This window comes from Gorilla gorilla, chromosome 7 (genome assembly GCF_029281585.2).
Source record: "Gorilla gorilla gorilla isolate KB3781 chromosome 7, NHGRI_mGorGor1-v2.1_pri, whole genome shotgun sequence".
Classification (NCBI taxonomy): domain Eukaryota; kingdom Metazoa; phylum Chordata; class Mammalia; order Primates; family Hominidae; genus Gorilla; species Gorilla gorilla.
Genome location: NC_073231.2, coordinates 89896432 through 90184789, shown reverse-complemented (window position 1 = coordinate 90184789; position 288358 = coordinate 89896432). Strand labels below are relative to the sequence as shown.

The 288358-nt window shown below is 39.1% G+C and overlaps 1 long non-coding RNA gene across 1 annotated transcript; it reads left to right on the top strand.

Annotated features, from left to right (window-relative positions):
* The first annotated feature begins 49188 nt into the window (after nt 1-49188).
* Nucleotides 49189-180322, top strand: LOC109027973 (uncharacterized). The gene is made up of 5 exons (XR_010135005.1): nt 49189-49409; nt 95408-95491; nt 122785-122916; nt 179478-179599; nt 180098-180322. It is a non-coding gene; the product is annotated as an uncharacterized lncRNA (long non-coding RNA).
* Nucleotides 180323-288358: the final 108036 nt, after the last annotated feature.

The following is a 288358-nucleotide window of genomic DNA, read 5'->3' as shown; positions in this document are numbered from 1 at the left end:
GATTCCTCTGCCCCAACCTGGATGAGTTCTCTCCAGGAAGATGTCTGAGTACTGGTTTTCCTTCTTCTGTCACCGTGGAAATTTCCTTTGCCTCTTTCCTGAATTGGATTCCATGCCTTCCCCTTTCTTGGTTTATTGCTATACTTGGTCAAGCACATCCCCCTGAAACTTTTCGTAAAAGGGTACTCATGTAAAAGGGCACATCACAGGTTAATTTTTTGAGATTTTCCACATTTGAACATATTTTTATTCTACTCTTACACTTGAATGAGTTTCAACTCTGCATTAGTCAGCTTGGGCTGCCTTAACAGAATACCACAGACTGGGTGTTTTAAACAACAGACATTTATTTATTTTCTCACAGTTCTGGAGGCTGGAAGTCCAAGGTCAAAATTCCAGCTGATTCTGTTTCTGGTGAGGGCTCTCTTCCTGGCTTGCAGATGGCCGCCTTCTTGCTGTGTCCTCACAAAGCCTTTCTTCCATGAGTGGACGCAGGGACAGAGAGCAAGAGTGAGCTCTCTGGTGTCTCTTTTTAGAAGTACACTAATCTTATCACATCAGTGCTCTATCTAAATGACCTCATTTAACCTCAATTACTATCTTAGAGGCCGCATCTCCAAACATAGCCACACTGGGGGCTAGGGATTACAATTATTTTTTCCTTAAAATTTTGAAGGCAAGTTTCCATTACCTTCTAGCATTCAGTGATTTTGAGATGTCTGAGACCATCCTCATTACAAATCCTGTGTATTGAACTGTTTTGTCCTTCTGGAGGCTTTTAAGATCTTCTCTTTATCCCCAGGCTTCTGAAATTTCATGATGTGCTTTAGTGCATGTTTTCCTAAAAAAATTCACGGTGTGGATGAAAAATTGTGGATATTTTAAGTTGAGAAATTCATGTTATTTAATCTGAATGTTAAAAAATTCTTTTTAGATAATTTATTTTCTATTTCCTTTTTTTACAAAGAATTTCTATTTTTCTGATTTAGATCTCCTGATGGATCCTTTCTTTTTTTACTAAATTGTATTTTTCATATTTAATTTCTTTGTCTTTTCATTCCCTGTCTATTGAATGTTGGTATCTATATCTATCTATAAATATATATAGCCCTGAGGCTAGATAGTAAAGGTATACTGTTCTTTCTACTATATGAAGGCAACTACCTCTGATTATATTGCTAATAAGGATGGAAACAATTGCTAAGTGCACACTAATTTCCAGGAGCTGTGTTAATTTTCTCTAGTGAAGATACCACATTTGCATTACAGCAGTGGTTGGCGTCACCATCTGCTACTGTTTGTGACAGTCTGTAGTTATCTTTGTGCCCTTTCTGGCTTTGGCATTGGGAAAACAGATGCATTTAATGGTGTTGTGTTGAGAATTATCACCCTGGGTGTCTAAAGTAGTCAAATTCACAGAAACAAAGTAGAACGGTGGTTTCCAGGGGCTGGGAAAAGGGGGAGATAGGGAGTTGTTGTTTATGGGTGTAGAGTTTGAGTTTTGCAAGATGAAAATGTTCTGGAGATCCATCACACAATGTGAATATATATAACACGACTGAACTGTGTGCTTAAAATTGGGTAAGATGGTAAATTATGTTATGTGTTTTTTATAATTTTTTTAAAAGCAAAACAACAATCAAATAATTATCACTGCATTTCTCAAATATTTGATGGTGGCAATTATTGCTGCAATTATCATGGGGATGTAGCATTGTGTGTGGTTTACTATCTCAGTAAAGGCTGAAGCAGTTCCAGAAGTTTCTACTCTGCCCTTCCTACCCAAATAGCCCTCACTATGCTGACCAGAGAACCAAAGTAGGGAGTCTACCAATTACTAAATGTATCTATTCCCACTGCACATTCTGAGGTTAGGGAAATGACCATAGATAGAATGGGTCTCTGGTCTTCACAGCCAATATCTAATAACGCAGAAGGTCAGGTATTTCACTTTCCCCAATATTCAGATAGTCTCTTAAATGGCAGTAGGACCCTCTGGGAAAGCCCTGGGGGTGATTTAGGGTGAATATCTGTGGCTGCATTGCAGGATCCTTCCTTAAAGTTCTTGCTCAGTCAAAGGGTTTTGGGTGTATATGCTATGTATTTGTTTTTTAGAGTCAGGGTCTCCCTCTCTTGCCCAGGCTGGAGTGCAGTGATGCAATTGAAGCTCACTGCAGCCTCAAACTCCTGGGCTCAACTGATCCTCCTGCCCCTTGGCCTCCCAAAGCACAGAGATTACAAGTATGAGCCACGGGGCCGGCCAGGTGAACTCACTTAGGTGTGGAAACTAGTTAAGAGGCCGTGAATTCCTTGCTGCAGCAGCTAGAGTGAGGTGTCTGCCCAGCAGACCTGGAATTCTTACATTTATAATTACCAAGCAGCATCCTTGTAGTCTGTCCACCCCTTTCATTGACAGGGATTCCATGATCTATTAGACAACCCCAGAATCCTGCGAGTCTAAACCCTCCGATAACAACTTAGTTCTTGTGGCTTTAGTGATCATTGTGCCCCCCTCGCCTGTGGTGGTCAGGGTTGCTGCCTGTCCTCCAGTACACTAGGGTCCCATTTCCCCACCAAAGCCAGGGAGCATTGGTTCTTCTGCAGCGTTTCCCTCTATCATCATCGGCTTATGGAGAAGAGGTACTGCAGACCTTTAAAAGATGCCGATTACTGCCTTTCCCACCAACAAATGTCTTTCCCTCTCATCAATGAATTACTTAATTTCCTAATGTCTTGGTGAAGGCAGTGTCCTCAGGTCCTTCTAGTGGGTAAGGGTAGGAGTGGCTATGGAGGTCGCTCATAATAGATCTGTTTCAACATCTCCACCTCACTGAGCTTTTGGATTCTTTCTTCTACGTAAACCAGAGGATTTTTAGCATGTTAACCTCATTGACTGCTTCTCACTCTTGAGTCCAGGCTTCAGTTAACCAATCCAGTAGACTGGTAACACTACTCCCTGGCACTGAAGACAGTTTATTAAATTCTAATTCTGGGTTACACGTACCCATATCAATACATGCAGTCCAAACAGCTTTATATATTTCAGTTTCTTGGTGCCATGCCCTTCAAATTGCTCCCATACATACCCTTCAGAATCCTGTAGGGGACATTGCACTTCTTTGTCTTGTCTCTGTTAGGATCAAACTCTCATCATGAACTTGGAGACAAGAATGGTTGAGGGTCTGGCCAGGTCCTGAGCATAAGAAACATTCATTTTTGAAGCAACTACCCCCGGTACAATCATTGAAATTTTTTTTCTGCCCCAGGAAAAAGACAGCAAAACTCAGAGTGGGGAGGGATTGATTCCACTTTCAAGGAAGGTTCAAAAAGATCTGGGGGTTCAACACACTCAACCTCATTTCTGATTGCTTAGATGGCCTCCTCCCTATCTCAGGCTTCCCCTCCTTCATCACCAACCAATACCCTTATCTTGGTGAACAGACATGATAGTGCTGACCACTTAGTGGGTTTTTCAACTCTACATCTCCTAAAAACAGGCTTGCCCTTGGGCCTCAGCTATTCATTTTGTTACTATGTAAGACAAAGGACTCTTAGCCAACCTTCTTTCCTTCCTTCCTTCCTTCCTTCCTTCCTTCCTTCCTTCCTTCCTTCCTTCCTTCCTTCCTTCCTTCCTTCCTTCCTTCCTTCCTTCCTACTGAGACAGAGTCTTGCTCTGTCACCCAGGCTGGAGTGCAGTGGTACAATCATGGCTCACTGCAGCCTTGAATTCTTGGGCTCAAGCAATCCTCCCACCTCAGCCTCCTGAGTAGCTGGGACCACAGGTGTGTACCACCATACCTGACTAATTAGAAACTTTTTTTTTTTTTTTTGTAGAGCCAGGGTCTACATTGCCTAGGCTGGTTTTGAACTCCTAGGCTCAAGTGAGCCTCCTGCCTTCCCAAGGTGTTGGGATTACAGATGTGAGCCACTGTGCCTGGCCTGGTTTTCTATGTTTGTTTTAAGTTGAATGATTACCAACTCCAATTTCTTCTTTCCCCTAGGTATCCTCTCTAGGGAAATCAAGAAAAGCCAGCTGGTCCCATAATCTTTATAATCAGCCCTACATGTTTTATAAGTACTGTTGTTGCCATAGCAATGATATATCCCAGACAGTTTATTTTTCAGCAACTTGCCTCCTACCTGCTGTTCATCCCATCCCTACCTGTGATAGTCTAAGTAATGGTGATGCCAACACATGCCATGGGTTACTAGAACCCCACTTCCTTTTAACAAGGAGGTTAACAAGGAGGTTATTTGCAAGCTTCTCAAATATGTATGATAAGCTCAACCAAGAATCCCGTTTTGAAAGTCTTTTTCCTAGTTTTACTCCAGGCAACAATGACTCTATCAGTCAGGGTCCTGTCAAGAAAAAAATGGCATGCCAAAACTAGTTATTTGGAAGAGGATTTAATAGGGGACTATGTCTAGAGGTGCAGGTAAGAGTTTGAGGAAGCTAGCTGATGCTATTATAGGACTACGGGTTAGTAACTGTGGGGAGTTGACAGCACCTGCTGGAAGAGGCAAGGGGAGGATGGTCCTGGATCTGGAGAGGGAAGCTCTGGGCAGATACCTGCCTGTCAAAGCTTGGCCTTTGGGAGAAGAAGGAAGCTACTCAAAAGAGGGAGCAGGGAAAATAAACCCTTTAACCTTTTTTGTTTTCATTTTTGTTTTTTCCTTTTTCTTTTCTCTTTCTTTTTCTTTTTTATTAAATTATACTTTAAGTTTTAGGGTACATGTGCACAATGTGCAGGTTAGTTACATATGTATACATGTGCCATGCTGGTGTGCTGCACCCATTAACTCATCATTTAACATTAGGTATATCTCCTAATGCTATCCCTCCCCCCTCCCCGACCCCACAACAGGCCCCGATGTGTGATGTTCCTCTTCCTGAGTCCATGTGTTCTCATTTTCAATTCCCATCTATGAGTGAGAACATGCAGTGTTTGGTTTTTTGTCCTTGTGATAGTTTGCTGAGAATGATGGTTTCCAGCTTCATCCATGTCCCTACAAAGGACATGAGCTCATCATTTTTTATGGCTGCATAGTATTCCATGGTGTATATGTGCCACATTTTCTTAATCCAGTCTATCATTGTTGGACATTTGGGTTGGTTCCCAGTCTTTGCTATTGTGAATAGTGCCGCAATAAACATACATGTGCATGGGTCTTTATAGCAGCATGATTTATAATCCTTTGGGTATATACCCAGTAATTGGATGGCTGGGTCAAATGGTATTTCTAGTTCTAGATCCCTGAGGAATCGCCACACTGACTTCCACCATGGTTGAACTAGTTTACAGTCCCACCAACAGTGTAAAAGTGTTCCTATTTCTCCACATCCTCTCCAGCACCTGTTGTTTCCTGACTTTTTAATGATCGCCATTCTAACTGGTGTGAGATGGTATCTCATTGTGGTTTTGATTTGCATTTGTCTGATGGCCAGTGATGGTGAGCATTTTTTCATGTGTCTTTTGGCTGCATAAATGCCTTCTTTTGAGAAGTGTCTGTTCATATCCTTCGCCCACTTTTTGATGGGGTTGTTTGTTTTTTTCTTGTAAATTTGTTGGAGTTCATTGTAGATTCTGGATATTAGCTCTTTGTCAGGTGAGTGGATTGCAAAAATTTTCTCCCATTCTGTAGGTTTCCTGTTCACTCTGATGGTAGTTTCTTTTGCTGTGCAGAAGCTCTTTAGTTTAATTAGATCCCATTTGTCAATTTTGGCTTTTGTTGCCATTGCTTCTGGTGTTTTAGACATGAAGTCCTTGCCCATGCCTATGTCCTGAATGGTAATGCCTAGGTTTTCTTCTAGGGTTTTTATGGTTTTAGGTCTAACATGTAAGTCTTTAATCCATCTTGAATTAATTTTTGTATAAGGTGTAAAGAAGGGATCCAGTTTCAGCTTTCTACATATGGCTAGCCAGTTTTCCCAGCACCATTTATTAAATAGGGAATCCTTTCCCTATTTCTTGTTTTTTTCAGGTTTGTCAAAGATCAGATAGTTGTAGATATCTGGCATTATTTCTGAGGGCTCTGTTCTGTTCCGTTGATCTATATCTCTGTTTTGGTACCAGTACCATGCTGTTTTGGTTACTGTAGGCTTGTAGTATAGTTTGAAGTCAGGTAGCGTGATGCCTCCAGCTTTGTTCTTTTGGCTTAGCATTGACTTGGCAAAGCGGGCTCTTTTTTGGTTCCATATGAACTTTAAAGTAGTTTTTTCCAATTCTGTGAAGAAAGTCATTGGTAGCCTGATGGGGATGGCATTGAATCTGTACATTACCTTGGGCAGTATGGCCATTTTCATGATATTGATTCTTCCTACCCATGAGCATGGAATGTTCTTCCATTGGTTTGTATCCTCTTTTATTTCATTAAGCAGTGGTTTGTAGTTCTCCTTGAAGAGGTCCTTCACATCCCTTGTAAGTTGGATTCCTAGGTATTTTATTCTCTTTGAAGCAATTGTGAATGGGAGTTCACTCATGATTTGACTCTCTGTTTGTCTGTTATTGGTGTATAGGAATGCTTGTGATTTTTGCACAATTGATTTTGTATCCTGAGACTTTGCTGAAGTTGCCTATCTGCTTGAGGAGACTTTGGGCTGAGATGATGGGGTTTTCTAGATATACAATCATGTCATCTGCAAACAGGGACAATTTGACTTCCTCTTTTCCTAATTGAATACCCTTTATTTCCTTCTCCTGCCTGATTGCCCTGGCCAGAACTTCCAACACTATGTTGAATAGGAGTGGTGAGAGAGGGCATTCCTGTCTTGTGCCAGTTTTCAAAGGGAATGCTTCCAGTTTTTGCCATTCAGTATTATATTGGCTGTGGGTTTGTCATAGATAGCTCTTATTATTTTGAGATATGTCCCATCAATACCTAATTTATTGAGAGTTTTTAGCATGAAGTGTTGTTGAATTTTGTCAAAGGCCTTTTCTGCATCCATTGAGACAATCATGTGGTTTGTGTCATTGGTTCTGTTTATATGCTGGATTATGTTTATTGATTTTTGTATGTTGAACCAGTCTTGCATCCCAGGGATGAAGCCCACTTGATCATGGTGGATAAGCTTTTTGATGTGCTGCTGGATTCAGTTTGCCAGTATTTTATTGAGGATTTTTGCATCGATATTCATCAAGGATATTGGTCTAAAATTCTCTTTTTTTGTTGTGTCTCTGCCAGGCTTTGGTATCAGGATGATGCTGGCCTCATAAAATGAGTTAGGGAGGATTCCCTCTTTTTCTGTTGATTGGAATAGTTTCAGAACGAATGGTACCAGCTCCTCCTTGTACCTCTGGTACAATTTGGCTGTGAATCCATCTGGTCCTGGACTTTTTTTGGTTGGTAAGCTATTAATTATTGCCTCAATTTCAGAGCCTATTATTGGTCTATTCAGAGATTCAACTTCTTCCTGGTTTAGTCTTGGGAGGGTGTATGTGTCGAAGAATTTATCCATTTCTTCTAGATTTTCTAGTTTATTTGCATAGAGGTGTTTATAGTATTCTCTGATGGTAGTTTGTATTTCTGTGGGATCGGTGGTGATATCCCCTTTATCATTTTTTATTGCATCTATTTGATTCTTCTCTCTTTTCTTCTTTATTCGTCTTGCTAGCGGTCCATCCGTTTTGTTGATCTTTTCAAAAAACCACCTCCTGGATTCACTGATTTTTTGAAGGGTTTTTTGTGTCTCTATTTCCTTCAGTTCTGCTCTGATCATAGTTATTTCTTGCCTTCTGCTAGCTTTCGAATGTCTTTGCTCTTGCTTCTCTAGTTCTTTTAATTGTGATGTTAGGGTGTCAATTTTAGATCTTTCCTGCTTTCTCTTGTGGGCATTTAGTGCTATAAATTTCCCTCTACACACTGCTTTGAATGCGTCCCAGAGATTCTGGTATGTTGTGTCTTTGTTCTCATTGGTTTCAAAGAACATCTTTATTTCTGCCTTCATTTCGTTATGTACCCAGTAGTCATTCAGGAGCAGGTTGTTCAGTTTTCATGTAGTTGAGTGGTTTTGAGTGAGTTTCTTAATCCTGAGTTCTAGTTTGATTGCACTGTGGTCTGAGAGACAGTTTGTTATAATTTCTGTTCTTTTACATTTGCTGAGGAGTGCTTTACTTCCAACTATGTGGTCAATTTTGGAATAAGTGTGGTGTGGTGCTGAAAAGAATGTACATTCTATTGATTTGGGGTGGAGAGTTCTGTAGATGTCTATTAGATCCACTTGGTGCAGAGCTGAGTTCAAATCCTGGATATCCTTGTTAACTTTCTGTCTCGTTGATGTGTCTAATGTTGACAGTGGGGTGTTAAAGTCTCCCATTATTGTTGCTTGGGATTCTAAGTCTCTTTGTAGGTCTCTAAGGACTTGCTTTATGAATTTGGGTGCTCCTGTATTGGGTGCATATATATTTAGGATAGTTAGCTCTTCTTGTTGAATTGATCCTTTTACCATTCTGTAATGGCCTTCTTTGTCTCTTTTGATCTTTGTTGGTTTAAAGTCTGTCTTATCAGAGACTAGGATTGGAACCCCTGCCTTTTTTTGTTTTCCATTTGCTTGGTAGATCTTCCTCCATCCCTTTATTTTGAGCCTATATGTGTCTCTGCACATGAGATGGGTTTCCTGAATACAGCACACTGATGGGTCTTGACTCTTTATCCAATTTGCCAGTCTGTGTCTTATAATTGGAGCATTTAGCCCATTGACATTTAAGGTTAATATTGTTATGTGTGAATTTGATCCTGTCATTATGATGTTAGCTTGTTACTTTGCGCATTAGTGGGTGCAGTTTCTTCCTAGCCTCGATGGTCTTTCCAGTTTGTCATGTTTTTGCAGTGGCTGGTACCAGTTGTTCCTTTCCATGTTTAGTGCTTCCTTCAGGAGCTCTTTTAGGGCAGGCCTGGTGGTGACAAAATCTCTCAGCATTTGCTTGTCTGTAAAGGATTTTATTTCTCCTTCACTTATGAAGCTTAGTTTGGCTGGATATGAAATTCAGGGTTGAAAATTCTTTTCTTTAAGAATGTTGAATATTGGCCCCCACTGTCTTCTGGCTTGCAGAGTTTCTGCCGAGAGATCAGCTGTTAGTCTGAAGGACTTCCCTTTGTGGGTAAGCTGACCTTTCTCTCTGGCTGCCCTTAACATTTTTTCCTTCATTTCAGCTTTGGTGAATCTGATAATTATTTGTCTTAGAGTTGCTCTTCTCGAGGAGTATCTTTGTGGTGTTCTCTGTATTTCCTGAATTTGAATGTTGGCCTGCCTTGCTAGATTGGGGAAGTTCTCCTGGATAATATCCTGCAGAGTGTTTTCCAACTTGGTTCCATTCCCCCCGCCACTTTCATGTACACCAATCAGACGTAGATTTGGTCTTTTCACATAGTCCCATATTTCTTGGAGGCTTTGTTCATTTCTTTTTATTCTTTTTTCTCTAAACTTCTCTTCTCACTTCATTTCATTAATTTGATCTTTAATCACTGATACCCTTTCTTCCAGTTGATCGAATCGGCTACTGAGGCTTGTGCATTCGTCATGTAGTTCCCGCGCCACGGTTTTCAGCTCCATCAGGTCCTTTAAGGACTTCTCTGCATTGGTTATTCTAGTTAGCCATTCGTCTATTTTTTTTTCAAGGTTTTTAACTTCATTGCCATGGGTTCGAACTTCCTCCTTTAGCTCAGAGTAGTTTGATCATCTGAAGCCTTCTTCTCTCAACTCGTCATAGTCATTCTCCATCCAGCTTTGTTCCGTTGCTGGTGAGGAGCTGCATTCCTTTGGAGGAGGAGAGGCGCTCTGATTTTTAGTTTCCAGGTTTTCTGCTTTGTTTTTTCCCCATCTTTCTGGCTTTATCTACCCTTGGTCTTTGATGATGGTGATGTACAGATGGGGTTTTGGTTTGGATGTCCTTTCTGTTTGTTAGTTTTCCTTCTAACAGTCAGGACCCTCAGCTGCAGGTCTGTTGGAGTTTGCTGGAGGTCCACTTCAGACCCTGTTTGCTTGGGTATCAGCAGCAGAGGCTGCAGAACAGCAGATATTGGTGAGCAGCAAATGTTGCTGCCTGATTGTTCCTCTGGAAGTTTTGTCTCAGAGGAGTACTCGGCTGTGTGAAGTTTCAGTCTGCCCCCTACTGGGGGGTGCTTCCCAGTGAGGCTACTCGGGGGTCAGGGACCCACTTGAGGAGGCAGTCTGTCCATTCTCAGATCTCCAGCTGCATGCTGGGAGAACCACTACTCTCTTCAAAGCTGTCAGACAGGGACATTTAAGTCTGCAGAGGATTTGGCTGCCTTTTGTTTGGCTATGCCCTGCCCCAGAGGTGGAGTCTGCAGAGGCAGGCAGGCCTCCTTGAGCTGCGGTGGGCTCCACCCAGTTCGAGCTTCCTGGCTGCTTTTTTTACCTACTCAAGCCTCGGAAATGGCGGGCGCCCTCCCCCAGCCTCACTGCCGCCTTGCAGTTTGATCTCAGACTGCTGTGCTAGCAATGAGCATGGCTCCGTGGCTCCGTGGGCATAGGTCCCTCTGAGCCATGCACAGGATATAATCTCCTGGTGTGCCATTTGTTAAGCCTGTTAGAAAAGCACAGTATTAGGGTGGGAGTGACCTGATTTTCCAGGTGCCATCTGTCACCCCTGTCTTTGACTAGGAAAGGGAATTCCCTGACCCCTTGCACTTCCCGGGTGAGGTGATGCCTCGCCCTGCTTTGGCTTACTCTCGGTGCATTGCACCCACTGTTCTGCACCCACTTTCCTACACTCCCCAGTGAGATGAACCCAGTACCTTAGTTGGAAATGCAGAAATCACCCGTCTTCTGCGTCGCTCATGCTGGGAGCTGTAGACTGGAGCTGTTCTTTTCGGCCATCTTGGCTCCACCCCCCACCGACCTTTTCTCTCTCTCTCTTTCTCTCTCTCTTTCTTTCTTTCATATTTATTCTGTTTATTGGCAGTGCGTAGTTTATTTGTGCTAATTAACTGCCTAGGGCCCTTTGTCCATCTTTCTTTTTTTATTTTTATTTAATTTTACTTTAAGTTCTGGGATACATGTGCTGAATGTACATGTTTGTTACATAGGTATATATGTGCCATGGTGGTTTGCTGCACCTATCAACCCCTCAATCTAGGTTTTAAGCCCCACATGCATTCGGTATTTGTCCTAATGCTCTCCCTCCCCTTGCCCTCCACCCCTCGACAGGCCCCGGTATGTGATGTTCCCTTCCCTGTGTCCATGTGTTTTCACAGTTCAACTCCCACTTATGAGTGAGAACATGCAGCGATGAACCCCTTTTTATTTCTCTCCCCTATTACTCCCGAGTGCCTTCCACTGGTCACATCCTCTCACAAGCCAGAAGGCAAAGGATCCCATTGATGCTGTGTCATGGGGGTCAATCTTCTGAGCTCAATTGCTATGGGGAAAGATTGAGAGTAAATATAATAGAACAAGTAGAAGATATCCAGCCTAGGCCCTAACTGCAACATGGTGTCAAGTGCTGGCCTGCCTGGTAGACATGAGTGTCAAATTTCTTCCAGATTTATGATATGTGGTTGACCCTTGAACAACACAAGTTTGAGCTGTGAGGGTCCACTCATAATTGAATTTCCTTCTGCCTCTGTCACCCCGAGACAGCAAAACCAATCCCTCTTCCTCTTCTGCATACTCAATGTGAAGACAATGAGCGTGAAGACCTTTAGGTTGATCCACTTCCACTTAATGAATGGTAATTACATTTTCTCTTTCTTAGAATTTTCTCAGTAACATTTTCTTTTTTCTAGTTTGCTTTATTGTAAGAACACAGTATATAATACATATAACGCACAAAGTATGTTAATGGACTGTTCATGTTATTAGTAAGGCTTCTAGTCAGACTACTAGTAGTTAGGTTTTTGGAGAGTCAAAAATTACATGTGGATTTTTGACTGCATGTGCAGTGGCTCATGCCTGTAATCCCAGCACTTTGGGAGGCCGAGGCGGATGATCACTTGATCCCAGGAGTTCGAGGCCAGCCTGGGCAACATAGGGAGAACCTGTCTCTACAAAAACAAAACAAAACAATCATACAAACCTCAACAACCCTCCCCCACGAAAAGATATCCAGATAGCAATGTAGAAGAGACTGCCTTTGGAAACAAGAGAGTGAATCGGGAATTCAGGAGGGGGTTCCAGGCTAGAGAAGTAGATTGGGATTGGAGCTGTTCTTGTGAAGTGTATAGAGGTGGAAGTTAGGCTATTTTTTTTTTTCCAGAAATGTCCTAGGAATAAGGCAAACTAGAAAAGCTCTATATCTCAGGTGAGAGGAGCTACTGTTATTCTTCTGCTCAGGAGCCAAAAGCAGGAGGGAAAGGGCACTTTGCGGGGATACGAGGGGCACACTTCAGTCACCATTTGGTCTTAGGCTATTCCAGATAGTGCAGTTCCAGGGGGCCCTGAGCTGCCTCCCAGGATGGCTACAGCAGAGGGTGATTCACTTGTGTGACAGCCCAGTGTAGAGGCAGGAAGTGTTGCCTCCCTCCAGGGCTATAATTAGCAGAGGCTTTCTTGCCTTTTGTCATGATAAATGGTGCCTGCCTGGGCTTTCCTTGTGCTTAATCTATGAGAGAAATGAGTGACTCACTCCCTTTTCTGGGGCCACTTTTAAGGCACTCAAGCTTTCTTAAGCAGATTCCAGGGGAACCCCTCAGACTTCATCTGAAAGTCATCTTTATTTCTGAACGACTCATTCTCTTTCAAACAAGTTCCCACTTATTGGGGAAAAGCAGCCTTCTGCCTTTTAATGCTTGTTTCTTAGGCTTCTTTGTGGATGTCTCCTATTTTCCAGGGTGTTTACGTAGCATAGACTAATGTTCTCTCAGATAGTCATAAGTCACCAACCTCCACATCTTTGAAACCCACCAATTGTTCAATAGCTTGTGAGTGTCAATCCAAACTCCAAACACTTTCCTGGGAAGGTCATGAGGAAAGCAATGAGAAGAGAATCTGTCTGCAGAACAAATTTCCATTTTGGCACCCACTCAGGGTCACCAGAAGGTTCACTTCCCAAGAGCGTTGGAACTTATGTTTCTTGGATGGACACTTTAGTCTCTGAACTGATGACTGGAAAAGTCTTCAGCAGATGTGACATTGTCCAGGCCATCTGCTTTAAGGTTTAACATGCCATGCCTTACAAAGCCAGAACCTGTGATCTCGAGCAACACACGGTTCGAGGTCACCTTCAGCTACCCCTGCTTGTTGCTTCAGAACAGCAGTTGTGTTACAGGAAAGGAGTCCTGATCCAGACCCTAAGAGAGGGTTCTTGGATCTTGCACAAGAAAGAATTCAAGGCGAGTCTGCAGTGCAAAGTAAAGGCAAGTTTATTAAGGAAGTAAAGTGGTGAAAGGACAGCTACTCCATAGACAGAGTAGGACGTTCCTGAAAGTAAGAGGAGGAATGTGTCCACCCTAGGTACAATACTTGTATATATGCAGAGATGTGTTCTGCTGCAAGGGTGATGTGATAAAGGATTAATTTTCTTAATTACTGTATTCTGTAAGAATCAATATTATTATCTTTAAAGCAAAATTAGGAATGCCTTTGTTCTCCAGATATCGAAATATCTGGACACTCCCAAGTCTGGGTCTGTTTTAGTAAACATTATAAATTTGTTCCCTTAACCATGAATATCTAGAGGCTAGGAATACCTAATTTTCTGGGAACGCAGCCCAGCAAATCTCAGCCTCATTTTCCTAGCCCTCACTCAAAATGGAGTCGCTCTGGTTCGAATGCCTCTGAAAGTTGCAGCAGTGAAAACAGTAGGTTTGTTCCTTCTGACAGTGCTCTAAAATAGCTTTATTTTTAGTTTATTACTATTTTTTGAGGTAGAGTCTTGCTCTGTTACCCAGGCTGGAGTGCAGTGACACAACCATGGCTCACTCAGCCTTGACCTCCTGGGCTCAAAGTGATTCTCTCACTTGAGCCTCCCAAGTAGCTGGGACTACAGGCACATGCCACCACACCTGGCTAATTTTTGTATATTCTCTAGAGATGGGGTTTCACCATGTTGTCCAGGCTAGTCTTGAACTCTTCAGCTCAAGCAATATGACTGCCTCAGCCCGGCAAAGTGCTGGCATTACAGGCATGAGTCACTGCACCTGGCCTAAAATAACTTTAAATAACATTTACTATTAAAAGTTTTAAACTGGGAAAACATCTTAAGGAGCTTCTTTTTAAGAGGCCATAGAAAGAAGTGAGGGTGGGAGATCCAGAACTTTGCTTTTTATTTCTTTTAGCCTTTCACAGCAACAAGGTGGGAACTATCCTTCAGGTCTTTCTCAGTTTCCGTGAGGCTCAGAATGGTGGGCGTTTCTGCTAGTGGAGTGTTACTGTGACGAAGCTCTCCAGGGGAAGTTCCTGTTGTATCTTTAGTTGCAAAAAGTAGAGTTACATATATTTTCTTTTTTTCCTTTCTTTCTTTCTTTCTTTTTTTTTTTTTGAGACAGGGTCTTGCCGTGTTGCCCAGGCTGGAGTGCAGTGGTGTGTTCATAGCTCACTGCATCCTTGAACTTCTTGGGTCAAATGATCCTCCTGCTGTAGCCTCCTGAGCAACTGGGACTACAGTTGCATGCCACCATACCTAGCTAATAAAAAATTGTTTCTTTGTGGAAACAAGGTCTTGCTATGTTGCCCAGGCTGGTCTGGAACTCCTGGCCTCAAGCAATCCTCCTGCTTTGGCCTTCCTATATTTTCTTACACCTAAAATCCAAAAACATTTTCTCTGAGATGACTGCCAGCAGTGGAGGATAAGAGAGATGAATTTTCTATTCTTGTCAGAGGTCCTAGTTCATTATTAGTTCTTATTTTTTAGTTGATACAAGCAGGTTTCACTTTAAGATATCTTAGGAAATAAAGATAGAAATTTATCAATGGTATAAATTTAGGGGCATCATTGTATCACAAATTATAGGTGTTTGCTTTCAAAAAAACCTTCTTGTGAGACCACTTAAAATGATTTATTTGTAACTTGATTTACACGCATGTGGATATAACTAACATATAGCTTAAGAATTACTTCTATTCTGCTACTTGTTTTGTAAAAAGATAAGGTGTGTACTTATAAGCCAAAAGAAAAGAAACAGCTGGACGTGGTGGCTCATACCTGTAATTCCAGCACTTTGGGAAGCTGAGGTGGGTGGATCACGTGAGCCCAGGCATTTGAGACCAGCCTGGGCAATGTAGTGAATCCCTGTAGTTGGGCATGGTGGCATGTGCCTGTACTCCTGGCTAGTTTGGGGTATGAGTGGGAAGATTGCTTGAAGATAGGGGTTCAAGGCTGTGGTGAGCTATGATGGTGCCACTGCACTCCAGCCTGGGGGACTTTAAAAAAAAAAAATAAGGTAGTCAGACTACTTATGATTGTAACAGCATCAATGTTTAAATATTAACTTTACTGTTTTATACCCAATCCTATGATATCTAAAATGCAAGTTTTATGTTAACCAGTTAACAAGTTGCAACAGAGATTACTTTTCCTGGGTTCCTCAGCCCAGAATAGTTCAAACCATGGTGTTATTTTCATAAGCAGGCTTAAAGATCCTACCTCCAGCATGTGATTGACTACTAGGAAGTGAGTGAAGTTAAGTCCTGAGTGTTTTGCACTGATGTACAATGGTTGAGGGAGTTGCCTGCGAGTGGCTGGCAGAGTCCCATGCACATCTGTGTGTTACTCATGGAAAACATGGAAGGAACCCAGCTGTGTGAAGGTACCAGGAGGAATCAAGATCATAATTGTCTTCTCATACCAGATGGAAGTCACGTCTTTGCAACTGGATGGGACATGAGGAAGGAGTTGAGGTGGTGGATGGATGCGCGATTGGGTAACAGTTGGTGTAGGATTATTCCTGTGTGTGTCCTGGTTATTGCACACGGTTGTGTGACCTTTATTTGAGACAGGCTTGCTCTGTCACCCAGGCTGGAGTGCAGTGGTGAGATCTCGGCTCACTGCAACTTCCGCCTACCAGCATCAAGTGATTCTCCTGCCTCAACCTCCTGATTAGCTGGGATTATAGGTGCGCACCACCATGCCCGACTAAATTTTGTATTTTTAGTAGAGATGGGGTTTCACCATGTTGGTCAGGCTGGTCTCGAACCCCTAACCTCGTGATCTGCCTGCCTCAGCCTCCCAAAGCGCTGGGACTATAGGCGTGAGCCACCGTGCCCAGCCCGGTTGTGTGACTTTTTATGTTTAGAGGGTTTATTGCTTTGAAGGGCTCTTAGAGTGTTGTGTTTAGCATTTTTCCTTTCCCCTGTCTCACAGTAAAAGCCTCAATATGAAGATTCTCATCTAACAGGCATCCCTTCCAAGTGACCCCATCTCCTACATGGAGAAAGACACTTTCTATGTTGTCTTGGAACTTCCGTCAGAGTTTTGGGAAAACTCTACGTGAAGTCTAAAGCTAACAGAAAACCTCTTCCGGTGAGAAGTTTTTGGTTATAAGAAGTAATCTAGGACACTAAATTGAGAGCTATTGGTTATATGGAAAAAATGTGGTCTGACTTATTGATGAAGATGAGGGACCTATGATTTGAATATTCAGTGAGGTTTAAAAAAACACCACTCAGCTGGGCGCCATGTCTCACGCCTGTCACCTTAGCACTTTGGGAGGCTGAGGTAGGAGGATTGTTGAGCCCATGAGGTCCAGACCAGCCAGGGAAGCAAAGTGGGGCCTCATCTGTATAAAAATAAAAAATTAGCTGGGTAGGGTGGTGCACCGGTAGTCCCAGCTACTTAGGAGGCTGAGGTGGGAGGATCGCTTAAGCCTGGTGTGTCCGGAATTGGTAGGGTCTTGGTCTCACTGACTTCAAGAATAAAGCCGCGGACCCTCGCAGTGAGTGTTACAGTTCTTAAAGGCGGCGTGTCTGGAGTTTGTTCCTTCTGATGTTCAGATGTGTTCAGAGTTTCTTCCTTCTGGTGGGTTCGTGTTCTCGCTGGCTCAGGAGTGAAGCTGCAGACCTTTGCCGTGAGTGTTACAGCTCTTAAGGCGGTGCATCTGGAGTTGTTCGTTCCTCCCGGTGGATTCGTGGTCTCGCTGGCTTCAGGAGTGAAGCTGCAGACCTTCATGGTAAGTGCTACAGCTCATAAAGGCAGTGTGGACCCAATGAGTGAGCAGCAGCAACATTTATTTCAAAGAACATAAGAACAAAGCTTCCATAGTGTAGAAGGAGACCCCAGGGGGTTGCCACTGCTGGCTGGCACAGCCTGCTTTTATTCCCTTATCTGGCCCCACCCACATCCTGCTGATTGGTCCATTTTACAGAGAGCCGATTGGTGTGTTTTACAGAGAGCTGATTGGTCCATTTTGACAGGGTGCTGATGGGTGCATTTACAGTCCCTGACCTAGACACAAAAGTTCTCCACCTCCCCACTAGATTAGCTAGATACAGAGTGTCTATTGGTGCATTCACAATCCCTTAGCTAGACAAAGATTCTCCACGTCCCCACCAGATTAACTAGATACAGAGTGCCGATTGGTGCATTTACAAACCCTGAGCTAGACACAGAGTGCTGATTGGTGTGTTTACAATCCCTTAGCTAGACTTTATAAAGGTTCTCCAAGTCCCCATTAGACTCAGGAGCCCAGCTGCCTTCACCCAGTGGATCCTGCACCGGTGTGGCAGGTGGAGCTGCCTGCCAGTCCCAGCCGTTAGCCCGCACTCCTCAGCCCTTGGGTGGTCGATAGGACTGGGCGCTGTGGAGCAGGGAGCAGTGCTGGTTGGGGAGGCTCGGGCGGCGCAGGAGCCCACAGCATGGCGGGGGAGGCTCAGGCATGGTAGGCTGCAGGTCCCCAGCCCTGCCCCATGGGGAGACAGCTAAGGCCCGGTGAGAAATCGAGCACAGCGGCTGCTGGCCCAGGTGCTAAGCCCCTCACTGCCCAGGGCCGGTCGGGCGGCCGGCCGCTCCAAGTGGGGGGCCCACAGAGCCCACGCCCACCCGGAACTCGCGCTGGCCAGCAAGCGCCGCGCACAGCCCCGGTTCCCGCTCCCGCCTCTCCCTCCACACCTCCCCGCAAGCTGAGGGAGCCGGCTCCGGCCTTGGCCAGCCCAGAAAGGGGCTCCCACAGTGCAGTGGTGGGCTGAAGGGCTCCTCAAGCGTGGCCAGAGTGGGCGCCAAGGCCGAGGAGGCGCCAAGAGTGAGCGAGGGCTGCCAGCAGGCTGTCACCTCTCACTAGGAGGTGGAGGCTGCAGTGAGCCGTGATCACTCCACTGCACTCCAGCCTGAGTGACAGAGAGAGACTGTCTCAAAAAACCAAACCAAACCAAAACAAAAACACCATTCAGTGTGCTTAATGTTGCAAGAAGAAATAGAATAAAAAAAATTTGAAACACAATTTTGTGCATTTATCAGCACTAAATGTTGATTGGTATAATTAAGTATGTAAATGAAATTGGTGGGATTTAAATATTTTGTAGCTCTGTGTATGTGAATGTGTCCATGTCTGTGTGTTTGTGCATGTTGAGTACAGTGAGTAGAATTTGGGCCTATAGATTAAAAAAAACAAACAAACAAAAACAAAAAAACACTGAGTTTCTCCCTGGGAAACTTTGTGAATGTGATTGAAGAATTGATTTATTTTTCACTTCTCAGTGATACACAATTTTTCTTTAAGCCTGATCGAGTTTCTGTTTGCTTTTCTTATAGAGTATTAAGGTTTAATTCCTGATCTTAGCTGTTGGATAAATGTGCCATTAACCCTGCTGTTTTATAGAATCAGGCCCGCCAGCTGTCCCTAATAGCTTTTCTCCCCAGTAGCCCCTTTGATATCCTGAACTAACAGTGTGCTGTGTGTGTCCAGGACTTGTATTTTGAAATGCCGTGACACCTAGTCCTTTATTGGAAGAGAGGGCATTCTCACCAAGGTGGGGTGTTTGAAAGTCCAAGGAAGCAGATGTGCTGTGAGAAGCCCCATAGATATTAGTATGTCCATTTATAGAACACTTAGAGAGAACCCAGCTGTGTGAGGATGCCACTGTGGGCTGAATTATTAAAGGCAACAGTCAGATCCAATAAAGTGCAGGAACCCAAGACAGAAAAGCACAGTTATGAAAGAATTATTGACCTATCTAAAAAAAAAAAGGAAGGGAATCTGCAAATGCTAGCTTCCTGGGTCATGTCAGAGGTAAATAATCAGTTCGACTCCCTCTTCTTTGCAGAACTAAGGCTGCCCCTTGGTAGACTTGTGCCAAGCATGAGGATGGCCCAGGTCTCCATGCTACCTTCTCCTGAGAGCCTCTGCCTCTGTGGATATGCTTTCCAAAGCACTGGGCGCCTCAGGCTGCCTGCTGCCTGCTCACAATTCTACTGAAGGGTAGATTCATGTACCACTTTTTCCTACTTTAAACTCAATATTTCCCTGTCTAATGACATATGTACTTTTTGAAGCTCTGCTAACTGCTCTACGTGAACAATCAAGTTAGTTCTTCTATGTGAGTTTCACAATGACTTATATTCTTCCCACAGGCATAACATCTTAACTGTCAAAATGCACACTTCTGGCCTGGTATGGTGGCTCATGCCTATAACCCTAGCACTTTGGGAGGCCGAGACAGGTGGATCACTTGAGGTCAGGAGTTAGAGACTAGCCTGGCCAACATGGTGAAACCCTGTCTCTACTGAAAATACAAAAATTAGCTGGGCCTGGTGCAGCACGCCTGTAGTCCCAGCTACTCGGGATGCTGAGGCAGGAGAATCACTTGAACCCGGGAGGCAGAGGTTGCAGTGAGCTGAGATCTCGCCACTGCACTCTAGCCTGGCGACAGAGCGAGATTCTGTTAAAGCAAAACCAAACATAACACCCACTTCTTTAAAAGATGGAAGAGTAATTCTTATGGCAACACAGAGCTGGAAGAGATGTTGGAGATAGTTCAAGTTCCATCCACTCATTTCATAACTGAGGCAAGCAAGCCCTGTTGAGGTGAAAGCACCCTCCAGAGTTATGCAACCACTTACTGCCTAGGCAGAAACCAGACCCTGCTCTCTTGGCTCAGAGACAAGTGCAGGGAAAATTGGTCACAACAGAATATAGGGCTCAGATTTTAGTTGTTGTTAGGAGGCATAGGAGTGCTTCCCAAGTCGTGGAGCCCTTTCTTATTTCCTTTTTATTTTTTTTTTGAAACAGGGCCTTGCTCTGTCACCCAGGCTGAAACACAGTGGCACCATCTTAGCTCACTGCAGCCTCAACCTTCTGTACTCAAGCGATCCTCCTACCTCAGCCTCCCAAAGTGCCGTGGGCTGGGCGTGGTGGCTCACACCTGTAGTCTTGCTGTGAGCCACCATGCCTGGTCCACAGAGCATTTTTTTTTTTTTTGAGATGGAGTCTCAATCTGTTGCCCAGTCTGGAGTACAGTGGCACGGCCTCGGCTGACTGCAACCTCTGCCTTCTGAGTTCAAGCAATTCTCCTGTCCCAGCCTCCCAAGTAGCTGGGATTACAGGTGCCTGCCACCATACCTGGCTACTTTTTGTATTTTTAGTAGAGACAAGGTTTTGCCATGTTGGCCAGGCTGGTCTTGAACTCCTGAACTCAAGTGATTCACCTGCCTCAGCCTCCCAAAGTGCTGGGATTACAGGCATGAGCCACTGTGCTTGACTCCACAGAGCCTTTTCTGCATGTAGGATATTATGCTTAAAGCTGGGAATAAAAAAAAAGGAAGATACTGATCTTTCCTTTGAGGAAAGACAGTATAAATATGCTTAAGCGATCCATCAATTCTAGAGGAAGAAAATATGCACAAACTGATTTGTGGATCAAAACTACCTCTTGAGATGCTGGGTCTCATGCAACCCACATATTTCCTTTAATTACTGTTACCATCGCATTTTACAATAGTTTTGTGTCAAATGTTATAAACTCAAGGGTCACTGAAGGTCATTGAAGTATAGGGGTTACCTCATCTTTTTATGCTGAAGATGAGAGTAAATTTTTTAAAATTAAAAAAATTTTTTAAGAGGCAGAGTCTTGCTCTGTTGCCCAGGCTGGAGTGCAGTGGTGCCATCATAGCTTACTGCAGCCTCAAACTCCTGGGCTTAAGTGATTCTCCTACCTCAGCCTCTCAAGTAGCTAGGACTACAGATGCGTGCCACCACGCCTAATTTTTTTATTTTTTGTATAGACAACGTCTTGCTATGATGCCCAGGCTGGTCTTGAACTCCTGGCTTCAAGCAGTCTTTTCTCTTCAGCCTCCCAAAGTGTTGGGATTACAGGCATGAGCCACGATGCCCTGCCGAGAATAAATTCATTTGAATTACTCTAAAATTTAGAAGGAAATGAAAGGAAGTGGAAGAATCAGGTTTGTCTTGAAACTGAAGGAGAAATAGGATGGTTTAAAAATGAGGCTTTGAGTTTGACTTTAGAATGGAAATACTTGGGAAGTGAAAGGAAAACTAAGGAAAGGTTGTTAATTGAGCTGGAGGAAGGAAAGGATTTTCTTAGGAGACAAGCCGAGGTCTTACAAGTCAGGTCAGACAGATATGAAATATGTCATATCTGTGTTTCTTTACAGATGGGGCTTGGGAAGGGGGATCTTATTATGGTTAATAGATTGTTGTTTGAAGGGCATCCCATTTATAAATGTCACTGTTCCCTGTCTGAATTCTGAACCAATTAGGTATGAAGGTGGTATGAACACAAGGCTCAAAGGGAAACTGGACATTAAAGGCTTTAAAGTAGGCCGGGCTTGGTGGCTCATACCTCTAATCCCAGTACTTTGGTAGGCCGAGGTGGGCAGATTGCCTGAGTTTAGGAGTTCAAGACCAGCCTGGCTAACATGGCGAAATCCTGTCTCTACTAAAAAATACAAAAATAGCTGGGTGTGATGGTGGGTGCCTGTAATCCCAGCTACTCGAGAGGCTGAGGCAGGGAGAATTGCTTGAACTCGGGAGGCAGAGGTTGCAGTGAGCTGAGATTGCGCCACTGCACTCCAGCCTAGGCAACACAGCAAGGATCTGTCTCAGAGAAAAAAAAAAAAAAGGCTTTAAAATAGATAAGGTGGGCATTGCTGGGAGAGTGAAGTCTCAGAGAAGACCGGGAGACTTGGAGGCACCACCTTAAAAATATCTGTATTTTGCTAGAAGGCAGAGATGTTTCAAACGTCCTTCTGGGAGAGGGTGCAGTATGTATAGGTGAATTATTTTACCTAGCAAAAGGTGTGCATCCCATCACAATTAGCTTTATTTTTTAATTTTTTTGTAGAGATAGGATCTCTCCATTTTGTCCAGACTGGTCTTGAACTCCTGGGCTCAAGTCATCCTCCTGCCTCAGCCTCCCAAAGTGCTGGCACTACAGATGTAAGCCACTGTGCCTGGCCACAGTTAGCTTTTTTGTGGTATATTTCTCCCAATGTGATTCTGGATTGTGTTAAATACCAGATTTTGGGAAGATAATTTGTTTGGAGTAACTACAGTGGGGCTTGGTTATTTGTTTGTGTTCTCTACAGTTTGTGCCTGGGGTGGTAGGGCTTGCTGTCTTATTTTTCTATTTACTTTGATTCTTTGGATAAGTAGTTTAAGGGAGAGACTTGAGTTTGGTTAATTCAACTTGGGAAGTGATGAAGGCGCTTATTTTGTGACATTTCAGGCTGTGTCTCCTGAAGCAGAGGCCTGACCCTCCCGGGCATCAGTGTGAGACTCGCTGTCTAAGGCTAAGCAGAATAAGAATTTTAGAGAGGGTGAAAATTTTGGGATTGATTTTTTTCAGCTATAATATATAAGAGGACTTATTTCTGGAGCCCGATTTCTCTCTATCCATTTACTACTTGAAAGGCTTCATATTGTTTCAATTTGGTACATTCTGTTATGTAGTTGCTAAAGAATTTGGGGATTTAAAAATGTCTTTTGTGTTCCTTGCACACTTTTTGGTGAGGTAGATTAGACCATGCAGCAAGGCATGATCTGAGATGGGAAAGAGGTGTAGGGTGTTTTGGCTCAGGGTGGAGTTTGGCCTTGAAGTTAATTTAGTAAACATTCAGTTTGGGCCATTTCAGGGCCTTTAAGTACAAAAATCTCAACCACATGAGCCCAAGGAATCAGGGTTAGGTATGGATGGAGAGGTCGGTTGAAAGAGGAAGCAAGAGTTCCCTGACATGCTGTGGGCTTCCTCCCCCGAGAGAGGCAGCCATGTTGAATTTGGTTGTTACGGTGCTGAGGTAAAATAGGAAAGGCTGTGTGCGTGTATGTGTGGGTGTGTGTGTGCATCTGTGTGTGCGTGTGTGAATTGGGAGGTGCTACTGGTGGTAGTGGTGAAGGGAAGGCTTCTCCATTGTAATTTTTGCTGTTATGAAGGGAATTTCTCCTCCACCATTCCTGCTTTCAGGGAGGGGCTCATCTTGTTGGGATCAAGTGTTTCTGTCAGGAGAGGTTAAGTTACCCAGAGGTCACTGCTCAAGCATGGCATAGTTTCCTGTCCCCGGCTCCTACAGAGCTTTTTACTAAGCTTTGTCTTCTCAGTTTGGTGTCACAGGTTTCCCTGTTCTGCACTCTCCTGTGTTTTATCTTCTCAGTGTTATGTCTGTAGGTAGTTAAGTCAGGTCAGACCTCTCCTGGGGCCTTCAGGGCTCATGGAAAAGTTGTTATTCAAGCTGACAATTTGGTATTTGTGTGAGGAGACTCTTTCTGGAAAAATCCTGCATGGCCAGGGCATACGGTATTGGCCTTTTACATTTCTTTGCCTTATTATACACTTGACAGTCTTTTTTTCCCTGGAGAGAGAGACAGAGTCTTCATAGATTGTCATTTTTTGTTCTTTGAGCAAGACCTGAGCAATTTCATTCTGAAAAATAAATTTACTCAAGTTATAAGAAGAGAAAATAACAGAAGAATAAAATATACTCCAAATTTCTAAAGTCTTTTGCTCACTGAGGAATTATTACTCTGTAATATCACTGTTAGAGAAAGCTCAGGCAGGTTTAAGTGAGCCTAGTAAGAAGAGCTATAATTTCATCTCATCCTCCTTATCCACTTGAATCTAAAAGGGGGTTGGGTAACTTTACTGTTGGGTAAGAAGAAACTGTTCTCATCCTTGGGGCTTAGGTGGTGGACAAACCTCTCCGTTGGTCCTTCTTAAGATGGGTGGAGGGAGGTCTCCATCATCCAGACATATCGATGAAAACAAAGACCCCTTCTCAGCAGAAGTTTGAGAAAACAGCTTTTGTGATACCTGATTATTGCTTAATAATAATTTGAATAGATATTAATCATTTGAATACTAGATTTTGACTGATGCCTTTTAGAATTCTGATTTTTTTTTTATTGCCATATATTTATGTTAAAATGTACCAAAGGGAAGGGCATATCCTCTGATATTTGGCCAAGAAATCCCTCACATACCTTTATTATATAATTTTTCTTTATTAAATTTTAAAATTGGTCTGCAGTCAAGTTTATTGGTCTTCTCCTTATGGCTTCTGTATTTGTATTATGTTAAGAAAGGTCTTTTCCACTCTGATGCACCTATGTGTGAGTCTGTGTGTGCATATGTACAGCACATACACACATGCATCTATCATCTACATTTTCACTTTTCTGGTTGATGTCATACATATTGTGAGAAATATTTTGTTCCCCCCCTTAAATTATACCTAGCTGCATTGTCTAATATGGTTAGACAGAAGGAACACAGATTGCACAAAGTTGATTGGATAGCAACCTAGAGAACAGAGTAAGGGATGCATATGGGAGAGGAATAGGGACAGAAAGATCATTTAGGGCTTTACTAATAATGGCAAAAGAGAGGTATGGGGAAACTGGGGACAGTCTAGTGGCCCCTGGGCTGAATTCGTGCCGGTCAGATGGGAGCGCCGTGGGACAGGAAGATGTCTAGGTCATGGGGTGACCAGATGGTGGTGCCATTTGCTGAGAGAGCAAACCCCAGCGAAGGAATGAGTTTTGGGGAAAAGATAATGAGCTTGGCGGATTTGAGCTCTGTGTGCTTACAAGGAATTGAGTGAGGGAACGATTGTTTGGGCAGCACTGGCAGTGGTGGGTGCAGGTTGGCGGTGGGTGAAGTTTGGCAGCAGGTGGAAGTTTTGGACAGACAGGCATCTGCTGACACCCTCAGTGCATGGAGATGGCAGAAGTGAGGGAGGTGTATTATTAGTCTGTTCTCAAGCTGCTAATAAAGACATACCTGAGACTGGATAATTTATAAAGAAAAAAGGTTTAATGGACTCATAGCTCCACATGGCAGGGGAGACCTCAGTCACGGTGGAAGGGGAAAGGCACATCTTACATGGCAGCAGGCAAGAAAGAATGAGAACCAAGTGAAATGGGTTTCCCCTTATAAAAATCAGATCTTGTGAGAATTATTTGCCACCACGAGAACAGTATGGGGGAAACCACCCTCATGATTCAATTATCTCCCATCGGGTTCCTCCCACAACACATGGGAATTATGGCAGCCACAATTGGGGATGAGATTTGGGTGGGGACACAGCCAAGCCCTATCAGGAGGGTTTAGGGCCGAAAGGGAAACCTAAAACTTGGCACTGAGTCTCTCTCCACCAACATCTCTATCCGTTAAACCCCACTCTCCATCTGCTTTCTCTCTTCCGCTCAACAAAGTCAAAGGTAAGTGTACTTTGGGATTAAAGGAACTGTTTTCCAGAAATGGTTTCTCGTCTTGGAGCTGGAAGTTGCAATTAGCAGAGACAAGGAGAAATGGCTCTGGGAAAATCAGGCTTAACTATCATGCCCTAACCTCGTACCGTACCCTGTGTGTGTCTGCAGTTTCTATGTTCACCACTGGAGGGCAGGCTCAATTCACAAATGCGCAAACCAACTCACCAGATGTTTCCTTGTCTGACATTGTTATCAAAAGGAAGCAATATAACAAGGAAACAGAATAGAAAATATGTAATAGAAGATATGTAAATATATAATAGAATATAAAAAGGAGGAAATAGAAGCAAATATTAGCCTCTATGCATAAATGAGAGGATGGAAACGTAAAAAGAATTACCCTTTGTTTTGAATAATCAGTTTGGGCATTTACTGTGTGATGTGTGTCTTACACAAGCTTAGTGCCTTTTTATGCCCTCCCCCTCCAGGACACTTGATTTGAGATTTCAGTCAATAAAGCTTCATTTAGACAACCAGGTGCCAAATAACTACAGTGATCACATTTTGTTCCTTAATTAGGCAAGTTGCTTTTTCCCCTGAGAGCCCCGTATCTAATGTGCCCCTTAGTCTGGAGTGAGGTGAGACAGAAGTGGAAGAGGGGGCAGGTTCTCAAGGCAGGAGTCTCAGATTCCTCGTTATAAAATGAGCTAATTCGTAATTCCGGAGGTTGCTCTGGCGCGTGAGGATGAAAGGTTGTGTGCATTGAATGCCTGACTCTCAGTAAGGGCAAATCATGCTGAAGGTGATGACGATGTCTCTAAAGCAGAACGAGAAGAGAAGATGCCAGCATTCTGGAAGGCTGATATTTTCCAAGGTAGCTCGGAACACCCAACATTTCTCTGTTTAGAAAAATTTCTAGAAGTTGTACCAGTGTAGAAATCAGCACAGGCCTAAGTTGTGTCCAAGGGCAGAGTAACAGGGTTTTGTTTTGGTGAATGTTTCAGGATTATTTCAATGATACTGGGGGAGTTGAAGCCCTAACACAGAAGACTAGATAATATTTTTTTTCTCATTATTCCCAATTGTCCTGAAAAGAAACAAAACAAAACTTCTGTTATGTATAATAAGTATTCTTATTTAGAAAATTATTAGACAGCCAATTGCAGAGAGCCAGAGAAATGTGAGTTGACAATCGACGGCAAAACTTCTGGAGTCTTTCCTATCGATTTCTACCTATCTTTGCCTAAAATTCCCTAACTAACAGGGGGAGAGGCTGTTTATTCCACAGTTTGGAAATGAGGCTTAAAATTTAATATCTCTAGAAAGGTAAAGTATTGTCTTAAGTGTATACCAAGGTGTAAAAGACGGATTATTTAAAATTTTAATTTTTTACGGGTGTGGTTTCACTCTGTTGCCCAGGCTACAGTGCAGTGGTGCGAGCATAGCTCACTGCAGCCTTGAACTCCTGGGCTCAAGTGATCTTCCCTCAGCTTTCCGAGTAGCTGGGATTAGATGAGTTGTTTTGCATGTAGGTGCTTCAAGGAAATGAGTGTGGGATGGGGTAAGATAAAAGGCTAAAGGTGAGGAAGGATGTGGAGAAAGGCGGGAGACATAGGACGAACTCTCACCTTTGTAATTAGCAAGTCCAGGTCTGCTTAGTAGCCTCCAGATTTTGGTTTTTATTTTTTTTCTCACTTACAAAAGGAAGACTCTAAATATGGAAATAATTCAGACTTTGACTTTAGGGAGATCAGAATTTGAGGTCTGATTTTGGCACTCACATCTTTGGGGAAGGTGCTGTCTTCTTAACTGTAACATAGCCCTGCTGTCTACGCATGGAGCTGTCTGGAGGCATGAATGAAATGATGCCATCAAGCCTTTAGACTTGTGAGGCACAGAGCTGGTGCTTGGGATTATTTGGTAGGGATCTGGCATCAGATTTAAGAATGCAATCTCTGGGGTCAGACAAATGCAGGCTAAATCCAGCAAAGTCACTCACTAGCTGGTATTTTTGGACAACTTACTTTATGAGTTTCCTCACCTACAAGCTGCTGACGATCATAATTTACCTCCTGTTGTTGCTGGGAGGCTACAACAAGCTTGCACCAAGCTCTATGCCCAGTGCAGACTGCTTAGTAGGAGCTCCATAACTGGCAGCTGATACTGTCGCCCATTATGCCTGGGACACTGCTCGGCCTTGGGGAGGAAGCGGTGGGTGGGCGGCTGCAGGAGCTCTCCTGAGCTCAATCCTCTGCCCTTGCTTTGATGCTATCCCCCTCTCACTTAGATTTGAGTAAGCATTTATGTATTTCTGCAGAAATATCGAATGCAACATTTCTCAATTTTTCCAAACCCACGAGTCCTTTTGAGGAATGTATTTTTTAAAAAATCCCTCACATTCTTTTCTAGAGTTTGATTCCCTGCCCCCCTGCCCATTCCCCACTCCCTGGGCATTGCCTTGAGGGGAACGTTTCCCATCCAAAGGCTGGTCATTGCCGAAGGCACGACTTCCCAGCCCTGTGACAAGGCACTTTGGGACTTGTGGTGGCTGTTAAGGGTGGAAAGAAAATGATCCTCTCAGCAAACTCTGAGCAACTGAATGGGATCTGGGGAAGCTGGAGCAGCTTTCTCCATTCTGTTACTCAAATATTATTTTCCGTATTTTTCATGATGAGACAAATGGTGGGGAACACTGGTCTAAATAACAAAGTCCAAGCTCTTTAGTCTGAAGGCGAAATCCCCCATAACTAAGCTCTGGTTAAATTGTGTAGCCTCCCCTCCCCTCCCCTCCCATTCCCTCCCTTTCCCTCCCTTTCCCTTCCCTGGCAGTCCCACTCTGTTGCCCAGGCTGGTGTGCAGTGGTGCAATCTCTGTTCACTGCAATCTCTGCTTCCTGGGTTCAAGAAATTCTTCTGCCTCAGGTTCCTAAGTAGTTGGGACTACAGGCACATGCCACCATGCCCGTCGAATTTTTGTATTTTTAGTAGAGTCGTGTTTTCTCCATGTTGCCCATCTTTTTGCTGCTGTTTGAGAAAGGTGTAGGGAAGACCTTTCTCAAACTGTGTCTTCCTTTGCTCTCACACCACCACCACAACAATCATCAAAATAGAAGACGACTTCCATGACCCAAATGTCGGGGAGTTTTTCCCCACACATCATGCAGTGGACACCAGCTAGGCGTCCTCCAATTCAACACAGGTCGGGAGCTCACTGGTTGGAAACTCAGTCCCCAAGACTGCCCCCCACCACCTCCCAGACACCAGTTACAAGTCCAGGCCTCCAGAACTTCTGACCAACCAGCTGAAAGTTGGGGTTCCCATGACCCTTCTTTGGGTTCAATTAATCTGCTGCTGTGGCTCACAGAACTCAGGGAAACACTTATTTAGGTTTACCAGTTTTTAATATGACAAAGGATATAGATGAAGAGATGTCTGGGGTGAGGTATGGGGAAAGGAACGTGGAGCTTCCATGCCCTCCCTGGGCACTACCCTCCAGGAATCTACATGTGTTCAGCTCTCCAGAAGCTCTCCAAACCCAGTCCTCTTGGATTTTTATGGAAGCTTCATGGTGTCAGCATTCTTTCCCCTGGGGTATGAGGAAGGACCCTCTCAGGGAAGGGTCTTAAGACCCATAATCAGAAAGGTGGGGGAAGATTAGAGTCCTGCCTTGGGGCAGGTGAAAAGAAGGCAGGAGAAGGCCCAAGAGATTCCTGAGGTCTGCCCCTGAGGCCTAATATACTCAACATAATAACAAAAGACTGTAACAAGGGATATGGGAGTTCTGAACCAGGAACTGTGGACAAAACCCTGTATCTTATAACAGCATGGCTCCCCATAGAATGCTTATTTTTCATCCACACTGAACTCTGCTGTTTTATAAGCAATAGAACCATATTTCTTTTTTACCTTCTAGTATTTGAATTTGCTGTTCTCTCTATCCACAATCCTTCCCTTGACTTATTTTCTGGTTGTATTAGGGTTCTCCAGAGAAACAGAACCACTAGGATGTGTGTCTTAGCACATTTGTGCTGCTATAACAAAATACCTAAGACTGGGTAATTCATAAAAAACAGACATTTATTTCTCACAGTTCTGGAGGCTGGGAAGTTCCAAGATCAAGGCACCAACACGTTTGATGTCTGGTGAGGGCTGCTCTCTGCTCTCAAAGTGATGCCTTGCTGCTGCATCCTCCGGAAGGGACGAATGCCATGTCATCACATGGTGGAAAGGACAGAAGAGCAAAAGGACCAAACAGCTCCCTTGCACCTCTTCTATAATATCATTAATCTCATTCCTGAGGGTTCTGTCCCACCTCTTAATACTATCACATTGGTGATTAAGTTTCAACTTCTGCATTTTGGGAGGAAGCAATCAGGCTATAGCAATGTGTGTATATAGAAAGCTGTATTTTAAAGAAGTGGCTCATGCGATTGTGAAGACTTGCAAGTCCAAAATCTGCAGCACAGGCTGGAGATCCAAGGAAGAGCTGATTTTGCCATCTGAAGGCCATCTGCTGCAGAATTCTCTCTTGTTTGAGGGAGTCAGTCTTGTTCTATTCAGGCCTTCAACTGATTGGATAATGCCCATCCACATTAGGGAGGATAATCTCCTTTACTCAATGTCCACTGATTTACATACTAATTGCTTAAAAAACACACAGCCACAGAAACATCCAGAATAATGTTTGGCCATTTATCTGGACACTGTAGCCCAGCCAAGCTGACACATAAATTAACCATCACACTGGTGAAATCTCATATTCATTCTACAAGTTCCCCATAAAAAATTCATTCCCTAGAAGGTCTTTCCCAGTCATGGCCCTTGTGGTTGGCAGCATTTCAAGGTGACCCCCAGTGACCCATGATCTTGTATAATCTCCTCCTCTTGAGTACAGGCAAATCTACGAATATGACCTGATATCACTCCTTTGATTATGTTACTTTGTATGGAAAAGGTAGAAGAATTTTGCAGATGTAATTGAGGTTCCTAATCAGTTGACTTTGAGTTAATCAAAAGGGAGATTGTTCTGAGTGGGTCTGCACTAATTAGGTAGCCTTTAAAAGAGAATAGTAGCAGCTGACACTCTCCTGTTGACATTGAAGATGCAAACAACCTAGTTGTGAGCTTTCTGTGTAGTAAAGAAATGTGGAGAGAAGAATGTGCAGTGGCTTTTAAAGAGGAAGATGCCAAACGCTTCACAGAAATAAAGTACAACAAGGGATGAGAAATACCAGTTTTATAATCTAGCAAATGGGGTCAGGGCACATCTTGTAGAATGGCATGGATGAAATTAGATTGCACTGATGTGATAGCAAATGTAAGATAATGAAATAGATAAGGCAAACACAGATAGGTTTTCATGAAGCTGTATGGGGGAAGGAGAATAAGAGGAAGACCTAAGACCATAGTCTGTTTTTTCCTAATTGATAAGTGTAGATGCTATTGGGAAAAACAAAACAGTGGGAAAAGATGAGAGGAGGAGACCAGGGCACGGCATGAAGTTCCCAAGGAGGCAACCTTGAATACAGAGAGAGCAGTTTTTTTTTTTTTCTGAGCAAGCATGGTCTAGTTCTTCCACTGTCCCTGGAGAGGAAGCTGGGTTAGGTTTAGATGCAGAAGAGTTTGGCAGGGAGAGTGATTGATCAGGCAGCCAGAAAGTAGAAGCATTCTTACCAATGCCCTCTCTTTTCTCTGTGAAGTAGGATCCAAAATCATCTACTCACAATGAGATGGTGGGTATTCTGGCAGGTTGGGGAAGAATGAGGAATTTAAGAAACAAACTTTAAAATTAAATGTTAAAATGCATACAGAAAAGCACACAAATCATATCTATACTGATCAATAAATTGTTACAAAGTGAAATTCCACTCATGTAACTACCACTCATATAAAGAAATGGAATACTACTAGCACCCTATAAACTCTTACCATTCCCCTGACAAGTTGCTAATACTCTTTAAAGTAACCATCACCTGACTTACAACACCATAGTTTAATTTGGCCTTTTATGGGTGCTTTATTTGAATGGTATAATATAGTGTGCACTCTTTGATGCTTCCTTTCTTTTACTCAAGATTGTGTTTTCAAGATTCATCCATGTTGTTAGGTATAGAAATAATTCATTAATTTGCATTGCTATTTAGTGTTCCATCTATGAATATACCACAATTTATTTTTCTTTTTTATTGTTGATAGACATTTGGGTTGCTTCCAGTTTAGGCTACCACAAGTGGGATTGTTATATAAAGCATGCTGCATGTGTTTTGGTGCCCATATAATTAACTACTGTTGAATAGGATATAGGAGTGGAAATACTGAGCATTCAGGTTGTGCATATGTTCAGCTTTCATAAATGCTACCTGGGAAGGAAACAGTTGGCAGCAATTCTGCAATCAGTTTTCTCCCTTTATTGGGGATGCCTTGGAAAAAAGGAAAAGTGGCTCAGGTAAATTATCTAGTAAATGCACTAATGAAAGTCCTCCTGGCAAAGACATTAATGGTAATTACTGGTGGCAGAATCCTTATCTAGGGAATTCTTTTTAGCAGGATATACTAGAACAGTTCATGTTGCTTTTTGTGAATGTACCTGGAATGCATGTCTTTACAGAACATAGATTCCAGGAAAATGTCAACCAAGCAATGTAATTATTAGAATATAAAGTATAGGCCGGGCGTGGTGGCTCACGCCTGTAATCCCAGCACTTTGGGAGGCCAAGGCGGGCGGATCACAAGGTCAGGAGATCGAGACCATCCTGGCTAACATGGTGAAACCCCCTCTCTACTAAAAATACAAAAAAAATTAGCCGGGCGTGTTGGCGGGCGCCTGTAGTCCCAGCTACTCGGGAGGCTGAGGCAGGAGAATGGCGTGAACCTGGGAGGCGGAGCTTGCAGTGAGCCGAGATCGCGCCACTGCACTCCAGCCTGGGCGACAGAGCGAGACTCCGTCTCAAAAAAAAAAAAAAAAAAAAGAATATAAAGTATAGATGTTTCTTAACTGAAATAGCTTCTATTTGTAAACATGATGCCACATATGCATTGCTTATAGGCCCCCTAACATGACAAGTAAGAAACTGGAGAGTGGCGTTGGTAATCAACCATCTTGTCTTGCTTTTCCTGTGTCTCACAATTACCTATATCCTTGTGATTATTTGTTGATGGTGGGGTAAGATCTCTGAATCTTTGTAGCGTGATTTTTCAATTCTTTGTGTTATCTCACTACCAAGCAATCTTCCACAGTGATAGTTCCTTCCAACAGTAGCGTATGAGGGCTCCCCTTGCTTCCATTCTTGCTAATGCTTATCAATGTCAATGTTTTTATTTTAGATATTGTAGAATGTGTGTAAGCTCTTTGACTTTTTTTTTCTTTCAAATTGCCTTGATTATTCTTGGTGCTTTTATTTCCATATAATTTTAGAATCATCTTGTCAATTTCCACAGCAAATCTGCCCCAATTTTGATTGAGAGAGCATTAAATCTATACACAAATGTGATAGAAAGGCCATATTTTCAATTAAGTATTGTGAGTTGAATAATGTTACCCCAAAAGATATGTGGAAGTTTTAACCCCCATACCTGTGAATATTACCTTAGTTGAAATAGATTCTTTGCAGATATAATAATTAAGTCAAAATGAGGTCACATCAAATGAGGGTGGATCTAAAGTTCGATGGCTGGGGTCCTTGTATGGATAAGATAATTGATTTTTGGTCTCTTTTATTTTCTGATATTTATTTAAGGCTAAAAATTTCTTTCTAAGTATGGTTTTAGCTGTTTGTCACAATTTTTATTATGTTTGCATCTTTGTGAACATTATTAATTTAGCTAAAAATATTTTCTAACTTTGTCATTTCTTCTTTGACTCATGGGTAATTTTGAAATGTGTTATTTAATTTGAAAAACATGAGTAATTTCTAGTTGCATTTCTGTTATTGAGTCCCAGTTTAATTTCATTATAACCAGAGAACACATTGATTGATTTTAATCCTTTGAAATTTTTGAGACTTGCTCTACGACCCAGCTTATGTTTAATTTTGGTAAGTCTTCCATGAGTTTTCTGTGGTTGCTAAGGTCAGTGTTCTATATTAGTAGATACATTTAATTGTGTTCAAACTTTTCTATCTTTGATTATTTTTTGTCTGCTTGTCCTATCAACGATTCAGAAAGGTATGTTAATCTCATCATGATTGTGTATTTGTCTACTTCCTTCTTTTAGTTCTGTCAAGGTTTTATTTATTTATTTTTAGGTTATATCAATAGGTGTGTACACATTTAAAATTGTTGCAACTTCCTGCTAAAATGGTCTCTTTGTTATTATACACCTGTAATTATTCTTATCGCCAGAATGTCGCCTTCATATGGTATTTGTATAGGTATACAAACTCTCCTTTGGTTACTACTATTTGGCAAATACTAATATTTGCATAGTGCATCTTATTACAACATTTGCTTTAAGCCTTTTATGTTGTTATACTTAAGATGTATCTCATAAGGAGTATAGAGATAAGTTTTTTTATTGTTTTTTAAATCTATATGTTTATCTATATATCTAATGTTTGTCTCCTAGAGTATTTAGTCAGAGTGAATTTAGTATAACTACTTAAATATTTGTGTTTAAATCTAGCATCTTCTTTGTTTTATATTTTTCCAATTAACTCTTTCTCCCTCTCTATTTTCCTGTTTTATGGGTCTGCTGGTAGTGAAATTTCTCAATTCTCATTTGTTTAAGCATAAGTTTATTGAATTTCACTTTTAAAAGGTATTTTTATTGTGTATAAAATGTTATGTTAGAGCACTTGAAGATATCCCATCATCTTTTGGCTTTCATTCTTTTTTCTGAAAAGTTAGCCCAAGTCTTACTGTTTTTTCCTTTGAAGGTAATTTTTTTTTTTTTTTTTTTTTAAGACAGAGTCTCAGTCTGTTACCCAGGCTGGAGTGCAGTGGTGCGATCTCGGCTCACTGCCACCTCCGCCGCCCGGGTTCAAAAGATTCTCCTGCCTCAGCCTCCTGAGTAGCTGGGACTACAGGCGCATGCCACCATGCCCAGCTAATTTTTTTTGTATTTTTAGTAGAGATGGGGTTTCACCGTGTTAGATAGGATGGTCTCAATCTCCTGATCTCATGATCCACCCACTTGGCTTCCCAAAGTCCTGGAATTACAGGTATGAGCCACTGCACCCAGTCAATTTTGTTTTAAACTTTGGTTTCTTTAAAAATTTTCTCCTTTGATTTTCAGCAGTTTTACTTTGATGTACCTAGATATGACTTTCTTTGTATTTATCCTACTTAGGGTTTATAGTTCCTTTTGAATTTGTGGATTGATGTCTTTCATTATTTTTGGAAAATCCTTAGCACTATGACATAAAATATCACTTAATTCCCATTCTTCTCTCATATCCTGGAAGCCCAATTATATTTGTTATACATTTTAATCATATTCCTTAAACTTCTTAAACTCTTTTTGTATTTTCCAGTTTTTTTCTCTCTATAATCCATTCCAGATATTTTCTTATGAATTATCTTTTTGTCATTCTATCTTCAGTTGAGTCATATAAATAATTGTGGTTTTCAGTTTCAAAATTTTCATTCAATTTTTAAAATACTTTTCAGTTGTGAGAATTTCCATCATGCCTTATTAAATTGAATATATCAACCACAGTTATTTTAAATTTTGTGTCTAACAAGTAAAATATCTGGGTTTTCCGTAGGTTTGTTTCTGTTGTCTGTTTATTTCTTAACCACAGACAATTCTTGTCTGTTTGATGTCTGGCAAATTTAGGTTGAATGCTCTATGTGGTGTATGAAAAATTATAATAAAAAGTTGAGGCTGGGCAATGTTGTCTTTCTCAGGTCATGATGATTTACTTTTGCTTCTGGAAGATATGCAGGATGGGCTGATTACCTTAATCCAGTTAGATACTGAGATGTTTCAAAGCTCAGCATCAATCTTCGTGAGGACTGGCTTTTACTGATTCAAGAGACTGAGGAATTTTTTTTTTCTTTTTTTTTTTAGACAGGGTCTATGTCTGTTGCCCAGGCCGGAGTGCAGTGGTGCAGTCATGGCTCACCGCAGCCTCAACCACCCAGGCTCAGGTGATTCTCCTACCTCAGTCTCTCAGGTAACTGGGGCTATGGGCGTGTGCCACCCTGCCTAGCTAATTTTTTGTATTTTTTGTAGAGATAGAGTTTCACCATGTTGCCTGGGCTGGTCTCAAACTCCTGGGCTCAAATAATTCTTCCTGACTCAGCCTACCAAAGTGTTGTGGTTACAGGCATGAGCCACTGCACTCAGCCAGGGATTTTCTTTGGCAGTAAAGTTCCCTTCAGGATTAAATGGCCTGTATGGGGTTATATGCTAATTTCTGACACAATCATGTTGGCCCAAGGAATGCTATTTATACAGTGGCTTAGGTCTGGTTTACCTTAACCTGTTAACTGTAAAGAGACTACCTTGATTAGGTTCAAATAATCAGGCTCTCTCCCTGTAAGTGGACTTAATATACCTTTCCAATAATTATATGATGGATACATAAAGCTGAGGAGGGGGAAAAGATTCAGGGAAAGATCCAGAGTTTACTACACATGCTGACTGTAAAGGACATGAAGTCAAGACTTGGGAAATCTGAGTTCCAGGTTTGACTTTACCTCTGATTTTAAAATATAGTCTTCTCTTGACAAGACATATCCTGTCTCTACACTTGAATGTCTCAGTATAGCAGGGGAGTAGAATTACATTGGTGACTTTCAAATGATTTTTAGGCACAGATGTGCTTTTATATTTACTGTGGACCAAGTGGAACTCCATTTTTTACTTCAGCAGAATAGCCTAATTGTTATCTGTGGTTCTATGTAGGATTTCACTTGATTAGGGAATACCTCAGCTAAAGAAACATTTTAAAACTAGTAGATCAAATGATTTTAAATATCTTCAGTTTTATCCTTTTAAAGATGGAAATTAGTAGACCAAATGTATTTCTCTGCTTATTTTTGAGGTTTTGGGAAGAAAAACCTACTAACCTTTAATCTCTACTCTGGTTAACCTCTTTAATAAAAAAGCAATAGCTAAGATTTGGAAGCAACCTAAGTGTCCATCAACAGATGTGTGGATAAAGAAAATGTGATACATATACACAATGGAGTACTATTCAGGCATAAAAAATGAATGAGATCCAGTCATTTGCAACAACATGGATGGAACCGGAAATCATTAAGTGAAATAAGTCAGGCACAGAAAGACAAACGTCGCATGTTCTCATTTATTTGTGGGATCTGAAAATCAGAACAATTGAACTTGTGGATATAGAAAGTAGGATAGTTACCAGAGGCTAGAAGGATAGTAAGGGCTGTTGGGGAGGTGGGAATGGTTAATGGGTACAAAAAATTAGAAAGAATGAATAAGACCTATCTGATAGCACATCAGGGTGACTATAGTGAATAATAGTTATACACTTAAAAATAACCTAAAGAGTGTAATGGGATTATTTGCAACTCATAGGGTAAATGCTTGGGGGGATGGATGCCCCATTCTTCATGATGTGTTTATTTCACATTGCATGCCTGTATCAAAACATCTCATGTACCCCATAAATATATGCACCTATGTACCCACGAAAATACAAAATAAAAAATTTTAGAAAAGCCAATGACCACAGATGTTATTTTTTTGAGGAGAAAAACATACGATTAGAAACTTTACAATGGTACTCTATAGTATGTCCAGATTTGCTAGAAATATGACATTATAAATGAAACAAAAAATAATGAAATTTCTTTACATTATAAAACTATACAATATTAGAGCTTAGCTGATTCTTTTGGAAGGTATATGGTAGGCAGAATTCTAACTTGGCCCCCAAGATTCCTGCACCCTGGTGCATCCACACCTCTTCCCCATTGTTTAATTAAACATGAATGTATGGACTGCTTAGAGAGATATGTCCAGATGTAATTAAGGTCCCATATCAGCTGACCTTCAAGTGGACAGATTATCAGAGTGAGACTTACCTAACCACATGAGCTTTTTAAATCTAGATCTAGATCAAGATATAGAGGTCAGAGACAGAGGAAGACAAAGTTGTGAAGCACCAAGAGGATTCAGTGTGTGGGAATTTCTCCACTGCTGACTTGAAGAGGCAAGGGACCCTGGTGAGGAATGTGGGTGCCTTCTAGGGGTTGAGGGCAGCTCCTGGCTGACAGCCAGCACAGAAACAGAACCTCAGTCTTACAGCCACAAGGGACTGAATTATGCCACAACCATGTGAGCTTCAAAGATGTATTAGTCTGCTTGGGATTCCATAACAAGATACCATAGACTGGGTGGCCTGGACAGCAGGAATTTGTTTATTCACAGTTCTGGAGGCTGGAAGTACAAAATCAAGGTGCTGGCAGTGTTGATTTCTGGTGAGGCTTCTCTTCCCGGCTTGCAGTCAGACACCGTCTCGCTATACCCTCCTGCAGCCTTTCCTTTGCATGTAGCATGTGGGAGTGAAGGGGGAGAGATTATTTTTGGCATCACCTCCACTTTTTATTTTTATTTCTAAAAAGTATTAATATTTATATTTTATTTAGAGACAGAGTCTCACTCTGTCACCCAGGCTGGAGTGCAGTGGTGTGATCATAGGTCACTGTAACCTCAAAGTCTTCCTGGCCTCAAGTGATCCTCCTGCCTTAGCCTCCCAAAGTGCTGGGATTACAGACATCAGCCATCACATCTGGCCGCCGCCTCTTCGTATAAGAACACCAGTCCTTTTCGTTATAGGTCCTATCTCCAAATAAAAGTTACGTTGGGAGCTGGGGTTTCAATGTATGGATTTTGGGGGAACACAATTCAGTCCATAACAGAAGAAGACCCTGAACTCTAGATTAGAATTCAGGTTGGCAGCCCAGGCTGACACCTTGATTTCAGCTCAGTGAGACTCTGAGCAGATAACCCAGCCTTGCCAAGCCCAGGCTTCTGGCCACCAGAATCTGTGAGATAATATACTTTTGCTGTTTCAAGCTGATATTGTTTGGCTGTGTCCCCACCCAAATCTCATATTGAATTGTAGCTCCATAGTCCCCACGTGTCATGGGAGGGACCCTGTGGGAGGTAACTGAATCATGGGGGTGGGTTTTGCTGTGTTGTTCTTGTGAAAGTGAATAAGTCTCACGAGATCTGATGGTTTTATATAGGGCAGTTCCCCTGCACATGCTCTCTTGCCTGCTGCCACGTAGGACATGCCTTTGCTCCTGCTTCGCCTTCTGCCATGATTGTGAGGCCTCCTCAGCCATGTGGAACTATGAGTCCATTAAACCTCTTTTTCGTTATAAATTACCCAGTCTTTGGTATGTCTTTACTAGCAGTGTGAGAACGGACTAATACACAAGCCATTAATTTTGTGGTAATTTGTTAGGAAGCAATAGAAAATAAAGATGGGGCACCTAAATATTGTAGGCCAATCTCATTTTATTCATGTGGAAAATCATGTCCAAAGAAACACAAATAGTAACATGATTTATCGAAGTTTACTCTGTCAGAGTTGATGGGAGACAAGAACTCCAACAACATTATTCTTACTCTAGACCTCTTTCCAAAATAATTTTTACTTCTTGGTCTCCTGCTGATGTAGCCAATTAGGTTTTATTCTAAAAAAAAAAGAGCTACTTTGAGGCTGGGTGTGGTGACTCATGCCTGTAATCCCACTGCTTTGGGAGGTCCAGGCAGGAGGATCGCTTTGGCTAGGGAGTTCAAGGCTGCGGTGAGCCGTGATGGTGCCACTGCACTCCAGCCTGAGCAACAGAGCCAGACCCTGTCTCAAAAAACCAAGCCACTTTGTCTCAAATCCCCTTCCTCTGCTTTCCAGACACTGTGCAGGTCACTAGGAAAGCTCTAGAGATTTAGCTCCCAATTTCTAGAAAGTTCTTTCTGGTTCACTTATATGCAAGGTTTATGCAAACAGGGTCCACAGACCACCTCTATTTGAGTCACCTACACTGTTTGCCAAAAAATGTGAATTCCTGGGCCCCACCCTGAGAGACTGACTCCGTGGGTGATGATGATGCACATTAAGGCTGCAGAAACATGACTGCATGCCGTGTGTGCCCTTTCCTATGTGCTGGCTCCTCCGAGGAGATCAAAAACATCTGTTCATCATTCTATGCATAATAGGCCATAGCATAATTTTGATTACTTCATTCCCACAAGACTGCAGTGAGATGGATTCATCTTACCACTGGAAAGTGTCCAATATCGGGATCCTTCCTGGTTTTCCCAGGGCATCACATCATATTTCTCCTTGTTCTGCTTGCATCAGCCAAATCCATTATTACCAAAGAAACAGGGTTATTAGGAAACACCTACCTGACCCTTAGGAGGAAGACTTTACTAGTCACCATTTGGGGTTTGTATATAAAGATCCTGATGGCTTGTTTTTATTTTTTTCTTTTATTTTTATTTATTTATTTTTAGAGACAGGGTCTCACTTTGTCACCCAGCCAGGAGTGCAGTGGTGCAATCATAGCTCACTGTAGCCTTGAACTCCTGGGCTCAAGCGATCCTCTTGTCTTAGTCTCCCCAGTAGCTAGGACTACAGGCATGCACTACCATGCCCTGCTAATTTTTTAAATTTTTTGTAGAGACGGGGGTCTGATTATGTTTCCCTGGCTGATCTGAAACTCCTCTTCTCAAATGATCCTCCCACCTTGGCCTCCTGGAGTGTTGGGATTACAGGCATGAGCCACTGTTTGTTTTCTGAGTGCTATTCATTTCAAGAGATTTGTGTTTCAGACCATGGTCAAGGTGTTGAACTTTGTCCCTCTCTGTGATGAGGGAAGAAAACCCAACACACTTTGTTAGAAATAAAAGTAATCACAATTTTCCCTGTTCACATTAAGAAGGCTGCGTCCCAATCCCAGTCTTAAATGATGGGAATCTGTGCATGCCATTTCTTACTTGGTTACCCTGTCGTTTAGGTGTGGTTGCTCTTAACGTTTAAATTTTTCTTTTGGCAAGGTACTTGCTGTCTATTGGAGTACATGGTCACTCAAAATTCGTTGGTCAACTGTACATATTATGCAACACAGTTATGAATCTCAGGAATCTGAATGCCGTAGCATGCTTTGCATCGAGTGACAACCTTCTTTTGAGCAGGAGGATTGTCCTACTCCTCGTTTCATAAAGATGCTCATATTTAAAATGGAAAAGTTCTTACAACATACCTTTTAATACTAAATGGTAGAGTGGGAGATAATCTGGGGGAAATTAAAAAAAAATCTGGCCCAGAAGCCAGCATTATGGAATACAGCATAATTTCTGTTTACTACTACATTTAAAGGAGGATATTGTGGACTGTCCAAAAAGGTGATCAGTTCTCTTTTAACCTTGGCATGTTGTCTCAGCCTCTGTCTGTTTACATGGTTGGCCTTTAGAGATTAGAGGTTTTAAAGAATTAGATGGATCTAAGTGTTTGCAAATTCTATTAGGGATGCTTTGCAAGCCTAGGGAAAAAAAAAAAATATTCTCCAGGCTCTTGGCTGCTCAGTGGTACAAACTCATTGCAGCCTGAAGCTCTGCCAACTCCGATCTGTTATGCCCTGGGCAATCAAAAGAGCTTTCACCAGCAGGGACTGGCCAGCTTGGCTGGGTGCTGGCCATTGAGTATAACACTGGGGAGAGGGCAGCCTACTCCTCAAAATGTACTCTTGTTGGACCATTGTTCCTAGAGCTGCCATTTTTCAAGAGAAATCAACAATCATATTTTAAAGATTTACTGATTTTAACTGCAACAAATTAAATTTTTAGAAAACACACTGTGTGCCAATCAAAATACATCTGTGGACATCTTTGGACTTTTAGGGCACCCAGTGTGCAATCCAAATACCCTAGTTCTTCATAAAGCTGAAGTGAAAGAATGTACCCAGAAAAGGTCCAGGAGATAGGAGAAACTAGATTGTTTTTGCTACTCTCATACTCAACACAGAGCTGGATGTGTCGGGTTTTTCTTCCACACCAACTGATTCTCTGACACTGAGTGTCCTACAGTGTAATTCAGCTCTGACGCTACCTACCTAGACAGTCAGAAACCACAGGTTAAGGGATCTGTCCCACAAGGCTGCCTCCCACTTCTGATGCCAATTGCAAATTCTGACAACTAACTATAAATTGGAGGTTCCCATCACCCCTTCCTCAGATTTACACTTGCTAGAGTGGCTCAAAACTCAGGGAAACACTCTACTTACTGTTGCTGATTTATTACGAAGGATATTTTAAAGGATACAAAGGGACAGCCAGATGAAGGGATACATAGGAGAGGTTCAGAAGGTCTAGAACACAGGAGCTTCTGTCCCCGTGGAGCTGGGGTGCACCACTCTTCCGGAATATGGATGTGTTCAGCAACCCAGAAGCTCTCCTGGCCCTGCCCTTTTGGGTTTTGATGGAGGCTTCATTGCATAGGCATGGTTGATTAAATCATTGGTGATTGGCGATCAACTCAACCTTCAGCTCCTCTCGTCTCCTGGGGGTAAAGGGGTGGGGCTGAAAGTTCCAACCCTCCAATCACTTGGTTGGCTCCCCTGGCAATCAACCCTCATCCTGAGGCTACCAAGGGTCCCCCCCCACCATCAATCATCTCATTAATGTATGAAAAGACATGTATCACTTCTGAAATTTGGAACCTAGATGAAGATCAAATGTGTATTTCTTATTATAAATCACAATATCACAGAAAGTTTCCTGCCTTGGGAGTTATTAAATGACTACTTCAGAACTATGTGCCTAATCTCCTGAATTTGTTTATTTGTTAACTTTGTGGAAATGGCTTTAGCTGGCTTGAGCTAGAGTGTAATTCAATTTTTCTTTTTTAAAAAAAGGCATTTCTCTGTTCTCCTACCCTCTAAAGAACTATATACATATATATATGTATTTTTTGTTTAACCATTCCTCAAATGTATGCTGCTGTGGTGAATGCTGGCATGCACTTTCAGATCCCCCGCTTCTGTACCAAGGCCCTCATTTTCCCAGCTGCTGGGAGTGCTGGCTGGTCACAGCTCCCAACTCCCTCTCTTTTTGGGAGTTGTGGGCTGAAGGGAGATGCTCCACCAAAAGTTACACTTTCTCCTGGGGATGTTTGTGCAGTCTGCAGTCATTGACTGGTCAATTCAGGGGTACAAAGGCATGGCCAACTTGCCTTAATCTGGGACAACCCTGAAGACTCATCCAAGGTCCAGATCACAGGATTCATCACAGGATCAGCTATGGCCTCTGTGGAGAGCATTGTAGGTCAGAACTGATAGCAGGAGATGCTGTCACATCACCTGGCCTTCGTGATGGAGGCCAGGTGGCACTGCTTACCCATTGAAAGCAAAATGGGTGCAATTATTGTAATAATGGGTCTGGAGTTGGATTCAAGAATGGATCTGTGGATCTTTGTGGTGAGTGTTACAGCTGTTAAAGATGGGATGGACCCAAAGGGTGAGCAGCAGCAAGATTTATTGTGAAGAGCAAAAGAACAAAACTTCCACAGTGTGGAAGGGAACCCGAGCTGGTGGCCTGGCTGAGGTGGCCACTGCTGGCTGGGGTGGCCAGCTTTTATTCCCTTATTTGTCCCCGCCCATGTCCTGCTGTTTGGTCCATTTTACAGAGTGCTAATTGGTCCATTTTACAGAGTTCTGGTTGGTCTATTTTACAGAGTGCTGAGTGGTCCATTTTACAAACCTCTAGCTAGGCACAGAGTGTTGATTGGTGCGTTTTTACAGAGCACTGATTGGTGCATTTTACAAACCGCTTGCTAGCTACAGAGCTCTGATTGGTGCATTTTACAATCCCCTTGTAAGACAGAAAAGTTTTCCAAGTCCCCACTCCACTCAGGAAGTCCAGATGGCTTCACCTCTCAATAAGTAGCAGGCTTGGAATGGTAGCCAGGCAGGCTTGAACTTCAGAGAGTTATGGAAATGTTTAACAGCACGTGATGTACTAGGGTAAAGAGAAATGGCCATTGATAAGAGTATTGCTTCATTTGTTAATATATAAGCAAAATAAATCAGGATGAATGATCAGGGCATGGGTGCAGTGGCTCACGCCTATAATCCTAGCACTTTGGAAAGCCAAGGTGGGCAGATCACGAGGTCAGGAATTTGAGACGATCCTGGCCAACATGGTGAAACCCCGTCTCTACTGAAAATAAAAAAATTAGCTGGGCATGGTGGCGTTTACTTGTTGTCTCAGCTACTCCGGAGGCTGAGGCAGGAGAATGACCTGAGCCCAGGAGGCGGAGCTTGCAGTGAGCCGAGATCGCGCTACTGCACTCCAGCCTGGGCGACAGAGTGAGACTCTTGTCTCAAAAAAAAAAAAAAAAAAAAAAGTCACTATTCTTGCCCAATTTTTGGATGGAGTCACTTCCCAGACACTGACTGAAGGAGAAAGTCTTTCCTGTGAGGAAGCATGCAGAAGTGCCATGGCAGGTGTATGCATTAATTAGTTTCCAAGTTCTTTTCGAAGATGGTGGCTGTTTACTCAGGTAGTGTTGCACTGGGAAAACCCCACCCTGTGTAAAGCGGAATACCTCAACATTTTGAAGACTCTCGGACGCAGGGTCCAAGTTGACATTGATATCTGGGGACCAAAAGCATTATTATGTCTCTCAGAATGATGGCATATGGGATCTAGGTAATGAATGGAGTCTTGGCCAAGTCCAGCTCAAAAAGGATCCACAAACCCACTCAGTGGTCATTTCCCGTTTTACAAAATAATTAATTAGAATGGGCACACTTCGAAGCAATCCATGCGTTTCAAATGAAATTACAAGGCAAGTTAGGAAATGTTTCAAATGGAATGGTAATAATAAAACTACAACATCAAAATTGTAAGATGTAATGCTTAGAGTGGAATTTCTAGCTTTCAATGATTATATTAGAAAAGAAGAAAAGTCTCTTAGAATGGAGATATGTGGAAGTTGGTAGCATTCTCATATTGGTTTCTTGGCTTTTGGGTTAAGAGGAGAGGTTATACGGAGAGGCCAACTGGAAGCCTTAGAAACTGTCCTACTTCCTGGTCAAGAGAGTAAATGAAAAAAAAATACTGCAAGCTAGGTATATTCCAGAGATTAACACCCCTATGCAAAGACTTAAAAAAGGTAGAAGTGGTCATCCCATCATATTTCCATTTAGTTCACCAGTTTTAATCTTACAAAAACCAAATAATTTGTGGTAGATGATGGTGGACTACCACAAATTTAATCACATAGTAGCATCATTGGTGGTTGCAATGCCCCTGATATACTTTTGCTAGAACACATTAACATAGTGTTGGATAAATGGTCTGCAGCTATCAGTATGGTGAATGTATTCTTTCCATTATCAAGAAGAAAGTTGAGAACCAGTTTTAGTTTTTGTGGATTGAACCACAGTATGCATTTATGATCTTTCGTCTGGACTATGCTGTCTTTCCCTCTGTTGTAATATAGTCTGAAGGGACTCGGATTATCTGGACATTGTTTAGAACTTCATATTGGTCTATTGTATTAATGATATGTTAACCAGAGAAAATGAGAAGTACATGGCAATATAGTCTGGCTGTGTCCCCATCCAAATATCACTTTGAATTGTAATAATCCACACGTGTCAAGGGTGGGGCCAAGTGGAGATAATTGAATCACGGGGGCAGTTTCCCCCATACTGTTCTCCTGGTAGTGAATAAGTCTCACAAGATCTGATGGTTTTATAAATGGGAGTTCCCCTGCACAAGCCTTCTTGCCTGCTCCCATGTAAGACATGACTTTGCTTCTCCTTTGCTTTCTGCCATGATTGTGAGGCCTCCCCAGCCATGTGAAACTGTGAGTCCATTAAACCTCTTTCTTTTATAAATTACCCAGTCTTGGGTATGTCTTTATTAGCAGCATGAAAACAGACAAATACACATGGCAAATATATGGGAAGACACATGAGTTTCAGGGTTAGAGATAAACTGTACTTCTCTCCATTGGAGGGTGAAGCCAATAAGGAAGAAGCATAGACAAGCAGAACCGAAAGGAAAAATGAGGAGGCAGATGAAGCCGGGAGGGAGAGGAAGACCCTGCGTGTGCCTGGTCCCCTGTTGGGCTTCCCAGTGATTCGAGTAAATAAATTGCTTTTTTTTTTTTGTCTTAAGCTGGGGTGAGTTGAAATTTTGTCACATGTAACCACTGACACTCATTGACAGTCTGCCCAGATTAATTCATTTTCATGGGAAATGTGCCCTTACAAAAAGGACACATTCTGGCCTTTGTTCTGTATGGCACATGTCTCTTAGAGACTGTACCACCTTCAAACAAGGGGGACACCTGCCCTCTTCCCTGCATCTCCCCCTTAGAGAGGAGAAAAAGTTAAGCATTCTTCCTTATGCAGATTGCATGGCTTTATTATCACAGACTAGGAGAAATCTCAGTACACAACTGGCTCTGTGATCTGATCATTGGCAAAAATTATGATCCCAGGTCAACCATTTCAACTAATAATGGTTGTTTTAGTAAGTAGTATACTTTATCCAAAAGTTGATTGTTTAAATAATTGAACAAATCAACTTAATTACCTTGGGGTATATAAAGTTTATTTTAGAGGATTCACCAGAAAATTACAGCTCTTGAAGTTAGATGCATAATGAGGATTTTACAGAGAATTTTGTTCTCTTTTACATGAGTGAGCATTTGCTAATACTCACTTTAAAAGTTTTTTTGGTTACAATTATTGTGGCTAATTTCTGGGGCAGTAACCAGTTAGCAGTTACAATAAAAAAAAGATTCTGTTTGCATTAGCAACAAAAAAGAGAAAATGTCTACGAATAACACTAAAACAAAAACTGCGAATCTTTATGGAGAAAATGATGAAATTTACCTGAGAGACAGAAAATAATTTGAATGATGTAGACATGTAAAATGTTTCTGAAGAGAAGCATGATTAATGTGGAAATGTCAATTCTTCCCAAATTAAAGTTTTAATGTAATTACTATAAAAATTAAATTGGATTTCTTTTTTGCTTTTAGAAATTGCCAATTTTTTTAGTGTCACTTAGAAGAATAAACAGGTGAAATATAACAACATTAAGAAAATGCTGAAAAAATATAATGAGGCAGAAACAAGCTTACTGGATTCTATTGAAAATATTTATTACTTATTATAAAGCATAGCAATTATATCTGCACAGTACTGGCAGATAAGTAGAAAGATAATTCGGAAGAAGAATGTGATTCAAATAAAATGTAATATCTGATAAATGATGTAACATAAATAATAAAGGGTAGGATTATTTAATGATTACTTATAAAGTAATTAGAAAATAGTCTGTTTAGAATTATTTTACTAAATGCTCACCTATTTTCTGATGGATTAAAAGACTGCATTTAAAAACAACAAAATGTAAATAAAAATGAATGGTCTTCTGATCCAGAGATTGAACAGGGTATTTAGCCCAAAGGCAATGAAAGAGAATACTGTGGTTGATTTGATTTCTTACGTAAAGAAAATTAAAAAATTGTTTTGACTTAAAAATTTAAAACAAAACAATACAAAGTAAAAAACCAATAACAAAGAAGGAAAGTATTTTTAACAGCTCTCTAAGGGAATATCATGTTTAGTATATAAATAAATCACACAAATCAATAAAAATCTATTGAGACTCAAGTTCCGTAAAAGAGAAAAAGTTGTGAACAATTCAGAGAATTACCCAAGAAACATTAAAAATTTTACTCTCAAATGGTGGCTCATGCCTGTAATCCCAGCACTTTGGGAAGCTAAGGCAGGAGGATCACTTGAGCCCAGGAGTTTGTGACCAGCCTAGTCAAAATAGCTAGACCCCATTTCTACCAAAAAATAAAAAACTTAGCCAAGTATGGTGGCATGCCCCTGTAGTTTGAGCTGCTCAGGAGGCTGAGGCAGCAGAACAGCCTAAGCCTGGGAGGTCCAGGCTGCAGTGAGCCCTGATTGCCCCACTGCACTACATACATTCTGAGTGCTAGAGTGAGACCTTGTCCCCTGGCAAAAAAATAATAATCAGATGAATGTAAAATAAAACAATGAGATACTGTTTTAAGTATGCAGTTATCAAACAGCAAATGTCTAATGCTTGAGCATACTCGTTTAAATTTTAAATTGTAATTACATGCTTGTATTACACTTTGATTGTATATATTGAAAACTCTCAAACTGTTAATATTGTCTGATTTGGCACTTCCAGTTCTCAGAATCTATCCTAAGGAAATAATCCAAAATGCAGATTTCCACAAAACATATTAATTGTAGCATCATTCATAACTGTGAAAAATAGAAACAAGTTAAATATCCACTGAACAGGAAATGAAGGTAAATTGTATTAGATCCATACAGAACAGCCATTTAAAATTATACTTAGAAAAAACTTTTATTGTTTGTATTGCAATGTTAAATGAAATTAATATTAATATTTAAATATATATTTAGAATTAATATAAGTAGTTAAATATATTTTGTTTATCTCCAAGTGTTGGGGGCATGTAAACCCGTTGAGGAGCTCACCATTTTTCCTCCCATTCTTCCACCTCCACATCCCATGTCGACTCTTTAAGCATTCTCTATTTTCTTTTCTTTTTCTTTTTCTTTCTTTCTTTTTTTTTTTTTTGAGACAGTCTTGCTCTGTGACCCAGGCTGGAGTGCAGTGGCATGATCTCAGATCACTGCAGCCTCCACCTCCCAGGCTCAAGCAATTCTCCTGCCTCAGACTCTCAAGTAGCTGGGATTACAGTCATGCGCCATCATGCCCGGTTAATTTTTGTATGTTTTGTAGAGACAGGGTTTCACCATGTTGTCCAGGCTGGTCTTGAACTCCTGACCTCAGGTAATCTGCCTGCCTTGGCCTCCCAAAGTGCTGGGATTACAGGCATGAGCCACCATATCCGGCAGCCTTTTCTATTTTCAACCATGCCTCAGAAAACCTGCTTTTGTTGTTGTTGGTGTTTTTTTGTTTTAAACAAAAGTCCCTTAGATCTACCATGGGGTCGTAAAAGCCCAGACCTTCAAAACAGCCCTAAGATAGATACCTTGATGAGATGGATATCTGACGAGTCCATGACTAAGAAACCAAAATACAGTCAATTTCTCAGTCAGATGCTGGTGATATATACAGATAAAAGAACTTTAAAAAATCATTTATAATCTAATAATGAAAAGATTACCAGAGCTAAAGTTTGCTGCACTGACAGCTTGGTTTTGACTGTGTTAGGAGATACATATTAGACAACCAAGTAGAAAAGTAGAGTAGACAGTCAAATATACACATGTTGAGGCCAGGACTTTAGAAATACATGTGTGAGCCACCAGCATAGAGATGGCATGTAAAAGCATAAATGGGATGAGGGCACCCGAGGAGTGAGTATAGATAGACAAGAGAGGCATACATGTGGGTATTTCATAGTATGTGTGCCCAACGACCCTTTTAGAAATTTGAGCCTGCTATATAATGGGATTAGTATAATGTCCCCAAATGAAAGTAATTTCAGGAAGAATTCCAGAAAAGTTTGCAGCTTTCAATACTCTGTTAAATGGCAACCTAAAAAGAAGGGAGAACCCATGGAAATTGTTACCAGGGAGACGTCAACATTCCAGGAATAAGAATGCATTGCAGGTCAGCTGGCTGAACCTCATTGTGACCTGGGAGCCCTGCATGATGAAGGGATGATGGGTGAGCTACCAAGGCTAACTTTTTCCTGAGGACATTGAGTTAGGGAAGTGGCCTCTCCTTGAGGGAAGGAGCCAGATGACTTCTCAGAGAACAACAACCATATTCAAAATATTCTCAAGTTTCTTTTGTTTCTTCTTGTCTGCATCTGATATCCAGGACATTATTCCACAGGAAAAGGTTAACAGGAGATCAAGATCGGCCAGGTGAGGGAAGAAGGGAAGTGGGAACTTGACTACATGGGTTAGGAGGGGCACACACAGGTACATGGGTAGCTGAGAAAGGAATTGTACAGAAGAAAAGGTAACTTTGGTACAAGTTGATTAAAAAGGTAAGGATAGGAGTGCTGTTCAATGATGGACTGAAGACATTCCTCTTTCTGCCTTTCCCAATTCTCACTAAATTGACAGTAAAATACGTCAAACCATAAGATTTTAGAGAAAGAGAAGAGGCAGTAGTGGACGGGAGATGTAAACACATTTTTCCAAGATTGAAAGCAGAACAGAGGAAGATGGAAACCTAGCACTGGCTGATGAGAATTGAGACCTTTCAGGATTTGGTAGCAGCTGGCTCCAGGGAGGATGAGGTTAAGTCATGGGACTAAAAGCAGAGGGGGTTACCTGAAAGTTTCTGTCATACTTTCTGACGCCATCCCCCGTGCCCACCTCCCCACCTGAGAAGCCAGCCAATCACCCTTGCCCGCCTCAGGAGTCAGAAATAATTCTCTAACTACAGAGAATTTAAAATGGAGAGGGTGTAGTTTTAGAAACGTAGATTATCTGATGCATTTGACCACACAGAAAATAGTTTTGACGAGGATTTATGAATGTGTGGGAGACCCTGAGACTTTCTAATTAGAAGAAAAAAGCAAGAGGCATTAATAATTTTTCCAAATCCCAGAAAACAGGACAAGAAAGAAATGTAATTACAAGACCTTTCTTAATGCACTCCTAATGATGGAAACACTATATCATGATTTAGTTTACAGCTGGGATAGAACTACACCGGGAGGATGGTGGAGGAGAAGAAGGCTACAGACTGGTGGAGGAGAGATGCCTCTTTTCGTAATTAGTTTTACATTATTTGATTTCTTAAACTTTTTTTTTTTTTTTTTTTAGATGGAGTCTGGCTCTTTCTCCCAGGCTGGAGTGCAGTGGGGTGATCTCGGCTCACTGCAACCTCTGCCTCCTGGGTTCAAGCAATTCTCCTGCCTCAGCTTCCTGAGTAGCTGAGATTACAGGCACCCGCCACCATGGCTGGCTAATTTTTGTATTTTTAGTAGAGATGGGGTTTCACCATGTTGGTCAGGCTGGTCTTGAACTCTTGACCTCAGATAATCTGCCCACCTTGGCCTCCCAAAGTGCTGGGATTACAGGCGTGAGTCACCACACCTGGCCTGTTTGTGTATTGTTGTGATAACAAATTGCACTCCAGCTGGGGCAACAGAGTGAGTCTCCATCTCAAAATAATAGTAATAATAATAAAATAAAACTTCAAAATTGTAAAGAGGGGAAAGAATTGTATACTGTCTCTAGGCTCCTCCCATGCCATCTCAGTTTCCTCAGCATCTCTGTATTTACTTAGCATTGTAGCCATTTTTAGAATCTCCCCCACCAAGTTTTGAGGAACTTCAAGATTTAAAAGTAGGTAGAAAAAGATGAGCGAATCAAAGAGACAGAGAAGTGGTCAGACACGTAAGATGAAACCAGGAATGTTGAAATTAAGAAGGAAATTGTCAACAGCCAAATGCTGCAGATGGGTCAAATGAGTAACTTTCTCTGTCTTAGCTTTTCCGTAAAGATTGTTTCTCCAAAGCCTCCCACCTACTGCTCACCCGCTCCCATCCCAATCTCAGGCAGGTGCCACATCATGTACTTTCATGGCAGCTGTAATCACTCTATACCTGAGTATCTCTCAGCTGCCCCTACAGTTCTAAGCCTCTTAAGGGAAGGGGCCATATTCTCTATGTATTCATAGCAAAGCTTTACGTAGATAATTCTTCTGTGTATTCAATTTCACATTCTGCTTTTTCTTAATACTTTGTTCTGATTAAAAAAGTAATATAGATTTACTTTTGAAATTTTAATATTATAGAAATATAAACTACAGAAGGTCAAAGTTCCCTTACCTCCCCACTACCTGCCTATGACTGTTGTTAAAAGTTTATCTTTTTCTCAGATAGTGTTAGGTAAAATACTTAGGTTAATATATTTTCATAAAAATGTTTAGTGTTTGTATATACATATGATCATTTGCAATACCTAAAATTCAGTGTTATTAAAAATTTAGAGCCAGGCACAGTGGTATACACCTATGGACCCAGCTACTCGAGAGGCTGATACCTCTGGGAGCATCACTTGAGTCCAGGAGTTCTGGTCCAGCTTGGACAATATAGTGAGACTCCCCATGTCTAAAAAACAAAAATAAGAAATTTAGGTTATATCTATTTCTTACCATTAGAAATGAAGTTAGATGGATATTTTGTGTTATAGGTTTGTTCCTATTTCTGATTCTTTAGATTCCTAGGAATGTAATTATTTGATCAAAATGTGTACTTTTAAGACTTTTAATTTATATACCAAATTAAAGTGGTGGATAGTGTTTTTCAAATTTTTTTATCTTTAATGATATTTTGCCTAGTCATTTGATCAATTACTGTAAGAGGTATATTAAGAAATAATGTTTTGAATTCTCCATTTATCCCTTTTTTTACTTTATTCCTTTCATGTATATTAAAGCTCTTAGGGGCATATAACTTTACATTTGTTATATCTCCCTGATTTATTAACCCTTTTATCATTATAAAATTTCCTTTTTGGATCTAATAATATTCCTTGTCTTAAAGTTTATTTTTTCTGATATTAATATAGCCATTCTGGCTTTATTTTGATTAGTGTTTGTATGATATTCTATCCTTTTACATTCAATTTATTTATGCCTTTGTGTTTGAAGTGTGTTTCCTGTAGACAGTAGGCAGTTAGGTCTTCCTTTTTAAAATTAATCTGTCTTTAGGGATATCTAGACCATTTACATTTTGATGTGATGACTGTTACAGTTATACTTAGTTCCATCACTTTGCTATTTTTCTATTTGTCTTATCTGTCTTATGTCCTTTTGTTTTGTGTTAATCAGGTATTAATTCCTCTATTAGCTTTTTAGTATATATATATATGCTGTATGTATATATATATATGCTGTATGTATATATATATATGCTGTATGTATGTGTGTGTATATATATATATATATACATATGGACAAACTATTAGCTATTTCCCAAGAAATGAGAAAGAGTCACACCTCAGACCATTTTTTTTTCTGAATAAAGTGGGCAACAACATGCTGTTGGAAATTCTGATTTACTCTCATATAATCCAGAGCTAGCTGGTAAAGCAGGAAATAGTATTTTCCTTCTCAATCAACTTAATGTAGGGTCCTCCTTATGTTTTGATATTATATGTATCAAAATATCACTATGTACCCCAAGTTGTTGGCAACATTACATTGCAGTATGAGTATGCACAGTGGAAATAGAAAGCAAACTCATATTTTGTGCCTTAACATCTATTTGAATTCAATTTCATATATTTACCTTTTCCACTTGATTATGGAGTCTTGCTGGGCACTCTAGACTTATGGCTTAGGGGATCAGCTAATACCCAATTCAGGATAGATAACTCCACTTGTATGTTCATTGGGTGTCCCATGTTGAAGCATTGACTCTACAAGTTCCAGTAGCCACCAAAAAGTTTTATTCAAAATAATAATTACAGCAAAATCCTCTAGGAATACTCTACTGGGGCTTGCTACAATTTTCACACAGTATCCTGATTGTGCACATCTGAGAACTGCTGACTTTGCTGGGTCATAAAGTTCAAGTGGCAGAGTTGCATGCTCTGCAACGAACAATGAACAACAAGCCTTCTCTTGCTCTGAGCCCACTCATGTTTGACAGTCTTTTAGAATGCTCAATAAACAGGTCAGCATATCATACCCAAGTATGGGACATGTTTTTCTTAAAATTAAAGTGGGCCACAAAAATGATCGATACTCCGTTGGTGAGATTAATGTGCAGCAAATTGCCTTTCATGTTGAAAGGGATATTCTAGTATGACTCAGACCTTTGGACTCCTTAGAAACTTTACTGACCCAGCCTCTACACTGAATTTGTTTTTCTTTTTCTTTTTATAAATTTCAGTTCTAGGGTACATATGCATAACGTGCAGGTTTGTTACATATGTATACATGTGCCATGTTGGTGTGCTGCACCCATTAACTCGTCATTTACATTAGGTATATCTCCTAATGCTATCCCTCCCCCCTCCCCCCACCCCACGACAGGCCCCGGTGTGTGATGTTCCCTACCCTGTGTCCAAGTGCTCTCATTTTTCAATTCCCACCTATGAGTGAGAACATGCGGCATTTGGTTTTCTGTCCTTGCGATAGTTTGCTCAGAATGATTGTTAGTTTTACAATCTACCCATCTGACAAAGGGCTAAAATCCAGAATCTACAAAGAACTTAAATTTGCAAGAAAAAATCAAACAACCCCATCAAAAAGTGGGCAAAGGATATGAACAGACACTTCTCAAGACATTTATGCAGCCAACAGACACATGAAAAAATGCTCATCATCACTAGCCATCAGAGAAATGCAAATCGAAACCACAATGAGATACCATCTCACACCAGTTAGAATGGCAATCATTAAAAAGTCAGGAAACAACAGGTGCTAGAGGATGTGGAGAAATAGGAACACTTTTACACTGTTGGTGGGACTGTAAACTAGTTCAACCATTGTGGAAGACAGTGTGGCGATTTTTCAAGAATTTGTTTTTCGTCTGTTGGCATGCATCTTGATGTCTGCTACTTCCTGCTTATCAGGTTCATTTAGCAGGATACAGTAGACCAGTGCAATGTCATGTGGGATGTTGAAGCCTTTGGTTTTGGAGAGGTGAGATATCATTGTGTCAAATTTTTGAAAAGTTGTGCTTCTGACCCTACCAAATGAAAACAAAATGCTAAGAGCTAAGACATGGAATCAACCTAAATGTCCATCAATGACAGACTGGATAAAGAAAATGTGGTACATATACACCATGGAATACTGTGCAGGCATAAAAAATAATGAGATCATGACATTTGCAGGGACATGAAAGGAGCTGGAAGGCATTATCCTCAGCAAAGTAACGCAGGAACAGGAAGCCAAATATGATATGTTCTCACTTATAAGTGGGAGCTAAATGATGAGACCACATGGACATGTATTGGGGAACAACACACACTGGGGCCTATTGGAGGGTGGAGGTTGGGACAAAGGAGAGGATCAGGAAAAATAACTAATGAGTACTAGGCTTAATACCTGGGTGATGAAATAATCTCTACAACAAACCCCATGACACAAGCTTACCTATGCAACAAATTCTGCACATGTACCCCTGAACTTAAGAGGTTAAAAAAAGTTTAAAAAAAAAAGACTGATAAATGAGATGGATATACTAATTACCCTGATCTGATCACCATATATATACCAAAACATCACTATGTACCCCATGAATATGTACAATTATTATTTGTCAGTTAAAAATAAATTTTAAAAAGTAAAAAACCCAAAATATTTCTGGTAATTTTTGTTTCATGGGATAGAAAAAAGCATTTACCAGGATAATATCTGCTACTAAGTAATAGGGGTTTTGTTGCCTTTTATTTATTTATTTATTTATTTATTTATTTATTTATTTATTTACTGTGATTTGATCACAATAAAGAGACCACATCTGGAAGAGCAGCTCCAATTAAAATCATCACCTAGTTGAGTTATCAATGATTTAATGCTATCTCCCAAACTCCAGTTGTCTTCTTGCATAGACCAAATGGTGATTCAAATGGTGGTATGACAGGAGTCATTAGTCCTGTATCTTTCAAATTATTTATGGTAGCATTAAATTAAGAATTTTCCATGAAGATATATTACTTTTGGTTTAATATTTTGGTAGGGAGAGGGAGATATACTGGCTCTTCTTTGCATAATAATTCTTAATGTATTAGAAAGCCAATGTGGATGTTTTGTCAGCTGCTGATTGTTTATTCCAACCATATACACAGAAACTAAAAAACATCTGAGGAATAGGTTCAGCATCCCATTGGGCCAACTGTGTGGTGGACTTAGGTTGTAACTCCTTTTGTCATGTGGTTTCCATGAACTTCCACTGTGATCTGAAGATTGCACTAAGTGTTCTAGATTCACTGGAATTAGCTTTAGGTCAGAACAAGTAGGTAAGAAGATTCAACATCATACAAATGTCAATGATGACTCGCATATGTGGTCATTTGATTGGTGACCATATTGACGGTCAAAGGTTTTTCATTGCTAATAGTGTTGGTTCAACTGGATATCAATATAGAAAAGTGTCTCTTGACTCTTGATGCACAAAAATAAATTCCAGATGAATCACAGATCTTGATAGGCAAAGTAAAACAATAAAGCTCTTAGAAAAAAATACAGACAATTTTCATCTGGGAGGGGGAAAACATTCTAAACAATTTGCCTAAGAAATCTAGGCAAAAATTTCTTAAATAGCATTCAAAATGGTACAAAAAATCCAATTACAAGGGGAAATTGATAAATTATTGTGTTCATCAAAATTATTAAAATGAAAAGGCAAGCTTCAGAATGGGACTTGTATTTATAATACGTAAAGAACTCCTACAAGTTAATAAGAAAAAGGTAGAATGTCCAGTAGAAAATGGATAAAAGATGTGAACCCAAAAAAGTACATCCAAGGGGTAGGAAACATAAAATGTTGGTCACATTTACTAGGCAACAGAGAAATGCAAATTAAAACCAGAAATTGATACAAATACACACATACACACACACACACACACACACGCACACCCCAATTCTAGTTTTGAAAAAGTAGCTACTCTAAAAGTCAAGTGTTGTCAAGGATGGGGGTAATTGGAACTCTCATACACTGCTGATGGGAATGCAAATTAGTACAGCCACTTTGGAAATTGTTTGACAGTATTTACTAACATCGAATGTGCATATACTCTATAACCCACTGACTGGCTTATATCCTAAAAATGCATACATATTTCCATCCAAAGACATGCAAATAATAAAAATAATGAAAACTGATGAGCAGACATGTATGCCCCTGTGAATTCTCAGAGTAGAATCCTAAACTCCTGCATATTCATCTGTGTCTCATTACATTTTTCATTTTCATTTCATCTATTTTTTTTTTACAAATTTTTACCATTTTCATCACATTTTAAATTTCTTATTCTGACCTGTTCTCTCCAGATAGCAGTACTCTATTATTTTATAGTAGAAAATTCAAAAATACATTTTATTGAGAATACCAAATAGTTCTCTGAAGTTTCCTGTTGGATGCTGTAGTAGATAACTTCCAGGTATTTGCTCTTCATTTGATCTTCCAGAAGGACTATATCTTTTACCGTCTTGAAATATTGTCCCCTAAAGCCTCCACATTAGTTTTTCTTTACTATTGACTGTCAAATATGCTGAATGGTTTCAAAGTCACTGTATCGCGACATAGCAGTATGCAGAGATTGTACTTGCCCCCACTGTCTGCACTTGGTTTATGGTTACATTCACCTCTAGAATCTTACATTCATGAACATGGTCCTCCTCTACCAAGGAGGCACTCAAAACCCACTGCTAAATGAATTGATATTTTGGACCAATGTGTATATGATACACTACAAGTCCCAGAATATACAGTACCACAACTGGATTTCTTTATACCCTTCCCTGCCCTGATACCTCATTTGACATAAGCATGGGATATAACTAACAGCACTTTGAAATGCCCGCATTCATGACTATCACAATATAGCATGTAGCCAATAGCTTTCTATTTTATGGCTTTAGAAAACTATCATTTTCTTAGCCTTCTTTACTTTTTTTTTTTCTACTAGCACTAGCAGGTGGGTTTCCTTGGAGAACTATTTTTATAATCAATTTTTCAATGTTGCTTTATGTAGAAGGTGAACTGAGAACTATCAAGCTACTTTGGGATGGCAGCACTGGGCTATCAGATATGCTTGTGCATTGCTTAAAGGACTAATTTCAGTTCACCAAGTCAACATGCAGTACCAATTTGTGCTTCAGTAAATTTTTAAATTTGAGAATTTCCAGGATACTGTTTTGAAGGTAAAAATTAATTTGGTCATTTCCTTAATCACCTGCCAATCTAATTTAAGTTGCTACTTTCTCAGTGGAATCCCAAGATGATTCGGGAATAAAAGAGACTGAGGTATTTTGAAATACAAGTGTTGAAGACTAGATTCTCAGTAGAAAATTATAACCGTCTTTTATTTTAGGATGTGGTTTATTTATCTTAAGTGCCGTCTCTTTAAATCTGTTCTTCGTCTCCTGCTTAGACCAAAGAATCAATCATGTTTTTTGTTCTTTACTTTTAGGGTCTGAATCTCAGCCCTCAGAGAAGACTTATTTTACATGGTTTCTTATTTTTTTCACAGTTTTTAATAGGAAAGAAAAAAAGGCATACAAATTTACTTGGTCATAGTTTTACGTGACATGGGAGCCTTCAGAATGAAAACCCAAACAGACACAGAAAAGTGTCCATTTGAAGAAAAATTGATACAAAGTATTTTACATATCGATGGGCTACAGGTTGAGTATTTGCTACATGCATAGAATGTGTAGTGACCAAGTGAGGGTGTTTGGAGTGTCCATCACCTTGAGTATTTATCATTTCTGTGTGTCGGTAACATAACATCTCAAGTCTTCTATTCTAGCTACTTTGCAATATACAATACACTGTTGCTAACTGTAGTCACTCTACTCTGCTATAGAATATTGGAGCTTATTTCTTCTATCTAGCTGTGTGTTTCCACCCACTAACCAGTCTCTTCAGTCCCAGCCACAGACCCTTCCTAGCCTCTGGTATCTTTCTATTCTCCATCTTCATGAGATCAGCTTTCTTTCAGCTCCCACATGTAAGTGAGAACATGTAATGTATGTCCTTCTGTGCCTGCATTATTTCACTTAATTACCTTCAGTTTCATCCGTGTTGCTGCAAATGATATGATTTTATTTTTTATGGCAGAATAATGTTTGTGTATACATACCATATTTTTCTTATCTGTTCATCGATTCCATATATTTGCTATTGTGAACAGTGTTGGGATAAGCATAGGTGTGCAGCTATTCTTTTGATATACTGATTTATTTTCCTTTGGATAAATACCCGGTAGTGGCATTGCTAGATAATATGGCGGTTCTATTTTAAAAAAATGTCCATATTTATTCTTAGATTCAACAAAGTATGGACAGCCATGTAGAAATGTGATTAGACAGAAAGGGTATGATCTAATACTAACATACTACTGAGGGGAACACCCAGCAAGACCTGTTTGTTTAGCTTCTTCTTGGCCCATTTCCACACACTTTTAAAGGGAATTACATGGCTAGGCCTAGATATTGTGATGAGATAAATACGTCTTCAGTGCCCTCAGATGTGTCTTCCATTATGTCTGGCATCCTTTCTTTCTTTCTCTTCCCTTCTTATGTCAATAAGTACAGCTTGCTATTGTGGGATACCTCTAACAGTATTGAGGTGTTTTAATGGTAGAGTTTGAAGTTTTGTTCCTTGTTATGGGAGTGGCACTGTGACCATCTGCTAATAGAACTGACGCCATTTAGAACAGCTGATACTCTCCCCTTTCCTCCTGCTGGCCCAGTTCAGTATGTAGTCTCCAGATATCTAGTTTGCAGTTTCTTAAATGAGATACAATGGGTAACCTGATCTGAGTACTTCTGCTTTTTCCTTTAAAGATAAAATGATAAAAAAAATCTTATAAAAACTTCCAAAGAAGTAAGTACATTAAACTTTCCCATTCTCCATGCCTTAAGCCAGTGGTCAGCAAACTTTTTCTGTAAAGGGCCATATAATAAATATTTTAGGCTTTACGTATTTTACAATCTCTGCCGTAACTACTCAACTCTGCTGTGTCCTACGAAAGCAGCCATAAACAATACACCAACAAATGGATGTGGCTGAGTTCTAATAAATCTTTATTTACTAAAACAGGCAGCAGGCAGATTGGCCCACATACTGTAGTTTTGCAGACACATCTGACGTAAGCCCAAAATTCCCTATTCTTTTGGGTAGTTCTAGTTTCATCTTCCCCATGTGCTTCAGTTCCTCTAAAACGAAACACTATAAAAAAAGTGTTCCAGTGTCCAGTGATGTAACAAAATAGAACTCTGTGAAATTTTAGGCCTCTTGGGTGAATAAGTTATTCTCCTGTTATCGTGCCTAAACGTTAACTTTTGAATTACTTAAAGCTATTTCTAAGGCAGCATTTCTGGTCCTGGAATATGACTTCTGGAACTAGAGACAAGACATTCTCAAGAGGGGACAGGTGCTCCCAAATTGTACTCACCATCTGGTCAAACAGAGTGGGAATCAATTGTCTTTGAGGGCAAGGTGTGAACACCTGTTCTTTCTTTTGGATGGCGGATTTAGTATTTCAGGTAAATATCAAAAGGTGTATTTGCCCACCACTCTGGAATTTAAGCCTATTTTTAAAGCATGAGCAAATACATCCTCAAGTTGGGCCATGGTCGGTTGATTTATGACTCAGGAATGCTGAATTCCCATGTTGGAAGCTGACCAACAGTTACAATGTTCTGTGCGCTGCTGGCTGCTTCCCACACAGATAATTACCAGAGGCTAATTTACAGATGCCAGTGGGAACGGAAATGGAGTGAATGGCTGCCCGCAGAGCTAGGAAATGGATTTTATCAGGAGTCATGGAGAAGCGTGTTTGTTCTCAGAGAAAAAAGTCCAGAAAAGTGACTCGTTGAGAAACATGCCAGCAAAATGAGTTATCCAAAGGGCGGTGCAGTATTTAAAGCATTGCTTTAGAGTTAGCCAACCTGGGCTAAAATCCTTATTGCCCCACTTAATAGGTAGAAACCTTGAATCAGTTACTTAACCTAACTTTCCATTCCTCACCTGCAACATCAACATAATAGTAGAATCTATCTCAAAGTTGAGATGATTAAATAAAAAAATGCACGTAGAGCATCTACCACCATATTTAGAAAATAGTAAATGATCAATAAAAATTAGCTATTATTATATTCTAACACTTCCAGTCTTGAGGTTATCACAAATTTTGTTCTCTATTCAACAATCAGGAATACACATTTTACCTTCCTCATTTGCTCAAGGTTATTGGAGATTTTGAGAGTCTTTGCTTGCTTATCTTGTAGAGTAGAAAATGGAGATTCATGAATTTAAGTGAATTCCCCAAGGTTAGAAATGGATGGAACCAGAATTAAAACTCACCCAACTGACCTGCTTTTTAATCTAGACATTCCCAAATTTGAGCTTCTCCAGAAGCTGCACTGATCCTCTTCCACTCAGCTTACTTCTCATGTTATTCTAGCAATCTTAGCACCAAAAATTGAAGCTATAAATAGAGTGACCTTTGGCAAATTATATCCCCCAATCTCAATTTTTCATTTATAAAATAAGCAGCTTGGTATATAGAGATGATCCATGTCATTTCTTCCAATTCTAGAATGTAAACCTAAAAGTTTTGTAGAGAAACTCATCACTGAGGTGAACAACCAGAGTCATGGAAGTAGGTAGGTCATGGTTGACCAATGCCTCCATCTTCATGAGGACATCGGTAATCAGAATTAAAGTCAAACTCAGGATTGTGACTATTACCAAGACCAGGTGTCTTGCACCCACAAAACATCCTTGCTGTTTGTATTTGGTGGCCAGCATGGGCTACCTCTGGAATTTGCATCATACTGTCACAAGAAGGACCAGGGATTTTAGCATTTGAGGAAAACTTAAAGTAGGTAATAAATCAACTATGCAAATAGCAAAGTATGCAAGTCTATTAGTCTGTTCTCATGCTGCTAATAAAGACATACCTGAGACTGGATAATTTACAAACGAAAGAGGTTTGATTGACTTATAGTTCAGCATGGCTGAGAGGCCTCAGGAAACTTAAAATGATGGTGGAAGGGAAAGCAAACACCTTCTTCACATGGTGGCAGCAAGGAGAAGTGCTGAGCTAGAGGGGAAAGGCCCCTTATAAAGCAATCAGCTATTGTGAGAATTAACTATCATGAGAATAGCATGAGGGTAATTGCCTCCATGATTAAATTACCTCCCACTGGCTCCCTCCCATGACACATGGCGGTTATGGGAATACAAGATGAGATTTGGGTGGGGACAGAGGCAAACCATATCAACAAGTAAGTGTCTTTTTTTCCCACTGAACTTAGGCAAATTTATTTTGCCTTGGAAATTAAGGTCACATAAGTTCTTGAATTAACAATAAAATAATATTATTTAGAATTTAATCTCTCTCTCTCTCTCTCTCTCACACACACACACACACACACACACTCTACTTATGTTGCCTGTTACGTTTCTCAATGTGCAGGACATTTAAATTGAAGTACCTCATATTTTAGGAGGAATTAAGTAATGGAGCTAAAGAGGGCTACCTAGTTTTCTATATTCTAGTATGATACTCAAAACTCTAAATTAAGATAATTTAAAAAATAGCATGGGGAAAACAATACAAATATTTAGCAAGATTATTACTATAGAGCTGTTTAGAATTGTTAATTAGATGTGGATATTGTTGATGAGTTTAAATCATAACTAAATAATTTAATAAATAAGTAGTTCTATAGCATATAAGAGTAACCAAAGTTTGTATTTGGAACAAACATTATCCTTAATATACACACTTCAAAATCAACATAGATTTTTAGATTTAGACTTATATTTTTCTTTTTAAAAAAGATAGATAATTGTCTCAAAAGATGGGTCATTCTCTTTAATGTGAGATACACTCTTCTACAAAAGAAGATGTATGAGTAGCCTGAATTAGGCAGTTGATATTAAAGTGATAATTTTCTATGGTGGAGGCCATCACATTTAGGCTATATAGTGTTGTGGTTAAGAAAATGGACTTTGGTATCAGACAGACTTGCATTTGATTTTGTTCTTTGTCCCTTACTGTGAGACCTTTGATAAAGTATTTGACCCATCTAAGCCTCTGTTTCTCCAATGTGAAATATAGAGAATGATTGTAACTAGTATTTCATGGGTGACATTGAAAGAATTGAGATAATGACATGTAACTTGCTAGGCACAGCATTTGCCAAGTGCTTCGTGCCTTTGTTACTGGCTGCCTGGCTTCGAGAAACATCTCCAGCTTCCTCTTTACAGCAGCCTTCCTGCAGGGAGGGAAAGGGGGGCTTTGGGATGCTTCTGCCCACTTTGTCATTGATGGTCAGAGGCCAGTAAGCAGTGAGCAGGTGACTGTCGTAAGCCTGCAGGTGTGGTGAGTCCTTTAGATGCACTGATCTGAGCTTTTCAGTTTTGTATTTGAAATGAGATGTTTTTCATGTGGGTGTAGAATTCGCTTCTTGGGTTTGGTGGATATTTTAAACCATCTGCATTTGCCCACTTCTTTTCAATTTCTCTCTCTGATTAATCTCAGTAGAGATATGTCTTAGACAATTATATCTGATGGAAATTATGTACTTGGAATTTTAGCTATAGAGTTCCTTATAGAGTTTCAATTTTTTGGAGAAAAAATGATTACTATCTTGAAACATTAATTAGAAGTAGTATATATTTTTGCCTGTTTATATAAAGATATCCATTCTTAAATTTTCCTTTGAAAATTTGAATTCACTAATTATATAATATTTTTAGCTCAATTGACTAACCTATTTACTATAATGGGGATAAATTACACTTTTTAATTAATTAATTAATTTATTGAGGCACAGCCTCGCTCTGTTGCCCAGGCTGGAGTGCAGTGGGCAGTGGCACAATCTCCACTCAACGTAGCCTCTGCCTCTTGGGTTCAAGTGATTCTCATGCCTCAGCCTCCTGAGTAGCTGGGATTACAGGCATGCACCACAACACTCAGCTAATTTTTATATTTTTAGTAGAGACAGGGTTTCACCCTGTTGGCCAGGCTGGTCTCAAACTCCTGATCCACCTGCCTTGGGTTCCCAAAGTGCTAGGACTATAGGTGTGAGCCACTGCGCCCACCCACTCTTTTTATTTTTATTTTTTATTTTATTTTATTTTTTTTCAGACAGAGTCTTGCTCTGTTGCCCAGGTTAGAGTGCATTGGCACGATCTCGGCTCACTGCAACCTCCACCTCCTGGGTTCAAGCGATTCTCCTGCCTCAGCCTCCCGAGTAGCTGAAATTACAGGCACTGGCCACCATGCCCGGTTAATTTTTGTATTTTTAGTAGAGATGGGGTTTTACCATCTTAGCCGGGCTGGTCTCAAACTCCTGACCTCGTGATCCACCCGCCTCGGCCTCCCAAAGTGCTGGGATTACAAGTGTGAGCCACCACGCCTAGCCTCTTTTTATTTTTATAGATAAAACTTGAAATAAACTTGGAGTTCTTTAGAGTTCTTGACATAAATATATGTCATTTCATTGTACTGGGGTGGAACTCTCTTTTTTGTCAGTCAACCAAGTTGACAGTTTATTCACAGATAATGAGGACATATGCTCAATTTGCCGTTTTTAAATTGTAATCATGCAATCAAGCATGTTCAGAAAAAAATCCAGTAGGCAGTGAATGCATGCTAGGTTACTTAGGCCATGGGCTTGGATAAAAGTGTTATTACTTTTGCAAACAAATGGTCCCTTTTTATTAATGTCAGTGCCACTTAACATTCTATTACCTTTTGATACATTGCCTTGTGACTTTATTTTTTCCAGCTTTACTGAGGTATAACTGGTATTTAAAAAACTGCACATAATTAATTACGCCATTTGGTGAATTTGGACTATGTATACACTCATGTTGCCACCACCACAATCCAGGTGATAAACATATCTATCACCTCCAAAAGTTTCCTGGTAAATCCTCCCTTTTTTGTGTGTGAGAATACTTAAGATGAGCTCTATGCTCTTAATAAAATTTTATTTTATTTTATTTTTAGTTCTGGGGTGCATGTGCAGGATATGCAGGTTTGTTACATAGGTAAACGTGTGCCATGGTGGTTTGCTGCACCTATCAACCCATCACCTAGGTATTAAGCCCTGCATGCATTAACTATTTTTCCTAGTACTTTCCCCCCAACTCCCCTTTCCCCCAACAGGCCCCAGTGTGTGTTGTTCCCCTCCCTGTGTCCATGTGTTCTCATTGTTCAGCTCCCACTTAGAAGTAAGAACATGAGGTGTTTGGTTTTCTGTTCCTGCATTAGTTTGCTGAAGATAATGGCTTTCAGCTTCATCCATGTCCCTGCAAAGGACATGATCTCATTCCTTTTTACGGCTTCATAGTATTCCATGGTATATATGTACCACATTTTCTTTACACAGTATATTATTGATAGGCATTTGAGTTGATTCCATGTCCTTGCTACTGTGAATAGTGCTGCAATGAACATAATGTGTGCATGTATCTTTGTAATAGAATGTCTTATATTCCCCTGGGTGTATACCCAGTAATGGAATTACTGGGTCACATGGTATTTCTGGTTCTAGATCTCTGAGGAATTGCCACGCTGTCTTCCACGATGGTTGAACTAATTTACATTCCCACCAATAGTGTAAAAGCATTCCTATTTCTCCATAACCTCACCAGCATCTGTTGTTTCCTGACTTTTTAATAATGGCTGTTCTGACTGGCATGAGATGGTATCTCATTGTGGTTTTGATTTGCATTTCTCTAATGATCAGTGATGTTGAGCTTTTTTTCATGTTTGTTGGCTGCATGAATGTCTTCTTTTGAGAAGTGTCTGTTCATGTCCTTTGCCCACTTTTTGATGGTGTTGTTTTTTCTTGTAAATTTGTTTGAGTTCCTTGTGATTCTGGATATTAGACCTTTGTCAGATGGATAGATTGCAAAATTTTTTTTCCCACTCTGTAGGTTGCCTGTTCACTCTGATGATAGTTTCTTGTGCTTTACAACAGTTCTTTAGTTTGCTTAGATCCCAATTGTAAATTTTTCTTTTGTTACAATTGCTTTTGGCAATTTCATCATAAAATCTTTGCCCATGACTATGTCCTGAAGGGTACTGCCTAGATTTTCTTCTAGGGTTGTTATAGTTTTGGGTTTTACATTTAAATCTTTAGTCTATCTTGAGTTAATTTTGTATAAGGTGTGAGAAAGGGGTCTAGTTTCAATTTTCTGCACATGGATAGCCAGCAAAATTTTAAGTGCACAATACCTTATTGTTAACTACAGGTACTTTGTCATATAGCAGATCTGAGGAACTTACTTATCCAGTATAACTGTAACTTTATTTATTTGTTTGTTTCTTGAGACAGAGTCTTACTCTGTTGCCCAAGCTGTAGTGCAGTGGTGTCAACACAGCTCAATGCAGCCTGGATCTTCTGGGCTCAAGTATTCTTCTTGCCTCAGCTTGCCAAGTATTTGGGACCATAGGTGTGCACCACCATGCCTGACAAGTTAAAATTTTTTTTGTAGAGATAGAGTCTCCATATGTTGCTCAGGCTCGTCCTCAATTCCTGGGCTCAAGTGATCTCCTGCCTTGGCCTCCTGAAGTGTTGGGATTACAGGCGTGAGCCAACATGTGTGGCCTAACTGTAATTTTATACCCATTGAATGACGGCTTCTCATATCCCCTTCCCCCATCTCCATGATTCTACTATCTACTTCTTTATCTTTGATGATATTAGATATCTCCTATAAGAGGAATCATGTATTCAACCTTCCATCACTGACTTCCTTAGAATAATCCCTTCTAGGTCCATCCATGTTGTCACCAGAGGTAGGATTTCCTTTTATAAGGCTGAATAATATTCCATTGTATGGATATACCACATTTTCTTTATCTATTCATCCCTCAAATCTTGGCTATTGTGAATAATGTTGCAATAAGCATGGGAATGTAGGTATCTTTTTGAGATCCTGATTTCAATTGTTTTGGATATACCCCGAAATGGGATTGCTGGATAGTATAGTAGTTCTGTTTTTAGTTATTTGAGCATCCTTCACACTGTTTTTGATAGTGGCTGCACCATTTTATATTACACCCAACAGTGTACAAGGGTTCCAATTTCTTTGCCACCTCACCAACACTTATTATTATTTTTGGTAATAACCATCCTAAGAGATATGAGGTAATATCTCATTGTCTTTTTTTTTTTTCGAGATAGGGTCTTGCTCTGTCACCCAGGCTGGAGTACAGTGGCATGATCTCAGCTCACTGCAGCCTCCACCTCCCAGATTCAAGAGGTTCTCCTTCCTCAGACTATCAAGTAGCTGGGACTTCAGGCATGCACCACCGTACCTGGCTAATTTTTGTATTTTTAGTAGAAACAAGGTTTCACCATGTTAGCTAGGCTTGTCTCAAACTCCTGACCTCAGGTGATCTGCCTGCCTTGGTCTCCCGAAGTGCTGGGATTACAGGCATGAGCCACTGTGCCTGGCCCTCATTGTCATTTTAACTTAGATTTCCCTGATAATTAGCAATGTTGAGCATCTTTCATATACCTTTTGGTCATTTGCATGTCTTCTTTGGAGAAATGTCTATTCAAATCCTTTGCCCATTTTTAAATTTATTATTATTATTTTTGCTGTTGAGTTTTAGGGATTCCTTATATATTTTGGAAATCAACCCCTTATCAGATATGTGGTTTGCAAATATTTTCCTCCATTTGGAAGGTTGCCTTATTACTCTGCTGACTGTCTCCTTTGCTGAATGGAACTCCCTTTTGGTGGTAGGTGAAAACATTTCTCATTCGCTCTCAGAATGGCAAAATTGTAGACAAAATATGAAGTCATAAAAAGAAAATTATTCCAAGTTAGTTAAAATAGAAAACTGTTCACAGTTAGTACATACAATACAAATGAGTTAATATGTGTGGAAAACTTCAAATAGTTTCTGACAAATGATTTGTGCTTAGTGTGTGCCAGGTGATATGATTATGTAATAGGCTGATGCAATTGCCAGTAACAGAATAAGGTAGGAGCGGGTCTTCCTATTTATTGAATAACATGACTTGCCTTTCAACTTGATCTTTGGTAATACTTAGCAATGGATGTTATTAGAATAAAAAAGATCAAGAGGCCTAATTTATTGTTAAGAATGCAAGAATTGGCTGGGCACAGTGGCTCACGTCTATAATCCCAGCATTTTGGGAAGCCAAGGCAGGAGGATTGCTTGAGCCCAGGAATTCAAGACCATCCTGGGAAACATAGTGAAACCTTGTCTCTAAAAAAACAAAACAAAACAAAATTAGCGGGGTGTGGTGCTATGTGCCTGTACTCTCAGCTACTTAGAAGGCTGAGGTGGGAGGATCACTTGAGCCCAGGAGGTTGAGGCTGCAGTGAGCCAAGATCATGTCACTGCACTTGAGACTGGGTGACAGAGTGAGAACCTGTCTCAAAAAAGAAAAAAAAAAAAGAACTACCATACTTACGTGATTTCATATTTTTTAATTGATAAAGAAAATAAGTATGCATCCTTCAATTTTTCAGAAAATTAACAACCCCCAGGGGCCCCAAAAGGACAGAAAGTATATTCTACTTACCAATATGATAGGTTGTTTTTTTTTCAAATAAATGTAATTGCAATTGATACACTTATTGAATTCATACACTGTACATTTTTTTCATGTTTAAGGATTTTGACATTTAGGAATTACTAGAGGTTCAGGAATTTGATGTTCTATCTGGTACAAGACCAATATAAAATAGTCTGTTTCTCTACCACAACTTTGTGATTACTATTTAATTTTCAGGAAGGCAACAAAAGTTGTTTTAGTGATTCTTAACATTTAGATTGGGCTCTAGGACCAAAAGGTGCCATCACATCTGTTACCCCATTTCCACGTGAGATGGGCTGTGTGATTCTCATCTTAGCTGTGATTCAGAAGCCACTCACCTTACATTTCTGAGATCACCGCTCTTTCTACCACATCACAGCTTCTTGCAAGGTACTGTGCTTGTATTTAGATGTATCATGGCAACACCTAAAAATAAGCAATAGCATCTAACAGACTTGCGTCATTCAGCAACTTTAGGTAAGTGTATTTTTCTGTGATTACTTTGCACTTGAGAGCACAGGGTGGATCCTTTCACTTTCTTCCCTCGAATAGTTTTATCTGAGGGTTGAAGGATGAAGGCTTAGGGACATAAAGAACAGTGCCCTCCCTCCCCGGCTTTTTACAAATAGAACTTGATTGCTCTCTTGTGGGAATATACACTGGCATTCAGGTAGACTGTGAGAAAATTAAGCAAGGAGTTGGGATCCTGTGACAGCAGCAGCACCTAGGAAGCTGGCACTGAGAAGGAAGACACTGTATTTTCTTTTTCTTTTCCTTTTTTTTTTGGAGACAGAGTTTCACTTTGGTCACCCAGGCTGGAGTGCAATGGCACAATCTTGGTTCATTGCAACCTCTGCCTTCTGGGTTAAAGCAATTCTTTTGCCTCAGCCTCCTGAGTAGCTAGAACCACAGACTGCTGTGCCCCCATGCCCGGCTAATTTTTTGTACTTTTAGTAGAGATGGGGTTTCACCAGTCTCTACTGGCCAGGCTGGTCTCAAACTCCTGACCTCAGGCTATCCACCTGCCTCGGCCTCCCAAAGTGCTGGGATTGTAGGCATGAGCAACTGCACCTGGCCAACAATATATTTTCTAATAGGATGGTCAGTTGAGAATGAAGTCTTATTTGTTTCCTCATCGTGGTGCTCCTCTGCATTAGGGGAGTATATTTGTCCATTTGGACTGCTATCAGAATACCACAGACTGCGTGGCTCATACACCACAGAAATTGATTTCTCACAGTTTTGGAGGTTGGGAAGTCCAAGATCAAGGCACTAGCAGATTCAGTTGTCTAGTGAGGGCCTGCTTCCTGGTTCACAGACAGTTGTCTTTTCTGTGTCCTAACATGGTGCAGCAGGCCAGGGAGCATTTTGGGGTCTCTTTCATGAAGGGAACCAATCCCATTCATAAAGCCTCCAACCTTATGACCTCCTAGAGGCCAGGCCCTACCTTGTGGTATCATTACATAGGGGGTTAGGATTTCAGCTGAATTTTGGGGGCACAAATATTCAGGCTAGGGTAGGCAGCAACTTTGATGGAGCACTTTTTTTTTAGTTCTTTGCAGCCCTTAGTTTTGTTTGTTTTTATTATGTATTTATTTAGTTTTGAGATAGGATCTTGCTCTGTTGTCCAAGCTGGAGGGCAATAGCATGATTGTAGCTCACTGCAGCCTTGAACTCCTGGGTTCAAGCAATCCTCCCACCTCAGCCTTGCAAGTAACTGGGACTACAGGAGTGCACCATCACACCCAGCTAATTTTTTGTGTTTTGTAGAGACAGGGTCTTGTTATGTTGCCCAGGCTGGCCTCAAATTCCTGGCATGAAGCGATCCTCCCTCCTTGGCCTCCCAAATTGTTGGGATTACAGGCATGAGCCACTGTGCCCAGCCAGTTTGTTTTGAAGCTTCTCAGTCACATACAGTAACCCACTGAGGAAAGTTAGAAGAGTTGTTCTTGGCTTCTTAGCTTCTTAACAGTGAATTAGGCCACTAGTTAATTTACTCTAATAGAATCTTATGCTCTGTTGGAGTAAACACCTGTTTTGGTAACAGTCATTTAATCAGTTGGGTACCCTGACAACCCTGCTTTCCCCTTATTCTACTAGCTAGCACTAGTTCTTCAAAGTCACCCGTTCAGATTACCCCAGAGGCTTATCTATTCCCGTATTTTAATTTAACAAATATCTATTAAAAGCATATATATTCAGATAATTTTCCAGGCCTCATGGGACACTTATGAAGATGAACAAGTCAGTTTCTATCCCTCAAGATGCTCATAATTTACTTGGCATGCTATATACAAAGTTGTTTTACTCTAGCTCTGATGGTGTTAGGTGCTGTGATGGAAGGGCCTATATCAGGGCTGCCAGAAAACAGTGGAAGGAGTTACTAATTTCTCACAGATAGGATAGTGAACTCCACAGGGAATGTGGCATTTGAATTAGATCTGAAGAAGATAAATGGGTTTCACCGCCTGGAAGGAAGAGGAAGAGGAAAGGGAATTCTAGTTTGTGGATATAACTTGAAGAAAATTCAGAAAGATTTAGATTTTCAAGTGCATGATGTTTTAGCAATTTTTTTACATAAAGAATTAATGTTATAGTATTCATTAATAGAGGGGTTATAATGTTATGCACGGTAATGATATTTGAGATCTAACGTTGGAAAAAAGCATATGGAGAAAAGGGCTGAAAGTGAAATTCTCAGTCATGTTCACAGTTGAAGAGTTGATGGAGGAGGAAATCTAGAGATAGAATCTGAGTAAGCAAGTCTTCGCAAATAGATTAGGAATCATGACAGTAAAATTGGACATTAAAATTATTGTCCCAGTTGGATAAAGAAAATATCCCAGTTGGATAAAGAAAAGAAATCTGAGGGTGGAAGGATGAAGGCTTAGGGACATAAAGAACAGTGCCCTCCCTCCCTGGCTTTTTACAAATAGAACTTGATTGTTCTCTTGTGGGAACAAACACTGGCATTCAGGTAGACTGAGAAAATTAAGGAGTTGGGATGCTGTGACAGCAGCAGCACCCAGGAAGCTGGCATTGAGAAGGAAGACACTGTGTTTTCTTTTTTCTTTCCCTTTTCTTCTTCTTCTTCTTTCTTTTTCCTTTTTTTTTGGAGACAGAGTTTCACTTTTGTCGCCTAGGCTGGAGTGCAGTGGCACAATCTCAGTTCACTGCAACCTCCGCCTTCCAGGTTCAAGCGATTCTTCTGCCTCAGCCTCTTGAGTAGCTAGAACCACAGACTGCTGTGCCCCCATGCCCGGCTATATGTATATGTATATGGTACATATACACCATAACAAAGAACGACATCATGTCTTTTGCAGAAACATGATTGGAGCTGGAGGCCACTATCCTTAGCAAACTAACTCAGGAACAGAAAGCCAAATACCACATGTTCTCACTTATAAGTGGGAGCTAAATGATGAGAAATCATGGACACAGAGGGGAACAACAGACACTGGGGCCTACTTAAGGATGGAGGATGGGAGAAGGGAGAGGATCAGAAAAAATAACTATTGGGCATAGGCTTAGTACCTGGGTGATGAAATAATCTGTACACCAAATTCCCGTGACATGAGTTTACCTATATAACAAACCTGAACGTGTACCTTTGAACCTAAAATAAAAGTAAAAAACAAACAAACAAACAAACAAAATGATGTATACTTAAAGACACCAAGATCAGGCATGAGAAGAAAATGCAGTTCCCAAACTGGATCCTGGATCTAAATTTAATCTTCTTTGGCTATAAAGGACAAAATTAAAAGAATGGGCAAAAATTTGAGTAAGGTCTATAGATAAGATGATAGTATTATAACAACAACCATGTTAATTTCCTGACTTTTATAACTGAGTTTGCTTTTAGAAAATACACATGGTTCATTTAGGAGTAAAGGAACATCATGCCTGTAACTTACTTACAAATGTCTCAGAAAAAAATATGCACATTAATAGAGAAAAGGATAAAGCAAGTAAACTCATAAGATTGAGGGAAACTACAGACAAGTAAACAAGAATTCTCTGTACTATTCCTGAAATTTTTCTGTAAGTCTGACATTTTTTCAAAAACAAAAAGTCACATTTAGCAAAATATTCAGTATTGGTGATCTGGGTAAAGGGTACACGGGAATTCTTTGCACTATTCTTGCAATATTTCTGTAAGTTTGAAATTCATTCAGAATAAAAAGAAAAAAGATACTAGTGTTCATTTATACTTTTTTTTTTTTGGTGACAGAGTTTCGCTCTTCTTGCCCAGGCTGGAGTGCAATGGCATGATCTCGGCTCACTGCAACTTTCACCTCCTGGGTTCAAGCAGTTCTCCTGCCTCAGCCTCCCAAAGAGCTAGGATTACAGGTGCCCACCACCATGCTTGGCTAATTTTTGTATTTTTAGTAGAGATGGGGTTTCGCCATGTTGGCCAGGCTGGTCTTGAACTCCTGACCTCAGGTGATCCGCCCACCTCTGCCTCCCAAAGTGCTAGGATTACAGGCATGAGCCACCACACCTGGCCCATTTATACATTTAAAAGAGCCCTGACAAAAACATTTGCTCGTGGCATGGTTGTTTCCTAATATAAATTTAAAAATTGCCATCTATCTAGAATAAAGCACTTGCTGTTAAATAGACAACAAAAAGTCGATAAACAACGAAAAAATTGTCCCAAACGTTTGCATTATTAACAAAATTCTTGATTTTGGTATGCCTTAGATATCTGAAATCAACATGAATAAATTACATTCATGATTTTGATATCCGCCATCCTACTTCTCCTCTTATTCTTTTAGCTCAGTAGATGGCACCATGCAGTTGCTCATGGTATAAACCTCACCGTCAACCTCATTTCCTTTTCTCTAGTGTCTCCCACATCCTATCAGTCACCGATGCAGATGTCCCTTCCTCCAAAATACTCCTCAGTGTACCTGACTCAGCTCCATTCCTGCAGCCACTCCTGCAGTAAAGCCACCTATTGTAGCTACTGCATCAGTCACTGAGCTGGTTTGGGGCAGTGGTTCTCAGAAACCTGGAGCTATTAGGCAAGATCTGAAGGCATTTCTGATTGTCACTACTGGGGCGAGGTGCTACTGGCATCTCGTGGGTAGAGACCTGGGATGCTGCTAAACATTCTCCAGTGCACAGGAAAGCCCCACAACAATGATCTGGCCCAAACCATGTCAACAGTGTGGCCACTGGGAAATCCTGGCAAAGGAACATCTTTTACCATCTGCCTGATAAAATTTCCCGAAAGCAGTGTGCATAATCTAGAAAATAAAAAGATGTAATTACCGTTATTTAAAAATGACAAATATTTCTATGCATCACTAAAACCCCAAATGGGCACTCATTTTATACTAGAATGACAAATTTTGTTAAATGGATCCAACAGTTGATGATTTTAATAGTTAACATCAGGATAACATTGGTTACCTTAGCATACAGAAGTAAATCATTTTCTCTGCCTTAATCACTGTCATACAGTTGTGCGTCTGCTCTTGTTAATTTCTTTTATAATGGTTATGTTCTTTTAAGAGTATGCTTACTACTGGATTCCACATAGGATATTCAATGGTTAGCAATTTAAACTTAAAAAATCCTAACAGAACAGAAAATACCAAGGAAATAAAAGCAATGCAAACAAACTGACGTTGTGGAGGGAAGACCAAATGAAATTATCACTGTTATAAACTGTGCAGCTAAAACTAGGTCAACACGAATACTGTGAAGGGAGCATTGGCAGTTACGTGGCAAGTTGTGCAATTGTGAAGTTAACTGCATCATGGCTTTCCTCTCCTGATGGGATGGCATACACTCAGACTCCCAGTAGATGGGGAAAAGTGCCTCTTAAGCCAAGATGGGATTTCAAATGCAACTCCAGACACAATCAGTTTCTCCTAATGAAAATGGAACAAGTTAGAGCATGACTATTTTAAATTTGTGTTGTTTTTACATTAAGCAACAACATAACAAGGATCCTAATCATGCCATGTCTCTGCTTAGCATCCTTTAGAGGTTTTCTTTGCAATTTGAATTAAGTCTAAATTCTTGGCTAAAGTTTAAAAAGCTGTGCAAGGTCTGAACTCAACACCCCTCTCTTACCTCTTATCTCTCTGCAATTGGCCTTCCTGAACATCTTTCAGATACTTGTACATATAATGCTCACTCATCCTGTTACTTCTGCTACCTTGCATGTGCTAATTTCTCTGTCTGAAACATCCTGTTTCCCCATCCCCAACCTTCCTGGTGGGCTTCTCCATCCAACTGACCGAACTTGCTTTTTAGCTTTCGAGTGTCCATTTTGTTGTGTTGCTAGCAGTGCTAAATTCCCAGCTGTTTCTGTGAGGCTTATCTAAGTTTCCAAGAAAGTATAACCTTCCTTCCCCCAATCAATCAATCAAACAAACAAAGCCATTAGAAGCGGAAGTACTAGGTATTTCATCAATTGTTAAATGTTGTGCTCCATTAACATTGACTTTTGGTCAGTATGCAATATTCTTCCTCTGTTATTCATTGATCTTCATCGAGTTTGGGTTTTCCAGAGCACAATTATGCTAGTTTACACCTGAATAGAGCCCCCACAAACTATCTTTAGTAGTAAAAGAAATGAAACAAAATAAATGGAAACAGAAGAATGTATCTCTCGGAGGGGAGAGTTCAGAATACGAGAGTTAAAACTCCTTGAATACTTCATGTAATATTCTTTTTTTTTTGAGACAAGATCTCACTCTGTCTCTCAGGATGAAGTGCAGTGGAATGATCTCAGCTCACTGCAACCTCTGCCTCCCGGGTTCAAGCCATTCTCATACTTTGGCCTCCTGAATAGCTGGGACTACAGGCGCCTGCCACCAAGTCGAGAATTTTTGTATTTTTAGTAGAGATAGGATTTCATGTTGGCCAGGCTCTTCTTGAACTCCTAGCCTCAAGTGATCTGCCTGCCTTGGCCTTCCAAAGTCCTGAGATTACACGGGTGAGCCACCGCGCCCGGTGTTGTGTAAAATTCTTGATCATCCCTGAGAACTTCCATAAAATTACTGAAGGGTTATCACTTTCTGTGTGTGGTATTAGATCCCATAGTTGAGTAAGTCTATTTATGCTGTTATCACCATGTTAATTACTTCTGTATTATTTTAAAAACTAGCTTTTCGGAGGTGAAGTGTAATTTTAATCTTTAGGATAGTGCTTTGACCTTCTCTTTAGAAGAAAAACATGTAAAAATCATCTTAATGCTCAGTGATTGGGAAACTGGGTTGCAGACTCACCCTGTGAAGTCAGGAAGTCCATTTTGGCTCAGCTTGAATTCCAGTTTCCAACAGGGCTCTGCCCTTGCTCTCTACGTCCTCTGAATTCTTAGCTGATACTATTAGGAAGTAAAATATGATAATATGTCAAACTGTCAACGAATGCTTTCCTTAAATATAATAGGAGCTTTATGACTAAGTGCCAACACTGTTTGGATTTTATTTGACCTGAACAGCAAGTCTGCATTTATGCATAAGACATTATGCTATATGTATAAATTATGGTGTCTAAATAGGTACAGAAGCATTCTAGAGGTTAGCAGCTTAGGAAGTCAAGTCTTAATGTGTTTGGAGAGGAGCATCTTAAATGAGGATTCTGAAGGATGTAGATAGTTGAAAGAGTAAAAAGCACAGCATCAGAGAGAGGGTACGTAACTCTATGTGGAAGCTAATTCTAACTGGAAAATGGCCATAGTCATGAAGGATGTTCACCAATCATTCTGCCTGCCTTCCAGACACATTCCAGGCATTGAAGTTAGACATAGATCTGTGATTCGACGTGGCCGATAGAAAGATAGCTGAAGTGCTGAGAGCCTTTTCTGGCAGAAGTCTGTTGGAACAAAACTGGGAATTTCCAAGTGTCTTAATCCATGTTCCACTGACTGGCGATGTTCCAGATGGGGGAGGCCTCATCAGCCTGCACCCCTCAGTGAAGATGATGAGGGTGTGTCCAAGTAAGCCTCTATGATTTTGGGGCCTGTGATTTTGAGGTTATTACAATAGCATAAACCAGACTATCATGACCAATAGAGTGGGCTGTTGTTTCCTTACCTAGATTGAAAAAAATTCAGAATGTCAGGGTACATCTGATTCTCTGGAATTGTCACCACCTTATAGGAGGCCATGGGGAAAGTGTATGAGGAAACAGATGATGAAATATCACAGAGCTATGTTTCTATATATGACACCTTATACAATTAAGATGAATGGAAAGAGAATTAAAATTAAATAGGTTTGCCATTTACTCTACTAGATAGCTCTATTTAATTTAATAATTGCTTAGCATAATTAATTATACATTTATTTATTTACAGACTGTAAATACCATATCTCCTCCTGTGTTTGACTCATACATCTTGAAACTCCCAGGCTATTTGATTAGAAATATCCAAACTCGGGGTGGCACATAGAATGATTATGATGGGAATTTTAAAAAACAAACTAAGAATCACCACCTTCTCTCTAATCTTAAAGTATATGTTGTTTAAGAATTTTTCACACTCTGATTTATATTACAGATAAAAAATATACCTGGATACTCAATTAGACTTCATTGTTTTGAGAGCAAAAACCTGTCTGGTGTATTTAAGAGAGTTTCTGGTCCACACAGTATGCTCTGAAATGTTTTGAATATTTGAATGTTTAGAATTAAATGAATTGGCAAGTGATAACAATCATACCACGTGAATGGAGATCAACAAAACCGCATTGAAATTCATGTCAAGGAACAATGATTTTGCTTTCTGGAATAGATTGAGAGATAGCATCAATCCACAGTTAGGAAGATAGCTAGTCACTGGGAGATCATTTGGAATAAGCTCTCATTTGGTCATAGAGAACATAATTCTGTTTAATATCATGATGTTTTTTAAGCTCAGAGAAGCATACGGTAGCCAAGAGGGTTGGAGAGATGTCAGAATGGAACCTACCAGGATAATTTTCTTTCATCTGTGGCAGTTGCTTAACCCAATGGAAAAAAGAGTATTTAGTCTGAAGCAAGGGACTTTGTATCATTAACATTAACATTAGGCAGATGGTGAACCTGAGAGACATGCTCAGTTGTTAGTATTTTGCCTTATGAGATAAGCCAAAGCAAATTCGTTGCTAACATTGTTTTTTCTTTGTTTTGAGACTGAGTCTTGCTCTGTTGTTCCAGCTAGAGTGCAGTGGCCTGGTTCAATCTTGGCTCACTGCAACCTCCGGCTCCTGGATTCAAGCGATTCTCCTGCCTCAGCCTCTCAAATAGCTGGGATTATAGGCATCCACCAGCATTCCCAGCTAATTTTTATATTTTTAGTAGAGATAGGGTTTCACTATGTTGGCCAGGCTGGTCTCAAACCCCTGACCTCAAGTGATCGACCCATCTGGGCCTCCCAAAGTGCTGGGATTACAGGTGAGAGCCACCGTGCCTGGCCATATGCTAACATATTTATGCATGAATAGCATTAGTTTAGTTTAAACTGGAGTTCAACACATAGCTGGGTGCTTTATTTATTTATTTATTTTTTTAGCTTTATCGAGGTATGATTGACAAGAATTGTATATATTTAAGGTGTACAACTCGATGTTTTGATATGTGTACACATGGCGAAACGATTATCACAATCAAGTTAATTAAGATATCCATCACCTCACATAGTTACCATTTTGTGTGTGCGCGTGTGTGTGTGTGTGTATTGAGAACACGTAAAATCTACCCTCTTTGCCAATTTCAACATACAATACGGTATTATTAACTGTAGTCACCATGCTGTGCATTAGATCTCCAAAACTCATTCATCTTGCATAACTGAAATTGCATGCCGTTTGACCAACATCTCCCCATTCCACAGTCCCTGGCAACCACCATTCTACTCTCTGCTTCTATGAGTTTGACTATTTTAGATTCCACATATAAGTGAGATCCTGAAGTGTCTTTCTGTGTCTGGATTATTTCACTTAGCATAACATCCTCCAGGTTCATGTTGTCACAAATGGTGGGATTTCAATCTTTTAAAGGCAGAATAATATTATGTTGTGTGTACACACACGCACACACACACACGCACACCACATTTTCTCTATCCACTCATCTGTCAACTGGCATTTAGGTTGTTTCCATATTTTGGTTATTGTGAATAATGCTTCAATGAACATGGGGTATAGATATCTCTTTGAGATCCTGATTTAATTTCCTTTGGATATATGAGGGGACTTCATAAAGTTCATGGAAAAATGAAACTAAGAGATAAAAATAAAAATGTAAACTTTTTTTCTCAACATACACACTATCAAGTTCAAGACATTTTTGTAAGCAGTGATGCCAGCTGTTTAGTCCATCCCTAAAGAACTGAGGGTCCTGGGAATTTAATCATGTCAATGTGGATTTTTAGATTATTAACTAAAGAAAATAGGTGCTTTTTATAGATTTGCTTTAAGATTAGGAAGCAAAAGAATTCAGAAGGACTTTGGCTAAATCAGGACTGTAAGGTAGCTGCCTAATATTTCTCACAGAAATGCTTGTAAAATTGTCCTTGTTTGATGAGAGGAATAAGCAGGAGCATTGCCATGGTGGAGAAGGACTCTGGTGAAGCTTTCTGGGTGTTTTACTGCTAAAACTTTGGCTAACTTTCTCAAAACACTCTCATAATAAGCTTTGGCCCTCTGGAAAGTCAACCAGCAAAATGCTTTGAGCATCCCAAAAAACTGTTGCCATGACCTTTGCTCTTGACTGGTCCTTTTGCTTTCGCTGGACCACATCTACCTCTTGGTAGCATTGCTTTGATTGTGCTTTGCCTTCAAGATTGTACTAGTAAAGCCATGGTTCATTTACTGTTATAACTTTCCAAATAAATGTTTAAGAATGTTGACACCACTTGTTTAAAATTTCCATTGGAAAGTCTGCTCTTGTCTGCAGCTGATCTGGGTACAACAGTTGGTTTTGACACTCATTAAGTGGAAAGTTTAATTTAAATGTTTCAGTCAGAATTGTGTAAGCTGAACCAGTTGAGATGTCTCTGGTGTTGGCTATTGTTTCTACTGTTAATCATCAGTCATCTTCAGTTAAGGCATGAACAGGATGAATTTTTTCCTCAAAAATTGAAGTGGATGGTTTGCTGAGAGCAACCATTCACTTCAACAACAATTAATCCCTTCTTAAAACGAGGTACCCATTTGTAAACTGCTGATTTCTTTGGGGAATTGATCCCATAAACTTTTCATAAAGCCGCAGTGATTTTACCATTCTCCCACCAAAACTTCACCATAAACTTGATGTTTGTTCTGGTTAGATTTTAGCAGAAATCATGTTGCTGTCATAGGGGCTGTTTTCAAACTGATGTATTATCCTTCTTAGTGTCTCAAATGAGATCCTGTTCAGATATGTTATAACGAGCTAGTACAAGTTTATTTTGGTGCAAAATAATTTTGAAATCCTTGCGTAATTTTTTCAAAATATGCATTTCCCATGAACTTTTTGAAGAATCCTTATACACCCAGAAGTGGTATTGCTGGATCATATGGTAGTAGTATTTTTAATTATTTGCAGAATTTCCATACAGCTTTTTGTGTAACTACTGGCTATTTGTATGTCTTCTTCAGAAAAATGTCTAGTTAGACCTTTTGCTCATTTTAAAATTAGTTTTTTTGGTTTTTTTTTTTGCTATTGAGTTGTATGAATTCCTTATATATTTTGAGTATTAACTCTTGTCAGATATATGGTCTGCAAATACTTTCTCCCATTAAGTTGCCTTTAACTCTGTTAATTATTTATTTATTTTTAGTTTATTTATTTATTTTTTATTTTTTTGCTGTGCAGAAGCTTTTTAGTTTGATGGAATCCCACTTGTCTATTTTTGCTTTGTTGCCTGTGCTTTGGTGTCATGGCCAAAAAAATCTTTGCCAAGACCAATGTCAAGAAGCTTTTCTCCTATGTTTTCTTCTAGTAGTTTTATAGTTTCAGGTCTTACATTTAAGTCTTTTATACCTTTTGAGTTGACTTTTGTGTGTGGTATAAGATAAAGGTCCATTTTCATTCTTTGGCATGTGAACGTCCAGTTTCTCCAACACCATTTATTGAAGAAACGATCCTTTCTCCATTGTGTGTTCCTGACATCCTTGTTGAAGATCAGTTGACCATAAATGTGTGGATTTATTTCTTGGCTCTCTTTTCTGTTCCATTGGTCTACATGTGTTTCTATGTAGTTGGATGCTTTTAAAAATAATATTTTGCTTGTTAATATTGCAAGCTGTCTTCAGTGAGTTTTCATGTTCACATCATTTTTCTAAAATTTTAAAGATTTATGGACTATGCACTTTGATTATTTCTTTAAAGCATCCAGAATGGTGCCATATATACAACAGGAACAGCCAATTTTTGAGTGAGTCTCTGTTCTAAGCACTGTATTTAGATATTTTACTAATATTATCTCATTTAATACTCTCAACAAGCACACAATGTATGTATTTATTCTTTCATTTAATAAGTATTTATGAAATGCCCACTACTATTCACCCATGATATTCCCACTACTATGAGCACTGGTATAATTACTTCCATTTTACAGATGAGAAAACTGAGACTAGGAAACATTTATTTAACCCTGCTAAAGTTACTGTTGTAGGTCTTTCCTAAGATGTCTACATCTTAATTTCCAGAACCTGTGAATATGTTACCTTACATGGAAAAAAGGATTTTGATGATGTGATTAAGGTTAAGGATCTTAAAATGGAGAGATTAGCCTGGCTTATCCATGTGGCCCCAATCTAATCACATGAGTCCTTAAAAGTGAAAAACTTTTCCAGGTGTGGTTATAGAGAGACGTGAAGACAGGAGGAGGTCAGAAATATGCAACATTGCTGGCTTTGAAAATAGATGAAGAGGGCCATAAGCCAATGAATGTGGTTGTCCCTAGAGGCTGAAAAAGTCCAGGAAACAGCTTGTCCTCTAGGGTTTCCAGAGATGAATGCAGCCCCGTGGACACCTTGGATTTAGCTCAGAGACACATGAATTACATTTCTGACTTACAGAACTTTAATATAATAAATTTGTGTTGCTTTAAGCTACTAAGTGTGAAATTTGTTATGGTAGCAATAGAAAATGAATGTAGTTACATAGATAGTCTTATAGCCAGGATTTCATTACTAGGTCTCTCTGACTCAAAAAATGCACTTATTTTATTATGTAGTAATAAATATCATTACAGCCAAAGAAATGCCTTTTATCCTCCTCTTTTTTTTTTTTTTGACTGAACAGGCTCTATTTCCTCTTCTCCTCATAATAACTGCTGATATTGTTTTGAATATTTACCCCTTATTGGATATGGTAGAATTGTTAACTAAGGGACCTCACTTTCTTCTGAACAAGGAGTGGGCATGTCACACAAACCAGGTCAATTGTAGATTTTTTCCTGAGATTTTGAATCTTGGCTGGCATATCAGTTAAAATGCCATTTATATGGCAGCAAATTAGATGTCCATAGAACGCTTTTCTGATAAAAATTTATGATGGATATACGGAAAAACATTTTTGCATGTCTATGCTGTCAGGAAAGTAAAAGATTTAATCTGAAGCAAGAAATCAGGAGAAAGATGAATTGAAATGGCTAAGCCAGCATTGGAGCTTGCATTTGCTGTAGGTTATTTGTTCATTCTGGGTGGTCTAGAATGTGTGTTTAGTAACCATATCTGTGGAAAACAAAAGAAAAAGGTCAGGATCAGGGTATGAAGTCTGATTGGAGACTCCTTCTTTGCCCATAGCACAGTGTTTCCAGAAGTGGCAGTGTTGACAAAACAGAAAAACAAAACTCACTTCATCTAGGGAGATAGTGGGTATATATAAATATATCTTTCTTAGCTTTGGCTCTAGGCAAGCTAGAAAAAGAAAAATCCCCTGGGAGCATGAGGCTGGAATTCACGCTATATGTATGATCCCAAAGGCTCTAAGTTGAAAATGTAGTTTAAAGTGGTCCCAGGTTATTAGTGTTTAATGCACCTGTAAGAAATAAACACAAATTCTGCTTGAAGAAATTTATCATCAGCCTAGACCTCAAAGAATTTCCACAAAAGGGGTGCCAAGGAACATAAATTTATGATAAAAACAATAAATAGGGAACAAATCCTTGTATCAGCAAAACAGAACACCACAGAAACAGGCATGCAATGATTGTGGATATTACAATCATAAAATAACTGTGTTTAATATGTTTATGAAATTAAAAGATTGTATGGAAGTATAATGTGAGAAACAATGCTATCAAACTTGACCAGGTAGATTAGAAAATAAATACAACTTAGATACACCTTCACAGCTGCTACATCCTATGTATTTCTTCCTGGCTTGTGTATTTCCACTGCTTGGAGACAGCTAATGACTTACCCTTCTTGGATGCTGTTGTGCCACCAGAATAACCAGCTGTATGCCTGGTGTCTTTGGCTATTTCCACCACTTCCAGACTTGGATAAAATTCTGCATGACAGGGTGTAGAATCTGCATCTTAAGGTGTTACTCATAGGGCCAGATGAGAAATTTGGAAGTGCAGGGGGAATTAATTTCCATTAGGGTAAAGTTAAGCTACTATAAACAAGAGACATAAAACAGCTGAGTATGGCCAGGTGCGGTGACTCACGCCTGTAATCCCAGCACTTTGGGAGGCCGAGCCAGGCGGATCACCTGATGTCCGAAGTTTAAGACCAGCCTGCCTAACATGGCGAAACACGGTCTCTATTAAAAATACAGAAAATTAGCCAGGCATGATGGCGGTCGCCTGTAATCTCGCTACTCGGGAGGCTGAGGCACAAGAATTGCTTGAAGCCGGGAGGTGAAGGTTGCAGTGAGCCGAGATTGTGCCACTGCACTCCAGCCTGGGTGACAAGAGTGAAACTTCATCTCAAATAAACAAAAAACAAAAACAAAAAACCAAAAACAGCTGAGTATATAAATTTTCTCTTTTTCCCCTTTTCCATGCGCTATTCCACAGGATGGTTACTTCTTAAAGCCATTTGTGAAATGGGAGCCAATCTGATACTACATCATTTTTGTATTTTTTCACTTCTTTTCTTAATTTACTTTTTGTTCATCTTTGGTTTATGAAATGTTCACTTAAGAGCTCATGCTAACACATGAGTGATTAAGATAGTAAATCTATGCATAGCTTGCACAAAATAATAATTATTAGAATATGTTCTTAGAAAAATTAGGCTTGATGGGGTTAAACAAATAAAATACAACTAAAATCCTGGGCAACAATTGAGAAGGTGGTGAGTGGAGTAAAAAAGGTTCTAAGGTTCTGGTCTTGTTTCATATTAATTAACTTTGGACTTTGTAAATCTAATCAATAATACTCAAATCTCCAGAGCAACTAATAGAAATGTGGTGAAATAATTACAAAAGAAGTATAGAGAAAAAATAAAACAAGGATAAAGGGTATTAAAGCCCTCAGTCTATCCGAAAGAAAGCAAGAAGGAGTTGTGGAAAACAAGGCAAATAGAAAGTAAAAAATAAGATGGGCTATTTGTAATTATGAGTAATATAAATGAAACTCTTAAAAGACAAAAACTCTTAAGCTTGATAGTATACAAACCAGCTTTAAATGTTTCTATCTATGAAAAACATAGCCAAAACATAAAGACACAGATTGTAGGTCAAATATGGAAAAAGGTAATACCATTTAAATATTATCCCTCTGCCAAAGCTGGCATGACTGTATTAATGTCTGACAAAGTAAAATATTAAGGCATAAATCATTTCTAGAGACAAAGAGAATCACCATTGATAAAAGTTTGAAATAATCAGGAAGTTTTAACATTCTAATCTTGAATGTTCCTATTAACATAGTTTTGAAATATATAAAATAAAAATTTACATGATATAAGGAGAAATAAAAAAAATCTTAGAGAGGTTTTCACATACTCTCTTTGTAAATGTTAAGATAAGCAGACAATCAGTAAGAGAATAGAACTGAACCACATAATTGTTACAAATTTTTAAATTTCAATGGCTTAAAACATTCTAGGTTTATTTCTTGTTTAAATAAATAGCTTAACACAAGTGTTCCTAATTGGTAAGAGAGTGTATAGGTGGTATGTAGGGCTTCTGTGCACTGTGGCCATTTAGGGGCCCAGGAAAACAGATGGTCACAATATACAATTTCCAAGATCATGCTGAGTATCAAACACTAGCTGGTAGACAGGGGAAGAAAGCATGAAAGATCACATGGGGAGTTTATATGACATAGGCTGAAGGCGGCTTTTTTCACTTCCATCCATATTCATTTTCCGGAACTCCAACATATGGCTACACCTAACTACAAGAAAGGCTGAGAAATAGCCCATCTAAATACATGATCAATATTTTAAAAATGGAATCCCATTTTATGTAGAGTATTAAGAGTTAGAAAATTCAGTGAAAATGATGGTATCATTTACAATAGCAACAAGAATGTAAAATGCCAGGAACAATTCTAACAACAGATGTGCAATTTTGTTGGAAGAATTATGGAAGACCCAAATCAATCAATATATTATGTTCATGGTTAGGTAGAGTCAGTATCATAAAGATGTCAGTTTTCCCCTAACTGACCTATAGATTCAAAGCAACTAAGTCAAAATCCTAATCGGAATTTTGTGGAATTTGACAAGCTGACTTTAAAGTTTGTATGAAAGAGCAAAGATTGATGAATAGTCAAGATGCTCCTTGAGAAGATGAAGCATGTGGCAGTGGAGGTGGTGAACTGGTCTACCAGAGAGCAAGAATTAGTATACAGCTACACTGATGAAAATGGTGTGGTATTGGTATAGGATATAGAACAGATAGCTGGGGCAGAATGAAAGTCCAGAAACAGAACCAAGTGTATTTGAAAACCTGATGTATGGCAGAGCTATTCAATAAATGCTGCTGGGAGACTTAACTGTAGGAAAAAAGCATTGAGGATTCCTATATACTGCCATATACAAAGATCAGTCCCAGACAGAGCAAAGACATAACTGTGAAAAACAAATACTTAAAATGTTTAGAAGAAAATATAGGAGAATATCTCCATGATCCCAGAGCAGGAAAGGGCTTTTTAAAGCAATATATAAAAAGAACAGCATTTATTTTTTTTTTCTTTTTATATATTGCTTTAAAAAATCCTTTTCCTGCTCTGGGATCATGGAGAATTCTTCTGTAACCGTGTTAATTAACCATGTTAAAACAAAGAATCTTTGTCCATCTAAAGATACGTAATGCAGATGAAAATATAAGTAATCAATTGGAAGAAGAGAATTGATACATAACTATTTTTTAATATTTATAAAATATAGATATTATCTATGATTCAGTAAGAAAAGATAAATGATCTGGTAGAAAATTGGGTAAAAGACCTATACAGACATTTTACAGAAGTATAGATGTAGACATATGAAAAAATTGTAATCTTTTGAGATAGTTAAACCAATAGTTAGAACTCAGGAGAAAGTAAGACTTTAAGACTTTAACTTTCTTTTCTTAAATAAGTTGATTTTTTTCACTGTTGTATGGCATCATCCTTTCATTCTTTTTTATTAGCCATCTTCATCTTTCTCATCCGATGCTTAGTATGACAGGCTGATAAGTACAATGTAATTTTGAATGTCTCAAGTGGGTTTGCTGCCTTTCTTAGAGTAGAGTGCTGCTTCAGAAACTATTTGGGTCAATTTCCTAATGTTTGCCTTTATCTCAATTGAATGAGTCATGCTTGTCAGTTCAACAAAGAAAAAAGAAGAAATTGATCAGTTTTCTTTGTTTAAAAAAGCATCAGGTTTGTAATTGCACATCTTGAGCTATCTGATCTTTAACAATAGAAAGGGTGACTTAGGTTAAGAGAATTATTTGGCTTAGTCAATTGATTCATGCCTCTGGCCTTTAATACACCCAGTTATGTTATTATTCCAGGAAACTAGTTTTCTGTGCTACCATTTGTCATTTTCTATATGTGAGTAATCAGTTCACTTCTTCCAAGTACTTGAAGTTTTGACACAAACCTAACACCATGAAAGCCAGTTAAGTTTTATTGTTAAGGGAAAAAAATCCTGACCTAGCAATGAGAAAATAATGTTTTCATATTTGCTTACTGGAAGAGTTCAAGTTTGCTGGAGTGCCACCTCTTATTTGTTCAAAACTCCTGGAATAGAGGAAACCCCTGCCCTCCAGAGATATTCATTAGCCCCAAAGAGTAAAGGTGTGTGTTGTTACCTCCATGCTCAAGGGGAGTACTGTGAATGTTTAGTTATTTTGAAGGAGAAAGTGCAGTGAGATCACAGAGAAGTTCTAGAAAGAAGAAAAACATTGTAAGGCAAGACCTATAGTCAAAATTCAGAATAGGCTGATTTTCTTTTGTTTTATGTAATGTGATTTCTGCTATTCACAAGTTCTCTTTCTAGCTCTTTTTTTTTCTGATTCACCATTCATTTTTCAACACATTTATTGAGCATTAATTGCATGCCTAATCTCTCCTGGGTATTTGTGATGCATGCGTTAGCAAAACCAACAAAATCCCTGTCTTCATGGAGCTTGCATTGAAATGGAGGAAGGCCAATGATTGATAAGCAATAAGTGTAATCAATAAGTGAATTAAATGGTATGTTGGGAATTGATAAGTATTGTCAAGGAAAGTTGGGAATTGATAAGTATTGTCAAGGAAAAGAACAGAGCAGGATGAGGGACACTGAATTGTTGACATGGGGTGATTGTAATCTTGAATGTGGTTTTCAGAAAAGACCTCCATAGGATGGTGACATCTGAGCAGAAATTAAGGAAGGGAAAGGAGCATGTCAGGCTGACCTCTGTAAAGAGAGCTCTAGACACAGGGCATAGCCAGTACGAAGGCCCCAGGGCAGGAGCATTCCTGGGGCACTTGGGGGACAGCAAAGAGACCTGAGTGGCTGGAGTGAAGTGAGCATGGGGAAAAGTAACAGGACAGGAATTCTGAGAGTTAATGGCAAGGAGTGGAGGGAAGGCCAAGGGTAGGGGAAAGGAAGGCTCTTGGAACTTTGTACACCATCAGAATAACATTAGCTTTTTGCTCTCCCTTCAGTGGGCACCTATAGTGAGATAGACTGCTAGGGAGCAAGTAAGGAAGAAGAGAGACCAATTAGGATGCTATTGTGTCAAAAAGGTGAGAACTATGATTAACTTTGGCCATGTGTGAATGGTGGAAGGGATTGCATTTCTTGACAGACTGAATGTAAAATTTAAGAGAAAGATGGGGATGGGCACAGTGGCTTGTGCCTGTAATCCCAGCACTTTGGGAGGCTAAGGCGGGTAGATCACGAGGTCAAGAGATTGAGACCATCCTGGCCAACATGATGAAACCCTGTCTCTACTAAAAATAGAAAAATTAGCCAGGCATGGTGGCACGCACCTGTAGTCCCAGCTACTTGGGAGGCTGAGGCAGGAGAATCGCTTGAACACGTGAGGTGGAGGTTGCAGTGAGCTGAAATGGTACCACTGCAGTCCGGCCTGGCAACAGAGTGAGACTCCATCTCAAGAAAGATGGAAGTCAAGCACGACTCCCAGGGTTTGGGTCCCAACAGTGGAAGAATGTAGCAGGCAGAAACGGTGATGACTGCATGCAGAGCAGGCTTTTAGAGGTAGGGGAGGACCAAAAGTTTGGTTTTGGATATTTTAAACTTGTGATATCTATGGGAAATTTATATGGAGTTGAAGTGTGGGCTGGAGTTATAAGTTTGAGAGCTGACACCTACTGATTGCATTTACAGTTGTGAGTCTAGTTGAGATGGCCTAGGGAGTGATTAAAGATAGAAAAGAGGCTTTGAAGTGCCTGGGGTGTACCAGGATTAGGGAGATCAGGGTGAGGAAGGGCAACTAGCTGAAGAGAAAGAGACAGAGGCCAAGGAATTAGGGCAAAACCCAAGAGAATGTGGGGATCTGGTAGCCTAGAGCAGAAAGTGTACTAGGAGGAAGAACTCAATTGTATCAGACGCTGCTGAGAAGTCAAGTACAAAAGGGACTGATAAGTTAATAGGGTAGCTAAAAAGAAGAAAAAAGGGGGACTGAGAATTGGCCATTGGATTTAGCAGGGTGGTGAGTTCTGGTGACCTTTATACAGAAAAGTGTTTTCATTTGCATGTTCATTGCAGTACTATTTACAATAACAAAGACATGGAATCAACCTAAATGCCTGTCAACCGTAGACTGGATAAAGAAAATGTGGTATGATATACACCATGGAATATTATGCAGCCATGAAAAAGAACAAGATCATGTTCTTTGCAGCAACATGGATGGAGCTGAAGGCCATTATCCTAAGCAAACTAACACAGGAACAGAAAACCAAATACCATGTGTTCTCACTTGTAAGTAGGAGCTAAACAAAGAGAACACATGGATATGTGTAGGGGAACAACAGACACTGGGGCCTACTTGAGGGTGGAGGGTGGGAGGAGGGAGAGGATCAGAAAATACACCTATCGGGTACTATGCTTATTACCCAGGTGACAAAATTATCTGTACACCAAGTCCCGTGACGTGAGTTTACCTATATAACAAACCTGCACATGTACCCCTGAAACAAACAAAAAAGATTTTAAAAAGTAGGTTGAAGAGATTGGGGAGAAGAGGGCTTAGAGACAGTGAAATGGCATATGCAGAAAACTCTTTTGAAGAATTTTGCAAGGAAATATGGCTGTGCCTGGCAGGGGAAGGATTTTGATCTATTTTTGTTTGCTTGTTATTAAGAGGAGAGAAATAAGCAGGCAAAAAGAATAATCCAACAGACAGGCAAAATTTGATGATGCTGGAGAGAGTTTTTAATGCCTGCTTCAGTTTGCTTTTCTACCTCAAATTTCACTCTCTATTTCCTCAGGTCATTTGTCCTTAAAATGCATTTGTTTCTCAGCCCACTTGACTGGATCTTCATCAATAAGCATCTCTGTTCATAATAGAGCAAAAATGACTAAAAATGTAAAAAAAGGAATCTGTGGGAAACTGATGGCAGGTAGTGGATGAAACAATTCAGATTTTAATAATCAAACTTTGATTAAACATAAAAGCCTGATTTTTGGAGGTTTAGGGAGTTTGTATGTTACAATACAATTCTAGAATGAAAGCATGGGAATAACTAGGTTATTTTCCCATCCAATGATCTAGGGAGGTTTGGAAGGGCCTGGAAGAGTTTACTTTCTTTGGCCAAATGTAGAACAGTAATTTACTGTAGTGTAGAATTCACCTGCCAGTGTTGGTGATTTCTGTAGTCATTAGTTAACAGACACTATAGATAGGATTGACTGTCTTTGGGAAATGCCAGAAAGTGGAGACAGAAATGCCTAAAAAATTGTGATGCAGTCCGTGCTTTGTAGCCTCTTCTGTGACCTTCAACAAATCATTTAACCTTCATGCTGAATAATCTATCAAGTTTACTCTTAGATTTGAGTTATCCAAGCTTTCATATCCCTGTTGTTTGATTTCCCATATTAATGGTGCATGACTCTCTGCCTTCCTTAGGACAGCATGGCCTTATCATGATGGCAGGATTTTAGGCATAGGATATCTAGTGTTTGGGTCATCTGATAAAATGTAAAAATAAACTTCACAGATACTTTAAGAGCATTTGGCATGGATATAGGGATTTGCTGTCTTTTCTGTTCCTCTCCTCATAAGGAAAATGAAAAAAAAAAAAAAGTGGAGAACTCAACTATGAAAAAGTGGCAATTCAGTGACTATGCATGTAAGAGGTATTTTGGCGCCTAAAACCAAATCTCAATTTCCATACCAATTTACTTTTAAACACCTTAAAGGTTTGGAATCTCAAAGTCTCCGAGAATTAGCCATTTTCTGGTCCTATTTACTGCAGAAGTAAGGCTTGCATTCTTTAGCTTGAGGTTTGAAAGTGCAGATTACAGAATACAGATACAAAGAATATGAAGAAATAAGAGTAACTCTTGCTAAGTGAACTATTGCTAACATTATTTTTGGGAAAATAAGTTTAATGAAGCAATATCTATTCCTCAGTGATTATTTTACTGTGCAGGTATTCTGGGAATGTGGGGACCTTTAATAACCTTCATTGCTTACTGATTCAGATGCTTATCGTTTGATACCAGCAAAATCACTAGAAAGCCCAGCAGCATAGCCATAAAACCTTTGATTTACATTACTGGAGCTCTCTAAAGTGAAATCGCTTTTCCTTTGTGGGCTGGCATTGGGAAAGAGACCTCATCACTGGTAGGAAAGAGATTTGAGCTTTGTCATTCGCAAAGTGGATCAATTTTCATTTATTTATTAATAATATCTCATTATGTGGTACTTAAGTGGAGGATAAATAATTCTTTTTTGTATCATGGGTATTCTATGACACTTTAAAGTGCTTTTGTTAAGTGCTTTCTCATTTAGTTAGAGAAGAGTAAAGTAGCTGCTGAAGAATCCTCATTTTAAGACTTGAGTATAAATTATTCTTCCCCTGTAGCTTTTCTGGGCATACGCTCAGAGAAAAGGGGGTGGTTAAGGAAAAATGCAATTATGTTTTCTTTCCTTGGCTAGGAAGCACCAGTGTGAAAATTTTCTCACAAGCCTAATTTTTAAAAAACAAAAAGGCTTTGTGGCAAGGTAATTGATTAAGAGGGAAAGTACTGAGGATGATGACCTTTCTACAGTGACAGAGAGTGATGAAATTGGTTCAAAGTTAAAAAAAAAGAAAAGAAAAAACAAATATAGAGATTCATTAGATAGTCTAAGGTTGCTATGGAAGGTAACTTTTTCTTTTCCTAATGATTACAAAATTTCTTCGCAACTTTTTGAAATTGTTTGTTTCACTTATTGGTAGTATGGTTACTAAGTTCTATGAAAACTTGAAGATAGAAGGTGCCACAGACCGAATGTTTATGTTCCCCCCAGATTCATACATTGAAACCTAATCTCCAATGTGATAGTATTAGGAGGTAGGGCTTTTGAGAGGTTATTAGGTTGTGGAGGTGGAGCCCTCATGAATAAGGAGCCCTTATAAAAGGGTCCTGAGAGAGGCTCCTTGCCCTTCTCCCAAGTGAAGATACAGCCATCTATAAACTGGGAAGCCAACCCTCACCAATTGCTGAATCTGCTGGTGCCTTGATCTTGGACTTCCCAGCCTCCAGAACTGTGAGAAATAAGTTTCTGTTCTTTATACATTTCTCAGTCTGTGGTATTATGTTATAGCAGCCTGAATGGATTAAGATAGAAGGAAGAACAAAATGCTCCATTCTGGTTTCTCCCAGCCCAGTGATCTTGTTTAGAATACCAGCCCTGGTAGACAGTATACCTAACTTTGTAGAAAGATAGAAAAATGAATAGTGAGAGAGCAACCTGCGTTTAATCTTTAGATTACCTAGCTTGTGAGGAATGGGCTTTCCTTTCTGTTGCCCCATATGACTCTAGAGTTTTAAAATTCTAGGTCGAGGGTGGCAACTTGGAGTGAATATTGGTGTCTGTCTACACTGGGAAGGATTCTGAAGTCATAACAATTTCAGTGGGAAGACGGTCCTTGGTTGATTAGTAATTTCAAGGGGAAAGGTCCACCAGTCAGATTCTAGGTGGAGGTTGTCAAACTTTTTCTGTAAAAGGCCAGATAGTAAGCATTTTAGGCTTTGCTGGTCATACAGTCATTGTTGCAACTACTCAGCATGGCCATTGTAGTGTGAAAGCACACATATATATTATTATAATACTCTCATTTGAAAACAAAATTAGTGACTGTGCTCCAATAAAGCTTTATTTACAACAACAGGCAGCAGGCTAGATTTAGCCCATGGGCTGTAGTGTGCCAACCTCTGTTCTGTAGACTGTTAACCAAATCCTACTGAAGTCAGAGTTCCTGGCTGTCTGCTAATGCCATCATATTTTCCTCAGGCACTTTGATCTTTGTGGAGACACACTATAGAGTCTATGATGCTTTCACCAAGGTTGCTTGACAACACGCTTTCCCAGGGGTTAACACTGCAAAAGGAAGAAGGCTGTACTAGAGTCAAAGCTGATGCTTTGTCAAGGAAAATATTTAGGCATCAGGACTTGAAATTACGTGTACAACCCTGGCTATGTTGGAAGCAAATTTCTGGGGAAATTGTCAGAGCATAAAATTAGGTCTAGTTGAGAAGGAATGCAAGCCCCAAGGTATGGCTAAGCTGAGACAGCAGGATGGAGGAAATTAACACTGGGATAACTTATGAGCCTCAAAAGGTCGCTATTTTCATAGAAACCATGCCTCTGGAGAAAGATACTTTTTGTATTTTATTCAATCTTAATTGCTTGAGTAGATTAGAAATTTATCCTCTATACTTTTAGTAAAATGACTCCAATTACAACAATGTCTCCTATTATTATGCCTCCCAAATCCTGCCAAGTCACACCTGCACAGACCTCACTCTGAACAGAATGCCATTGTGAGCATACTTTCTAGAAAGAAGACTTTAATCCATTCTTAGTCAAAAGCAAATTCTATTTTTCTGCCAAGGCAATAGTACATTTTGGCCTAAGTATAAGCCAAGTTGATAAGTTCCCATGTTACAAGGTTTGAGCAATGGAATGGTCCAGCTATTGAAAGTCTTTTTCCTTTAAAATTTACATAAATGCTTTGATATTTCCAAAATTACGGTGTCTTTAAAGTACTATATTGTAAATACGTGAAACAAAGATGTAGGGCAAAAAGGAAAGCAAGAAAATATGCTGTAGGAAAAATCTTGTTTTAGCCAAGGAAGAATGGTAACGATAATATGGCTATGAGTTAGGCATGCCAGTTACAAGAGAGATGCCAAGATTCCTTTTGAAAGGGGGAAGACTTCCAATTTCATGATGACTCTGATATTTACGGTCTTTGTTGTTACTATTTTTATGGCATGATCTTTCCAATCTCAATAACTCACAGTTGCGAAATAGAAATCACTTCTTGATTTGAAGGCTATATTTGGAACTAATTCAGAGAACAATAAATAGTAAAGAAGGTAGAATTGAACACCATGAAAATGTGGCAGGGTTTAATTTTTTTTATATTGTAACTGAGATATGCACAAAAAGTACTGTCCTTTATTATAATTGGGAGTGGAAGGGAAAGGTCATCAGAATCCTTACTGTTTGCTGCTGGGAAAACTAAGCCCCAAAAAACGTATCCCTGAAGGGAACACGGTGTCCAATCAATTTCAAGTCAGTTTAATAGCCAGTATCCTTATCGGGGCTATTTCTTTTCTCCAAAAAGTCTCCCCTAATCTTCCAGTCTCCTTTGCAATTTGGCATTGCGTGCGTAGAGAAGCCTGACAGCCTGTAAGGAGGGAGACAGCCCCTTGGTACAATTTCTGTTCTTCTCTGCTGGCTCCTGCTGATACCTGGTTTATCTCTGGTCTCTGGGTGACTGTGACTATTTTTATTTGAGCTCTATACTCTCTGCATGGCTACAGACAACCTTCTCTGCTCCACTGCTGATGTAAGCCCCTCTGGGTTTTTTTAGTATCCAGCTTCCAAGTTTTACACAGGTTCTCTCTCCAGTCCCTTACGTGGGCCCTCCACTCACTGCCTTGACATGGGGTACCATCTCCAGGCCTCACCTGTGCCCACCACACTGCCATTTCTGTTCTGATGCAGCTGCCCCACCTTGGCCCAGAGTTAACTTGAAAGGTGCTCTCCTCCCAAGGAACCAAATAGGAGGTAGGGCACAAGTTCCTCTACTTTATTGCCCCCAACTCTCTGGGGCTTCTATGTTCTTAAATACTCCCTCAATCCAGGTCTTAGAGTAGAGACTCTAGGGTTGGGGATACTAGATCATGAGAGACCTTGGCATAGTCCTAATCCTCATTCTCACTTTTAAATCTCTTCCTCTTCTTGCTGATGGAATTTCTTCTTTTCCTATTTTCCTTGTAGGGGCTGCCTTCATCTCCTTTTCTTCAGGCAGATGCCTGTTGTTCCTATTGTACCTCCCCTCCTAGGCCCTGTAGACTTAGGATGACCAACTACCCTGGTTTTCCTGGGACCATCCTGGTTTTAGATCATGAAGTCCTGTCTCCTGGGAAACCCTTCTGTTCTGGGCAGACTGGGATGGTTGGTCACCCCATCTGTGATAAATTACCTCCACGGCTAAGCTTTAGTGTCCAAAATGCTTTAGGGGAAGGAAAAAGAGATTACTCAGAAAGAAACATGGCAAAGTACAGAACTACAAAATATTTTCCTTCACTATAGAAATAATGGCACATTTGTTTCTATTATATCTAGCAACTAATTTATTGAAAAGGAGCTGGTGTCACTGCAGAATTAAAAACAGGCCAGAAAATCACTTCTTGAAAGTAAAGTGGCTGTCACATTTATGAAAACTTTCCACTCATTGTAGAAGTTTTCAGTCCAGAAAACTAATCAAATTCAAAATTTTGTGAAACTTGAATCATTTAAGAAACTATTTGACTACACAATAGCTTTTAAGCCGAGTCTTGAAATAAATCTCAAACATGAACATATAAATTGATATTGTCATCCTGACAAACAAAACAATATCCATTCAGTTTCTACTATAATAATATTTAAAATTGAATTAAACAAACCAGGAGGGAAATGAAAGCTATTGGTAGATTCCCAAAACCACGCTTGATTTTGGGCAGTCCAGGGAAGCCCAGGGGGCTTATCCTGGGTGTGGGCATGATGGCTCTTTCCGTTAACACAGGGCAGCCAACCTAATGAGTGTCTGGCAGGGACAGAGAGGCAGACAAGCTGGGCCAGCATCTCAGGGCTTCCAGTGTCTTAAAGGCACGTCCCAAGCTCAGGGATGATTTAGGCAACAGCCCACCTTAGAAGTTGCTAAGAGAAGTTAACAGTGTTCTGACAGGTGGGTGTGGAGGAAGCTCATGTGAGAGGACATGGATATGGGGGAGAGGGATAACTGCGCAAGTGGACAGCTGTCACATCAGGAAGGCTGGTCTTAGGGTACTGGGCAGGGTTGAAAACAGGAAAAGACCAGCAGGAGCAAGAAGAAATCATGTACCTCAATAGAAGTTTGATCCTACAAATGGGCATAAGGAAGCAGAAAATTGATAACCCAAGAGACCACGTGGGATCTCAGTGGCCTTCACTGGGTTGTGGGCACTGGGTGTGACAAGAAGCTGTAAAGATTTAGGATGCAAAGTGGGTAGACTTGTGCTACAGCCTAACAGAATATTAGGCTACCATGTTTAAATTCGGTTTAGTCTTGACCCTGGGACTAGATAAGCCTTCAGGTGGGGAGAACTTTGAAGAGCAAGGGAAGGTATAGTCAGGTAAGTAGGATTAAGGGACACAGTTACCCAGGGATCTTTTCTTAAATTGGCTTAGATGCTTTTGCCTGTAGCTACCAGAAACCTGTTTTGCCAGTGTGATTGAAGTATAAATATAAGAGCTGAAAGGGATCCCTCCATTTACTTATACATTTTTAATAAATAATTTATTAAAATTTGTTTGTTAAATTATTTAATAAAATTAATTTATTATTTAATAGTTTGTTCATTAAATTATTTAATAAATTTAAATTTATTTTGAAATGTATTATTTTAAAATAAATTTTAAAAAAATTTAATTTATTAAATATTTTAAATATTTATTTATTAAAATTTATTTTTAATAACTCCATATTAATTGATTCTCTATAATTGGCTTGTGTTAGATGCTGGGGATGCCTTGGTGAAAAAATTAGAGCAACCCAAAGGAAGTCTTGTGTTCTTGAAAAAGGAATCAGACAAATACACAGGTATGCATGTTTCCATGATAGGAGTGTCAGAAAGGGTGACAGAGCACACTGGTGGGGCACCCAATTAATCTAGGCTGGGATGCCATGGTGGGCTTTCAGCTCATATAACCTTCTCATTTTATGGTGGAAGAACAGAAAGATGAAATTATTACATGTCACATAAAACATCAAGGCTTAAGTCTTCCGTGGTGAGATCATTGCCCTGGGGATGATCCTAGATACCTGGTCAGGAAAAGTCAGCCAAAGCTATAGAAGGAACTGGTGGCTACACTTCCTCTCTCTGCCTGGGTGGCTGCACATAGTCTGTTGCTTCTCAAGGCCTCCAAGTGATATAAGCACAGGCATGCAACCCTCAGGAATGGCTGGCATGACAACTCAGATTATTATTTCTTTATTTGCTTGCTTGTTTGTCTTATATGAAATGGTAGAGTTTCAGGGGGGTAGGGGAACCCCTCTTGGAGCGTAGCCCACAGTATGTCTCAGCCCCCACATACCTCTCCATGGGTTGCCCACAACATGGGAGAACTGTGTGCCTCTTCTTACACACTTTCTGCTTATAAATTTCCCTAATAAAATCAGCTTCCTGCCTGCCCTGCCCAATGTGGTGCTTGCTTTCATCTATCAGGCCGCACCTCCATTTGCATCTGCCATTCATTCAGCACACTGGCAAATTTTTGGGATAAGTCTCTGAATGGCTTGTCTCACTGTCTCAGCAAAGCAGCACAAATCCAGGATTTGATAAGCACTGCTCAGTTTTATGCACAGATTGGAAAGTAGAGGATCATTACACTACTTCCGTATGGTAATATCCATTAGGAAATTAACCTACAGAGCACTGTGTGAAGCGTTCTGGTCACCTTAGGTGAGAGGACTAAGTAAAAGGTGTAATGCTCATTCTCTCAGAGTGCAAACTCTTTTTCATGGAACAACTATTCAAGCCTGGAAATAGGAGGCCTATGATGAAATTTCAATTCTGCCACTCTGAGTTTGAGCAAGTCACTTTACCTTTTAACATCTTTAAAAATTATCGAATCTTATGAGTATATTAAAGTTGTGATAATTAAATACAAAACAAATGAACATAGTAGCATAACAGAGTCTGCAACAGAATGGTGCTTTGTAAACGTTTACTGAATTCAGTAATACTAACACACATGCATTGATAGTAAAAAGCCTCAAATAGCACACAAAGCAGCATATCATCAAGTGCTAAATTGTGTGGAACGCAACAGAGGAGGTCATGGAGGCTTATTCACAAGTGGGCTTGATGAAAAATTAGCTGTCACATTGAGGTAATGAATCTCACATGGACTCAGTCACAGGGTGCAGTCATTTGGATGCTGAATTCATAATTTTAGTTTTACATCAGATAAAAAGTCTATTTTTTCTGATTTTAAAAGCAATATAGACATGTAGAAAATAGTAACAGAAATGTTTAAAATGATATCAGTTATAAATCTCATTTCTAGAGAGAACCATTAATATGTACAAAATATATACATATTCTATATGTATCCTGGTTTTTTAAATATATATCTCATTGTGTTTTAGATTTGTGGAAAACTGAATTTTAATAGATGTGAAATACAGTATTTCATTTATGCATATGGTATGTTGTATTAATCACTTTCTTGTTTTGTTAGAAATGTTTTTTTTTTCTCTCTCTCTCTTTTTAACCATTCGGTATTTTTATTTTATTTTTAAGTTCTGGGATACATGTGCAGGATCTGCAGGTTTGTTACATAGGTAAACATGTGCCATGGTGGTTTGCTGTACCTATCAACCCATTACCTGGGTACTAAGCCCCGCATGCATTTATTATTTTTCCTGATGCTCTCCCTCTCCCTGCCCCCAACCCCACGGCAGGCCCCAGTGTGTGTTTCCCCCCCCACGTGTCCATGTGTTCTTATTGTTCAGCTCCCACTTAGAAGTAAGAGCATGTGGTGTTTGGTTTTCTGTTCTTGTGTTAGTTTGCTGAGGAAAATAGCTTTCAGCTCTGTCCATGTCCCTGCAAAGGACATGATCTCATTCCTTTTTATGGCTGCATAGTATTCTATGGTGTATACGTACCACATTTTTTTAAAATCCAATCTCTCATTGATGGACATTTGGGTTGGTTCCAAGTCATTGACATTATGAATAGTGCTGCAATGAACACATGTGTGAATGTATCTTTATAAAAGAATGATTTATATTCCTTTGGGTATATACCCAGGACTGGGATTGCTGGGTCAAATGGTATTTCTGGTTCTAGGTCTTTGAGAAATCACCATACTGTCTTTCACAGTGGTTGAACTAATTTACATTCCCACGAACAGTGTAAAAGCATTCCTATTTCTCCACAGCCTCACTAGCATCTGTTGTTTCTTGACATTTTTTTTTCTTTCTTTTTTTTTGAGTTGGAGTCTTGGTTTGTCACCCAGGCTGGAGTGCAGTGGCATGATCTTGACAAGTGCTGGGATTACAGGCATGAGCCACCGTGCCCACGCCCAGCGTTTCTTGACTTTTTAATAATCACCATTCTGACTGGTGTGAGAGGGTATCTCATTGTGGCTTTGATTTACATTTCTCTAATGATCAGTGATGTTGAGCTCTTTTTCGTATGTTTGTGGCCTGCATAAATGTCTTCTTTTGAGAAGTGTCTGTTCATGTCCTTTGCTCACTTTTTAATGGAGTTGTTTTTTTCTTCTAAATTTGTTTGAGTTCCTTGTAGACTCTGAATATTAGACCTTTGTCAGATGGATAGATTGTAAAAATTTTCTCCCATTCTGTAGGTTGTCTGTTCACTCCGATGATAGTTTCTTTTGCTGTGAGGGAAGCTCTTTAGTTTATTTAGATCCCGATTGTCAATTTTCGTTTTTGTTGCAATTGTTTTTGACATTTTAATGAATCTTTGTCCATGCCCATGTCCTGAATGAAATTGGTTAGATTTTCTTCTAGAGTTTTTAGTTTTGGGTTTTACATTTAAGCCTTTAATCCATCTTGAGTCAATTTTTGTATAAGGTGTGAGAAAGTGGTCCAGTTTCACTTTTCTGCATATGGCTAGTCACTTCTCCCAGCACCATTTATTAAATAGGGAATTCTTTATCTGTTGCTTGTTTTTGTCAGGTTTGCCAAAGATCAGACGGTTGTAGGTGTGCGGTCTTATTTCTGAGATCTCTATGCTGTTCCATTGGTCTATGTGTCTATTTTTGTACCAGCACCATGCTGTTTTGGTTACTGCAGCCTTGTAGTAAAGTTTGAAGTCAGGTAGAGTGATGCCTTCAGCTTTGTTCTTTTTGCTTAGGATTATCTTGGTTATTCAGACTCTTTTATAGTTCCATATGAATTTTGTTTTTGTGTATATGTGTGATAGGATCTTACTCTGTCGCTCAGGCTGAAGTGCAGGGGTATGATCACAGCACACTGTAGCCTTGACCTCCCTGGGATCAGGTGATCCTCCCACCTCAGCCTCCCAGGTAGCCAGGACTACAGGTGAACACCAACAGGCCTAGTTAATTTTTGCATTTTTTGTAGAGATGAGGTTTTGCCATGTTTCCCAGGCTGGTCTTGAACTTCTGGAGTCAAGTGATCCTCCCACCCTGGCCTCCCAAAGTGCTGGGATTACAGGTGTGAGCTGGCCTCCATATGAATTTTAAAATAATAGTTTTCTAATTCTGTGAAGAATGTGATTGGTAGTTTGATAGAAATAACATTGAATCTGTAAATTGCTTTGGGCAATATGGCTATTTTAACAATATTAATTCTTTCTATCCATGAGCATGAAGTGTTTTTCCATTTGTTTGTGTCATCTCTGATTTCTCTGAGTAGTGTTTTGTAATTCTTGTTGTAGAGATCTGTTACCTCCCAGGTTTGCTGTGTTTCTAGCTATTTTATTCTTTTTGTGGCTATTGTGAATGGGATTGTGTTCTTGATTTGGCTCTTAGCTTGGATGTTGTTGGTGTACAGGAATGCTCCTGATTTTTTGTATATTGGTTTTATATCCTAAAACTTTGCTGAGGTTGTTTTTCAGATCAAGGAGCTTTTGGGCAGAGACTATGGGGTTTTCTAGGTAAAGAATCACATAGCTTGCAAACAGGGATAGCTCGACTTCCTTTTTTCCTATTTGGATGGCTTTATTTCTTTCTCTTGCCTGATTGCTCTGGCTAGGACTTCCAGTACTATGTTGAATAAAATATTTGTCTTCATTTAATTTCAAAATCTTAAAAAACTTTTTTTGCTATTGTTGAGAAATGACTTTTCAAAAAAATACCAAAGACATAATAATATAAATTTGTAGTGTCAATAGAAGAGTATGCACATAAATCTTACTATATAGAAGTTTAGTCTGTGATAAAGTTGACATTTCAAATCAGTATTTTTCCTAGTGCAATTATCTTTGTTTCTGTCTTCTGTTTCATTTATTTTCTTTTTGTGTCTTAGCCTGTTTACTTGCTTATGTTTTCTCTACTTTTTGTTTTCTTCTTAGTTCTTTCTTTTTTCCCATTATTTTTTATTTTTCTGTATTATATTTTTATGAATATTCCAATTTTTATTAGTGATAAATTTAATGATTAATACAGTTGATGCTATGCACACAGTTTATATTTTCATTAGTGACAAATTCAATGATTAATTTTAACTTGCAAAAGGATACCTTCCTCTATATTTTTTATCAGTAAACTATAAAATATTATCTTTTGAGACCTCTCTACTCAAGGCAAGAAAATTATACTACTTTTATTTTCTTAAGCCAAATGTAGAATTTATGTTTATAACATAAGAATTTGTCAGGTTTATTTTTATCATTTTTTTACATTTTAGATATATAAAATATAAGTTAATATGTATATTTATATAACATGTATATACTTATACATGTATTTACTTATATATGTACATTATTGAAAATGTTCATTTCCAAACACGTTTTAGGACCATTAGTTACTTTTTCCATGTTTTCTACTGTGTTGAAATGCACATAACATAAAATTTACCATTTTAACCTTTTTTAGCGTACAGTTCAGTGGTATTAAATACATTTGTAATGTTCTGCAACCATCATTACCATCCATCTCCGCACTCTTTTCATCTTGTAAAACTGAAATTCTCACGATATTGAGTCTTCCTAATCAATATTGTGAAAATGGCCATACTGCCCTTGGTAATTTACAGATTTAATGCTATCCCCATCAAACTACCAATGACTTTCTTCACAGAATTGGAAAAAACTACTTTAAAGTTCATATGGAACCAAAAAAGAGCCCACATTGCCAAGTCAATCCTAAGCAAAAAGAACAAAGCTGGAGGCATCACGCTACCTGACTTCAAACTATACTACAAGGCTACAGTAACCAAAACAGCATGGTACTGGTACCAAAACAGACATATAGACCAATGGAACAGAACAGAGCCCTGAGAAATAATACCACACATATACAACTATCTGATCTTTCACAAACCTGACAAAAACAAGCAATGGGGAAAGGATTCCCTATTTAATAAATGGTGCTGGGAAAACTGGCTAGCCATATGTAGAAAGCTGAAACTGGATCCCTTCCTTACACCTTATACAAAAATCAATTCAAGATGGATTAAAGACTTACATGTTAGACCTAAAACCATAGAAACCCTAGAAGAAAACCTAGAAAATGCCATTCAGCACATAGGCATGGGCAAGGACTTCATGTCTAAAACACCAGAAGCAATGGCAACAAAAGCCAAAATTGACAAATGCGATCTAATTAAACTAAAGACCTTCTGCACAGCAAAAGAAACTTCCATCAGAGTGAACAGGCAACCTACAGAATGGGAGAAAATTTTTGCAACCTACTCATCTGACAAAGAGCTAATATCCAGAATCTACAATGAACTCAAACAAATTTACAAGAAAAAACAAACAACCCCATCAAAAAGTGGGCAAAGGACATGAACAGACACTTCTCAAAAGAAGACATTTATGCAGCCAAAAGACACATGAAAAAATGCTCATCATCACTGGCCATCAGAGAAATGCAAATCAAAACCACAATGAGATACCATATCATACCGGTTAGAATGGCAATCATTAAAAAGTCAGGAAACAACAGGTGCTGGAGAGGCTGTGGAGAAATAGGAACACTTTCACACTGTTGGTGGGACTGTAAACTAGTTCAACCATTGTGGAAGTCAGTGTGGCGATTCCTCAGGGATCTAGAACTAGAAATACCATTTGACCCAGCCATCCCATTACTGGGTATATACCCAAAGGATTATAAATCATGCTGCTCTAAAGGCACATACACACGTATATTTATTGTGGCACTATTCACAATAGCAAAGACTTGGAACCAACCCAAATGTCCAACAACGATAGACTGGATTAAGAAAATGTGGCACATATACACCATGGAATACTATGCAGCCATAAAAAATGATGAGCTCATGTCCTTTGTAGGGACATGGATGAAGCTGGAAACCATCATTCTCAGCAAACTATCGCAAGGACAAAAAACCAAACACCACATTTTCTCACTCATAGGTGGGAATTGAACAATGAGAACACATGGACACAGGAAGGGGAACATCACACACTGGGGCCTGTTGTGGGGTGGGGGGAGGGGGGAGGGATAGCATTAGGAGATATACCTAATGTTAAATGACGAGTTGATGGGTGCAGCACACCAACATGGCACATGTATACATATGTAACAAACCAGCACATTGTGCACATGTACCCTAAAACTTAAAGTATAATAATAATAAAATTAAAAAAAAAGATAGGAAGCTAAAAAAAAAAACTGAAATTCTAACCATTTAATCACTTCTTTCCCTTTTACCCCAGGCCCTGACAATCACCATTCTTCTGTTTGTCTTTATGATTTTGTCTATTGTAAGCACATATATAAGTGGAATCACAAAATATTTTTTTTGTGACTGGCTTATTTCACTTAGCATAATGTCCTCAAGGTTCATCCATATTGTAATTCACTTATTAGTTTTAACAGTTATTCTGTGAAATATTTAAGATTTCTATATATAATATCATAGCATCTGTGAATAGAGGTCATTTTACTTCATCTTTTCCAATTTTGATGCATTTTCTTTTTCTTACCTATTTGCTCTGGCTAGAACTTCCAATACTATGTTGAACAGAAATGGAGAAGTGGAGAAAGCAGGCATTCCTGCCTTATTCCCAGCTTAGAGAAAAAGCTTTCAGTTTTTCATCATTGAGTATGATGTTTCCTGTAGGTTTTTCAAACATGAATTTTATTATGTTGAGTTAGTTTCCTCTATTCTTAATTTATCCAGTGTTTTCTTAAATCAGGAAAGGGTATTTTGTCAAATGCCTTTTCTGCATTTATTGAGATGGTCATGTGTTTTTTCCCCCCTTAATTCTGTTAATGTGATGTAAACATTGATCTCTTTTTGTATGTTGCACATACAAACTCCTTCCAGGAATAAGCCACTGCATTCCAGGAATAAATCACACTTGGTTATGGTGTATAATCCTTTTAATATGCAGCTGAATTTGGTTTGTTAGTATTTTGTTGAGAATTTTTGCAGTAAAGTTTAGAAGGAATATTGGTTTGTAGTTTTAGCATAGTGTCTTTGTGTGGTATTGGTATCAGGGTAGTGCTGGTCTCATAGAATGAGTTAGAAAGTGTTCCCTACTCTTCAGTTTTTTGTGAAAGTTTGAGAAGGATTGGTGTTTGTTATTTTCAAAATGTTTGGTAGAATTCGACAGTGAAGCCATCAATACAGGGCTCTTATTTGTTGATAGATTTTTGATTACTGATTCCATCTCTGTTAGTTACAGGTCTATTCTAATGTTCTATTCCTTTGATTTAGTCTTGGAAGGTTTTGTGTTTTTAGGAATTTGTCTATTTCATCTAAGTTATTCCATTTGTTGGTGTAAAATTGTTCATAATAATCCCAGTGCCCAACTTGCATCTTTCATCTTTTTTTGCATCTTTCCTTTTTTTTCTTAGTCCATGTAGCTAAAAGTTTGTCAATTTTGTTGATCCTCTCAAAGAAACAACTTTTGGTTTCATTCACTTTATGTACTGTTTTTCACATCACTATTTTATTTATCTCCGCTCGACTCTTAATTATTTACTTCCTTCTCTTAGCTTTGGGTTTAGTTTGTTCTTTTTCTAGTTCCTTAAGTTTACAAAGTTAGGTTTATGATTTGAGATCTTTCTTGTTTTTTAATATAAACATTTATAGCTATAAATTTCTGCCTTAGTACTGCTTTCACTGAATTTCATATATTTTTATATGTTGTGTTTTCATTTTCATTCATCTCTAATTTCCTAATTTCTCTTGTGTTTTCTTCTTTGATCCATTGGTTGTTTAGGAGTTTATTGTTTAATTTTAAAATATTTGTGGATTTCCTGGTTTTCTTCCGTTTTTCACTTTTAACTTCATCCTGTTGTGGTTAGAGAAGACATTTCATATAATATTTATCTTTTAAAATCTATTGAGACTTAATCTGTGGCTTAACATAGGAGCTAGCCTGGAAAATATCCATGTGTGCTATCCATGGCTATCCAATAGCCATGTATACTTGATAAGAATGTGATACTGTTGTCATTGGGTATGGTGTTCTGATGTTTCTGTTAGATCTGGTTGGTTTATTGTGTTGTTTAAGTACTTTATTTTCTTATCTTCTCTCTGATAGTTCTATCTATTATTGGGAATGGGCTATTGAATTCTTCAACTATTATTGTAGACCTATCTATTTCTTCCTTAATTCTGTCAGTTTTTGCTTAACGTATTTGGATTTTGATTTACACATTAGGTATGTAAGTGTTTATAATTGTTATATCTTCTTGTTGTATTGAACTTTAAAAATGTATATAATGTCCTTCTTTGTCTCTTGTAAACCTTTTTGACTTAAAGTCTACTTTGTCTCATATTAGTATAGCCACCCTGGATCTCATTTGGTTACTATTTGTGTGGGATGCCTTTTTCCATACTTTCACTTTTAACCTATTTGTGTCTTTAGATCTAAAATGAGTCTCTTGTAGACAACATGTAGTTGGATATGTGTTTTTAGGGATTCTGCTAATTTCTGTCTTTTGATTGGATAGTTTAATCCATTTACATTTAAAGTAATGCATAATAGGAAGAACTTCTGTCATTTTGCTATTTGCTTACTGTGTGCCTTATAGCTTTTTTGTCCCTCATTTTCTATTTAACTGTCTTCTTTTATAAGTAAATTTTTGATTTTAGTGAAATGCTTAAATTTCTTCCTCATTTCTTTTTGTATATTTTCTATAGCTATTTTCTTTGTGGCTACCATGGGGATTACGTTTAATAGTCTAATGTTATAACATTCTATTTTGAATTTATACTATCTTAACTTCAATAACATATAAAAACTCTGCTCCTTTACAGCTCGGTGCCTACTCCTTTCAGGTGTTGAAGTCACAGAATTACATCCTTATAGATTGTATGCCGCAAAACATAAAATAGTTCTTTCAAATATATTATCTCTTAAATTATGTAACAATCAAAATGTGGAGTCATTAATACAAACCAAAGTTACAATAATACTTGCTTTTAGACTAATAACTGTTTTTCTTAAAATGTATTAGTCTCTTAAATCATGTAGAATACAGAAAGAAGTTACGCTTGCTACAATAATACTAGCTTTTACAGTTGCCCATATATTAACCTTTATTGAGATCTATATTTCTTCATATGGCTTTGAGCAAGTGTCCTTTCATTTTACCATGTAGGACTCCATTTATAATTTCTTGCAGGGCAAGTCTAGTGGTAATGAATTCCCCTAGCTTTTGTTTATCTGGGAATATCTTATTTTTTCCCTTACTTTTAAAGGACAGTCTTGCCAGATATGTTAATAGAATTCTTGGTTGACAGTGTTTTTCTTTCAGCACTTTGAACGTATGAGCCCACAGACTTCTGGCTTCCAAAATTTCTAGTGAGAAATCTGCTGTTAATTTTATTGAGTATTTCTTTTATGTGACAAGTAGCTTTTCTCTTGCTGCTTTCAAGATTCTCTCTTAATGTGGCTTGATGTAATTCTCTTTGAATTCGTCTTTCTTGGAGTTTGTTGAGCTTCTTGGACATCTATGTTCATTTCTTTCCTCAAGTTTGGGAAGTTTTCTATTATTTTTTCTTCAAATATTTTCTTTACCTAGCCTTCTTTTCTCCTTGTGAAATTCTCATAATGCATAAGTTGGTCTTTTTGATGGTGTCACACGTATCCCTTAGGTTCTGTTTACTTTCTTCAATCTTTTTTCTTTCTGTTCTTCATACTCAATAATTTCCATTGTCCTATGTTGAAGTTCACTGATTCTTTTTTATGCCTCCTAAAATCTGCCTTTTAATTGCTTTCGTGAGTTTTTATTTCAATTGTACTTTTCAGCTCCAGAATTTTTTGTTTTCTTTTTAGGTTTTCTACATCTTTATTGATATTTCTATCTTGTTAATAACATGATTTTCTGGACTTTCTCCACATATTCCTTAAGTTCTTTGAGCATCTTTGTGTAGTGAATCTGTCATCAGATCTTTTCAAGGCCAATTTCTGTTGATTAATTTTTTCTCCTTTGAATGTGCCATACATTCTTGTTTCTTTGTATGTCTTGTGATTTTTTTTGTTGAAAACAGTATTTGAATTTGATAACGTATCTTTGGAAATCAGATTCTCCTCTTTGCCCAGGTTTGCTGTTTTTTTGTTATTGTTTATTGTTTTTGTTTTTTTGATGGTTTTAGGCTAACTCTGTGCCAGTTTAAGATGTAAACTTAAGATCTTCTCAAGTCTTTTCTGAGCCTTTGCCTTTCTATGGGCATATGAGATAATTTTCTAATTTTTCCTGTATATGCAACTTTTTCTTTTTTTTTGGATATCCTAGTTTCTAATCTCTCATTCTCAAAAGGGGAAAAATGAAGGGAGGAAACAAAAAGGGTGCTGGCTCTTTGAATCCTCTGGAAGTCACTTCAGCCAGATGGGAAGGAGCCTGTAACAATTCAGGGAGGTACAACAAAGTCTGCCCACCTTCTTGTCTGCACCTCTGTGATCAGAAGTAGCAATCAGTGATCGGATGCAGATCTCTAATATTTGGAAGACAACATCCTTTTTGCCCACCCTGGAGCCCATAGGCTGCATGCAAGTTTCTCCAAGAACTGGGGGATGGGTAGCTGCTACTGTTCTAAGAGCTAAAATTAAAATTAATTGTGCTTTTACCTTATACGTTCCCCTGGAATTTGCAAGCTTACAGTAGACTCCAGAGTTGCAAAAATAGTTACATTAGGCAGATTTTGCCAGTATAATTGTTGTGTAGGAGCACAGCCAGACTCCTGGTGCTTTCTACCCTTCCATCTTTCCCAACCGCTAGTTATTGAAACTTACTTTAATACAGGAATGTAAGCAGTTTACTTTGTGTTTTTTCATTTTCATCACTTATGAATAACTCAGCTAGTGAAAAACTTCTTAGAGTAAATCATTTTTCTTTCAAAATAATGTTGACATTGCTCTGTTGAAATCTAGTGTTTATTTCAGAGAAGTCTGCGGCCAGTTTGATTTTTATTCCTTTTCAGATTACCTGTCTCTAAAGATCTGGATGCTTTAAATACTTTTTCCTTTTAATCAATAACCATGAAATATCTGGGTGTGATGTATGTTTATTGCAGCACTGTTCACAATAGCAAAGACTTGGAATCAACCCAAATGTCCATCAGTGATAGACTGGATTAAGAAAATGTGGCACATATACACCATGGAATACTATGCAGCCATAAAAAAGGATAAGTTCATATCCTTTGTAGGGACATGGATGAAGCTGGAAACCATCATTCTGAGCAAACTGTTGCAAGGACAGAAAAGCAAACACCGCATGTTCTCACTCATAGGTGGGAATTGAACAATGAGAACACTTGTACACAGGGCGGGGAACATCACACACTGGGGCCTGTCATGGAGTTGGGGGAGCGGGGAGGGATAGCCTTAAGAGAAATACCTAATGTAAATGATGAATTAATGGGTGCAGCACTCCAACATGGCACATGTATACATATATAACAAACCTGCATGTTGTGCACATGTACCCTAGAACTTAAAGTATAATAATAAAAAAAAAGAAATATCTGGGTGTGGGTCTTTTCTCATTAATCTTTTTTATTATGTGATGAGCTGTTGTCATCTATATGCTTTGTATTGCAGATGTTTTTCCTCCATGGTTTTTTATACGTGTTATTGGCAGGATGGCTAGAGTTCCTTTTGATAGCTCTCTCTTTTTTTCTTTTTTTTGAGATGGAGTCTCACTCTGTCACCAGGCTGGAGTTCAGTGATGTGATCTCGGCTCACTGCAACTTTCGCCTCCCGGGTTCAGGCAATTCTCCTGCCTCAGCCTCCCTAGTAGCTAAGACTACAGGTGTGTGCCACCACACCCGGCTCATTTTTTGTATTTTTTAGTAGAGACGGGGTTTCACCATGTTGGCCAGGATGGTCTCGAACTCCAGACCTTGTGATCCACCTGCCTCGAGCTCCCAAAGTGCTGGGATTACAGGTGTGAGCCACCACACCCGGCCTCTTCTGATATCTCTAATTCTCACCTTTAGCAACTAGTTTCTGGAAGCTCGTGTGCTAGGATTATAGATACCTAGTTACATCTCCTTGTTTGGACAGAAAATTTCACCTCAGAGAGTCAGGCCTGTGTCCCTCATCAGGATAGGGTCAGATGCCTGGGCAGGGAAGGAAACTGGGGAAAATCGATGGAAATCTCTAGCCTTGAGTCCTCTATAAATTACTATCTAACCTTCCTCTACTCAGCAGATAATAGACAGTGTTGGCAGGGACAACTTGATCTCTGTGTAGAAATGGGCAGGGCATAAACAGGGAAAATGGCACTAGTTTCCTGGGTAGAGGCTGATCAAGAAGCAGGGAAGGATTTGAAATGTCTAGTTCAAAGGAATCACTGTAGAGCCAAAATAAAATCCAAAGAAAAAGGGCTGGGCATGGTGGCTCACACCCATAATCCCAGCACTTGGGGAGGCTAAGGAGAGCAGATTACCTGAGGTCAGGAGTTTGAGATCAGCCTGGCCAACATGGTGAAACCCCGTCTCTACTAAAAATATAAAAATTAGTTGGGTGTGGTGGCGGGTGCCTGTAATCTTGGGAGGCTGAGGTAGGAGAATTGCTTGAATCTGGGAGGCGGAGGTTACAGTAAGCCAAGGTCGTGCTACTACACTCTAGCGTAGACGACAGAAGGAGACTCCATCTGAAATGAACAAACAAACAAAAAACAAAGAAAATGTTTTGCTTATACAAGGGGAGTGATCAGGATTGAAAGACAGAGCCCACCCAGATCCTGTTCTAAAAAGTATGCCTGGCTAATAGAGCCTCAGGTGACGATGGACATGTTCTGTATCTGTGCTGTTCAATGTGGCCTCCACTAGCCACTGTGGCTATCTAGTACTGAGGAACTAGACTTTTAATTTTACTCAATTTTAATCACTTTAAATTAAAATTTTAAATGCCACAAGTGACTAGTGGGTACTGACAGTGAAGCTCTAGAGTGGCTTTCTCTGAAGAGGAGGGGGGCCATGGAAGCTGCAGGGTTGACTCTGAGACCATTAGCTTCATAGGCAGTGAAAGCTACTCTCATAGTTGGCAACAGGTTGACAATCAGCCTCATTATTTGATATTGTAAGTTTTATATTTTTCTGTGTCTTTTTAGGCATTTTGATGGAAATTTGGAAGTAACTAAGTGAAGGAATGTTAAACACCATTTGAGAAGATGTGATGATTAATTTTAGGGGACAACTTGACTGGGTTGAGGGATGCCTTGATGGCTGGTGAAGCATCGTTTCTGGGTATGTCTGCTTTCAGACAGTGCTTTCAGGGGAGATTGCTGTGAGTCAGTGGACTGAGAAAGGATTTCCAGCTCTCAATGTAGGGGTACTACCCAATTAGCTGGGAGCCCTGGTTGGGACAAACATGGGGAAGAATGGGGATACTCACTCTCTGCTCTTGCCCTCTCCCTTCCCTGCTTTTTCTCCTCCTGCCCTTGGACATCAGACTCTAGGTTATTCAGCTTTTGGACTCTGGGACTTGCACTTGCAGTCTCCCAGGGGCTCTTGAGCCTTCAGGCATAGACTGAGGGCTTCGTCTTTGGCTTCTCTGTTCCTGAGGCTTCCAGAGTTGGACCAAGCCTTGCTACTGGCTTCTTCTGTTTTCTAGCTTGCTGGCAGCCTATGGTGATACTTCTCTACCTCTGTGTTTGTGTGAGCTAATTCCCTGATAACCCACCCTCATACATATCTTGTTGGTTTTGTCTCTCTGAAGAACCCTGACTAACTCAGAGCAGATGTCTAGCATACTCTTTTCCCATCCTTTTCTTCCTTCTTTCTATAAGTTTGTAAACAATGGAACATATCTTTCAGCAAACTTTTATAATCATGCATCTTTCCATTGGCCCCCTTTGGGAGTTCAATTATATTATGTCTAGGAAAATGGGTGTTGAGTTTGTTATAGCAGGTGAATAGGGGAGTGCATAGAGAAGAAATACTTTCAAATTTTCAGTCCAGAGGCTGTCTTCTTAGCCATTTTACGGTATTATCTTCTTCCTTAAGGGTATTTTAAAATGAAAGACTATTTGAGGGATCTAATTATACTGAAGAGCTTCTGCACAGCAAAAGAAACTATCATCAGAGTTAACAGGCAACGTACAGAATGGGAGAAAATTTTTGCAGTCTATCTATCTGACAAAGGGCTAATGTCCACAATCTACAAGGAACTTAAATTTGCAAGAAAAAAAAACCCCATTAAAAAGTGGGTGAAGTATATGAACAGACGCTTTTTTAAAAATTATACTTTAAGTTCTAGGGTACATGTGCACAACATGCAGAAAAGAAGACATTTATATGGCCAACAAACATATGAGAAAAAGCTCATCGTCACTGGTCGTTAGAGAAATGCAAATCAAAACCACAGTGAGATACCATCTCACGCCAGTTAGAATGGTGATCATTAAAAAGTCAGGAAACAGCAGATGCTGGAGAGGATGTGGAGAAATAGGAATGCTTTCACACTGTTGGTGGGAGTGTAAATTAGTTCAACCATTGTGGAAGACAGTGTGGCAATTCCTCAAGGATCTAGAATCAGAAATACCATTTGACCCAGCAATCCCATTACTGGGTATATACCCAAAGGATTATAAATCATTCTACTATAAACACACATGCACACCTATGTTTATTGCAGCACTATGTACAATAGCAAAGACTTGGAACCAATCCAAATGTCCAAATAGTCATAGTCTGGATAAAGAAAATGTGGCACATATGCACCATGGAACACTATGCAGCCATAAAAAGAATGAGTGCATGTCCTTTGTAGGGACATGGATGAAGCTGGAAACCATAATTCTCAGCAAACTAACACAGGAACAGAAAACCAAACACCGCATGTCCTCACTCATAGGTGGGAGTTGACCAGTGAGAACACATGGACACAGGGAGGGGAACATCACACATTGGGGCCTGTTGGGGGGTTAGGAGCCAGGGGAGGGAGAGCATTAGGACAAATACCTAATTCATGCAGGACTTAAAACCAAATGACGGGTTGATGGGTGCAGCAAAACAGCATGGCACATGTATACCTATGTAACAAACCTGCATGTTTTACACATGTATCCTAGAACTGAAAGTAAAATAAATAAATAAATAATACTTGATTTATGTTTTCCATGATGGGAATGAGTTTTTAGGGAAGTCACCTTGTAACACATTTATCAACTAATTGGTTAATTGATTAATTAGATAATCAATAAACATGATTAACTTCTGTTCTATGGAGGTCTCTGTGCTACTTACTCTGCAAGAGAAAAAGGGGATAAAGTGATAGAGACTGAGGATAAGTTTTTTTTGATTTTTTAATTAAAGTGAAGGTCCAAGAGAGATAAAAATTAAATAACACTGTGTTAAGCATAATGATGTTATGGAAAAGAATGCAAGTGGATGAAATTTGGACAGCCCTAAGAAATCTGGGGCATATGGTTGTTATGTGCATTGAAACAATTCTTAAAGAACTTGATGCACCAGCTGATGAAATAAAAATGATGCACAAAAAAGTAGGTGGCCTATCCAAGGAGAAATGCTGAGCACTAGCAGATTAAACTGATTTACTTTTTATTTTAAAAACTGTTAGTTTTGGCCGGGTGCGGTGGCTCACACCTGTAATCCCAGTACTTTGGGAGGCTGAGGTGGGTGAATCACCAGAGGTCAGGAATTTGAGACCAGCCTGGCCAACATGGTGAAACCCCGTCTCTACTAAAAATACAAAAATTAGCCGGGTGTGGTGGCGGGCACCTCTAATCGCAGCTGCCTGGGAGGCTGAGGCATGAGAATCACTTGACTCCTGGTGGCAGATGTTGCAGTGAGCCGAGATTGTACCACTAGGACTGGCCACTGTACTCCAGCCTGGGCGATACAGTGAGACTCAGTCTCAAAATAAAAAAAAGAAAAACTGTTAGTTTCATGTTATTTTTTAGACCAACTTTATCTAAACAGATAACTTTAAAAAAGTTATTTGGTATCCCTTCACCTTCTCTTCCTTATAATTATCTCACATTTGTACCCATAATGTTTTCTTAATGAAAGTAAAGATCTAGAGTAAATCAAAATGAATGCTATGTTGAATTCTTTCATTTCACACAAACATATTGTATCCACTACATGCCAGCCACTGGGCCAGGTCCTGGTTGAGGGAAGAGATGCCCTTCAATTGGACAACACTGCAAAAACTGAGAATGGATTTATACTTAATAAAAGTGGTTGCTGCTGCAGAGAAAAAAAGAAAGTGTGAGTGAGAAATGAGAAGGACTAGTTGTCACAATAAGACTAATGTATTATTCTGAAGTGCAACTGGAAAGTTTTGGTGTCATTTAAGTTCTTAAAGACCTTTATTTTGTCTGCTTTTGCCTTGGTAAGCCTTAGTGTCAAAGTGAAGCAATTTTATGTTTTCATAAAGGAGTGAATGGAGGGGAAGGAGATGCTTCAAGGTCAATCACACCAATTCTGCTTCCCCAACCTCCGTGGTAAGGGCTGTCAATTATTAAATGTTTGAAAAGGTTTGCTCTGACTGTAGCTTTCTCTGTGTTGCTAGTCAGTGGTGCTTCTAAAGCTCTTGGGAAACAATATGATACAATACGATGTTTTTTTTTTTTTTTCTGAAAAGGGGGAACTAATAATCTTGTTAACTAATACATTTTTTTTGGCCATTATTGATTTGTCAAAGGATCCGTGTGTCTGCTCTTCAGCATCCCCTAGGGAGAGTCCACGTTATTTCTAAGAAGACAGGAGAGAAGGAGGGAGAAAAAAACGTGCAGATCAAAAGGCCTCAGAAAAAAACAAAGTGGGATGAAATACTGGGCTTTATTCTGTACAACCTAAGCATTTTCTACCTTTGATGAGTCAAGGTATCCTTAATTTTTTATTCTTGTGGTTAGTGATGGTGGAGAGAGGAATACAAATGGCTGGCTTGTTTCTACAGAAAGAGGAGTATAGTTCAAAGTGGATTAAGGTGGGCAGTTTAGGGTCAACATGTGACAGGACTGGTCGATGCTAGGGTGGGCAGTGGTTGGAGGATGACCCCTAATGCATCAAAGACTGAGAAAGATTTCAAAACATGAATTAATTGCAAAGGTTCTGGAAGGCAAGTTGAGATTTGGATTTTATTCTCAGTCCTAGCCTTAGTTTTGCAAGCCTGGTCTAAGTCACAGTAACCTGTCATGTGCGTGCTGTATTAGACTATGAAACAGAGTTTGTGAACGTGTCACTACATTTTCCTGTTACACTTGATTTTTCCTTCTGGCTTTTACTGATCTCACTCCAAGTCTTCTTCTCTCCAAAACGATGGTGGGCTGTTCTTTCCTCTCGAGTGGCCACTGATGTAACCACTCAGGGGTGGCCCAGCCATAGGCTAAACAGTGAACTATGGCAGGCTTTCAGATGGAGCAATCTTCCCAGAGATGATAATTGTTGGCTGAGACAAATAGGCTTAATCTCTCACAAATTTGAACTAATACATCCACAGGGACATTGTTAATTGATGATGGTTGCTGAAGCTAAAATGTGTAGTAGTCCTGGTTGATGTGGTCTTTCCATGAGCTGGTTGTTTGCAACCACATGAACCTGAGCAATAGAAAGACCTAGTAAAAATTTATTTAATTTCTTATCCTTTGGTTCCTACATTAGTCAATGAAATTTGTATACTCACTTTTTTCCCTTTATGAACATTTTCCTAGAACAGCATTTCTCAATGTTTTTAATCTTGAGAACTCTTTATACTCTTAAAAATGGAAGGTCTGAAAGACCTTTTGTTTATATGCATTATATCCATCAATATTTACTATATTAAAGTTAAAACTGATAATTAAAAATATTTTCTTATTTATTTAAAAATAAAAAACTCATTATATGGTAATATAAAAATATGTTCTTTAAGCAAAGAAAATCCTATCTAGCAAAACAATACTGAAGAGGGTAGGCATTGCTTTATTTTTGCAAATATTTTGAGTGTCTGAACTGATAAAAGACAGCAGGATTCTCAAATGCATATTTAGTCTGTTGCAATATGTCCTGTTGATTGAAGTTTATGAAGAAAATTCAGGCTAACACAGTCTAAAGGGAGAAAAAAAGGAGAGTTTTAATAGACTTTTCAGATAGTTGTGGATATTTTCCTTTATTATACCTAAATTTGACAAGTTATAGTTTCTTTTTTTTTTCTTTTGAGACGGAGTCTTGCTGTCGCCCAGGCTGGAGTGCAGTGGCATGATCTTGACTCACTGCAAGCTCCGCCTGCCGAGTTCACGCCATTCTCCTGCCTCAGGCACCCGCCACCACACCTGGCTAATTTTTTTGTATTTTTAGTACAGACGGGGTTTCACGGTGTTAGCCAGGATGGTCTCGATCTCCTGACCTCGTGATCCGCCTGCCTCGGCCTCCCAAAGTGCTGGGATTACAGGCGTGAGCCATTGCGCCTGGCCGACAAGTTATGGTTTCTTAAAGATTAGTTACAAGTAAATTCTAAAACCATATCAATGAACTTTTCGTACTCTGTCATGTAAAGACCCATTAGTCTACACTACACTTTGAATGGTCTTTTTATCCATACTTGACTTTGTAATATTATGTCTTGATCATTTGGAAAATGTTGGTTCAGCAAATTATACAGATCTTCAAAATGCTGACATAATTCTAAAATATAAAAAAGTCAGAGGGAGGAGCCAAGATGGCCGAATAGGAACAGCTCCGGTCTACAGCTCCCAGTGTGAGCGACGCAGAAGACGGGTGATTTCTGCATTTCCATCTGAGGTACTGGGTTCATCTCACTAGGGAGTGCCAGACAGTGGGCGCAGGCCAGTGGGTGCACGTACCGTGCGCGAGCCGAAGGAGGGCGAGGCATTGCCTCACCTGGGAAGCACAAGGGGTCAGGGAGTTCCTTTTCCGAGTCAAAGAAAGGGGTGACGGACGCACCTGGAAAATCGGGTCACTCCCACCCGAATATTGCGCTTTTCAGACCGGCTTAAAAAACGGCACACCACGAGACTATATCCCACACCTGGCTCGGAGGGTCCTACGCCCACGGAATCTCGCTGATTGCTAGCACAACAGTCTGAGATCAAACTGCAAGGCGGCAGCGAGGCTGGGGGAGGGGCGCCCGCCATTGCCCAGGCTTGCTTAGGTAAACAAAGCAGCCGGGAAGCTCGAACTGGGTGGAGCCCACCACAGCTCAAGGAGACTTGCCTGCCTCTGTAGGCTCCACCTCTGGGGGCAGGGCACAGACAAACAAAAAGACAGCAGTAACCTCTGCAGACTTAAATGTCCCTGTCTGACAGCTTTGAGGAGAGCAGTGGTTCTCCCAGCACGCAGCTGGAGATCTGAGAAGGGGCAGACTGCCTCCTCAAGTGGGTCCCTGACCCCTGACCCCCGAGCAGCCTAACTGGGAGGCACCCCCCAGCAGGGGCACACTGACACCTCACAGGGCAGGGTATTCCAACAGACCTGCAGCTGAGGGTCCTGTCTGTTAGAAGGAAAACTAACAAACAGAAAGGACATCCACACCGAAAACCCATCTGTACATCACCATCATCAAAGACCAAAAGTAGATAAAACCACAAAGATGGGGAAAAAACAGAACAGAAAAACTGGAAACTCTAAAACGCAGAGCACCTCTCCTCCTCCAAAGGAACGCAGTTCCTCACCAGCAACGGAACAAAGCTGGATGGAGAATGATTTTGACGAGCTGAGAGAAGAAGGCTTCACACGATCAAATTACTCTGAGCTACGGGAGGACATTCAAACAAAGGCAAAGAAGTTGAAAACTTTGAAAAAAATTTAGAAGAATGTATAACTAGAATAACCAATACAGAGAAGTGCTTAAAGGAGCTGATGGAGCTGAAAACCAAGGCTCGAGAACTACGTGAAGAATGCAGAAGCCTCAGGAGCTGATGCGATCAACTGGAAGAAAGGGTATCAGCAATGGAAGATGAAATGAATGAAATGAAGCGAGAAGGGAAGTCTAGAGAAAAAAGAATAAAAAGAAATGAGCAAAGCCTCCAAGAAATATGGGACTGTGTGAAAAGACCAAATCTACGTCTGATTGGTGTACCTGAAAGTGATGCGGAGAATGGAACCAAGTTGGAAAACACTCTGCAGGATATTATCCAGGAGAACTTCCCCAATCTAGCAAGGCAGGCCAACATTCAGATTCAGGAAATACAGAGAATGCCACAAAGATACTCCTCGAGAAGAGCAACTCCAAGACATATAATTGTCAGATTCACCAAAGTTGAAATGAAGGAAAAAATGTTAAGGGCAGCCAGAGAGAAAGGTCGGGTTACCCTCAAAGGGAAGCCCATCAGACTATCAGCGGATTTCTCGGCAGAAACCCTACAAGCCAGAAGAGAGTGGGGGCCAATATTCAACATTCTTAAAGAAAAGAATTTTCAGCCCAGAATTTCATATCCAGCCAAACTAAGCTTCATAAGTGAAGGAGGAATAAAATACTTTACAGACAAGCAAATGCTGAGAGATTTTGTCACCACCAGGCCTGCCCTAAAAGAGCTCCTAAAGGAAGCGCTAAACATGGAAAGGAACAACCGGTACCAGCCGCTGCAAAATCATGCCAAAATGTAAAGACCATCGAGACTAGGAAGAAACTGCATCAACTAATGAGCAAAATCACCAGCTAACATCATAATGACAGGATCAAATTCACACATAACAATATTAACTTTAAATGTAAATGGACTAAATTCTCCAAATAAAAGACACAGACTGGCAAGTTGGATAAAGAGTCAAGACCCATCAGTGTGCTGTATTCAGGAAACCCATCTCATGTGCAGAGACACACATAGGCTCAAAATAAAAGGATGGAGGAAGATCTACCAAGCAAATGGAAAACAAAAAAAGGCAGGGGTTGCAATCCTAGTCTCTGATAAAACACACTTTAAACCAACAAAGATCAAAAGAGACAAAGAAGGCCATTACATAATGGTAAAGGGATCAATTCAACAAGAGGAGCTAACTATCCTAAATATATATGCACCCAATACAGGAGCACCCAGATTCATAAAGCAAGTCCTGAGTGACCTACAAAGAGACTTAGACTCCCACACATTAATAATGGGAGACTTTAACACCCCACTGTCAACATTAGACAGATCAACGAGACAGAAAGTCAACAAGGATACCCAGGAATTGAACTCAGCTCTGCACCAAGCAGACCTAATAGACATCTACAGAACTCTCCACCCCAAATCAACAGAATATACATTTTTTTCAGCACCACACCACACCTATTCCAAAATTGACCACATAGTTGGAAGTAAAGCTCTCCTCAGCAAATGTAAAAGAACAGAAATTATAACAAACTATCTCTCAGACCACAGTGCAATCAAACTAGAACTCAGGATTAAAAATCTCACTCAAAGCCGCTCAACTACATGGAAACTGAACAACCGGCTCCTGAATGACTACTGGGTACATAACGAAATGAAGGCAGAAATAAAGATGTTCTTTGAAACCAACGAGAACAAAGAGACAACATACCAGAATCTCTGGGATGCATTCAAAGCAGTGTGTAGAGGGAAATTTATAGCACTAAATGCCCACAAGGGAAAGCAGGAAAGATCCAAAATTGACACCCTAACATCACAATTAAAAGAACTAGAAAAGCAAGAGCAAACACATTCAAAAGCTAGCAGAAGGCAAGAAATAACTAAAATCAGAGCAGAACTGAAGGAAATAGAGACACAAAAAACCCTTCAAAAAATCAATGAATCCAGGAGCTGGTTTTCTGAAAGGATCAACAAAATTGATAGACTGCTAGCAAGACTAATAAAGAAAAAAAGAGAGAAGAATCAAATAGACACAATAAAAAATGATAAAGGGGATATCACCACTGATCCCACAGAAATACAAACTACCATCAGAGAATACTACAAACACCTCTACGCAAATAAACTAGAAAATCTAGAAGAAATGGATACATTCCTCGACACATACACTCTCCCAAGACTAAACCAGGAAGAAGTTGAATCTCTGAATAGACCAATAACAGGAGCTGAAATTGTGGCAATAATCAATAGTTTACCAACCAAAAAGAGTCCAGGACCAGATGGATTCACAGACGAATTCTACCAGAGGTATAAGAAGGAACTGGTACCATTCCTTCTGAAACTATTCCAATCAATAGAAAAAGAGGGAATCCTCCCTAACTCATTTTATGAGGCCAGCATCTTTCTGATACCAAAGCCTGGCAGAGACACAACCAAAAAAGAGAATTTTAGACCAATATCCTTGATGAACATTGATGCAAAAATCCTCAATAAATTACTGGCAAACCAAATCCAGCAGCACATCAAAAAGCTTATCCACCATGATCAAGTGGGCTTCATCCCTGGGATGCAAGGCTGGTTCAATATACGCAAATCAATAAATGTAATCCAGCATATAAACAGAGCCAAAGACAAAAACCACATGATTATCTCAGTAGATGCAGAAAAAGCCTTTGACAAAATTCAACAACCCTTCATGCTAAAAACTCTCAATAAATTAGGCATTGATGGGACGTATTTCAAAATAATAAGAGCTATCTATGACAAACCCACAGCCAATATCATACTGAATGGGCAAAAACTGGAAGCATTCCCTTTGAAAACTGGCACAAGACAGGGATGCCCTCTCTCACCGCTCCTATTCAACATAGTGTTGGAAGTTCTGGCCAGGGCAATCAGGCAGGAGAAGGAAATAAAGGGTATTCAATTAGGAAAAGAGGAAGTCAAATTGTCCCTGTTTGCAGATGACATGATTGTTTATCTAGAAAACCCCATTGTCTCAGCCCAAAATCTCCTTAAGCTGATAAGCAACTTCAGCAAAGTCTCAGGATACAAAATCAATGTACAAAAATCACAAGCATTCTTATACACCAACAACAGACAAACAGAGAGCCAAATCATGAGTGAACTCCCATTCACAATTGCTTCAAAGAGAATAAAATACCTAGGAATCCAACTTTCAAGGGATGTGAAGGACCTCTTCAAGGAGAACTACAAACCACTGCTCAAGGAAATAAAAGAGGATACAAACAAATGGAAGAACATTCCATGCTCATGGGTAGGAAGAATCAATATCGTGAAAATGGCCATACTGCCCAAGGTAATTTACAGATTCAATGCCATCACCATCAAGCTACCAATGACTTTCTTCACAGAGTTGGAAAAAACTACTTTAAAGTTCATATGGAACCAAAAAAGAGCCTGCATCGCCAAGTCAATCCTAAGCCAAAAGAACAAAGCTGGAGGCATCACACTACCTGACTTCAAACTATACTACAAGGCTACAGTAACCAAAACAGCATGGTACTGGTACCAAAACAGAGATATAGATCAATGGAGCAGAACAGAGCCCTCAGAAATAATGCCGCATACCTACAACTATCTGATCTTTGACAAACCTGAGAAAAACAAGCAATGGGGAAAGGATTCCCTATTTAATAAATGGTGCTGGGAAAACTGGCTAGCCATATGTAGAAAGCTGAAACTGGATCCCTTCCTTACACCTTATACAAAAATCAATTCAAGATGGATTAAAGATTTAAACGTTAGACCTAAAACCATAAAAACCCTAGAAGAAAACCTAGGCATTACCATTCAGGACATAGGCGTGGGCAAGGACTTCATGTCCAAAACACCAAAAGCAATGGCAACAAAAGACAAAATTGACAAATAGGATCTAATTAAACTAAAGAGCTTCTGCACAGCAAAAGAAACTTCCATCAGAGTGAACAGGCAACCTACAGAATGGGAGAAAATTTTTGCAACCTACTCATCTGACAAAGGGCTAATATCCAGAATCTACAATGAACACAAACAAATTTACAAGAAAAAAACAAACAACCCCGTCAAAAAGTGGGCGAAGGACATGAACAGACACTTCTCAAAAGAAGACATTTATGCAGCCAAAAAACACATGAAAAAATGCTCATCATCACTGGCCATCAGAGAAATGCAAATCAAAACCACTATGAGATATCATCTCACACCAGTTAGAATGGCAATCATTAAAAAGTCAGGAAACAACAGGTGCTGGAGAGGATGTGGAGAAATAGGAACACTTTTACACTGTTGGTGGGACTGTAAACTAGTTCAACCATTGTGGAAGTCAGTGTGGCGATTCCTCAGGGATCTAGAACTAGAAATACCATTTGACCCAGCCATCCCATTACTGGGTATATACCCAAAGGATTATAAATCATGCTGCTATAAAGACACATGCACACGTATGTTTATTGTGGCACTATTCACAATAGCAAAGACTTGGAACCAACCCAAATGTCCAACAATGATAGACTGGATTAAGAAAATGTGGCACATATACACCATGGAATACTATGCAGCCATAAAAAATGATGAGTTCATGTCCTTTGTAGGGACATGGATGAAATTGGAAACCATCATTCTCAGTAAACTATCGCAAGAACAAAAAACCAAACACCGCATATTCTCACTCATAGGTGGGAATTGAACAATGAGATCACATGGACACAGGAAGGGGAATATTACACTCTGGGGACTGTTGTGGGGTGGGGGGAGGGGGGAGGGATAGCACTGGGAGATTTACCTAATGCTAGATGACGAGTTAGTGGGTGCAGCGCACCAGCATGGCATATGTATACATATGTAACTAACCTGCACAATGTGCACATGTACCCTAAAACTTAAAGTATAATAAAAAAAAAAAGTCACTTTCAGCTCTGATATCAGAAAAATCTCTAAATCTTGGGAAGTTGTCAAACTCATTATGGCAGGCAAATGTTTTCCATAATACCAATTTTTGATAGAAAGTTTAAGTATTATCATTAGCAACAAATACAATTGGTTTTCCTAGAAGCGACAGGCTTCTTTCATTCTTTTTTTGAGAAAATATCTTGCAAATATCCAAGTCCAAATAATCATTATTTGCCTGCTGTCATTCTTTCTGATAAAATTTGTGTTCCAGGAAGAAATAGGTAGTTCAGGTTAAAAATCAATTGCACAACAGTTTCCCTCAAGACAACAATTGTACTTAGATATGCGTACTTCCCATTTTGGCACACAAAGTATTAAAGAGTGTACCTCAAGGGTTGAGATTTAATAATATCAAAAGTCTTGCTTCGTCAAGGACATTCTTAAGTGAAACTGGCTTTTTTTTTTTTTTCAAATACATGTTGTGCCTTGATTTTGTAAGGTACTGGCAGTTCTGTCCACCATTACTTTTGCATCATCAATGCAAATATCAACACAACAAAAAGGAAAATAATGTCTTAGTATTATTATGAAAATAATTTTGACCCTGTGGTTTGACCTTGTAGTTTATGCTTTGGGGACTTGGGGGAAAAAGCTGCAGAATTACAAAAAAATGTGAATTTTGTGCTATGGAAGTATTAGTAGAGAAAGAAAATGATTAAACAAGTAGGGAAATAATCACAGTGCAGTCAAAAGAAAAAAGTTTTCTAAATTCTAAGTGGTCTTAAAGACTAGGAATGAATTCTAAAAGACTGGGTGGGTAGTTAAGGTTTGGAGGGAAAGGAAAGTTAACTTGAGCTCATTAATTAGCTCATGCTGGTTAAATTTACAATGTTAGAAAAAGGAGCCCTTCAAATAACACATTATAAGAGAATGCCAGTACAACAGTGTATTCATTAGAGAAAAATGTCAAATATGTGGGGAAATGTTTACATTTTATTTAAAAGAATGGCTTATTTTAATGTATATAATTATATCTAGACTATGGAAGTGGTTATTTTTTGTTGTTTTGAAAAATAAAAGATCCTTGAAGTGACATTAATCCTATTAAAATTGTTAATAGGATGAATGTCACTTCAAGGATAAGTGAAAACCACAGAATGTGGCATTCATACAAAGCTAGTTCTGTCCTCACTGTGGAAATAGAAGATATTTTGGAAAAATCTTACTTCATAATAATATTTTATGGGAGAAAACTATAGCCTATTTGTATACTTTGTTCCATTGTAAAGTATAATTCTCTAATAGTTTTGCTACTATAGCCATGTAAAATTTTCCTGTCTTTCCCATCCAAAAGAACTGCCACAATCCACAGTGGCTTCAATATCCAAAGAATTTCTCACACCATTAGTGATAATGGCACACATTATAGTCATTAAAAAGAATGATGTACAATATACTCATAGACTGAAAAATTAAATTGTATGCATCTCACAGAAACAAATTTTATATGCACATATGTCAGTAATGCATTTATGTATATATATATATATATTTATACCAAATATTAATCGTGGTTACCTGTGATTGTTAGCAAAGGTGGTAGGATACAATTATAGATAACCTTCACTTTTCACTCTTTATTTCTGTGATATTTGATTTCTTCCAAGTATGCATTCCTTAAAAATTCAGGAAAAATCACAGAAAAAAAAATAAAAGGAACATTGCATTTTGCTTACAGTAGAAAATTTGAAAAGCCAAAAAAGTTTTTGAGAGGAAAATAAAAACCTTCATCAAGTTAGAAAGATAAGTTATATAAAAATAACTAGAATTCAAGATAGAGTCATACATTTAGTAGTATTCCAGTGATATGCTTTGGCATCAGAAACTATTTCTAACTATAAGAGTAGAAATAACCTTATACCACCTTGGAATCAGGGTGCCAGGGACAAAATTCCACTCCAACATTATTTGTTGTCCTTATGAATGAATAAGGGTATAAAGTAAGGATAGAAAAGTCAAATGCTCAGTAGGTTTCCATTTAAGCTACTGGTAAACTTCTTGTTTGTCTTTAAGGAGAACCCCACTATGAAGCCGGTCAGGTGGGGAGACAGCACCTCCATTCTCTTTAAGACAGAAATGTCTAATTTCTGAGACTCTCTGTCTTGTGGAGCACTGTCATCTACATGGACACAGGCAGGATGGCAGGTAAGTGAAAGGCAAGGACAGTATGTACTGGAAAGTCTTCATCTGCATAAAAGCAAGAGGAGAAAGGGCCTCTGAGCATTATTTGCTAAATGGTCTGTTATCATTTGTCCCCTCCAAATCTCATGTTGAAATTTGATCTCTCATGTTGGAGGTGAGGCCTAGTGGGAGGTATTTGGGGCCTCCCATTCATCGGGGAGGATCCCTCATGAATGGCTTCCTGCCATTCTCATGGAATCCAGTGAATTCTCCCTCTTAGTTCGTGTGAGATCTGGTTGGTTAAGAGTCAGACACCTGCCTTCCCTCACTCTCTTTCAGCCATGTGATGCTGCTTTCCTTCACCTTCCACCTTGAGTGGAAGCTCCATGAAGTCCTCACCAGATGCAGATGCTGGCGTCGTTCTTGTTTTATAGCCTGCAGAGCCATGAGCCTAAGAAATCTATTTTCTTTATAAATTACCCAGCCTCAGGTATTTCCTTTACAGCAAAACAAATGGACTAAGACATGGTCATGACAAAGGCTCCCGTAGAAAAGTGGTCTGGCCTTCTCCAAAACTGAGGGCAGCTGGGAGGCATAAACAGAAAAGGACATTGGACAACTCTGGGTTCAGCCTGAGAGACTCTCCTCACTAGAGAAGCAGATTTTCAGTTGTCCAATCAAGCTGCTAAAGAAAGAGGGGCTCATTTGTCAGACTATTTTGTCTATAACTAGGGTAGCCATATATGCCAATTTCCCCAAGGCAGTCTTGATTAGCTTCTATTTTTTGGCACAATTCTGAACAGTGTCACCTCTTTTATTCTAAAATGTTTTCTGAAATAAAAATGATTCTTATGGCTGAACTGTTCTTCTTCTGTTCTTATGGTTGAACTGTTCTTCTTCTGTTCTTATGGTTGAACTGTTGAGGAAAACAACATCCTGGACATGGCAGACTCTTGACTGTGTTGGCAAAAGAGTCATTCCCAATCAGGTTGCCTTTTGTCACGTTTCGTTACAGAGGCCAGGAAAGTGAAATACTTTTGCAGCCACCCTTGAGGCCAGGATTGGCCATTCTAAGTACTTTTGGCCAGAGAGTATTTTCTGGGGAATTTTACAAATATTTTGGTACTGACTTCTCTTCTTCCTGTTTTGAGTGAGGACATGATACTTGGAGCTGCAGCAGTCACCTTGAAACTCTGAGTGAAGGGCCAAAACAGTTTCAAAGACCAAAGTCCTAACAGTATTGAGCTGCTAATCCTATGCCAACAGTCAGCTAATCCAAGAACAGATTACAACTTTATTGATTTAAGTTTCTTTTAGGTTGGTTTTCTGTTATTTGCAGCTAACATAATTCCCAATGTACACAATGAGTTATTTTCTTCCCTTACTTTAGATTATTCAATCGGTTGACTTAGGCCTGGAAATCAACCTCTCATTTTGGCATGTAGCTCACTGCCTTTGGGGACATTAAATATATTCTTTGACTATCTCCCATTACAGGTACTGTATATAAATACTGAAACAAAACAATGGAAAAAGCAAATAGGAAATAGAGTGAGAATTAGGGGAACTGAGGGGAAGCAACAAGTTTACCTTCTTTAGATAGTTCTTATTTTGGAGACAGGATATTTATTTCCTGCGAGGTCTAAGGACTGTGCATTTAGCAAGGACCGTTCATTTTTCATCTTCCTCACTAATGTCTTAAGGGAGGGAAAGATAAATCTGAGTGTCATCAGGATACATATGGAGCTGAGGGCCACAGTTGCTAATTAAGTCCTCTCCAAAGACCCATTTGGATGCCTCGGCATACGTGATAAAAGAGATTACCCCCAATGATGTCATGTTTTTCCAGGCATCAAAAGAACCCCAAATTACCTTGTGTTAACAAGAGTGGTTGGAGAAAGCTAAGATACCACTACAATCTCCCCTTACCCTCTGCAAAGTGCTGGCTAAGTAGTATGGTCCTGATTTTCTGATAATTACTGCTTTAAGGAGATGGTATTTTGTTGCAGTGTCACTGAGGAAACAGAATTCCAATCATAACAGGCCCCAAAGCAATTTAAGTGTTGCAAACCAACCCCAAATAGAATTCACGTGAACCTTGCCAGAAATAGGAATATCACTTTCTTGAAGCTCAAGGGGAGAGAAAAGTAATTTGGGAAACAGACAGTACATTGCAAGGTTCTCCTTTGCCTTCGTGATGTTCATATGTCCACTGAGTCTGACTGGCAATTTAAAGAAATCTGTTTATTTTATTCTGTGTTTTTCCAAAGGATTTCCTCCCATTTTTCCTAGCTCCAGTTCTTAACCCACATGGAGAACCTGGCAGGAACTTATCAGGGCTGGTTCTTAGTCTGGTCCTATTCCCACAACATTCCCTGCCAAAATCAAGCCAAAATGATATCAGAATCCATCTATGAGATGAAGTAAGAGTGTCTTTCAGTTCACTTTCAGACAGCTGGATTCCAGCTTTAATGGCTGGTGAGCCAGCAGAACAGATAGACTGTTTTTTGTTTGTTTGTTTGTTTCAGACAAGGTCTCGCTCTATCACCCAGGCTGGAGTACAGTAGTGTAATCACAGCTCACTGCAGCATTGACCTCCTGAACTCAAGCTATCCTCCCACCTCAGTCTCCCAACATGCTGGGATTACAGGCATAAACCACCATGCATAGCCTTTAGGACTGTCTTTTTAACCTGAAAGCTAGATGGACACTAACAAAGATTGTCCTGTGTTTCTTTTGTGTGTGTGTGTGTGGAGGGGGAGCACTTTCATTTAGATACACAGATGATTTCCCTAAAGAAAGGATATCAGATCAGCAAATGGCCTGTTTTTATGAAATTTACTCTTAAGAAATGGATGTAAATATCCAAAAGTTTTCCAAATCTGGTCATGGAAGATGTAGCCCATTTAGCCCAAAGTTTCTCTCACCTTGTCTTCCACTAGTTAACTTTGTTTTTCAGGAAACATTCAGTTAACAATCAGTGAATTTTCTAAGCTGATTTACAGGTCTAAGCAACATACTCCTATGAGAATCTGACTTTCTGCTTGGTTAAAATGGAATAAAGCATTTACAATTTTGGATAGCCCCTGCTTAGACTAAGGGGTGGTAGAATTGTTCTATGTTATTGTAGGCTGCTAGCCCATGAAGATTAAGAATGAGATTCACTTGGCAATATCTGACCAAATACCAGAATGGAACAGGCCAATCACAAGGGTAAAATCAAGTCCTGTTTTAGCAGCAGGTCCAATAGGGACAAGGAAGTAAATTATTTCAATTTTGCTCCAGGATAAAAGCAAACATATGTTTCACTGATTTTTTGCAGGGCTCAAGGTGGTATTCAACAATTTTTTCAGTTTCTACAGCAAATTTCTAATATTAGCTGCATATCTATAAAATCATCAGATCATTGGAAGGTAATTACTTTCTATATGGCAGATGGAGTTCTATTAGGTTTTCACTGAGGCATCAATAAATAATGACACAATTTCTCAATAAAAAGAACTCATTTGGTAAATTTTCCAAGACAGCTATTTTCTTGCTCGCTGAAGACATGACAAGCAATATAAGTTGAAATAGAAACTAAATTTGTCTTAATTATATCTATGTATTCTAGGAGCTTATCTCCCAAACTGCTTACCATTATTTCTCTGTCCATCTGAATTACTAATGGAAACTAGGAATAGGTAAAATACTGAGGTTGAGTTGCTTAAGATAATAAAAGTTAAGATTTACTGGCAGGTGGTGAAGGAAGGGGATTTGGTTTGGATCTGTGTCCTCACCCAAATCTCATGTCCAAATGCAATCCCTAATCTGGAGGTTGGGCCTGGTGGGAGGTGATTGGATCATGTGGGGCAGGGTGGGGAGGTGGGTGGTTTCTCATGAATGGTTTTTCGCCATCCCGCAATGCTGTTCTTGTGTTATAGCTCTGTGAGATATGGTTGTTTAAAAGTGTGTAGCCCCTCCCCCACCTCTCTCTATCTTTCTTCTGCTCCAGCCATGTAAGATGTGCCTGCTACCCCTTTACCTTCTGCCATGATTGTAAGTTTCCTGAGGCCTCCCCAGAAGCAGAAGCCACTATGCTTCTTATGTAGCCTGCAGAACCCATGAGCCAATTAAACCTCTTTTCTTTATAAGTTACCCAGTCTCAGGTATTTCTTTATTGCATTGCAAGAACAGATTAATACAGAAGGGGTCAAATGATTCAGGAAAGTGGGAATAGGATAGTGGGTACACCACTTAGAGCCAGAAAACCCAACAGTTTTCTGTGGGAGAACCCAGAAGACACTCAGTTTAATCAAGTAATAAGAAGGTGTTGCTGGGAGGGGCACTGGAACCACTGAGAGGCTCAGATGCTATTAAAGAGTTGGGCTCCTAAAAGCAATGGGGTGATAAAAATCTGAAATATTAGAGACCAGATGGCATTTTAACCCTTGGAAGAAAGATACAAACAAATATCACAACAAGTGACAAAACCAGAGTGGCAGCCAGGGGTCTCAATCTGCAGAAAGCTTGGAGATGCTGAATGGGACACTGTATTCCTAGAGGCAGAAGAGTGAGGCAGCTGAAAGGATACTACTTAATTTATACAATCAAAACAAACCAAGGATGGATGATCAGGAAACTAAGGGCAATCACCTCAATAAAAGTCATGATCTATTGCTCAGTTTTTGAACTTGAGCCAACTCTCAGACTCTAAACCCACTGACTGAAGGAGAGGCAAGCATCCTATAAGGAAACACACTGCAATACCATGTAACCCTCTGTATCTTTCCCCAAATAGACCTATGGACATTTACTAGGAAAACATGCACTGGGGAAAGAAGGACACCTAGACTTGTGAGGATTGTTGGGCACACAGTCTGACTTTATTAGTACCTGGAGACTCAAAGTGGCACCCTGACCCCCAGTGGGTGGTAGATGGCGTCTTGACTCAGGACTGGCTAACTGTGAGTCCATCTAGCCCATGGACCTATGAAGATGCTATTTCTTTTGCCCCCTAAAGTATAACTGGAAGGGCCAGACTTAGTAGCTGGCAGAACACTCACATTGGTTCCTTGACCTGGGGGGTAAGAGAGCTCATAGAAGTGAAGGCAAAGTGAAAGGCTCTGAATCTGACCCCTCTTCCCAATTTGTCCCTGGCCCAGATAGTGAATCAAAGTAAATACCATGTCCTGCAATCTTGGACATTTTTAATGCTGAGGAAAGATTAATGCCACTCCTTAAAATACCTAAAGAATGCAAGGATGGTGGTCTCTGTCAAATTTAGTGAAATTGCATTTCCCCTGTAACAATCAAGGCCCTGAGACTTGCAGAGATTGCAGAGGCAGGAAATAGAAATTTCCCAAGTGAATCACTGGAGAAGTCCACTAGTCTTATCCCTGCAGAAACCAGGTGGTTCAACTGCTGCAAACAAGCAAGTAGTAATCTCAATTGCAGCTGCTGTGCTGGATGCAGCACTTTTGCTGGAGCAGATTAACACAGCCTCTGGCATAGGATATGCACACATTTACCTAGCACATATATTACTTTTTGTCTCTCAGGAAGGAGACACATAAGCAGTTTTCATTCATATGAGACATAGGAGAGTGTATTTTCATAGTCTTTCTCCAGGTCTGTGTTAACCTTTCCACCTTCAGTCATGATGTAGTCCAAAGGGATCTGTAATCATCTATAAATTCTGTAGAACATCAGATTCATTCGCCATGTTGATGACATAGTCATTGAGCTAGATGACAAGAAGTGACAAATACTTGGTAAGACACGTGTGCTTCCAAGGATGGGTGATAAACTTTTGGAAATGCAGGGGCCTACCACCCCAGTGAAGTTTGTAGGGGTCTGGGTCTGCTGCCTTGACAGAGTGACAGAAAGGTTTCTCAGAGACACAGCTGAGGTGCCAGCTTGGAGATGACCCCCTTAGAAGATGGGACACCATTTTCCAGGATATGTCTGGTCACCAGACCATCCATCTAGTGGTGAAGGCCAGGAATTCAAGACTAGCCTAGGCAACATGGTGAGACCCCGTCTCTACAAAAAAATTTAAAAAGAATTTAGCCAGGCATGGTGGTGTGCTCCAATAGTGCCAGCTACTCAGGAGGCTGAGGTGGGAGGATCACTTGAGCTCAGGAGTCCAAGGTTGCAGTGAGCTATAATTGCTCCACTGTACTCCCACCTGGGTGACAGAGCAAGACCCTGTTTCTAGAAAACATAATAAAAAAGAAGTGAATAATAGTGGTATAAGATGTGCACTGTAATAGATACTGGGGTGCTCTGCCCAGATCCCCCCTTCAGGACTGAGATATCCATCCTTCAACTGCTGGAAATATCAGCTGCTGATAGCTCACAGCTCATCTCTTGACGGGAATTGTACTCAGCCACAAGTAACTGCCTTACCCAGGTTTATGCCGCATATACCATCAGATGTTTACCAATAACAAATTATTGGTGGTTCCAGGATTAAAAATCACATGTCTGTTTGGTACGTGCTGTAGGGACATGCTAGTTCCAGATCTCAATGTAAGATCAGCCACAGTACTAGCTGCATTCACACTACAGTTCAGCCTCTCCCTCTGCCCATTCCTGCCTTCCTTATAGGTTTAACTCTCCTGAAATCACTTCCCAGTAAAACTGCACATATGTCTCAATTCCAGGTTTTGTTTTCCGGGGAGCCCAGTCTAACAAATGTTAATGCTTTGCATACATTATCTCATACTGTAGGAAAAAGATTCAAAATTGTCCCTGCCTCTCCCTGATACCTAGATTCTCAAAATTCATTAGTTATTTGGCAAATAATGAGAGATTACAATTGCCATGGGCCTAGAAGAAATACTGCTTCTGCAGTAATTTGCTCAAAACTACTGCAGGATTGTGGCTCTGGGGAAGATAAAAATTTCCCTTGGTTGATCATTTGAGGAAAGGCTGATTCAGCAAAGGTCTAATTATAAAATGAGAGGGAGGGATCTCACAGTGGTTAAAATAATGTTCAGCATGACTTAACAGCCAATAACAAGGTGTGCTGATGTCATCAAGCAAGGGACAGTTGTTTCCTGTTTCTGAGGTCTGATAGAAGCCTGTTGGAGTTTTAAATGTGGTCTCATCCAACTCACCCACTTATTTGCAGATTGGGGTTATGTTGATAGAAAACCTTTTTTGAACCACATATTAGGGACAGAATTTCAGCTACTACTGCTGTAACAACTACCCCCAAACTTAGTGGGTAAAACCTTAGGCTCACACATTCTGTGGGTCAGTAATTTGGACAGAGCACAGTTAGGGCAGCTTGCTTCTGCTCTACATTTTCTGGTGCCTAAACTAAGTCACTAAAAATGTTACAGAACAAGGCTGGGCATGGTGCCTCACGCTTGTAATCCCAGCACTGTGGGAGGCCGAGGCAGGTGGATCACCTGAGGACAGGAGTTGGAGACCAGCCTGACCAATATGGTGAAACCCTGTCTCTACTAAAAATACAAAACTTAGCTGGGCATGGTGGTGTATGCCTGTAATCCCAGCTACTCTGGAGGCTGAGACAGGAGAATTGCTTGAACCAAGGAGGCTCAGGTTGCAGTGAGCCGAGATTGCACCACTGCACTCCAGCCTGGGTGAGAGTGAGACTTCCTCTCAAAAAAAAAAAAAAAAAAAAAAAGTTACAGACCAAACCGGGGTCTGCTTGGCTGGTGCATTAAGATCATATATCTACACTGAGGTTTGCATTGGTAGAAAGAAAGGTGTTTATTTGCAGGGCTCCAAGAAGAAAGGATCAGACAGTTAATGCTTAAATCCTGAACTCCCCAATGACTGGGAGGTAAGGGTTTTTAAAGACAGGTAAATTTCAGGAAAGCAGAAATTGGAGGCAAAATTATAAATCAATACATGGAGGGTACACATTGGTTTTGGCCTAAAAAGGTGGAATATCTTGAAGTGGGGGCTTACAGGTCATAGGTAGCTTCAAAAATTTTCTGATTTGCAATTGGTTTAGGATGATAAGCTTTGTTTAAACATTTGGGGTCAGCAGAAAAGAATACTGGCTCCAGCTCACAGGTGTGAGCTCCAGGCCCCTCAGGAAGAAAAAAGAATCACAGTCAGAGTTCAGTCCCCAAATTCTCTCTTTCCTGAGGTCTCCCTGCTGATGGATCCATTTGGTGGGAGTCCACGTTTCTGAAATACAAGACAGGGACATATGTTAAGATGTGATCTTTAGTTTCTGTACTGGAACCAAATATCTTGTGACTCTAACTTCCTTGGCTATTGACTTAAGCTACTATTACCTTTTTCCTTATCAGGTTGCTTGTTTACTTTTCAAGGCTGGCTAGGTGCTTGGAATTTTCCTTGAAAGAAATCAAGATTTTCCTTTATTTCCATGCCTGGAGTGGGGAGCTGTAGGCCCCTAAGAAGAGATCTCGGCTCCATCTTGAAGTTGGAGTGACTCAATAGCTGGATGCTAGAAATATCTGGAGCACGTCACTCACGTGTCTGGTGGTTGATGCTCACGTTTGCCTGAGACCGCAGCTGGGCTGTCTGACTAGAGTATTTACAGGTGGTGTCTTCATTGAGTCTCTTTGTGTGGTAGTTTGTGCTTCCTCATGGCATGGAGACTGGGTTTTGTGAGCAAGTGCCCCAAGAGAACAAGGTAGAAGTGAATGGTGTTTTAATGATCTAGCAGATAGGTTTATTTTTGTTGTACCCTATTGGTAAAAGCTACTGTAAAGTTTCACCCATATTCATCTGAACGAGAACCAGCAGACCCACCACTTAATGTGATGATTACGTGGTAAGAAGGGAGGTGAGATGGGAGTTGCTGTTGTGGTCAACTCTGGAAAATACTTTTCACCACAGGTGGCTTACAAACAATATTAGTCCTTGAGATCTTCTCTGTTCCTTATATTCTTATTCGGTTTGACTGACAGATTGGCTGTTAGGATGAAAGACTAAATTCTCCTTATGTATTTGTTGAAATGAACCAAATTGAATCTGTGGGATTCCCAAAGGCCATGCAAAAAGCAAATGCTCGTGGTGAGGAAAAATGACATGACATTTTGCTCCTCAGTCCTGTTATGATTTGTGTTGCTCAGGGCTCCAATCCAAACTCCGGGGAATAACAGAGACCTGGAAAATGGGGACCCTAGTGCTGACATATGTCTGGGAGGGCAGAGTCTCTTCTGTGGAGGGCCTCAGGGGAGGTTACATATACAACATGCCCTCCAGCAGAATTCAAGCCTGACTGAATGTTACTGCACTTCCTGTGAGAATGGAAGGTGCTTTCCCTTTATAAAGGAGAGACAACTGCTTGAAATTACTGGGCCAGTAGTTAGGAGAGCTGAATTCTAGCTCTGGATCTTTCGTTTTAACAATTGCAAAGATATGAAACCAACCTTGACAGTTTAAGAGACCTAGGTTCTACCACCTGAGAATGGGGTTAGTGATCTCTAATATGAGATTTTATAGGATTATTGTGAAGCATAAACAAAATATACTCATACAAAGTCCTAACAGTTGTAGGGCACTGTAAAAGTGAAGGTATCAAGAAAGGTTTACTTATTAGTTTTTATCCATGGTTAAAGTCTTCATTGGGTAGGGCTTCCTCAATATGCTGCCTTGTAATAGAAGTGCTTTTTGGGGGTATAACCAAGCTTAGTGAAGCTCTTCCTAATTACCAAGTGGTTGATCTTGAGCCTGATGTTAGCCTGCCTAATACTCACAGTACCAAAATAAGATTAATCCTTGCCAACCCTTTGCTGTACCTAGCTAAGCTCTTCCCACTGTTTTCCCTGATTTTCCTACTTAATGTGATCAGAATGAATTCATATTCATTTTCTGTTTGGGCTTATTTCCCACTGTGGCTAGGACACTGCCTTGATATAAGTCTTTCAACTTTTCAGGTAGGCATTTAGTATTTTAAGATAATTCCAAAGACAGCTGTTGTCAGTAGATGATCCCAAATAGCTTTAAACTTTGATCCTTAGAGCAATGATAAGGAGGACAGGAGTTGGGAAAAAACCGATTTTCATGAGTCAACATAGCAACTTCATAAATTGAGTCATACTGTGTGAATATCACTACTGCACCAAAATAGAGAAAGAAAATACTGCCATGTCATCTGCCTCTCTTGTGCCTAAGCACCCTCCTCTGTCTCTCCTTCTGCCAAATGGAACAAAACCAGCATCTGGGAATGAGTAAACATTCTTAAGACAATCAAGAACTAAATGTTCAGTCCATAGATAGAAAAGAGAAACAGTGGGTGCTGGAGAATGATCTTCCCGAAATCTCAATATAAATAAAATCTACACATAGCAACAATACTGGTTTATTGCTTTGGTGCAAAGAGGCAGTGCACATTCCTGGGCAGGATATGGTCACAGGTATGAGCGCCATGAGCTTTTCTTGAGATTCATGAAGACTTCTGAAGCTTTGGTCACCTGGAGTGTGTGGCATTTGGGGCCTGTTCTTGCTCATAGGCAATAATTTTCTATTTGTAAGTGAAAGAAAATGCTTTAGTTTTTGTCCCCCCAGATAATTTTATCTTGAGATAAAAGCAAGATAACAAACCTTGTCAACTTTCCTTAAGTAGAAATATCTCTGCCACCTTGAGGTACACCACTGCAAAGTTATAAATTCTGACTCTTAAGCAAGTATTTTTAAATGATTTATTGTTTTGTTCTACTTAGAACATCTGTAAACCAACATTTATCTTTATATAAACTGTTTCAAATTCTCTTCCACTAGACAGTACGGAGATTTCTCAAAGAGCTTAAAGCAGATTACCATTTGATCCAGCAATCCGGATCTACCCAAAGGAAAAGAAGTCATTATATCAAAAAGACACCTGCATGCATATGTTTATCACAGCACAATTCACAATTGCAAAGATATGGAATCAACCTGAGTGTCTATCAGCTAACAAGTAGATAAAGAAAATGTGGTATATATACACATGAAACACTACTAATCCATAAAAAAGAATGAAATAATATCTTTCACAGCAACTTGGATGGAGTTGGAAGCCATTATTCTAAGTGAAGTAGCTTCTCGCTTATAGGTAGGAGCTAAGCTGTGCGTATGCAAAGGCCTACAGAATGTTATAATGGTCATTGGAGACTCAGAAGTGTGGAGACTGGGAGGGCAGTGAAGAATGAAAAATTACCTATCGGGTACAGTGTACACTACATGAGTGTGGGGTGCACTAAAATCTCAGACTTCACCACTATACAATTCATCTATATAACCAAAATCTGCTTGTGCCCTAAAGCTAGTGAAATAAAAAGTAAAAAAGTAAAATAAAAATTTGGGAGCCTAATTATTTCTTCATAGTAGGAAGAAATGATTTGATAACTGCAAATTTCACAATTAGCAGTGCTAAGTTAAAAAATTTTGTTTAAGGAAGGTAAATCTGATATGAGGTTGTACTTCTGATTCCTCACAAAATTCTTTTAATAATTCTGATGTATGTAGTAGCTTATATTTTTGGGACATTTACATTGTGTCAGGTAATTTTTTAAAAGTTTGATTTTATTTTTAATTGACAAGTAATAATTGTATATATTTATGGGGTACAATGTGATGTTTCAATACATGTATGCATTGTGGAGTGATCGTCAGGCTAATTAGCATATCTGTCATCTCAAATATTTATCATTTCTTTGTAGTGAGAACATTTAAAATCCTCTCTTGCCAGGTGCGGTGGCTCACGTCTGTAATCCCAGCACTTTGGGAGGGCAAGGTGGGCAGATCACCTGAGGTCAGGAGTTTGACACCAACCTGGCCAACATGGCGAAACCCCATCTCCAGTAAAAATACAAAAATTAGCCGGGCGTGGTGACAGGTGCCTGTAATCCGAGCTACTTGGGAGTCTGAGGCAGGAGAATCGCTTGAACCCGGGAAGGCAGAGGTTGTAGTGAGCTGAGATTGTGGCACTGCCCTCCAGCCTGGGTGACAAGAGTGAGACTCTATCTCAAAAAAATAAAAATAAAAATAAAATCCTCCCTTTTACCTCTTTTGAAATATACCATACATTATTATTAACTATAACACTGTGCTGTGCAGTAGAACACCAGAACTTCTTTCTTTTAACTGTAACTTCATACTTGCTGACCAGTGTCTCTTCTTTTCCTGTCCCACCCCAATCCCCAGCCTCTGGTAACCTCTATTCTATTGTCTACTTCCATGAGTCTGACTTTTTTTTTTTTTTTGGGACAGAGTCTTGCTCTGTCACCCAGGTTAGAGTGCAGTGGCACGATCTCGGCTCACTGCAAGCTCCGCCTCCTGGGTTCACGCCATTCTTCTGCCTCAGCCTCCCAAGTAGCTGGGACTACAGGCGCCTGCCACCACGCCTGGCTAATTTTTTGTAATTTTTAGTAGAGACGGGGTTTCACTGTCTTAGCCAGGATGGTCTTGATCTCCTGAAGTCGTGATCTGCCCGCCTTGGACTCCCAAAGTGCTGGGATTACAGAGTCTGACTTTTTTTGATTCTGCATATAAATGAGATCATATGGTATTTGTCTCTCTGTGCCTGGTTTATTTCCATGAGTCTGACTTTTTTTGATTCTGCATATAAATGAGATCATATGGTATTTGTCTCTCTGTGCCTGGTTTATTTCACTTAAAATACTGTCCTCTAGGTTCATCCACATTGTTGCAAATGACAGAATTTCCTGACTTTTCAAGGCCGAATTGTATTCCACTGTGTATATATATGACATTTTAAAACTCCACTCATCCATTGACAGACACCTAGGTTGATTCCATTTCTTGGCTATTGTGAATAAAGCTGTAATGAACATGGAAATGCAGGCATGTCTTTGGCATACTGATTTCAATTCCTTTGAGTATATACCCAATAGTGGGATTGCTGAATCATACGGTGATTCTAATTTCAGCTTTTTGAGGAAACTTCATACTGTTTTCCATAATGGCTGCACTAATTTACAGTATCACCAACAGTGTTCCCTTTTCTCCATGTGCTGGCCAACATTTGTTATCTTTCATCTTTTTGATAAAGCTATTTTTACATGTGTGCAATAGTATGTCACTGTGGTTTTAATTTGCATCTCTCTGATGATTAGTAATGTTGTGCATTTAAAAATATATCTATTAGGCTGGGCACAGTGCTCACGCCTGTAATCCCAGCACTTTGGGAGGCCAAGGTGGATGGATCATGAGGTCAGGAGTTCAAGACCAGCATGGCCAAGATGGTGAAACCCTGTCTCTACAAAAAAACTACAAAAATTAGCCAGGTGCGGTGGCAGGTGCCTGTAATCCCAGCTACTCAGGAGGCTGAGGTAGGAGAATCACTTGTATTGGGGCAGCAGAGGTTGCAGTGAGCTGAGATCGTGTCACTGTACTCCAGCCTGGGTAACAGAGTGAGACTTCATCTCAAAAAAAAAAAAAAAAATATATATATATATATATATATATGCCATTTTAATGTCTTCTTTTGAGAAATGTCTATTCAAGTCGTTTGCCCATCTTTTCACTAGGGTATTTGTTTTCTTGTTATTGACGGAATGGAGTTCCTTATAGATTTTGGATATTAGCCCCTTTTCCAATGTATAATTTGCAAATATTTCCTCCCAATCTGTGGGTCGTCTCCTCGTCCTATTAATTGTTTCCTTTGCTGTGTCTTTTAGTTTAATGCAAGTTCATTTGTCATTGCCTATGCTTTAGGGGTCCTAGCCAAGAAATATCTGCCCAGACCAATGTTATGGAGCTTTCCCCTATGTTTTCTTCCAGTTTCAGGTTTTATATTTAAGTCTTCAATCCATTTTGAGTTGATTTTTGTATATGGTGAGAGGTAGAGATGTAGTTTCATTCTTCTGCATATGAATATCCAGTTTTGCCATCATTATTTATGGAAGAGACTGTCCTTTTCTCCATTGTGTGTTCTTGTCACCATTGTTGAAAAAATTTAAAAATTTTGTGTAAATAAGGAAAGTAAAACTGATATCAGGTTGTACTCCTGATTCCTGAAAAAATTCTTCCTGTAATTCTGATATAAATAGTATCTTATAGTTTTGGAGCATTTATATTGTGGCAAGTACTTAGTTAAGTTCTTAAATATAGTATTTCACTTACATTTCATTATAGCTCTATGAAGTAAGTGCTATAGTGCCATTTTACAGATGAGAAAATCAAGTTTCAGAGAGGTGAATAAACTCAGTCAAGGACACATACATAGTGAGTGGCTGAGCCTAGATTTAAGCCTAGATCTGTCTGATGTCAAAGGCCAAGCTCTTTCCACTATAAAGTATTGCTTTTCAAGTCACGAAGTTATAAAGTTCATTCCAAGTCCATGAGTTTCCATATCAATGATAAAGATGAGAGATTCTTTAAATATGGCTCTTTTTCCTTCTGGGCCATGGCCAGACTACACTTCTAAGCCTGCCAAGAAGTTAATTATGGCCAGGTAATGGAGTTCTTGCTTATGGACTCTATAGGGATAAACTATGCATATAATTTTTCAGATCTGGTCCATAAAATCTTCTTCATGACTCTCCATGTTTTCTTCCCAATATTCCAGGGGATGACAATACCCAGGGCAATCTTGGAAACCATGCAAGCTATATATATGTAGAAGATGGCACGACCTTTGTCTATCTGGGCGTTGAATGACTCTATGGAATGGAGTTTCCTCCTGGCAACAAATGCATTTTATGTGACTGAGAAATAAGCTTTGGTAGTGACATTTTGGAATTTATGGGTTAGAGTAGCTGGTGTTGATTTTGAGGTAAATTCCTATGTTATTTAAGTGGCATGCTATTGTAACAAAAACCTATAATATATGGCATTGGCTTAGCAGTTGGGTAGTGAGAAAATTGATATCACAGGCAGAAGAACTAGAGTTCCATCTTATTCAGTGACAATATTTTTGCTAGAACCATCAACCTGAGAAAACCTGAAGTCAGTGTGGTGTTTACTGAGCCTGAAGTAAAGCAGTGTGTTAGGAGTGTGTATTGGTTGTTATGGGCTGTCATTAGGAAGATATTGCAAGAAAGAGATGAGTTCAGGAAAGAGTTGGAGAAAGTACGGTGATGAAAAAGCATTTAGAGGAGTGGAAACATTTTTTACTCTGCTAGACCACATAACAGTAAAAGACGGAAATGTGTGAGTGACAAAGATTCATTAAAATTTAGCCTTAGGTAAAAAAAAATCTTTCAATAACAGCCATCATTTGCATATCCAAAAACTCACTAATATGCTGTGCTAAATTTAACTAAATTGACTGTTAGCCCTGAGTTACCATTAATAGTATAAAGAACAGCCAGAAGCTATGAAATATGAGTTTTAAAAAAACATGTCCTGGATCAAATTCTTAGGAAGAGTCCTCAGTTTAACTGGAGCAAACCACAGTGGTGACTGGGGATAGCAGTAATGATGACTTTGTCCCCTGCTTAACCAAAAAACAATACATGGGTTAATATACCCAGTTATTGAGTACCTACTACAAGCACAGCATTGGGTGTGTCAACAGTAATAAGACTCAAATCAGCTGTAGAAAAGGAAAAGTCATACACCAAGAGTTAAAATACTGTAGTCCCCCTCTTATCTAAAGGGGATAAGTAACAAGACCCCCACTGGATGTCTGAAACTCGAACTGTGCAGGTTGTATAAACACAATTACATGACGTTAAAGATAAGATTAAGTTCTTCATAATGAAGATGCAAATCTGGGTTTAGTCACCAACTTGTGTGGCCTTAAACAAGTAATTTCACTTCTGTGGGCTTCATTGGTAACTTGAGGGATTTTTGTTATGTGATCTGAGAGGCTAAAATAAACACCTCTGTATCAACTAACATGGACCCTAAGATTAAGGAAACAAAAGTTAGCTATGGATGGAGAGTGGAGGATTCAGAGATTGGCCTGTATGGCAACTCCCTAAATTCGTTTGGCCATAAGAAAGACTAAACTCTTGCGAAATCCCCTAGCAATGGAAGCTATCAGGCCAATCAATTATCAGACCCCTCCTAACTCTGATTTTCAACTCAGACCCACTAAAGAGGAATGGCCTTACAAACATTCTTTCCTGATATGCAACTGCAGACCTTAAGCCAGTTTTGGCCTGCTTATAGAGGCTGTGCCATGAACTGTCTTTCTGTCCTTTAGTAAGCCTTTTGACATAAAAAGCCAAATTCCACCTCATTTTATTGGTAAAACCCTGCCCCAGGTGAACATGGGATGTATGCTACATATATGTTTGCCCATTGCACATGTGCTCAATTGCTTTCATAAAAATGTGTAGCTTTTCCCCAAACCTGCTAAATATGTATGACTCTGTTGTGTATTACAGCCCCTGTGAGGCATAAAACCCAACCTGCCCTTTCTGTTTTTTGAGGAAAGAGTATCTTCTGTACACACTGGAGACTCTGCCTCTCTCTTTTTTTTTTTTTTTTTGAGACGGAGTCTTGCTCTGTTGCCTAGGCTGGAGTGCAGTGGCATGATCGCGGCTCACTGTAACCTCTGCCTCAGCCTCCCTAGTAGCTGGTATTACAGGTGTCCGCCACTATGCCCAGCTAATTTTTTTGTATTTTTAGTAGAGATGGGGTTTCACCATGTTGGCCAGGCTGGTATCGAACTCCTGACCTCGTGATTCGCTTCCCACGTCGGCCTCCCAAAGTGCTGGGATTACAGACGTGAGCCACTGTGCCCGGCCAGACTCTCTCTTCTTGGTTTGCAAACTGCTATCACCAGTAAAGCTCTCCTTTCTACTACTTAGCCATCCTGGTGGTCTTTTGGGTGGCAAATGATTTCCAAAGTCCTTTCCAGCTTTATTTTATGTGACTATATTCACAGGACTACCTGCTCTATCAGGGCAAGAATCATGACTATTTTATTTACCATTATTTCTAAAACCTAGCACTGTACTCTGCATTTTGCAGGCCATCGAGAAATATTTTTGCATGAATTAATAGTGTAGTTGCACTAATGCCATCTAATGAAGGGACTCATCAATTAGGTTATTTTTGTCACAAAGTGGACTTTTATGACTTGGGCTTATGCCTTATGAGTTCTTTGTTTCCTTTTACAAAAGAGAAGAAGGTAATGGTATGCACTTAACACCACAGAGTAGGCATGGGGTGAAAATTAATCAGTTTATTGTAATTGACTATTTAGGCAAAAATGGTAGATGGAGGTGAATAACAATCAGGGCTATTTTTCAGATAATGGTTATGGGATTAGCAGTTATTGGTGTCTGCATATGTTAACCAAGATGAGGCAAAAGACCAGACTGCAACACTGTAAGACAAGGCATTGATTGGCGTCTTAGGAACTGCAATTTGGGAGACACAGATTCAGCTAGAGGACAAATTGTGATTCGAAGACAGGAAAAGGAGTAGGGATTTTTAAAAGGAAGATAAGGGTGATTACACAAGTTGTTCTGAAAGAATTATCATTGGTGGAGGTGGCTGGCTTAGTACACGAGTTCATAGTTCACCGGTCATTCAGGAGTTGCAGCAATGGTAAAGTTTAGTCATTTCTCAGGATGTGATCATGGAAGTATGGCCCAGTTCAGAAGTTCATGGCAAGTTTTGATTCTTTTTGCTTATTTTTTTTGCAAGGTTTTTAAATTTAAATTTACATTTTTTTAATTTGTAAGGCTATAGGTCGTGCATGTAGTCCTTCTTAGAATGGAGTCCTTTCCAACTCCGTTTCAGAACTCTGAACCAGAGTGATGGCATTTTGTATATCACATTTTACACATATAAGAATATATTCATAAATATTTCTCAATTTAAACCTTGAGTGGAAGTTGAGTATACACAACAGCCTTGTGTTAGCAGTGTTTCGTGGCAATGAAAGAGAAGAGGGTGTTTTCATGCTCGGATGAAGGGTGAAGGCTGTAGGAAAGTACATTAACTATGGAAAGTGAAGAAGAAGGAGTTGGTCAAGAGGAAGTTTGGAGCTAGTGAAGCGGCATCATTTGGGGTGAATACCCAAGGTTCGTCGTCTCACGCCAAGGGAATTGAGGATGTGGACACACAAGAAATGAGTTTGAGTGGAGGTTTAATAGGCAAAAGAAAGAGAAAAGAGAATAGCTGTCTCTCCTGCTGAGAAAGAGAGGCTCCCGAGTGGGTCTTCAGATTTCAAGGTGAAATGCATGGAGTTTTATAGACAAGCTGAGGAGGTCGTGTCTGATTTACATAGGGCCCGAGAGACTGGTCGGACCAGTACGACAGGCCAGCATGAAGAAGTTGGCCATCCCACCCTAATCTTTTATTATGCAGATGGATTCTCTACCTGGCTGGCACCATATTTTCTCTTCCTTACGGTGCCTGTGGTTGACAAAGAAAAGGGAAGATGGAGCCACCATGTTGAACATGCCTGGCCCCCAGGTAGCCTTTTCTATGTGCACAGCTGCCGACATTTACCTTTGCAAGCTTTTAGCTTGCTTATCTATGCCTGCAGCTTGATTTTTTCAGGCTTCTTTTTGTTAGAAAAGAACTAATTTGGGGGCTGCTTTTTATTAAAAGGGAAAGCTTGCTGAGGACTTTCTTACCCTCACTAACTGCCTAAATAATTTCTCTTTAGCTCCTGTATCACTAGCATTCAAGAAAATGGATACAATTAGCAGCAAAGGAAATGGAAGCCCTTACCACTAGGGAATCATCAGAAATACTTGATACGGTTATGGGCCTACAATAGTTACATGGAATGGAAACTTGAGTCATTTTATTTGAATAACAAAGTAACAAGTGATCACATAACACTGGAGGATATAAGACATACAAAACTATGGAATTATTCCATGAATTTCAATACCGTAAATCTTCATTTATGGACAGCAACCATATATAGTATAGTTTGAATACTTACACTGCAAATCAGGCATTACTTTGTACATGGTATGATGAGAAAATTGTAGTTCAAAGAGTTGAACAACTAAATGTATCTTAAAAAGCAAAGGACTTGATTTTGAACTTATTTCTGTTGGGTCTAGTTAAAAGAAAAACTTCAGTTGAATTAAATTTAAAGGAGTTTAATTGAGCAATGAATGATTCATGAATCGGGCAGCCCCCAGAATCACAGCAGATTGAGGGAGACTCCAGGGAAGCCCTTGTGGTCAGAACAAATTTATAGACAGAAAAAGGGATGTGATATACAGAGATCGGAAGTGAGGTACAGAAACAGCTGGATTGGTTACAATTCAGTGTTTGTGTCATTTGAACACAGTTTAAACATTTGGCAGTGTATGTCTGGTTGAAGTATGACTGCTGGGATTGGCCAAGACTCAGCTATTGTTACAGATGCATACTCCTAAATTAGGTTTTCAATCTTGTCTACCTATTAAGTTAGGTTGAAGTTCATCCACAAGGACTCGGATATAGAAGTACAGAGTCCTTCTCAGGCCATATTTAGTTTGCTTTAACAGTCTGATGCCAAATTCTAAAATGTTCCCTTTACAGAATACCATGGGTCATCTTAGATTCTCTTTGTTGTGACAATGCAGCTCAGTGGGAGACATACCTAGGCCCACTATGGACATACCTAGGCCCACTATGGAAAAGTCACAAACTACCTCTAAATTCAATATTTCAAAATTAACTTGTATTGTCAGGAGGTAATGACCAGTAAGATTTGGGACACCATAACACTCAAAAATAGCAGATAATATATTGTTGTTAAGGGATTTTCTAACAGAATCTAGAATGATTTTGCCTTATCTACACCATTTTTTTAAACCTAGGAATTATATTTTGGTTATCATTTTTACTTATATGTTTGTGTCCATTTGGATACTAGAAAAGTTGGGGAGACAGTTTAAAATGTGGAAAGGTTTTGATGGTTTGTGAATGAAGTAGAGCAGAATATTTGAAATAAGGACAACTGCTAAATCTATGACTTTTGTTCCCAATTCAAACAAAAGTTTTCTAAAACAGTGTGATTGGTGACTATAAACATACCCCCTCTCTTCTCCCATCCCCTATCAATATTTTTTCCTTTACTTAAACATGAAAACAAAAGTTAACTTCTAGGAGTTCTGGATTTGGATTTTTGAGGCTACCGTTTTCTTTCCTAATGACTGCCTGCCTATCCAATCAAGTGCAAAAATAATGTCCTCAATAATTAGCTAATTGTGACACATCCAGATGCTTGCAGGGCAACTGAGACACTTCTCTCTCATTTTGACAAAGAAGCATGTTACTGCACTTCTAATTAACCAGTTAAAGGTGAATTCTCCTCATTGATGATTTTTAGCTCACTAGGAATTTTATTTCCAAATGCTAAATGAGAAATGAGTATGACTCAATAGTCTCTCTGTTCTTCCACTGTACCTTTAAGGTCAGTTTGTTTTCTAAGTTCTCACTTAAATTCTATTATGAGTAAACAGCTATTTTTTTAAAAATCAAGTCATAATGAACATCACACTTAAATATGACAAAGAACTATTTTAGCATTGAAACAGAATAATATATATAAGATGTATATATGAAGAACATGTATAAGGTAATATTGACAGATCTGACAAAACAAGCTTTATTTTTTTTGCTTTTTTTCTCCCAACATAATTGATGTGTAATCGAAGTGCACATATTTAAAGTGTATAATTTTATCAGTTTTGACATATGTATATACTTGAGAAACTGTTCACATAATACAAATAAACATTTCTATCACCCTCAAAAGTTTCCTTTGGACCCCTTTTAATACATCAATCATCCTATTATTGAGCAAACATATATATGTATATATATATTTTTATTATACTTTAAGTTCTGGAATACATGTGCAGAACGTGCAGGTTTGTTACCTAGGTATACATATGCCATGGTGGTTTGCTGCACCCATCAACCCATCTTCTACATTAGGTATTCCTCCTAATGTTTTCCCTCCCCTTGACCCCATCCCCGACAGGCTCCAGTGTGTGATGTTCCCCTTTCTGTGTCCATGTGTTCTCATTGTTCAACTCCCACTTATCAGTGAGAACATGAGGTGTTTAGTTTTCTGTTCTTGTGTTAGTTTGCTGAGATTGATGGTTTCCAGCTTCATCCATGTCCCTGCAAAGGACATGAACTCATTCTTTTTTATGGCTGCATAGCATTCCATGGTGTATATGTGCCACATTTTCTTTATCCAGTCTATCATTGATGGTCATTTGGGTTGGTTCCAAGTCTTTGCTATTGTAAATAGTGCTGCAATAAACATACTTGTGTATGTGTCTTTATAGTAGAATGATTTATAATCCTTTGGGTGTATACCCAGTAATGGGATTGCTGGGTGAAATGGTATTTCTGGTTCTAGATCCTTGAGGAATTGCCACACTGTCTTCCACAATGGTTGAACTAATTTCCACTCCCACCAACAGTGTGAAAATGTTCCTATTTCTCCACATCCTCTGCAGCATCTGTTTTTTGACTTTTTAATGATTGCCATTCTAACTGGTGTGAGATGGTATCTTGCTGTGGTTTTGATTTGCATTTCCCTAATGACAAATGGTGATGAGCTTTTTTTCATATGTTTGTTGGCAGCATAAATGTCTCCTTTTAGAAGCGTCTGGTCATATCCTTCACCCACTTTTTGGTGGGATTGTTTTTTTCTTGTAAATTTGTTAAGTTCCTTGTAGATTCTGGATATTAGCCCTTTGCCAGATGGATAGATTGCAAAAATTTTCTCCCGTTCTGTAGGTTGCCTGTTCACCTGATCATAGTTTCTTTTGCTGTGCAGAGGCTCTTTAGTTTAATTAGATCCCATTTGTCTATTTTGGCTTTTGTTGCCATTGCTTTGGTGTTTTAGTCATGAAGTCTTTGCCCATGGGGTTTTTATGGTTTTAGGTCTTACGTTTAAGTCTTTCATCCATCTTGAGTTAATTTTTGTATAAAGTGTAAGGAAGGGATCCAGTTTCAGTTTTCTGCATATGGCTAGCCATTTTTCCCAACACCATTTATCAAATAGGGAATCCTTTCGCCATTGCTTGTTTTTGTCAGGTTGGTCAAAGATCAGATGATCGTAGGTGTGTGGTGTTATATCTGAGGCCTCTCTTCCCGTTGGTCTATATATCTGTTTTGGTACCAGTACCATGCTTTTTTGATTACCGTAGCCTTGTAGTATAGTTCATAGTCAGGTAGTATGATACCTCCAGCTTTGTTCTTTTTGTTTAGGATTGTCTTGGCTATATGGGCTCTTTTTTGGTTCCATATGAAATTTAAAGTAGTTTTATCGAATTCAGTGAAGAAAGTCTTTGGTAGCTTGATGGGAATAGCATTGAATCTGTAAATTAGTTTGGGCAGTATGGCCATTTTCATGATATTGATTTTTCCTACCCATGAGCATGGAATGTTTTTCCATTTGTTTGTGTCCTATCTTATTTCATTGAGCAGTGGTTTGTAGTTCTCCTTGAAGAGGTCCTTCACATCCCTTGTAAGTTGGATTCTAGGTATTTTATTCTCTTTGTAGCAATTGTGAATGGGAGTTCACTTATGATTTGGCTCTCTGTTTGTCTGTTATTGGTGCATAGGAATGCTTGTGATTTTTGCACATTGATTTTGTATCCTGAGACTTGGCTGCAGTTGCTTCTCAGCTTAAGGAATTTTTGGGCTGAGACAATGGGGTTTTCTAAATATACGATCATGTCATCTGCAAATAGAGAAAATTTGACTTCCTCTCTTCCTATTTGAATACATTTTATTTCTTTCTCTTGCCTGATTGCCCTGGCCAGAATTTCCAGTACTATGTTGAATTGGAGTGGTGAGAGAGGGCATCCTTGTCTTGTGTTGGTTTTCAAAGGGAATGCTTCCAGCTTTTTCCCATTCTGTATGATAGTGGCTGTGGGTTTGTCATAAATAGCTCTTGTTATTTTGAGATATGTTCCATCAATACCTAGTTTATTGAATGTTTTTAGCATGAAGGGCTGTTGAATTTTATCAAAGGCCTTTTCTGCATCTATAGAGATAATCAAGTGACATATTTTAAATTTCTGTCAATATAGATAAGTTTGCATTATTAGATTTTTATATAAATTAGATCATATGGGATGTGTGATTCCATTTACCACTTTTTGCCCAATTTATTTAACTGAGAACAATGATTTTGAGTTTCATTCACATTGTTGTGTGTACCAGTAGTTACTATATTTTTAATTGCTAAATAGTATTCCATTGCATGGATATACCATAGTTTGTTTATACATTTGCCTGTTGATGGACAGTTGTATTGTTTCTAGTTTTGGGCTGCTGAAAATAGAGCTGCCATGAACATTTGTGTACATGTCTTTGTGTGGACCTGTGTTTTTGTTTCTCTAGGGTAAATACCTTAGTAGGCTCATATTTAACATTTTACAAAATTGACAAATCATTTTCCAAAGCAGTTGTACAATTTTACTTTCTTATCAGTGATGTATAAGAGTTCCAGTTTTTTCACAACCTCACTAAGTGTGGTTTCACAACCACACTTGGTGTGGTCCAGCTTCTTAATTTTAGCCAATATAATGGGTGTTCAGTGCTATTTTAATGTGATTTTAATTCTCTTTTCCCTGCTTACTAGTGATGTTAAGTATCTTTTCAGGTGCTTATTGGCCATTTGCAAACTTTCTTCTATTAAATACCTGTTCAAATTACTTGCCCAGTTGTTTGGTAGATTCATGGTATTTTCCTCACAAAGAATCACATAATCTCCAAATAGGTAAAATTTCATGTCCTCCTTTCACATCTTTATTTCTTTTTCTTGCCTAATTGCAATGACTAGTGCCTCCAGCAAAATGTGGAATAGAAGTAATGAAAGCAGGTATCCTTGCCTTGTTTTCAATCTCATGAGGGAAATAATTTGTGTTTCACTATGAAGTATGACATTGGATGCAGGTTTTTTGTTGAGGTCCTTTAGAAACTTGAAAATTCCCTATAATCCAAGTTTACTGAGAGATTTTTTTTTTCATATTATGAATGGGTGTTGAATTTTGTCAAATGCTTTTTATGCATCTATTTAGTATGAAACTTTCCCTCATCTAAAGAGAGGTCTGGCTATTGTTCTGGCCTCTGCAAGGTTACCTCTAAAAGCATGGAGTTTTCTAAGTGATAGAAGTGTCTTACTTTGTTATTGATAGTGGGCTCCTTGGGCCATATGTGATAGTTTTTGCTAACAAGGTGACTTAGAGTGACGGATGACCTCTTCAGAAAGACCAGCCATGTGATTAAGAAGAGCAGGGCTTCAAGCTATGTTTTATCAGCCTAATCTCTGAGAACTAAGGGAACATGGAGATTGTGTTCAACCACATGGGCAATGATTCATTCAATCATGTCTATGTAATAAAACCCCAGTGAAAACTCTGCACACCAAAGTTCATGTGAGTTTCCTACGCTGGTAATACTCCAAGTGTATTGCTACACATGGATGCTGAGAGTAATGTGTCCCTGAGGACGATGAAAGTTTTACATCTGGACCTCTTTGAAACTTTGTCCCATGTGTTTATTCCTTTGGCTGGTTCTAATTTGTATCCTTTCACTGTAATAAAGGTTTGTAATGGCACAGTGCTCTACTGAGTTCTGTGAGTCATTATAGTGAATTGTAGAACCAGAGGGAGTCTGTGGGGACCCCACATTTGTAGCCAGATGGTCAAAAGTGAGAGCAGCCCTGAGGACCCCTGAACTTGTTGCTGGGGCCTGAAGTGAGGGCAGTTTTTCACGGAGTGTTCTCTCAGGCTTTGCAGTTTGCAAGATTCGTTGCAGTTCATGTTAGAAGTCTTAAGCAGACGTGGCGTTTCAGAGTATTGCACCTTCAACCTTGAGTCTGCCTAATTGTAGATAGCATCTATTAAAATGGTCATGTGTTTTTTCTTCTTTGGGCTGTAAATTTAATTCATTATATCCACTGAATTTTGATCCTTAAACCAACTTTGTACTCTGAGAATAAAACTTACTTCATAATGATTTATTATTGTTTTCATACCGGGTTGAATTTAACTAATATTTTGTCAAGGGCATTTGCATCTATATTCATGAGAGGTATTTGTAATGTCTTGGTCTGGCGTTGGTGTTAGGATTACACTAGCCTCATATAATTTTGCTGGGGAGGTGTCCCTCTTCTGCTGGGCAGTGGATTCCAATATCTGAAAGATTTTATGTAAGACTGGTATTATGTCTTTTTTGAGTGTTCAGTAGAATTCACCAGTAAAATCATCTGGTCTTCCAGTTGTTGTTTTTTATTTTTTATTTATTTATTTATTTATTTATTTTTTTGTGAGAAATGTTTTTGATACCAAATTGAATTTCTCTAATAATTATATTCAGATTTTCTGCTTCTTCATGTATCAATTTTGTGAGTAGTATGTTTTAGAAAAAATTGTCTTTCTCAGGTAAATTGTCAAATTTATTGGTTTGTTGATGGAGTTACTTTTTTAACGTGTGTAGGATCTGCCATGATAAAATACTTTTCATTCTTGGTATTTGTGACTTGTGTTCTCCCTCTAATTTTTTTTATTAGTCTAGCTAGGGGGTTGTCAATTTTGTTTTTCCTCTCAGAATACCAGCTTTGGGCTTTGTTAATTTTTTCTATTGTCTGCGTTTTTTATTTTATTGATTTCTATTATTTTCTTTATTCTTTCCTTCCTTTTACTTACCTTCAATTTACCTACTCTACATTTTCCAGCTATTTAAGGTGGATACTTAGCTGATTGACTTTTTATATTTCTTTTTTTTAATATAAGAATTTAAAGTCATAGTTTATCTCTAAGCACTGCTTTAGCTAACCTCATTAATTTTGATGTTTTAATTGCCATTAAAGTTCTAGATGTTTTCCAATTTCTCTAGTGATTTCATTACTCATTAGTTATGAAGAAGTATGCTATTTAATTTCCAGATATATAGGATTTTCTTATACCACAGTAATATTGATTTCTAATTTAATACCATTTTAATCATAGAATATTCCGTGTGATTTTGATCCTTTTAACTTGTTTTATGCCTTAATATGATCTGACCTGATAAATGAACCAGCTACACTTGAAAAGAATACACATTTTGCAATAATTGGAGTTGGTGTTTTATAATTGTCAATTATATCATGGTGATTAATTATGCTGGTCACACTTTCTATGTCTTTAATGCTTTTTTTCTAACTAATTCTTGAATCAATTATGGAGAAATGGATGGCAGAATCAACTACTGTAATTTTGAAATTTTCTATTTATTCTTTTATTTATTTATTTATTTATTTATTTATTTATTTATTTATTTATTTTTTTTTTTGAGGCAGAGTCTGGCTCTGTCACCCAGGCTGTAGTGCAGTGGTGTGATCTTGGCTCACTGCAATCTCCGCCTCCCAGGTTAAAGTGATTCTCCTGCCTCAGCCTCCTGGGTAGCTGGGATTATAGGTGCCCACTGTGCCCATTTAATTTTCCTACTTTTAGTAGAGATGGGGTTTCACCATGTTGATCAGGCTGGTCTCAAACTCCTGACCTCAGGTGATTTGCCCTCCCAAAGTGCTGGGGCGTCAGCCTCCCAAACTGCTGGGGTTACAGGCATGAGCCATCATGCCTGGCCTATTCTTTTATTTTTTAACTTTTATTTGAGTTTCAAGAATATATGTGCAGGTTTGTTATGTAGGTAAATTGCAAGTCACAGAGGTTTGGTGTACAGATTATTTCAAAACCCAGGTAATAGGCATGAGTACTCTATAGCTAGTTTTTCAGTCCTTATCCTCCTCCCACACTGTATCCTCAAGTAGGCCCCAGTATCTATTCTTCCCTTCTTTGTTCCCATGAGTACTCAATGTTTAGCTCTCACTTATAAGTGAGAACATACAGTATTTGGTTTTCTTTTCCTGTTTAGTTCATTTAGGATAAGGGCCTCTGACTCCAACCATGATGCTGCAAAGGACATGATCTCATTCTTTTTTTATGGCTGCGTGTATTCCATAGTGCATATGTACCACATTGTCTTTATCCAGTCTACCATTGATAGGAATTTAGATTGATTTCCATGTCTTTGCTATTGTGACTAGTGCTGTGATGATGATACATGTGCATGTGTCTTTATGATAGAATGATTTATATTCCTTTGGATATATACCCAATAATGGGATTACTGTGTCAAATGGTAGTTCTCTTCTCAGTTTTTGGAGAAATAGCCAAACTGCTTTCCACAATGGTTGAACTAATTTACACTTTCACCAGAGTGGTACGAACATTCAGTTTTCTTTACAACCTCGCCAGCATTTGTTGTTTTTTGAGTTTTTAATAATAGCCATTCTGACTAGTGTGAGATGGTGTCTCATTGTAGTTTTGATTTGTATTTCTCTAATGATTGGTGATGTTGAGCATATTTTCATATGATTGTTGCTTGCATGCATGTCTTCTTTTGAAAAGTGCCTGTTCATGTACTTTGCCCACTTTTTAATGGGGTTGTTCATTTTTTGCTTGTTAATTTGTTTATATTGCTTATAAATTCTGGATATTAAACTCTTGTCAGATGCATACTTTGCAGCCATTTTCTCCCATTCTGTAGGTAATCTGTTTACTGTTTGATAGTTTCTTTTGCTGTGTATAAGCTCTTTAGTTTAATTAGGTCCCATTTGCCAATTTCTGTTTCTGTTGCAGTTGCGTTTGGCATCTTTGTCATGAAATCTTTGCCAGGATCTATGTCCAGAATGATATTTCATAGGTTATCTTCCAGGGTTTTTATAGTTTTAGGTTTCACATTTAAGTCTAATTCATCTTGAGTTGATTTTTGTATATGGTGTAGGGAAAGGGGTCCAGTTTCAATCTTCTGTGTATGGCTAGCCAGTTATCCCAGCATCGTTTACTGAGTAGGTAGTCCTTCCCCCTTGCTTGTTTTTTTCAACTTTGTATAAGTTCAGATGGTTGTAGGTGTGTGGCTTTAATTCTGGACTCTGTATTCTGTTCCATTGGTCTATGTATCTGTTTTTGTACCAGTGCCGTGCTGTTTTGGGTACTGTAGCCTTGTAGTATAGTTTGAAGTAAGATAAAGTGATGCCTTTGTTCTTTTTGCTTAGGATTACATTGGCTACTTAGGCTCTTTTGTGGTTCCATATGAATTTTGAAAGTGTTTTTCTAATTCTGTGAAGAATGTCATTGGTAGTTTGATAGGAATAGCAATGAATCTGTAAATTGCTTTGGGCAGTATGGTCATTTTAGCAATGTTGTCTTCCAATCCATGAGCATAGAGTGTTTTTCCATTTGTTTGTATCATCTCTTTTCTCTATCAGCAATGTTTTATAATTCTTGTTGTAAAAATATTTTACCTCCTTTATTAGCTGTATTCCTAGGTGTTTCATTTTTCTTAGAGCTATCGTGAGTGGGATAGCATTCTTGATTTGGCTCTCAGCTTGGATGTTGTTGATGTACAGGAATGCTACTGATTTTTGTATATTTATTTCGTATCCTGAAACTTTGCTGAAGTTGTTTATCAGATATAGGAGTTTTGGGTCAGAGACTACGGTGTTTTCTAAGTATGAAATCATACCATCTGTGAACAGAGATAGTTTGAGTTTCTCTTGTCCTATTTGAATGCCTTTTATTTCTTTCTCTTGCCTGATTGCTCTGATGAGGACTTCCAGTACTATGCTGAATATGGGTGGTGAGAGTGGGCACCCTTATCTTGTTCTGGTTCTCAAGTGGAATGCTTCCAGCTTTTGCCTGTTGAGTATGATGTTGGCTGTTGGTTTGTTATAGATGGCTCTTGTTATTTTGAGGTATGCTCCTTCCATGCCAGGGTTATTGAATGTTTTAATGAAGGGATGTTGAATTTTATCAAAAGCCTTTTCTGCATTTATTTAGATGATCATATGACTTTTATTTTTAGTTCTGTTTATGTGATAAATCACATTTATTGATTTGCCTAACCAACCTTACATCCCAGGAATAAAGCCTACTTGATCATCATGGATTAGTTTTATGATTTGCTGCTGGATTCAGTTTGCTAGTACTTTGTTGATGATTTTCACATATGTTAGTCCAGGATATTGACCTAAAGTTTTATTTTCTTGTTGTGTCTCTGCCAGGTTTTGGTATCAGGATGATGCTGGCCTCATAGAACGAGTTAGGGAGGAGTTTGTCCTCTTCAATTTTTTGGAATAGCTTCATTACTAATGGTACCAGCTCTTTACAGATCTGGCAGAATTTGGTAGTTAATTCATCTGGTCCTGGGCTTTTTCTGGTTGGTAGGCTTTTTATTACTGATTTAATTTTGGATCTTATTATTGGCCTTTTCATGGTTTCGATTTCTTGGTTCAATCTTGGGAGGTTGTATGTTTCCAGAATGTGTCAGTTTCTTGTAGGTTTTCTTGCTTGTGTGCATAGAGGTGTTTGTAATAGTCTCTAAGGGCTTTTTATATTTCTTTGGGGTCGGGGTAATGACCCCTTTGTCATTTCTGATTGAATTTATTTGGATCTTTTCTCTTTTTTTTTAATTTATTGGTTTAGATAGTGGCCTCTCAATCTCATTCTTTCAAAGAACCGCTTCCTGGATTCATTAATCTTTTGGATGGTTTTTTGCGTGTCAATTTCATTCAGGTCAGCTGATTTCAGTTATTTTGTGTCTTTTGCAAGCCTTGAGGTTGATTCGTTTTTGTTTTTATAGTTCCTCTAGGTGTGATGTTAGGTTGTCAATTTGAGATCTTTCAAACTTTTTGATGTGGGCGTTTAGCACAATAAATTTTCCTGTTAACACTCTTTTAGCTTCATCTCAGAGATGCTGGTATGTTGCATCTTTATTCTCATTAGTTTCAAAGAATTTCTTGATGTCTGCCTTAATTTTATTGTTTACCCAAAAGTCATTCAGCAGCAGGTTGTGTAATTTCCATGTAATTATATGGTTTTGAGTGATCTTAGTATTGATTTCTATTTTTATTGTGCTGTGGTCCAAGTGTGCGGTTGGCATGATTTGTTTGACTTTGCTAAGGATTGTTTTATGGCCAACTGCATGGTCGATTTTAGAGTATGTGACATGTGAAGATGAGAAGAATGAAGCTTCTATTATTTTTCAGTGGAGAGTTCTGTAGATGTCTGTAAGGTCCATTTGGTCAAGTGTTCAGATTTTTCTGTATCCCTCAACTTTGAGCCAATGGGTGTCATTATGTGTGAGATAGGTCTCTTGAACATAGTATACAGTTGGGTCTTTCTTCTTTATCCAACTTGCCACTCTGTGCCTTTTAATTGAAGCAATTAGTCAATTTACAGTCAAAGTTAATATCGATATATGCAAATTTGATCCTGTCATCATGCTGTTAGCTGATTATTATGCAGACTTCATTGTGTAGTTGCTTTATAGTGTCAATGGTCTTTGTACTTAAGTGTGTTTTTGTGGTGGCCATGATGGTCTTTTGTTACGGTATTTGGCACTGCCTTAAGGCTGTCTTGTAAGGCTGGTCTGGTGGTAATTAATTCCCTTAGCATTTGCTTGTCTGAAAGTGATCTTATTTCTCCTTCACTTATGAGGCTTAATTTGGCTGGATATGAAATTTCAGTTAGAATTTCCTTCGTTTAAGAATGTTGAATATACGTCCTCTATCTCTTCTGGCTTGCAGGGTTTCTGCTGAAAGGTCTGCCATTAGCTTGATGGGGTTCCCTGTGTTGGTGACCTGCCCCTTCTCTCTAGCTGCCTTCAATATTTTTTCTTTCATTTTGATCTTGGAGAATCTGATGACTATGTGTCTTGGGGATGGTCATCTTGTGTAGTATCTCACAGGGTTCTCGGCATTTCTTGAATTTGAATGTTGGCCTCTCCAGTGAGATTGGGGAAATCCTCACAGATTTCCTTCACAGATATCCTTGAATATGTTTTCCAAGTTGCTTGCTTTCTTCCTCTCTTTCAGGGACACCAATGGGTCATAGAATTGGTCTCCGTACATAATCCCATATTTTTCAGAGGTTTTGTTTATTCTTTTTAATTATTTTTTCTTTATTTTTATCTGGCTGAGTTAATTTGAAGAACCAGTCTTTGGGCTCTGAGATTCTTTCCTCAGCTTGGTCTTTTCTGCTGTTAATACTTACAGTTGTATTATACATGCCTGTAGTGAGTTTTTCAGTTCTATCTTATCAGTTTAGTTCTTTCTTAAAATGGCAATTTTGTCTTTCAGCTCCTGTATCATTTTATTGTATTCCTTAGATTCTTTGGATTGGGTTTAGACTTTCCTCTGAGTATCAGTGATCTTTGTTCCTGTCTGTATTCTGAATTCTATGTCTGTTATTTCAGTCTGGCTAAGAACCATTGTTGGGGAACTAGTGGGGAGGTAACCATTATCTCATTTGGAGGTAAGAAGAAACTGACGTTTTGAGTTGCCAGAATTCTTGGTTCTTTCTCATCTGTGTTAATGTTCCTTTAACCTTAAAAGTTACTTGTCGTTTGGATGGGGTATTTTGCCTTTTATCTTCTTTGATGCTCTTGGGAGTTTGATTGTGGTATAAGGTGGGTTCAGTCAACTGGCTTCATTTCTGGAAGATTTCAGGAAGCCAAGTCTCAGCACTGCCTTGCTGCATATTCTTACTCTGGGGCACTGGTACCAGGCCCCCTGCTTTTTTCTCTGGCCCCTCAAGGTTAGGAACCTGTTGTACTAGGGACCCAGGTGTTCCTGGTCCACTAACAACAACAATTTGATGAGGGGTGCTAGCCAAAGTGCTTCATTTGGTTGGTGGGAGTGGGATCCATGTCAGTAGCTGCCATGGCATGGTGGGATGCATGTGTATCAGCTGGGGAAGGATGTGGAGTGCCAGCATCTGTGCATACACTTGCACATGCAGCAGTGGTGCAGTGGGCTGCCTCTGTATCAGTGGGGATGAGGTGCCAATGGGGATAGGGTGCCAGCAGTGTGGGAGGGGTTGGTGGCAGAGTGCACGCACATAATATGCACCAGTGGGAGAGGGGAGGCAAAGTTCACCAATGTGCTCATGCCAGCAAAGTAGTGGGGGGCAGCTGTGGGTGAGTGCATGTTGGCAGAGTTGGAGGCTGTAGTGGGAACAGGCTGCAGGTAGGTTGGTGCATGTTGGCAGGGGCTGATTTTCTGGAACTCTCCAACAGTTAGGAGTAGTCTGCTGGTGAAGGAGCTATAATGGGAGCTTCTGGGAAGCACCGTGGCTGAGCATCTGAGGCTGCACTGCAAGTGGGCATGGCCAGGCTGGGGCCCCAGGAAAGGCCAGCAGACAGAGCGGTGCTCAGATTGAACTGGCCCTGTCCCATGAGCAAGATTGCCCTGCTTTGTCTGTCCAGGTCCAATGGTCACCCAAAGGGTAAAACCACCTAGAGAAGCATAGCAAACCTTGAGGGATAGGCAGCCCTGGCTGTGCTCCACTGTAGAAGTTCCCACACCAAACCCTCTGGGCTCCTCACAGGCTAGATTCCTGCTCCTACCATTTCTTTGAGCAGCTCTCCCTTTCAGCTCAAGTGTCTGTTGGGGTTGTGGGATCTCCTGCAGCTAGGATTGCAGAGGTCTGTGATGAAAACAAGCCACTCCTTGCCTGTTCAACTCATCCCTTCCCCAGGAGTCACTGGGAGCCAGGGCAAGTCCTGGTGCTCAGCAGCCCTGTGCAGTGCTCCCAGGTTTCTTCTTCTTCAGCCCAGTGTCTGTTTCCTCCCTCTGTTCACCCTCAATACCTTCCCTCTAAAGATCTGCTCTGAGTGTGCTAGTCTTCCCAATGTCCCAGTCTCTTGGTAGGAGATGTTCCTTCTGGCTGTGTCTAGTTGGCCATCTTGGCTCTAATCTGCCACTTAGTATTTACAATTTTTTTCACTCACATTTCATCATCTCTCATATTATTTCTGTAGCCAGACCATACTATCTCTTACACTTGATACTGCTGTCTCCTCTAGTTATGCTTCTCTACCAGTTCTCTCAGCCTCTGTCTATTTCTTTCTTTAATTCTGCCAATTTTTGCCTTATGTTATTTCGAGATTCTGTTATTAGGTAAATTCACATCAATAATTTTGATGTCTTCCTGATAAAGTGTAACTTCTATTGTTATGAAATGTTTATATACCTGGAAACACTCTTTGTCTTGAAGTCTATCATACATTAAAATAGCCATTTTAATTTTCTTATGCTAACTGTGTTTTTACTGTTCTTTACAAAATCAATTTATGTTCTACTAATAATATGTAAAGACTGAGTCTTGTAAGCAACAGATGCTAAGGTCTTGATTTTTAAATCCTCTTTATCAATCCCTCTCTATTATTTTGGGGCATTTAGACCATTAACATTGAATGTAATAATTGATATGCTTTGAATCAACCGTACCATTTTATTGTTTGTGTTCCTTTTGTTCCCTCAGTTTTTTGTTCCTCTAAGGCTCCTCCTGTGCTGCCTTTTCTGTAGTATCTTAATAATTTTTAGTATTACATTGTAAATTCATATAGGGCTCTTGGTTTATATCTTTTGGATTTGTTTTTTATTAGGTTTTCTAGGGTTAGGTTGAAAACTGCAGGTGGTTCAAATCTCAGCTCAGCTTTTCACCCTGTTGGTATGCTGGTTTGGATCTGTCCCATGCATGGATAGTTGAAGATACAAAGACACACGTGAGTGCATGTGCAGTGTTATGGGTACTTTACTCTGGCTATCCATTTTGGAATTTTTCTCCCTGTTTTCTGGCCTTCAAAGTCTCCTTTTCCTGGTTCTTGTGGCCCAAAGGTAGAGTTTCCTCTCAGGGTGTTAGCCACCCAGGCTGCTGCCACCATTTTCACTGTGCTCCCTTACGGTATGAGCCCTCTCCCCAGGACAACGTTTTGAGAGAAAAACAAAAATGAGAAACTCATGATGGATGCTGCCACAATTTTCAATTCCTCCCCACAATTCACTTATTTTTGTTTACTTTTTAAACTCTCCAGTAGTTATTTGTTTATATTTTGCCCAGAATTTTTAGTTGTAATCATCAGAAGGGATGGATGGTTGTGGTCTTTTGCCACCATAATGGAATTGAAACTTCTCAGTTATATTGTAGAGAGGCCTTTATATGAAGACTGCATCATAGGCACTCTTAGGTATCTGAAGCCAATAAATCATTAAATATTTTTATAATGACTTTATTAAGATAATTTCATGCAAACACTCTCTCTGTGTGTGTGTATATATATATATAATGAAATTATTATACTATATATATTCATACTATATACTATATACAAATTATTCATACTCTATATAGTAACTATTCATACTGTACTAAATATAGTATGAATAGTACACTAGTATAAATAGTATACATAATGTGAATGATTTATATATAGTATACAGTATGAATAATTTACTGTATATACTATATACGTACTATATACGTATATACATACACACATATAGTATGAAATTTTAGTATATGTAGTATGAAATTATATATGTGGTATGAAGTTTTCCTAATAAAACTATTATAAAAATATTTTACTATATATATACACATATACATATACCTATGGACTGTATATGAGGTATTTTTTTGAAAATTCATAGAGTTATGCAATTCTCATCATAGTCTTTTTTTAGAACATTTTCATTACCTCTACACGAAATCTTCAAAAGTCACCTTCATCTTTGAAACATACTTTTGCTGGATATAAGATTTTGGTGTTTTTTTTTCTTTGAGCTCTTTGAATATGTTATTACACTGCTTCTGCCTCCACTGCTTCTGATGACAAGTCAGTCTTCTTGGAGTTGTCTTGAATGTGAAGGGTCATTTTCCTCTTGTAGCTCTCAAAATATTCTCTTTGTCATTGTCTTTCAGTATTTTTACCATAATGTGTCTTGGTATGGATTTCTTTGTGATTATCTTACTTTGAGTTTGTTAATCTTCTTGTATGTATAGATAAATGTGTTTTATAAAATTTAGAGTTTTCAGCCATGATTTCTTCTATTTTTCTCTCCTTTCTCACTATTATCCTCTATTATTATGTGTGTTTGTGTGCTTAATAGTGCTCCACATTTTTCTGTAGCTCTATTAATTTGTCTTCGCTCTTTCTTCTCTCCACTTTCTTCGGAATGCATTATCTCTATTGATATATCTTTGAATTTGCTGATTCTTTCTTCTGTCAGTTCAAATATGCTGTTGAGCCTCTGGTAAGTTTTTCATTTCAACTAACATATTTTTTCAATCTAGAATTTTCATTTGGTTATTTAAAAAATCATTTCTACCTTTTTATTGATATTCTGTATTTGATAAGAATATCCAGCCATTACCTCTTTAATCACAAGTTTCCTTTAGTTCTTTGAATATATTTGTAATGGCTGCTTTGAAATCTTTAAAATCTGACATCTGTTGACCCTCACAGGCAATTCTTGTTGTCTTCCTTTTTCCTGTTTGTAAGCTACATTTTCCTATTTTTTTTTTTTTGTTGCAAGCTTTTTTTTTTTTTTTTTTTAAACTGGACATTTGAAGTAACATGTTGTAACAACTCTAAATTTTGATTTCCTTCCCCATTTCAGGGTTGTTTTTGTTGTTGTTTGCTTGTTTGTTTTGTGACTTGGCTAGACTCTTTCAGTTGCATCTATTTCCCATGTAGTGTGAAGTTTCTAATGTTGCCCTTCAGAGAGGCACATCCTTGGGCATGAGCACGGTCATCCTAGATAACGGTGTTTTCTTTGGTTAAATTAGGGGAGTCTTTGTCTCTTTTTCTGATTTCTCTGTTAATCTGTCGGCCTCTAGTGGTATCATACCCAGCTCTTAAACTCAGCTAATTGATGGCTGATATCCCTATTGTTTCAGACAATGCCCTGGAGTGTTCCAGGCATAAATCGCTCCACAGTCTCATCCAATTAAATCTGGATAGGGGTAGTTTTTGAGGCCAATCTTTGAGGCTTGTTATGTCCCCCTGGTGTCTGTTTTTGGCTGTCTCTTTCTCTGGTTCTGTCTGATAAATTAGCTGGCCTACAGTTGAGCTCTCATAGAGCTACAAGTCTTCTTTTAATTGTTTACTGCCAAAATTACCAATTGTTTTTGAGAGCATTCTTAGGCTTGAATTTTCCCACAGTTCTCTTCAAATAAAGACAGGTATTTTGGGAACAGCACTGGAGTTCTCTTTTCTTGTGGACTACCTCTGTTCCTGAGAAAAGTCTCTGAGCTACTGCTCCAGGGCTGGGGGTAGGGACAGTGGTCCACTTCTCTTGGAGTGACACCATGCATTATGAGTAGGGTGCTTGTCAGAGCCATAGCTTCTGTTATTCTTTGCTTGCCTCTTTGGCCTACAAATGAGCAGGGCTGAGGAGAGAGACCTCAAGAGAGAGACCAAGTCAGAGACCCAGTATTCTTGACCTGCCAACCCTGTGACTGAGAGTGTGAGTTGGGGCTGGGTGGAGAAAGAGAGTCCCTGACTTCTCAACTGCACTTGCCAGGAATTTAGCCTTTGCAACTTGGTGTTGGAGGTGATAAGAAATGCTGGTGGGCTGCTCCTCCTGGTGAGATACCGCATGCCTTGATTGGGAACTGAGGGAGAAAGAAGCTTTGTCTTTTTAGCTGTAGTTATGCAGAAATGAGCTTCAGTCAAGCTGAACTGGCGTACAGGAGGGATGGAGTAAGTCATGGTTCAAGTGCCTCAGCCTCTTACTGTTCATACTGAGATTTAATAGATTTTCAAAAAGATTTTTCTTGAACAAATGTTGCTGTATGCCCTTAGAACAATTTTCAAATACTTTATACGGTTGTCTTTTTTAAATGTAATTTTTGCCAGTTATGGTTGTTTCACTGGGAAATGGGTCTATGGTCTGCTCACATCACCGTGCAGATGTGAAACTATTAACGAATATTTTTTTAAAAATTATATCCTTTGTATTCTTGATTGTGCTAGGCAAACTGGGGGATAATAACGAATTCATTTAAAAGACATAATCGTGTAGCATATAATGTAGCTGGGGAATGAGATTCACATAGGCAAGTAAATAGAAACAGTTGAAGATAATATATAACTGCTAAGCAAAGTATTTTAAACTGTTATTGTCAATAAAGGCAGACATATAAAGGATGTGAAAACAATGCATGTGGGTATAGTGTGGTTCAATAGAAAGAACACCGATATTAGTGCTAAAACCAAGGAATAACCTGATTAAGCCCACCAAACTTAACCTGTGTTGCTTGCTTTTAACTGCTTACTTCTAAGTGGTCTAGGTGCAAGTCACATAGCCGGACAATAACTAAACTTCCACTACCTTCTTTACAGACAATATCTCTGACTATGGGTCACTATAGTAATGAGTGCTTAAAGTTGTTTTTCAGGAACTAGAGGGCAGCTCTTGTCCAGTTCAAGCCAGTTGAGAATACTGACCCTCCACCTGGGTTTGCACAGGTGCCTGAAGAGACATCTTTTGACATGAGAGGGCCAAAAATTCTACCTGCAGGTCATGCTAGTGCTGCCTTTTTCTGAACATGCATCCTATAAAGAGCCATGTTGCTCAATTATGCTTGCACAGAACCCTGATTACCTTTCCTATCCACCAATTACCATTCCCCAGACATTAGACCACCCCGTTTTCTATTCCATAAGTACCTGCCCCCGACAAGCCCTATTTTCAGTGAGGCAGATTTGAGATTTGTTCTTCTGTCTCCAGGCTTGGCAGCCTTGTGAATAAACTCTTTTCTCTTTTACAAAACCTGTTGTCACACCGATTGGCTTTCTGTGTGTGCGAACAATGAACCTGGTTTAATATCAGTGCCATTAAACCTGGATTCTAATCCTGTTTCTATATCTAGATCTATGAAGGTCTTAGCAGATATAGGGATGGTTAAAGTACACTAGTAAGAGATGATAAAGTATCCTGGGGCTAGCAACAGTGGAGAGCCACTACCACTATTAGACATGAAGGGGCAAGGAAAAGGAATGGTTATGAGGAATCAGAGAGAGCTGTAGTTCTAGCTGTAACTGTAGTCAAGCGCTTCACGACAGGAAGCTGAGGCTTTCACTTCTGGCCTTTATTTCTGAACTCCAGTAGAGGAAACCAGCTGCTGTCAACCTGTGGCAGAGCAGGAAGGAAGTCAGGGAATAAACACCATTACCTTTCTCTTCTCTTGCCCTGCATTTTCCTCCTGTTGTCTCTCATTGACTCAGTCCAGCTGGAAACCACAGGACAAAGAAAATCCGTTTATGTGAGACAAGGAGGTCAGCTGCCTGCGTGCACAACATGGTAGGAAAGGGTGAAGAATGGATTTGTAGAGCAATGTAAATATCCAGAACAATCACTCACTAGTTACATGACTTAGCAAATCACTTACATTCACTGTTTCCATTTATATAGTTATAAAATATTAGGATAAGAATATTATACTGGAGAAGAGCAAGAGACAAAGTCGAGGATTAAAAAGTTTAACCATATCCTATTTTTCGAGAGCATAAAACATCTGAAAGTCCTATAAGATATTTTATGTGAAATTTTATTTATATTTTATGTGCTCCTTTCTTGAATTTAAAGGCATTTAGTGCATGATGAAACTTATTTTATTTCTTCTAAAGTCTGTATCAGTTATCCAGAGGCAAATAATTCTTTTGTCAATTAATTTTGGTAAAAAAAGGCATATGCTGCCTTGGTGAAAATTTTGGAAAAAATGTGTTTTTGAATATGCTATTCGTTTAGAACTGTGCAGTTAACCAAATTATGCTACTTTACATGTATTGCAAGCTACCTTGGCATTGCTCTCTTCTCTTACAACACAGTCCCTTCTGAGCATTCAGGAACACATGTAACTGTGGTTATGCGCTGTACGTGAGGAGCAGCTGCATGGAAAAGTGAAGAGACTCAAAGAGAATGTGCAGGTGGCACTGTTTTTGCCAGTGGATAATATGAGTATTTTAAAAGCTAGCAACTTCTTGGTCATTTTTCTGGTCAAGTGATTTATAAGATACTTAGTTTTTATAATTTTGGGTCCAATTAAGTGTATCTGCAAGTGCATTTTATGAGTGCTGGATAAAAATTAATTAAATTCAGTTTGAATCTTATTTAAAAAAATGGTTCCGTTGGTTTCCGTTGGTTTCTTCTCTACGTGACCACCCTGCCTTCCCCACATTACCTAGGGCAAGTCATTTCTACTTAATGTTTTTTGATAAAATAGGGACTTTCATTCTGAATCTCATCAAGTGGTTTAGTAGAGTATAAACTAATCTTATCTTGAGTAGAAAGACTAAAGAATGAACCAATCAAGAATAATAACTGTAACAACTTTTCAAGACATAGACAGTAGAGTAAGATATAACTAGAAACAACAAAAAGTTAAAAAGCAGGTGGATAATGTTAAAGTGTAGAATTTTTGTTAGTTTTATTTTTGCTTCTTTGTTAGCTTATATGTTTATGCAATCACTGTTAGGTTATTATAGTTAAAACTTATGGGTTATAAGATATTTGTAAGGTTAACGGTAACCTCAAATCAAAAAACCTACAACAGGTGCACAAAAATAAAAAGCAAAAAAAATTAAAACCTACAACATGTGCACAAAAATAAAAAGCAAAAAAATTAAAACACACTACCAGAAAAACATCACCTTCATTTAAAGCAAGACAGAAAGGAAGGAAATAAGGATGAGAGGACCACAAAACAACCAGGAAACAAATAACAAAATGGCAGGAGTAAGTCCTTACTTATCAGGAATAATAATGAAGGTAAATGGACTACACCCTCCAATCAAAAGACATAGAGTGGCTGAATGGATTTAAAAAGAAAAAAAGACCCAATGATCTGTTGCCCACAAGAAACACACTTCACCTATAAAGACACACATAGACTGAAAATAAAGGATTGGAAAAAGATATTCCATGCAAATGGAAACTAAAAAAGAGCAAGAGTAGCTATACTTACATCAGACTAAATAGATTGCAAGACAACAACTCTAAAAAGTGACAAAATGTCATAATATCATGACAAAAGGGGTCAATTCAGCCAGAAGATATAAACATTTTAAATATATGTGTACCCAACACTGAAGTACCAAGATATATAAGGCAAATATTTTTAGAGCTAAGGAGAGAGAGAGACCACAATACAATAATAGCTGGAGACTTCAACACCCCACTTTCAGGATTGGACAGATCTTCCAGGCAGAAAATCAACGAAGAAAAATTGGACATAATCTGCACTATAGACCAAATAGACCTAATAGATATTAATAGAATATTTTATCCAATGACTACAGAATACACATTCTTCTCCTAAGCACATGAGTCATTCTCAAGGATAGACCATTTTTTTAGGCCTCAAAACAAGTCTAAATTGAAATTATATCAAGTAACTTCTCCGACCACAATGGAATAAAACTAAAAATCAATAACAAGACAAATTTTGGAAACCGTACAAACACGTGGAATTTAAACAATGTGCTCCTGAATGACCAGTGGGTCAATGAAGAAACTAAGGAGGAAATTTTAAAATTTCTTGAAATAAATGATGATGGAAACACAGCATACCAAAATCTATGGGATAAAACCAGTGTATCATTCTTTAGTCTTCCTACTCAAGCTATGAGTAGTTTATACTTCACAGGTACGATGTTACAATATTCTGTATTTTTATGTGTACTTGCTATTTCTAGTAAGATTTGCAACTTCAGACGATTTCTTATTGCTCATTAACATCCTTTTCTTTCAGCTCCTACAGCAAAAGAAGTACTAAGAGGAAAGTTTATAGTGATAAGCACCTACATAACAAAAAACTTCAAATAAACAACCTAATGAGGCATCTTAAGGAATGAGAAAAGAGCAAACTGAATACAAAATTAGTAGAAGAAAAGAAATAATAAAGTTCACAGCAAAAATAAATGAAGAAAACAATACAAAAGATCAATAAAATAAAAATTTGTTTTTTTGAACAGATGAACAACATTGACAAACCTTCAGGCAGACTAAGAAAAAAAGAGCAAAAACCCAAATAAATAAAATTAGAGATGAAAGAGGAGACATTGCAGCTGATTTCACAGAAATTCAAAGTATCATTAGAGGCTGCTATGAACAACTATATGCCAATAAATGGGAAAACCTGGAAGAAATGGATAAATTTCTAGAAAAATACAACCTACCAAGATTGAACCATGAAGAAATCCAAAACCTGAACAGATCAATAAGAAGTAATAAGATCGAAGCTGTAATAAAAAGTGTCCCAGAAAAGCAAAGCCTAGCATTCAATGGCATCACTGCTGAATTTTATCAGACATTAAAAAAGAGCTAAACCCTATTCAAATTATTCCAAAAAACTTATTCTACAAGGCGAGTATTACACTAATACCAAAACCAGACAAAGATGCATAAAAAAAGAAAACAATAGGCCAATATCCCTTATGAACATCGATGCAAAAATCCTCAACAAAATACTAGTAAACCAAATTTAACAGTACAATAAAATGATCATTCATCATGACCAAGTTGGATTTATCCCTGGGATGTAAGAATGGCTCAAAATATGCAAATCAATCAATGTCATACATCATGTCAATGAAGGACAAAAACCATGTGATCATTTCAATTGATGCTGAACAAGCACTTAATAAAATTCAACATTTATTCATGATAAAACCCTAAAAAAATTGGATCTAGAAGGAACATACCTTAGCACAATAAAAGCCATTTACAACAGACTCATAGCTAGTATAATACTGAATGAGGAAAAACTAACAGCTTTTCCTTTAAGATCGAGAACATGACAAGGATGCCCACTTTCACCACTGTTATTTAATGTAGTACTGGAAGTCCTAGCTGGACCAACAAGACAAGAGCAAGAAATAAAGGAAATCCAAATTGGAAAGGAAGAAGTCAAATTATCTTTGTTTGCAGATGCTATGATCTTATATTTGGAAAAGCCTAGAGATTCCACAAGAGAACTATTAGAACTGATAGACAAATTCAGTAAATTTGAAGGATACAAAATCAACATATGAAAATCAGTAGCATTTCCATATGACAACAGTGAATCTGAAAAAGAAATCAGGAAATTAATCATATTTACAATAGCCAAAAACAAAATAAAATACCTAAAAATTAACCAAAGAAGTCGAAGATGTCCACAATGAAAAATATAAAACACTGATGCAAAATTTGAAGAGAATATAAAAAAATGAAAAGATATTCCATGTTAATGGATTGGAACAATCAATATTGTTGAAATATTCATACTACCTAAAACAATCTATAGATTAAATGCAACCCTTATGAAAATACCAATAACACTCTTCACAGAAATAGAGAAAAACAATCTTAAAATGTATATGGAACCATAAAAAACCCAGAATAGCCAAAGCTATCCTCAGCAAAAAGAACAAAACTGAAGGAATCACATTATCTGACTTCAAATTGTACTACAGAGCTATAGCAACCAAGACAGCATGGTACAGTCATAAAAACAGACACATAGGCCAACGAAACAGTATAGAGAACCCAGAAACAAATCCATACATCTACAATAGACTCATTTTCAACAAAGGTGCAAAACATATACATTGGAGAAAGGATAGTCTCTTCAATAAATGGTGCTGGGAAAACTGGATATCCTTATGCGGAAGAATAAAACTAGACTCCTATTTCTCATCACATACAGGAATCAAATCAAAATGGACCAAAGATTTAAATCTAAGACCTTAAACTGTGAAACTACTCAAAGAAAACCCTGAGGAAACTACCCAGGACATTGGTCTGGGTGAAGATTTCTTGAGTAATACTCCACAAGCACAGGCAGCCAAAGCAAGAATGGACAAATGGGATCACATCAAGTTGAAAAGCATCTGCACAGCAAAGGTAACCATCCACAAAATGAAGAGTCAACCCAAAGAATGGAAGAAAATATTCACAAACTACCCATCTGACAAGGGATTAATAACCAGAATATATAAGGAGCTCAAATGACTTTATGGGAAAAAACCTAATAATCAGATTGAAAAATGAGCAAATATCTGAATAAACATATCTCACAAGAAGATATACAAATGGCAACAGGTATATGAAAAGGTGCTCAACATCACAGATCATCAGAAAAATGCAAATCAAACTACAATGAGATATCACCTTACTCCAGGTAAAATGGGTTATATCCAAAAGACAGGCAACAACAAATGCCAAAGAGGATGTGGAGAAAAGGGAACCCTTGCACACTGTGGAATGGAAATTAGTACAGTCACGATGGAGAACAGTTTGGAGGTTCCTCAAAAAACTAAAAATAGAGCTACCATATGATCCAGCAATCCCACTGGTAAGTATATACCCAAAAGAAGGGAAATCAATATATTGAAGAAGTATCTGCTCTCCAGTGTTTATTGCAGCATGATTCACAATAGCCAAGATCTGGAAGCAACCTAAGTGTCCATCAATGGATGAATGGATAAAGAAAATGTGGTACACATTCCATAAAAAAGAATGAGATCCTGTCATTTGCAACAAGTATGGAGCTGGAGGACATTATGTTAAGTGAAGTAAGTCAGGCACAGAAAGACAAACTTGGCGTGTTCTCACTTATTTGTGGGAGCTAAAAATTCAAACAAACTCATGGAGGTAGAGAGTAGAACAATGGTTACTAGAGGCTGGGAAGGGTAGCAGGTTAGTGAGGAGTAAGGAGGGAATGGTTAATGGGTACAAAAATATAGTTAGAATGAATAAGATCTAGTATTTGATAGCACAACAGGGTGACTATAGTCAACAATAATTTAGTGTACATTTGAAAATAGCTCAAAGAGTATAATTGGATTGTTTGTAATACAAAGAAAGGATAAATGCTTGAGGCAATGGATCCTCCATTTACCCTGATGTGATTATTATTTGTTGTATGCCTGTGTCAAAATATCTCATGTACCCTATAAATATATGTAACTACTGTGTACCCACAAAAATTAAAGATTAAAAAAAGATTAATTATAACAAGAGATCGCCTACTAAGAGGCAAAGAGAACTCCAAGGAATATAGTAATAGCAGATATAAGGAACAGCTACTACCGCTAGGACTGAGGCAGAACACCCAAGGAGAGGAAATCCCCACAGTCATCAAAGTCCACTTTCAACCCCCCACCCGCATCCCCAGGCTGAGATCCAGACCTCATTGGAGAGGGTGTGGGTGTGGCCTGTTGAATACAAGATACACAATGCCAGACGGCACTCTGGCAAAAGTTACTGAGAGGCCCCTTTATGGAGCTGGGGGAGGCTCTCTGTGGGGAGGTACTGTACTGGTGATATCTGCTGGGAGGCTATACTCTGGTGGACATGAGGAAGTCATTCCCAGGGAGATGCCACACTATGGAGCTTACTCTAAAGCTGCCCATGGGGGTAGTGTACTGAGAAGTGGCTCTGGTTTATCAGGAGGTGATGCCACTGAAACTTGCTGAGGGTGAGCACTGGGGCTCCCACCTGTCCCTGGCCACTGGATGCTAGAGGTGCAAGCCCAGAAGAAGCCTATTGGATTCTTCCTCCCCTCCCCTCTCTTCCCATCTCTTCCTCCCTCCCTTTCCCCTCTTCTTCCTCCCTCTCCCCTTCTCCTCTCCCCTCCCCCTCTCCTCTCCCCTCCCCCTCTTCCCATCCTTCCTCCTCTTCCCTTCCTTTCCCTTCCCCTCTTCCTTTCCCTTCCCCTCTTCCTTTCCCTTCCCCTCTTCCTTTCCCTTCCCCTCTTCCTTTTCCTTCCTTTCCTTCAGCTCCCCCTCTCTCTGACTCTTCCTTTCTCTCTCTCTCTCCCTGACTCCTCTATACCCCTTTAACCAAAGTCAGTTTCTTTAGAAGACTCAGGACACTTCTTGTGTGTCTGGGCATGGCAATTTGTTCATCAGTTTCCTATGAGCATATTAAAACACTAATTATAACTATGAAAACGTACAGTTGGTGTATAGTTAGCTCTTACACCATATCGGCTGATGGGAAGTAAGACTGAAAAAAAAATAGAATAATGTCTTTCATTAGATTAGATTGTGCTGTGTGCATTTTGTATCATGTTTTCTTCTTTGCTCTTACATATAAAAAGCAGTGTTTCTACATAAGATTTGCATGAGTGAAAAGAACACAAGGTTAGGAGATATCATCCTGGTTCTGTCCCCAAGTGGTATCGTGACCCTAAGCAAATAACACTTTCTTTGATTTCAGTTTTCTCATCTTTCAAATAGGAATAACATTTATTCATTCACATACTTGTTAATCCTGTCTGTAAACATTTTTTAGGTTGCTTATTTTGTGTCGGCCGCTGTGCTAGCACTGGAGATTTGTAGCTTACTAAGTCATTACCTGTCTCCTTAGGGAGCCACCTTGTAGTCCTAAAAATAAAATATAATGCCCCATTTTAGAGAGTTCTCATAAAAATCAAATGAGATGATGGATTATAAATACTTGAAAAAGATAAAAAAAATCACTCTTCAAATGTAAGAGGTTGTACTGATATTAATATCACAGTCATCACAACCCCAGAATGGCAATTAACTTATTGTGTTTTTTATTTCATTGACATTAGGGCTAACAGGAGGATTGTAAGTGATTCAGGTAAGGACCAGAGCATCTATATTCCCAAAGAATGTTTCCCATAAATTAACAGTCATTAAAATTAACCTGTGAAGTTAATTATGGTATGTGACACAGATGGCTTTAAGCTTTATGCAGTTATGTTCTTGACCAGATGAGGTCTTCCTTTTATTAGTTTATGAGTCACAGGGCAAGTGTGATGGTGTGCTAGGAATGCTTAATCAGGATCAGGAGCTAGAGTTACTTCTGGCCTTGGGGGGAAGAAAAAACCTTTTCGGCATATTCATTTTTGTTTTTTATTGTGAATAAAGCACCCTTTATTGCTGCTCAGGGTGCAATAAACCTCTCAAATCCTTGGGCCCTGGATCTTCTGTGACCTGCCCTTTCATCTCTGATGCTTTCGCTTCTGGAGTTTTGACAGTGTCGGATCTCCTTCATGCGCTCTTGCTCCTCTTTGCTCTCTCTCTTTTCCTTTATCAAGGTCTCACCAGCTCTCTGGGAGGAGGATTGCATCATCCCAACCACAGACTACCCGGAGCTTTGGGTGCTCTGTAGCTGCTCATGTCCTTTCCAGTCCCTTCAACCAAGGAGAAGAATGACAGATTGCTGGCTGAGAGTATCCAGAGTGGCTGTTAGCTAATGATTGCTATAAATTCTGATAATAATAATAGCAATCATAAATAATATAAAACAGTAGCACTGCAGCAGCTGGTATTCATGCTGCTCAGACTCTTATTTAAAGAATTTTAACTTTTTTTTTTGGAGGAGACTTACAAGAATCTTGGGTCACATGGTACCACGTGGCCACAAGGACTTGACAAGTAGTAATGAGCAGGGTTTCTTGAAGGGCAGACAGAAAGATAGGGACAGCTGTCCTGGAGAGTCACCCATCCTGCATCAGAACCGAATAAGTGAGAAATAAACCTTTGTTGTGTTAGGCCACGGAGGTTTTGGGTTTTGTTTGGTACATTAGTGTAGCATGACCTATCTATACTACAGTCACTCACATCTCTGCTGTTATTTATTTTTTTAAATAAGCTTAGCACTGGAGACCCCATGGCTGGGTTAACTCTAGTTAAAAATATTTGTTACGGCTGGGCGCAGTGGCTCACGCCTGTAATCCCAGCACTTTGGGAGGCCAAGGCAGGCGGATCATGAGGTCAGGAGATCGAGACCATCCTGGCTAACATGGTGAAACCCCATCTCTACTAAAAATACAAAAAATTAGCTGGGCGTGGTGGCAGGCACCTGTAGTCCTAGCTACTCGGGAGGCTGAGGCAGGAGAATGGCATGAACCGGGGAGGCGGAGCTTGCAGTGAGCTGAGATAGCACCACAGCACTCCAGCCTGGGTGACAGAGAGAGACTCTGTCTCAAAAAAAAAAAACAAAAAAAAATTTGTTATTCATTGTGCTTTTTAAAAAAATCAAGATAGGGTTTGTGTTTTGAGATATTTTGCGGTAATGTAGTAACTTTTAGAAGCTTAAACTATGAGCTTCAGGGCACTTGCACATATTGTAATTCTAAATTCCTAAGAGAAGGTTGCGGTACTGGAAGAGCTAAGCAGCTTCCCAACTCCCATCCAAAGCTGACTTGTGGGGAGTTAATCCTACATAAGAAAAATCTTGTTTCTCTCTGGCATTTCAGAAGCAAAGCTTATTGATCACGAAGCATGACAGTGGAAGAATTTCCTGAAAATGGAAGGAGGAGATGGTTTCACAGCAAAGCTACTAATCTGAAACAGTAAAAGCAACAAACAAATGCCCACTCCCCTTAGCTGACCAGAACACAATCCTTGTGAAATATGAAAACAATTAGGTACATGTAACACAGGAGTTTGTAGGATATAAAGACACTGTTTTTCAAATTTAATGTTAACAGTGGGATTATTTGTTTTCCCTGCGACAAATTTCTTTGTGGGAGTCTGATATATCAAATAGGATTGGTAAAGTGAAACAGGCACGGGCATCTAGAATTCTGCTGCTTCGTACTGCCCCTTCCCAGTCCCCAGTGGCCAGGAGATGCCCCACCAGAGCTCCAGGGCTCTCAGATCATTGTTTGAAAACTACTCATCAGAATGTCTCTTTGAATCAGAGCTTGGATTTCTGATGCATCGGACATTTAAACTCTCCCCGTTTTGCCACCTCACTTGCAGTGAGTTAACCTAAAACATAAAGGGAAAAAGCAACAACAAAAAAGATCAAAAAAGCCCAAACGATCAAAAAAGGCACGCTGAAATCTGTGTCCTCACCTATTCAGAAAGTCAGGGGAAAAAAAGATAAAAGAATAAATCCTAAGCAAAAGCAACTTTCCATCGAGATGACAAGTAAGATAGCTTCTTCCCTTCTGCATGTGAATTGCAATTCCGATATATGATCTGTGACATGATAATCAATCAGTCTTAACTGCATTTTGCAGATAGTAGCAGCTGTGGAGATGGGTGCTGAAGTTGATGTTGCCCAGTGATTATGTCATTTCTGGCAAACTCCCCTCAAATGTGCTTTGATTGATGTGGTTGTTCTTTCCTCTGCTAAGTTGACGTGTACTTAACCTCAGGCAGGAATCACGGTCAAGTCCATTTAGGGGTCAGATCCGATGCAGCCATGGAAAGCTAGGGATTCTCAGTCCTGTCATCCCTTGATTTTACTTTTCTAGACGCTAAGTAAAAAAATGAGAGGAGAAGGAAGGGAAGCAAAGGACAGGAGTAGAGACTGCTGGTGTCAAGGACAACAGGGTGGAAGGCCACATGGAACATCACAGTCATCTTGAGTACCACTGCATGCAAGGACAGCTACCTGAAAGTCAATGATGCATTTAAGATTTTTCTTCCTGGCCCATAATTCCCATTTGGTTGAGAGTATAGCTGCATTAAGTATTTGGTAAATTTGCTGCAGGTGGCCCAGAAAACCTCCCCAGCGCTAACAATCAATTACCTCTCAGGACAGAAGCTGCTTCCTGTGCAGGAAATGTGAGATCTCTGCTCAGTGACAGAGGTTCAGGAATTTCTTAGGACCTATGGATCTTCCAGTCCAACTGAGTGCAGAAAACTGCCAGGTTTCATCTTCCTCCTTCTCTACACCAAAAAACCTGAGACCAGGATGCCGTGTAGGTGCTTCAGTTGGGAGATGATGCCAAGAACCACAAATGAGGAAACGGTAATGTGGGTCAGAAGAGAGAGAAAAGCCAATAAGGGTCTATTTGTAAGTGGGCTACCACCACGGGCAGGTGGGGCTCAATCCCTCTGGGGCCCTCACAAAATTGTGTATCTCATGAAAGGACATGGAAGCTGGGATATTTGTCCAATCACTTCCTTCTCTTAACAGGGTGGGGGATGCCTCAAGTGGCATTAACCCCACAATTCTGGTTATAACAGTGCAGCAGGGAGTTCTCCTGGTGTCAGAGAAAGCCTGGTGGCTGAGAAGAGAGACTCAGGAGCTACACAGAGGTGGGATACTGTTCAAAGCCCAGGAATTGTCTACCCTGGCCTGCAGGTAAACTCAGCTGGGTCAAAGTGACAGGAGGCTGTGGTATCAACAGTGGCTACTATAGCCTCCTAGAACCTGAAAAGGACTCAAATAATATAAACACATATCATTCATAGTGTTGCATTAGTTTTACACAATAAGATCAAATATAAAAATATTTATTGTAATCTAAAGTAGTTTACAACTAGGCGATCAGTCCAAAGTGGACAGAGGCTGCTAAAGAGAAGAATACAGAGAATAGCATAGAGAAAGAGGAAAATAGGAAGAGAAAATAAACTTCTATAGATTTAAAAAGGTTGGTTCATTGAGAATATAATTATTGAGCACGACTTATGTGCAGGAATCTGCTCTAAGTTGAAGGTAATAGAGTAATGATCGAAAATCACAAAGTTCTATGTTCTCATGAAGTTATATTCCAACTGGAGGTAGACTGATCATTAGTAAGATAAATAAGTTTACAGAGTGCTTGATAATCATGAGTGCTAAGGAGAAAAACAGCAGAAAATGGGACTAGGAGGTGTGGGCTGGGGGAGGGTGTTAAAATCTTAAATGGGGCTGGGCTTGGTGGCTCACCTCTGTAATCCGGGCACTTTGGGAGGCCGAGGCGAGTGGATCACTTGAGCTCAGGAGTTTGAGACCAGCCAGGCCAACATGGTGAAACCCTGTCTCTACTAAAAAAACCAAAAAATTAGGTGTGATGGCATGTGCCTGTAATCCCAGCTATTCAGGAGGCTGAGGCAAGAGAATGGCTTGAACCCGAGAGGCGGAGGTTGCAGTGAGCCAAGATCGCGCCACTGCACTCCAGCTTGGGAGACAAATGAGACTCAGTCTCAAAAAAAGAAAAATAATAAAAAAGAAAACATTGTAAATGAGCTGGGCAAGGAAGGCCCACTCCTGGGCAAGGAGGACTGAAGTGGGGAGGGCAGGAGGGAACCCTGAGGGTATCTGGGGAGGAGCATTCTAGGTGGAGGAACAGCAGGTACAAGACCCTGAGGTAGGAACATGCCTAGCAAGTTGGGGAGCATCAAAGGAGGCTCATGTGGCTGTAGCAGCATGATCCCAAGGAGAGTAGGAGGGCCTCAGTTCAGAGAGGAAATTGCAGATTAATAAGGTAAGCCAGATTCCAACTACAGGGCCTTGTGTACCTTTTTAAGGATTTAAGTTTCTACTCTGTGAGATTGTTATCAGACAGAACTTGGGTCCACTTGCCCAGCACAGCAAAGCCAAACACTGAGAAGAGAAAGTGAGGCATTTACCACAGGGTGCCAAGCAAGGGGAACTAGGCAGCTCATGCTTAAGACCCAAACTCCTCCATGGCTTACAGGTGTTTTTAAAGGCAGGGAGGCAGAGGTTACAGGCAAAGTCATAAATCAATGAATGGAGGCTATATATTGGCTTGACCTAAAAAGATGGGACATCTCAAAGTGGCAACCCACAGGTCATAAATGGATTCAGGGATTTTCTGATTTGCAATTGGATAAGGAGGCACAGCTTTGTCTAAAAGTCTGGGATCAGCAGGAAAGAGTATTAGCTCTGGCCTGTGAGTGTGACTTTCCCCAGTCCCCCCAGGATGAAATTTGAAAATAATGGCAGAGTTCAGTCCTCAATTCTCCCTTATCTGAGGTCTACATGCCAGGAGACAGCATTGTTATTTGGTTGGGGTCTGGGTTTCTGCAAAACAATTCAGGGACATGAGTTAAAATGTTATTTTTAATTTCTATAGGGACCCTATGGAGGGTCTCTGTTCCGTCCCACCCTGAGGAAAATGTTTCATACAGGGGCTTGATTTCTAACCCATTCCTGGCCGGCTAGAAGATCTGGAGTAACTTGGGCATGGATCACTCCCACCAGCTTCTCTAAACATTTATACTTTGAGTATTTTTCAGGTTCAAAGATAAAACAAGCATCTTAAAATTCCATTTAGGCACAGTAGAATAAGTCTAGAGATTTCTCGCCCTCAAAGAATCTCGGAAGATCTGTGAAATATGCTCTATGCATTCACCTGACCTCTGCTTTGAGACCACCAATATTTTGATATTATATTGTCATATATATTGGTTAGGGTATTTGGTTGTAAGCAATAGGAACTAATTTAATAGACACAATGTGAGGTGGCCTATAGAGAAGCAATCATTGAAGAACTGGGCTTTGAGAGGGGTGGGAACTAGGGAAGTCCAGGAGAACCAGGTAATGGGAGTATGAATTAAGAATCTCAGAGGTACAACCCTTTCCGGGTCAAATCAGCTCCAGTCACTTTCTATTTTTTAGTTTTCCTGTTTCTGCAAAATATCACACAAAGTTCAAAATCTTGGTGGAGGGTCTCTAGACTCATTGAAGACCTGTGTTCAGTGGGCTGGAGCAATGAATGACAGTCCTACAAAGACTGCACACAATGAATGAGAGATAATCCCTTCATATGAAACCTAAGTACTATCACCAGAGAAATATGGAATAGATGCTAAGCAGACCCATACAATAAATGTCCACTGGTCTACAACTGTGCTATCCAATACAGCAGCCACTAGCTAAATACAGCTATTAAAAGTAAGTCATATGAAAGAAAATGTAAATTCAGTTCCTCAAAAGTAAGTCATATGAAAGAAAATGTAAATTCAGTTCCTCAACTGTATCAGTCACATTTCAATTGCTCATTAGCAACATGTGGTTAATAGATTCTAAGTTAGCACATATATAGAACATTTCTATTGCCATAGAAAGTTCTTTTGGACTGCACTGGTATATGTAGTAATATATCTATCTGTACACATATTCCAAGCACTTTATACCACTTTTTATAAAATAAGCCCTCACTTTCATTACATTATTTAACTCATATTTCTACCTTGTGTTATAGATAGAAAGTATATTATTATTTCTACTTTATAGCTGAAGAAACTGAGTCCAAAATGGATAGAGCAACTGACACTAAAGATCACCTAGCCAGTCCGAGATCACACAGTCAGTATTAGGACTGGGGCCTTGTGCCTCCCAGTGCAGGGTCCCTCACACCAGTCATGACATAGATGCCCAGATCATGCATGACTTGATGTAAAAACAACAATTTTTGTTGTCCCAGTTTGAGTCCTTATAAATTTCTCCTGTCAAAGAAATAAACATGCAACTCTCACGAATTATCTTTTATGGAGCTTTTAAAGGCCACTTTGCCAAAGGGAGCTATATACCCATGACATAAATATGAAGATGGATTGACAGAAAATACTCTTTCACAGGTTGGAGGAAATATTGGGGGAAAGAAATTTTCTCAGACTGCCCTTCTGACGTGGCATGGATCATGGAGGTCAGCTTATCTAGCTTGTGCCCAGAGGTCTGTTTACCTCAGCTGTGTCTTGTGACTGATAGGAGAATACAGTCTCCCAGGGTGTGATTTAAGGTGGAGCTTATAGGTCTACAAAGCTCAAGCTCTTATCAAGCTACTACGGCATGATAGTACAATTATAAAGAAAGTAGACTAGTTTCTATAAGCTGTGTATAAAACCAGGCCCACCCTAACAGTTGCAGGGCCTAGGCCAAGAGTGTATGTAGAGTCTCATATACCGTAAGTCTAAATATTTCAAAGTTATAAACCAAGAAGGGCCTGTGGCCCAAACTGTGTTCCCACCCTAAGCCTGGTAGGGGCTTCTCACAGGTGTCCTTGGAGTCCCTCCAGGACCAGCCCTGCTGCTTGCCAGTCTGCATGGTCACCTGGATGTGCTGAGTCAAAGGCAGGTGGAGCTGGGTGAAAGTCTGTGGTTTTCAGTGAGGACTGGAGATTCCCAAATCTGGGATTGGGAACTGACTCAGCCAAGCACCTCAAGGAGCTAGGGTGCTCCTTGAGCAGGTTTCTCTCCTCCTTATTTCAATTTTCTGATTAAGAACTTCTAGACAGTTCTAAGCCCCTTTCAAACAACACACGTTTTTAGCAAATGAGAAGAAGAAAGCTTGGTCATGTTAGAAATAGTCCTGTCCAGACACACACTTCAGAGCAATCTGGAATGGCCATTCCCCAAGCATGGGCTGCAATTCCTTTCTCCCCCGTGTCTCCCTAATGCCCGTACCCACTCGTCAGCTCTTAGTTCAGCACACTGGCCTGTGGGTCCGAGTTCGGTGTGTGCCGCATCCCTCTCCTATAAACTCTTTTTGCTCAATAAATTACTGAATCTTCAAAAGAAAAATTTTTAAATAAGACCAAAACCACAAAACAAAGCAAACAGTGACCTGGTATTTTGGCATTCATTTTGTGTGGGGCCCTCTAAAGCAGAGGGTCCTGGAGGAGTCTCTTCAGTCCAATGGCTGAATTACTCAAAGACTCTTTCATACAAAAGTTAGCTGGGCATGGTGGCGTGCGCCTGTAGTCCCAGCTACTTGGGAGACTGAGGCAGGAGAATCACTTGAACCTGGGAGGCGGAGGTTGCAGTGAGCCAAGATTGTGTCACTGCACTCTAGCCTGGGTGACAGAGCAAGACTCCATCTCAAAAAACAAAACAAAACAAAACAAAAAAACTCTTTCTTTACTTTATAACCATATGGCAGGACATCTCAGTTCATCTATGACATGTGATTTTAAAGTAAATTCTGTTTAAAGTTATCTTTAAAATAGCTTTATTTTTGTTAAAATAGAGCCATATCTTCATCTGCGGGAAATCATATTGACTCCATGATAAGCTATATTCTGGAAAATAGTGCGCTGATGATTGCTACCTGTGAGTAGCTTACCCAACCCATAGGCAAAGAAGCAAAGAGAGAGGCATGGCAACCCCCAACGTGAGAGGCTTGTAGACAACCCACAGTTCTAGCAGATGTCAGTGTAATGGGGCAAATTTTATCCCCCTCAGAGCATGGCTCTGGGCACCACTGGACACATCTGTTTCAGGATAATTTGAAGTCCAGTTGTTCAGATGGAGTTGATCTTAAGACCATGGTGGCTACTGCTGAATTTTTTCAGATAAAGTTAGTAAAATCCGAAGTTCCACCCAGGTGGTTGATGGCAATATGAACTCTATATAAGACTGTCTGATGCCAAGTATCTTAGTCAACTCAGGCTGCCATAACAGAATACCACAGACCAGGTGGTTTAAACAGCAGATATTTACCTCTCACAGCTCTGGAAACTGGGAAGTCTGGGATTAAGCTGCCAGCATGGTCAGGTTCTGGTGAGGGGCCACCTCTTGGCTTGCAGGTGTCCACCTTCTTGCTGTGTGCTGTGTGTGGTGGAGAGATCTCTCCTTACAAGGGCCCTAATTCCATCATGAGCCCATCTAACCATGATTACCTCCCAGAAGCCCCACCTCCAAATATCATCCCATTGGGGATTAGGGTTTCAACATATGAATTTTGAGAGGACACAGACATTCAGTCCATAACACCAAATCTGTATTCATCCTAGTTCAGCACAGAGCAGAACCTATGTTTACCCAATATCCTTTGAATACTAGTTCTGACCATAGCGTTTTTAATTTAAAAGCTCTACAGTCATTTTTTTTGAATTATAAATGCAATACACACTTTTACTAGAAAATAGGAAAAAATTAAATAAAACTTATCCATAATTCCACCAATTTGAGACTAACAGTTGGTTTCTTTTCTTCCAAACACATGTGTATATAAATATACGCATATATACTTCCATAAACAACATATTTTTAAAATGAAATTAGATTCATACTGTTGAGGTTTTTTTTTTTTTATCTTACTTCTTTCAACATGCTTTAAATAGTAAGCTTTTCCCTTGTCCTAAAAAAATTTTTACTTCTTCACTTTTTAATGTTTTGGCTATCTGGACCATAAATTATCTGCATTTATATCTTATATTATTTAGAAAATAGATATCTGCTTTTAATCCCCTCGTTTTTAACTTTTAATTTTTCAAATGGATTTTAAAAGCTGTGTTTTTGCCAAGTATCAACTCAAGAAGGAAATGTTCTCTTTTGAGTTCTACCTTTGCTAGATGAAGACTGTGGCCCACCTCTCCTCTCACTACCCCTTCATGTCAAAGCCTTGGATTTGTGGGGCTTTGGATGTTGTGCTTATTTTTTGAAATAAAAATAAATGAACAATTTCCTATATATAGAAAATTATTATGCATATAAACCATGCATTTTTATCACAAAGGATTTTAGTTGTCAGTTTTCTGCAATATACTAGTTATTTTCACAAGGTGGAAATCCAGAGGATTGATTGGCTTGAATTCTGAATCCCTACATCCTCTATCAGCACCCAGTGTTCTTGCAGGTTTTCAAAGAAACTCTCCCTGCTATTAGGCTAAGCCTTTAGATTCAAATACTCATAGAGAATCTTAGCCCTAGGCTAAAAATAGGGCCCACCTTTAGCATGGGCCCTATTTTATTCCTTCTTTCATGGATATGTCTGGAGCAGTCTTCTTTAGTTCTGATTCCTGGCCAACATCATAGAAAGATGAATCCTTTAGGAAGTGCACCAAAGAAGGAGCACTTTTGAATAATGCCTAGAGCTCCTCATCTCTGCCAACCACCCCAAGTCTCTCTCTCTTTTTAATTTTTATTTTTTTGCTGGGCCCAACCCTTGTTTCTGTTTGAGCAAAATGCATGAACTTAGAACAGACATTCTTAAGCCTTGTGCTGTGTTACACTGTTGTACTATGAGCATTTGACTTATTTTTGCTGGAACCAAGAATATGTCTTGAAAGGCTGCTGTCTGTTGGATGAAACACTGAGCTAAGCAGGTCACACAACAGGCTGTAGAGTAGGAGCTCCAACTTGGAACTAAGGGGCATAAAGTGTGGTACCCTGCCCACTGGTGTCAAAGAAAAATTAAGCATTCAGTGGAACATGTGAGGGCTTTGCTTTCTGACAGTGTGGTTCTGGCTATACTGAGGGTTATCTTTTAAAACTAGCATGGTATAGAAGAGTGACCTCATGGACAGTGCAGTAACTAGATGCTTCCAAAGGGTGTGAGATGCTGCTTTTCTCTAGTAGTATTTGTGTTATAATTATTACTGGCTTGTTTGCCTTTAGTATTTTTTGAGTGCCAAAAATTATAGCATTCAAAAAATGTGCCACAAAAACAACAAAGTTGACAACTACTGATCTGGAACCTTTCTAAATGTGACCAGTCAGAGACCATAGCCAATATTTTCTATTGTCTATAGAATGGGATGGGCAGAGAAAACAGCTAACAAAAAAGGAAAAAACAACCCAAAATGTTTCATGGTTTCAGCTTTATTAGCATAACAGTCAAGTTGTTCTGGTTCCACCACTTTTAAATTAAGCGAAGGAGAACTCTCCCATCAATAGGTTCATTGTGATGCCAAACTTTACATATTTTGGAAAAACATTCATTTACCTGCCAGGCAAGCTGCCTCCTCTCTTAGAGTTCCTGGTAGGGAACTATAAGCATAAAGACCTTTCTGAGGAGGTTTTCCTTATTTTATTGACTGCCTCATATATTTACAACTTCCCAATTTATTTTTTCAGACTGCTAACTCCTGTGTTCCTAGATTCCCATTTTTCAATTGATTGTGGGCTTTTTCTAGGGTTACAGATTTAACTTCCATGCAAGCGGTGGGGTGTCCCACATCATGACCTTGTATATTCTAACTCTAAACACTCCTTATTTCTGTATGTCTCCAGACCAGCAAACTTACACAGTCTTGTTGTTATTGATATTTGCCCTTTGTGTGTTCCAAGAGCATGTCCCTAAGTGCACAGAAGATGTGATTTTTCTTCTGTCATTGTCTCCAAAACCTCTTCTTTCCTGCATCTGAAGTCCCCAGACCCTGGGTAAGATTTCTACTTTGTTGCACTGAGGAACAGAACTTTTCCCTTTTTATTTACAGAAGGGTCTGGCTCTTATCACCTCTGAATAGCATGCCATTCTCTTAGCCTCATCTAAGAAACAGACTGTAGGGGAAGAGAAGATCTAGAATGTTGGTCACCAATCAATGGCAGACATTATCAGGTAAGAAACCTGCCCACCCAAACTCTGGACCCTAATATGCAAGTCTAACTAGTTCCATAAAACCAATCCCTGCTAACCCCACAAACAGGTTGCCTGTAGTCTTACAAGTGGCCTCCTTGGTTTTTAGTGGCATAGTGCAGGTGAGCCATATATTATGCTTCTCAATTTATTTCCATTGGTCAGAAAACTGGTAAAAAATTCCTTTTCAATGGTATAGTTTTCGAATCTCAACAGAGACTTCTTTGGTCTTAGTGATGAGTCTTGATGGTATTTTGGCTTGCACGTAGTAACAATAATCAAGTCATTCGCCCAGTGCAAGATTTTGGTGTCTTTATTTTTAACTATTTGTATTGTGCATTATCACATAGATAACCATTTGTTTTGCTGGTCTCATTGCTCACTTAGAAGTCTGAATATAATTCTTTCTCAGAGTGTGGGAAATCATGGATTGATATTCTTAGTTTTTGATGTAGTGCTTTTTATTTTTAACCTTCTTAGACAATTTGTGAGCAAGAAAGTCAAGAACTGTGAGCCACCTGCCATCTTAATTTGACATCTAGTCTCACTACTTTCAAGCACCTCCACTTCAAAATACTCTTACAAGTGAATCACCATTGTTAAATGGATCTTTGAAGGAATTTTGACAACTAGACTGAAAACAATCTAGACATCTTAGATATTTGTGGCTTCACAGAAAATAAAATAAAACAACCCTTTTCAGCATCAAGTTATATTTTCCATAGCTACAGAATCTGGTAAATAACTATGTAACTCATTCATCTAGGTAGTTTGATACTACCTACTGATACTGGAGTGGGGGAGGGAAGTGCTGGGAAGGGAAGGGTGTGGTCCCTGGCTAGGGCTCCACCCCTGGGCCTGTGCCCATGAACCTAGGTGAGGACAGGCATTTCTGTTTTTGTGCCCAAATGTTGCATTTCCCAAGACCAACCTGGCCTACCACACCCCTATCCTGTGCCTATAAAATCTCCCAATACCCTAGCTAGCAAGCACACAGCAACTGGATGTCAAGAGGAACACACCAGCAGAATAAGATACAAGTGGCTGGGCATTGAGGGGAATGCTCTGGCGTAAGAGCACATCATCAGATGCCGGCAGGCCAGCAGGCTATTGACCAGCAGGACGTGGTGAAGTTTGGCTGGGGCAGTCGAAGGAGAGAGCTCCACTGCTGAGTGGCCAACTCCAGGGGAAAACCAACTTCCCACTCCATCTCCCTTCTGGCTCCCCCATCTGCTGAGAGCTACTTCCGCTCGCTAAAATCTTTGCACTCATTCTCCAAGCCTATGTGTGATCTGATTCTGCTGGTACACCAAGGCAAGAACCCTGGGATACAGAAAGCCCTCTGTCCTTGCGATAAGGCAAAGGGTCTAATTGAGCTGACTAACGCAAGCCGCCTACAGAGAGCTAAACTGAAAGAGCACACTGTAACACATGCCCACTGGGGCTTCAGGAGCTGTAAACATTCGCCCCTAGACACTGCTGTGGGGTTGGAGCCCCACAGCCTGCCCGTCTGCATGCTCCCCCTTGAGGTTTGAGCAGCGGGACACCAGAGAAGTGAGCCACTCTCCCTGTGGCACACCCTGCGAGGGGGACAAGGGAACTTTTCCCATTTTACTACCAAGGCCAGTGACATGAATGATCAAATACTAACCAGCTACATTTTATTTAATTTTTAATTTTTTTAGTTGTCAGAAGATTTTATTAACTGTAAGCCAGGGAATGGACTGATCGATTTTATCATGCAAATCAATGAAAAAAAAAACTCTTTTAGAAGGACACAAACACACACACGTGCTCACAGGGAAGCTGGTTGTTGGTTGAGAGTCAGGTCAGAACCTTGGAGAGCTCAAGATAAAGCGGGGGCAGAACCACAATCAGAAGCTTCCATGGCTGCCACCCACATGGATGAGTTTTATTTAATTATTTTTTTCCTTCAACTTTTATTATAAGCTCAGGGGTACATATGCAGGATGTGCAGGTTTGTGACATAGGTAAACCTGTGCCATGGTGGTTTGCTGTACAGATCTTCCCATCACCTAGGTATTAAACCCAGCACCCATTAACTATTCTTCCTGATGCTCTCAACCAGCTACATTTTAAACCCTATTTTCTCTAAAGATACATCAACAGATTAGCTTATTCTTCAGTCCTGGATCTAACATAATTTCTACAGTAAAGTGAAGATAAAGTTTATTCAGATTATTTGTACGAGTACTTTCTCATCAAAGTGCAGCAGTCTACTTTCTGTTTCCCATGGGTGATAGGAGATAGGGTTAATGAAACAGCAGTAATTTAGAGACCAGTTTTAGCTGCATATTGCAATCTTTCTTTAGAACTATCCTAAAAGCTGTCTGTTGCTTTGAAATGAATCTTACTTCCATTTTCTCCTCTTCTTTTGGACCTGCTCAGGAGCAATAAAATAGAGCAAATGTAAACAGCAGAAATGAGACAGAAGGGGACTTGGAGATAAAAGAAATTTGTTTCTTCTGCATTCTTCAGAATGCAGAGTAGTTCCTGGCAGAGAGTAGATGCTAAGTTAATGTTTGTCAAATTAAGTGCATAACCCGAATATTCAGAATAGAAATCTAAATAGTTTTTACTTGCCTGAACACAGGAACCTTACTCCTAGAAAATTTGGCTGGCTAGCAGAAACAACTTTAAGTGCCTTGAAAAAATAAGTAACAGATGATAGGTTGCTTCTAACTGGAGGCTGGTGGAAGACAACATCACATTAGGTCTAGGGGAGGATTATTACGTGGGAAGGTGGGCTTGAGTCAGTGATGGGTTGCGAGGATGCGGTAGTAACCAAACAGGTCAGCCAAGCCAGCAGCCATCAGGAATGGAGCCAAGGCAAACTTCAAGCAGACAATGCTGAGTACAAACTATGTCTACCTTCTCAGATTGCCTCCCACCTACCTTTCTCTTTATGCGTTGGTGTAATAGCTATGCTGATTAGCCTGTCTCCTTCTGGACGTGGGTGAAAGGCCACATTCTGGAGTTTAGGACCTGCTTTTTTAAGTGGTACTCAGGGGATTAAATGACACAATCCAGAAGTGTGTGTGAGGAGTGATTAGCTCCCTGCATGTAAAACTTGATAAAAGAAAAATGAAAGACAGGAGTCCTCTCTTCCTTCTTTCTTTCAAGGAATACTCCAAGGTGAGATTTCATTTGCACATTTTCTTAAGAAGTCATGAGAGCTGGGCAGACATGGTTGCATCCTGGCCCTTGTGTTGCTTCTTTCTCCTCTCACCCTCATTCTTCTAGCCTTTCATTTCCCAACTAAAGGGTCAGCCCTTTCATTCTTTCTTCAGGCTCTGCTTTCTAAGAAATCAGGAGTAAGGTACTGACTACCCCAGAGCTGTCTCACTTGGAGCTCTTTCCCTCAAGCTTTTCTGTTTAGTGTTTTTGTTTGCCATCCAAGGACATAAAAAGAGAAAGTCCTTCCTCAAAAACCATGCCCTCAGTCTCCTATGTTACTCCTTTTTTTGGTGCTGTGTAATAGTTATTTCACACCATAATAAATATTAGCTATACTTGCCATTGTACAGGTGTAGGGGAGGATGAGGAGGTTCAAACTGTATTCCCAACATCATAACTTCCTGTTACATCCAAGAGCTGTTGAACAATATCGAATTTCCCAACATATGTGTGATTGGAATCAAAGGAGGAGAAGAAAGGGAGACAGTTCAGAAGATAATATTTGTGGAAATAATGGCTGGGAATTTTCAAAAATTAATGACAGAAACCAAACCACAGATCCAGGAGTCTCAGAGAACAGCAAGAACAAAAAAAACAAAAACCACTCACTCCTGTCCCTACATACACATGCTGTGGCATAGCATAAAACCAAAAAAACGGATAAAATCTTAAAGGTAGTCAGAGAAAATGAAACATTACATAAAGAGGAACAAAGGTACAATGGTGCAAAGAATTACTGTAAACTTTTTGTCAGAAACTATGCAAGCCAGAGACAATGGAGCGACAACTCTAAAGTGCTGAAAGAAAAGCATTTGCTAACCAAAAATTCTACACCTTGTGAAAATACCTTAAAAACTCAAGGTAAATAAAGATTTTCTTAGACACACAAAAATGGTGAGAATTCATTTTCGGCAGACCTACTGTATGAGAAATATTAAAAGATGTTCTTCAGGCAGAAAAAAATAATATATCAGACTGCAATGTAGACCTATACGAGGAAATAAATTTCATTCTTTCTTTAAGATACTGACTACTCGAAAGCTGTCTCACCTAGAGCCCTTTCCCTCAACTTTTCTTTTCTTTTCTCTCTCTCTCTCTCTCTCCCTTCCTTTCTGTCTTCTCTTCTCTTCTCTTTTCTTTTCATTTCTTTTCTTTCTTTTTGACAGAGTTTCACTCTGTCTCCCAGGCTGGAGTGTGATATCGGCTAACTGCAACCTCTGCCTCCTGGCTTCAAGAGATCCTTGTGCCTCAGCATCCTGAGTAGCTGGAATTACAGGTGCCACCACCACGCCTGACTAATTTTTGTATTTTCAGTAGAGTCGGGGGGTTTCACCATGTTGGCCAGGCTGGTCTCAAACTCTTGACCTCAAGTGATCTACCTGTCTTGGCCTCCCAAAGTGCTGGGATTACAGGTGTGAGCCACTGTACCTGACACCCCCTCAACCTTTTCTATTTAGTGTTTTGTGTTTGTAATTCAAGGACATAACGAGAAAAGAGTTCTTCCTCAAAAACCATACCTTCAGTCCCCTACGTTATTCCTTTTTTAGTTATCTTACTCTGTAAAATTCTTTCACACTATAATAAATATTAGCTATACTTGCCTAGGTATAGGTGTAGTAGGTGGTGAAAATGGAAATAATGAAGGTAAAATTAATTTTCTAAATATTCTTAATTACTCTAAAACAATGGTTCTGAACCCAAGAAGATCACTTTCCATTACCATTCTTCCCCATAGGAACACTGGCAATGTCTGGAGACATTTTTGATTGTCACAGCTGGGGTGGTGCTACTAATGCTAGTAGGTAAAGGTCTGGGATGCTGCTAAACATCCTACTATACATGGGACAGACTCACACAAACAGAATTCTCCAGTCCAAAATATTAATATTGCTGAAGTTTAGAGAATCTGCTCTAAAAGATAACTTCTAAAGCAAAAACAGTAACACTGTATTGTGTGTTTACAGCATATATAAAAGTAGAGGGTATGAAAGCGATAGTACGATTAATGGGAGGGAGGAATTGGGACTAACTATTGTGATGTCCCTGCATAGCACAGGAAACAATGTTATTTGAAGGTAGGCTCTTGTTAATTAAAGATGTGTATTTTAAAACCTAAGACAACCAATAAAAAATAATGAAGATAAAATGGAATAATAAAATACATTCAATTAACAAAAGAAGAGCCTGAAAAGGAGAGCAGAAACTAAAGAATAGATAGAACAAATATAAAACAGCAAGATGGTGGATTTTAGTTGAGCCATTTAAATAACCACATAAACCTCATTTAATGAGACCTGAATTAACTTAAAACCAAATCAAAGACATGACAAAAGAAAAATGTCATGTCATTATCCCTCATAGACATATCTATCCACATCAAAATACATTAGTCCCACTTATTGGTGGGGGATATTTTCCAAGACCCTCAGTGGATCCCTGGAACTGCAGATGATACCAAACCCTATATATACTATGCATGAATTTCTTGTTCCTTCTTCACAACAGATAAAGTCACAGATGGAAAATTAGTTTTCATCATACTTCAGCATATGATCTTAGTAACTTCAGCATACGATTTTTTCTCTTTCCATATTAAGTCAAGAACTTTCACCTTTTCACTTAAAGGAGGCACTGATGGCTTCTTTTTTGGTAGATCTGAATGGCTGGCATCACTACTCTTGTGCTCTAGGGCCATTACAAAGTAAACTAAGAATGACTTGAACACAAGCATCGCAATACTGGATACTATGATGGTTGGTCTGATAAATAAGACAACCCTGAGTGAGTAACAGGTGTGAGGGAGGGTACAGACACATGGATACCCTGGACAAAAGGAGGATTCACCTTCCTGGTGGGGCAGAGCCAGGCGGTGCGAGATTTTGTCATGTTATCCAGAGTGGTGTGCAATTTAAAACGTGTGAATTGTTTATTTGTGGAATTTTCCATTTAATATTTCCAGAACACCACTGACCATAGGTAACTGAAACTGTAGAAAGTGAAACCATGGATAAGAGGAGACTATTGTATTGGCAAGTTGAATATAGCAATTTTCAACTTTTTATTAAAAAAGTTGAAAATTACTAGGCTGGGCGCAGTAATTAAAATTAAAAATTTTAAAAATATTAAAATTTTTATTTTAATATTTTTAAATTAAAATATGTAAAAATACTAGGCTGGGTGCAGTGGCTCATGTCTGTAATCCCAGCACTTTGGGGGGCCGAAGTTGGGGAACTGCTTGAGGCCAGGAGTTTGAGACCAGCCTGACCAACATGGTGAAACCCTGTCTCTACTAAAAATACAAAAATTAGCTGGGTATGGTGGTGTGCCTGTAATCCCAGCTACTTGGGAAACTGAGGCAGGAGAATCACTTGAAACTGGGAGGCAGAGGTTGCAGTGAGCTGAGATAGCACCACTGCCCTTCAGCCTGGGTGACATAGTGAGACTCCATCTCAAAAACAAAAACAATAAACAAAAAAACACTACACACTGAAGTGAGGCTTACATGGGCATGCCATGCTGGTTCAATACTAAAAAAATTCAGTCAATGTAACTCATCATATTAATGATGTAAAGAAAAGCCACTTGATCATATCGACAGATGCAGAAAAAGCATTTGAAAAATTCACTAGCCATTCATGATGAAAAGTGTCAGCACACTACTAACAGAAGGAACTTCCTCAGCCTGATAAAGGGCATATAAAAAAACTGTATAGCTAACATCATTTTTAATGCTGAAAGACTGAATTCTTACTCTCTGAAATCAAGAACAAAGCAGGAACGCCAGTCTCCCGAGTCCTATAATTTACAGCACTAGATGTCTTAACCAGTCCACTGAAGCAATAAGAAGAAATAAAAGGCATAGAGGTTGGAAGAAGAAAAAAAAACTGCCCCTATTTGCAGATAACATGAACACTTATAAAATCTAGGAATTTAGAAAAAGGCTTCTAGAATGAAAAGTAGGTTTATCAAAATTGCAGGACACAGGCCAATACCCAAAACCAACTGTTTTTCCATAAACTGGTAACAATCAATTGGAAACCACAATCTGAAAATGATATCATTTACTATAGCTCCAAAAAATGAAATACTTAGGTATAAATCTGAGAAAACATGCATAAGATCTGCATGCTGAAACCCACAAAACGCTGATGAAAGAAATCAAAGAAGACAAATAAATGGAGCGACACATGGTATTCATGGATTAGAAGACTTAAGAGAGTAAAGATGTCAATTCTCCCTCAACTGATCTATAGACTTAATGCAACACCAATCAAAATCCCAGCAAGTTTTTTCTTGTAAATAAAGACAAGCTGATTCTAAAGTTTATATGCAAAAGCAATGGAACTAGAATAGCTAAAACAACTTAGAAAAAGAATACAGTTAGAGGAATCTCATTACTAGATTTTAAGACTTACTATAAAGCAACAGTAATCAAGGCAATGGGATAGACACATAGATCAATGGAACAGAAAAGATACCCCATAAATAGACCTTCACAAATACAGTAATTTGATTTTTGATAAAAGTGTAAAGTAATTCAATGGAGAAAAGATGGTCTTTTCAACACATGGTGTTGGAACAATCTGTCATTCACATGCAAAAAGAGACATGCATCCTCAACTTTATCCCTCATACCAAAAATTAATTGACTCATAGCTCTAAATATTCACTGTAAGACTATAAAATTTTTAGGAGAACACAGGACCACAGGGACCTCTTTGCTTAGTTATTCGGGTCAGAGAGAAGTACTTTCTTTCAGTTTCATGCCTAACATTGCTGTGTGCCTAGTGCTGTATCTGCCTATGTTGCTGCCTTGAGAATGCAGCTTCACGACTGGGACTTGCTTCAGTGTAGTGCAGGGAGAACAAAAAGAGGAAAAAAAAATGAGGATTTGCCCATAGATCCTCCATCCTACGGGGGCCCTTCTTTCAGATTTTCTGGTTAGAAACAGAGGATTTCTCTGGGAACTTTTTCTGCCCACAATTGCTGTGCAGTTCCTGGATTTGCATTGCCCTGCAGTCTAAGCTGGAAGATATGGAATGAAAAGATGTCAGGAAATTCATTGCCCTCTGGGTTACTTTCAGGATTTGATTTTCTTCCCAAATATGCCTGCTATTATTTACTAATCAGCCTCCAGATGCTCACTTTTATGTATTCTGTCCAAGGATTTTTGCCACCCTTTCTGATACCGCAAACTGCCCTCCGTTTTACCTCCCTGCATTTCCAAATGCATCATCTTAGTACCTCTTAGTAGAACTGGAGCCACTAATTCTTTCCTCTTCTCCATGATTTTTTTTTTTTTTTTTTTGAATCAGAGTTTTGCTTTGTTACCCAGGCTGGTGTGCTGTGGTACAATCATAGCTCACTGAAGCCTCACTTCCTGGACTCAAGTGATCCTTGTAGCTGGGACTACAGGCATGAGCCACCATGCCTGGCTAAGTTTTTCTATTTTTTTGTAGAGATGAGATCCTGCTATATTGCACAGGCTGGTCTTGAACTCCTAGGCTCAAGTAATTCTCCCACTTTGGCTTCCCCAAGTGTGGGACTGCAGGAATAAGCCAGGGTGCCTGACTAAGTTTTTCTACTTTTGTAGAGATGAAATCCTGCTATATTGCACAGGCTGGTCTTGAACTCCTGGGCTTAAGTGATCCTCCCACTTTGGCCTCCCAAAATGTTGGGATTACCGGCTTGGGCCACCGTGTCTGGGCCCACCAACTTTTTGATGGAAGAAGTCAGGTTCCTTGTGTGGGTGATTGCTTTGAAGTGGAAACAGCACCAGGTTCTAGCCAACAAGACATAAGGGGGCCTTCTGGGAGAACTATTTTGCCCTAACAAAGAGAGCGACCCATGGAGAAATTCTACCTCCCTTTCTGTCACTGAGCGTTATTGTATAAGGACATGATGCTCAGAAGTATGGCTGCCACCTTGTACCACAAAAAAAAAGCGAAAACATTATAGAGAAGCAAAACTAGAGCCCAGATATGTTGAGCAGTCAATTAGACAAACTTGAGCCAGTTGCCTTTAGACTCCTACTTGTGTGGGATCATAAATTTCCAATATTTAAACCACTTTTAGTGAGTAGTTTTAAAATTGCAACCCAGGTCATTTTAAGTTATAAACTAATATTATTCCATTTAGGGATTCAGCCATCCACAAAAATAACTGGGATGGAATTAATGAATATTTCTTAATAATTAAATTATGTTTTAAAAATATGGGTGAGTTGCTAGTTTATTCACTGATTTGACATATGAGTGAAGATTGTTTTTATGTGTTAGAACAATAAAGCTAAAAATGGATATACAACCTGAAAATAAATATGGATTACATAGAATTATTCTTGATTTCTTTGTGGACTTGGAGAGATGTTATAATTCTATTCATTTAAAAAATTTGTTTAAATGTATGGGGTACAAATGCAATTTTGTTACATGCATAGATTGTGTAGTGGTCAAGTCAGGACTTGAGGGTATCATATAATTCTATTCTTTATTTTCCTTCATTCACCCTTAAGAAATATTAATTGAGTGTCCATTATGTACCGGAAACTCATTCTAGGTTCTTGGGGCACTAAGAAGAGCCAGAAAAAGTTGCTGTTTTTAAAGTGTTAACAGTATAGTAGGAAATAAAGACATATCAACCAATACTGTAGTTAAAATGCAGAGTGATACAAACTAATATATGGACATGTATAAAATTATTACAGGAATATAAAGAAAAAGCTGTTTTGAGGTATAGTGTTTCTTTCCTATGATAATGGATTTATATAACATGTATGAATACAGTCCATTTTGTTTGGTTCTAGATTACTGGGTAGTATCATATGCTTTAATTTTCATAACTTAAGACTTTGAAAGGAATATTTGCCATAGAAATGAGTGAAAAATGGCCCCTGTTTATTGGCCCCTCCATTGTTTGCTTATTCACAGCACAGTAGGATGGTTAGCTCAGAACCTGCCAGGGCCAAACACAAATTCTTTCACAGCTAATTGCTTAAAGGTAGCCCAAATAAGCATATTTTCAGCCACTTACAGCTCACCTGCTTTGCATCCTCTACACAATTGCATTTAACATCCGCTAGCCACAGAGAAGACAAACCTTGTAGCTGTAGAAGACCCCAAACTGCTGCAGCCCTTTTGAGCTCTCCGAGCAAGAGACTCCCTGTATTGCTTCTGGGCAATACCACCTGGACACATGTGCCCCCTCACTGATCCCCGTCTCCCCTGGGATTTCCCTTGCCCTCTTCTTCTGGGTGTCTCTGGAAAGTCTTCTGCTGTGAGGACTTTCCCTTTTCTGCAATCCTGTCCAATAAAGCTTGCGTTGTGCAATATTGCCTTCTTGTTCTATCTTTCTGTCTTTTCTTTGATCAGCCCCCAGATCCTCAAACTCACCATTGTTCTCTGCTATTATTTTTCTTTTAATGCTCATTAATACACACATATATATATACACACACACATACACACATATATACACTCTTTGGAATTCTTTTCCTTGTATGTCTCTTTAATATTCTCTGACACTTCCTTCAAATGTCTGCCCAAACCTTGCTTCTCAATGAGTCCTTCCTTGACCACCCTTTCTGATACTGCAAACTGCCCTCCATTTTACCTCCCTGCTTTTCCAAATTTCCCTTCCCTTGCTCTATTTTTTTTCTTATTTCTCTGCTACTTGTCGTCTATTCACATGCTATATATACTTTACTCATATATGTTTATTGTTTATTGTATGTCACTACCTATTAGGATATTATTTCTTCAGAACTTGAAGATACTGCTCCTTGGCCTCATCAGTTTCACTGTTGCTAGTGACAAGTCAAGATAAGACTATTTCCTTCGGTAGCCTTGAAATTTTTCCCTAGAAACTTTTAGGTTCTCTTGTTTATCTGTGTAGTTCTGAGCTGCACCAACTTTTTAAAAGAGAGCAGTCTTGTTCTTTCCTACTATTTGATACTTAGTAAGCATTTAATTCTGAAGATGTGGGTCTTTTTTTCAGTTCTGGAAGATTTTCTGTGTGTATACCCAAACACGCACACACACACACATACAGAGATCTCTCTATAAACATAATACACATATATAATTCTGTGTGTAAATATAATACACATCATACACGTAGATACACACATGAACACACACATAAAATTTTATATCTGTGTGTATTATATTTATTTCCTCTCTGCTACTGTAGAACTTGTGGATCTGTTTTTTATGCAACTGAAGGTTTATCTCATATTTTCCACCTCTTTTTGTGATTTTTAATGTTTTATGAAGAATTCTTTAGTTCAATTTGATTTTAATCGCTCCATTTTCCCCTTCAGCCTACCAGGTGAGTTTTTAAATATGACCATATGTTTAATTTCTAAGATCTCTTTTGTTATATTTTTATAGAAGGCTTTTCTTATTTCTCTGAGGGTATTAACTACCTTATTTTAAAACTTTATTTTCCTTTGTCTTCTATTTGTTGAATTTGGCTCCTGTCTTTTGTGGATATTAATTTTCCTCAAATGTTGTGTGATTCTTGTTTGGTTGCCCATATTTTTATCTGAGATTCTCCTTTTGCCTCTTGGTGGTCTGAGTACAGAACCCTGTCTCAGGGGGTCTAGGGGGAGGTGGGGATTGTTGCCAAGTAGATTGTGTGAGACCATAATCTTCCGGGCGTAAATCACTCTTGGGGATTGTGAGCGATGGTGGCAGCTGGAATTGTTCTCATTGACAGGCTTTTCTTACACAAGAGTCAACCCCAAGTTCTAGGGCTCAAATCTTCCATTTCTGAGAGCTGTGCTCCCTGCTTTTACTTAGGGGCTAAAGCCAGAGCCTCTGTTCCCTTTCAACGTTTTTCTTCCTTTGTGGTCCACTTCGAAGTTTAGCAGTACTTTGGTCTTTGCTCTTCTGTTTTCAGCCCCAACATTTCTACAAAGCCTGTGGCTCTAAACCTTGTTTGCTCATTGCAATCACCTGGGAAGCTTGAGAAACTACTGAAGCCTTGGTCTTACCCCCACCCCCATCCCCACCCTGAGATCTTAATTTATTTGATTTGGGGAGCAGCTTGGATGCTGGCATTTTTCTAAATTTCCTAGTTGATTTTAATTTACAACCAAGATTGCTAACCACAGTGCTAGGAAATGGTCTCAGGCAGATCTTTCCTGTAAGTGTATTAAAAGTTCTTGGAGTTTATCGTAGGGCAGAAGCCTTTATCTGCTGCTCACTGTAAGAATCAGATAGGAAGGAAGGGGGCTGTATACACAGCCTTTGGTGACACAGTTTCTTTAATTAGTCATCTTCTTGTTTGACCAATAGCCTTTTCTTCTTTTGTAGCTCTTAACCTTAATAACTGAACTTGAAGTACTTAGAATTGCTTTTACTTCAATAGTTGTTTTTATTATTTTTCTTAGTTGTTTTAGGCTAAAGTTTCTCTTCCATTTTTTCCCCATCACTCTCCTCTTAGTGATGTATGATTTTCCAAGATTATTTAAAATTTCTGGTGCACTGACTGGCGCTATTTTTCAGCATGGCGGTACATTTTTTAAAAATTATTTTTCTTGTTATTTGCGTGGATTTGAAGAGGAATGGATGGACACATCTGTGATCATACTACCAAATTTATTCCACCTCCTAGTTCTATCTCCATTTGTCTTTCTCTGCTAATAGATCTATAAAATGTGGAAAGAGATGTTTCACAATCTCTCATAGCAATCCTATTTTTTGTTTAACATGATTTGATGCTTTTATATGAAACATAAAGTTTCATGGCTATTATAAATTTTATGTAGATTTTGCCTTTCATGAATATAAAATGACCTTCTTTTCTATGGAAAACTTTTTTTTTTTTTAACCTTACATTAAATTTTGTTTGAAATCAAAGGGGCCATCCTTCCTGTTTTTAAAATTTCATTTGTCTGGTAAGCCTTTGCTTATTCTTTCAAAACATTTCTTATTTTAATGTGTCTCTTTAAGCTTAAATAGCGTATGTCTAGATTTTTAAAATCTTTTTTTAAATGGGGAGTTGAAATAACTTAAATGTATTGTCATAACTTATATGCTTGGCCTCATCTCCGTTATCTTGTTTTATATTTTTAGATTTTATACTGTCTTGTTGTTTTCTGGATTTATGTCTTTTACTTTGTGTAATATGCTTTGTTTGCTTTTACCTTTTCCAATGTTCTGAAAGGTAAACATTCCTCTTAAAATTTTAATTTTGGTTTTTAGAAAATGATACTTAACCTATTATTAGAAATTTAAAAAAAATTAAAATTTCCATCAGAATTCTTACTTGCAAACAATAGAAACTGATTCTGGCTAGACTAAGCAGAAAGGAATCTTCTAGAAGGATAAGGAGCTGTCCGCAGAATTGATAGGAAGGAAGGTTTTACGTGGGGAGAAGCCCACTGGTGGCTGCATGGCAGGACTGGCTAGGCCACCCCCAGGAACAGCAGCTATCTGATTGCCTCTGTTCTTCCATGGTCTTTGTGTTCCCTGGACACTGGCACCAGACACTTCCTCAGCCACCTTCCCCACCCCTGCTCTGGACACTGAGCTCCACAGCTGCCACTGCCAGACTTCGGAAAAGTCTCTGCTACTAAGCATCATTTGTTTCACATGAATGTCCCAAACAAGAGCACACCACTAAGCTTAAGCTTAAGGCTAAGGCTAAGGCTAAGCTTAAGCCTCCAGCCCATGGCAGAGCCAAAAGGGGTTTCAGAGGGCAAGTTTCTGGCTTTTTCAGCTTGGAAGTGTGGCAAGTTCTTGCTTGCACCCTTCCCCAAGTCCCAGATCTCTGCCCAATATTTATTCCTCCTCTAGTTTTATTACAATCTCTTCTCAATATTTTATAAATGATGACAAAACTGAAAAGTGAAATACCTCTATACCAGAGGTCCCCAGTCTTTTTGGAAGCAGGGACTGGTTTTGTGGAAGACAATTTTTCCATGGATGTGGGTGGGAGGGGATTCAAGTGCATCACATTTATTGTGTGCTTTATTTCTATTATTATTGTGTTGTAATATATAATGAAATAATTATGCAACTCACCATAATGTAGAATCAGTGGGAGTCCGGAGCTTGTTTTCCTTCAACTAGATGGTCCCATCTGGGTGTGATGGGAGACAGTGACAGATCATCAGGCATTAGATTCTCATAAGGAGCACACAACCTAGATCCCTCGCATGTGTAGTTCACAATAGGATTCATGGTCCTATGAGAATCTAATGCTGCCACTGATCTCACAGAAGGTGGAGCTCAGGCAGTAACGTGAGTGATGGGGAGAGGCTGTAAAGACAGATGATGCTTGGCTCTCTTGCCCACCACTCACCTCCTGCTTTGCAGCCTGGTTCCTCACAGGCCCTGGACTGGTATCAGTCTGTGGCCCAGGGATTGGGGACCCCTGCTATATACAGAGGTAAAAAAAGAGGGAAGAAGAGAGAATTTGGTTAAAATATATTCATAGAAGGAAGGAAGTGTGAAGAGAAGTCACGGTCCTTATTGCTTCCATTGGTTATGTGGTTGCAGATCTATGCTGCCCAGTGAAAGTTCTTGTAATGATGCAAATAGTTTGTACCTGCACTGTTCAATGCAGAAGCCACTTGTGGCCAGCAAACACTCAAAATGTGGCTGGTGAAATGAGAAACTAATATTTTAATTGCATTTAATTTTAATTAATTTACATTTGGATTTAAATAGCCACATAAGGCTGGTGGCTACAATGCTGTACAGCGTAGCTGTGAATAGAATGATATTCCCTTTGTCTTCAGCCATACGTCAGTGAACTGGGATCTCTCCCAGTCTAATTCTTTGCTCAATTTCAGGACAACCCAGAAACCTAGCTAATTTTGCCTCTAGGAGACTTCCATAGTCATTCACTCAAAACTCATCATTCAACATGTTAAGAAAGGATCTAACCATATTTTCCTTTGTCCTTATGGAGAAGGAGCAACCTTTTTTCCTTTTTGATAATTCATGTCAATTACTAGGCAATCCTGTAACACTGCATTTTTATCTGTTCACCCAATGGTAAAGGGAATACAGACAGTCTGGTGGCAGTTCACTGGGATGGTTATCTCCTTCCTTGCAAACAAAACTTCCAAACTTGTGGATAACAGCTATAAGAATGTGTAAAGTTTTTTATAAGTACATTACCAGGTTTAATTCTTAGACGTATCACACCCCCTTCTGCTCCATTGTTTCCTGAACCCATATTCTGACTGTAGAAGAAAGAGAACATACCTAGAATCCTTCAGGGCTGCAATCTGGCCTGTCTTTCAGCTGGAGTGACTCATTTTTCCACAGCTCATTGCAATGTTCTATAAGTCTAGCTCCAGCTGCTTTTAGATGATGGGATACATAATAAAACTAGTAGCTGGTTTATTCATTTTTTCCCCATCACTGTAAAGTGAGTTCGTAGGTCAGAAACAATATCCTTTGAGGCACCATGCCTGTCATGACTATATATGAGGTATTCAGTAATGGTTGCACTTGTAGAAGCATAGTTGAGAAGGAAAGCATATCAAAGTCCAAATAATAAGTGAAGATAAATGGCACCTTTATCAGGAAGGAAGGTTGCCAATGCAATTAACCTTGTGCTAGGTAGCTGGCTAGGTAGCTATCCCCCAAAGGCATGGTATTATATTGGGGGCTCCAGGTTGGCCTTTTAATGGGAAAGTTGAGCAAACAGCAGTTGTGTTATCTAGGGAAGAGGGGGTTGGCTGACAATAGAGAAGGTCATTTTGTCTACCTGATTATTAAAAGCATCCCTGTGCTGGGTATTCACGTTTGATACAAATATTCTCTCCCTTTGGGCCCATTCTGAGGGTCCTCTAGAATAGTAGCTGAAATTGGGGTTAAAAGCTGCTTAAATTTTGACAGTCTGCTTTACTTCTCTAAATACCAGACATCTTCACCAGGTTATTCCCTTGATCTTGTGTCCTGATATTATGACCATGCCTCTGGCATTTAAGTGCCCCATGTGGCCTCTGTCACCATCAGATCTTCCCATTTTCTTTAAAATCAAGGAAACAATTTCACTGCATCATGTTCTACTGGTCTCCCTGTCCCATAGGGATCTGCTCAAGCTGTTACAAAGAATGTAGAGTGTCAGTGGTGAAATCTATGTCAATAAATAGTCTTATGTAATATATTCTCCCCTCCTTGTCCAATACTGTCTAAATCCATTCACATATATATTCCCCATATGTTTTGCCAGCATAAACAGGTGAGGCCTTGCACTGTGTGTGTATGTGTGCATGCGTGTGTGCGTGTGTGTTAAGCAAGCAAGTTCCTCCTGGGCTTGATTTTGATTTTGTAATAGTATCCCTGGGGCATGTTTAGATACGCTTCTTAGTAAAGGTTTAGGGACATTGATGAAAGGAAATTCTCTCATTTTTAAAATGACGTATGTAGAGTTATATTGCAATGAGGAATCAGTGTTCTTTTGGCTGGCAATAAAGGCTTACTGGAAATTGAGGCTTGCAGGCATAGAATTCTCCAAATATTTTGAATGTAAACACAAACACACACACACACACACACACAACCACACTAGAGAGCACCAGTAAAGGAAAAGAGGTTAATTAAATTACAGTATAAATGCATATTTGTTCTCTTTTGTTATGTTACCTAACTTAAAAAGCAATTGTAAAAAAATGTAGATAATGTATTGCTTTGCCTATAACATATAGGAATGTGTTATGTTTGTCAATAACAGCACAAGTAGGTGAGTGGGAACAATGGTGTGCTAGGAAAATGATTCCAGATGGTTACTTGATCGAAGTATAAATGAAGGAAACCAGAAATGATAAATGGGAAGGTTAATACAACAAAAGCTACAAATATATATTTGCTCCCCTTTCTTTTCTCTGCTCTTTAAAAAGACCTAAAATCATATAAAGGAAGAATTTTAACAATGTATTATTGGGTTGGTAATATTGACAGATATACAACAATAGTACTACAATAACTAGGAAAAGGGAATGGAACTATATAGGAATAACATATCTGTATTTCACTGGAATCAAAATGGTATCAATCTGAAGCTGATTCTGGTTAGTTAAGATGTGTTGGTAGGCCCTACAAAAGACACTAAGGAAATGACTCAAGAAAAGTAAAAAAATTGTTAAAGAAATTTAAATGCATTAGTAGTAAATATTCACTCAATTCAAAAGAAAACAGTAAGAAAGGATTAGAGGAATAAAAAACCATGAAATTTATGGAAAACAATAAGTGTAATGGTGAATGTAAATCTATATCAATAATAACATTAATGCTAATAGAATATACAATCAAAATGCACAAATGATTAGATTGGATAAAAAATAAGATCCAACTGTATGCTGTCTGAAGGAAATAATTTTGATTCAAAAACACAAATAGAATGAAAGTAAAAGGATAGAAAACATATTATGCAAATGGCAACCATAAGAAAGGTGGAAGGGCTATACTAATATCCGACAAAATAGACTTTAAAACAAAAAAAGGTACTAGAGACAAGGAGAGGGACTTTATAGAGCTAAAAGGGTCAATTTGTCAGGAAGTTATGAGTGATCAGAAGTGTTTTATCAGTTTTGAGAAACCCTTTGCCAGTATTTGTTCACATCTCTCTTACCCCATTTTCCTTCTCTTTTTCTTCTGTAACTTCACTTGCTTGTTTATTAGATCTTCTCCCTAAATCCTACCTGTCTCTAATGCTTTTTTCTGTGTTTTCAATTCTTTTTTTTCCTCTCTCTGCTTCAGTTTGATTGTTTTCTGTTACCTGTTTTCCAGGTGATGGATGCTGTGTCTAATGTGTTATTGAACCCAACTAGTTAGTTCTTAATTTTAGGTTTTTTTTTTTAGTTCTGGAATTTCCATTTGATCCTGTTTTCACCATTTTGAATATACCGATGAAATTACCTAGCCTTTCAATTCTTTATGCATATTCTTCATTTTCATATTAATTGAACATTAATTGAATTGTGGTTATTTTAAAATCCTTGTTAGTTAAGACTAAAATTGGGATCACCTAAGGGTCTGTTTCTATTGGTTATTTATTTTCTTTTGTTATTTTTTGACATGTGAAGGAATATTTGAATAAATGCCAGACATTATTTATTTAAAAAATATAGAAACTCTAGATTCCTGAGAAGGCTCACTTTCCCCTCTTGGCAGAGTGGTGGTCAGTTGGCTTACTTCAGTAAGGAACTGTGCTGAATCATGGCTGCATGAGGGATGACCTCTGGCTCAAGACTGACCTTGTGTAGTTTCATCTAGGATGTTGGTGTGTTTTGGGAATGCTCTTTTTTATGGGTATCAAATTCTAATCTTTGTCATGTGAGACTGACAACAGAGCTCTGTTTTGTTTTGCAGGGTCTTCCCAGTTATGTTTTTGCCTTTTGCCACATACGGGTTCCAGTTTTCAATACATGTTTTGGGGAAAATAATCTGTCATGTGCTTGAAACCTTATAATTCTCCACCAAAACTCTTCTGATTCCCTTTACTCCTGCTGCAGCCCTCTTCCAGCTGTTGCCCTGGATTTTGCCCTAGACTCTTAGCTTCTTGCCCATATTCAAATTCATCAATACCTCCAGGAGAAAAGCAACTGCAGAGGCCAGTTCACCTCTCTGTTTCTTCCCTTATAAAGTATTAGTCCATTTTGTTCTTGTTGCCTTAGCAACTCTTGTCTTTTTTTTTTTTTTTTTTTTTTTTGAGGCGGAGTCTCGCTCTGTTGCCCAGGCTGGAGTGCAGTGGCGCGATCTCAGCTCACTGCAAGCTCCGCCTCCTGGGTTCACGCCATTCTCCTGCCTCAGCCTCCCGAGTAGCTGGGACTACAGGCGCCCGCCACCACGCCCGGCTAATTTTTAGTATTTTTAGTAGAGACGGGGTTTCACCGTGTTAGTCAGGATGGTCTCGATCTCCTGACCTCGTGATCCACCCGCCTCGGCCTCCCAAAGTGCTGGGATTACAGGCGTGAGCCACCGCACCTGGCCAACTCTTGTCTTTTTCAAAAGAAAATTTTTGTATTCCGTCTAGAGCTAGAAAATTTTCTAGCTCTAGATGGGAGCACTGGTCTTTGGACAAGTGGACAAGTAACACATCCTCCCTAGAAGGTAAAGAATCTTTGTGTAATACATATTTTAAAATATCTTTCTGTTTATTCATACAAATTTGCCATTTAGCTGATATCAGAATTTGAGGGACGTGATATTTTTCCTTAAAAGCATAAATGTATTTTTTTGTCTTTTTAGCATTTTAGAGTTTATCAAGAGTCTGATTTTTATTTATTTTGTTGTTAAACTTAAAAAAAATATCTGGGTGTTTAAAGGCTTATCTGTTTAGTGAAAATACTATATATTTTTCCAGGATATGTGTTTATGTGGGTTATCTTTCAGTGATTTTGAAGAGTTTGTGATAAGCTTTATACACTAAGCTTTCTTGACAGTTTCTGTGTGGTTTTCAATTAAGCTCTAGATGTTTGCTTCTTCTCTAGTTGGAGTGTCTTCCTGAGAATAACTGTGACTCTTAGGTTCAAGCTCTCTTTCCTTTCTTCTTACCCGTAATCTTCATCCTTTTTTTTTTTTTTTTTGGTCACTTTGGTTTTTTTGTACTGCATTTTGAAAAATTTATCAAATTATTTCTGTTTGATTAGATTTTACCAAGTTTAATCTTATACTTCATTGAATCAATTTGCATTTAAATCCTACTATTGTGATTTTATCTTTTTGAAAATTATCCTACCTTGAGTCTTTTTTCTCTCTTTTCTATGCATATTAGTCTTTTATTCCTAGTCTTTTTTTTTCTTTGTATCTTGGCTTTCTACTTCTGTTTCATAGAAGTCATGCATTCTTCTAATAAGTATGGCAAACTAATGGAAATTTCTCCTTTCTTTAGCAAATCATTTTCAGATATTTGTTATCCTTGTACATTTTTAAGGTGACCTTTCCTTTCATTTTCATTGCAGTATTTTAAAAATCAACTTTAGTGAGGTATCATTTACATTTATTAATATACACCCGTTTTAAATGAACACTTCAATGCCCTTTGTATATATCCATATATTCACCACCACAATCAAGATAAGGAATATTTTCACTTCCTCAAAAAGTTTCCTATACTTTTTTTTGTGGTCAGTTACTCCAACATCATTCTCATGTAACCACGGATATGATTTCTATCATTACAGATTAGTTCTGGCTGTTCAACAGTTTCATAAGACCAGAGCCATCTGCTATGTACTTTTCTTCCTAGCTTCTTTTGCTCAGCTTAACATCATTAAAATTCATTAGTATTGTTATGCCTATCAATAGTTTGCTTCTTTTTGTCACTTAGTAATATTCCATTGTATAAGTATAACACGCTGCGTGTATCCATTCTTGTATTGACTGAATGTTTGTGTACCCCCAGAATTCATAACTGAATCCCTAATCCCCATTATGATGGTATTTGGAGGTGAGGCCTTTGGGAGGTGATTAGGTTTAGATGAGACAATGAGGATGGGGCTCCCATGGTGGGGTTTAGTGTGCTTCTAAGAACAGAAAGAGAGCAGAGCACTCTCAATCTCTCTCTCTTTCTCCACTGCCCACACCCCCAAAACACACACTGTGGCTGTCTGTAAGTCAGGAAGAGGACCCTTATCAAGAGCCTGACCATGCTGGCACCCTGATCTTGGACTTCCCAGCCTCCAGAACTGGGAGACATAAATGTCTAAGTTTTTTTCACCCAACCTATAATATTTTGTTTTATCAGTCTGAGGAGTCTAAGACAATTCTCCTGTTGATTGGACTCTTGAGTTTTTTCTAGTTTGCAACCATTATGAATAAAACTGCTATGAACATTCATGTATCAGCCTCCTTTTCTTCATGTGTATGTTTAAGTCTTTGTATATATTTACAGTAACTGTTAATGAAGTCCCTGCTTGCTAGTTCAATCATTTCCATGTTTTCTTTGTCCATTCCAATTAACTGATATTTCTCTTGGATATCAGAAGCATTTTCCTGCCATTTTGTATGCGGCATAATCTTCATTTGAATGCTGGACATTTTTGAGTGTCTGGATATTTTCCCTCCATTCCTTTAAAGATTTTGGAGTTTTTCTGTGTTGGGAGGGTAATTTACTTTCTGGATCATTTTCATACTTTTGGGAGGTGTTTTCAAGTTTCTTTTGAGTGGATCCAGAGTAACCTTTACTCCATGGCTATTAAGCCTTACTCCTAAGGTGCACACATTTTGGAGTTGAAAGGAGCCGGGCACATTCCTCAGCCCCGGGCTCAAAACAAACAAGCCCAGTACAAACACATCCCATCCTCCCATCCCACCACATATCGCCATATATCTCTCAAACTTCCTGAGCCCAGTACAAACACCACCAGGGAAGTCTCCGATAAGGGGACAGCCGTTCAAAGTTTTACTGAAAGAGCGGGAACCAAAAGAATTCCTTTGTTCTCCTGTAACTTTCAGGCTATAAAAAGCAAACACTCGCATTGTTCAGGGCCCTCTTGTATGCTGTGGAATGGAGGGACCAGGTTCGAACTTGTAGTAAAGATCCTTGCCGCTTGGCTTTGACTCTGGACTCTGGTGGTCTTCTTTGGGGAACTAACGGTCTGGGCATAACAGAGTCTCTATGACTGCTCCAAATGTTCAGTGGTAACTCTTCATTCTAGGTTGTCAGAACTCAGATACCTCCTGTACTGCCTGAGGAAGTTGTTCAGCTTCCAGCTTCCCTGTAGTTTTTTCCTAGAAGCCATTCTTTGCCTGGTTAGTCCTACGTTGCCTGTTGTTCAATGTCTGAAAGTAGTTGTTACATCTATTTTGTCTAGATTTCTAGATGTTTATGGTCGGAAGCCTAGTCTGGTACTGGTACATCATCATGGCTGGAAGCAAAAATCATACTGTAGTATTTTCTTTTTTAATTTTTATTTTTTGAGTCAGGGTCAGGGTCTCACTTTGTCACCTAGGCTAGAATGTAGTGGTACAATCATAACTCACTAAAACGTCATACTCCTGGGCTTAAGTGATCCTTCCTCCCCAGCCTGCTGAGTAGCTAGGAGTATAGGCACTCACCATCAGGCCCAGCTGATTCATTGTTTTGTTGTTGTTAAAGATGGGCTCCCATTGTGTTGTCCAAGCTGGTCTTTAACTCTTGGCCTCAAGCGATTCTCCCATCCTGGCTTCCAAAAATGCTGGGATTGTAAGCATGAGCCATCACACTTGGCCATTATTGCATTATTTTCAACAGTTATTTAAAATTCATTTTTCTATTTGATTATTTTATTCACTATTCATTATTTTATTTTATTCACCATTTTCTTAGTCTATGTGAATGGTTTGCTTTGTAACACCTTTGTCCTTTTGGAGGTGATTGAAACCTCTTTTCAAATACATAGCTAAGACAAAATTAATTTCTTCCTAGTCTTAGTGAAATTCTCAGTGACATACAATACGTGTATGTCAGCTAACATTACTGAGTTTGACTACATGAAACAATCCAATCCACAGGTCCAGATCTTTGACACTTTGAATAAATCTACTATGAAACTTCACGACTCCTTGTATGTTCTGCAGTCAGAGATCTTCATCTTTTCATTCAGAGGATAAATTTATTGCTCTTCTTTGAGAGTTATGAAGTAAGACTCTCCCTTTCTGTCTTTCTGGATAGTGTAGTCCAAAGATGTTACATCTAGTATTGCTTCGGCAAGTTTGACACCACGACAGTAGGAAGAAGGATGGTAGTTTAAGCAGAAAATGGGATCCTACTTTAATTTATACAAAAATATTTATTCAGTACCTATTGTGCATCAGACACTCTTCTATGAGCTAGAGATACAAAAATACCTGAAGCTTGCATTCCATTGAATCAAACCACTGCATTACCTAACCCTGAAATGCATACCATCTTTAGCTTTTTCAAGTTACAATAGTCATTTTCTCATCTTTATTGTTTAAAGCCATTTGACTTAAGTTTTCTGTACTTGCAAACAAAGGAATCCTCAGAATATTTCACTGGGCTGCATGCTCACATTGTAGTTTACCACTGCCAGTTCCCCATCCCTCTTCTAACAAAATTCTTGCCTGGTGATATTTTTGATAAGAATGGTAGCTAACATTAATTGAGCCCTTACTATGTATTGGGTACTTTTCTAACCACTGTACATGCATTGTATCATTTAGTCTTCCAAACAACCCAATGAAGTAAGTACTACTATTATCGCCCTTTTACTACCGGGGAACTGTAAACTTTCTCAAAGCTACATTGCCAGTAAGCATGGAAGATTTGAACTTAGCTTGTCTGGTGGGAAAGTCTGAGTTTTCAACCACAACATTCTTTTACTAAACACTTGCTTTTATTCACTGGCTGTATTGTGAATATGTTTTCGTGCATTCAAATATCCTCTTACAACTATATTACCATTTTGCTCCAACATATTCAATTATGTAGGTACCATATTATATTTAGCCTACATCTCCTTTTTTGGCATTATTTTCTTCTAATTTTTCACTTGAATAATGACATTGCTATGTACATTCTTGTATATGTTACTCTTTTTTTTTTTTTTTTTGAGACAGAGTCTCACTCTTCTGCCCAGGCTGGAGTGTAGTGGTATGATCTCGGCTCGCTGAAACCTCTGTCTCCCAGGATCAAGCGTATCTCCTGCCTCAGCCTCCTGAGTAGCTGGATTACAGGTGCATGCCACCACACCCAGCTACTTTTTGTATTTTTAGTAGAGACAGGGTTTCACCATATTGGCCAGGCTGGTCTCGAACTCCTGACCTCATGATCCACCCGCCTCGGCCTCCCAAAGTGCTAGGATTACAGGCATGAGCCACAGCACCTGGCCATATTGCTCTTTTTAGAAAACCAGTCTAATTATTTCTTTTTTCTTTCTTTTTTTTTTTTTTTTTTTGAGACAGACTCTCTTTCTGTCATCAAAACTGGAGTGAAGTGGCGCAGTCAACACTCACTGCAGCCTTGACCTCCTGGGCTTAAGTGATCCTCTCACCTTAGCCTCCTGAGTAGGTGGGACCATAGGTGTGTACCACTATACCTGGCTAATTAATTTTTTTTTTTTTTGTAGAGATGGGGTTTCTCTATGTTGCCTAGATTTGTCTTGAACTCCTGGGATCAAGGAATCCTCCCACCTTAGCCACCCAAACTGTTGGAATCATAGACATGAACCACTGTACCAGGCTACTCTAATTATTTCTTTAGAAAAATTCCTAGAAGTAGAATATCTGGAACCAATGACCAGTCTATTTTAAGTTCATGATGGAATATGCAATGTTGCCCTCCAGAAAATATTAGTTTACATTTCTACCATAAGTATATCTTTCTCAGTATTTTAGTAAGAAATGTGGTAAGCATTAAAATTTAAACCAGGCTGGGTGTGGTGGCTCATGCCTGTAATGCCAGCACTTTGGGAGGCCAAGGTGGGTGGATCACGAGGTCAGGAGTTCGAGACCAGCCTGACCAACATGGTGAAACCCCGTCTCTACTAAAAATACAAAAATTAGCCAGGTGTGGTGGCACGCGCCTGTGATCCCAGTTACTCAGGAGGCTGAGGCAGGAGAATCACTTGAACCCCGGGAGGTGGAGATGGCAGTGAGCCGAGATTGTGCCATTGCACTCCAGCCTGGGCAACAGAGCAAGACTCCATCAAAAAAAAATTAAACCAGAAATTCCCTTTATTCATTTTTAGCCCAGATTTATCTGTTCCTGATCACTTTATTTCTCAAGGCTAGCAGTGCTTATCATTTTTTCCTCTTGGGTAGTATCTATCTGAATTCTGTATTTTTAACATGTATTTTGACTCCTCATGTTCCTAGTTTTAAAGAATTAGTCTGTGAACTTGCTGTGGGTTTAAGGTTTTTTCCTGAGACCCTGAGACCTTACTAAGATTTTCACTTGGCAGGGTTAAAGAGTGAAATAATCACCTGGATATCATGGCTGAAAATGCTATTGGAAAGTGAAGAGGAGGTTGCATGCAGTGGCTCAGTCCTGTAATCTCAGCACTTAGGAAGGCTGAGGTGAGAGGATCTCTTGAGCTCAGGAGTTCAAGACCAGCCTGGACAATGTAGTGAGAGCCACTCTCTACTGAAAATACAAAAAATTAGCCGGGTGTGGTGGCACATGCCTGTGGTCTCAGCTACTCAGGAGGCTGAGGATGACACAGAAGGATCGCTTGAGTCTGGGAGGTTGAGGCTGCAGTGAAGTGAGATCCTGCCACTGCACTCCAGCCTGGGCAAAAGAGCAAGACCTTTTCTCAAAACACAAAACAAAGAAAGAAGGGAGTTGGGTTGGAATCACTTAATTTGAGAACTCATTTATATCTCATTAACTAGTTTCCTGTTTTTATTTTAAAACCCAGATATCACAGTGAAATTTAAACTCGTATTCATAAAGGAAAACAATCTGCAAAGTCCAATCTAGTTTATATCATTAGTAAGAATAATAGTATGGTCTAAATAAGATCTATATATTTTTACTAATATTCGTTCTGCTTTCACAAATATATTGCCATGTGTAGACCTCTCCTTCATACCAGGAGTTCAGTTGGCACCATGAACAGTTCAAAACACTAGTACTTGTGATCGCAGTATTGGTTCTTAATTAAACGTACAATTCCCCCCCATACACTATTTATGGATTGCTAAAACAATATTTTCACCTTTATCTTTGGCTGTCAGATAGCAAGTTGGAGAGTGAAGTAGAACTGACAGAAATGAAGATAACTACAAAGTTAGCATTGATTTTTGCCTCCCCCCTCTGTCTTTTGAGATTGTTTCTTCACATTTCTCATATCTCTTCTCCTGACTTATGAAAGGCACCCTTTCTTGCTCCAGGCCTTTCATTGTTTTGAAACATAAAAAGGAACATCAAAGACTTTCATCGTGTGCTTTTTGGATCTTACTCTACATTGACAATATCGAGAGGTTCACATTCCTACCAAGCCTGTGGGTTTAGTTCAGCAATGCTCCCCATTTTTCTCTATTGACCATAACATTTCAACCCTGCTGGAATCTTTGAAGATGGTTATTGAGTGACTTTAGAATCATCCTCGGAGTTAGAAGACCCCAGAAAGCATCTTTTCTTGTGGTATTTTATTCTACATCTTGAAAACAGTAAGAACAAATGCACTTCTCTGGGTATATAATGACTAGGAATGGAGACCATACTAGCAAAATTGACATGAAGAGCAAAAAGATCCACTCAAATAGTTCTTTTGCACTATACAATGTGTCACAAGTTGTTTGCTTCTTAAGAAGAAAGCTAGTCAAAATATAGCTCACCTTTTGTGTCTCAGATGGCTGGGCTTTAGAAATTGAGACACTGGTCAAATATCTAGCTTCAGAAGGTGTTGTTTACATCCTCATCAATTCATCTATTATTTGCAATTGTTTGCATTTCAGGTTTTAGAAATAAAAAAGTGTTATAAGAATTCACTGTATACAAACATTGACTTAAATGTTTTTATAGGCTTAGTCAAAGCCTGATTTCTTTACAAGATTAGTTCTAAATGAAAATAGCAAGAGTTTTTGATCCCTCCCAAGGGAGTATTCCCAGATAATATTATTCATTTACTCTTCCTTATAAACGATTTTCTCTGCTTATAATTTGTGGTTTATGTTTTCATACTTGCAGTTGGGAAAACAGTCCACGAAATCACTTCTGACACCAACTGCAAGTTTGGGGGTTCCCACGACCACCCTCACTTCTGACACCAGCTGCAAGAATGAGTGTCTATGAGGCTACTCTCGGGCTTGATAATTTGCTAGACTCACTCGCAGAACTCACTAACAGCCATTATCCTCATGGTTACAGTTTATTGCAGCAAAAGAATATATACCAAAATCAGCCAAAGGAAGAGATGCATGGGGCAGAGAATAGGAGAATTCAAAACGTTGAGCATCTAGTCGTCCTCTCCCAGTGTTAACTGCACCTGGAATGATGTGTAACAATACTCAGTTAGTATTGCCAACTATGTGTCTGTTGTCACATGGCACTATTTAACACTGAGCTGTGGTGACCAGAGTTTTCAGTTGGGTTTCAGACACATAGAATGGTTGGCTAACTCAATCTCCAGCCCCTCTGGAGGCAGAGCTGATACTGTGTAACCCAAAACTTCTACTATAAATCCCATTGCTAGATGATCTGGGATGGCCCAAGGCTCTTAGCTAAACTAAGACAGTCCTGTCAGGCAGAACATTCTAAGGGTTCAGAGATTGTCTCCCAGGATCCAAGGACAAAGGTCAGACCTCTCTTTGGGCAAGATTAAATTCTGTATTACACAATACCAGATGAGCAGCTGTCTTTTGATGGCTGTAAATGGATAGTGAAGGATATTTTCAATATATTTTCGGTAGGAGTAGTGATTTGTCATTTCAGGAAGATTACAGGAGTGTAGATTTGTGTCTGGCAGGATGAGAAAGCCACCGTTTGAACCTGTAGATAATTCTGAGACCACTGATAGGAAGCATTTATCCTTTGGCCAATATTAGGTTGGTTGCCATCAAGTGTTAGCAGCATACAACAAGCTTAGGTTTTCTAAAATACAAAAAGATCCTTACTGAGAGCATATTAGAGGAAACTAATTCTGTGCAAGGAGAAGTATATTTGCTTCAGGATTAAGAAAAAAGCAGCACCAATTCTACATTCCATTTAAGTACATTTCCATTTGCTTGAGAAAACACATCCATTATTTAGTTGCGAATCAATTTTTGAGTGAGCAGTGAAGAAAGACTTAGACGAGAGTCTTTCTGAAAGCTTTTATGGGTAGAATTCTACAATACTTATTGTTCCTCATTGTCTCCTCCAGTTCCATGAGGATTCTATGTCATCTCTCCTAAGTTCCCTTTTATCTCCCCCATTAGATGAGAAAATGTGCACCAGGCCATCTCCTGCACTCTTCCCCATCTTGGCTAATCATCGCTCCATCCATCCATTTGCTCAGGCCAAAACCTATGTAGATATCTGTATCAGTTATTATTGTTGTGTAATAGGCTACTGCAGACTTAGTGGCTTAAAACAACACCCCTTTGTTAGCTCACAATTCTGTAGTTCAGAAGCCTGGACATGCCCTATCTTGACTCTCTGCTCAGGGCCTCACAAAGCCAAAACCAGGGTGTCAGTCTGCTGCATTCTTATCCAGAGCTCAGGGCTTTTTTCCAGGTTCATCCAGATTGGCAGAATTTAATTGCTTGCAGTTATGGAATTAAATTTTCCATTTTCTTGCTGGATATGGGCTGAAGTTTACTCTGAACTCTTTGGGGCTTTTCTCAGGTCCTAGTTGTGTGGATTTCTCAAAACCTGGCAGCTTCCTTTTCTGAGCAGGCAGGATGATCTTTCTCCAGTCTGCCAAGACAGACTCTTATATAATGTTGAATAATCACTAGAGTAACCATCCTACTACCTTTGTCACTTAACACAACCTAATCAAAGGAGTGACTAACCCTTAATGGTTACAGGTCCTATCTGTGGCCACAGGGAGCGATTAAGCAGGGGTTGGGGGTTTGGGGACATCTCAGAATTCTGCTCATCACCATGTCTTTGTATTGTATTACATTCTTCTTCTTATTATTTTATAGAGACAGGGTTTTGCCATGTTGTCCAGGCTGGTCTCAAACTCCTGAACTCAAGCGATCCACCCACCTTGGCCTCCCAAAATGTTAGTATTATAGGCGTGTGTCACCACACCTGGATTGTATTACGTTATTTAATAAAATAATCATGTATCTCTTTGTAATATTAAAAAAGACTTTAAATGAATAAAATCTAGAAAGAAAAAAATAAACCAGAGACTTTAAACATTCAAATAAATGGGGGAAAACAAAGAAGATTTTAAAGTTTAATACATGCAAAATGTTAAGGAAAAAGAAAAAGAGAAGCAAAGAAATTACATGGTTAAAAAATAAAATAAGATGGTAGAAATAAATCAGAATTTATCAATAGTGCCATAAATGTCAATTGACTAAACATGCCGTCAGTAGAGATTCTTTCATTGGATGAAAGAATATAATCCAACTACATGCAGTTTAAAGAGTGCCCCTGAACTATGGTGATACACAAGGTTTATCCACTAAATTATTTAACTAATATTGTTTTTGTTTCTAAGGGCTCTTCAGGGAGAAAATTAAAGTCTCTGTGCTCATGAAGCTCATGTTATAGGGTGGGATGTTGATGAAAAATGAAAAGCTATGTAATAATGTAGAGAATGATCAATGCTACTAAGAATGGAGCAGGACAAAGGGGTAGAGAGTAGTTTGGTGAGTGGGAAGGCCTGGGTCTTTTAGATGGGCTGTTTAGGGCTGACTCTGAGAAGTAGAGATCTGAATGGTGTGATCTGAGAGACCAAAATATTATTTAATAGATGCTCCTTTATCAACTAAGATGGACCCTAAGGTTAAGGTAACTTTTGTTTTCTTAATCTTAGGGTCCATCTTAATTGATAAAGTTCGATTTTCAGAAATCAGCTAATATGACAAATTTCCAAATTCCTAAGGCTACAAGAAAAAAACACAATCTTGCTAAATTCCCTAAAAGTAGGAGCTATCAGGCTCCTCCTAACTCTGATTTACAACCCAGACCACTACAACTCTGACTGGACTGAGGACCGGCCTTACAAACATTCTTTCCTGATAAGCAAATGTAGACCTTAAGCCAGCTTCAGCCAGATACAGAGGCTGTGCACAAACTGTCTCCATGTCCTGTAGTTCACCTTTTTGAGATGCCCAGGTGGGAAGGGCTCCCTGGCAGAACTTCCAACAGACCTGTGCGCTGGGAGGAATGCGCACTGGGGTGGAGTCTTGGGAAGTTTGCCCCGTTTCCAGTGGGGAGGAGCCTGGACCCCCTCTTCCTGGGTGGAACCTGGGATTCAGCCTGCGGGGCAGCAAGCACACTAGCAGGACTCTGGCTTTGAGAAGGGTCCCCTTTTCCCCTTTTTTGCCCAATAAGTTTCATTTTTTCTCACCCTTCAAAGTGTCCACGAGCCTAATCTCTGATGGTCATGTGAGAAGAACCCGGCTCTTAGCTGAACTAAGGAAAATGTCCTACAACATTTTGACATAAACAGCCAAATTCCATTCTATTTTAATACTAAAACCCTGCCCAAAGTGAACATGGGATGTATATTACATATATGTTTATCCATTGCACATCTGCTCTAGCTCCACTTGTAAATATGCATAGCTTTTCTCCAAAACCTGCTGAATATGTATGACTCTATTGAGTAATATGTACCCTGTGTGGCATAAAACCCAACCTGCCCTTTCCCTCCTTGAAGCAAGAGCACCTTCAACCCACACCAGGGACTCTTCCTGTTTTGCAACCTGATAATGCCAATAAAGCTCTCCTTTCTACTATTTAGCCCTCCTGGTGGTCTTTTGGACCAGAATAGATTGAGGGAATGAGCCACGTGGGTATCTGCATGCAGAATAAGTGTGAAGACCTTGAATTGGGATGTGCTTGTCATGCTTGAGTAGCAGCAGGCTGATAAAAATGCCACTAAAGCAGAGTGTGCAAGGGAGGACAGGTGGGGAAAGGAAGTGGCAAGGGGCAGGTGATGTAGGTCTTTAACAATTATGCTAAGTGAAATAATCCAGACACAGAAAAACAAATAGCATGTGGTCTGTCTTATATGGTAGAATCTAAAGAAGGTGAATTTGTAGACGGAGAGAATTACAGTGGTGCTTGTCAGGCAATGGGTAGCAGGGTGGTTTAGAGGGAATTGGAGAGCTGTTGGTCAAAGGGTTCACACTTTCAGTTATAAGAACCACTTCTGGGGATCTAATGTACCATATGAGTGGTGATGGATGTACTAATTAATTTGATTATGGTAACCATTCACAACGTATATGTACATCAAATCATTGTTTTGTACACCTTGAACGTATTCAATCTTTATCAATTAAATATTTTCAAATAAAGAAATAGATGGGGAAATATATTTATTGAACACCTATTTTGTATCACACTTGGTACCTAGTTTGGGAACACAAAATGGACAAGACAGATGGGGTCTTGCCACCTTGAAGCTTTTGCTAAATCATGTTCCCTATGGAATATCACTTACTGTTATGACACTGACCAAGGTTCTTTCCTTGTCCTGACTCTAATCAGGCTGCATTCAGCCTTTGTGGTCTCAACCTTGGGCTTTGGTGTCTATTCTTGTGGATTCCAGTTGTAGCAAGAATCCTGCTTAAAGTCAGTTTAGCCAGAACTCCAACTCTTGATACTTAGTCACCCTCATTCTTCAATTAATTTCCTCATCTCTCATCATCCCCCAGGTAATATCTGATCACCTTAGCCTGCTCTCAGCAAGAATCTTGCCAAGTTGGTTTGGTCAGAATCCTGTCTGATGTTTCCTGTTAGTAATTTTGCATCCACTGACCCCTGCCCTGCTCCTTGGCTGTAAATCCCCACTTTTCCTTGTATTCTGAATTGAGCCCAGTTCTATAGTCAGGTCTCTTTTCTCCTGTTGCAATAATTCCTGAGTAAAACATATTTTTCACAATTTAACTCCTGCCATCTTTGGTATTCTTTGACATCACAAATACATAAACAGCAACAACAACTTGGTCTCCTTGAAAATAATGGGATCACTCAAGCTCATCTAGGACCATGGAAATAGCTTGTTTCCTTATATCTTTCCCTTCATCTTCTTTAAAAGCTATGATCTTTCAAGAGCTACATTTAGAATCTTACATGGCTGGGCAAATTTTGATCTATCTTTTGGTGAATGAATCACTGACTATTCAACCACATAACAACTTCTGGCTGCATTGTTACCCAGTAGCGAGAGTTTGCCAAACAGTACTTTGCATGACAAACTACACTGTATCTGCCCATATCCCAGCTTTCCAAGTAATCTTTGGAAAGTGTTTATTATACCACAAAGTTTCCAAATGTTTATTTCAATTGCTTAGGGGAAAAAGGATTGGTTTGGAGGGCAGTGAAATTGGTTGTTTTTCCTACCCATTTTCCATGTGTTTCACTCCATTAGGTCTGGGCTTGCAAAGTTTAGGAAGGGGTTTATATGTCACAGTTCAACTGCAAATAGAACATAGCAAATTCTCTTGTGAGTGTTTTGGAAAATGTATGCTGCTCTTTCAGTGCTTCATCAGGCTGTGAGAGATTGTGAAACCCCACAGCTTTCACAGTTTTGCAGTCAGAAGAAAGCCTTTTTTGTTTTTATTACTGAGCATTTAAAACTCACGAGAAAAAATGGAAAAGCCCTAGAATAAAAGTGTGTTGAGAGGAGGTTCAAGGCAGTGGCAAGAATGGCTATCCCAGTTTTGGGTCAAAACAAGTGACAACTAACAAGACAGAGAACATATTTATGCTTGCTACTTTAATGTTTGGTCTCATTATCTTATTAGATATATTGAACGATATTTGTAAATAGGCAGGGAAAATTGAAGCTGTGTGTGTGTGTGTGTGTGTGTGTGTGTGTGTGTGTGTTTTATTATAGGTAGCTTTTATAGCATGGGATTTCTCTCATAACAGGTAGAGGGGCATGGTTCCTTCCCCATTCTGAAGCTTTGTGTTGTTTTTTTTTGCTTTTTTTTCTAGTATAAAGAGTTCAATTAGGATAACTCTGCCCCTTCCCTCATTTGTCCTGGTGATACGTATGAAATAACACCTAATTTGCTAGTTAGATTAATTGTGATTAGTGATTAGATTAATTGTGTGCACTCCACTCCTTCTTGCTCATCTTCCTCTTAGGAGGAAGGCTGCCCTTGGAGGGGAAATGTTCCCTCTGTTCCTTTCGCCCATGAGAATGGGCCTGCTGTCTTGTCCACTGCTGCCTGTGACTGGCTCAGAAGTGGGCCTAATGCTGGGATTCACTGAATGTGCCTTCCTACCCAGCTGTATCTTTGTAAATATTGATCTTTTAGTTTCTATCTTTAATCTTTTATGTTTATTTTTCAAATTTTTCAGAAGCCTATTTGGGAAGAAGGGTGCTATTTATTGGGGCCAATTCAGAGACCTGAACTGTAACTCAAAGATCAGTTCTATGAATATAGAATACAGAAATCCAATCATCATTGCATGAGAGAGTGCCAAGTTCAAGCCAATCAGCTAAAAGGCAAATCTCAATGTTTTGTCTCTCAAAACACTCTTTGCATAAAGACCTTGGAAATACTAGTTTAACCAATAGAAAAGCTTGTCAGGGCCAGGCATGGTTGCTCGGCCTGTAATCCCAGCACTTTGGGAGGCCAGCGTCGAAGGATCACTTGAGGCCAGAAGTTCAAGACTAGCCAAGGCAACATGGCAAGACCCGATCTCTACAATAAATTAAAAAAAATATTAGTAGGGCATGTGGCATGCGCCTGTCATCTCAGTTAGGAGGTTAAGTTGAGAGGATCACTTGATCCCAGGAGGATGAGGCTTCTGTGGGCTGTGATCATGCCACTGCACTTTAGCTTGAGGAACAGAGCAAGACCCTATCTCTAAAACAAAACAAAACAAAACAAAAAAAACAAAACAAGGCTAATGAGCATTAAACCTACAGAAAGGAATCTGAGCAGAAAAAGCCAATGGTCAATGATAGCGAATCCTGATTCCTTACTGACACCCAAAACACTAATAAATCTCTTGATGATGTATGAGTTGCTGTTACCTTGCACAGCAGTGAGCAGTTCTATATGGCAATTGCTCAGTTAGTTCTCCACTTCCTGAACAGCAGTTGCAGTTATTCAGCCTTGCTCTTAAGCGTTAGTCTGCATGCTGAGTTTTAGACTAGCTAACTGTTACAAGAGGTGGATGCTGAGACCTGCAGAGGGAAGTTCTCATGACACAGATGTATGTGTCTCAAAAACTGTTTTCTCCCAGTATGTAGCCTCCAGAGAGATTCCCTGCCTGGCTTGGCTCTGGGGTGAAGGAGGCTGGTGGTTTTCAATTAAATGCTTATAAAATATTTTGGAAGAAACAGAGACAGATTGTACATTATAAAAATGACCACAGAAGTATTTCCAGCCCTATCTGCTCTTCCAGAACCTTGTCACTCCCCATGAAAAGGTAGGTTTTATCTGGGTAGGGCTTTCTTACTGCCTTGAGGCAAAAATGTGGTTCTGAAAGTGAAGCTGGGACATAAAAGACCGTAAGATACTTCTCTGGCTTTTTCTTAGGATGTGGTTCCCTGGAAACCGAGCCACCAAATGGTAACGAAGCTGTGAAAAAAGAAATATATATATTATATATATATAGCCATGCACGGTGGCTCACACCTGTAACCCCAGCACTTTGGGAGGCTGAGGTGAGTGGGTTACTTGCAGTCAGGAGTTCGAGACCAGCCTGGCCAACATGGTGAAACCCCGTCTCTACTAAAAATACAAAAATTAGCCAGGCATGGTGGCACACGCCTGTAGTCCCAGCTACTCAGGAGAGGCAGAGGTTACAGTGAGCCGAGATTGTGCCACTACTCCAGCCTGGGTGACACAGCAAGATTCTGTCTCAAAAACAAACAAACAAACAAACAAACAATATATATATATATAAGTCTCCATCCACAGTTTTTTTTTCTTTTTTTTTGAGATGGAGTCTCACTCTGTCACTCAGGCTGGAGTGCAGTGGCGTGATCTTGGCTCACTGCAACCTCTGCCTCCTGAGTTCAAGTGATACTCCTGCCTCAGCCTCCTGAGTAGCTGGGTTTACAGGTTCCCACCACCATGTCCAGCTAATTTTTGTATTTTTAGTAGAGATGTGGTTTTGCCATGTTGGCCAGGCTGGTCTTGATCACCTGACCTCAGATGATCCACCCACCTCGGCCTCCCAAAGTGCTGGGATTACAAGCGTGAGCCACCGCACCTGGCCTCCACTCACAGTTTTTAACACAGAAGTTTCAAAACTTTTGTAAAGAGAGGTGCCAGGAGAATCTTTTGTTCTAATATTTGGTCTTAGACCCCAGTTCCGTACACAGGGTTTCTAAGACCTTTGTAATAGCCATAGTGATAGGAGCATCTGACACAAAGCTCCTAAATCCCTTGGCATTTCCCAGGTGACAGGAGCCTCTTTTGTTCTAGTGAGCTGACTCTTGGTGGGCTCCTGGGTGGGTACTGGTCACCAGAAAAACCAAGGCATGCTTAGAAGCTTGGAACTTTTAGCTCCTCATCTCGTCCTCTGAAGAGGGGAGAGGAGCTAGAGTCTGAGTTAATCGATCAGGCTTACCAGTGGCATTTAGAAATGGTGCTAGACCCAACTTCTGAGGAGTTGGTTTATTGTATACATGAGGAAATGCAAAACAATAAGAAACATACTAAACATACAATCCTTTGGTTATTGTTATTTATAACAGCAAAAAATGAAAGAAAGTACGGAGCTGGACTTTGAGTCCTGTACAAAGCTCAGTTTTGGTTTGAATGAGCTTCGGCTATTAGCCTCAAAGATGCTTGCAAAGGGAAAAATTAAGCAGGGACAACAGAAGGTGTCTGTGGTCACCAAGAGGGCAGTCAGCTTGGGGAAAGGGACAAGCCAAGAGACTACTGAAACCTGGGGGTATTGCATGAAGAAGTTATCTCATCTTGTGGATTGATACCATCAGCTCCCTGAAGAACCTTTACTAACGTGGATTGTGAGAGTAGCTAATCTGGGGGCTGTGTCTTTTGTTTTGAATGCTACAGAGAGGAAGCACATGCTTGAGTTGATTCAGGATCCACAGGTCACTATTGAACAATCCCTCTACACAGGGAGTTATTCCTATACAGTATGGCTATAAAGTGTGTTTATCCTAAAAGTGGGATTGTAACTCCCCCATAAATCCCAAGTGGAACATCTCAGATGATGCAGCTGATAGGCTTCATATGCAAGCTTTATGAGGAGTGGCTATTCGTTTGCTGAATATGCCTGTAACTGAGCAGCTTGGCTTCAAATAGCATTTTAAAACTTTGCTTTCTGTCCTCCTGTCTCTCCAATTTCAAGATATAACTTTGAGACAAATTGTATATGTGTTACCTGTCATCTTGAAATACAACCTTGGAATGTGCTGTGAACATCCACTCCTTTTCTTTTCCTGTTCTATGCTACCATGTCTTATGCACGTTTATTTACCTATATGCTTGTTAAGCACACACCATACTCACTTATCTAGTCATATATTTCCTTAGAAGCTTCAGGGGCTGGATCCTGACGTGGACCAGACACCTCCAGCCACAATGGCACCAGCCGTTTCACCAGATGGAACAATAACTTAAGACAAGCCATCATATTGGTCATGCCACCTGATACCTCCTAGGCCCCCTGCCTCTTCTGCATTCCAAACCTTCTCTTTAAAACCCACCCCCGTGTTCTCTTCACAAATTGAAGAGTGGAGATTTTTGGAAAGTATTACACCCCTTCCTCCCCTTGCTAGCATGGATAATAAAATCTCACTCTCTTTTTGTCACACTTCACTCTTGTTATATTGGCTTCTTTTTACAAGCTACAAGCAGCCAGACCCTTTTGCCAATTACATGCCCATTATGAGGTTATGGAAAATGTTGTGATTAAAGGAGTTCCTTTTCCATGGGCACCCCATGTGTACTTCTGCAAAATGGAACAATAGCTTGAAAAGCCTTACCAGATTTACTGTCTCAGCTTCCCCTGTGGGTCTTACTGATCAAGGACATTATAGTAAATAAAAAAAAAATGAGAGAGACAAAGAAGAGAGTCATGGACTTGTCCCAGCAGGGTAGGAGTCTTTAGATGGTTATTGAGAAACTGGATGAATGTTGTGGATATTGATGGTGTTGAAACAAAAGTATTAATGCAGCACTATTGAAGGTTAGATGAACCAATGGGACTTTCTGTTTGTCTCCCAACATTGAAAGGCCCCAACAAGTTTTCTCCATTTACCCCAGTTTGGAGAAACTTAAAAAGTCAGAGATTACTCAGAACTGATTGGGGTGACGGTTAAGCAGGTTAATCAAGATTGATGAGGGGCCAGGGTCTCCTGGCCAGACCTCCGGCTGGCAGGGTTCCCAAGGACGTATGCACATGTGTAGATAAAACGGTCAGTGGAAGAAGAGACTTTTCTGGGACTCCTTAGTATAGGAGGTCAATGCATTGTGATTCCAAAAGCTGTTGGTGAAGACTTAACAGGAGTTAAAGTTAGATTGGGGGAGTATATGGAGCTTCAGTGGTTGGTGGGGTTAACATGGAAGTTTGGAGGACAATTGGAATTCTTGAAAAAGCTTTATGTGAGTTGGTTGTGTCACCTTTACCTGAATGTATTATTGGGATGGATATTATGTCTGACTGCGGATTGCTTCCCCTACCTAATATTGTTATTAGAAGTTATGTAAGTCTTCCCTCAGGCCAGTTTTCTTTGAATGTGCTAAATGAGAACCATTAGAACTGCCTGAATCCACACAGGTGGTTAATTTAAAACAATATGGAGTACCTGACAGTGGCAGAGGGGGGTGGGGGGTGGGGGGCAAAAGGACATTCACACTTTAATTAATGACATGCTAGATGCAGGAGTGCTGATACAAAAGAATTTTTTGAACAACAGCCCTGTGTGGAAAAGGAGGATGGCTCATGGAGAACAAACAGTAGATTATTGAGGCTAAAATACATAAATTTGTACCTCAGTACAATTTTATAGCCTCAGTAATTTTAGTCATGATTTCAATCATACAAAAAGACTGCTACTCAGTGATGGACCTTGCAAACATTCTTCTCTATCTCAGTCTCAGAAAGTGCCAAACACTGTTTGCTCTTATATGGGAAGGATCCCAGTTTATGTATACTGTGCTACCATAGGGTCATCTGAACTCACTGGTTTACTGTCATAATTTGGTCAGAAGGGATTTCGATTTGATGTAGGTCTCAAGTGTAATAATACACTATATTGATGATGAGATGATAATATTGGAAACTAAAGAGCCAGGTTAAGACTGAGTTGAATGCAGCGATGACTCACATGACCAACCAAGGCTGATCAGTAAATTCAGCAAACATCCAAGGACTTGCCCACATGGTAAAATTCTTAGGAATAACATAGGCAGGAGCCACCCAGTTCCACAAGTGACTACAAATAAACTGCTGTTGTTAATCACCCCTAAGACCAAACAAGACATCTAGCATTTGGTTGTTGTATTTGGAGTTTAGAGAATGCATATTCTACATCTGAAAATATTGCTAGCTTCTATATATAAGACTACCTGAAAGAAAACCATGTTGAGTGGGGACCTGAACAAAAGCAGACCATGTCTGAATTACAAAAATCAATAGCTCTCTCAATGCCTCTGGGCCATTATGATCTCCATTCAGATGATTTTGGAAGTGTCTGCTACCAGTGCTCATGCAAACTGCAGCTTATGGTAAAAGCCTGAGCACCTGGGATTCCAGATGCTGCCGCCCCATACACATCATTTGAGAGGCAATTACTAGCTTGCTATTGGGCTTTAATTGAGACGACCTCAATGACTGAAGGACATAAAATAATCATGAAACCTGAGATACTGATAATGTCTTGGGTGATGTCAGAGAAACACTCTAATAAGAAAGGCAGTGCCCAGAAGAGCTCCATGATAAAGTGGAAATGGTTTATACAGAAGCATGCTACTGGTGGAATGCAAGGAGGCACCTACTGTGTCCATAAGTAGCTAGCCTCAGGTCCCCTAGGACTGACTTCAGAATCACTGGAAGAACTGCCAGACTCTATTGCCATGTGGAAGTGCCCTATGAACAGCTGTTGATGGGCTGACAAAGAACTGCTTGGTTTATGGATGGCAGTTCCAAGATGGATGGACATTATGTTGTCTGGAGATATGCTGCATTAAGACCAGAAGATAGAAAAACTAGTTTAAGAAATTAAGAACAAATTGGCTTAATGGGTTGAATTACATGCCGGTTTTTTTTTGTTTTTTTTTTTTTTAGCAGTGATGGAAGAGTTTAACAACGGTAAAAGCCCTTATGTTTGGGTTTTTATAAACTCGTGGGCAATAGCCAATGGTCTGGCTATGTGGTCAGATAGATGGACAATGGAAAACTGGGCTATTGAAGGGATGGTCTTATGTGGTGTGGCCTTATGGAAATTACTATGGGAAATTAAGGGGAGCATTGAAGAACTACTTACAGGTTCAGGAGGTGACTTAAACCATCGTATAGACTTATTGATGCTCTCCCATGAGGTGGTGAGCTGGGTCCATGAAATAAGTGAACATGGTGTGGGGGTTACAGCCATGCAGAAATGGACTGAATGTAGACATATTCCTCTTCACTCTCTGAAGCACAGAATGTCACCAAGAACTGTTTCATCTGTCAACAAGAGAGATAGAGATTGCAGATGGCTACAGAGAAGATTCTACATGGGGAAGGCCCCACACATAGCTGTTAAGTGGATTATATTAGACCAAAGCCAGTAGCCCCTGGGAGCTACAAATGGGTCCCAGCAGGAATAGACACTTACTCTGGACTGGTAGTAAATGCAAATGCTGAAAATACTATTAAAAGATTGGAACAGACAATACTGTTACAATTTGGCTCATCAAGCTACATTTCTTCAGCCCAAGGATGCACTTTACAACCCATAGTGTCCAACAGTGAGCAAAGAAATACTACATCAAATGGACATATTATGTTGCATATCATCCTCAGGGTAATGGTTTAATAGAGAATTGGAACAGGCAATTGAAATATTTGCTGCCTAAAACAAGAGAAGACAAAGGCATGAGGGACTTGCCTTCATGAGTGTGTGCTCACACTCAACATGGGGGAGGATAAAGGAAGTCTCCCCCCTGGATAGATTTCTCACTTTTCTGGGGGATCTGGCAAAGCAGGGGTGGAAATCTCCCTCCTGCTGCCAGTGCGGTTATATGATTTTTCCCATATAATCTCACTTTTTTTTTTTGTCCCAGTAAGAAGCACTGGAGCACTGCCTGATGCCAAGGGTCCTAGGACCAGGGATGTGACTCTGTACATCCTTGTAAGCAAGGATGATTTCTAGGCAAGAAAGTGTAACTAACTTTTAAACATCTATGCCAGAAGTCCTAAGGGCCTGATAGTGTGAATTCACATTTGTGAATATTGCTGTGTTGCCTAGGGATTGGGCTAGCCCTGACATCCCCGATAGGACAGTTCTGTACCCAGGTAACCTGATCCTATCTGAATGGAAATGGACTGAAAGGGAGGCACTTGTTAGACTAGCATCACTGTCAGCAATGGCCCTCCCAAAGATGGAAAACTCTGGGTCAGAATAAATGACAAATGGAGAGAAGGAGTAATAGTAGCCGGGGGTAAAGGAATACAGTGCATACATGAGGTATGCAACAAGGGAAATGCAACATTGTCTTAATACCTCAGGAGAGACTCAGATCAGGATATTATTTCTTAGCACAATTATGAACAGATGTTTGGAACGGTGAAGCTGTATGTTTGCTGAGACCACCCCTGCTTTTGGAACCTTTCAAGGTTGAACGACAGCCTGCAAACCTGAAAGGCATAGTTCTGGGAGCCATTCTGGTCATATGGTATGATGATGAATTAGACTGTTAATGACTAAATGGGACTCTAGCAATGTACCAGTGGTATCTTTTGACTTCTACATTTTAGGCTACATCAACTACAAAGGATATCTTTTGGGGAGGAAGTTCTGAGGACTGCTTTCTACTGAGACTTCAATCTATGTGGTGTATGGCTCTCAACAGACTGATCACTATGGTAACTACAAAACCTACAAAACCTGATGGTCAAATGCTTAGAAAGGTCCTTGGTTATGATAGAAAAAATATGATGGTAGCATGCCCAACATAGCATGCATTTAGGCTGTGCATAAATACATACCACTCTTGTTTTTGTGGACAGAAAGCTATTAAGCAGTACAGGGAAAAACAATGGGCCTCTGGTAGGATTAAAGAAGTTGGCATCACATTGTAGATCCAAGTTCCCCTGGGGAATGACCCCACTCGAAATAAGGAAGGCTGTGAGGGGCCTTATGGCACACTCAAATTAAATTACATCTACCTGTAAACACCAATCATCTAACTCTAGTGTGGGGACCCAACATTTTTTGCAAAACATTTATCCTAACTGCATTCGCGCCATTAGTATGATAGCAATGATATGCATGGTAGATTAAACAACGCTGGCTCCTAAGACAGAAAAGGGCCTCAGGAGAGATAGGTGCAGGTCTAGGTATCCTGGGACAAGCTGAGTTTACTCAGCAGTATTCGGAGGAAAAAGATTTATTAACTAGAAGAGACAGAATAGAGGAAATTCTCTTCAAGGAGGAAGGCAAAGGATGGGAGTCGGGGTGGAAAGATAATGAGGCTTTAGCGAAGTGGATCAGGCCAACTCAACAAACAATGCTGGGCACTGCTAACACCCAGCCCAGGGGAAAGGGCTTGTACCCTGACCCAATAGGACCTCTTGACTATTTTAATGCAGATGGAAGCTGAAGTGGCCATGGGGCAGTGACCTGCTATTCTGGCTGCTGAGGTCCAAGAGACCCACCCATGGGAGTCTGATGGCCTTCCAAACTTATGGAAGTTCTCTGAGGGCACTTGTAGTTTTACACTGATACACTATGAATGCTCTCACCCACAGCATAGATCAAAATGAAATACATCCTGCAGTACAGTTGGTAGAAATAGGAAACACTCTGAATACCACCTGTGTCCTCCCTGCAAGAAGGAGGTGGGCCTTGCTATGTAATAATACACAATGGAAACCAGCCTCAGTACAAGCCTGTGAGATGAGGTGGGGTTAATTGTCCTCAATTAACTAGAAACCCAGATATAACTAAACCATGGCCAACTGTAATAATGTCCTTCCTTAATAATATCTGACAAATGGACAAGAGTAGATTCTGTTGGGAAGACAAGACAAATTCCTCTGTAATTCTTACTTATTTGTTCTTTTATGAAACTGAGTTGTCCCATGACCATACGGTGATATGGTGTCATACTGGTGCTGTAAGTAAGATTCAATTACCTGGTATAAATAAATCTTATGATACTACTGATATTGGTGATTCAATGTAATGGGAGATTGAGTTAAAGTCTCTCCAGGATGTAATACTTATGGAAAATAACTGGCTTGAAGAGAAACTGGATTTAGCTAACCATCAGCTGATTTTTCTGCTAAATAGTTCTGCAAAGCTTATTACAAGACACAAATAGCAATAGAATGCACAAATTAGTACAAGAATATGAAAATGTTGGTTATGGTTTTACAGGATAAATTAGCTGTTTCTTTAAATCTATCCCTACTCCACCCTGGGGGTTCAGAGAGCTTCTGGGTAATAAGTACATCTGTGTGCTGGGTGAGGGAGGCACACCTCTATTCCATGAGGACAGAAACCTCCATGAACAGGACCCTTCTACACCTTGCCCTGTGTATCTCTCCGTTTGGCTGTTCATTTGTATCCTTTAAAAAGGACTAAGAAACTCACTCAAAACCGCTCAACTACATGGAAACTGAACAACCTCCTCCTGAATGACTACTGGGTACATAACGAAATGAAGGCAGAAATAAAGATGTTCTTTGAAACCAATGAGAACAAAGACACAACATACCAGAATCTCTGGGACACATTCAAAGCAGTGTGTAGAGGGAAATTTATAGCACTAAATGCCCACAAGAGAAAGCAGGAAAGATCTAAAATGGACACCCTAACATCACAATTAAAAGAACTAGAGAAGGAAGAGCAAACACATTCAGAAGCTAGCAGAAGGCAAGAAATAACTAAGATCAGAGCAGAACTGAAGGAAATAGAGACACAAAAAACCCTTCAAAAAATCAATGAATCCAGGAGCTGGTTTTTTGAAAAGATCAACAAAATTGATAGACCACTAGCAAGATTAATAAAGAAGAAAAGAGAGGAGAAACAAGTAGACACAATAAAAGATGATAATGGGAATATCACTACCAATCCCACAGAAATACAAACTACCATCAGAGAATACTATAAACACCTCTACGCAAATAAACTAGAAAATCTAGAAGAAATGGATAAATTCCTGGACACATACAGCCTCCCAAGACTAAACCAGGAAGAAGTTGAATCTCTGAATAGACCAATAAGAGGCTCTGAAATTGAGGCAATAATTAATAGCTTACCAACCAAAAAAAAGTCCAGGACCAGATGGATTCACAGCCAAATTCTGCCAGAGGTACAAGGAGGAGCTGGTACCATTCCTTCTGAAACTATTCCAATCAATAGAAAAAGAGGGAATCCTCCCTAACTCATTTTATGAGGCCAGCATCATTCTGATACCAAAGCCAGGCAGAGACACAACAAAAAAAGAGAATTTTAGACCAATATCCTTGATAAACATCAAGCAAAAATCCTCAGTAAAATACTGGCAAACCGAATCCAGCAGCACATCAAAAAGCTGATCCACCATGATCAAGTGGGCTTCGTCCCTGGGATGCAAGGCTGGTTCGACATATGAAAATCAATAAATGTAATCCAGCATATAGACAGAACCAAAGACAAAAACCATATGATTATCTCAATAGATGCAGAAAAGGCCTTTGACAAAATTCGACAACGCTTCATGCTAAAAGCTCTCAATAAATTAGGTATTGATGGGACGTATCTCAAAATAATAAGAGCTATCTATGACAAACCCACAGCCAATATCATACTGAATGGGCAAAAACTGGAAGCATTCCCTTTGAAAACTGGCACAAGACAGGGATGCCCTCTCGCACCACTCCTATTCAGCATAGTGTTGGAAGTTCTGGCCAGGGCAATCAGGCAGGAGAAGGAAATAAAGGGTATTCAATGAGGAAAAGAGGAAGTCAAATTGTCCCTGTTTGCAGATGACATGATTGTATATCTAGAAAACCCCATCGTCTCAGCCCAAAATCTCCTTAAGCTGATAGGCAACTTCAGCAAAGTCTCAGGATACAAAATCAATATGCAAAAATCACAAGCATTCTTATACAGCAATAACAGACAAACAGAGAGCCAAATGATGAGGGAACTCCCATTCACAATTGCTTCAAAGAGAGTAAAATACCTAGGAATCCAACTTACAAGGGATGTGAAGGACCTCTTCAAGGAGAACTACAAACCACTGCTCAGTGAAATAAAAGAGGATACAAACAAATGGAAGAACATTCCATGCTCATGGGTAGGAAGAATCAATATCATGAAAATGGCCATACTGCCCAAGGTAATTTACAGATTCAATGCCATACCCATCAAGCTACCAATGACTGACTTCACAGAACTGGAAAAAACTACTTTAAAGTTCATATGGAACCAAAAAAGAGCCCGCATTGCCAAGTCCTAAGTCAAAAGAACAAAGCTGGAGGCATCACACTACCTGATTTCAAACTATATTACAAGACTACAGTAACCAAAACAGCATGGTACTGGTACCAAAACAGAGATATAGACCAATGGAACAGAACAGAGCCCTCAGAAATAATGCTGCATATCTACAACTATCCTATCTTTGACAAACCTGACAAAAAGAAGAAATGGGGAAAGGATTCCCTATTTAATAAATGGTGCTGGGAAAACTGGCTAGCCATATGTAGAAAGCTGAAACTGGATCCCTTCCTTACACCTTGTACAAAAATTAATTCAAGATGGATTAAAGACTTACATGTTAGACCTAAAACCATTAAAAACCCTAGAAGAAAACCTAGGCAATACCATTCAGGACATAGGCATGGGCAAGGACTTCATGTCTAAAACACCAAAAGCAATGGCAACAAAAGCCAAACTTGACAAATGGGATCTAATTAAATTAAAGAGCTTCTGCACAGCAAAAGAAACTACCATCAGAGTGAACAGGCAACCTACAGAATGGGAGAAAATTTTTGCAATCTACTCATCTGACAAAGGGCTAATATCCAGAATCTACAATGAACTCAAACAAATTTATAAGAAAAAAACAACCCCATCAAAAGTGGGTGAAGGATATGAACAGACGCTTCTCAAAAGAAGACATTTATGCAGCCAAAAAAAACGTGAAAAAATGCTCATCATCACTGGCCATCAGAGAAATGCAAATCAACACCACAATGAGATACCATCTCACACCAGTTAGAATGGCGACCATTAAAAAGTCAGGAAACAGCAGATGCTGGAGAGGGTGTGGAGAAATAGGAACACTTTTACACTGTTGGTGGGACTGTAAACTAGTTCAACCATTGTGGAAGACAGTGTGGCGATTCCTCAGGGATCTAGAACTAGAAATACCATTTGACCCAGCCATCCCATTACTGGGTATATACCCAAAGGATTAGAAATCATGCTGCTATAAAGACACTTGCACACGTGTGTTTATTGCGGCACTATTCACAATAGCAAAGACTCGGAACCAACCCAAATGTCCAACAATGATAGACTGGATTAAGAAAATGTGGCACATATACACCATGGAATATTATGCAGCCATAAAAATGATGAGTTCATGTCTTTTGTAGGGACATGGATGAAGCTGGAAACCATCATTCTCAGCAAACTATTGCAAGGACAAAAAACCAAACACCACATGTTCTCACTCATAGGTGGGAATTGAACAATGAGAACACACGGACACAGGAAGGGGAACATCACACACCAGGGACTGTTGTGGGGTGGGAGGAGGGGGAGGGATAGCATTAGGAGATATACCTAATGCTAAATGACGAGTTAATGGTTCAGCACACCAATATGGCATATGTATACATATGTAACAAACCTGCATGTTGTGCACATGTACCCTAAAACTTAAAGTATAATAATAGTTAAAAAATAAATAAATAAATAAAATGAACTCTGTATAAGCCTTTGTAATAAATTGGTAATAGTACGTAAACCATTTTCCTGGGCTCTGTAAGCTGCTTTAGCAAATTGTTTAACTCAGGAGGGGATTATGGGAACCTCTGATTTGTAGTCAAGCTAGACAGAAGTTGTGGGGAACCTGAGGACCTACCACTTGTGATTGAATCTGAAGTTGGGGGCAGTCTGGTGGGGCTACAACCTTAACCTGTGCAGATACTAATTCCAGTTAGTGTCAGAGTTGAATTGAATCATAGGTCATCTAGCTGGTACAGGAGAATTGTACAGTGTGGGAAAAAAAATCCGTATCTGACTACGGTAGTGTAGTGTGTGAGCACAGAGAAAAACAGTTGATTTTTCCTATACATTTTATGTCAGAAGTGAAGCACGTATTGAGAATGGTGTGAGTATAGAAGGAAAAGCAGTTTGTGTTTCTCTATATACAAGCCCAGGCCACATGGAGAGATATGTGCGGGTATTCTAGCCGACAACCCCAGCTGAGGTCTCAGCTGATAGAATCAACCTCCAACTATAAGTGAGTAAACCTTCAAATGCTTCCAGGCCTCAGCCTTTGAACCCCAGCCAATCCTGGGTGGAACAGAGATGAGCTAACCTACCGAGCCGGCTGAAATTGCAGATTATGAGAAAACTAAATATAGCCGTTATTTTAAACCACTGCATTATGAGGTAATTATTATGCAGCCACACAAACAGGAATGGAACCCATTTTATTCAATGACAGCTTCTGCCACTTTGCTGAAGCCTTAATAATGAATTATATGGCAAGAAGTAGATTTACATCTATGAACAGGTCAAGAGGAAAGAAATGAAGTCTTGTTGGAACAACTGTGTTTCTGGAAAAACTTTTTCTCTGGTAAAAGTTTCAGCAATTGTGTTAGTTTCTCGTGGCTGTTGTAACATTACCACCAATTTGGTGGCTTAAAACAGCAGAAATTTATGCTCTCACAGTTCTGGAGGCCAGAAATCAGAAATTGGTATCACTGGTGACACCATGATGAACCTGGACAACATTATGGCAAGTGAAACAAGCCAGACACAGAAAGATAAATACAGGCTGATCTCATTCATATGTGAAATCTCAGAAAGTTGAACCCATAAAATTAGAGAGTAAAATGGTAGTTACCAGAGGATAGGGGAGGGGAGTGAATAGGGAAAGGGAAGATATTGATTAAAAGGTACAAAATTTCAGCTAGACAGGAGGAATACACTTAGTGATTCATTGCACAGAATGGTGACTATAATAAATAATAATGCATTGTGTATTTAAAAATTGCCAAAAGAGTAGATTCTAAATGTTTTTACCACAAAAAGGGGAAGTATGGCAATTAGCTTGATTTGATCATTCCACAATGCAAACATATATCAAAACATCACATTGTATCTCATAAATATATATAAAATTATTTGTTATCTCAAAATAAAATAAAATTTAAAAAATAAATCAGTATGACTGGTATGAAACCAAGGTGCTGGCAGGGCTGTGGTTCCCCTGGAAATTCTAGAAAAGAATCCATTCTTTGCCTTTTCCAGCTTCTGTCTGTGGATACCAGAATTCCTTGGCTTATGTCTACATATCATTTCAATCTTTAAGAGTGCCATCTTCATATCTCTTTCCTCTCTCTTCATATCCTTTTTTCTGTGTGTCAAACCTTCCTCTGCCACTCTCTTATAAGAATATATATGACTGCATTTAGGGACCACTGGATAATCCAGGATAATCTCCCCATATAAAAATCCTTAATTTAATCACATCTTCAAAGATCCTATTTCTCTGTAAGGTGGCATGCACAGGTTCCTGAGATTAAGACCTAAATAACTTTTGGGAGCCAATTTTCAGCCTCACATTGCAAATATTTTTCCCTTTGTATTATTCACCACTCTAACTTTTATTATTAAAATGTTGAACATTCTTGCACACATACATTGTTAAGAATATATTTTTAGGAAATATTGTGAACATTATTAAGAATAATACACATAACCCAGATTTATTAATATTTTAAGATTTTGCCATATTTGCTTCAGGATTTTTCTTAAATTAGTTAACACTTTATAGAAAGAGCTGGAGCTGTATGTGTACCTCTTTCTTCTTCCTTAGAGGTAGCCATTATCCTGACTTTGTCATTTATGATTCCTATGGATGTTTATAGCCTATTTCTACATGGAAGAGGAGGGAACATTTCTCTAGATATCAAACCTAGACAAAGATATCATAAGGAAAGAAAACTAAAGATCAATATCTTATAAATATGAACACAAAAATCCTCAACAAAATACTGGCAAACAAATTCTAGCAACATATAAAAGGAATTATACACCATGGGTAAGTAGGATTTATTCCAGGAATGCAAAGTTAGTTTGGCATCTGAAAATTAATTAGTATAATATATTGTATCAATAGAATTAAAAGGAAAATGTATATGATCTCAATAGATGCAATAAAAGCATTTGTCATAATTCAATACTTTCCAAGAATTTATACACCACCACCAACCCATTAACCTAGGAATGGAAGAGAACTTCCTCAATTTGATAAAGAGCATTTATAAAAAGCCCACAGCTAACACTGTACTTAATGGTGAAAGACTAGGTTATTTTCTCTTAAGATGAGAAACAAGACTCTCTGACTGCTTCTATTTGACATTGTACTGGTGGTTCTAGTCAGGGCAATGAGGCAAGAAAAAGAAATAAAATGCTCCGAGATTGGAAGGGAAGAAATAAAACTATCTCTACTTGCAGATGACATGATGTTATGTACAGAAAAATCTTAAGGGATCCACCAAAAACTATTAAAGTGAGTTCAGTAAGCTTGCAGGATACAAGATCAAAATAAAAATATCAGTTGTATTTTTATACACCTGAAATAAATAAGCTGAAAATGAAATTAAGGAAACAATTCTATTTGCAGTAGCACCAAAAATAATAAAATACTTGGAATAAGTTTAACAAAAGTGTGTAAAACATATTATCTGAAAACTATAAAACATTATTGGAGAAATTAAAGAGGATCTAAAGAAATGAAAAAAATGTTCCACGTTCATGAATCAGAGGGCTTAACATGGTTAAGATGGCAATACTCTCCAAAGTGACCTACAGATTCAATAATATCCCTATAATAACACCAGCTGATGTCCATAGAAATTGACAAGATCATTCTCAAATTCACATAGGATTGCAAGGGACTCAAAATAGCCAACACAGATTTGAAAAAGAACAAAATACGGGGACTTACACTTTCAAATTTCTAAACTTACTACAAAGTAATAGTAATCAATTGGTGCTTATGCAATATGGTAGTGACATAAGGCTGGGTATATATATCAATAGAATAGAATTGAGAGTTCAAAAATAAACCCATACATCTATGGTCATCTGATTTTCAACAAGAGTATCAAGACCATTCAATGGGGAAGGAACAGTCTTTTCAAGAAATGGAGCTGGGATAACTGGATAGCCATATAAAACATAATGAAATTGGATCCTTACCTCATGCCATATACAATTCAATTGGATCAAAGACTTAAATGAAAGTGCTAAAACTGTAAAATACTTAGAAGAAAACATAGGAGTAAATCTTCATAACCTTGGATTTAGAAAAGGATTCTCACATATGGCACCAAAAGCACAAATAGCAAAAGAAAGCTAGATGAATTAGACCTCATTAAAAACGTTTTTGCTTCATAGCAGCAGTCCCCAACACTTTTTGGCACCAGGAAGTGGTTTCATGGAAGACAATTTTTCCACACACTGGTGGGCGATGTGGGGGCTGGTTTTGAGATGCAGCTATTCCACCTCAGATCATCAGGCATTAGATTCTCATAAGGAGTGCACAACCTAGATCCCACACATCTGCAGTTCACAATAGAGGTCACACTCCTATAAGAATCTAAGGCTGGCACTGATCTGACAGGAGGTGGAGCTGAGATGGTAATGCTCGCTTGCCCACCACTCACCTCCTGCTGTGAAGCCCGATTCCTAACAGGCCATGGACTAGTATCTAGCCATGGCCTGGGGGTTGGAGACTCCCTGCTTCAAAGGACACCTTCAAGAAAGTAAAAAGACAGGTCAAAGAATGAGAGAATATGTTTGCAAATCATATATCTGATAAGGGATTTGTATCTAGAATATATACAGAGCATGTACAACCCAATAATAAAAAGACAACACAACTAAAAATGGACAAATATTGAAAACTGGAACACCACAAGGATGCCCACTCTCACCACTCCTATTCAGCATAGTACTGGAAATCCTAGCCAGAGCAGTCAGGCAAGAGAAAGACATAAAAGGCACCCAAATAGGAAAAGAAGAGAAAAGTCAAACTATCTCTCTTTGTTGACAGTACAACCCTGTACCTAGAAAACCCTAAAGACTCTGCCAAAGGCTTGTGGAACTGATAAATGACTTCGGTAAAGTTTCAGGATACAAAATCAATATACAAAAATCAGTAGCATTTCTATACACCAATAATAGTCAAGCCGAGAGCCAAATCAAACAGGCAATTCCATTTACAGTAGTCACACACACACAAAACACCTAGGAATACATCTAACCAAGGAGGTGAAAGCTCTCTATACAGAGAACTACAAAACACTGGTGAAAGAAAAAAGATGACACAAACAAATGGAAAAACATTCCAAGCTCATATACTGGAAAAATCGATATTGTTAAAATGGTCATACTGCCTAAAGCAATCTATAGACTCAACACTATTCCTATCAAACTACCAATAACATTTTTCACAGAATTAGAAAAAACTATTCTACAATGCACATGGAACCAAGAAAAAGCCCAAATAACCAAATCAATCCTAAGCAAAAAGAACAAAGCTGGAGGCATCACATTACCTGACATCAAACTATACTATAAGGCTACAGCAGCCAAAACAGCATAGTACAGAAATAGATATATAGACCAATGGAACAGAATAGAGAATCTATAAATAAAGCCACACATCAGCAGCCACCTGATCTTTGACAAGGTCAACAAAAATAAGGGGAAAGGACTGCCTGTTCAATAAATGGTGCTGGGATAGCTGGCTAGCCGTATGCAGAAGAATGAAACTGTAACCCTTACCTTTCACCACATATAAAAATTAACTCAAGATGGATTGAAGATTTAAATATAAGACCTCAAAATATAAAAATCCTAGAAGAAACCTAGGAAACACCATTCTAGATATAGGTCTTGAGAAAATGTATGACTAAGTCTTTAAAAGCAATTGCAACAGAACCAAAAATTGACAAGTGGGACCTAAGTAAAAGAAAGAGCTTTTGCACAGCAAAATAAACTATCAACAGAGTAAACAGACAACCTGCAGAATGGGAGCAAATATTAAAACTGCAATGATATACCATCTCACACCAGCCAGAATGGCTGTTATTAACAAGTCAAAAAACTGATGCTAGTGAGGCTATGGAGAAAAGGTAACACTTATACACTGTTGGTGGGAAGGTAAATTAGTTCAGCTACTGTGGAAAACAGTTTGAAGATTTCTCAAAGAACCTAAAACAGAACTAGCATTCAGCCTAGCAATCCCATTACTGGGTATATACCCAAAGGAAAAGAAATCATTCTGCCAAAGACACAAGCACTTGTATGTTCATCGCAGCACTATTCACAATACCAAAGACCTGGAATCAACCTAGGTACCCATCAAAAGTGGATTGGATAAAGAAAATGTGGTACATGTACGTGATGGAATACTATGCAGCCATAAAAAAGAACAAAATCACGTGCTTTGCAGCAACATGGATGCAGCACGAAGCCATTATCCTAAACAAATTAATGCAGGATCAGAAAACCAAATATTACATGTTCTTATAAGTGGGAGCTAAACATTAGCTGTATGTGAACATGGAAACAGTAAACAAGGCGGACTACTGGTGGGGAAGGGCAAAGGTTGAAAAACTACCTATTGGCTACTATGCTCACTACCTAGGTGATGGGATCAATCATATCCCAAACCTCAGCATCATGCAATATACCTATGTAACAAACTTGCGTATGTATCCCCTGAATCTAAAATAAAAGTTGAAAGTATATAAAAAGGATATATTATCTGATTAAACATCTCTCCAAAATAGAATATACAAGTGTCCCATAAATATATGAAAAGATACTCAATATTATTAGTTATTAGGGAAATGCAAATAAATAACACAATAAGCTACTAATTTGCATACATTAGGATGGCTACAATGAAAATGTCAGATAATAACAAATGTTGTCGAGGATACACACTGTTATGGTTTGAATGTGTTTGCTCCAAAATTAAGGTGTTTAAACTTAATGGCCAATGTGATGATATTAAGAAATAGAGCTTTTAAGAGGTGATTAATCCATGAGGAATTTGCTCCTTGTGAATGTGATTAAGGCCTTTATAAAAGAGGCTCCACATAGCATTCAGTTCATTTGCCCTTCTACCTTCCACTATGTGAGGACACAGCGTTCCTCCCCTCTGGAGGATGCAGCAACAAGGCACTATCTTGGAAGCAGTTAGCAGCCCTCACCAGACAACAGAACCTATTATTGCATTTATCTTGGACTTCCCAGCCTCTAGAATTATGAAGAAATAAATTTCTATTATTTATGAACTATCCAGTCTTTGGTATTTTGTTATGACAGCACAAATGGACTAAGGCATGGACAAGCAAGAATTCTATACACTGCTGGTGGGAATGTAAAATGGTGTGGCTGCTTTGTAAAAACAATGTAGCACTTCCTTAAATGATTACATTTAGAGTTACCATATGACCCAGCAATTCCATTCCTAGATATATACCCAAGAGAGATTAAAAACATATTCACACAAAACTTGAACCTGGAAGTATATAGCAGTATTCATCATAGCCAGTTCCTCAACTAAAATGTGGAAACAACCCAAGTGTAAGTGAATGGATAAATAGATAAACAAAATGTGGTATATTCGTAAAGTGAAATATTGCCAGGCCATAAAAAGGAATGAAGTACATACTGATATACATACTTTCAGATCCAAACACAAGTATGTGAGAATTCTGTTGTTCCAGACTTTACCACCACTTCACATCATCAGACTTAAATTTTTGCCTCTCTGACGGATGTGAAATGTATCTCTTTTGTACTTCCTTGACTATTAAGGCTGAATGTCTTTTCATGTTTATTGACTATATGAGTTTTTTTTTCTTCCATAAATATCCTGTTCACATGTTTTAACTATTTCTTTTTCTGCATTGTTTGTCTTTTCTAATTGATTTACTGGAGTATTTGGAGACCCCAACCTGGGCACTAGGGGTTCACATAGCTCCCTGCTTGTCCTTGTTTCTAGGCCTTTTTGTGAACTGCGATTTTTACTGATGCTCCAAATTCACATTCAGGCATAGGGTTTTAAAATAAATGTGTTAAACTCATATCTCCAACTCCTTTCCCTCATACACACAATAGTTTTAGAATAACAATGCCATGTGTTCTACAATAATAAGAGAAGTGAAAATTATTTAAGAGCATTTGCCCTATTGTTTTTCTAATTCTAAAAGAAATACATATTTAATATGGAAGAGTTATAAAATAGAAAAATCATAAAGAACAAAAGTTATTTATAATCCAATAACCCATGTATTATCAATGTGAACATTTTGGAACATTTGTTATTCTTGAAAATGGTTTAGATAGTAAACTTTTGAATACAATGAGCACATGTCCCATTATGTATTTTAAATGGGAGAATAATGATGTGTTCTCAGCTTATATAAAAGTCCCGAACCATTCTTCAAATATTACTAAAATATTCTTAAGCATCTATAGAAAAATTATCTGGAATTTCTGCAAACTTAAAGACATTTTAAACACTGTTGAGTTAACATTTGCTAAAATCATAGGGGGGTATATTTGTATGTTTTATGAAACAATGTTGCATAGCATTGGAAATTAAAATTGTCTTTTGCATTGCAAAGAACATGTACTATAATGTAAATCAAATTATTAAATATGGTTAGGTTGCATAGGAATGCAAATAATATTTAGCAAAATGAAACAAGTCAAAGCAATTTTTAAACAAAACATTTAATTGTCAACTGAATAGCTGCCTGAATGTGGTGGGTAAAGAGAAATGGAGGACATAGTCTGTTCCTGTTTGCAGGGCGAAGGGTTGGTTGGTGGTGGCTTAAGAGACATGTAAGTGAACTGGAGATGGGATGAATAAAACAGTAAATATATTATGTTTGTTCTTATTTAAATTCAAGAAACCAGATGTTCAGGCTTCTCTTGTTGCACTCAAGACATCAGAAGTTGGTGTCTATTTTCCATAATTCATTAAAGAGAAATGTGCAACCTCACTCTTAGATTTGCAGTATCTTTATTCCAGAGAATTCTCTTTCCTCGATGGAGACCTACACAATTTCTTTTTTGTTCAATCTATGAAATTAGGATCAGCCAGGTGGTCAGCATGACTAATTTTACTTCTTATACAAGTAGGATTAAGGGAAATGAATGCCTAGGTTTTCATTTTCTGCAGGGCAGATGCCGGCTAGTTAAGCTTGCCTGTAAATCATAGTTTGTCCATAAACTCCAGCATATTCTATTTAGAACCACAGAGCGAAAAACTAATAAATACATTTAAAAATCTTAGTAGACATTAACTCCAGAGAGGTTCTTAATTTTTAACTTGATCAAAATTTTAGTTATGTCTTAGTGGTTTGGTTGAATTATAAGCAGATATGGAGAACTCGCATTGCTTTATAAAATGCTTGGGCTGCATGTGGTGGCTCACGCCTGTAATCCCAGCACTTTGGGAGGCTGAGGCAGGCAGATCACTTGAGGCGAGGAGTTCAAGACGAGACTGGCCAACAGGGCGAAACCCTGTCTCTATTAAAAATACAAAAATTAGCTGGGCGTGGTGGTGGGCGCCTGTAATCCCAGCTACTCGGGAGGCTGAGGCATGAGAATCACTTGAACCTGGGAGGCAGAGGTTGTGGTGAGCCGAGATCATGCCACTGCACTCCAGCCTGGGCAACAGAGCAAGACTGTATCTAAAAAAAAAATTCTTAATATGCTTTATAAAAATGGACATTCCATAAAATAGTTCTGATTTGCCGAACAAAACCTTTTTAGTATAAAACATAAAGACGTGGGTGCATTATAACAGGTTTCTTTTTCAAGCAAGGTTTAGAGTAAAGAGATACAAAATAAATGGATCTATATCTACGTTGTGTGGTAATACTGTAATTCCTACTTACTCTTGGATTGGGGTCCTGTTGAATTCTGAAGTCTTGGTGGGGAAATGGTATTGATGCCACTTGGAAGGAACAGGTGCAGTAAAAGTTTTAATAGGATGGGCTGCATTCTTCTTTCTATAAAAACATACCCCCAGGAAAAGGGATCAAGGTCCATTAACCTAATCACCATTTCCACACTGTGTGAAGAAAATAGGCTGTTATTTTTTATTTTTTGCCACAGTGATTAGTTTAAGCTCTCACACTCTGGGTTTCTGAGGTCTAATGTCTGTTTCCATGGGAACGGCAGTGGCAGGCAGCTGCTAAGTTGTTAGACATCTAATAATCTGGGGAAGCTCCTGTCTGAATGCAGGCCAAGTTTCTCCAGCATCTTGGGTCATTTAGTCACAAGTGGCTGTGCAGCCTATAGAGACATCTTGGAATATAGGGAGTTGAAATACTTGCTATATTGAAATTACATATATAATTTTTTTATTCATTTAATGGAGAAGCATTGAGTAAGAAGTGATTTGAGGCCAGGCATGGTAGCTCATGCCTGTCATCCCAGCGCTTTGGGAGGCCAAGGAGGGCGGATCACTTGACGTCAGGAGTTCGAGACCAGCCTGGCCAACGTGGTGAAACCCTGTCTCTTCTAAAAATACAAAAATTAATCAGGCCTGGTGGTGTGTGCCTATAGTCTGCACTACTTGGGAGACTGAGGCTTGAGAATCACTTGAACCAGGGAGACAGAGGTTGCAGTGAGCTGAGATCATGCCACTGCCCTCCAGCCTGGGCAACAGAGAGAGACTCTATCTTTAAAAAAAAAAAAAGTTATAAAAAAGAAGTGATTTGAAAAAGAAAAAGGGCTTTAGGAAGGACACAGAATATAAACAAATCTCCTGTCCTCATGACACTTAAGATTTATAGGGATACCTAAGTCTCCTGTACTGCATACTCAAAATGCAGGATCCTAAGACTTACAGGAAATATTATACTCAAATGCACTTTCTTCATTCCTGTCTTGACCTTCTGTGCTGAATCCTCTCCTCTTTTCCTATTCTGTGAACTGGGATGTATAAACGAATAAGAAATGTAAATATCTTGGCTGCTAATTCCTTGTAAGTCTAGAAAGTGGTTAGGTATTTGACTTGTCTCCTCTGGTTCTTACCCTGGCCATTCTTGTTGCTAAGAAGGAATGATGTCTCCTGCAAAGAGCCCACCAAACACATTTCTACCCTAAGTAGCCTGCTCAAAACTCATCAAAAGCCCCACTAAGACGTTTTGCTGCACTGAACCCTTTCATTTTATAGTTTCCTCATTTAGAATTCCCTTTCACACGTCCATTCATTCATTCAACAAATATTGAGGGTCTACTATGTGCCAGGCCTGGTGGTAAGAATTTGGTATAGACATAATATTCCTTCAAGAAGCTTAAAGCCAGGCACGGTGGCTCACGCCTGTAATCCCCACACGCTGGGAGGCCGAGGTGGGTGGATCACTTGAGCCCAGGAGTTTGAGACCAGCCTGGGCAACATCGTGAGACCCTGTCTCTATAAAAAATAAAACAATTATCTGGATGTGGTGGCACATGCCTGTAGTCCCAGCTACTCAGGAGGCGGAAGTGGGAGGATTACTTGAGCCTGGGGAGGCAGAGGTTGCAGTGAGCTGAGATTGTACCATTACGCTCCAGCCTGGGCGGTAGAGCCAGACCCCTTTTCAAAAAAAAGCAGCTTAGAGCTTGATGGGAAAAAGCTATTACAGGAATAAATGTACAACTTGTTATACAATAACAGGCTACGTTATGTATTATGAGGTTTCTGTGGAAAAAGAATAAGGGATATAACCTAATTTATATTGGGGTTGGGTTCATAGAGGCTATTTTCTACAGCCAAAATCCAGATATAGAGTCTAAAATACGTGGAGTGAGATGGACAAGAGAAAGAAAGTGTCTTGAATTGGTTTTTTCCCCCATTGTCTCACATCTCTTTTTGCCTTTGCAGTCACATCAATTGAGCATCTTTATGGTGGCCCATTTGTGCTCTTTCATTAGTCTTCGGTTGCTTAACAGATTCCTCTTTGAGGAAGCTGAGATTATGGGGGAGGGTTTGAGAGCAGCGATATAGGCACTTAGCAAGAAAATAACAACATACAGGAGCCTGTGTGTTATAGGAGCCTTACAGACAGCAAGGGTGCATAAAGTCAATGTTGAGATGGCTAAGGCAGGCTTCATTGAGAGGAAAGGACATAGGCTTGGCTAAGAAATTTCTTCTCTATCCACTGTTATGTTCTGAACCAGCAGCTGTCAGGTCCAGAGGTTTTCTAGCTGTACCCTCTTCTCTCCCCTGTGGCAGGGCAGATGTAGTATCCAGGGTGGCCTGGCTGCAGGTCACCAATTTAGAACTCATATGATGGTCCTTGGCAGGTGCATGGCAACGTAATCCATTCAATCACGTTGCACAGTGATAAGTCACTGCATGTGCGACATCAGAGAATGAGCCCCGCCTGGGAAATAGCCTGTATCTTTCCACTTGTCCTGACTGATTAACAATTTATGCTGCATGAGTAGAAAATAATTTTGACCTCATTCACTTTATTGCTTGTGAAATCATGGCAGTATCCATAGACTTTTTGCTTAAACATTTATATTAGTAGGCATTTTTATGTTTTCACATGGCTGCATGAAATGAACAGGCACTTTTCTAATATGAACATACAGTGAATGAATTAATAACTGTATGTTTCTAAGAGCCACATTTCTGTTAGAACTAGCCATATAAGGCATATGACTAATGAATTCAGATATTTAATATTGAAGTTTAGGAAAATGTCATTTCCACTGGGCTGAGAATTAGAGTCAGGAGCAAATCTTCCTATCTCCCTCTCCTACACATTCATTCATTCAGCATTGTGTGCCTATTATATGTCAAGATAGTATAATGTATATATTTAATATTATATATAGTATAGTATAATACATATTGGCACATAATATGTTTTTTATATATATATCATCATCGATAGTAACATGTTTATAGGCAATAGCAATTCAATGTGGCAAGTTTTATGACAGGGCCATACACGGGATGCTATGGAGCATGGAAAGGAAGGAGTCCCTGAGAACATGTCATCGAAACTGACTTCAAATGGAGATGTAGGTATGAGCTGGTTGTTAGAAATGGAATGTTTGCATCACCCCGAAATTCTTGTTTTGAAACCCTAACCCCTAGTGTGGCTATATTTAGAGATGGGGCCTCTAAGGAAGTAATTAAGTTTAAATGAGGTCATGGGAGTGGGGCCCCAATTCAACTAGATTAGTGTCCTCATAAGAAGAGACACCGAAAGCCAGCTCTCTCCCTCTCTGAACATACACACAAACACGAGGCCATGTGAAGACATAGCAAGAAGGCAGCTGTCTGCAAGCTGGGAAGAGAGCCCTCACCAGAAACTAAATTTACCAGAATCTTGGAGTTTTAGCTTCTGAACTGTAAGGAAATAAATGTCTGCTGCTTAAGCCACCAAGCCTGTGGTATTTTGTTATGGTAGCCTTAGCAGGCTAATACAGTGGTAAACTCTGCATATGGAGGAGTTGAAAAAGAGAGAGTAGATGGCAGTTTGGGCAGAAGGGGAATTACCTGCAAATGTTAAGGGAGTGGAGATAATTCTTCTTTAACTGTTTATCAGTCCTTCAGGAGGTAAGTTAACAACAGAGGATAATTAGCCCAGAGAACTGGATTCTGGCAAATGTCTGAAGGGCATGGTAGGTCATAAAATACCCACTGGGTGGTATTTTATATTCTGAAAACTATTTTAATCTACCTTTCACGACCTGGATGCTTCAGCCTCCTGTGCTTCCTCAGAATTTGAGAACTGACCCATGAGACAAAAACTGATCTTTTATCTAGAATCCTCTAGATTCCAGTACAACTCAGCAGCTGTGAAGCCTCTAAATTTGCAACTTGCTTTCTTTTAAACTCAGTAGAATCCCTCAGCCAGAACCAATCCTCATGCCAATTTTAGAAATGTTCAATATTCCCAAGAAAAGAAAATGGCTGGTGATTGTCAACTCTCTTAGGAAAGGCTCTTTTTTTGGCGGGGGGGGGGGGTAGGGAGGGTGGGGGATGGACTCTCACTCTGTCACCCAGGCTGGAGTGCAGTGATGCGATCTTAGCTCACTGCAAACTCCGCCTCCGGGTTCAAGTGATTCTTCTGTCTCAGCCTCCCAAGTAGCTGGGACTACAGGCACACGCCACCATGCCCTGCTAATTTTTGTATTTTTAGTAGGGACAGGGTTTCACCATATTGGCCAGGCTGGTCTGGAACTCCTGACCTTGTGATCTGCCCATCTCGGCCTCCCAAAGTGCTGGGATTACAGGTGTGAGCCACCGCGCCCAGCTGGAAAGGTTCTTTTGACTCTGAAATTTTAGTTCATCGAGTCCTCATTGACTTCACAGGTCTCTGGTATCTTTAAGTGTATTATTTTTGTAATTTATATGCTTTTTTTCCTGGTTACTAGCAGGAACATTGATCCACCATAACCAATTTCATGTTTCTGAGAAGTGAAGCTCATCTTCTGTTAAAGAGAAAGAGAGACGTGAATTCCAAAACAGTTAAAGGTGTCTATAAACCAGTAAGTTTATTTCAGATACCAAGCAAAATTCTAGAACTTATTATTTATAAGGCAGATGGAGAGTTATTATAAAGGGCACAGTAAAAAATGTCTAACATAGGATTATTGAGAGCATATCATCACTAAATAGTTCTATTTTTTTGACAAGGCTACAGAAAAATAGATAATGTCTATCTGAAATTCAGAAAGACATTTGACAAAGTTTTTCATAATATCCTTATTGCCAATATAACGAGAAGTGAAGTTAATACTAATACGTTCAGATGGATTTAGAGTCAAAAGATTTTATTTTATAACTTTTTAAAGAGAACAGTGTGAGTTTGAAGACATGTTTCTGTGAGTGGAGTACAAAGCTTGTTATCAAGGAAACTGGGTGGATTTTAATCAATGAATTTGATAGAGACAGAGCACACAGATCATGTAAAGTTGGAGAGAATGCCAGTAAATTGAAAGACAGAATCAAGAACCAAGATATCTTCTGTAAGCTGCAACAAATAACACTTAATGGGTATTAATGTCATATCCTACATTTGGATAAAATAAAAACTGTTAAAATGCAGGCTGAGAAAGACATGGCTTAATAGGAATATGTGTTTTAAAAAGCCTTGGGAATTATTGTTGGCTTGAGCTCAGAATGAGTCAACAGGGTGACATGGCCAGCAAGAAGGCCAGTGGGATTTATAGCAATGCTGAGAAGGGCAGAGGGTGCAGATTGAATATATTGCGCTGTTGAGTGCATTATCCTGAATACTGCATGGACGCGTGCTGATGCTCTGAGCATCATACTTTAGGAAGGAGGACCATATATGAAGCTTGCCAGAGGAAAGTAACTAGGATATAAAGCATGAGGGAATGTAAAGACATGTCAGGAAAAGAGTTGAAGGATAAGAGAGTGTCTAACTTGGGAAAGAGAGGCTTTGGAAGATGGGAGAGGTATCTTCCACTGCATAAGGGATTGCTTTGTTATCGAGGTCAGAGCTAGGACAGAAATATAGAGAAAAAGGTTTTATTGCTAAAGTGCAGAGGAACATTTTCAAAATAGTGATAGGTGTGTAACTTTTGAATTTTGAATGAGACCACTTATCGTAGTGATGAAGATTTAGGAATTTTAAATCACGAAAAAATTTAATATTGGACCCTCTTGCCACTTACAAGCTCTATGATTTTACCTAATCTTTTGGACTCTCAGTTTTTTAAATCTTTAAAATGAGAATAATAGTACTGTTTGTTAAGGGTCATTAGGTGATCAAAGGAAATAATTCATATAAAGTGCCTGCCATGGTGAATCACACATTTCTATATGCTTAATATGTATGAACTATGTTTAAGTTACTGAGATGTGGTCAGAAAGAAACGCAAGCACCTGGCTGGGCATGGTGGCTCACGCCTGTAATCTCAGCACTTTGGGAGGCCGAGAAGGGAGGATCACTTGAGGCCAGGAAATTGAGACCAGCCTGGGCAACATAGCAAGATCCCATTTAAATAATATATAAAAAGAAAAGCACTTGCCCCTTACATTGGCAATAGTTTTATTGCAGGAAGTAGGAAACTAAACCCCAACTCAGAATTTAGACTTGCTGCCAGAAAGGTAAGTGCCAGGGGAGCTGATGTAATCAAGTGTCACCAATTAGAGTCTACAGATCATGAAAAGTAATTCTAGGAGATTTTCAAATGCCTTTTTAAACCTAGATCTTCGGCTTGGATGAATTCATACTATGAATTTAGGAAACATCAATTCATTTATTCCTTCTAGGTGGCCAGCGTTTTAACAAAATTACACATGTGTATACAAGCATGCATCCTGGATTTGGTGAGCACACATAATTTCAAATATTCTACTCTTTGTTCCTTAACATATATTATCGTTTTAAGATTTGATTTGGCTGGAAAATACAACCACAGTTTATGTATGTCACATTCTTTTTTTTTTTTTTTTTTTTTTTTTTTGAGACAGAGTCTCTCTCTGTCGCTGCCAGGCTGGAGTGCAATGGTGCAATCTCAGCTCACTGCAACCTCCGGCTCCCGGGTTCAAGCAATTCTCCTGCCTCAACCTACTGAGTAGCTGGGACTACAGGTGCCACCACGCCTGGCTAATTTTTGTATTTTTAGTAGAGACAGGGGTTTCACCATGTTGGCCAGCATGGTCTCGATCTCTTGGCCTCGTGATTCACCCGCCTCGCCTCCCAAAGTGCTGGGATTACAGGCATGAGCCACCGTGCCCAGCCTATGTCACATTCTTGTGGTACTGAGATTGTCAAAATTCTTTTCTGTTAAGAAGCATGGTTCAAACCTACTGTGAGGTACTATTTTGCACTCACAAGTTCTGCAAAGATTGATATAATAAATGGAAAGGATATAGGGCAATGGTAACTTGAAACTGCTGTTGGGAGAGTAAATTGGAATATTCATTGTTTTACTGCTCTAAATGTTCTCATCACACAAAAAATGAGTATGTAAGGTGATGGATATGGTAATTATTGTGATTTAATTGTTCTACAATGTATACTATATCAACACATTGCACACCATAAATATATACAACATACATTTGTCAATTACAAAAGAAAAATATTGGCAGGAAATATTGTGTATAGAATGATATATACAATATGATTCTACTTATATAATGTTAGTTATAAATCAATAGTTATGCCTATGGGTTTTAAAATATGGAGCCAAGACTTATGTCTTGTCTTTTTTATAATAGCCATCCTAATAGATGGAAAGTGATATCTCATTATGATTTTGATTTAAGTTTTCCTGATGAATTTTGATGTTGAGCATTTTTTCATATACCTGTGGGCCATTGGTATGTCTTCTTTTTGAGAAAGGGCTCAGATCCTCTGCCCATTTTTTAATCAGGTTATTTAATTTTTGCTATTAATTCTATACATTCTATTAGTTTCTTTTATATTTTGGATATTAACTCCTTAGCAGAAATACGGTTTAGAAATATTTTCTTCCATTAGTAAGTTGATTCTTCACTCTGTTGATTGCTTCCTTTGATGTTCAGAAGCCTTTTAGTTTGATGTAGTCCACTTGTTTATTTTTGTTTTTGTTACCTGTGCTTTTGGGGTTATATCCAAAGAAAACATAACCCAGTCCAACATCAGGAAGGTTTTTCCCTGTGTTTTCTTCTGGGAGTTTTATGGTTTCAGGTCTTATGTTTATATCTTTAATTTATTTTGTGCTAATTTTTGAATATGATTTAACATAAGGATTCAATTTTGTTTTTTTGCATGTGGATATCCAGTTTTCCCAATGCCATTTATTGGAGCGATTATACTTGTTCCATTGTATATTCTTGCTACTATTGTCAAAGATTGGTTGACTGTGTATATGTGGGTTTATTTCTGGGCTCTCACTTTTCTAAAACTGGGTACGATAAGACCTGGGTAACTAAGACAGTTGGGTGAGCCTGAAAGAAGGGAAAGATTGCCCTAGGTTAGGCCTTATAGCTTAAGAGGCAAAAGGAAGTCTCAAGTCTCCTGTTTGCTTCAGCCCATTAACCAGGTTTGGAGATCATACAGAAAATTAAGGTTTAAGTGCTAGCTAGCAGTGAAACATAATAAAAAACTATTTATGACTCTACTGTGGTTTTAAATGGATAAATGAGATTGTGAGTCCAAAGATTCAGAAACTCTGATACTGTTCATATCGAGAGATTTAACTAAAAATAAGTTTCTGCTAGAGAGAAGAATGAAAGGTAAGTACAGAGGAAGGCAAGGTACAAAGGAGATTTTCTGAGGCCAGTCAGGGTTAGGGTGGAGACCCTGTGCACTTGGGGAAATGGAAAAAGTGGCATTAAAGAGCAAATTGTAGATAGAAGCAATGAAGGCCCAAACTGGTAATGTCACACTTTTGCTTTGAGCAGGCTGGTAATGATTTCCCCAGGAAACTCAACTATGCAAATAAGAAAGCTTGGAAGTATGACTTAACGATTAATGAAGCTCACACTACTTTGTTCAATGGAAAAATTGTTCTTGTCTAAATGTCCAGATAGTAACTTGGTTCTTTTTCTCCAGGGTTATGCAGAACAGAGGAGACACTTTTCTGCCATCTGGAAGGGGTAGCAGGTGGGGTAATGGATTCCCAGCTTGCCAGCGGCTGAGATTCTAATTAGAATCTTCCTTCTGGCTTTTAGGAAGCAGCTTTCACTTCATAGTGTCCTTAGAGAAGAAAGTTCCATATTCAGCAAGAAACTGCCCTATTTAAATGTATAAAATCTTTTTGTGTTTGGGCTATAAAGCAAGTGGTCTTCAAGGTTCATGGCAAGTATATCTTGTAATATAAAAAGCATTATTAGCTCATGAAAATGCTATTTAAAAATGCAAGTTTGCCTTAGGTAATAAAGTTGAAGAAAGTAGTCTGGAAATTTAAGGCAGAATTGGGAAACTTAAAAATTTAGATTTTTTAGTTTATATATTGTATGGATTTTAATATACACAGAAGAATGGTGAAGCTGGTAGAAGGAGAAAGAAAAGAGAGATATGGAGGTGAGGGAGGGTGAAAATGTGCAATAGATGATGACAGTGTTGGAGAAGGCAGAGGTTTTTGCCATAAAGAATCTCTAGCTGGGATCACTTGAGGCCAGGAGTTTGAGACCAGCTTGGGCAACAAAGTAAGACCCCAGCTCTATAAATAAATAAATAAGTAAATAAATAAATCAGCTGGGCATGGTGATGTGCATCTGTAGTCCCAGCTATTCAGGAGGCTGAGGCAGAAGGATCACTTGAGCCCAGGAGTTCAAGGCTGCAGTGAGCTATGATGTGCCACTGCACTCCAGCCTGGGGAACAGAGCAAGATCCTGTCTTTTAAAGAGGAAGAGAAAGAGAGAGGGAGAGAGAGAGAGAGAGAGAGAGACTGACTCCATTGGGCTTTTTCTTTTTCACTTTAAATAAAATGTAAGGGTTTAGTTGTTTAGCCTGTACTGCCTTCTCCTGGTTGGTCTTGGATTAGCAGCTCAGATGTAACAAAAGTGAACTGTGTGAATGGACCCAACGGTAACACAGACGTTATGTGCCAGATTATGCTGCCTGCCTGTTGCAGTTTACCACGGTGCTGGTAATATATCCAGGTCCCATTGGGCTGGCTTCAGGCCATGATGGTCTTTTTTTCATGAGCCTTCCTATTGTGATACTATGCATATATTAGTAAGACGTCTAAGTAGAATACCTATTCCAAAATGGAATGAGGCGCATGTGTGCAGACTGAGGTGCCTGTGAGTTGCTTACTTCTAAAAGAGAGAGGTTACACAAAATCTTAAGCCCTTGTAATGTACTTAATCTTGTAAATGTGCTATGGGAACATTTATTGCAGGCCTCCAGAGTTGACTTTAATTTTTCTTTTATGACCTGCCAGGAGTAGAGTGGAGAGATTAAACTATAGCTTCCAGAATCACAGACAAATCTGAGTTCGAAGAAAAGGTGGTCCTTTCTCAGTGAGAATTCTCTTGCTTAATAGTCAGAGAGATTTTGGGAAATTCTGAGAGTGATGCCTATAAAGTGAAAGAAAAGGAGGAGACTCAGAAAAAGGAAACAGAAAAGCAAAGTTATTGATTTTTGAGCAGGTAAAACCGAAAAACTCATTCTATCAATTATCTATCTATCTATCTATCTATCTATCTATCTATCTATCTATCATCTATCTATCTATCTATCTATCATCTATCTATCTATCTATCTATCTATCTATCTATCTATCTATCTATCTATATCTATTGTGAAAGGAACTGCTCAGGGAAAACTTGCCTCCCATTTCTATTCAAAGTCATCCTTCTGCTCACTGAGATAGATGCATATCTGATTGTCTCCTTTGGAAAGGCTAATCAGAAACTCAAAAGAATGCAGCTTTCATCTCTTGCTTATCTGTGGCCTGGAAGCCCCCTCCCTGCTTTGAGTCTTCCTGCCTTTGCTTCAAGTTGTCTGGCCTTTCCAGGCCAAACCAATGTACTTCTTACATATATTGATTGATGTCTCATGTCTCTCTAAAATGTATAAAACTAAGTTGTGCCCCGACCACCTTGGGCACATGCCGTCAGGACTTCCTGTGACTGTGTTATGGGCACGTCCTCAACCTTGGCAAAATAAACTCTCTAAATTAACTGAGACCTTTCTCAAATTTCGGGGGCTCACACTATCTATCTGTCTATCTATCTATCTATCTATCTATCTATCTATCTATCTATCTATCTCCTACCTATCATTTATCCATCCATCATCTACCAATAATCTATCCATCACTCTATTATATCTATCTATCATCTACCTATCATTTACCCATCCATCGTCTACCAGTTATCTATATATCTATCTCATTATGCTGCCAGAAATTGTATAATATTGGGAACCTATCTTTAAGGAACTTAAAAAGATGAAAAAGAATCAGGAAATGCTGATACAAAAGAAATAAATAGAGAATGAGGAGCAGTGCTGGATCCTGGCTCTGGCTTTCTGTTAAGAGTGTCTGTGCCTTCAGAAGTGCTGGAGCAGGAAGGGTTCATGGACGTGGCTGGGTCATAAGTAAAAGTCTATGTCCAAATGGTGGAAACCTGGGAGGTCGAACCAGTCAAGAATTGTAAGCAGCCTGTAGGAAACAATACAAGTGAAGACCGAATAAGAGCTAAGTAAAAATTTGGAAAAAGCACCTGTAATCCCAGCACTTTGGGAGGCTGAGGCAGGCAGATCACAAGGTCAAGAGATTGAGACCATCCTGGCCATTATGATGAAACTCTGTCTCTACTAAAAATACAAAAATTAGCTGGGTGTGGTGGCATGTGCCTGTAGTCCCAGCTACTTGGGAGGCTGAAGCAGGACAGTCGCTTGGACCTGGGAGGCGGAGGTTGCAGTGAGCTGAGATCACGCCACTGTACTCCAGCCTGGTGACTGAGACTCCATTTCAAAACAAAAACAAAACAAAACAAACCTGGAAAAAGAAAAAAAAAAACAGAAGAGGGAATCAGAAAGTTAATGTCCGATCATATAGGGAAGAGGCCAGAGGAGCAGCAGGGAAATCAATCTGGGTTGAATCTGGCAGAAAATGCATGCAGAGAGAGAACTCAGCATGGGAGTTTCTTGTATTTTCAAATGACTTCTAATTCCTGGTTACTCCATGCACAGAGGTTGTACTCCTGGAGAGCTTAAAGGTAACAAATAGCTTTGATGGAATGTGGCTGCAAAGATATTAACCTTCCTACAGAAGACAGATTAGCAGCAGACATGTGCCTATTGTGTGTGTGTGTGTGTATAAAATCAGTATGTTCAAATAAACTGGCTGGGTTGCTGCTTTGGTTTGTGCTAATTATTTTTTTTTCAAAGTTTTAGAAAAGAACTCCATTTATATTGTTTTAAAGAAAAAACAAAGATTGACTGAGGTAAACTTGGAGTAAGTATAGGCATAATCAAATAGGGTCCCCTAGATCAAAGCTCAAGCCTGCTGGTTTATCAATGAGATGTCTTTGCTAAAGAGTTGATTTTGGATCAGGGGCTATGTTCATTTAATAAATTACAAGTGTGAAAAAGTCACAGAGATACTATAAAGTGATCTGATTATTTAATTTTTGGAATATAAAGATATGGGGGAGACTTGTCTCTTGTTTGTTATAACAGAGCCTAGAATTGAATAAATACCAACTAGTGATGGTAACGTGAAAATCTTGATCACTGCAGAGATTAAAAAAACCAAATCTCATAGCTTTACCCAGAGACCTAATAAGAGTTAAAATAACTAGTTAAAAAAATGAATAAAAGCCAAGCCAAACCGCGAGAGGATGATCTAAGTTAAAATACGTGACCAGGCAGATTGCTTCAGTCGTAGTAGAAATATTTTAATAAGCTAGGAGCAAGAGGAATATGGAGTATTAATAATTGTAATTTTCTTTCATAGTTAAGATATCAGAAACCAGTGAGATATCTCATAGCCTGTAAAAGCAGAGCCTCTAATTTTAAGAGCCAATTTATTTTACCTTAATTTGAGATGTTGGAAAGACTTTTGAGATTGTTATTTAAATGCCGTTTGCTATTAAACTGTGGTTAGAAAATCTGCTCAGCCAAAATGATGCTGAAAGAGCATTAAGTTTATGAGTCACAAAAGCCAGAGTAATTCTAATTACTTTCCTGAACTTCAGTACAATAGAGATGTTTAATATGCAATGGGACACTGCTTTAAAATTGTTGCAAGACAGGTGATCGGAGTCTTGGCTTCTCTCCCCACCTTGATTATCAGTCAAGTAAAGGTTAGGTGCAGTATTGTATTGTGTGTTTTCATCTTAAAGTTTCTTCTTCTGCAGAATGGGTTAATGATGGAAACATTTGGGTATTGTGGTGCACAGAGTGGGTTCTCGTGTCTCTTCAGAGCAAAGTCCTCTTATACATCATCATGAACCTCATAATGACGTTTCGGTCAATGACAACTGCATATATGATGGTGGTCCCCTAAGATTACAATGGAACAGAATGCATAGCTGAAGAAGAGGCAAGAGAAAAGGAAATTGCAGGAGAAGAAAAAGAAGAAAATTCACAGTGAAGGGTTTAGCAGAAGCTTTTGCAGACCTCAACAAGCCTCTTAAAAAGTTTGAAAATATGGACTCCAACACCAAAAGGTTTTCATTAATAGAGAGAAATCTTCAGGGTGCATTATCTGCTCCCAGGCGATAATCTATGATGAAAAAAAGAAACAAACTAAGAAACCATGATGAACATATTCCTGAAAAAAGTGACACCTTCTCAGGAAGAGCCTCAGGCAGGTCTTTCAGGAGTATCCAGAAGAAGGCGTTGTTATCACAGGAGATGGCAGCACCATGTGTGTTTTAACCCCTGGAGACCGTCCAGCAGGACAAGATGTGGAGGCAGAAGGCAGTGCTATTGATGATACTGACCTTGTATGGGGTTAGGCTAATGTGTGTGTTTGTGTCTTAGTTTTTAACAAAAACATTTAAAAAGTAAAGGAAAAAAATCTTAAAAACAGAAAAGAGCTTATAGAATAAGGTTATAAAGAAAGAAAATATTTTTGTACAACTGTACGGTGTGTTTATGTGTTATTACAAGAGTAAAAAGGTTTAGAAAATTTAAAAATTGATAAAGTTGAAAAGTTACAGTAAACTAAGTTTAATTTGTTATTTAAGAAAGAAAAATATTTTCTATAAATCTAGTCTAGCCTAAGGGTATAGTGTTTATAAAGTATACAGTAGTGTACAGTCAAGTCCTAGGCTTTACATTCACTCACCACTCTGTCACTGACTCACCCAGAGCAACTTCCAGTCTTGTAACCTCCATTCATGGTAAGTGGCCTATACAAGTATACTATTTTTTATCTTTTACTCTGTATTTTTACTGTACCTTTTCTATGTTTAGTTATGTTTAGATTCACAAATATTTCCCATTTTGTTGTAATTGCCTACAGTATTCAGTACAGTAACATGCTGTACCAGTTTGTAGCCTAGGAGCAATAGACTGTACCATATAGCCTACATCTGCAATAGGCTACACTATCTAGGTTTGTGTAAGTTCACTCTATGATGTTCACCCAATGAAGAAATCACCCGAGACACATTTCTCAGAATGTATCCCTGTCATTAAGTGAAACATGACTGTAGTTAAGTGAGGTTATAATGGTTTAGAATGGGTCCTAAATCCAATGACTGATGACTTTTTAATAGGCCAGTAAAAAGAGAGAGAGACACAGAGGCCCACATAGGAACACCATGTGAAGATGGTGGAAGAGATTGAAATGATGCATCTACAAGCCAAGGAATGCCAAGACTTATGGTAGTTGTATTATTATTAGAATTATTTTTTATGCTATTATTATAATTGGTAGTGTTTCATACAGTATTTATTGACCTGATATTAATATTTGACCAGTTTTATTTTTTTTCTTTCACTGAAAAACCTAGGTCCATTCTTTTTTTCAAGCATCATTTTGTATGAGTATGTTTTAGTTGCTTCTATTGTATATTTAAGACTTGACTCCCCAAGAAATAGGAACACTTTTACACCGTCGGTAGGAGTGTAAATTAGTTCAACCATTGGGGAAGACAGTGTGGTGATTCCTCAAGGATCTAGAACCAGAAATACCATTTGACCCAGCAATCCCATTACTGGGTATATACCCAAAGGATTATAAATTCTATAAAGACACATGCACATGTATGTTTATTGCAGCACTATTCACAATAACAAAGACTTGGAACCAACCCAAATGTCCATCAATGATAGACGGGTTAAAGAAAATGTGGCACATATATATCATGGAATACTATGTAGCCATAAAAAAGAATGAGTTCATATCCTTTGCAGGGACATAGATGAAGCTGGAAGCCATCATTCTCAGCAAACTAACACAGGAACAGAAAACCAAACACTGCACGTTCTCACTCATAAGTGGGAGATGAACAATAAGAACACATGGACACACGGAGGGGAATATCACACACAGGGGCCTGTCGGGGGGTGGAGGGAAAGGGGAAGGGCATTAGGACAAAAACCTAATACACGCAGGGCTTAAAACCTAGACGATGGTTTGATAGGTGCAGCAAACCACCATGGCACATGTATACCTATGTAACAAACCTGCACATTCTGCACATGTATCCCAGAACTTAAAGTAAAATAATAAAAAAAAGACCTGACTCCTCATTCCCCCAATTTTGTAATCAAATAAGAGAGTATTTACCTCTTTATTGGGAAATATATATAATGCCTATTTTTCTAATATCAAAGTTGTAGCTTAAATATATATATGTAATACATATATTTATATTAGAAATATATATTGTTGTACTTTACACACACACACACACACACACACACACACATATATTGGAGATAAGAGTCTTGATCAGGCTGGACTCAAGCACTCCTGCACTCAAGTTATCCTCCTGCCTCAGCCTCCTGAGTAGCTGGGACTATAGGTGTGAACCACTGCACCCTGCTTATAGCTGATAATTTAATATGAATTTATCTTAGCTAATCTGCAAAGACCCTATTGCCAAATAAGGTCACATTCTGAGGTTTGGGATAGACATAAATTTTTTATATTTGCTATAGTTAGTGTTCTTTTTTTATTTATATTAAATAAATGCTTCTGTTTTGAAGCATTTATATTATTAAATGAATATTATTTATTTATTTTTTATAAAATAAATTTATATATTAAATAAATGCTTCCTTAAAGTTTCTATATTTCCTGTCTGGCTTCCTTGTTGTTATATTGCTAAACTTGTTTGGGAAACATATTTTGTTTCCATTCCATGGGTGGTTACTCAAAAGTTTTTTCAACTATGTTTAACGTGATGTTCCAAGGGGTTTTTTGGGGAGTGTTTCCCCTTGACATAAGAAGTTTAGGATACTTTTATTTTTACTTCTCCAGTACCACAACATTCACTCCCTTCTCTGAATTCTGTCTTTTACACTGATACTGTTTTGTAATTTAGATACTGATAATTTTACTAACAATATTATTTTTATATTATATATCTTCTCTTTGGGGACATATTTTGCTTTGCATTCAATTTTATATCAAGACATTAAAATTTTTCTTAGCTTTAATATGTATTTTTAACTGATCTTAAAGGATTCTGTTAATTCTGTTCTCTCAATCAGTTGGAGTATATCTTTGAGTAACTTCCTTAAAGAGAAGTATGTTTCCTGAGCTGTTGCACAGCTGACTTTTTTTTTTTTTTTTACTTTGAACTTGAATAATAGCTTGAATTTTGCTCCATTTAGTTCTGGTGTTTTGTGTTTTGTTTTTATTTTTTTAGAGACAGAGTCTTTCTGTGTTGCCCAGGCTGGAGTACAGTGGCATGATCATAGCTCACTGTAACCTTGAACTCCCAGACTCAAGTGTCCCTCCTGCCTCAGCCTATTGAATACATCCAGCTAATTAATTTTGCTTTTGTAGAGGTAAGGTCTCACTATGTTTTCCAGGCTGGTCTTGAACTCCAGGCCTCAAGTAATCTTCACGTTTCCGCTTCCCAAAGTGATGGGTAGAGGTAGCTAAATAAAGAATTCTATTACTGTCATTATTACTATTCAAAAATATTATGACAATGTCATTAGGTATAACATTTCTTCTTATTGATTTTTCTTGGGATAGAAATCTTTTTTGATTTATATATACTGGATTTCTGTAAATTTAGATTTTCTTCTAATGATTCACTTATTATATTTCTTGCTGGCTTCTTCAGAAACAATTATTATCCATATGATGTCTCCTTTTTCTTCATCTTCTATATTGTCCATATTTTCTCCAATTATTTTAATCTGTTTATACCTTTATTCTATGCTGACATATCTTCTTGAGTTTCACTTTTACAGTTTTGATTTGAATTTCTTCTCCATCTATTTTTTTCCATTACCCTCCATATCGATTAAGTTACATTAAATTAAGAAATTATTTCTCTTACATTTTTCTTGGGTTCCTTGTTTTTATGTTTTTCGTATCTCAACTAATCTTATTGCTTATAAAAATCTTGTTCTATTATCACCTTATTCATGAAAAAAACTCAAAATTCTGTTTTCTTTAGATAATAGCATATAGTTTCCTAAAATTCCCTTCTGAAAACTTTTAGAGATCTACTTTTTGGAAGCAACTCTATTTAACTTACCCCCTTATATTTCTTATTTGTTATAATTTTATATTTTTCCAGTCAAAGATTGGCAAAATATATTTTTGACAAGCAAAGATTCTCTATACTTATTTTTCATTAGAATGGGTGTGTGTGTGGCCCTTGGTCACATTCTGTCTATTGATGTGATCTTGGAATTTGTACTTTAAATCCATAATTGAAAGGCTAGTTGGTTTGTGTAGTTCCCAGTTTAATGCTCATTTGTAAGCAAATCTCCTCCTAGTGCTCTTTTGTTCTAGTGCAGTTTTATCTTCTGAGTGCTGGAAAACCTCTACTTCTTGAGAAGTATGTGTTGTTATTAGGATGTTGTTTTTTCCCTCTGCATATATTGCTGTCTTCTTAATGGAAAGTACACCTCTCTGAAAACTCTATTCTCTATTTTCTGCCCATTTGTTCTCTAGATTTCATAGAACCTTCTTCTATGTGGAAAGAGAGTGGGAAAAAAAATCATGCAGTGGTTTGTATGACAAACTACACCTTTTGCCTAACAGCAATGTCTAAGATGTGGAGAGAAATAATTAACCTGTTTTCTGGCTAGTACAGGCGTTGGATCCTTGAGTATGGGGACACATTTACATTTTTTGTGCATCTGTTTCTATTTCATGTAATGATTCTGTGTGAAGTCAGGAATAGAATTCTAAGTAGGATTTTCCTCAATTTAACTTCTACTGTCTTATAATTAATTTCCATTTATCCTGCATTTTGGCTTTGAATTATCTGTCAGTGTTAGATTTCAGAGTTTTTGAGAGCTTCTTTTTTTTTTCCTCTTGGGTACGCCTTTGTAAGTATTTAAAGGTTAGTTGGAAAGAATGGTTTGGAGAATACTACCCAGACACTCTTTTGGATTTTAAGTCTCTCTACTGATTCAAAATGCTATTTCAGTAATCTCAGTTGTAAATGTTTACTATTTATTTAGAGACAAGGTCTTGCTCTGTCATTCAGGCTGGAGTGCAATGATGTGATCATAGCTCACTGCAGCCTTGAACTTCTAGGATTAGGTGATCCTCCTGCCTCAGCCTCCTGAGTAGCTAGGACTACAGGTGTGCACCACCGAGTGTGGCTAATTTTGTTTATTTTTTGTAGAGATGGGGTCTCTGTCACCCAGATGGGTGTACAATGGCACAATCATAGCTCACTGCAGCTTTAAACTCCCAGGCTCAAGCTACCCTCCTACCCTGGCCTCCTTTGTAGCTGTTACTATCGTGCACATCACCATGCACAGCTAAGTTTTTCTATTTTTTTGTACAGACAGGCTTTCACCATGTTGCCCAAGTTGATCTCAAAATCCTAGGCTCAAGCGATCCTCTTGCCTTGGCCTCCCAAAGTGCTGGGATTACAGGCATTAGCCATGGTGCCTGTCTTATTCTTTTACTGTTGAGGAAAATATCTTCAAAAAGCTCATTTAAGAATGAAACAGTGTGAGAATTCATTTTTGAGTTGTAGCATGTCTAAGAAGGTATAGAATTTTTGGATAGCATATTTTTTTCCGGCAGAGTTCTAGAAATGTTACTCCTGTGTCTTCTAGTGTTTTGTATTAAGGAAAACAAATGCACAGCCAGGCTGATTATTAATCTTTTGTGAAGAGTCTAATATTTTTCATGCTGATTTTTATTCCTTTGTGAAGAATAAATATTTTTAAGAGTACTTGTGGGATTCTTTCATCTCTGAAATTTGATATTTCTATCTGATTAAGCTTGTGTAAGTCTAGTTGTCTATTTTCTTTTCATGAGGTTTTTCCTAAGCATCAAAAAATACATTCAAAATTTTACGCTGGTATAAATTTCAGATTGGGAACAATTTTTTTGTTATTTCTCTGATTATTGATTATTTTGTTTTCTGATGCATACTCTTATAGGAGATAACACCTTCTAGAATTATTCTTCATGTATCTTATCTTCTACCTCCTTTTGTTCATGTCTTTATCTTCTTCTGCTAATTCTGGGATAATTTGTTGAGTTTATCTTCTCCAGCACTCATTCATTTCCTGCATATCTTTCTTACTGCCATCATCCAGTTAGTTTGGCATTATGTTTTTTGACCTCACTCAGACCTTTCTGATTTAAGTCTTCCTTTGTGAATATTTTCCAGCTACAGAGATGCCATGGCTTCTTGAACCCTTCTGGAAGAGAATCTAATATTTTCTAAAAATTTCTTCTGAATTTTGGAGTAACCCTATTTTAAAAGGAGATATTCCATCATTTTTTAAAACAATGACTCACTTATTTTGGACACCACTATTTTCTCATATACTTTGGATTTGCTATTTTTAGGAGAAGGAGGCTCAATACTGATATTAATCAAGTAGGAATTGAGGTAGGCTAATGTTTGTGTGTGTACTTTTCACTCATTTTTAGAAGGACCCTTAGCTTCAGAGTCCCCAGAGTCTTGAATGAGGTGAGAAGTGGAAATTCAGAAGGTTGGAATGCCCTATATAGTCATCACATAAAGTTTTAACAATACCGCACAGTTATAGATGAATTACTCATGAAATTCATTCTCCTCTCTATACTGCCTCATATATTTCTACTCCATGTCCTCTTCTGCTTATCTTGACTCCCATTCCAGAGGGAAATCTCAGGCAGAGTTTCTAATTTTTAAATTTCTGCCTGCTTTGGGGCTGCCAATTTCAGGAAGGTATCGCTGAATTTTTCAGTATTGCCAGTGGAATCGAACTCCAGAAAAACTCAAAGGACACCACATGGCTATCTCCCCAGTGTCCAATAGCCTGTTCCCAATGCCATTCCCAACTCTTCTAAATTCATCTGGGGCTTAATAGACTTTCCCCCTCGTAGACTTCCATGATAAGCTGCTCTGTTTCACAATAGGGAAGGCTTACACAGGCCTTTCCTTCAATCTCATCCTCCCCTCCCTAGCTAGCAGAAATTCCTAGAAATATCTAGCCAGTGAGAGCATCCATTTCTAGTTTCATCCTATAATGTTGGTTTTCATAATGTTGGTTTTAAATGTAATTATTCATTACAAAGAATTTGTGAGGGAGTAGAGAAGAATGGGTACTTATAATAAAAGCATGACTTTTTAATGTATCAAAACTATACAGAAACAAAGACAACATAGAGATAACTCTTGAAGAAGACAGAACATCAACATCATAAGCCCCATTTCCTTATTTTGAAGTGTGGGTCTTCAATTTCTACAATAGATTTCAAATGTAATATTTGATAATGAAGGTGATGATAACAATGATATTGATGATAAGAGATGATACTGATGAGCACACTTAAGTGCTTAATTTATGATAATAATCATTGTTAACATTCACTAGCCTTATTGTATATCAGGCACTGTGCTGGCTGCTTTACACACATGATCCCAGTGAATCTCTGTAACAGGCCTGTAAGAGAGACACATAAATTTATTCTCACCTTATATATGAGGAAACCAAGGAACAGACTAGTTAAGTAAGGTACCAGAGGTCACACAGATAGTAACTGACAGAACTGAGACTTGAATCCAGATCAGTCTGGCTATAGAACCCATGTTCTTATCTACTGTCTGATTAAAAATAATATGACACATGACAGGTACAAGTTACATGAGAATTCCTTTGACATGTGAATGTATGGTTCTTTGAAGACAGAGTGCAGTAAATTCCAGTCTATAAAAGAGTTTTTTGAATAATATGATGATCAAACTTGTGTGTCCAGGGCAAAAGGAGGGTACAAATGGACAGAATATGCAAGATAGAGAAATGCTGGAGTTAAGTCTCAAATATCTTTGAAGCAAGAGTTTCATCCTTAATTTGCTTGGTGGGCATGTGTTTCTTACATATAAGATTTTTATGTTTCTGAAGCCCAGAGGATAAGATGGAGAATTCAGCTCAGGGTTGGCCTAAGGGAGGGAGGTGAACTAGCAAGAAAGAAAAAGGTCCCATAAGACACCCCAGGAAGAACCAGACTACTGAGGAAGATTCAGACTGTTGAATATTATGTTAATGAAGACAGAACTGAGTCACTCTACGCCTAGTGTTTATTTCTTTTGTACTTAAAGATTCCAATGTTTTGTAGTAAAAATAACATGTCTGTACTAAAGGGACAGGTTGGCAGGAGAAATCATTAATGGGAGATGGAGGATGGCCCTGGACTATGTGTGTGTGTCTCTGTCAAGTCGTGGTGGGAACCCAGGGGAAAGGCTTTATGTTTGTGCAGATTTTTTATTTTGACTCATTCTATGTATTAAGAAATATGGAGACTACAGGCATATTTTATCTTATAGGTTAAAAATAATGTAATATGACCTTAGAATGACTTTTGTGTGATGAGCACTTAAAAAAAATAGAAATCTTTAGTATCCTTGAACCCCTAATGTGATTAGGTCTAATTGTGCTATCAGTATAAATATGAACAATCATGGCATTAGAAGCTGTAATTGCCTAATTATGACTTGCACTAATGTGATGATTTTTGTTAGATCTGAGTCCTAACTAATAGGACTAGTCTGCCAAATCTGAAGTGAGAAATAAAAGTCAAATCAAGTATTATTTTGTGTCCCTGGGTAAATTCACCAGTACAATTTCTCCATGAGCTAGGGACCCTGGACTTCTGGCTTTTCTCTGCTATATATCTTATACCATCCCACTCAGGATGTGGGCACCTGATCATTCAGTTTAAGTCATTCGTGGATGACTACTAAAGGAAAATGGCAGTAAAGGTATTGATTTAGTGTGGATTTTTATTAGCACAATATTTTATTATTCTTTAAAATTTTCCTAAGAGCTGATTAACATAAACTCTTTGCAGATTGAAATCAATCCACTCATCAAGTAACCAACATAAAAAGAATCAGGGCATTCCTGAGGGATCACATATAAAACTGACAGAGGCATGAAGTGTCATGCCCACTTTCCAGCATGTTCCTTATGATCACACTGCCTTCCTCCGTACCTGTTTTATCTCACCTGCCAATGTTTATTTGTTTCCTGGAGGAAAGTCTTACAAAGCACACTCCCTAAATATTATTTGAAAGTCCAGATGTACAGGAACATTTATTTCTCAGCGAGTGAGTTGTCCACTAGTGCAAGAAGCAGAGGCGATTGTTCATTTCTCTCTGTCTTTGGAAAATTTGGTGACTAGCAGTTAACACTCGTAGAGAGAAAACAATGATGTATAGAAAGTCCAGCGTGGAAGACTATATTTTCTCCACTTTCCTGGTCTATTTGTGATATTTTAGTTGCTTCAACAATGACTGAAATAAGACTGGTTATACACAAGGCTGACTGCTTGGAAGCATTCTTTGTTCCTGGGTTTTAGGTGTGTGAGTGTGATAGAAGACTCCTCAGAGATCCTCCATAATAAAACCATCTGGATGACAAACAGAATGATCTGTACAACAAATTCTGAATTATAATGGGTAAAATGAAAACAAACTCCAGAGTATTTCTTTTTGTGTCCTACAGCATTAGATATTTTGTCTGGTAGCCACATACTCAAGACCCAATCTCGTTTCAGTCTAATAAATTACATAAAGCTATTTTTGCAGTCAGTTAGCATGCTGAATGTTTCAACTTCCACATGCTCATTCTCTTTCTTTTCTACAGTTTGTAAACTGCTGGAGAGGTGTGTTAACATTCTATTTCAATGTCACAGTGAGAGGAAGTGGTGATAATAGAAGGCAGGGGCAGGACATGTTGCTTTCTCGATACGTTTTTTTTCTGTTTTTCTTTTTTCTTTTTTTTAAAGAGGTGGGACCTCTAAACAGATGAGTGTTAGCTCTAAGTAAAATATAGTTCTAAGCATCACAATTCTGTGCTTATATTTTAATAGGTAGTTGGTGTTTCCTAGGGCGGCTATGAAGGTATCACAAGCTGAGTGGCTTAAAACAACTTAAATTTATTTTCTTCCAGTTCTAGAGGTTAGAAATCTGAAATCAAGGTGTTGGTAGGGCCATACTCTATCTGAAGGCTCCAGGGAAATTCCTCCATTGCCTCTTTCTAGTTTCTGGTGGTTGCAGGCTGTAGTTGATGTTCTTTGGCTTATAGATGCCTCGCTCCAATTTCTGCCTGCATCTTCATGTGGTCATCTTCCTAGTGTCTCTGTGTCCAAATTTTCCTCTTATTAGAAGCACACCCAGTATTGGAATTGAGTTCACCCTAATTCATTATGACCCCATCTTAACTTTGTTACATTTTCAATGACTCTATTTCTAAATAAGGTCTCATTCTGAGATACTGGGGGTTAGAACTTTCATGTCTTTTGGGGGAACGAAATTAAATCTGTAACAAATGACAAAATGGAAAGTTTCATTCTTGCATTTGCTCAGAGAAGGGTCCCTAAGGGAATAGTTACCCATCAGATTTAGCAACTTTTTCCTAGAAGCCTCATGAGAGGGGTCAGGATGAATGCACCTGTTCTGCATATAAGGTAGGCAGCCACCCTCCAATATCATCAAATTCAACACTTTATCGTTAAAAAAAAATTAGCCCAGAATCTTAAATAAGCTACAAAGTTTACAAACAACTAATGATGAAGAGGCTGAGAGTGGATTCCACTGTTGCTTGATTTCTGGCCTGGAGTTCTTCCTTCCTGCTCACACTGTGGGGGCATGTTGAGGCGCACAATGCTTCTGTGGTTACCCAGTAGGACAGTGACAGCTTGGGATGCCTCCTGTCACACTGTGAATCTTGTGAAGTTACTTTTAGGCCACCTTGTGACTAGCCACTTCAAAGTCTTTAAAAGACAGGAGGTATAAATGAAATGAATAAAACAAGAGCTTAAGCTATTATCTCTCCTCTGGGGCATTTGCATTTTAATGGAGCAGCCTGGGCTCTATCCCAGACCTATTGATTCATAATCTCCAAGGGAGAGTCCTGGGAGAATCTGTATTTTAGAGAGCAGACCAGGTGACTCAGATAGTTGGGCATGTTTAGGAAACACTGGCACAGAGAAATTCTGACTTCTGAAATAGTAAGAAAGAAATATTTACTTGAAGGATTTTAGATAAGAGCCAGGTGGGGATGGTGGGGGAGGAAGGGAAGCTACTAACTACTTGATGGCCTCCAAAAAACACGAGTCAGATGCATAATTCTGTATTCTTTGCCCAAAGTCTGAGGCCTGGTTTCTGCCCCAGGAGGAATTCAGAGGAAGCAGGTTTTCTGGGCTTGGAGTGTAGTATTCCCTCTTAGGAGAAGCAAGAGAGATTTAGGATTGCTTATTTATTGCAGAAATCACGTCTTCTTGCAGATTGCAAAGCCAATTCTGAAACTGCCTTTGCAAAAATTAAAACAGTGAGGAAACTATGACAGTGAGGAGATCTGTCTAACTAACTCGCATCTTGCCTTTTTACCTTCCAACTGCCCTTAATCACTCCTGGGCTCAGGCCACGCTAACTTCGAAAGACATTTATTTTGTAGTTTAAATGATAATAGCCCTTCTCCCAAACTAAACCACCTTGGTACAGCTGACAAAAGACAACCAGGTTAGGAGGATGAGCAACCTGAATTCTGCTCAGGTGTTGACCTAAAGGATTACCCACCATGATTCCAGAAGTCACAAGATTTGCAAATCCCCCAATTATTGCTGCAGATAACATCTCTGGAACTAAGATTGGCCTTTTGAGATGTTTTTTCAGGTGTTTGCATTTCTGATGACCAATAGCTTCACCTGGACCTCCCCACTCCCTCTGACCAGTCCTGTGGCCCCACCCAGAAGCAGACTCCCTGGCCCACCAAACTATTATTGAAAAACCATAGCCTCCGAATTTTCTGGGAGATCGGTTTGAGTAATAACTCTGTCTCCCACATGGTGTGGCTGGCCTTGTGTCAATTAAACTCCTTCTTCATTGCAATGCTGTGGTCTCCTGAGTTGGTTTTGTCTATGCAGTGCAGGAAGAATCTGTTGGCTGGTTACAATTTTATATTAAGGGAGGGTACCCAAGAGAAAATTCTAGCCCATTTCTATTGCTTCATTTTTCACATTGCATGCAGTCAGTGGTGATGTACTTTCTCTCTCTCTTTTTTTAGAGAGAGAGTTCCTTTTTTTTTTTTTTTCAGAGAGCTCCTCATTACTTGTTTTGAACCTGAAGTTATAATCTAGTGTCTGTGACAGCACATTTGATTGTTTTTAAATGAAGGTGATAGGAAAGGCAGAAGAATGACTAGGGAAGAAAATCTGGAGAACAGATGACAAGATAACATTGCTTTTGATTCTCTGCAAACAAGCATGGTATTGAAAAATGATCCAAAATCGTTTGCTTGAGCACCACAGTTACTTTTGAGTAATATTTTTGTGAGATACTTTTAAATTTATTTTTTTGAAGTCTGGTGCTCTGAAATTGAATTTGAAGTCAGCTTAATACCAAAGTGTGACACATTCTCTTTCAGCAGGCTTTACTGTATCTCACGTCCATTTAGTTTTTACAAATTTAGTTTTCATGATTTCTGCATCTTTGGAATACAAATCCTGGCATGGTTTCTATCTGAATGGAGTCTTCAGTGAATGGTGACACGGTTTCCTTTATTTTTTCCTATTTCTTTTTTTTTTTTGAGACGGAGTCTCGCTCTGTCGCCCAGGCTGGAGTGCAGTGGTGCGATCCCGGCTCACTACAAGCTCCACCTCCCGTGTTCATGCCATTCTCCTGCCTCAGCCTCCCGAGTAGCTGGGACTACAGGCACCCGCCACCACGCCTGGCTAATTTTTTTTTTTTTTTGTATTTTTAGTAGAGACGGGGTTTCACCGTGTTAGCCAGGATGGTCTCGATCTCCTGACCTCGTGATCTGCCCTCCTTGGCCTCCCAAAGGGCTTTATATCTTCTGTCTTGATTAATTTTCTTCCTCTTTGGTAACACCTGTTGTCTCTTACGCACCGACCCTGTGCTAGGGCTGAGGCACAAGGAGCTCTAAGAAGAACCAAGCTGCGGCCGGGCACGGTGGCTCAACCCTGTAATCCCAGCACTTTGGGAGGCCAAGGCTGTCGGAACACGAGGTCAGGAGATCGAGACCATCCTGGCTAACACGGTGAAACCCCGTCTCTACTAAAAATACAAAAATTAGCCGGGCATGGTGGTGGGCTCCTGTAGTCCCAGCTACTCTGGAGGCTGAGACAGGAGAATGGAGCGAACTCGGGAGGTGGAGCTTGCAGTGAGCCGAGATCGCGCCACTGCACTCCAGCCTGGGCGACAGAGCGAGACTCACTCTCGAAAAAAAAAAAAAAAAAAAAAAGAACCAAGTTGTGAGTGAGAAGGACCTGGAAAGGCACTGTTAGTGGCAGTGGATCCGTAAGGGTCTGCAGGAACCTCAACTCTTGCGTCCTCAGAAGAATTCGACGGAGGTGGCATGAGGCAGAAGGAGAGACAGAGGCAAGTTTTATAGCAGAAGTGAAAGTTTATTTAAAAGCTTTAGAGAGCAGGAATGAAAGAAAGGAAAGTACACTTGGAAGAGGGCCAAGCAGGTGACTTGAGAGACCGAGTGCGCTGTTTGACTTTGACTTACGGTTTAGTATGTTGGCATACTTCTGGGGTCTTGTGTCCCTGATTTTCTGATTTTTCCCTGGAGGGTGCGCCGTCTGTATGCGCAGTGGCCTACTAGCGTTTGGGAGAGGCCGTAGGCGCAGTGTGTTTACTGGAGTTGTACGCATGCTCCCTAGAGGGGTTCTTCCCTTCCCGGTCTAGCATTCCTAGGGGAAAGTGATGTACCAGTTAAGCTCTGCTGTTTTGCCTCTTAGTGCTCATGCTTGAGCCCACTCGCCCAATTCCTGAAATCTTAGGGGGAAGCGGCTGATCACCAGTTTCAGATTTTTCCTATGTATTGTGAGACTGCCTTTGCCTGGCACAGGCTGCAACTAATTATTATTTTAGAGACACAGTAAACAACCACTTGATCATCACCTGATGGTCAGCTGGTGTGTGTATGGGGGGGTTGGGAGGGTCCTCTCCTGCCCTGCTCATGTGTGATTAGCTACCCAGTTTAACAGGACCATGTTATTGCATCATTAAAAGTGAAGTATTATGCCCTATGTCAGGAGGGTAGAGGTGCACAGATAAGGTCAGTGGACCCCAGTTAAGGGGGCAGGGAATACTTCCTGGAATAAATTACATTTGAGCTGAAACTTGAAGGGTGTATTTAGGTGATGTAGACAAGTGGTTGGAGCAGAGATCTCATCTGTACCCACATACTCCACCTTCCCTCTTGCTGCAATTGATTATCTACTCCCATGTAAGACAAGCCCTTGACTTATACACCACCTCTCATCCTCTGGTATTTTCAAGGAGCTCATTCTGCATTTGGCTCTTCATCCTGCAGTGGCAATTTTTACTATTTACATGGTCTTTTGCATAAACATGCAATATTTTCTTTCTTTGAAAGCAAAACAAAACTCCCTTAATCCACGTTCACCTCCAGTATATGTCTCATTTTTCTGTTACTCTACAGCCAAATTCTTTGAAATTGTTACTTATATTCACGTCCCCATTTCTTTGCATTGCGTACTTCCTGAAGCTCATTGCAATTATAGTTTCATCCTTGCCATTTCACTGAAATCACTCTTGTCAACGTCACCCACTGCCTCCCATAATGCCAGAGTGGTCAATTTTTAGTATCCTTACTGTGCAACCAGCTCTCATAATTGTACCCAGTCAAATCTCTATAACAAATCTCTATAACAAACAAAAAACAGTCCAGTCTCTACAGACCTGGACTGAAACATTGCTATTTGGTGTTTTACCCTATTTAGAGCCAAAATATATTTTCATAAGAAGAAACTCACAGCTTTCACATGTATGTAAGTTATAAACTGATTTCAGAATCTCCAAAACAGAAAATAGTAACTTTAGTGTTCCTATTGTTTGGTACTCTAATAATAATTAGAGAAAACTGAGAGTTTGGGATTATGTGACTACAGGAAATACCTGTAATTGCCAATTGGCTTCATAATAAGAAAATTGGCAGGGCTAAGAAGGCCCAGGGAATTAAGAATATAAATGTAGAGGTTAACATGGAGAACTACTTAGCATGAAAGAATATGGATGTTTCATTTAATTTTTTTCATATCAGAAATCTCTCTTCTTGTACCAATTTCTGCTCATTGGCTTATAGCAGGTACAGTTCAGGGACTCTAGCATCGATTAGTATAAGTTCCTAATTTTCAGGTGAAGGCACTGAGGCCCAGGAGAGTGAAGGGCTTGAGGTCAAACACCCATGAATGGAGAAGGCTTCTGGCCCCCTCCAATCCCCTCTGCATCTCACTAACAGGACTGGAAGCAGCTGAAACAGAGGCATTGGAAGCCCACAGATCATCAATATACAGTTTGAGCTTGTAGTGAGGTAGACAAGAATAATTCATAGGGATGTATTATAGAGTAGGTAGAGAAGGCTGACTCCTGACAGTGGCATATTTGATAAAAATCCCCCCAAAGGCATTTAGTACCTGGTAGGCTAATGGCTCGTGAGAGAAAACACAAGAAAGGAGATGATATGGGAGGGTGGGAAAGCCAATCTTTAGGTAAAAAATTACAAGTCGTCTTTAAACTATTTACTTTAAAAATTGCTAGTTTTTCTGCTGTGCATGCTAATATGCTACTCTTTTTTTCTCAACTTTATTATTTCTCTTTGAATGTATATTAGTCCATTCTTACATTGCTATAAAGAAATGTCAGAGACTAGGTAATTTATAAAGAAAAGAGGTTTAATTGCCTCATGGTTTCATAGGCTGTTTGGGTAGCATGACTGGGGAGGCCTCAGGAAACTTTTAATCATGGTGGAAAGTGAAGGGGAAGTAGGGACGTCTTACATGACCAGAGCAGGAGGAAGAGAGAGAAGGGGGAGATGGTGCACACCTTTTTTTTTTTAAGCTTTGTATCTAATTTGGCAATCTTATTCCAGTATTTTTCTTTTTCTTTTTTTTTTTTATTATACTTTAAGTTCTAGGGTACATATGCACAATGTGCAGGTTTGTTACATATGTATACATGTGCCATGTTGGTGTGCTGCACCTATTAGCTCGTCATTTACATTAGGTATATCTCCTAATGCTTTCCCTCCCCCCTCCCCCACTTCATGACAGGGCCCGGTGTGTGATGTTCCCCTTCCTGTGTCCAAGTGTTCTCATTGTTCAATTCCCACCTATGAGTGAGAACATGTGGTGTCTGTTTTTTTTGTCCTTGTGATAGTTTTCTGAGAATGATGGTTTCCAGCTTCATCCATGTCCCTACAAAGGACATGAACTCATCATTTTTTATGGCTGCATAGTATTCCATGGTGTATATGTGCCACATTTTCTTAATGCAGTCTATCATTGATGGACATTTGCGTTGGTTCCAAGTCTTTGCTATTGTGAATAGTGCCACAATAAACATACGTGTGCATGTGTCTTTATAGCAGCATGACTTCTAATCCTTTGGGTATATACCCAGTAATGGGATGGCTGGGTCAAATGATATTTCTAGTTCTAGATCCCTGAGGAATCGCCACACTGTTTTCTACAATGGTTGAACTAGTTTACCGTCTCACCAACAGTGTAAAAGTGTTCCTATTTCTCTACATCATCTCCAGCACCTGTTGTTTCCTGACTTTTTAATGATCGCCATTCTAACTGGTGTGAGATGGTATCTCTTTGTGGTTTTGATTTGCATTTCTCTGATGGCCAGTGATGATGAGCATTTTTTCATGTGTTTTTTGGCTGCATAAATGTCTTCTTTTGAGAAGTGTCTGTTCATATCCTTTGCCCACTTTTTGATGGGGTTGTTTGTTTTTTTCTTGTAAATTTGTTTGAGTTCTTTGTAGATTTTGGACATTAGCCCTTTGTCAGATAAGTAGATTGCAAAAATTTTCTCCCATTCTGTAGGTTGTCTATTCACTCTGATGGTAGTTTCTTTTGCTGTGCAGAAGCCCTTTAGTTTAATTAGATCTCATTTGTCAATTTTGGCTTTTGTTGCCATTGCTTTTGGTGTTTTAGACATGAAGTCCTTGCCCATGCCTATGTCCTGAATGGTACTGCCTAGGTTTTCTCCTAGGGTTTTTATGGTTTTAGGTCTAACACGTAAGTCTTTAATCCATCTTGAATTAATTTTTGTGTAAGGTATAAGGAAGGGATCCAGTTTCAGCTTTCTCCATATGGCTAGCCAGTTTTCCCAGCACCATTTATTAAGTAGGGAATCCTTTTGCCATTTCTTGTTTTTGTCAGGATTGTCAAAAGTCAGATGGTTGTAGATGTGTGGTATTATTTCTGAGGGCTCTGTTCTGTTCCATTGGCTTATATCTCTGTTTTGGTACCAGTACTATGCTGTTTTGGTTACTGTAGCCTTGTAGTATAGTTTGAAGTCAGGTAGTGTGATGCCTCCAGCTTTGTTCTTTTGGCTTAGGATTGTCTTGGCAATGTGAGCTCTTTTCAGGTTCCATATGAACTTTAAAGTAGTTTTTTCCAACTCTGTGAAGCAAGTCATTGGTAGCTTGATGGGTATGGCATTGAATCTATAAATTACCTTGGGCAGTATGGCCATTTTCATGATATTGATTCTTCCTACCCATGAGCATGGAATTTTCTTCCATTTGTTTGTATCCTCTTTTATTTCATTGAGCAGTGGTTTGTAGTTCTCCTTGAAGAGGTCCTTCACATCCCTTGTAAGTTGGATTCCTAGGTATTTTATTCTCTTTGAAGCAATTGTGAATGGGAGTTCACTCATGATTTGGCTCTCTGTTTGTCTGTTATTGGTGTGTAAGAATGCTAGTGATTTTTGCACATTGATTTTGTATCCTGAGACTTTGCTGAAGTTGCTTATCAACTGAAGGAGATTTTGGGCTGAGATGATGGGGTTTTCTAAATATACAATCATGTCATCTGCAAACAGGGACAATTTGACTTCCTCATTTCCTAATTGAATACCCTTTATTTCTTTCTCCTGCCTGTTTGCCCTGGCCAGAACTTCCAACACTATGTTGAATAGGAGTGGTGAGGGAGGGCATCCCTGTGTTGTGCCAGTTTTCAAAGGGAATGCTTCGAGTTTTTGTCCATTCAGTATGATATTAGCTGTGGGTTTGTCATAAATAGCTCTTGTTATTTTGAGATACACCCCATCAATACCTAATTTATTGAGAGTTTTTAGCATGAAGTGTTGTTGAATTTTGTCAAAGGCCTTTTCTTCATCTATTGAGATAATCATGTGGTTTATGTCTTTGGTTCTGTTTATATGCTGGATTACATTTATTGATTTGCATATGTTGAACCATCCTCGCATCCCAAGGATGAAGCCCAGGTGATCATGGTGGATAAGCTTTTTGATGTGCTGCTGGATTCGGTTTGCCAGTAGTTCATTGAGGATTTTTGCACAAATGTTCATCCGGGATGTTGGTCTAAAATTCTCTTTTTTTGTTGTGTCTCTGCCAGGCTTTGGTATCAGGATAATGCTGGCCTCATGAAATGAGTTAGGGAGGATTCTCTCTTTTTCTATTGATTGGAATAGTTTCAGAAGGAAGGGTACCAGCTCCTCCTTGTACCTCTGGTAGAATTAGGCTGTGAATCCATCTGGTCCTTGACTTTTTTTTGTTGGTAGGCTATTAATTATTGCCTCAATTTCAGAGCCTGTTATTGGTCTATTCAGGGATTCAACTTCTTCCTGGTTTAGTTTTGGGAGGGTGTATGTGTCCAGGAATTTTTCCATTTCTTCTAGATTTTCTAGTTTATTTACATAGAGGTGTTTATAGTATTCTCTGATGGTAGTTTGTATTTCTGTGGTATTGGTGGTGATATCCCCTTTATCATTTTTTATTGAGTCCGTTTGATTCTTCTCTCTTTTCTTCTTTATTAGTCTTGCTAGCTGTCTATCAATTTTGTTGATCTTTTCAAAAAACCAGCTGCTGGATTCATTGATTTTTTGAAGGGTTTTTTGTGTCTGTATCTCCTTCAGTTCTTCTCTGATCTTAGTTATTTCTTGCCTTCTGCTAGCTTTTGAATGTGTTTTCTCTTGCTTCTCTAGTTCTTTTAATTGTGATGTTAGGGTGTCAATTTTAGATCTTTCCTGCTTTCTCTTGTGGGCATTTAGTGTTATAAATTTCCCTCTACGCTGCTTTAAATGTGTCCCATTTAAATGTGATTTGGGGTGGAGAATTCTGTAGATGTCTATTAGGTCCACTTGGTGCAGAGCTGAGTTCAACTCCTGGATATCCTTGTTAACCTTCTGTCTCATTGATCTGTCTAATGTTGACAGTGGGGTGTTAAAGTCTCCCATTATTATTGTGTGGGAGTCTAAGTCTCTTTGTAGGTCTCTAAGGACTTGCTTTATGTATCTGGGTGCTCCTAAATTGGGTGCATATATATTTAAGATAGTTAGCTCTTCTTGTTGAATTGATCCCTTTACCATTATGTAATGGCCTTCTTTGTCTCTTTTGATCTTTATTGGTTTAAAGTCTGTTTTATCAGAGACTAGGATTGCAACCCCTGCCTTTTTTTGTTTTCCATTTGCTTGGTAGATCTTCCTCCATCCGTTTATTTTGAGTCTGTGTGTGTCTTTGCATGTGAGCTGGGTCTCCTGAATACAGCACACTGATGGGTCTTGACTCTTTGTCCAATTTGCCAGTCTGTATCTTATAATTGGTACATTTATCCCATTTACATTTAAGGTTAATATTGTTATGTGTGAATTTGATTCTGTCATTATGATGTTAGCTGGCTATTTTGCTTGTTAGTTAATGCAGTTTCTTCCTAGCATTAGTGGTCTTTACAATTTGTCATATTTTTGCAGTCGCTGGTACCAGTTGTTCCTTTCCATGTTTAGTGCTTCCTTCAGGAGCTCTTTTAGGGCAGGCCTGGTGGTGACAAAATCTCTCAGCATTTGCTTCTCTGTAAAGAATTCTGTTTCTCCTTCACTTATGAAGCTTAGTTTGGCTGGATATGAAATTCTGGGTTGAAAATTCTTTTCTTTAAGAATGTTGAATATTGGCCCCCACTCTCTTCTGGCTTCTAGAGTTTCTTTCAAGAGATCTACTGTTAATCTGTAGGGTTTCCCTTTGTGGGCAACCCGACATTTCTCTCTGGCTGCCCTTAACATTTTTTCCTTCATTTCAACTTTGGTGAATCTGACAATTATGTTTCTTGGAGTTGCTCTTCTCAAGGAGTATCTTTGTGGCGTTCTCTGTATTTCCTGAATTTGAATGTTGGCCTGCCTTGCTAGGTTGGGGAAGTTCTCCTGGATAATATCCTGCAGAGTGTTTTCCAACTTGGTTCCATTCTCCCTGTCGCTTTCAGGTACACCAATCAGACGTAGATTTGGTCTTTTCACATAGTCCCATATTTCTTGAAGGCTTTGTTCATTTCTTTTTACTCTTTTTTCTCTAAACTTCTCTTCTCACTTCATTTCATTCATTTGATCCTCAGTCACTGATATCCTTTGTTCCAGTTGATCAAATCAGCTACTGAAGCTTGTGCATTCATTACGTAGTTCTCATACCATGTTTTTCAGCTCCATCACGTCATTTAAGGACTTCTGTACATTGGTTATTCTAGTTAGCCATTCGTCTAATCTTTTTTCAAGGTTTTTAGCTTTTTTTGCGATGCGTTCTAACTTCCTCCTTTAGCTTGGAGAAGTTTGATCTTCTGAAGCCTTCTTCTTTCAACTCGTCAAAGTCATTCTCCATCCAGCTTTGTTCCATTGCTGTTGAGGAGCTGTGTTCCTTTGGAGAGGGAGAGGTGCTCTGATTTTTAGAATTTTCAGCGTTTATGCTCTGTTTTTTCCCCATCTTGTGGTTTTATCTACCTTTGGTCTTTGATGATGGTGACGTACAAATGGGGTTTTGGTGTGGATGTCCTTTCTGTTTCTTAGTTTTCCTTCTAACAGTTAGGACCCTCAGCTGCAGGTCTGTTGGAGTTTACTGGAGGTCCACTCCAGACCCTGTTTGCCTGGATATCAGCAGTGGAGGCTGCAGAATAGTGAATATTGCTGAACAGCAAATGTTGCTGCTTGATTGTTCCTCTGGAAGCTTCATCTCAGAGGGGTACCTGGCTGTGTGAGGTGTCAGTCTGCCCCTACTGGGGAGTGTCTCCCAGTTAGGCTACTCAGGGTTCAGGGACCCACTTGAGGAGGCAGTCTGTCCATTCTCAGATCTCAAACTCCATTCTGGGAGAACCACTACTCTCTTCAAAGCTGTCAGACAGGGTCATTTAAGTCTGCAGAGGTTTCTGCTGCCTTTTGTTTGGCTATGCCCTGCCCCCAGAGGTGGCATCTACAGAGGCAGGCAGGCCTCCTTGAGCTGCGGTGAGCTCCACCCAGTTCGAGCTTCCTGGCTGCTTTGTTTACCTACTCAAGCCTCAGCAATGGTGGACACCCCACCCCCAGCCTCACTGCAGCCTTGCAGTTTGATCTCAGACTGCTGTGCTAGCAATGAAGGGGGCTCCGTGGGCATGGGACCCTCCGAGCCAGGTGTGGGATATAATCTCCTGGTGTGCCGTTTGCTAAGACCGTTGGAAAAGGGCAAAAAGGGCAATATTAGTGAGAGGTGACAGCATGCTGGCAGCCCTCACAGCCCTCGCTCACTCTCAGCACCTCCTCTGCCTGGGCTCCCACTTTGGCAGCACTTGAGGAGCACTTCAGCCCACCGCTGCACTGTGGGAGCCCCTTTCTGGGCTGGCCAAGGCTGGAGCCGCCTCCCTCAGCTTGCAGGGAGGTGTGGAGGGAGAGGTGTGAGCGGCAACCAGGGCTGCACAGGGTGCTTACGGGCCAGCTGGAGTTCTGGGTGGGCATGGGCTTGGTAGGCCCTGCCAGAGGGCCCACTCGGAGTGGCCACCTGGCCCTGCCGGCCCTGGGGAATGAGGAGCTTAGCACCCAGACCAGTGGCTGCACAGGGTGTGCTGGGTCCCCCAGCAGTGCCAGCCCACCAGTGCTGTGCTCGATTTCTCTCCAGGCCTTAGCTGCCTTCCTGTGGGGCAGGGCTCGGGACCTGCAGCCCGCCATGCCTGAGTCCCGCCCCCAGCCCCACGGGCTCCTGTGCAGCCTGAGCCTCCCCAATGAGCGCTGCCCGCTGCTCCATGGCGCCCAGTCCCATCAACCACCCAAGGGCTGAGGAGTATGGGCGCGCAGCACAGGACTGGCAGGCAGCTCCACCTGCAGCCCCAGTGCGAGATCCACTGGGTGAGGCCAGCTGGGCTCCTGAGTCTAGTGGGAACTTGGAGAACCTTTATGTCTAGCTAAGGGATTGTAAATACACCAATCAGCACTCTGTCTCTAGCTCAAGGTTTGTAAACACACCAATCAGCACCCTGTGTCTAGCTCAGGGTTTGTGAATGCACCAGTCGACACTCTGTATCTAGCTACTCTGGTGGGGACTTGGAAAACTTTTATGTCTAGCTAAGGGATTGTAAATAACACCAATTGACACTCTGTATCTAGCTACTCTGGTGGGGACTTGGAGAACCTTTGTGTCCAGCTCAGGGATTTTAAATGCACCAATCAGCACCCTGTCAAAACAGACCACTTGGCTCTCTGTAAAATGGACCAATCAGCAGGATGTGGGTGGGGCCAGATAAGAGAATAAAAGCAGGCTGCCCGAGCCAGCAGTGGCAACTGGCTGGGGTCCCCTTCCACACTGTGAAAGCTTTGTTCTTTCGCTCTTTGCAATAAATCTTGCTGCTGCTCACTCTTTGGGTACACACTGCCTTTATGAGCTGTAACACTCACTGTGAAGGTCTGCAGCTTCACTCCTGAAGCCAGTGAGACCATGAACCCACAGGGAGGAATGAACAACTCCAGACGCGCCACCTTAAGACCCGTAACACTCACCGCAAAGGTTTGCAGCTTCTCTCCTGAGCCAAAGAGACCACGAACCCACCAGAAGGAAGAAACTCTGAACACATCCGAACATCAGAAGGAACAAACTCCAGACGCTCCACCTTAAGAGCTGTAACACTCACCGTGAGGGTCCACGGCTTCATTCTTGAAGTCAGTGAGACTAAGAACCCACCAATTCCAGACACATTAGGGTGGGAGTGACCCGATTTTCCAGGTGCTGTCTGTCACTCTTTCCCTTGGCTAGGAAAGGGAATTCCCTGACCACTTGTGCTTCCCGGGTGAGGCAATGCCTCACCCTGCTTTGGCTCACACTTGGTGTGCTGCACCCACTGTTCTGCCCCCACTGACTGGCGAGCACCAGTGAGATGAACCCAGCACCTTAGTTGGAAATGCAGAAATCACCCATCTTCTGCGTCGCTCACACTGGGAGCTGTAGACTGGAGCTGTTTCTATTCGGCCATCTTGGAACCACCTTCCCGATAGTACACATTTTTAAACAACCAGATCTCATGAGAACTCACTCACTATCATGAGATCAGCAAGGGGGAAATCAGCCCCCATGATCCAGTCACCTCCCAACAGGTCCCTCCTCCAACACTGGGGATTATAATTTGACATGAAATATTGGTGGGGACACAAATCCAAACCATATTAGAATATATGCACAGGAAATGGCCTAAAGATGCCATATGCCCTTGGTTTTACTTAGAGTTTGAAAAATCAGGTTATGAGGTCACTTATTTCAGATAGTAGTTCACATTATTTAACTATCCTCTGTCACTTTTAGAGTTTTTATTTTATTAAAGGCTTTAATTGGTAATACTCATTTCTTTTTCTTTTATTAGCATTGATTTTACTTTCTGTAGAAATACTTTATTGTCTAATATTTTCAAATGCTAATTTTATTATGTCTGTGTCTGGTAGAAGATTCAAAACATTGCTCCAAAAACACTTGGCAGCAAATCCCCATTCACTGGCAACCTGAAATGTAAGTTTATTGAGCATGAATGATAATTCGTTATCAGATGTAAGTCTTGGCTCTAATTACAAGATGCTTGTAGTCCAACATGTAGTCTAACATCTTATACTCTGATCAAGTATAAGAAAGAGGCCAGTTTCCTAGTAGAAATTGCAACAATGAATAGGAAAAAAAATGTATGCTGCAAAGCAGAGCACTGTGAGAGAAGAATGTATGGTATATTCATAGTGGTTGAGGGGGAGAGGATTAATAGCTTTTGGACATATTACGAATGTTAATTACATGCAAAACAAAATAGTTTTGTATAGGGAAGTGTGAATGCTGTACATAGCATGTGACTAGCTTGCATTTAATGGGGAAAAGAATTTAACTAGATAATTAGCATATACCAAATGCAATTTATGTGTCTGACATCATGCTATTTATGTATTTTATGCAATTATTATCAAAATGTAATACATTACCAATGACTAGAAATAATAGTTGAAGAATAAGAATAGTTTCATAAAAAGTGTAGGATAATTGAATCAGAGAGAGACATTCAGAGAAGAAAAACTTTATGAAAAAATTTAAGTAGTAATTTGAAGGAAGAAAAAAGAGTTTTCCAAAAAGAAAATGTCTAGAAATATAGAATAAAGTAATTCAAAATTTGAGAAGCAGAGGTTTTGCTTTAGTAAGGAGAGGGTAAATAGATATGGCTGGTAGAGTGTAGACTGTGACCAGAGCAGCGATTCTCTTGGCTTATAAGAGGAAACTGCTGGGTAATCCCAAAGGGCCTTGAATTGTTGCTGAAATGTAAGTTCTTTGTGGAGTTAATTTTGGTCAAACATTGACCAAAATGTTTATAAATTTCCTTTTTTCGTGGTAAATTAAAATTGTCTTATGATTGCTTCTTGAGTGAATTTTTAAGGATATTAAAAGTTGGTATTCCTTAAAAGTTAACCTTTTACGGTTAATAAACTATTGCTATAGTTTATTATGGTCTTTGATTCAGTTTTCTGCTAGGTTACTTGAGACTGCTACACAACATCAAAAAAATTCTAATGCACATGGGCACAGGTTTATTGTTTGAATTCCCATAAAAATTTAAAACATGACTGAAATGGCAAAGTTGATTTAACATTAAATGTAACATATCACATTAAAAATAGAAGATACTAAAGAAAAAATATACAAATATTGTAGTAGATGGAGGAAAACTTCTCTGTCCATTAATGATAAAAATTATCAGGAAGTTCAGAGTAGAAGGAAAAGTTTTTAACCTGAAAAACCATTTTTACTAAAAGCCTACAGCAAACATCATGTTTGAAGATTAAATAGTAGAAACACTCCCTTTAAAATGAAACATGACAGACATGCATATGTTTTTATTTTTTGCTTTTTTCTCTCTTTTTCTTGCTTTCCCAGTCTTCCTCTTTTTTCTTTTTTAGTATTATATTGGAGGTCTCAGAATGCTCAGTAAGACAAGAAAACAAAAATATATTGGAATATGAGCGGAAGACTTTTTTTGTCATTACTTACAATTGATAAAATTAACTTCACAGAAAGTCCTCTACAACATACAGGAAAACTATTTGAATTAGTATGAAAGCTTAGTGACAGTATTGGATATACAAAATATAAATCTCAATTGCAAATCTATACACAAGGATGAAAGATTAGGAAATATATTTTAAAATATATTATTTACAAGAGCAATAAAATATATTAAGGTCCTAGTAATAAATCAAATAAAGATGTGCAAGACCTCAAAGAAGAAAATCCAGAAAACTTTATTCAACAATGTTAAAGAAGAGAGACAGATCATAGGGAGACACAATAGCATAAAGGTCCAAATTCTTTCCAAATTGATATATAGTCTAATGCAATTTAATAAAAATCCCAAACACTAATTTTTATGAGATTAGACAAGCTGATTCTAATATATACATGGAAGAACAAACGGCCAAGAATAGCCAACATATGCTTAAAGAAACAAAATCAAGGGGCTTATAATAATGCTGCTATAATTAAGAATGGATGATTATGTAGATCAATGGAATAGAATAGAAAGTTCAGAAATTGGCATGTTAATTTAGGGAAATTAAATATTTTGAAAAGGTAGCATTGAATATTAGTGAGCAAATAATTCTTTTATTAAGTCACCTGGTACAATGATTATTTATATAGAAAATTTATAATTGGATCTCTACTTCACATCATATATGAAATTCAATTCCAGGCAGATTTAGGATTTAGACGTGAAAAAACTTTAAAATATTTAGAGAATAAATGTTTAAGAATATTTTACAGGGTAGGGGAAAATTTCTTAAGCAATCACATGTAGCATAATGTCAAAATGGAAAGGCTGATAAATTAGATTTAAAAAATTAAGGCCTTTTCTTCGTTCAAAGATACCTTAAATTATGTAAAAAATAAGCATCAAATTGAAAGAAATTTGCAATACTTTTAACCAACAAAGGATTAATGTTCAGAATGTATGCATAACTCCTATGTTTCATATAGGAGTTAGAAAAAAACGAAGAGCATACGGAGGATATGGCAGAAATTTTAGGTTTTTTAAAAATTAGATGTTGTTTGGACTGTATATACATTTTTTTGTTCCTTTTTAAAAAAAAGTAACAGCTTTGAGATATAATTCATATACCATCATACATTTCCTTTAAAATGTATAATTTAATGGTTTTTAGTATATTTACAATTATGTAACTGATAGACTCTTTGTGTTCCTTAGCTCAGCTAGGTCTGAGTTCTTGTCAAATGACCAGGAAGAATTAGGCACGTGGACACCAGAGAGTGAGTGGAGTAGAATTAATTAAGCGAAATGAAAACTCTCAGTGGAAAGGGTATGTGGGGAAGGGGGTGGTTCCCCTACCCGAAGGTGGGAAGGCCCCCCAACCTGCCACCCCATGTGGCTGGGTCTGGGGTCTTTTATGGACTCAGAATGGAGAGTGCATGCTGATTGGTTTGTGAGTACGCAAAAAAGGTTAAAACAAAGACACCACTCAGACATGGGCATGAGAGTGTAGAAGGCCAATTAGGAAAGGGTAGGTATATGTAAAATAGATGAAGGGTGAGGATCAATCACAGAAAGCATGACAAACAGGAAAACAAGTTCTCAAGTCAGTCTGAGGATTTAACTTGTAGCTTGGTTTTCAGGCTTTAAGCTCTTTGGCTCGGAGGTGGGGTTTCACCATGGAGCCACCACTATCTGCCTAGGTATTTGGCTGCCTCCTGCTACTCTGATAGCCACCACCACAATACATTTTAGAACATTTTTAACACCCTAATAAAGAAACTTGGGACTCTTTAGCAGTCAATCCCAATCTCCTCCTCCCTAACATCTCCAGCCCTAGGCAACCACTATTCTACTTTTCTCTGTAGATTTTCCTGTGCTGAATATTTCATATAAATAGCACCAAATAATATGTGGTTTTTGTGTCTAGTTCCTCTCACTTAGCATAATATTTTCAAGGTTCATCCATGTTATAGTACATATCAGTACTTCATTTCTTTTTATTGCTGAATAATATTCCATTGTATGGATATAACACGTTTCTTTTCCATTCATCACTTGATATTTAATGGTTTCTACTTTTTGTCTGTTAGGAACAGTGCTGTAATATACATTCATGTACTAAGTTTTTATGTGGACATATATTAATAATTTCATTTCTGCTGGGTATGTAACTAGGAGTAGAATTGCTGCATCATAAAGTAATTCTATATTTAATCTGAGGGACTGTTAGACCTGTTTTCCAGAGTGATGACACCATTTTATATTCCCACAAGTGTCCTCATGGGTACTTGTTATTATCTGTTTCTTAAATTATGGCCATCCTAGTAGATGTGAAGTGGTATCTCATTGTGATTTTCTTTGGCATTTCTCTAGTGTCTAAGGATGATGAGAAAGTTTTCATGAGTTTAATGGCCATTTGAATATTGTCTTTGGTGAAATATACATTGGTTTTAAATAAACATTGCTTCATAATAACACAACTTTAAAGATAAACAGAATGAGGAGAAAATAGAAAAAAAGTTAATGTAGATAATTCTTTAGATAAGCTTTGCTGTGAATAGAAGCAGTGAAAGGAGATAATTCAAAGGACATGTGAGTTGAAGAAAGGCTTGCAAATGTTCTGGTTCAGCAATTTCTTTTACGCCACAGTGTTAATTGTAGCCCACAGTCACAGTCTCAGTGGGCACAGAGTGAGGGAGGCAAAGTGAGGGACAGAAATGGGGAAGGAAGAGGAACGCAGGAGGGAATTGAGTTTATTGCAAAATGCAGAAGAATGGTTGAATAATAGATGAGTCACCTTGTCTGGCAGAAGTGTTGAAAATGGGCTCTTGTAGGGGCAGAAGAAAAGCACTCAGGCCATTGGATAGGCAGACTTTTTCCCTTGAGAATCCATGACTCTCGTCACCCTTTGCTTCCCTCTCTACCCAGGGACTTTACTGCTTTACAACCTAAGCAACCAGCTAAAACAACAGCAACAACAATAACAACAAACCCAATTCTCACCCGCCGCACCTGCCCCCACCACCCGCAAAAAACAAATCCAAACAAAAAAACTATTTAAAAATCACACAATTCACAAAAAGCGTCTCAAGAGTATGTTAATGTAAATACCATTTGTATTAAACCCTTACCTTATTTAAACGTACACATAGAGCTTGACTTTAAGAAACCCATGCATGAATTATTTGAATAACTGAACTAATGAAGGGTGAAATTAAAATAAATATATTCAAATAATGAGAGGCGGTATAAGTGAAGGGAAATATGGTTTAAATTCTGAGTCTTATAAAAATAATATGTATGTACATGTAGTACAACTATTAAAATTTGGGCTATTCTTGTTTCTTAATATTTTTGTGTATAATGATAAAAAACAATAAAAGAAATAAAACTATTTGATTTGGATGTACAGAGAAAAATTCAAGCTATGGGAAGTACATTGTGACCCCCAGGTATATACATATGTACATAAGCTGGGGTTAAGCTATTGCCTTAATTTTAGCCCCACCCATGTACACTCTGTGACGCTGCCTGGGATTCTACAAATCACATTTCTCTTTTGCCAGTAAGCTCCCTGTTAGGCTCTGCCAATCAGAGGACACTAGGGGTGGACTGGAAGGCTGAGTGGGGAAGAAGGAACACACTTCCTGTTTGCTTCCTGTTCTGTTTAACGACACCCTAATGATTACTTTTCATTTCAGCAGTTATAGTTTGTTTCAGTAGCAACAGTTATTTCCAGTTTTAGTTTTGACAGCGTTCCTAGAACTAGCTCCTTAGGGTTTTTTAAAGACACCAACGCCAACCAGCAAGCGCCCCCTACTGAGCGGTCTAGGTCCCAGCTCTGAGAAGCCACTCAAGTTTCTGAGTTTGGTATTTATATTATAATTCTAACCTCTTCCCTTTGTTGTCTCAGCACTAGGTAGCTGCTTCCTATGTTGCTTATACCATGATATTTTAGTATTCCCTCTTGCCTTCTCCATTTTTCAATATCTGGTCGGATAGCAATTCTTTATATTGAATTATTTCTGTAAAAATAACTGTTGTGGTTTCTATTCTATATCTTAGATGGACTCTAACTGAATTAATACATATGTAAATATATAGTGAATATATATAAAATTATAAACATATGTCTATATATGTATATATAGATATGTGTCTCTGTATATCAATGTATGTATTATAGATATATGCATATATGTATATATAGAACCATAGATAATTCTCCTTAATATGCATGTACATAGATATGTACATCCATATTATATGATATAGAATATATAAATATAATAATATATCTAATATATGCATATTAAGGAGAATTATCTATGGTTCTAAATATGCGTTATACATATCTATATGCATACTATGTATCATATAATACATATCCACGTACATGCATATTAAGGAGAACTATTTACGGTTTTTGGTCTCATTTGTAATGCTCATAAAAATTTTCTCTTTTAATTTTAATTTCATTGAAACCATCCTTGGACTCATACTTGGAGACAAACTTACTTGGTCACTATATATTATTATTTTGACACACTTTGGTGTTCAGTTAGCTAAGTTAGAAATTTAGTTTATGTGTTTATTAGTAAAAATAAATAATTGACTTTCCTTGTACTGTCTTTTTCTGGTTTTGATGTCAGTGTTGTTTAGCTTTGAGGAATGGGCTAGGAAATGTTTCATATATTTTGAAATAATTTGTATAAATTGGAATTATTTGTTTCTTAAAGGTTTATGGAACATCTAAAGAACAAATTCATCTGGCTCTCATACAGTTTTTAGGATACTACTTTGACATTTCAGTTTCTTTTAGATCTATATCTTCTATTTTTCTTGAGGCTATTTTGATAATTATTTCTTAAGATATTATCAATTTTCATCTAGATAATAAAATATATCATTTTATATATTTTTTAATTCATCGATATTTCCACTTTTCATTGACAACATTATTAAGTTTTATTGTGTCTCTTTTTTCAAATTATACTTGCTCAAATTTTGAAAATGATTGGTCTTTCCAAAAATCATCTTTAGGTTTTATTGATAAACTTTTTCTTATTTTCTAAGTTTATTAATTTCTTTTAAAAAATCTTCAATAATTCTATCCTAATTTTCTCAGCATTTTCTTAGCCAATGAAAGCTTAGTTCAACAATTTTCAGTCTGTTTTGTTTTTTAATACTACCTTGGCGTAACACTGAGGGTATATCCTTATTTTCTCATTCTCACACTCTGAATAGTTCTATGTAGTTTGTAATTTTCATTTTGCTGTTCCCTTGACCTAAAAGTAATTTTGAATGCGAAGAGCACTTTTCAGTGACTTAATTTTTAAAATAAATTTTATTGTGTACATTTAAAGTATACAGCATTATGTTATGGAATACACATAGGTAGTAAAAATTTATTATGGTGAAGAAAATTAACATATACATAATCTCATATAGGAAGAAAAAACTTTGTGTGTGGAAAGAGCAGCTAAAATCTACTGATTTAGCATGAATTCTATGTACAGTACAATTTTATTACCTATAGTCTTCATCTTGTACATTAGATCTCTAGATTTGTTTAGCCTATATATCTGCTACTTTGGTTTTTTTTATTTACTTTTAATTTTTGTGAGTATATAGTAAGTGTATATATTTATGGGGTACGTGAGATGTTTTCATACAGGCATGTAATATCAAATAAGCACATCGTGGAGAATGGGATATCCACCCCCTCAAGCATTTATTCTTGGAGTTACAAACAATCCATTTCTATTCTTTTAGTTATTTTAAAATGTACAAATAAGTTGTTATTGATTATAGTCTCCCTGTTGTGCTATCTACTAATTAATAGTAGTTCTTATTCATACCTTCTATTTTTTTGTGTGCCCATTAAACATCCCTACCTCCCCCACCACCAACATCCCACTATCCTTCCCGGCTTCTGGTAACCATCCTTCTACTCTCTCTGTCCATGAGTTTAATAGTTTTAATTTTTAGATCCCACAATAAGTGAGAACATGTGATGTTTATCTTTCTGTGTCTAGTTCATTTCACTCCACATGATCTCCAGTTCCATCCATCCAGGTTGTTGCAAATGACTGGATCTCATTCTTTTTATAACTGAGCAGGAATTCATTATGTATATATACCACATTTTCTTTATCCATTTATCTGTTGATAGGCACTTAGATTGCTTCCAAATTTTAGCTATTTTAAACAGTGCTGCAACACACTTAGGAGTGCAGATATTTCTTGGATATAATGATTTCCTTTCTTTTGGGTGTATACCCAGCAGTGGGATTGCTGGATCATATGGTAGCTCAATTTTTAGTTTTTTGAGGAGCCTCCAAACTGTTTTCCCTAGTTATTTTGCCAATTTACATTCCCACCAGCAGTGTACAAGGGTTCCCTTTTCTCTACATCCGTACCAGCATTTGTTATTTGCCTGTCTTTTGGATATAAGCCATTTTAACTGGGGTGAGATGATATCTCATTGTAGTTTTGAGTTGCATTTCTTTGATGATCAGTGATGTTGAGTACATTTTCATATCCCTATTTGCCATTTGTATGTCTTTTCAGAAATGTCTATTCAAATCTTTTGTCCATTTTTAATCAGGTTATTAGTTTTTTTTATAGAGGTGCTTGAACTCCTTAGATATTCTGGTTATTAATCCCTTGTCAGATGAGTAGTTTGCAAATATCTTATTTCACTCTGTGGGTTGTCTGTTCACTTAGTTGATGGTATCCTCTGTTGTACAGAAGCTTTTTAACTTGATGTGATCTCATTTGTCCATTTTTGTTTGGTTGCCTTGCTTGTGGCATATTGTTCGAGATGTTTTTTTTTGCCCTGACCAACATCCTGAAGATTTTTCCCCAAAGTTTTCTTGTAGTAGTTTTATAGTTTGAGGTATTAGATTTAAGTTTTTAATGTGTTTTGATTTGATTTTTGTATATGATGAAAGATAGAGGTCTATTTTCATTCTTCTGCATATGAATATCCCATTTCCCCAGAACCATTTACTGAAGAGTCTCTCTTTTCCCCAGTGTATATTCTTTGCACCTTTGTTGAAAATGAGCATACCTGTGTGGATTTGTTTCTGGGTCCTCTATACTGTTCCATTGGTCTGTCTATTGTCCTGTGTATGTCTTGAAAAGTTGTAGTAGTTATTATTTTTGATTGGTTCATTATTTCATCTTTCTACTTAAAATAAGAGAAATTTACACACCACAGTTTCAGAGTATAGTATTCTGTGTTTTTCTATGTACTTACTATTTCTAATGAGTTTTGTAATTTTAGATAATTTCTGATTGCTCATTAACATGCTTTTCTTTCTGATGGAAGTACTCCCTTTATAAGTAGTCCTTTTACAAGTACTCCCTTTACAAATACTCCCTTTACAAGCATTTCTTGTAGGACAGGTCCGCTGTTGATGACATCCTTCAGCTTTTGTTTGTCTGTGAAAATCATTATTTCTCCTTAATGTTTGAAGGGTATTTTTTGCCAAATATACTGTTCTAGCATAAAAGTTATTTTCCTTCAGCACTTTAAGTATGTCATACCACTCTCTCCTGGCCTGTAAGGTTTCCACTGAAAAGTCTGCTGCTAGGCATATTGGCTCTCCATTGTATGTTATTTGTTTCATTTTTCTTGCTGCTTTTAGGATCCCTGCTTTATCCTTGATCTCTGGCAGATTGATTATTAAATACTTGCCATTTTGAGTCTATTTTCTAGATCCTGCAGGTGTGCTTCATTGTTTTTTATTATTTTTTTTTCTCTTGTCTCCTCTGTGTATCAAATTGCTTGTCTTCAGGCTCACACGTTCTTTCTTTTGGTTGATTAATTTTGCTATTAAAGGACTCTGATGTATTTTTCATTATGCCAATTGCATTTTTCAGCTTCAGAATTTCTGCTTGATTATTTTTAATTATTTCAATCTCTGTTAAATTTATCTGATAAGATTCTGAATTCCTTCTCTGTGTTATCTTGAGTTTCTTTGAGTTTCCATAACACAGTGGTTTTGAATTCCTTGTCTGAAATTTCACATATCTCTGTTTCTCTAGGATGGGTCCCTGCTGCCTTATTTAGCTCATTTGGTGAGTTCATGTTTTCCTGGATAGTGTTGATGCTAGCAGATGTTGTTCAATGTCTGGGCATTGAAGAGTTAGATATTTATTGTAGTCTTCACCGTCTAGGCTTATTTGTAGCCATCCTTTTTGAAAGGACTTGGGTATTGTGATCTAAGCTATATCTGCTTTAGCAGCACCCCAAGCCCAGTAATGCTGTGGTTCTTGCAGACTTGTAAAGGATCACCTTGATGGACTTAGACAATATCCAGGAGAATTTTCTGGATTACCAGGTAGAGACTCTTGTCCTCTTCCCTTACTTTCTCCCAAACAAACAGAATCTCTTTCTGTTCTGAGTCACCTAACGCTGGGGGTGGAGTGACACAAACACCCCTGTGACCACCTCCAGTATGACTGTGCTGAGTCAGAACTGAAGCCAGCACAGCACTGGGTCTGCTATAACCACTCCCTGGCTAATGCCTATGTTCACATAAGGCCCTGAGGCTCTACAATCAGCTGATTGCAAAGCCAATCAGGTCTGTATTCTTCCCTTCAGGGCAGTAAGGTTCCCTAGGCCCAGGTGGATCCAGAAGTGCTATCTAGGAGTTAGGGACTAGAGTTAAACACCTAGCAGTCTATCTGGTGTTCTATTGTACTGTGGAGGAATTGGCACTCTAACCACAAGATGCAGTTATTCTCACTCTTCCCTCCTCTTTCCAAAGTCAGAGGAACCTCACCCTGTAGCCACTGCCACCCCAGGCCATAAGGAGTACTGTCAGACTGACTACCTCCAACGTTTCTTTAAGGTCCAAGAGCTCTTAAGTCAGCTTGTGGTGAATGTTGCCTGGCCTGGGACTCATCCTTCAGAGCAGTGGACTCCACTCTGGCCCAGGACAGAGCCAGAAATTTTATGCAATAGTCAAATCCTGGAACTGGGGAGCCCAAGAGCTTGCTTGGTGCTCTACCCACCCTATGGCTGTGCTGATACCTGAAGCCAGCAAGTCTCAGAGGCTTACCCAATGCCATTGATGTGGTACCTGAGTATCACTTCTGGTTTTTCAGGGACAAAAGGCTCTTCAGTTAGCAGAAGATGAATGCTGCCAGGATTGGGTCCTTTCCCTCAAGGTTATGGGTTCTTTTGTGACCCAAGGTGTGTCTAAAATGTTCATGTGGGAGGTAGGGCCCAGAACAGGGGCCTTATGACTCTGACCACTGCCCTATCCTGCTGTGGCTGAGCTGGTATCCAAGATCCAAGACAAAGTCCTCCCAACTTTTCCCTCTCCTCTTCTGAAGTGGAAGAAAGGGATTTCTTTTCGAGCTGCGAGCTGTGAAGCCTGGGGGTAGGGGAGGGGTGATGCCAGCACTCCTTTATCCACCTCAGCTAGTGTCTCAGTATGTCATGTGCGCCCCCCCCCCCCACCCCCAGTCCACTGTTTCAGTACCTGGTTCAGCACTGGGACTCACCTAATTGTTGCAGACCTTATGGACTACATTGGCTTTCAAGTTTATTTGGAGACACAGAGCACTTTGGTCACCGGTAGTGAGGTTTGCAGGAACTCAAGTTCTGACCTCTGGGATCCATGATCCCTCTCTGAGTAGTGCCGGTTTAAATGCTTCCCTCGTGGGCAGGTGTCAGCTGAGTTTGGTCCGGTTTCCCTTTCTGCTCCAACTGGAGAGCACAAAGTTTAATGCCTCACAGTTGCTATGTTCTCTCTCCTCTAGCACCCAGAGATGCTCTCTGCACCATGCCATGACTGCCAGGGGGTGGAGGACAGGTAATGTCAGGGGTTCAGGGCTCTTTTTTCTATCTCTTCAGTTGCCTCTTTCAGTGATACGAAGTTAAAACCAGGTACTATGAGTGCTCATCTGATTTTTGGTTCTTATGAAGCTGTTTTTTTTTTTTTTCTGTGTAGATAGTTGTTAAATTGGTATCCTTGTGGAGAAGGCAATCAGTGGAGCCTTCTATTCGGCCATCTTGCTCCTTATACCTGCTACTTTGTATTCTCTGATCTATGTCTCTTCATTTCTCCACTCCTCTGTTCCAACCACCCCTGGTAACCATGGTTGTCTTCTCTTATTTCTGTATATTTATTTACTTATTTTAGAATCTACTTATAAATGAGATCATGCAGTATTTTTCTTTCTGTGTCTGGTTTATTTCACTTATCATAATGTCCTCCACCCTCTTTCATGTTGTGGCAAATGGCAGGATCTCATTCTTTTTTAAGGCTGAAGAATATCCTATTGTATATGTGTACTACAGTTTCTTTATCCATTCATCCATCAATGGCCACTTAGGTTAGGTTGTTTCCATATCTTGGCTATTGTAGAAAATACTGCAATGAATATGGAAGTGGGTTATCTTTATGAGGTGTTGATTTCATTTCCTTTGGGTATGCCCAGAAGAGATATTACTGGGACATGTGGGAGTTCTATTTTTAACTTCTTTAGAAACCACCATACTTTTTTCTATAATGGCCACACCAATGTACATTCCCACTAACAGTGTATACAAGTTCCCTTTTCTTCATACTGTTACTGACATTTGTTATCTTCAGTTACTTAATTTTTATTGGTGGGAAGGGGGCTTTATTAACATTTTTTGTTGAGATTATTCATTTCTAATTTTTTGCACTATTGTGCTTGCTACAATTTCCAGTTTTTGTTTCATAATTTCAACTTTTAGATTCAGGGAATACATGTACTTGTCACTTGGGTATATTGTGTGATGGTGAGCTTTGGGGTATGATGGATTTTGTCACCCAGGTACTGAGCATACTACTCACTAGTTAGTTTTTAAGCCTTTGTTCCCCTCTCTACCTCCCCACTTGGTAGTCCCAAGTGTCTATTTTTGCCATCTTTATGTCATTGAGTACCCATTGTTTAACTTCCACTTATAAGTGAGAATATGTGATATTTGGTTTTCTGTTTCTAGGTTAATTTACTTAGGATAATGGACTCGGGCTGCATTCATGTAGCTGCAAAGAACATGATTTTGTTATTTTTAATGTCTACATAGTATTTCGTGGTATATATGTACCACATTTTCTTTGTCTAATCCACCGTTGATGGGCACCTAGGTTGATTCCACATCTTTGCTATTGTGAATAGTGCTGCAATGAACATATGACTGCATGTGTCTTTTGGGTAGAATAATTTATTTTCTTTTGGATATATACCCAGTAATGGGAATGTTGGGTTGACTGGTAGTTCTGTTTTAAGTTCTTTGAGAAATCTCCAAACTGCTTTCCACAGTGGGTGAACTAATTTACATTCCTACCAACAGGGTATAACATTCCCTTTTCTCAACAGCCTTGCCAGCCTTTGTTGTTTTTGACTTTTCAATAATGGTCATAATGACTGGTGTGAGATGGTATCTCATTATGGTTTTGATTTCATTTATTTGATGATTATTGATAGTGAGCATATTTTTATGTTTGTTGGCTGCTTGTATGTCTTCTTTTGAAAAGTACTTGTTCATGTCGTTTGCCCATGTTTAATGGGGTTATTTGTATTTTGCTTGTTCAATTGTTTAAGTTCCTTATAGATTCTGGACATTAGATCATTGTCAGATTCATAGTTTGCTAATATTTTCTCCCATTCATTAGGTTGTCTGTTTACTTTGTTGATAATTTCTTTTGTTGTGCAGAAGCTCCCGGGTTTAATTGGGTCCCACTTGTCAATTTTTGTTTTTGTTGCAATTGTTTTTGAGGACTTAGTCATAAATTCTTTCCCAAGGCTGATATCCACTATGGTGTTTCTCAGATTTTCTTCTAGGATTCTTATAGTTTGAAGTTTTTCATTTAAATCTTTAATTTGTCTTGAGTTAATTTTTGCAAATGGTGAAAGATGGGGGTTCAGTTTTATTCTTCCGCATATGGCTAGCCAGCTGTTCTAACACCATTTGTTGAATAAGGAGTCCTTTCCCCATTGCTTCTTTTTGTTGACCTTGTCAAAGATCAGATAGCTGTACACATGTAGCTTTATTTCTGGGTTCTCTATTCTGTTCCGTTGGTCTATGTGTCTGTTTTTGTATCAGTACCATACTGTTTGGGTTACTGTAGCTGTATAGTATAGTTTGAAGTCAGGTAATGTGATGCCTCCAGCTTTGTTCTTTCTGCTTAGGATTGGTTTGGCTATTCAGGCTCTTTTTTAAGTTCTGTATGAATTTTAGAATAGTCTTTTTTCTAGTTCTGTGAAAAATGACATTGGTAGCTTGAAAGGAGTACCATTGAATCTGTAGTTTGGGCAGTATTGCCATTTGAATGACAGTGATTCTTCTAATACATGAGCATGAAATGTTTTTTCATTTGTTTGTGTCATCCATGATTTCTTTCAGCAGTGTTTTGTAGTTCTCTTTGTAGAGATCTTTTACCTCCTTGGTTAGAGGTATTCATAGGTATTTCATGGTTTTTGCAGCAGTTGTAAATGGGATTGCTTTCTTGGTTTTGCTCTCAGTTTGAGTGTTATTAGTATGTGGAAACGAAACTGATTTTTGTACATTGATTTTGTATCCTGAAACTTTATTGAAATAGTTTATTTTTATATATATATATTTTATTATACTTTAAGTTCTAGGGTACATGTGCACAACGTGCAGGTTTGTTACATATGTATACATGTGCCATGTTGGTGTGCTGCACCCATTAACTTGTCATTTATATTAGGTATATCCCCTAATGCTGTCCCTCCCCACTTCCCCACCCCACAACAGGCCCCAGTGTGTGATGTTCCCCTTCCGGTGTCCAAATGTTCTCATTGTTCAATTCCCACCTATGAGTGAGAATATGCGGTGTTTGGTTTTTTATCCTTGTGATAGTTTGCTGAGAATGATGGTTTCCAGCTTCATCCAAGTCCCTACAAAGGACATGAACTCATCATTTTTCATGGCTGCATAGTATTACATGGTGTATATGTGCCACATTTTCTTAATCCAGTCTATCATTGATGGACATTTGGGTTGGTTCCAAGTCTTGCTATTGTGAATAGTGCCACAATAAACATACATGTGCATGTGTCTTTATAGCAGCATGACTTCTAATCCTTTGGGTATGTACCCAGTAATGGGATGGCTGGGTCAAATGATATTTCTAGTTCTAGATCCCTGAGGAATCGCCACACTGTCTTCCACAATGGTTGAACTAGTTTACAGTCCCACCAACAGTGTAAAAGTGTTCCTATTTCTCCACATCCTCTCCAGCATCTGTTGTTTCCTGACTTTTTAATGATCGCCATTCTAACTGGTGTGAGATGGTATCTCATTGTGGTTTTGATTTGCATTTCTATGATGGCCAGTGATGATGAGCATTTTTTCATGTGTTTTTTGGCTGCATAAATGTCTTCTTTTGAGAAGTGTCTGTTCATATCCTTTGCCCACTTGTTGATGGGGTTGTTTTTTCCTTGTAAATTTGTTTGAGTTCTTTGTAGATTCTGGATATTAGCTCTTTGTCAGATGAATAGATTGCAAAAATTTTCTCCCATTCTGTAGGTTGCCTGTTCACTCTGATGGTAGTTTCTTTTGCTGTGCAGAAGCTCTTTAATTTAATTAGATCCCATTTGTGAATTTTGGCTTTTGTTACCATTGCTTTTGGTATTTTAGACATGAAATCCTTGCCTGTGCCTATGTCCTGAATGGTACTACCTGGTTTTCTTCTAGGGTTTTTATGGTTTTAGTTCTAATATGTAAGTCTTTAATCCATCTTGAATTAATTTTTGTATAAGGTATAAGGAAGGGATCCAGTTTCAGCTTTCTACATATGGCTAGCCAGCTTTTCCGGCACGATTTATTAAATAGGGAATCATTTCCCCATTTCTTGTTTTTGTCAGGTTTGTCAAAGATCAGGTGGTTGTAGATGTGTGGTATTATTTCTGAGGCCTCTGTTCTGTTCCATTTGTCTATATCTCTGTTTTGGTACCACTACCATGCTGTTTTGGTTACTGTAGCCTTGTAGTATAGTTTGAAGTCAGGTAGTGTGATGCCTCCAGCTTTGTTCTTTTTGCTTGGGATTGTCTTGGCAATGTGGGCCCTTTTTTGGTTCCATATGAACTTGAAAGTAGTTTTTTCCAATTCTGTGAAGGAAGTCATTGGTAGCTTGATAGGGATGGCACTGAATCTATAAATTACTTTGGGCAGTATGGCCATTTTCATGATATCGATTCTTCCTATCCATGAGCATGGAATGTTCTTCCATTTGTTTGTATCCTCTTTTATTTCATTGAGCAGTGGTTTGTAGTTCTCCTTGAAGAGGTCCTTCACATCTCTTATGAGTTGGATTCCTAGGTATTTTATTCTCTTTGTAGCAATTGTGAATGGGAGTTCACTCATGATTTAGCTTTCTGTTTGTCTGTTATTGGTGTATAGGAATGCTTGTGATTTTTGCACATTTATTTTATATCCTGAGACTTTGCTGAAGTTGCTTATCAGCTTAAGGAGATTTTGGGCTGAGACGATGGGGTTTTCTAAATATACAATCATGTCATCTGCAAACAGGGACAATTTGACTTCCTCATTTCATAATTGAATACCCTTTATTTCTTTCTCCTGCCTGATTGTCTCTGAAGATAGACCAATAGCAGGCTCTGAAATTGAGGTAATAATTAATAGCTTACCAACCAAAAAAAGTCCAGGACCAGATGGATTCACAGCCAAATTCTACCAGAGGTACAAGGAGGAGCTAGTACCATTCCTTCTGAAACTATTCCAATCAATAGAAAAAGAGAGAATCCTCCCTAACTCATTTCATGAAGCCAGTGTCATCCTGATACCAAAGCCTGGCAGAGACACAACAAAAAAAGAGAATTTTAGACCAATATCCCTGACGAACATCGGTGCAAAAATCCTCAATAAAATACTGGCAAACCGAATCCAGCAGCACATCAAAAAGCTTATCCACCGTGATCAAGTGGGTTTCATCCCTGGGATGCAAGGCTGGTTCAACATACACAAATCAATAAATGTAATCCAGCATATAAACAGAACCAACGACAAAAACCACATGATTATCTCAATAGATGCAGAAAAGGCCTTTGACAAAATTCAACAGCCCTTCATGCTAAAAACTCTCAATAAATTAGGTGTTGATTGGACATATCTCAAAATAATAAGAGCTTTTTGTGATAAACCCACAGTCAGTATCATA